The 288358-nt window shown below is 40.4% G+C and overlaps 2 protein-coding genes and 2 long non-coding RNA genes across 4 annotated transcripts; 3 read left to right on the top strand and 1 right to left on the bottom strand.

Annotated features, from left to right (window-relative positions):
- Window positions 1-4565: 4565 nt before the first annotated feature.
- Window positions 4566-5789, bottom strand: LOC134297182 (uncharacterized). Its single transcript, XR_010003942.1, has 2 exons — window positions 5192-5789; window positions 4566-5105 (listed from the first exon to the last, which is right to left on the bottom strand). It is a non-coding gene; the product is annotated as an uncharacterized LOC134297182 (long non-coding RNA).
- Window positions 5790-24749: 18960 nt separating this feature from the next.
- On the top strand, window positions 24750-27889 carry LOC134296015 (uncharacterized). Its single transcript, XM_062969774.1, has one exon. The coding sequence runs from the start codon at window positions 25138-25140 to the stop codon at window positions 27676-27678; it is 2541 nt and encodes an 846-aa protein (XP_062825844.1). The 5' UTR covers window positions 24750-25137; the 3' UTR covers window positions 27679-27889.
- A 21545-nt stretch (window positions 27890-49434) lies between these two features.
- Window positions 49435-272940, top strand: plxnd1 (plexin D1). Its single transcript, XM_062969773.1, has 36 exons — window positions 49435-50888; window positions 111016-111192; window positions 117591-117722; window positions 123358-123458; window positions 128196-128325; window positions 130990-131164; window positions 134629-134737; window positions 138618-138720; window positions 156261-156365; window positions 167225-167314; window positions 167921-168014; window positions 171505-171668; window positions 174463-174614; window positions 178693-178792; window positions 185136-185275; window positions 188666-188833; window positions 192921-193011; window positions 194431-194697; window positions 196138-196287; window positions 208090-208204; window positions 209975-210082; window positions 211764-211876; window positions 214819-214926; window positions 215859-215989; window positions 219134-219332; window positions 232838-232984; window positions 235220-235376; window positions 236102-236205; window positions 237734-237797; window positions 248408-248442; window positions 249443-249547; window positions 251284-251447; window positions 262804-262951; window positions 267405-267545; window positions 268268-268342; window positions 270090-272940. The coding sequence occupies exons 1-36, from the start codon at window positions 49494-49496 to the stop codon at window positions 270204-270206; spliced, it is 5874 nt and encodes a 1957-aa protein (XP_062825843.1). The 5' UTR covers window positions 49435-49493; the 3' UTR covers window positions 270207-272940.
- Window positions 50900-57669, top strand: LOC134296014 (uncharacterized). Its single transcript, XR_010002564.1, has 2 exons — window positions 50900-51120; window positions 51212-57669. It is a non-coding gene; the product is annotated as an uncharacterized LOC134296014 (long non-coding RNA).
- Window positions 272941-288358: the final 15418 nt, after the last annotated feature.

Genomic DNA, 288358 nt, shown 5'->3' with positions numbered 1-288358 from the left:
ATTCATGGTGGAGGGATTAGTGACAGAGAGCTTACAAGAATGGCCATCAGAGTGACCATGAACAATAACAAGATTCATGTTGATTGATGTGCTGAAAACAGAATCATCATAGGTCCTGGTGTAGATGTTGAGGCAATTAATTCTGAAGGTACTGTGGAAGAAGCCATGCAATGGAGCTGGGGAAAGCGGGAGAAATCATCTTCTTGCACGTAGAATCGTTTTATTCATGTGGAAGTCAATCTTTAAAGAAGATGGAAGATTTACTTACTCTGTCACACAGAATCGCCTCCTCCCATCTCAACCATCTGCTTAGAGGAGACACAAGTCACTGTTCTTAAAATGGAGGGCCCTTACAGACAGGCCCAAAATATGGGACCTGTCTTGGTTTTACCTGAGGCATCCAAAGGACACCTCAGGTAAATCTGAATTAATCTGGAGAAAACTGGGATTTCCTAGTTTGCTCTTGATTAAGTAAACAACTGGTGAGGGCCCTGTGAGTATTGACTCCCAGTATTGCTTTTGCAATCCCACAGGTCAATCCCCACAGAGATCCTGGTTTTTCAGGCTCTATTAACCTGAAGAAGCAAGATGATGCCCCCTCCCCTCCCAGCCCTTCATTCCGCACCAAAAAAATCCTACCTGAGGGGCCTGCTGGCAGTGCAGACTTCTCCTGGTGCTTAAAAATGACACACCAGGAGATAAGGGGGACGGAGATTTTTACACACCAGGAGTTCTCTCTGGAGGGGCCTGCATTCATCAGAAGGATCAGAATTCAGATCTCACTCAAAAATAGGACTAACAGATACCCTTGGGTCAACCATTCTTTCTCAGCCAAACTAATCTCAGTGGTGTTCTGCAGATCAAGGGGGTTGTGCCCCAAGGTGTGCCACCCTCTCTGCTCAGGTGCATGAAGGCTAGGACACAAATGTGAATAATGTTTGATGGCTGGAACTCTAGAAACTGCCACTGAAATAAACTGTTGTTTCTTTTGCACTGTGATCAAGAGAGAAGTTAATTTTAATTTGTCATATGTTGTAAGCATTAAAGGCACTTTAATGCAGATAAGAACTGACTGCAGAGTTGCTTTATATTCCAATAAACAGCAGCTTAAAATTTTGCATTTCCTAGAACAATAGGGACAAGGAATGAACAACTTCTAGCCAAACCTCAATGAGCCACTGACCACAAGACTCCTGGGGCTGTGGAATGGTTGCTTAGCACCATCCTGACCAAAGAGTTGACTTTGTTTCCAGGATAAAGTATCTCAGTCTCCTTATGACTAACTAGTTGGTGTGTGCTTCTGGCTCAGAATAAACAAATGGCCAAAGAATATTTACAGGACTTTATTGCAAGCAGACTGGCATTGAAGCTTGACCACGCACATCCTGTTACTGGTCTGCCTCCTCCCCATGATTAACCTTTCTCCTGCTACTAATAGGAAAGTCTAATCGATAGCTTACAATGATGCAACATCGCCTATCATAGGTGATGGGTCACCCATGCTTCTGTGCCAGCAGTAAAATAACATCACTCTCCCCATCTCCTCATTCACTATTCCTGAATGGTCTGTTTGGGGATTATTTAAAATATTACAGTTATATCTGCCTCTTTTGGTTTGCTTTGATTATTCATTGCTCAAACTCTGAAATTGCTCAAAAAATGGAACAGCGGAAATGAAGTACTATCACAGAGTCATGGATTGTCGAATTGGCCCAATTGTGCAAATGAAGAGAGATGCAATAATGAAAGTGCTCATCCTAGTATGTATCAACGATCTATCTTAGCACTGTTGCTGTTGAATAGTGGCTTCTGTACAATAAACTCCACAATCAACCTTGTTATTTTGTTACCACAAAATACTTGTTCTTTTCAAAAGGCAAGTTCAAGGTTTAAGCAACTAGCACATAACAGCAGATTTTCAGTTTGGAGAGGTGGTTTTTCAAAAGCTGTTTGCTGTTGGATGCTGAGAGTTACTGTCCCCACTCCCTGCAAAACCTCCCTTCACTCTCAGTAATATTTAACCCCTTGTGAATGTACTTTTGTATATATGCTCTTAGTTCTGGACTGCAACTGTGGTTTTAAAAAACAGATAGAGAGGAACGGTAATATTTGATCCTGGTAACACCCCCCACCCCCCACCCCCCACCCCAGTTGTCACACAGGCTTCACTTTACAGCAAAATGGATGGCACATAGCAATGCTATGTACACACTAAAGAGCCCCAGGAAAGGTCACCCATCAGCACCAGAAACAGTCAAATGCCACAGCTGGAGACAGCTGAATCTTACAAGGAATGGCATGAAGTTAAAATTCATAAATTTAAAAAGCCAATGGTGATCAAAAGTGACAGATTTGTTTTAAAAAAGAAAACTACGTGTTGTAGAAGTTGTTTACCTTTTCTCACTAGGTGACAAATGTACAAATGTTAGAACCATAAAGCCCTTCTAAAAACTGAAAAAAGATGCAATGGAAGTTCTCTCTTGCACATACTTTTAGTCTGCTAAGGGTATCTTGTGCTGATGATATTACGGACTAACACAGCTATGTCTTTGAACACTTTTAGCCGACACGTGTATAGGGCTGCATATTTAAGGGGGGAAAGGCTGGGGTATAACCTCTTAAATATGCTAAAGGCACCAGATCCTTTTTGTTCTTGGAAGGTAATCAGAGTCAGATCTGGTAGGTGCTTGAATGGGAGACAGCCAATAAATCTCAGGTGCCATAGGCTGTATTTCAGAGGAAGGAACTGGCAAAAACACCTCTGAGTATTGTTTGCCTAAGAAGACGTATGAATTTCATGGGACCACCAAAGGCCAACAGGTGACCTGAAAGTGCTTGCACACATGCACACACCTGCATGAAGTAGTCACACTGCCAACTTCCCCTACATGTTGTGCATTTAACACAAAATCTTCTTTGGTTCAATACTATATAAAGACAAGATGCAAGAGAAGACTACAGTGTTCCCTCATTTATCGCAGGGGTTACGTTCCAGGACCACCCTCAATAAGTGAAAATCCGCAAAGTAGGGACACTATATTTATTTTAATATTTATACATTATTTTAGTAGTTATACACTATTTTAAGTCTTTATCAACCAATTATGTGTTGATAAATCTCCTCCTCCTCCTTCTCCTCCCATTGCCTCTAGGGCTCCTTTTCTCTCCCTTCAGCTTCTCCTTTCTCCCTTCCTTAGGCTGTACATTGTAAATTTTTATGATTTATAATATTCTTTTAGTTTATTGAAAAACCGCTAAACAGCGAATCCACGAAAAGTGAACTGCGAAGTAGAGAGGGAACACTTATATACCATAGTTATCTGCTCCTTTGCACCAAAAGCAAGAAACAACTATTTGCATGTGGAAAATATCTAAAAGATGATGTTTCCAACCAAGTGTGTGAAACCCATGTTTCTCAACATATGTGCTTTGAAAAAATAGCACTGGCCAACACACATTTTGGTGCCTCAAATGTGAGACCTGATTCTAGGTATATTTGACCTGCTGATTCCAAAACTGGTGCCAATTTTTACATATCAACTCTAGTTTTTGAGATACAGAACATATGCCATCTACCAGTCACCATCTCTCGCCCATAGAAAACCATGATGACCAATTCTAAGAAACTAGAGTCTATTCAATGCAATTTTCCAAATCAGTGCCCAAATAACCCCAGAACAGACCTGAAAAGCAAGACCATGTCTTCTTTGATTACGTTACTCCACCTGCAGTGTGGTCTCCCATTTTCCCCTATTACATTCCACTTTTTCAAGGACTATCATATTTTCCAGTGCATTTCTTTGTCTCATGATATGCCCAAAGTACACAGCCCCAGTTTAGTCATCTTGGCTTCTAGGGAGAGTTCAGCATTGATTCACTCTAGGACCCATTGATTTACCATTTCAACTTCACATTTTGAATAAGTTGATTTTCTTCCTTTCAGCTTTCTTCGTTGCCTATCTTTCACAACCATACATAGAAAGTGGAAACATTGTTGCTAAGATTATTCTGATTTTGGCATTTTGGCTCCATGCGGGGACATGAGAGAAGCCTCCCACAAGGATGGTAAAAACATTTTTTTAAAAACAACATCCGGGCGTCCCCTGGGCAATGTCCTTGCAGACGGCCAATTCTCTCAGTCCAGAAGCAACTCAAGTTGCTCCTGACACAGAAAAAAAATTATCTTCACAACCAAAGGCTTTGCAGTTATCTACAAAGCACAGATAAAAACAATAATGTTGTTACCCTGTTTCCCCGAAAATAAGACAGTGTCTTACATTAATTTTTGCTCCCAAAGATGCGCTAAGTGTTATTTTCAGGGGATGTCTTATTTTTCCACAAAGAAGAATTCACATTTATGGTTGAACTTTTTTTAAAAATGAACATTTATTATCTACTGTACAGTAGTTGTCATCACAAACCAGCATAACCAAACTGTGAACCCTTTCAAGAATTTCTATATTATATTTTATTGCTAGACTGTTTTTAAATTACTGTTTAAATTTCTGTTTGTATGTAAATTTATGTTGTTGTTGGACTTGTGTCATAGACAGAACGCCAGCAAGTAAAACAAAACTCAGTTTATTGAGGTTACAGAACTAAAAACGCCCGTAGGAAACAAAGAACAGGGCAAACACTTGACTTCAGTGGGATAAATAACAAAAAACAGCTCAGTTTGAGCTTAAATGGTTCAAAGGGATAAACCAGGTTAAACAGCAGTGTAATCCGGATTAAATCAAAGTGCTTACTTCAGCTTGGCAAACAATGCAAACAAAAGAGGATCAACAGGAGTCAGAATGTAAACAAAAGACTGGTAGCAGATTCCTCTCTGCTACTCAGAAACAGCAGGGGAGTAAAACAGGTTTGTTTATTCCTCCCTGCAGCGAACGAAAGCGTGGTCGTAGTCAGGATTCAGGTTTAGGGTAACGGCAGTCAGCAGGGTCCCAATCCGGTCCAGTAGATCAATAGCCAAGCGTAGTCGTCAAGGAATCCAAAGGTCTCACCGATAGCCAGCAGCAGGGTTAATCCGGAATCGTAGTCAGTCAGTCCAGCGTCAATCCAGTGTAAGTAGGTATTGCCCGTCAAAAAGACGACGGAGGTTCAAGCTATCAAGATTAAACACAAGTTGCACAGAGAAAAACCCCACACAGTTCCTCCCGCCGTCGATGCCCAATGTCCTTGGTAAACTTACGTATCCAGTAGCGAATCACACCCGTCTTCAGGAAGTTCCCAAACAAAAGCCCAAGCGTCCGTCCAGAATACCTTGCCCAACGCAATTAGACATTGGTCCCAAACCCCATTTTATCCCAGTTCAAGCTCATCATCGCTGTCAGCTGCCATCCCAATTCCAGACGCCCCAACATCATCATCCTCATCAGAGCTTAAGCACCTTCGACTACGCCCCACAGCATCCCCAGCTGTGGACCCCGCTCCATCCCTCCAACCAGTCCATGGGTCTGATCCTGCAACCCGCCAAACACCTCCCACGCTTTCATTGCCTGTTTCCCCAACACCCAAATCCTCCCTCACACGAGTCCATTCCATGTCATCCTCCTCCGAGCTGACCATCTCTTCCTCCAAACTCTGAGAAAAACCCTCAAATGAGTCCTCATCTGTTGGCTCTGCAAACAAATCCCGGAGACGTTTCCTTTCACGCTCCTCGAGAGTGTCTGACTCTCGAGGAGTCTTACGACCCCTTCTTCCATTACCAGAGCCCAAAGGCTCAACCATAACAGCTTGTTCCTGTGTAACCTGTCATCCAGGATTTGATCCTGGATGAGGGGGCGGATCTGGCATGCATCACCGAGACGTGGCTGGATGAGCTGGGAGGTGTGAATCTTACCCAGCTGTGTCCTCCAGGTTTCGGGGTGCATCAACAGGCCAGAGTTGGGGGGCGGGGAGGAGGAGTTGCGGTGATCTTTCGGCAGTCCATCGCCCTGATCAGATGCACCGTTCCACAATCTTCGAGGTTCGAGTGTGTTTTCCTGAAGGTGGGAGCCCGAGACAGCATGGGGATTCTGTTGGTGTACCGTCCACCCCGCGACCCAGCAGTCTCTCTGTCCGAGCTAGCAGATGTGGTCTCCAATGCGGCCCTTGTCTCCCAACAACTGATAGTTTTGGGAGACTTTAACATTCATGCCGAGACCACATTGACAGGTGCAGCTCAGGATTTCATGGTTGCCATGACAACCATGGGGCTGTCTCAAGCTATATCAGGGCCCACACATCAGGCAGGACACACCTTGGACCTTGTTTTTATTGTGGACGGTGGGACAGTCAGAGTGGAAGAGCAAAACATTCTTCCATTGTCATGGTCTGACCATCATCTGATCTGTTTAAGTATCGCCGTGCCTTCTAACCTCCGCAGGGGTGGTGGACCCATTAAGATGGTCCGCCCCAGGAGACTGATGGATCCGGATGGACTTCTGAGGTCTCTTGGGGATCTTCCTGTCCTGGAGACTGGCGATCCTGTCGATGTCCTGGTTGATCGCTATAATAGTGAGCTATCAAGGGCATTGGACACGATCACTCCCGAACGTCCCCTCTCACTGCGTAGAGTCGTGTCGACTCCTTGGTTTACTGAGGAGTTGGCTGTGATGAAGCGTAGGAGGAGGGGACTAGAGTGCATCTGGAGGAAATCTCGGGACGTGTCCGACCAAGCACGGGCTAAAGCCGCTATTAAGGCGTACTCCGTGGCTCTGCGAGCAGCCAGGAAAGTTTTCACGACTGCCCGCATAGCGTCTGCAGCCAACAGGCCATCGGAGTTGTTCCGAGTTGTTGGGGAGTTCCTGCGGCCTCCTGAGGCCCAGGGGCTTCCCGATGACTTGGCAACTGGGTGCAGGGACTTCGTGGACCATTTTGCAGGCAAAGTTGCTCAGATACGCCTTGAGCTAGACTCCAGTTTAATTGTGGTCCCAGCGGAGGTAACCGAGGTACCTGTCTGTTCGATCTTATGGGATTCTTTCCGGCTTGTTCTTCCTGATGATGTGGAGGGGATTCTTGGGTCTGTGAGGGCGACCACCTGCGCTCTGGATCCTTGTCCCTCTTGGCTGGTTAAGCTGGCCAAAGATGGGTTGTTGGACTGGTTTGTGACCATAATAAATGCTTCTTTGGTTCAGGGGTCAGTTCCATCCTACTTTAAGCAGGCGGTAGTAAAACCACTACTAAAAAAGCCCTCGCTTGATCCATCTGTTTGTAACAACTACAGACCAATCTCCAACCTCCCATTTTTGGGCAAGGTTCTGGAGCGGGTGGTTGCCACGCAGCTCCAGGAGATCCTCGATGACACTGATTTTCTGGACCGCTCTCAGTCTGGCTTCAGGCCTGGGTACAGTACCGAGATGGCTTTGGTCGCCTTGGTGGATGACCTCCGCAGGGAGCTGGACAGGGGGAGTGTGACCCTGCTGGTCCTCTTGGACATCTCAACGGCTTTCGATACCATCGACCATGGTATCCTTCTGGGGAGGCTCTCCGGGATGGGGCTCGGTGGCACGGTTCTGCAGTGGCTCCGGTCCTTCCTGGAGGGTCGTTCCCAGATGGTGAAGCTGGGGGATACCTGCTCGGACCCCTGGCCATTGACCTGTGGGGTCTCGCAAGGGTCTATTTTATCCCCCATGCTATTTAACATCTACATGAAACCGTTGGGAGAGGTCATCCGGAGTTTTGGAAGGTGTTGCCATCTCTACGCAGATGACACGCAAATCCACTACTCATTCCCATCTAACTCCAAGGAAGCCCCTCGGATTCTGAACCAGTGCCTGGCCGCTGTGGCGGACTGGATGAGGAGGAACAAGCTGAGGATCAATCCTGACAAGACAGAGGCCCTCCTGGTCAGTCGCCCGTCTGATCGGGGTATTGGGTGGCAACCTGTGCTGGACGGGGTTGCACTCCCCCTGAAATCACAGGTCCGCAGTTTGGGGGTCCTCCTGGATTCAGTGTTGACGCTTGAGGCTCAGGTGTCGGCGGTGGCCGGGAGGGCTTTCGCACTACTCAAACTTGTGCGCCAACTGCGACCATACCTCGTGAAGTCTGACTTGACCACGGTGGTGCATGCCTTAGTTACCTCTAGACTGGACTACTGTAATGCGCTCTACGTGGGGCTTCCCTTGAAGACGGCCCGGAAACTACAATTGGTTCAGCGTTCGGCGGCCAGATTAATAACAGGGGCGAGCTACAGGGAACGATCTACTCCCCTGTTCAAAGAGCTCCACTGGCTGCCGTTCACCTTCCGGTCCCAATTCAAGGTGCAGACCATCATCTATAAAGCCCTAAACGGTTTGGGACCCACCTACCTTAGTGACCGTATCTCCTACCATAAACCTGCTCATTCCCTTCGTTCATCCGGGGAGGCCCTCCTTTCGCCACCGCCTTTGTCCCAGGCCCGTCTTGTGGGAACGAGGGAGAGGGCTTTTTCTGCTGTGGCCCCCCGACTGTGGAATTCATTGCCCACTGAGATCAGGCAAGCCCCCACCTTGTTAGCCTTTAAGAAAGATCTAAAAACATGGCTTTTCCGATGTGCCTTTGGGGAGTAAATGTAATATATCACTCTGGTTATTCCCCTTGGATTTTATCCTTTAGACTGCTTCACCATTTTATATCCCTGTTCCCTTATTCCTATGTCTCTCTCTCTCGAGTTTTTAATTAAGTGTTCATGTGGCCTGCCCTGGTTTTCATTGTTTTTTCTGACTTGTGTTGTAATATATATGATGACTTTGTACTGTTATATTGTGTTATGATTTGCTGTTTTATTTTGTTATATTGTATGGTGTCTGGGCATGGCCCCATGTAAGCCGCCCCGAGTCCCCATTGGGGAGATGGTGGCGGGGTATAAATAAAGTATTATTATTATTATTATTATTATTATTATTATTATTATTATTATAAGCTGCCCTGAGTCCCTTCTGGGAGATGGAGGTGGGATACAAGAATAAAGTTATTATATTATTGTTATTATTATTTCTTGTTACTACCTTTATTTCCATGTACAACAATCTATGGTATGTACATTTACCGATCCTGCATCCTTCCAAACAAAAACTTTGCTAGGTCTTACTTTCGGGGGAGGTCTTATATTTAACAATTCAGCAAAACCTCTACTAGGTCTTATTTTCTGGGGATGTCTTATTTTAGGGGAAACAGGGTAGCTATACAGTTAATAAGGACTGATATCCACATGGTTGAAGCCTATGATTTCAGCTGTATTTTGTTTAACTAAAATTGTTAGCCATTTTGAGGTCCATATTGAGGGGCAGACAGGATACAAAATATTAAATACAAATGAATAAACTTCAAGAATTGTGAAACAATGGGGACCTACAGGAAAAATCACTGTTCTATTTTTAGCTTTGTGCTTTCAGTACTAGTAAAATTTGTACAAGCTTATATTCAGGGAAATAGCTGCTTTCTTGTAGAGAAGGGAAGTCATCTAACATTTTAGAACCGCTCAATACAGTTGCTGCATGTTTGTCTATGACACTTGTACATTTGTTATTCATCTAATGGTCAGCTGTGAGTGCAAGACATTATATTATATTCCTTGCACACACAGATCTTTACTACATGTCCCCTAATTTTTTTTGGCATAATGCCACCTGGCAGTGTCTTTTAAACACTTCACCCATTAATATGCTGGCAGCAAATGTGCATAAATGTATACAGCTCATGCTCCAGATATGACTCTAGCCATTGACTTAATCACAGCAGAGATGTCAAGGAAAAGATCAAGCTATTCAGATCTGTCAAAAAGAAATGCAGCATTAGATGACACTCTACAAATGACATTACAATGTGGAACATCTATTAGTGTGAATGTAAAACACATGTTGCCCAAGCTCCAAAAGGTCAGGATTTATCTCAGAGCTAGAGATAGTGGTGTCTCCTAAGATTAGGAATAAAAACATGTCAGACTTCTTAGAAAAAATAACAGAGGGGTCTAGTATTTCTAACAATAGCACAGTAAACATAATGAGATTGTAAAACATTCATTCACTGCCCTTTACTAGGCTGCAGACTGATTTTTTTGGGGGGGGAGCAGGGGGTGAACTGCTGTAGCACATCATAAGACAAGAGCCCTGCTGGAATAGATGAAAGGGATATCCATTTCAGTGTCCTGTTTTCCATGGTGACCAAATGAATGCTTTTTGGTTAAAGCTGACAAAAGCAAGGCATAAATATAATACTCCTGTTGTTTGGCAGTCCTGCTCTACTCTTTAGTATCCCTGGTCCACTCTTTAGTAGCCAGTTGAATTGTTCTACGTTTTCCAAGTCCAAATCCAGCATGGAGTCCACTGGAGCCCAACAAATGATGCAAGGCTACTTCTGAAAGGACTCTGGTGGGCTCCATGCTGACAGTCTGCCGGCAGCCAGAGTGCTGAGGAGTTGGGTGACTCCCCGTAGAAGAAGGTGGGGACAGTACGGGAGGAAGCTAGGGACAGCAAGGAAATATCATGGGATGACAGCACATGACCAGCCACAGTAAGGGGACAAAGCAGAATGCTGTCCCATACTTTCCCCCTGCTGTCCTCCGTTTCTCAACCTCCATGTGATGAGGTCCATAGGTTCTTCTAATCTCGGTTCCTTAGCTGTAAAATGAGGCTATTAGTGGCCTATGTCATGGAATTGTATTGAAGACCAGGACTTTATCACACCAGCCCACTGTACTGCAACAGTAGCATTAGTGTAGATCTGTAGTCCTCCAGTTGTTTTGGATTGCAATTCCCAGAAATCCAAGCCAGCTTACCAGATGTTAGAGCTGAAGTCCAAAACACCTGGAGGACCAAAGATTGGGAACCACTGATCGTAGATAATGGATACATACTGAGTTGAACACCTTCAATATCACACTCCTCTTCATTAGTGCAAATGCACTGGTTCACTAATCCATAGTCCCATGATCAGTCTTCTCTACACTCTTGTAACCACACCTTCCTACAGCATGCATTGTGGTTCATTCATTTAAAATTATTTTTATGTTGAGTGCAATTATGCTATTTTAGCATTTTATACACACACACACACACACACATATATATATATATATATATATATGCAAATCAACCACCTTTGAAATAGCAATCAGTGAGGTGGAAGAGGAGGTGAATCCCACCCATTGACATCACCTGCCAACTGGCATGACAGCCTAGAAACAGCAGGTATCCATCACACTCTGGTAGGTATTAGGAATGCAATGGGATGAGGAACCATTGGTGGGAAAATTACATGGTAACAGGATGCACACAGCATTGTGTGATAGGTTTGCCTCCCTCGTGTGATAAGTCTTATCTTTTTTTTTTAATCTTTTATTTATAATTATAGTGATACAATAAAAAGAAGAGAGCCGCATGTGAATACACACACTCACACACTCAAAAACAAGCAAAAGAAAACAAAAACAAACAAACAAACAAACAAAATGCCAAAAACCTAAAATAAACAACCTCAACAACAGTTACCACTACCCCGCGACCCTCCCTCCCCTGCATGTGGTCTTCCAGTTCCCCTGCTCTGCGGTTACTTCTTACTTTTCCCCTTTCTTTCCCGAACGATAATCTTCGAACCCAAGAGTAACTGCTCTTACACAATATTTTCCTCTATATTTCCAAGTCTCTTTTTTCCTTGAAATATCTGTTTACTTTATCCCAGTCTGTTTTTGCATCCATTCTTTTTGAGATTATCTGCGTTAATGTGTCCATATTTCGTATATCCATTAATTTCAGCAACCATTGTTCTAGCAAGGGTACCTCCATTGTTTTCCAGAATTTTGCAATTATGATTCTGGCGGCGCTTATCATGAATATAAACAGTTTTTCATTATTTGCGTCCATGAAAAAGTCTGTTAACCCTAGTAGAAAATATTCCGGTTTTAGTGCAAGTTTTGTTTGTAATATAATCTCCATTTCTTTCTGTATTGTTCTCCAGAACCTTTTTATTTTCTTGCACCCCCACCACATATGGAATAAATCTCCCTTCTCTTTCTTACATTTCCAACACTCTTCCCCACTCTTGCCCTTGTTAATTTTTGTCAGTTTTACCGGTGTAATGTACCACCTAAAGTAAATTTTATACCAGCTTTCCTTTAACGATATTGAATATGTGTATTTTAGTCTCTTTTGCCAGCATCTTTCCCATTCCTCAAACCTTATAGTATGTCCGAACTCTTTTGCCCATGTAATCATGTTTTCTTTTACATGAACCTCTTCTGTTTCCCATATCAGCAACTGTTGATATAGAATTTTAATTACTTTCTTTTCAAGAATTAAAATCTTGTCCCATACTGTTTCGTTCCTTTCAAATCCTATTTGACTATCTATTTTAAAACCTTCCCTGATCTGCCAAAAGTTTAGCCAGGTTATAGATGGTTCTATTTGTTTGATCTCCTCGTATGATTTTAACACTGTTCCCTGATTGTCTATTTTCACCATTTGTTTGTAGGTTAGCCATCTTTCCCTAGGGATCTCTCTCATATGTTCTGACTCTAAGGGAGAGAGCCATAATGGTGTTTTCCTATAAAATCTGTGTTTATATTTCTCCCATGTTGCTAATAATGCTTTCCTCAGATAATGGTTGTTAAAATTTCTCTCTTTGTGGCCTTTTCTTTTCCATAAGTATGCATGCCATGCATGTTTGAAATTCTATCCGAAATGGATATAGGACACTACTTTCAAAATGCAATAAGAAACATCTACACCAAACAAAGGGCAAGAATTATTATAAATGGGCAGTTGTCGGACACTTTAGAAATAAAGAAAGGGACAAGGCAGGGGTGTCCCCTCTCACCTTTATTATTTATATTAACATTAGATATACTGATGGAAACAATAAGGAAAAACAGAGAGTTGAAAGGACTAAGCACTAAAAATAATAGTTATAAGACTCGCGCATACGCGGATGACATTGTCTGCATCATAGAGGAACCTACAGACAAGATTAAAAGGTGGCTCGAAGTAATTGAGAAGTTTGGGGAGATAGCAGGTATAAAGATAAACAGAAGTAAAACCAAAATTCTGACGAAAACATCTCACAATTACATAAAGAGGAGCTACAACAGAAAACAGGAATTGAGATAGTAAAAAAAGTCAAATATTTAGGGATTGAACTAACAGCAAGTAATGTTCAATTACAAAAAAATAATTATAGCAAAAAATGGAAGGAACTGAAAAAGAAAATGGCAAGATGGGATGCTCTACATCTTTCTCTATTAGGAAAAATAGCTGTTATAAAAATGAAGATTCTAGCGGAAATGCTATTCCTATTTAGGAACCTACCCATTCTAAATAACAAACTTTTTTTGAAGGAATGGCAGAGAGAGATTAATAAATTCATCTGGGGAAGAAAGCGAGCGAGGATAAAGTTTCAATATATGAGAGATGACATCCGGAGAGGAGGGTTGGGCGTTCCCGACATTCAGCTGTATTACGACGCTGCTGCATTGGAATGGGTAAAAGAGTGGGCTAACTTACAGAAGGCTAGGATATTGGCACTAGAAGGTCAGGACTTATACAAAGGTGTGATAAGTATTATCTTGACTTGCAAATTAAAATGATATAGAAAAAAGTAGTACAATAATAGAAAATGTTTAGCAAACAATGAACAAGCTGTTGGCTCTTTCATATCTGACATGCAGCTTAGTGTTTTGCAGATCTGGTGGCTCTTATTAGTAATTTGGGAGGGGGAACCTTGTCGTACCAAACTGAATGAACTCAGGCATCCACACATTGTAATTAGTTAATTATTCTTAGTTAGTAAAAATGTATTACTTCCTAGCAAATTGCTTTATTAGACACAGAAGCAGGACAATATAAAAATTCAAAAAATCTGAATTAATCTGAATTCATAATGTGCATAAAAAGCTTTTCAATCTACAAAATAAGGTGGCAACAAAAGTTATAAAAGCCCAACCACTTACAAAAAGAGTGCATGTCTGTCTAGTTACATGCTTTGTTTTAATTATGTACAATTAGAAAAGTAGTCAGGGAGGTGGCTTATCAAATTATAGTTAGGATTTTTGAGTTTAGTTTTAAAAATGAAATGGCCATCATTTAGCATGGCTTGACTTATCTAACCAAATTTTCAAGGTCAAATATTGGACCCAGGCATAAAACATATTTACTATGTCTGTCCATCCAAGGAACACTCATTAATGAGTAATCCCCCAGGAGTAATTACCAAGTATTTTCAGCAAAGGCACTATATCATGCAACTTCTGATTGGAAAGACAGCGTAGCTGACAGCTGGATCGGTAGATGTGCAGTGACAGCACTATATGCATAAGATGCAGTGTACTATAACCCCACCTCCCAAAATCTGATGTTACACCAGTAGAGATATTTGGGATCATATTGCAATAACTGAGAGGTACTAACTCTTGGGGAATATGATCAGGCACTGAGAAATGGAGAAGGCATTCTTTTCTAGCTGAAACACAGATGCAACAAGACAGCTTGCTATGCCACATTATTTAAAACAATATTTTTGTGACATGTCTTTTGATTTACTGGTGTGTCTTAAAGTGAAATATCTGTCTTAAGGAAAAATACGTCATCCTTCAAGTGCCAAGTTGAAATGCCTTTCTGAAAAAATGTTCAAGGTGGTCTATATGGTCTTTATTGCATGGAGGTTGCAAACTGACACCGTGTAATAATCTTTGCCAATCTGCTATATCCTCGCCATTGCGAGGAGCTGTTGTCAGAGGCTATTTGATGAGAAAATCTTGTCAGAAGTCACTTTGTGCAGTGAGTCTGGACACTTCTTGTGGCAGCATCTGCCGCATTCCTCTCTCTGTATTTTTTTTAAAATTTTCCCAGCACTTTGCAATTGTTAAGTAGCTGTACAACCCCCTCCCCTGCCACACACATACAGCAAAAATATGACAGGTAAGCAGCAGAGCAGGAGGGGAGAGCTAGGCTGCACACCTGGAAGTACACTTTGCACAGTCATGTTGTTGTAATCATGTAACACTAGTGACTATGCAAAGCCCCCTGTTACTATGACGGTAAATTGCATTACAGCAGTGGTTCCCAACTTTTTTTAAAGCCAGAGCCAGGGACCATTTTGATCAGGGATCACTCTCCAACATTAGTATCAAAAGGGTTACGAATCAGTTTTTGTTCAATTTTAGATTCGGTTTGGTTATTTGGGGTGCTGATTCAGAAAATTGCATTGGATAGACTACATCAGCTCTAGTTTCTGAAACAGAACATATGCCATCCAGTAGTTACCATCTGCTTGCCCACAGAAAATCATATTTAATAATCTGGAGCTGATGTGGTCTATCCAATGCAATGGTCAGCTCTGCGGAAAGGAGCAGAAATAGAATTAATAAAATAAAATAAAATAAAGAGGAAGGAGGTTCGCAGGCCAGATTTTCGTTCTTGTGGCTCGCTGTTGTGCCACGGCTCACAGGCTGGGAACCACTGCATTACAGGAACAGTGCAGTAATGTCTTTCCTAGCACGTTGATCCATTGATTTCCTGTGAGATAAGTCAGGCTGAGCAATGGTAACTGGTATATGATTGCCTTTAAACTTCATCTCTGAATGTGAAGCTAGGTCTCTTTAGTCCCCAGCACCTTAAGTATCCTAACAGAACTTGCTCTTATGACCTCATCTCATGGGCAAAATTGCCCGTCCTATAACAGTTTCATGTCAGTTCAAGGACAGAACCCACTGGATCCTATCAGATGACATAGATCTTACGGCGGGGCTCCATCCCTGAACTGAGATGAAACTATTGTAAGAGAGAGCAGCAAGAACACGGAAGGCTTCTCGTGTTCTTATTGAGAAGAATTGGGGGGGGGGGGGGGCTGGGCAATGACACTTCTTCCCGTGGGATGAGGTAAGAGGTGATTCCCCACAATCCAGGGCCAATCCCTCACTATGGCCCAGCTTACCAACCTCAATGTGATAAGATCCTTAGCTGCAGTATGCTAAAATATTTCGTGTTTTGTTGTTCTTGTGTATGTGTATGCTGTTGCGGTTTTATTGGGAGTTTGGCTCTTCCAATGTTTCATTCATATCCTCTGGTTCCATATCTTTTTTATATGCCACAAATTGTATTTGGTGAAGCCACGTAATAATTCCTTAAAAAAATAAGAAATAAAATAAATAAAATTGTACTACTAGTATTACTATTACATACTCCAGTCTAAAAATTTGGAAGAGGATTATGCAAATTTTTCTCACATTTGCAGTATGTGAAATTCCAGAGTAAATGTTATAACAGAATAAATTTTGCTGATCAGTCAGCAGCAGCTTGACGTCTGACTTGTTAATGTAATGGTATGCAAATTATCCTGCCAACCATATGCAGTGTTGCCTATTCTTTTATATACATTTTCACCACGGCGAGCACAAGAACGCCTCTTTAACTGGTATCATCCTTGACAACCATCTTCTTTAGCAGGCTATGTTCCTTCTACATACGCTTGTAGACCTTGGCCTGCTATGCCTGTTTCCCCCTTTCTTTTGCTTTGGATTGGATTGCCCCTTCATAGGACGCCCTTCTTCTGTCTCCTGCAGACCTTGTGAAATTTCAGTCTCTTGCCAGTGGACCTTTTATCTTCCTTCACATAACATTTGATTGGCAATGGCCCCATTCCCTCCATAAGCTTTATGTTGGTGAACTGTCTATGATAGCATAGCAGTTCAGCCAACTAAACTCTGTCATAAAAATCCTCCAGAATTTCAAAGTATAGATTTCACTAGCAGAGTGATGCTCGCACATTTAATGATTTAATGAGAATCGGTGCTCCTCCTGGGTCTTCTGGATATAATTTGAAAGTACCAAGGGGAGAAATAGATCAATTCCCACTCCGTTACCAGATGTCTGTTATCACTCTCTTTTCCTAATTCTGGGAAACACCTCAATAATCTCTGAATCACAATAACTGGTTTTTAAAATGCCAAACCAATTAAGTCCTCAACTGGCAAAATTTCTTTAGAAAGCAGCAAATTGCTTCTGGCACAAAATACTGACTGACTGGCAAGCATTAAGGCAGATGTTGCCAATTTGTCTTACTATTCCCCCCCCCCTTTTTTTTTTTAAAACCCTCCAAAGGTACTGGTACTGTGAAAGAAACAATATTCTGGCCAGAAGATATTAGATAGAGGATACTAGCATGCTTTTGAGGAAGAACCAGGGTTGATTCTCTGTCATTTCCTTCTATACAGTTTTCAGGAAACCACTCTGCCCTGTTGTTATTATTGTTGTTATGTGCCTCCAAGTCGACTTCAGTGTCTGTCTGGCAGCCTTATCCTAGGGTTTTCTTGCCAAGATAGGCTTTGCCATTGCTTTTGTCTTGAGCTGAGAGGGGGAGATTGCCCAAGGTCACCCACTGGGTTTCTGTGGCTCACCTGGTCTCCCATATTTTCACCCCAACATTCAAATAACTATGCTATGCTGGCTCCTGTCAAACTGTTTGTCATTGTAATGGTCTCTGTTAAAACCTGGATTTGATTTTTCTATTTTTCAGAACCTTTCCTACTGTGAAAGTCTTACACTTAAATGAATTTACTTAGAAGTAAGTTTTCTTGTTCTCAAAAGAGCAAGTATGTCCAAATGAATTGAATTACAATTGTAAACCATAAGACCTCATTGTGCCATTTGAAATTAATGACAGGGTGATAGGGTTTCTTTTATTTTGCTGCTACAGACCCTCACAGTGATAACAGTAAGATTAATGCCTAAATACCTAAAGGCACCGGATCTTCTCTGATTTTGGAAGTTAAGCTGGGTCAGTCCTGGTTAGTACTTGGACTTCCAATGAATCTGGGGTGTTGGAGGATAGATTTCAGAGGAAGGAACTGACCAAATTACCTCTGATTATTCCTTGTTTTAGAAAACCATATGAAATTCATGGGGTTGCCATAAGTTGGCAAACAGCTCGAACACAGGCAGAAACACACACACATAATGAATTGGGGGTTTTTTTGTGGCCTAAATACTCTAAAGGCAATACTCTAAACCCTGGTTAGTACTTGGATGGGGGACTGCCAAAGATACCAGATGCTGTAGGCTATATTTCAGAGGGCGAGACTAGCAAAACCACCTCTTGAGTATTTCTTGCCTAATTCATGGAGTCACCATTTGACTTGAAGACAACACATGCACACACAACCAAACCCAGATATCTGAAACCTGGTATCTTTTAATTCTTCTGCATTACTAGCTGATCAGAGATTATGGGATTTGAAGTCCAAAACACCCAGAGAGTGCAAAATTGAAAAAAAAAACCCTGCTTCATCTTATTTAATATACCATAAAGTAGTTTTGGGAAAAATATCCATGCTATCAGTTATTTACTAAGCTCCTACCAATATAAGTTTGTCCATGAAAAATATGTTCATGGTAACAATCAATACTGTGCCGCGTTCCCCATGGTCTGATGTTTCCCTTTAAATGCATTAGAGCGCTGTGTCCAAGAGACAGGGCTGTGTGACTGATTTCCAGCAGCAAACCGTTTGTAAGGCTCCGTGTTGCATCAGAACAGGCTCATCTTTTAAACACAAGGACTTTTGAGGGGGGAGACATGATTCCACTCAGAAATCTCCTCAGGGCCCCAATAAATCACCATCTTGTTCAAAGAAGCACTTGCAGGCTGCGGCTTAGCGCTACTGGAACCACACTGATCATACGTGACTCTTCTGCCCTTGGAACCAACATGTGCATGATTTGTTTGTAACGAAGCCCAAGACCATACTTTGGCGTCCCTTTCGGCTGGAAACACTCTGGAAAAAGAAACCTGTTTAAGGCTTACCACTAAGTGCCTCACACACTGCCACTGAGCTTTTCGAAATCATTAACATTGACAACTCATTTAGTTGTATGTTACCGTTCTAATGAAAATTAAGCTTAATAATCAAGTGAGAATGTTTGACTGTGTTCAGCTAAAGGGTTGTAAATCAATCAATCAGGCCACTGCCTCTCTTAGATTTCTTAGTAATACAGGCAGCATTTTATTTGTATGAAGAAAAACACAAGTGACTACAAGGATTTTATTTTTACTAATCCAGGATGATAAGATAATGCCCTGAGTGTAAGAAAGCATTTGCATGTGCTCTTTACATTTTGGCATTGCTTTTGGTCTAAAAAAATGAACATACAAGTATTGGAGAAGAAACAGGTTTACTGAAAGGGCCAGAAAAAATATTATATCCACTTCTGGCAAACACAAAAGAATTGATGGATTGTTTTTACACACATTTTTCATTCCTAAACCTATTGCTCTGCATGGGGAGTCCCTAACCAACAGACCAACAGCTGCCATGTACCTTTCCTGCACAGTCTGGTTTAATAAAACCCAATAGACTTACTTCTCTCTACAAAGCAGCATTGAAAGAAAGATTTTTAGTGGAGCAATGGCAGGTGTTTGTTTAACCATATCCTTCCCTTGCATGATTCTATTGTATGTTCTCTTCCTCCACTGTTCCCTTTCCCCAGAATTACAGGTACCGTTTCTCAAAAGTTTTGAGAGGAAAGTTCTGAATAAAACAAAAAACAAAACAAAAAACCCAAACCATACTAACGAGTGAACCAGAGTGAACCAAAGGAAGCAGTCTTACATCCTATCCCTTGTTCACTATGTTGCCAACATTATTTCCAGGGTTTCTTTTATTCAGTTTTATTGTTGGTCCTAATGTGCATATAGAGTACTAAGGGTGGATCTGCACTGTAGAATGAATGCAGTTTGACACCACTTTAACTGCCATGGCTCCATGCTATGAAATCATGAGGATTGTAGTTTTACAAGGTCTTTAGTTTTCTCTCCCAAAAAGTGCTATGCCTCACGAAATCCCCAGTGATGCAATGGGTTAAAGCCTTGTGCTGGCTGGACTGCTAACCGAAAGGTCAGTGTTTCAAATCTGGGAAGCGGGTGAGCTCCGTCTGTCAGCTCTAGCTCTCCATGTGGTGACATGAGAGAAGCCTCCCACAGGTTGGTAAAACATCAAACATCCGAGTGTCCCCTGGACAATCTCCTTGTAGATGGCCAATTCTCTCACAGCAAAGCGACTTTCAGTTTCTCAAGTCACTCCTGACATGAAAAAAAAACTAAACCATGACTCCCTTGATTCCACAGCATTGAGCCATGACAGTTAAAGTGGTGTCAAACTACATTAATTCTGTTGTCGAAGGCTTTCATGGCCAGGATCACAGGGTTGTTGTATGTCTTTTGGGCTGTGTGGCCATGTTCCAGAAGTATTCTCTCCTGACGTTTCGCCCACATCTATGGCAGGCATCCTCAGAGGTTGTGAGGTATGGAATCCATTAATTCTATAGATAAACCTGAAGTAGCTGACGTTGTCTGGCACATCTAGATTGATGGGAAAGTCTCAGATTATGTTCCTATTCTTTCCAATGTTATATTATGTTAAAATAAATCACCCTATGTAGTTAGTGTAAAAAAGGTATCTGATTGTACATAGAACTACAGACATATTCTTGGACAAACAAAATGTGTTTCTAAACAAAATGGAGCTTTGGAACGCAAGACTGGCTTAAAGAAAATAATAACACCACCCCTATCCTCCTTCTTAGTGGAAGTCAGTGCATTGCATGTTATTTGTCTATCTTGCCTCCAAAAATGAGTGGCTTCTTCCCAAATTTTGAAATGCCTGTTTCTGTGTAATCATGTACTGATCCTCAAATAATTTCAGAATTGCAATGGGGAAGCTGAAACTCATATATTCAAATGTTGCCATGAACATATTAAGAGAAGTGTTTTCGGAGGCAGCCTTTTAGGATTGGTTTTCCCTTCTTTTCCCTTTCAGGTCCACCTGAGTCCTTTCAGAGCAAGCATTTGGTGGCTGATGATAAGCAAGGGGGTTATTTTAGTAGAATTTTCTTTGGCGGACGAAAGGATATCTTATTTTTCTATGCCATTTATAGTTTTTATCTTTTAATAAACTCTAACCACCTTGAGCCTGCTGGGTAGGGCTGGGAATATATTTTAAACGAATAAACATTCAATTTTGCTATGAGGAAGATTCCAAGGGGCTTTTGAAAGCCAGGTTCTTTTTTGTGCTAATCACTCACGTGGATAAGAGAGACGGACAAAGTGAAAACCGTTGCTTTAGCCACTCCAGATTTACCTTTTACACTCGGCTTGCATGCGCCGGAGCTGTTCTGCTCTCCCTGATTTAATGTGGCTCATGCTGGTTTTCTTTTCTTGAGCAGCTAGCAGGACAAAGTCGAACCAAATTAGGCACCGTTGGGGGGTAGTTGGAGTTAGTGCTCAGGAGCATAAATGGCCTGCCCCCTCTGATGGTGCCCCCCCCCTCTTCTTCAGAGCGCTAATGCACTGATTCAGCGCACATGGTTTCTGAAAGACCTATTGCACTAGTAGGCAACTGGCACACTCTTCTAGACGTTGGAATGGCAGACCGGTAAAATGTCAGGTACATGGGTCATTACAACTTGGGCAAGGAATACATGAGATTAGCCATTTTCAAATATCAGAAAGGATGTCATATAGGCCAGGGCTTTTTTAACATTTCCGCTTGCAACCCCTTTTGCCCCAAGAAATGCTTACATCATCCTGGCTATATAGGTATATAAAATAGATATAAAAATCAAACATTTACTTATAACAAAGCAGCATTTGCAAGGCTTTGCTAATACAAGCTGATTTTCCTTTTTTATGAAGCACAGCCAAGGCATCTTCTCTAGTGTTCGCTGTAAACACTGCACATCAGATTCATGTAAATGTCTAAAACAGCCACTAAATTACACAATTTTGGGGATCCCAACATTGAGATATAATGACTCCATTTGGGGCTGAGCCCCACAGCTTAACAAGCAGCAATTTAGGCAATAGAGCAAGATTGTTTTCTTCAGAGACAAGGAGCCATGGAATGGATTAAACCATTGTGCTGGCTGGACTGCTGACCTAAAGGCTGGGTTGCTGAACTGAAGGTTACTGATTCGAATCTGCGAGACAGGGTGAGCTTCCGTCTGTTAGCCCTGGATTGCGGGGACACGAGAGAAGCCTCCCAGCAAGATGGTAACACATCCAAGCGTCTCCTGAGCAACGTCTCTGTAGACAGCCAATTCTCTCACACCAGAAGTGACTTGCAGTATGTTTTCAAGTTGCTTCTGATACGATAAAAAAGTGACTAGTTCATAAACTAATGGATTCAAATTAAAAGAAAATAGATACCACAGATACCATAGATAAAGTTAGGAAGAACTTCCTTAAAGTTTCAGCAGACAGTGGACTCTTCTTTTTTAGTAGTCGTTAAACAGAGATTGGACACCCATCTTTCAGGAGTGTGTTAAGTATATATTCTTGGATGGAAGGGATTGGTTTGGAATAATATTTTCCTGGCCTACATTGGCTCTGAAGTGATCCCATTAATGTGCCACATACAAGAGGCACATCATAGTGAGATTACCACCACCTGTCACACATTTGGTAAACTCACCTAACCATTAGGGGTGGTCTGAATTTTCAATCCTTCACATTATTTTCAGCCACATGGCCATGGAGACTCCACTTTTTTCTGCCACACATACAAATAAACGTATTTTCTATTAAGTGCAGGTGCACTAGTGCTAATATACTGATATGTGAGCATCTGAACAAATTTACCTTCTTTAAAGAAAATTAAAGTTTAGCCCAGGAAATAATTTAGGGAATAATAAGGGACAGACTGTGCAGGATACGTGAGTGCAAATTGGGGGAGGGTGAGTAGTTTTTAAATGTATTTTAATTTTTATGCTTCATAACACAAAATATTGATTTTTAAAAAATTAATTCATAAAAAACTATTATTTTTAACTTGCATGGTGTCACATTTGCTCTTAGCTGCCTTGAGTCCCTGTATCAGGAAAAGGGCAGCGTAAAATAAAGTACATTTTTCAAAAGGCAAAGCTTTTTTGAAATGGTTAAAGCCCAAAGTTGAAACCAGACATGATTCTCTAGTACCTTTGAACTTTTAGTGTGTCCTCATTAAAATTCCCTCTCCTACACTTTGCAAACAACACATCACAGACGAGGTAAGTACGTTTTTCTAGTCATGTAGATAAGCCCTAGATGGGGTTTGCAGTCCGTTCCAAAGCTATGATTATATAAGAAGCAACACTGCACTGAGCAATGTCATAGCAGAGGCAATGAAAGCCCTTATATGACACTCTGCCCTGCGCATTTGCTCACCATGAAATGAATTCATTTTTCTCCTTTTGTGACAAGGGAAACATGGATCAACCAGATGGGACAGAACCATATGGCCTTTGCTTTTCTCCCTCCTTCCAGGCAACAATTGAATCCAGCAGATATTTATTTAGTAAGCAGCCTACACATGTACACACTAGCAGCATTCAATTCAGGTTGGGGAAAGTGCCAGCCGTTTCCAGGTATAACTTGCACAACAAAAAACAATTTCTATTTCAATGTGTTGTCGAAGGCTTTCATGGCCGGGATCACAGGGTTGTTGTATGTCTTTCGGGCTGTGTGGCCATGTTCCAGAAGCATTCTCTCCTGACGTTTCGCCCACATCTATGGCAGGCATCCTCAGAGGTTGTGAGGTATGGAGAAAACTAAGCAAAGAGGTTAATATATATCTGTGGAAAGTCTAGGGTGAGAGAGGTCAGTGTGAATGTGTAGTTAATCACTTAAATTAGCATTGAAAAGCTTATCTGCTGTCTTCTTCCTGCCTCTGGGGCATCCTTTGTTTAGAGTCGTTAACTGCCCTTGGTTGATTCATGTCTGGAAACCCTCTGTTTTCAGAGTATTGCTTTTTATTTACTGTTCTGATTTTTGAGTTTTGTAATACTGGTAGCCAGATTTTGTTCATTTTCATGGTTTCTTCCTTTCTGTTGAAGTTGTCCACATGCTTGTGGATTTCAATGGCTTCTCTGTGTAGTCTGACATGATAGTTGTTAGAATGGTCCAGCATTTTTGTGTTCTCAAATAGTATTCTGTGTCCAGGCTGGTTCATCAAATGCTCTGCTATGGCTGATTTCTCTGGTTGAATTAGTCTGCAGTGCCTTTCATGTTCTTTGACTCTTGTTTGGGCGCTGCGTTTGGTGGTCCCTATGTAGACTTGTCCACAGCTGCATGGTATCCGGTAGACTCCTGCAGAAGAGAGAGGATCCCTCTTGTCCTTCGCTGACCGTAGCATTTGTTGGATTTTCTTCGTGGGTTTGTAGATAGTTTGTAGGTTGTGCTTCTTCATCAGCTTCCCTATGCGGTCAGTAGTTCCCTTGATGTATGGTAAGTACACCTTTCCTCTGGGTGGATCTTTGTCTTGACTCTCATGGCTTGTTCTTGGCCTTGCAGCTCTTCTGATGTCTGTGGTGGAGTATCCATTGGCCTGTAGAGCCCAGTTTAGGTGGTTGAGTTCACCTTGGAGGAGGTGAGGTTCGCAGATTCTTTGTGCACGGTCTGTCAGGGCTTTGATTGTGCTCCTTTTTTGACTTGGGTGATGGTTGGAGTTTTTATGAAGGTATCTATCTGTGTGTGTAGGTTTTCTGTAAACTGTGTGGCCCAATTGTTGATTGGGTTTGCGGATGACCAGAACATCTAGAAATGGCAGTTTTCCTTCCTTTTCTTTTTCCATGGTGAATTGGATGTTTGGGTGGATGCTGTTAAGATGGTCCAGGAACTTGCTGAGTTCTTCCTCTCCATGGCTCCAAATCGTGAAGGTGTCATCTACGTATCTGAACCAAACAGTTGGCTTTTTTGGTGCTGTTTCTAGGGCCTGTTTTTCAAAGTATTCCATATAGAAATTTGCTACTACTGGGCTGAGAGGGCTCAAAAATGCTGGACCATTCTAACAACTATCATGTCAGACTACACAGAGAAGCCATTGAAATCCACAAGCATGTGGACAACTTCAACAGAAAGGAAGAAACCATGAAAATGAACAAAATCTGGCTACCAGTATTACAAAACTCAAAAATCAGAACAGTAAATAAAAAGCAATACTCTGAAAACAGAGGGTTTCCAGACATGAATCAACCAAGGGCAGTTAACGACTCTAAACAAAGGATGCCCCAGAGGCAGGAAGAAGACAGCAGATAAGCTTTTCAATGCTAATTTAAGTGATTAACTACACATTCACACTGACCTCTCTCACCCTAGACTTTCCACAGATATATATTAACCTCTTTGCTTAGTTTTCTCCATACCTCACAACCTCTGAGGATGCCTGCCATAGATGTGGGCGAAACGTCAGGAGAGAATGCTTCTGGAACATGGCCACACAGCCCGAAAGACATACAACAACCCTGTGATCCCGGCCATGAAAGCCTTCGACAACACATTGAACATCTCTACGGGGAGAAATTGTTCCAAGACACACGGAGATTGGAAAAACTAAGGACCAGGAAAGCACATCTGCTGTGCTCCCTGACCTTCCTTCTACGCTGCAGAGACACAGATACCATCCCACAATTTCTTGCAGCCAAAAGGACCTTCAAAACACCACAGGCTCATCGCATTTACAACCGCCTGGAACGCAACCTCTTGAGAGAGAGAATCCACACCATCCGTAAAGAACTCGCAAACACAGACAAAGAACTGCTGCACCTCCACATCAACATCAGCCAAAAGATGAATACCCAGGACTGGGATAAAATAGACAGCCTTACCTACAAGAAAATGGAGAAAGACATGGTTCTCCACACCAAGAGACAAAAACAAAAATTTGACAAATGCCGTAAGCAACAGCCAAAGCCAGAACTGGATAAATCACGGACCATCATCAACCTGACAGACAGACAACTCACTGAAGACCAAGTATCCATTCTAGAAAAAGGAGGAAATTTTGCAGTCACCACCACCAGGATCCCAGTAGAAAACATCATTGCCAATGTTGAATCAGCAATTTACCAGCTCCCTGAGGAAGAAGCAGAGGAGGTAAGAATTGAAACAGCAAGGATCCTGAGAAATGCAAAACTCCCCCCCAGCAACATAACGAGAAAAGAAAGACAGGCCATCAAAGATCTCAACTCAGATCCTGAAATCATCATTCTTCCAGCTGACAAGGGGAATGCCACAGTAATCATGGAAACAAAACAATACAAAGAAAAAATCAGACAACTTCTAGATCCCACAATTTACAAGAAACTGAAACAAGACCCCACTAACAAAATCACCAGAAAAACGAACACTCTAATCAAGAACTCCTCCATTAACTTTGACATACGCCAACAGCTGTGCAAATCAGAAGCCCTCCCACCCAGGCTTTACGGACTCCCCAAAATCCACAAGGACTCCATCCCACTCAGACCCATTGTAAGTGCCATTGGATCGCCGACTTACAACCTGGCAAAATTTCTGGCTACACAGCTACAAACCCACATTGGGCTCACTGCACATTATATCAAGGACTCTACACACTTTATAGAAAAGATCAGCAACCTCAATCTAAGCACCAAGGACATCCTGATCAGCTTTGATGTGGTGTCCCTTTTTACCAAAGTCCCAGTAGCTGACACCCTCACACTAATCAAACAAAACTTCCCAGAAGACATCACAGCCCTGTTTCACCATTGCCTCACCACTAGCTACTTTCAGTGGGACACTGGATTCTATGAACAGAAGGATGGAGTGGCCATGGGGAGCCCTCTCAGCCCAGTAGTAGCAAATTTCTATATGGAATACTTTGAAAAACAGGCCCTAGAAACAGCACCAAAAAAGCCAACTGTTTGGTTCAGATACGTAGATGACACCTTCACGATTTGGAGCCATGGAGAGGAAGAACTCAGCAAGTTCCTGGACCATCTTAACAGCATCCACCCAAACATCCAATTCACCATGGAAAAAGAAAAGGAAGGAAAACTGCCATTTCTAGATGTTCTGGTCATCCGCAAACCCAATCAACAATTGGGCCACACAGTTTACAGAAAACCTACACACACAGATAGATACCTTCATAAAAACTCCAACCATCACCCAAGTCAAAAAAGGAGCACAATCAAAGCCCTGACAGACCGTGCACAAAGAATCTGCGAACCTCACCTCCTCCAAGGTGAACTCAACCACCTAAACTGGGCTCTACAGGCCAATGGATACTCCACCACAGACATCAGAAGAGCTGCAAGGCCAAGAACAAGCCATGAGAGTCAAGACAAAGATCCACCCAGAGGAAAGGTGTACTTACCATACATCAAGGGAACTACTGACCGCATAGGGAAGCTGATGAAGAAGCACAACCTACAAACTATCTACAAACCCACGAAGAAAATCCAACAAATGCTACGGTCAGCGAAGGACAAGAGGGATCCTCTCTCTTCTGCAGGAGTCTACCGGATACCATGCAGCTGTGGACAAGTCTACATAGGGACCACCAAACGCAGCGCCCAAACAAGAGTCAAAGAACATGAAAGGCACTGCAGACTAATTCAACCAGAGAAATCAGCCATAGCAGAGCATTTGATGAACCAGCCTGGACACAGAATACTATTTGAGAACACAAAAATGCTGGACCATTCTAACAACTATCATGTCAGACTACACAGAGAAGCCATTGAAATCCACAAGCATGTGGACAACTTCAACAGAAAGGAAGAAACCATGAAAATGAACAAAATCTGGCTACCAGTATTACAAAACTCAAAAATCAGAACAGTAAATAAAAAGCAATACTCTGAAAACAGAGGGTTTCCAGACATGAATCAACCAAGGGCAGTTAACGACTCTAAACAAAGGATGCCCCAGAGGCAGGAAGAAGACAGCAGATAAGCTTTTCAATGCTAATTTAAGTGATTAACTACACATTCACACTGACCTCTCTCACCCTAGACTTTCCACAGATATATATTAACCTCTTTGCTTAGTTTTCTCCATACCTCACAACCTCTGAGGATGCCTGCCATAGATGTGGGCGAAACGTCAGGAGAGAATGCTTCTGGAACATGGCCACACAGCCCGAAAGACATACAACAACCCAATTTCTATTTCCATTTTTAGAGGTAGCATATTGCACTGCAGAACTTCAAGAGGAATATTTTTCTGCAGTTCCCTGTCAAGAAAAGCTCTCTTTTCTTTCTGGAGGGTGAGGGGGGAACACAGAAATGCAAAAGATGTTTAGCACATACTGATGAATCCTCTGCAGAAAGAAGCCACGTTCCTTCTCCATTTTCCCCAAAGGCAACTCATTCAGGGTGCACAGAAACATAAATGCATGTCAGGATTTGCTCTATTTTTCCCCTCCTCTACCTGAAATTTGACTTTCTTTCCACTTCATATTGCATTTGACAGATAGAATGCCGATAACTGAATGTTTAATGGATTAAGGTTTATGTACAAGGTTCTGTGGATGAATGGTTCAAGTATTTTGTATTGTTTTAAATCTGTATATTGCATATTGCTAATTTATTTAACTGTTTTTAACTGCTTATGTTTTATTCTTTTGTATTGTGCATTGGCATTGGATTCTGCCAGCTTTGTAAGCTGCCCTGAGTCCCTTCGGGTGAGAAGGGCGGGATAGAAATGATGGAAATAAATAAATAAATAAATAAATGTTTGTTTGTTTGTTTATTTACAGCATTTATATCCCGCCCTTCTCACCCCGAAGGGGACTCAGGGCGGATCACATTACACATATAGGCAAACATTCAATGCCTTTTAACATAGAACAAAGACAAGACAAACATAGGCTCTGAGCGGGCCTCGAACTCATGACCTCCTGGTCAGAGTGATTCATTGCAGCTGGTTGCAGCTGGCTTGCTCTCCCGCCTGCGCCACAGCCTGGGCCTTGTTTCAGGACTTTGTCTTGTCTCTTTTTGCACTTCTTCAGATGGCTTGGCTAATAGCTGGGTTTTTTAATATTTATTCTGATATGCCTGTAATCTTGCTGGTATCATACAGATTGTACTTCCTTTAGATAGCTGTTGTACTTTTTTGGGGGGAGGGGGGGTATAGTACAATGGATGTATCAGGTCATAGTTGCAAAAGGAGAGTTCCACAAATGTGACCCTTTCAGATGGTCTTAAATACTATTGTTAGTCCCAACTAGAGTAGAGTGATGAATCAACTAGATTTATCTACATTGTGACTCACCATTCAATAATTGTTTCAATTGAACTACTCTATTAGACATTAAACAATGGCATTCCAACTAGGCAGTTGCACATTCCAGTGTGTTCAATGTACTACTTTATTTGCTGGGGTTGTAGAAAGAGCCACTGTACATTGCCCGTTGTACAAAGGGACAATATGCAGGCAGAAAGATAGCTATTAGCTACACAATGTGGCTATTCAGCAGAACACTGATGTAGCACAAGCATGAATGTAGATTTACACCTCGCAAGCATGACATAGGATCATGGCCTGAAGGCGCTTTTATCACACACTTTATAAAAAGGGAGATTCAATTAAAATATTGAATAGATGCTTCAGGCAGCAGTGGGTTAATGGTCCACTTCAATCAGGACTATGGGCAGCAAGATTCTGGTGTAAACAGATGACTCTATCCAGAAGAAAAAAATATATACTGTACCCGTAAGCAAAATGTGATGAGGGTGCTTTCACAGCAAAAATTCAGTTTATATACATGGGACATACTTTTGTTCTGACTTTGTAGAATCAAGGCTCCTTTTTTCTATTGTGCTATGAAACAGAGCTGGAAGGAAACAGCAAATGTTTTATCCCACTCCAAACATCTTCACTCTCTTTAAGTTAGCACTTATAATCAAGACCACAGTAGGCCACACAAGCGGAGGACAGAAGCAAACGTGGAGTTCCACACAAGGAGGTCTGCACAACAGACTGTTCCATGGGACTCAAATAAAGTAAATCAATAGGAACTTGCTTTCTGGGTCTGTTGACAAAAATAAACATAGAGGCCAACAGTTGGGAGTGCTTTGATTGTGTATTTCTGCATGGCAGGAGATTTGATGCCACCTTAGGTTTGCTGGTTTTGGTGCTGTTGTTTTTTAACTGTCATACCTCTGAGAGAGGAGGAGGAAGAGGAAAGGTCCCAACCTCTAACGGCTCTGCCAGACTCTTCAATTTATCATCAGCTTCAGCCAGATGATTGAGTCAAGGACCAATTCCTGCTTCTTCCGCCTCCCCAATGGCCCCATAAAGTTAATAAAATAGACTCATGCAGACAAGATGACTTTTGTATTTCTTCACACTCCTTCCTCACCCCACAAGAAAGTTTGAACTACAAAGCTGATTTGAAACAAAAACAAGGTATTGTGCATGCAGAGGAAATTCTACAAATAATATGATAGGAATGTTCCCTCCAAAATCGAAGCTTCAAAAATGGGGTGCACCTTAGATCAGGTGAAATATGGCAGTTATGCTGAGAATACATTCAATGAAATCAATTGGACTTCAATTAATAATAAATTGTCCCACTTATTTCACTGAATCTTCTCCTGTGGTGACTGTCTAGATCCAACCTATTTGTTGTTGTTTATTCATTCAATTGCTTCCGACTCTTTGTGACTTCATAGCCCAGTCCACGCCAGAGCTCCCTGTTGGCAATCACCACCCCCAGCTCCTTCAAGGTCAAGCCAGTCACTTTAAGGATCCCATCCTTGCCCTTGGTTGACCCCTCTTCCATTTTCCTTCCATTTTCCCAAGCATCCTCCTCTTCTCCAAGCTTTCCTGTCTTCTCATTATGTGGCCAAAGTACTTCATCTTTGCCTCTAATATCCTTCACTCCAGTGAGCAGTTGGGCATTATTTCCTGGAGGATGGACTGGTTGGATCTTCTTGCAGTCCAAGGCACTCCCAGGATTTTCCTCCAACGCCAAAGTTCAAAAGTGTCTATCTTCTTTCGCTCAGCCTTCCTTCGCTCAGCTCTCACATCCATAGGTTACTATGGGGAATACCATTGCTTTAACTATGCAGATCTTCATTGCCAGTGTGATGTCTCTACTTTTCACTATTTTGCTCTCTGGGGAGTCGTCCCTTGGTGAGCCCTCGCCCCTTGGGAAGCACCCCACAAGCGCTGCTGCCTAGCCACTGTACGAAAGTTTGAGCATTCTTTAGCGTTTCCCTTTTTTGGTATGGGGATATAAATTGATTTTTTCCAATCTGATGGCCATTCTTGTGTTTTCCATATTTGCTGGCATATGGCATGCATCACCTTGGTAGCATCATCTTTCGAGATTTTAAACAGTTCAGCTGGGATCCCATCATCTCCTGCTGCATATTCCTGGTGAATATGCAGAGGAGGTGAAAAATAGATTTCAGGGACTAGATTTAATAAATAGAGTTCCAGAAGAACTATGGACAGAAGTTAGCAACATTGTTCAGGAGGCGGCAACAAAGTATGTCCCAAAGATAAAGAAAACCAAGACGGCAAGATGGTTGTCTGCTGAAACACTGGAAGTATTTATTTATTTATTTATTTCAATTATTTATACCCCGCCCTTCTCACCCGACGGGACTCAGGGCGGCTTACAAGTGGCAATTGATGCCGTTACACTGATATACAATAAACTAAAATGATTAAAACAGTTAAAACAGTCATAAAATACAATATACAAGTTTAAAACAATGCAAAATGTTTATGCCAAGTAGCCGAAGAAAGAAGGAAAGCAAAAGGAAACAGTGATGCCCAATTAAAGGCACAATTCCAGAGGTTAGCCAGAAGAGATAAAGAGCTATTTTAAAACAAGCAATGCATGGAAGTGGAAGAAAACAACAGAAAAGGAAGGACGAGAGACCTCTGCCAGAAAATTAGAAACATTGAAGGTAAATTTCAGGCAAAAATGGGCACGATCAAAAACAAAGATTGCAAGGACCTAACAGAAGCAGAAGAGATCAAGGAAAGGTAACGAGACAATACAGAAGAACTGTATAGGAAAGATAATAATATTGAGGATCCAACCTATATTAAATATGTTTAGATTTTAAGGATAAGGTAAATGTTTTCCCCTGACATGAAGTCTAGTCATGTCCGACTCTGGTGGTTGGTGCTCATCTCAATTTCTAAACTGAAGAGCCAGCGTTATCCATAGACGCCTCCAAGGTGATGTGGTAGGCATGACTGCATGGAGTGCTGTTACCTTCCCGCCAGAGCGATACCTATTGATCTACTCACATTTGCATGTTTTTCAACTGCTAGGTTGGCAGAAGCTGGGGCTAACTGCAGGAGCTCAGCCCACTCCCCGGATTCGAACCACCGACCTTTCGGTCAGCAAGTTCAGCAGCTCAGCGGTTTAACCTGCTGTGCTAATAATATTAAATGAATTAATGCTAAAATCATTTTATTAAAATTCACAGGACTTAAGAAAACACACTCCAAACACATTTCATTTGCATCCTTTCCTTCCTTCCCTCCCTCCTTCCTTTTTGAAAAAAATAAATAAAATGCCTTTCACTTGTAATATCTTAATACATTTGTATAATCTTGACTGGTCGCTGAGCTCTGAAATCGTGTGAGACATCAACATTCTCTGTGCAGACTAATTATTACTGACAACTTTCAAGACGCCACAGTTTCTCCTAAAGCTATATTTTCCCGGAGAAAATTAGTGAATAGTTAGTTTCTTCTTTTTTGTCTCTACTTTCATGTGTTCTAGTCAGAGCCGGCCCTAGGTATTTTTCAAGTGTAGGCGAACAGAATTTTAGCGCCCCCCCCCCAAAAAAAAACAATCACTGAAAAATAAAAGTGTTGGATAAGCGAAAATGTTGGAAATAAGGAGGGATTAAGGAAAAGCCTATTAAACATCAAATTACATTAAGATTTTACAAATTAAGCACAAAACATCATGTTTTACAAATCAACAGAAAAAGCAGTCTCGACTGCGCCCCCGTATGTTTGGCGCCCGAAGCGACTGCTTAATTCGCCTCATTGTTGGACCGGCTCAGTTCCCTTCATTCTTCATTTTTTCCTCATATTTCTTTACCATTTACAGTTCTAAATAATTTTTACCAAGTTGTCTCTAATTTTATTCAGTCTTCTTATGTGAAGAAAAGGAAAACAGTACAATGGTCATTTTGATGGCGATCCATTCTTCTGCTTGCAACAGTTTCTTAAAACATACAACAACCCAGTTTCTTAATAGCTTGGACATGTTCACTATTTGTTGCAAAATGGGTAGAGGGGTCTTTCTTTCCTTTTTCAATGTTCTCAAATTACTTCTTTCTCTGCATCATTTTAAAGAGTATAGAGCAGGCCTTAAGCAGCTAAAGGGGGAAAGGAAAGGGCTTGAGGCTGTTAGGAATGGTAGGAGTTCAAGTCCAAAACATCTGGAGGGCCCAAGTTTGCCCAGGCCTGCTCTATACTAACATAACAAATGTACTTTTCATCTCATCAGTTTTCAACTAATGGGTCACAACTCACTAGCAGATCTAACTAGGACCATGGCAATGGTTACCACCACCATTTAAAAGAGAGATACAAAAATTAAAATGGCTTTCTGGTTGATTACTAATACATTAATTGGCATTTACTGGCCTTTAATCCCGTCTCCTAAATTTTGCTGTTTCCTCGTTTCTACAACATCTGGACCATCTCAGAATTGTGCTTGGATTTTATTGCCCTAAATACCCTGGTGTCATCTGCAAAGTTAACTATCTCATTAATTACTCCTGTCTACTAGGCTGCTCTCAGGTCTACAAATAATAATATGGTAGGGAAATTGTTTTTGAAAGCATTAACCTCGCAGCAGTTTCTGATGAGCAGTAAAAGTGAAATGTTAATTAAGAGTGTCCTGCAAAACCCAACCTCCCTTGACTTGTCGTAATTGCACTTGCTAATGCAGAGATTTGCTCTAGCCACAAAACTACTAGTTCTGTGTCTGACCGAATCAAGGACTGCTTTTGCCATAGTCCCTAATCATCCCAAGATGAGATGATTTAAAAAAAACAAAAACGTGACTAGTGATTCAACGACAAGGGATACTTGATCAGCTTGGTCTAGTTTCTTGGAACATGTCCAAGATAGGATATTTTAAAATTAAAGAATATGCTATAGATGGAAGCAGAAGGTCTTGCTGACTATCTCTGATGTGAAAACAAACAAATCTTTACTATTAACATTTCATGCCAACTTGTTCTAAATCAGTGGTTCTCAACCTGTGGGTCCCCAGGCGTTTTGGCCTACAACTCCCAGAAATCCCAGCCAGTTTATCGGCTGTTAGGGGTTCTGGGAGTTGAAGGCCAAAACATCTGGGGACTTACAGGTTGAGAACCACTGCTCTAAATAAAGACAAAGTACTTTTACATATAAAATATTTCTAAATATTTATTTATTTATTTTAAAAATTTATGTTCCAGCTTTCTCATCCCGAAAGGGACTCACAACATATATACGGCAAACATAAAATATGTTTTTGAAAGCATGTTCAATGCCAGAACATAAAATAAACTATAAATATACTAAACAGGAAAATCAGTTATTTTCACATTAAAACCATTATTTAAAACCAGTCTTTCTTGAGCTTAAATGATAGTTTCTTGCCATTCCACATTGGTTGAGGTTTTTCTCTTTTGAGCTCTTGTAATTATTTAAATGCTGTCCACATATTATTTGTGTCTTAATATAGATAGAAGAATGCTCACTAATACTGCTATATAAAAATAATAATCAAGATTCATATTCATTTTACTATTTATGATTGACCATAAACCCTGCAGTGTTGGTAAAGTGTATAAATCTTTACAGCAGTCCAGTAGTTCAGATACACTTGTCTCCCCCAGATGTGATAGAATTATAGAGATCTCGTGGGCCATCCAGTCCAACCCAGTCAAGATGCAGGAAAATCACATTCAAAGCACCCTCGACAGATGGCCATCCAGCCTCTGCTTAAAAGCCTTCATAGAAGGAACCTCTATCACACTCTGGGGCAAAGTTCTACTGCTGAACAACTCTCAAGATTAGAAAGTGCTACCTAATGTTCTGGTGGAATTTCCTTTCCTGTAGTTTAAAGCCGTTGTTCCACGTCCTAGTCTCCAGGGAAGCAGAAAATAAGCTTGCTCCCTCCTCCCTATGATTTCTTTTCACATATTTAAACATGGTTATCATGTCTCCTCTCAGCCTTCTCTTCTGCAGGCTAAACATGCTGAGTTCTTTAAGCCGCTCCTCATAGGGCTTGTTCTCCAGGCTCTTGATCATTTTAGTCACCCTCCTTTGGACACATTGTCAACATCTCCTTTCAATCACGGTGCCCAGAATTGGACACAGTATTCTAGGTGTGGTCTGACCAAGGCAGAATAGAGGGGTAGAATGGCCTCCCTGGATCTAGACACTATTTATGATATTTATTGATGTTGAAAAGATCGCCGGTAGCAAACCTGAAAAGCAGCCTGGCAGCAGAGACATATCAGAAATCTCAAGCATTCATCCTTGTGTCTGGTTTTAAAATGGGACCTTCAGATATTCAAACCACCTAAACATCAGGACGAACTTCCTAACGGTAAGAACCATTTGGTAGTGGAATATTCCCAAAGTGGAATAGAAGTCACTCCTGAAAGTCCAGATGATGTCCAGGGACTTCCAGACCTTAATGCAGGGTAATCTGGGGTGAACCAATTTAGCCTTGCATCAAGGAAAATAAGGGAATGCACAGTGGGTTAAATCACTGACCTGCTGAACTTGCTGACCCAAAGGTCGGTGATTTGAATCCGGAGAACAGGGTGTGCTCCCGCTGTTAGCCCCAGCTTCTGCCAACCTAGCAGTTTGAAAACTTGCAAATGTGAGTAGATCAATAGGTACTGCTCTGGCAGGAAGGTAATGGCACTCCATGCAGTCATGCAGGCCACCTGACCTTCGAGGTGTTTACAGACAATGCAGGCTTTTTAGCTTAGAAATGGAGATGAGCACCAACCCCCAGAGTCAGACCCAAATAAACTTCATGTCAGGGGAAAAGCTTTACCTTTCCTAGAGTTTCATTAAAACTCAGAAACAGCTTAGCATTTTGGGTAGAGTTTGGACAGAAGACCAGCTCCAAAATGAAGCAGTTTACTGTTCACATGGGTCAGCACCACTAGCCCCTTTTCCTTCCACTCAGTAAAGAAGCCTAATGATGGCCAGGGTCTCTCCTGGAAAGGTAAGGTGAAGATCCAGTGAGGCTGAACTGGTTTTCGCCTCCAGTACCATGAAGACTCCAACTCACTGCTGCCACAAGTTGGAGCATCCTGAGAGCCTCCGCAACCTCCAGACTCACCCTGCGATATTTGGCAGATTTAAATGAGCCCTAAGTTTAGGGAAAGGCCTCAGTTTCAAAAAGTTTGGAGACATATTGCATTAAACTGTCTTCTAGCGTTTGCAGTCATAATTTATTATGTAATTTAGTATCATCTCTAAATTTAATATTCTTACTGTCTACTAGCAAATGACTTATGAAATTACGAAAGGAGCTTGGTCCTGTTCTTCTTCCAGCGAAAACATTGTTCAATACATCATTGTAAAATTATATCAATAAATTGATGTTTACCTTATCTGCACGTATTTTCTTAGACTGCTGCCTCCATAATCAAACAGTGCACTCTTACTATGAATTTTCAAACCTTAGCTAAGATTGTTTTTAAACCCTCTTAGTTTGAAAAGAACATAAGAAGAGCTACACCAAATGTCCATCCCATCCAGTATTCTATTCAATGCAGCTCAACATGCTATTGTGGTCACCATCATTACATTTATTTGTAGTGTGGATTTCTCCCAAATTGGGACTCAAGGAGGCTTACAAAATATAATCGAGCTAAATACATACAATAAAGTGAACATTAAAATAGGATTAAATTGTTGATAATATCAAAATGATGTAAAATGACAATTGAAAAGACAAAATACCATTAAAAGATAAAAGGACATTCAGTCTAAAACCAAACATTAAACAAGTTGTTCTTGTGATGGTGGTGGGACTGAGAGAAGGGGCTCTCCTGAGAAAGTCAAGAACCAGGCTGGTTTATATAGGAAAGTAGTTTGCCAGAGAGCCTGAACCTGAGCTGTATAGAACTTTGTAGGTCATCACTAGCACTTTAAATTGTGCCTGGAAACAAACTATCAAATCAATTGAGATGTTTTAGTGGGAAACTAGCACTGTCCCTGTAATTTGCTCTGGTTAACACTCTTACTGCAGGACAACAGTGTCTTTGGCTGGAACTTATCACACAATGTCACTCTCCTTTTCAATTGCCCAATAGGGGACAGTCTGGAGAAACATTTGTTTTTCAAATATGAATAATCCATGAATTACTCCTTTTGTAAATGATCTCCCTCCCACACCCCTGGTGTGCCCCTCAAAAACAAGAACAACAGAAGCGCATGAATCCATGTGTTAAGTCCTAATGTTATCCTACTGTAATTGTCATTTGTCTGCCTCATGTGATAAAGTCCTGAATTGAGTCAATGTATGAATATGTGTGTGTGTGTGTGTGTGTGTGTGTGTGTGTGTGCGTGCGTGTGTGTAATTTTATTTCTACCCCACCACCAGCTCTCTGAAGGGACTCGGGGTGGCTAACAAATCACAACAAAGTGTCGCATATAAACAATACATAAATCTAAAATGATGAAACCATAAAATTACAATTACACACATACATAATTACAATGTAAAACATTAAAATTCATAAAATGCAGTAATAAATGTGGATAAAAACAAGTGATTGGCCGCACGACTGACCAGGAGGACCTCTGTCTTGTCTGGATTAAATCTCAGTTTGTTGGCCCTCATCCAATCCTTCACCGCTGCCAGGCACTGGTTTAGGATCCAGGAGCTTCCCTGGAATTATGTGGAAAAGAGTAGTAGAGTTGAGTGTCATCTGCATAGAGATGGTATCCAACTCGAAAACTCCAGATGACCTCACCCAGCGGTTTCATGTAGATGTTGAAAAGCATGGGGGAAAGAATGGAATTTTGCAGGACCACACAGGTCAATGGTCATGGATCTGAGCAGGTGTCCCCCAGCATCACCATCTGTGTATGAGCCTCCAGGAAGGAGTGGGGCCATTGCCATGCAGTGCCCCCAAGACCCATTCCAGAGAGCTGACCCAGAAGGATACCATGGTTGATGGTACTGAAAGTTGCTGTGATGTCCAAGAGAACCAGCAGGGACACACTGCCCATCTAGTCCTCTGTGGAAGTCATCCACCAAGGCAACCAAAGCTGTCTCCATTCTGTGATCAGACCTAAAACCAGACTGCGAGGGATCAAGATAATCGGTGTCATCCAAGAATCCCTGGAGCTCTGGAACCTTGCCCAGAAAAGCACCACCTGTTCCAGAACCTTGCCTGGAAAAGGAAGGTTTGATATAGGCCAGTAGTTGTTTAATATAGTTGAATGTAACTCAGTAGAGCAGTCATTACTGGCAATACCTTATGGTATACTATGATAGCTTCTTCTAGAATTCTTCTTATAGTGACCATGTTTGGAACCCTAGCTTAAAAGTGCCCGATTCCTATTTCCTCAGCTATTAACTGAACAGTAATGTTGAATATCCCAAAAGAAAGGACTACAAATCAGGAGCAAGACTTAAAACTATCTGAAACCATGTCTCATTTACCCTTTTGTGAAATGTGGTTAACAATTCTTCTGTAACTCAGCTGGATACCATAAAGTTTAATTAACTTTTGCTTATAGATTCCTTTGACACTTTTCAATAAAAGGTGTTAAATATAAGGTGCTATTATCTTCAAAACACCAATGTTTATTTCCTGCTCTGTTGGATTTGAAACCTAGAAACTGAAAATGTAGAATCATAGCAATTATAGGAGTTCCACTCAAACACACACACACACACACACACACACACAGAGCCAAGAACTCTTCCTATTAGGAATATGATTAGCATGAACAATGAGATCAAGAAACAGGGAGAGAGGAAAAAAGAAAATCTGTATTTAATTTAACACACATTTTCTCTGGACATCAGCTAGCCACTGCTGTTATGTATTAATTAGTGATCTAGAGAGGCAGAAAAGGCTAAGGAGAGGGTAAAGCAAGCTGGCAGGTGTAGAAATAAGATTAGACAACGACTGGGGCTTTTTAAAACTATCCTAACATGAATCATTCAAAATTCCCACCAGCCTAATTTTTGTTTTGTATATGTGAAATTAACATGGGTCACTGGAGATCGGAGACGTACGCAGAGAAGTCTCGGGGTGGTGAAAATAGGATATGGAGCTTTCTAACACAAAACATGATGACTGTCTGCAGGAAGGTGAGCTTGCTTACAAAAAAGTGACTTCAATCCACAAACAAGATGTTTCTTCATGCTGAAACCACTGCTTTCTATGCTTTTTTTTTAAAAACCTGTTCTGTTACTTAGCAAAGACAAGAAATCTACAAAGTGGTTGTAGGGGATACAACAAATGGGACAAAATTTCCTAATCTTAAAACACCCTATTTTTCTCACCCTATCTCTACCAGTGTGTTATGTGCTTTCAAGTCATTCCCAACATATGGCATGCCCAGGAAGAACCTCTCACGGGAATTTCTTGGCAAGCTTTTTTTTAGATGGGGCTTTCCTTTGCTCTTCTCTGAGGCTGAGAGTGTGTGACTTGCCCAAAGTCAACCTGTGGCTTTCTATGGCTGAGCAAGGATTTGAACCTCAGTTTCCCAGAGTCCAAGTCCACTGCTCACACCACTGTATCCCACTGGCTGTACTCTGTACATTTGATAATAGCTATATTGTCATTATATTGTCACTAGAACATTGATAATAAAGAAAACATGTTTGGGTGCTTTTCTTTCTTGATTTCAGTCCTTTAGGGGACACTATGGTCACATTTTTAATTTGTTTCTCCACATGGAAAATTACAACATTGAATTAAAGAAAATATAACAACAATGATTACTACTTGAACACAGGTTCTCATAATTTAACACGGAGTCGCAATTTTAAGGTTACGGGAGTCCTGTGATCACATGACTGCTGTCTAACACTGACAACTCGAAACACCCAGTGAGGCTCAGAGTGAACAAAATGATCCAGTTCTTTCTCCTCTGATTGAATCAATCTAGCAAGAAAGCTTAATATGCCAACTACAAGTCATCTCTCATTTCCTAAAGGGCAACATTCTGGCTCCATGCCAGCAGCTGTTTCTATACAGAACTTCGGAGCAAGATTAACTCTTGAAAATCACCCTGTTCATGAAGAGGGTGAGTTATGAAGGGGCATTCAGCCAGTTTATTGCAGTGGTTCTGGGCCAAACTAGATTTAATACGTGAGGCATAGGCAGGAGTCTCATGACATGACTGTTTTAAAATGAAAATCAGATACACAAAGCTATGAATTTGATAAGGAAAACAGTGCAGATTGTGGTGTTTAACTTTTTCCTTTCTGGGGAACTGCGGTTGCTTTTCTATCTTTTGAGAAGATATGGTTATCTGTTTTGTTTTCTTCTTCTTCAGTGTTTGAAAAGTAATGGGGGAGGTGGGGAGTTATAACAAAAATGGAAAAAAGTAGAAAGGGGCTAAGTAACCCTTTCCTTACATTTCCACAATCATATCTACAACCTCCCAAAGCTATTTTTCTTTATAAAAAGTAGTAATAATTATGAGATGTGTGTTCTTTGAATCATGGTTTTGTAAAAATGAAAACTACAAAGAGATGAAGATTGTGCAATCAGTTGTTTCTGCTTGGTTTCATATACTAAATAGAGGATAAGAAATTATTTGAGGCATGTAATTCCCGTTCTTACAAATATGTGTGCTCCTGTTGGTGTGAATAGTGTTGTCTTTTATTCTTGAAACTCTTGAGACATATCTTTGAGAAAAAATATGTCAAATGGTTTGATTTATTATCTTCCCTTAGGGCCAGAAAGTTATGATAAAAGCTTGCAGGTGGGACTAATCCAAGAGTCTGGCATGAAGCAGTGAGAAGAGAGCAATGGGCAAATGCACTGCAAGCTCAGAGTCCCAGATCTATTCCCCAGAGCCTTGGATGTGTATTTGCACTGATGAGAATGTTGAAGTGGGACTGACAGAGAAGTCCTATCCCTTTGACACAGGGGCCAATTTTCAATGGGAATTGCAGCTGAGAAGAAAAGTTTTAACTATCCCCATTCCCACATATTGCAATAACCCTTCATTCTCTGCTGCATCACCATTTAGTGAGAACAAAATAAATTTGTGCTAGCTGGAGATTGCAATTATTATTGGTAAGTAATGCTTCCCTGACCACCTGGACTCCCATGTTTGGGAAATCCAGGTGGGAAAGCAGACAACAGTATTCCTCCCAGCTTGCACAGTGGCTATGCAGCCCTCCCATTTTTTCCTAATCTGTTATGTAGGGACGTATTTTATATATTCCTGAACCTCTCTAATCCTTTTTTCTATCCAGAATATATTCTCCTTTTCTGCCCGTTGCCCCTTTCCTTTACCTTCCCTGCCCCACAAGAAGCCTGTCCATCAATGAACCAGAATTCTAAAGACATTCAACAGAATTGTATACCACCTTATTTTGAACTTGAGCTAGGAAGGTAATTATTCATTAATTGAAGGGGGATGTCTTAAATTCTGATGTAAGACCTGGATGGGAATTGGGAAACTGAGGGTGATTTGCTGATTTGTCTCTTAGTTAGCCTTTTCTGTCATATTATTTTCTGTCACAAAACCTGCCATTTTAGGTACAGTGTTTCCTCACTACTTCTCGGTTCACTTTTCGTGGTTTTTCAACAAACTCTAAAAGACTATTATAAATCATAAAAAATTACAATTTATAGCCTAAGGAAGGGAGGAAGGAAAAGCCGAAAGGAAGAGAAAAGGAGCCCAAGCGGCAACGGGAGGAGAAGGAGGCAATTTATCAACACATGATTGGTTGATAAAGACTTAAAATAGTATATAACTACTAAAATAATGTATAAATATTAAAATAAATATAGTGCCCCTACTTTGCGGATTTTCACTTATTGCAGGTGGTCCTAGAACCTAAGCCCCGTGATAAGTGAGGGAACACTGTATATGAATTTCAGATATGGTTCCAGGAGAAAAATACTTACCAGTCTCTTTTGCATATTTTTCACATAAAGACTAAGAGGAACTTGAAACTAAAGGGAGACTATTGATATGAGACAACTTGGAGCAGGGTATAAACTAATGGAAGAATTCATTTTATTAGCAGATCATTTCTATGAGAAATTAATTAATTTGCATCGATTTAAGTAAAATGGAAATAAATCCATTATAAATTACATCTAGATTTGTGTATATGAAGCCAAAATTCATCTAGCTGCCAAGGAGTGCAAGGAGGATCTGGTGCCCCACTACATTGTCAGCCAGATGAAGACAAACAAACCAGGTGAAGGCAACAGGAACAGAGGTTTGTTACCTTTCAGGCCTGATATGATGTCTGATACAGAGTCTTCATTCAAAATGAAGCAGACATAACCAAGCAATATATAAAAAAACATTTTATCCCCTTTGACAACCATTCAAAATCCCCACACCCTCCTTGGACCACCTGATCAACCAGAAATCATCTCAGCTTCAATCCGGGTCCTCGTTGGCTGGGGTTAAGTAATCCCTTCCATAATGTGCAGTTTCTGGCCAGGCTGCTGGAAACGAAGTCTGTTGCAAACTATCAAAATGGAGCAAAACTTATATTAATGTAAAAATATATATATAATAAAATTCATATTTTGGTTTAGAGACTTATATGGAGTTTATCTTTTGGGTGGGGGGTTGATTTGTCAACAGATGCACAGGCTTCCCTTGTCTTTTGATGTCTCACTTTCTCTCAGATCTAAATTATTGCCATGTACCATACTTTTGATCCCTAGTCTGATCTTCTGAGCATCTCTGCCTCTTTCTCTCTCATTCAGTTGACTTGACACCAGCTAGAGTTTAGCATCTGCAAGCTAAAAAAAGGACTGAGCTTCTATTTTTCACAGTGCTCCTGGTCCTGAACCAGTTTAAGAAGTGGGAAAGGCCAGTATGCAAATCCTTTAATAGCCCAGTAATGCCTCAGATGAAGTAGGATAAAGATCTTCATAAGAGTTTTAGCAAAGATAAGAAACAAGAAACTGGACAAGGGTTCCAAATACCTTAATGACATCACCAAATTCAATTTATGAAAGTGTTTACTTTTTACATTTCTATCCCTTCAAATCTTTTTTGAGAAGTTCAGGTTGATGAAAATAGAACATGGGGAAGGAGATTCCACCTGAACATTAGGAAGAACTTCCTAACTGTGCAAGCTGTTCAGCAGTGGCACTCTCTGCACCAGAGTGTGGTAGGAGCTCCTTCTTTGGAGGCTTTTAAGCAGAGGCTGGATGGCCACCTGTCAGGAGTGCTTCAAATGCAATTTTCCTGTTTCTTGGCAGGGAGTTGGACTTGATAGCCCACTAGGTCTCTTCCAACTCTATGATTCTATGAAGTTTAGAGAAAGATGTTGATAACCCAGAGTGGAGATACATACTCATGTTTTCCAGATCACAGTCTAACACAGGGGTCCCCAAACTAAGGTCCGGGGGCCGGATGCGGCCCTCCAAGGTAATTTACCTGGCCCCTGCCCTCATTTATAATATAATATTTTTATATCAGTTTTAATAATATAATATATTGTATATACATATAATAGTGATAAGATTATCATTTTATACAATATAATACTAACAATAATACCATATAATAATATTAATTATATGTTATATATTACATATAATATTACAATATAGTAGTATAGTTCAATATAGTATAATGCTAATATTGTGCTATGCTAATAATATATTGTATGTACATACAGCTGCTCTGAGTTCCCTTTGGGGTGAGAAGGGTGGGATACAAATGTAGTAAATAAATGTAGTAAATGAATAAATAAATAATTTTGGACTTAGGCTCGCCCAAAGTTTCAAATGACTTGAAGACACACAACAACAACAACAACAATCCTAATTAACCTGGGCCCGGGCTGTGGCGCAGGCGGGAGAGCAAGCCAGCTGCAATTAACTGCAATGAATCACTCTGACCAGGAGGTCATGAGTTCGAGGCCCGCTCGGAGCCTATGTTTGTTTGTCTTTGTTCTATGTTAAAATGCATTGAATGTTTGCCTATATATGTGTAATGTGATCCGCCCTGAGTCCCCTACAGGGTGAGAAGGGCGGAATATAAATGCTGTAAGTAAATAAATAAATAAATAAATAACCTGACTATCTCATTGGCCTGAAGCAGGCCCACACTTCCTACTGAAATCCTGATAGGTTTATGTTGGTTAAAATTATTTTCATTTTTAAATATTGTATTGTTCTTTCATTGTTATTGTTGTTGTTTTGCACTACAAATAAGATATGTGCAGTGTGCATAGGAATTTGTTCGTATTTTTTTTCAAATGATAATTCGGCCCCTCAACAGTCTGAAGGATTGTAGACCGGCCCTTTGCTTTAAAAGTTTGAGGACCTCTGGTCTAACACATTGCCCAATACATGGCAGTAGTTCAAAAGTGGTACACTGAAAGCTGCTATGAGGCTAATAAGCATTTTAAATAGGTTATTGCATACAGCACTCTAAGCTGGCTCAAGATATTTTGCTGCCTGAGACACCGAAGCAAGTAGGATCCCACCCCCACCCCTACCCCCGGTCTTGGTCAATCAATTTATTTTTGCACTTCAGGAAGAAAATATTCAAAGTATGTCTCGCTACATCTGGTAGTTTTAATGCAACAAGGAAATAAGTGTTTTCCTGTCCTTTCCTGGTACTACAAACCCACTGCTGGGGTTGCCACTACGTTCTGTTTAAGAGCTGAATTTGGTATTAAACAGATCTAGGACTTCTAGAGAAGATGCCATTGTTTGTGCCCTCAACACACAACAATGTTCAGATTTAAGGGTCAAACTAAGGTGGACTTATCATGGGATTGCCTTGGCAATATTTACCTCTGTGATATTGAAAGAGTGTGACTTGCCCAAATGGGTTTCCATGGCCAGGTGGGAAATTGAACCCTGGTCACCAGAATCTCAGTCAGAAGTTCAAACCATGCTGACTCTCTATAGAAGAGATACTGTCAAAACTGTCTCTTCCATGTGCAACCAAGCATCCCTTATCTGGAATGCTGAAATCCCAAACTGCTCATATCAGTTACTGAGAAAATGACACCTTTGTTTTTTTGATGCTTCAATGTACGCCAACTCTGTTTCATGCATACAATTGTTTAAAATAGTCTGTAAAATTAGCTTCAGGCTGTATGTATACGGTGTTTAAGAAGTATAAATGGCTTTCGTGTTTAGACCTGGGTCCTGTCTCTAAGATATCTCATTATGTATGTATATGCAAATACATATATTCCAAAATGCCAAACACTTCTGGGACCAAGCATTTCAGATAAGGGATAGTTAACCTGCTTTCAGAAATAAACTAGAAATATATCTGGTCTGTGCCACACCTAAGTTTAAATTCTCTTTAAGTTTTGACTAGAATACCCGCATTGAATCCATTAGATTTATCAATGTGTAGACTCATCATTCAACAACTGGTTGAATGGACAGTCCAGTTGGACTAAACAATAAGATGTCAATTGTAGTGTGTGAAGAAATAAAATATATGCTTGGCAAGATACAAGCAGTGCAGTGAAGTTCTGGAGTCAAGTATAAAGGCAGTTCCCAAGTTACAAAATAGGTTCTATGGTGGCACAAGGGTTTAACCCATTGTGCCACCGGGGGCTCCTGAATGGCCATGAGAATGAGATGCATTCTCTCCTGACGTTTCACCCACGTCTATGGCAGGCATCCTCAGAGGTTGTGAGGTCTGTTGGAAACTAGGCAAGTGGGGTTCATATATTTGTGGAATGTCCAGGGTGGGAGAAAGAACTCTTGTCTGCTTGAGGCAGCTATGAAAGTTGCAATTGGTCATCTTGATTAGCATTGAATGGCCTTGCAGCTTCAAAACCTGGCTGCATCCTGGTTGGGGGATCCTTTGTTGGGAGGCGTTAGCTGGCCATTGAAACCCACAAACATGTGGACAATTTCAACAGAAAGGAGAAAACCATGAAAATGAACAAAATCTAGCTACCAGTATTTAAAAACTCTAAAATCAGGACAGTAAATAAAGAACAACATTCAGAAAACAACATCCAGATAGGAAACAATCAGGGGCAGCTAGGATTGGTGAAAAAGCTCCAGTGGAGACACCTTTTTCTCATGATAACTCTTCCAGGAATGAATTTCCCTTCCAAGGGGTAGATTTCTCTCACTTCATGTTATTTCAGCCACGTTCTTATCTGTGAGCCATTTGTAAGTCAGATGTTTGTAACTCGGGGACTGCCTGTATTCTGAAGGACATTTGGCAGCCCCCTCATCCCTGACTGAGGCACAATGGGACTAAACTCATCAAATCCTCCCTGCTTGGCATATTTGTCCAGTTAATTTATTCCTCAGCCCCAAACCCCAGACAGCCTGACCTTCTCTATTTTGTTATCCTTCCTTGTAAAACCCTTTTAAGGGTGGGGAGAGATGGGACACTTTAAGAGGCCTGAGTGTTAACTTATTTTCATTATGGGGGTGGGAGGCAGCTCCAAGGAGAAGGGCGGCTGAGTGCCGCCTTGCCTCAAATTAATGGTGTTTAGTTAGAGGTCTATTTTTACAAATGATTGCGATGGTGTTTTAGGGCTAGGACAGAACAACAACAACCACCAAAAAAGGTTCAACCTCTCCTTGCCTCTCTCTGTCACAGCGGTCCTGCCTGCATTCTTGCTGCCCGCCCAACGCTGAAGAAGAAGAAGACCAAATATAAACAAATAAATAAATAAATACCCCGTTAACAGAAGATGTATTTGTTAGCGAAGACATGAAGACATCGATTGCTCTTCAGAGCCACTTCTTTGTGTTTTTGGGGTGGGGGCCACAATTGCCTTCCAGCTTTTTGGGTGTGTGTGTGGTGGGGGGGGGGGATGGCTTTAACTTAATCATATTCACATGACAAACCCTAAATAGAGAAAGAGAGGAGGGGGAATCGATGGGGGAAAGGGAGGGGGGGAGAGAAGGACCTCAGAGAAGTTGGAGAGCAACAGCTTGTCCCCAGGCAGAGAGAGAGAGAGAGAAAGAAGGAGGGAAAGGAGAGCAGGGAAAGAGAGACTGAGGAAGAGGAAGGGTTGGGGGAAAGTGAGGGAGGGGAGAGAAGAGAGAGGGGGGAAGGTTGGGGATTTATTTATCGTGTCAGAAGCAAATCGAGGATACGTTGTAACGTATTTAAAAGCACACAGTTAAAAACTTGGGATTATACTAAATATCCTTTGACCAGTAGCTGGTCACTTGGAGTGACTCTGGTGTTGCTATAAGAAGATCCTCCATTGTGCATGTGGCAGGGCTCAGACTGGATTGTATTAAGTGGTCTGGGGTTTGTTCTTCTCCACACTGGCATGTCGTGGACTCCACTTTGTGGCCCATTGGGGAAAGGAGAGAAGAGAGGGAAAAACGGAGAGGGAAAAAGAAAGAAGCTTGGGGAAAGGCATTGCAAGCTAACTCAACCAGAGAAGTCCGCCATAGCAGAGCACTTGATGAACCAACCTGGACACAGCATATTATTTGAGAACACAGAAATGCTGGACCACTCTAACAACCACCATGTCAAACTACACAGAGAAGCCATTGAAATCCACATGCATGTGGACAATTTCAACAGAAAGGAGGAAGCCATGAAAAGGAACAAAGTCTGGCTACCAGTATTTAAAAAACCTCTAAAATCAGGACAGTAAACAAAGAAAAACACTCTGAAAACAAAGGAATTCCAGACAAGAAACAATCAGAGCCAGCTAACACCTCCCAACAAAAAATTCCCCCAGGCAGGAAGCAGCCAGACCTTGAAGCTGAAAGGCTAGTCAATGCTAATCAAGCTGACCAATTGCAACATACACACTAGCATTGTCGAAGGCTTTCATGGTCGGAATCACTGGGTTTCTGTATGGCCATGTTCCAGAAGCATTCTCTCCTGACGTTTTGCCCACATCTATGGCAGGCATACTCAGAGATTGTGAGGTCTGTTGGAAAATAGGCAAGTGAGGCTCATATATCTGTGGAAGGTCCAGGTTGAGAGAAAAAACTCTTGTCTGTTGGAGGTAGGTGTGAATGTTGCAACTGGCCACCTTGATTAGCTTTGTAGCTCCAAGGTCTGACTGCTTCCTGCCTAGGGGAATCCTTTGTTGGGAGGTGTTAGCTGGCCCTGATTGTTTCTTGTCAGGAACTCCCCTGTTTTTGAGTGTTATTCTTTATTTGATGTTTTGATTTTACAGGTTTTTTTAAATATTGGGAGCCATATTTTGTTCATTTTGTTCAGTAAACAGAGAACAACACTCAGAAAAACAGGAGAAATCCAGACAGAAAACAATCAGGGCCAGCTAACACCTCCTAACAAAGCCCTCTTGACTAGTTTTCAACAGACCTCAGGCAGGAATCAGCCAGGCCTTGAAGCTGAAAGGCTTTTCAATGCTAATCAAGATGGTTACTTACAACATTCACACTTGCCTCCAACAGACAAGAGTTCTTTTCCCTACCCTGGACCTTGCACAGATATATAAACCCCACTTGCCTAGTTTCCAACAAAGCTCACAACCTCTGAGGATGCCTGCCATAGATGCGGGCGGAGCGTTGGAAAAGAATGCTTTGGGGACATACAGCCCGGAAAACTCGCTGCAACCCAGACCTCGGAGAGAAGTCGGAGAGCAACAGCTTGTGCCCAAGGAGAGAGAAAGGAGGAGGAAAAGGAGAGCGGAGGAAAGAGAGATTGAAGGAGAGAGAGAGACGGTTGGGGAAAAAATGAGGAAAGAAGAGAGAAAAATAGGAGAGGGAGAAAGAGAGGGGGTTAGGGAAAGAATTAAAGAGGGAGCGGGAGAGGGAGCGAAAGAGAGAATTGAGGAAAAGGAGAGAGAGAGAGAGAGAGAGAGAGAGAGAGAGAGAGAGAGAGAGAGAGAGAGAGGAGGACAGAGAGGGAGAGCTGGGCAAAAGAAGAGACCAAGAAGAGAGGGCGGGAAAGAGACGGGGGAAGGTTGGGGGAAAGAGAGAGGAAAGGAGAGAGAGAAATAGGAGAGGGAGAAAGAGAGGGGGTTAGGGAGAGAATTAAAGAGGGAGAGAGGACGAAAGGGAGAGAATTGGGGGAAAGGGGAGAGAGAGAGAGAGAGAGAGAGGATAGAGGGAGGGAGAGCTGGGGCAAAGAAGAGACCAAGGAGGGAGGGCGAGGGAACGAGACTGGGGAAGGTTGGAGGAAAGAGAGAGGAAAGGAGAGAAGAGAGAAAAATAGGAGAGGGAGAAAGAGAGAAACCTGGGAAAAGAATTAAAGAGAAGAGGGAGAGAGGGCGAAAGAGAGAGAATTGGGGGAAAGGAGAGAGAGAAAGGATAGAGGGAGGGTTGGGGCAAAGAAGAGACCCAGGAGGGAGGGCGAGGGAAAGAGCGAGAGGAGAGCGAGCGACGCTGTCAGACTTCGGGGCGGGCTTTCCCTTCTGGTTCCCTCCCTCCGAGGTGTGCCGCCTCCACTCGGGGTCCCTGGGAGGCAAGCGGGTCTTTCCAAAGCGGCCAGCCAAGGAAGGGCTTCCTGCCTGCTCGCCCGCCCGCCGATGGTTGGCCACCAGGGCTGGGGACTTCCCTTCCTGGCGGCGTCACTCCGGAGCCGCCGAGGCGTGCCGGGTCTTCCAGGGAGGCGCGCCTTTCCGCTCCTTCTCGCCGTGCTTTATGCTGGGCGCTCGGGAGAGAGAGGCTGGATGCAGCGGCGGGATGGGCGCTGAGCAGGTGCTCTCCTCGGCCTCCGTCTCCTCCTCGGTGTACCTCCTGCTGCTGGTGCTGAGCGCGCCGGGCTCGGGGCGGGCGCTGTCGGTGCGGAGCCGCTTCCCCTCGCCCACCCTGACCAACAACTTCGCCCTGGACGCCTCGGGCGGGCGCCTGTACTTGGCGGCGGTGAACCGTCTCTTCCAGCTCTCGGCGCCCAACCTGACGCTGGAGGCGGAGGCGGAGGAGGGCCCGCGCGAGGACAGCCCGCTCTGCCACGCGCCCCAGCTGCCCCAGGCCTCGTGCGAGCACCGCAAGCGCCCCACCGACAACTACAACAAGCTCCTGGCGCCCGACCCCGAGCAGGGCCTGCTGGTGGTCTGCGGCTCCGTCTACCAGGGCTTCTGCCAGCTCCGCCGCCTCGACAACGTCTCCGCCCTGGCCGTGGCCTTCCCGCCGAGTGGCGGAGGGGGCGGGGGCGGCGAGGGCCCCGTGGCGGTCTTCCCCAGCATGCTGAACGTGGCCGCCAACCACGCGGAGGCCTCGACGGTGGGGCTGGTGCTGCGCGGGCGGGTGACGCGCCTGCTGGTGGGCGCCACCTACACGGGCCTGGGCAGCCCCTTCTTCCCGCGCAACGCCTCCCTCGAGGACCACCGCTTCGAGAACACGCCCGAGATCGCCATCCGCGCCCTCGACGCCCGCGGGGACCTCTCCCGCCTCTTCACCTTCGACATCAACCCCTCCGACGACAACATCTTCAAGATCAAGCAGGGCGCCAAGGAGCGGCACAAGCTCAGCTTCGTCCGCGCCTTCCTCCACGCCGGCGCCTCCTCCCGGGGCTCCCCGGCCTACGCCTACCTGGCCCTCAACAGCGAGGCCAACGCGCGCGAGAAGGAGAGCCACTCGCACAGCCTCCTGGCGCGCATCTGCCTCGGGGACGCCGGGGAGGGCGGCGCGGCCAACGGGAGCGCCGCGGGGGGCGCGGGAGGGGAGACCAAGAAGCTGACCGAGTCCTACATCCAGATGGGCCTCCAGTGCGCCGCCCAGGGAGAGCTCTTCAACCGCCTGGTCTCCGTCTTCCCCGCCCGCGCCGCCCTCCGCCTCGGCCCCGCCGCCGCCGTCTTCCCGCCCGAGGAGCTGCTCTTCGGCGTCTTCGAGAAGGCCCCCGCCGCCCCTGCCTCCCCCGGCACCCCCCGCCCGCCCCCGCCCGCGGCCCTCTGCGCCTTCCGCTTCGCCGAGGTGGAGGAGGCCATCCGCCTGGCCAGGAACTCCTGCTTCGTCGCCCCCGACGCCCGCCTCGTCACCGTCCTCGACAGCGTGGTCCAGGGCACCGGGCCCGCCTGCGAGCGGAGGAAGATCCAGGTGAGCGAGCGCGCGGGTTCCCCTTGCAACAGGTGCCGGGCGCTCCTCGAGGTTTGCCCGCCAGGGGGGTCTGCCCTGCTCCACACCTGAGAGCCAGGCCAAGGCTTCAAGGCAAGCCTCTGCTCAAGCAGCACCTGGCTTATAGCTAAGCACAGAGTTATTCCCTTCTCACCATGGACAGGGACATTCCACACATCTCCGAACCAGACCAAGGCTTCAAGGCAAGCTTCTGGTCAAGCAGCACCTGCCTAATAGCAAAGCAAAGAGTTCTTCCCTGCTCACTCTCCACACACCTGAGACCAAGTCTTCAAGGCAAGCTTCAGGTCTAGCAACCCCTGCCCTGTGCCTCACACATCTGAGAGCCAGACCAAGGCTTCTAGCAACAGGTCTAGCCTTAATAGCCAAGCAAGAAAAGAGTTCTTCCCTGCTCACCCAGGATAGGGACACTTTGCACATCTCAGATCCAGAGCAAGGCTTCGAGGCAAGCTTCTGGTCAAGCAGTACATGCCTTAATAGTTGGATCTCAGACATAGAGCAGGTACAGGGAATTCTGCCCTACTCCATACCTGCACCTCACACACCTGAGAGCCAGACCAAGGCTTCAGAGCAAGCTTCTGGTCTAGCAGCAGCTGGCTTAATATTAAATGGTTGGGCTTCAGTGCAGGCCCAGGGAGTTCTGCCTTACGCCATACCTGTGCCTCACGCCTGAGAGCCAGACCAAGGCTTCAAGGTAAGCTTCAGGTTAAGCAGCACCTGCCTTAATAGTAAAGGGTTGGGACTCAGAGCAGGTCCAGGGAGTTATGCCCTACTAAATACCTGCGCAAGGCAAGCTCCTTGTCAAACAGCACCTGCCTAATAGCAAAACAAAGAGTTCTTCCCTGCTCACGCAGGACAGGGACACTCCACACACCTGAGAGCCAGACCTAGGCTTCAGGTCTCGCAACATCTGTCTGCTTTAATAGCCAAGCAAGCAAAGATTTATTCCCTGCTCGCCCAGGACACTCCACACATCTCAGATCCAGACCAAGGTCCAAGGCAAGCTTCTGGTCAAGCAGCACCTGCCTTAATAGTAAAGGGGTGGGCCTCAGACTCAGAGCAATAGTAAAGGGGTGGGCCTCAGACACAGAGCAGGTCCAGGGAGTTCTGCCCTACTCCATACCTGCGCCTCATACCTGGAGCCAGACCAAGACTTCAAGGCAAGCCTCTGGTCAAACAGCACCAGCCTAATAGCAAAGCAAAGAGTTCTTCCCTGTTTAACCAGGACAGAGACACTTCACACATTTCAGATCCAGACCAAATCTTCAAGGCAAGCTTCTGGTCAAGCAACACCTTCCTTAATAGTAAAGGGTTGGTCCAGAGCAGGTCCAGGGAGTTCTGCCTTACTCCATACCTGTGCCTCACATGCCTGAGAGCCAGACCAAGGCTTCAATGCAAGCTTCTGGTCTAGCAGCATCTGTCTTAATGGAACCTCTGGTGGCACAATGGGTTAAACCCTTATGCCAGCAGGATTGGTGACCAAAAGGTCAGTGGTTTGAATCCATGCAGCAAGGTGAGCTCCCGTCTGTCAGCTCCAGCTTCCCATGCAGGAACATGAGAGAAGCCTCCCACAGGACATTGTCACTTGGGCAGCGTCCCTACAGGTGGCCAATTCTCTCACACCAGAAGCAACTTGCAGTTTCTCAAGTTGCTCCTGACCCAAAAAAAACCAAAAACCCTGCCTTAATAGTAAAGCAAAGAGTTCTTTCCTGCTCGCCCGGGACAGGGACACTTCACACATCTCAGATCCAGACCAAGGCTTCAAAGCAAGCTTCTGGTCAAGCAGCACCTGCCTTAATAGTAAAGGTTGGGCCTCAGACTCAGAGCAGGTCCAAGGAATTCTGCCCTACTCCATACCTGTGCCTCGCGCACCTGGGTGCCAGACCAAGGCTTCAAGGCAAGCTTTGGTCTAGCAGCACCTGCCCTAATATTTATTTATTTATTTACGCCATTTATATCCTGCCCTTCTCACCCCGAAGGGGACTCAGGGTGGCTTACATGGGTGGGATTATTTCATGCCCGAACAACAACAATTAAAAGTAATTAAGCAACAATTTAAAACAATGTTAAATCAACATACGTAAACATTAGACGACTATTGTGCATAGATCCAAAGCCAGATAGTCATATTCACCCATCCAAAGCCCATTCCAACTATATTGCACAGGTATTTAGGCTGGACCAAATGCTTGCTCCCAAATCAAGTTTTCACTTGTTTGCAAAATGACAGGAGGAAAGGGGCTGATCTAATCCCACCAGGGGATGGAGTTCCACAATAATAGCAAAGCAAATTGCCCAGGACAGGGACACTCTGCACATCTCAGATCCAGACAAGGCTTCAAGGGAAGCTTCTGGTCAAGCAGCACCTGCCTTAATAGTAAAGGATTGGGCCTCAAAGCAGGTCCAAGGAGTTCTGCCCTACCCCATACCCATGTCCCATACATCTGAGAGCCAGACCAAGGCTTCAAGGCAAGTGTTTGGTCAAGCAGCACCTGCCTTAAAAGCTAAGCGTAATAATATAATAATAAAACTTTATTTGTATTCCATCCTATCCCCCGAAGGGGGCTCAGGGCGGATTCCAACATATGGTACAACAGAAAACATTCAATGCCTCTGTAAAAACAAACCAACACTGACATAAAATCCCAGAAAAACCCACATATGAAAAACCCCACATATAAAAACAACATTAAAACCTCATGCCAAATTAAACCTAACATTAACTAATTAAACCAAACATGGTCAAACAAAAATTATATGATGACTTAGAATCAAAACAAACATCCACATTAATCTACAGAGCCAACTAGAGTTGACAAAGTTACGGTATGTGGGTTAGTTGTGTGGCCAATGGTGGTAACTGGGCTGATATGAACTAGCAGAGCCCAAATATAAAATAATTCTCAACCAGGGACAAGCAAAGGGTTCTTCCCTGCTCACCCAGGACAGGGACACTCCACATCTCAGATCCAGACCAAGGCTTCAAGGCAAGCTTCTGGTCAAGCAGCACCTGCCTTCATAGTAAAGGGTTTGGCCTCAGAGCAGGTCCAAGGAGTTCTTCGCTACTCCATACCTGATACAAACCAGGGCTTCTGGTCTAGCAGCACCTAACTTTATAGTAAAGCACCGAGGTTTAAAAGGGTTGGTCCTCAGAGCAGGTCCAGGGAGTTCTGCCCTATTCCATACCTGTACTTCACACATCTCAGACCCAGACCAAGGTTTCAAGACCTTGTTTTAATAACAAAGTACAGAATTTCCTGCATCTTGAAGAGGTTGTGCCTCTGAGCATGTCCAGAGAGTTTTGCCCTGCTGGTTGACCACAGGACAACTGAACTCCACAGATATGACGTCCAGACCAAGGGTTCAAGGCAAGCTTCTGGCTTAGTAACCCATACATTGGTAGCAAAGCATGATATTTCCTGCACTTTTGAGAAGTCAGGCCTCTGACCATATCCAGAGAGTTTTTCCCTGCTTACCCACCATAGGATCTCCACAGATCTAGGGTGCATCGACACTGCAGAATTAATGCATTTTGACACCACTTTAGCTGCCATGACTCAGTGCTATCAAATCCTGGGAACTGTAGCTTTGTAAGGTCATTAGCCTCTTCTGTCAAAAAATGTTAGTGTCTCACTAAACTACAACTTCCACAATTGCATAGCATTGAGCCATGATAGTTAGTTAGTAGTGTCAAACAGCATTCATTGTACAGTACAGATGCAACCTTGTCTGTATTACCACAAGAGGGCCTCTGAGCATGGCCAGAGATTTCTACCTTGCTCACCTACCACAGCTGCAGTTCACACACCTGAGATCCAGACCAGACCAGCAATCCAAAAATTCGTAGCAAAGCATTGAGTTTCTTGCAGATTTAAGAGGTTTGTGAAATGTTACTTGGTACAGGTGAAGAATCCCTTCCCCAAAATACTGAAAGCCAGAAGTATTTGGAAATTCCCAATAGATTTGGGAATATTTGGAGGTTGAATATGCCTTACCTGGAATATGGAAATACTCAAATCATTCAAAAGGGTGGCTGAGATAATGACATCTTTGCTTTCTTGCGGCTCAGCATACCCAATTTTATTTCCTGTGCAAAAGTATTGAAAATATTGTGTAAAATAAGGCAATGTGTAGAAGGTGTATATGATACAGAAATAAATGATGTGTTTAGACTTGGGTCCCATCTCCAGGATATCTCACCATGTATGTATGTACAAACACAGGTATTCCAAAATACTATTTAAAAAACCCCAACACTTCTGGTCCCAAGCATTACACATAAGGGAGGTTTGACCTGGAAATATCATGGAGAAGGGACTCAAATCTAAACACAAAATTCATTGATGCTTCATGTATCGCATGTTCATTTTATATACAACATTTTATGAAACAAAGTTTGTGTGTCTTGAACCATCAGAAAGTAAAGGTGTCACTATCTCAGTCACCCATGTGGGCGATTTTGGAGCATTTGGGGTTTCTGAATAAAGAATATTCAACAGGTTGTACCTTTCTAGTTAGCGGCAGTAGGGATACATTATTTTGGGGAGTACTGCTTGAAACAGGAGAAGACTAGAAAACAGGTAGAAGCAGCTTTCCCTTGAGCAGTGGTTCTCAACCCGTGGCTCCTTCAACTCCCAGAAATCTTAACAGATGGTAAACTGGCTGGGATTTCTGGGAGTTGTAGCCCAAAACACATGGGGACCCACAGGTTGAGAGCCACTGCCCTTGAGGAAAGACCCAAGGCACCTACAGATAGGTCTCCATGCACAAGAGAGGCTGGGTGGGCCTAGCAGTAACTGCCACCGCTGATTTATGATGTAGCGAAAGTAAGTAGAGATCAGTTCCTTGCAGTCATAACACTACAACCTTAGTTCTCTAAGTGAAACTAATTGTAATAGAAGTTTTTTAAGCAGTCTTTTGTGTTCCTTCCTGCAGTGTGACATTATTGTACAGAGTCTGTTGACACATGATGCAGTGATGACAACTGGTTTAGGCAACTTGAAAAGAGAATTATTGGACAAATTCATCATGACTGATAAGTCTATCAGTGATAGTTCCCTGTTTAAGCTATAGCCTGGCAGTGCAATTGCTGGGAGCCAAATAGCAGGGCTTGATGATTGCCTTTAGTTTTTTCAGAAAGCTCCTATCTGACTCCTGTCAGGAACAGGATGCTAGACTTCATGGGCCATTTTAGCAGCATTCTCCTTTCCTTAAGAACTTTCTCATCTTTCATATTCTGCAAACATTGAGTATATAGGAAACCTGCCACAACCAGATACCTTTTGATAATAAGCCTGTTCTTTGAGCATTGTTGCTACTAGATGGAGAGCAAGAGACAGGATTTTCACAGAGCTAACTGTCCATTATAAAGCGAATATGTGACAGAGGGTGAAAATCACAGTCTTTCTCTTTTCCAAACAACAGTGTTTTATTCATCTTAAAGTCTGACAAGTTGTATTTGGCATCCTTTCTGACATAGTAGGCTGTTAGTTTTGGGAGCAAGGTTTGGTTAAGCTTTGATGGAATATCCTCTTTCATGACTCTTGGTTATATGTAGCTCTGCACTTTTCACAGTACTGATTTTGAAGATGACAATCAGGGTTGGATTATATGGTCCTTGTGGTTCCTTCCGAATCCTAAGATCCTATGATACTAAAAAGGCATTGAATGTTGCACTTCTGCTCTTCCTGGTTACTTTTTAGCAATTAAGAAATTGTGGAGGTTGGCTAACCAAAATATTAGTATTAATAAAAGGCTTATTGGGCTGTTATTTATTTATTATGTTTTTATTATTCCGAGTTCCCATCTCCTTCATTCGCTCACTGGCTTTATGATAAAACACTTAAGTTGTTTAACAAAAGCAAAATGTACATAAAAGCAGACATAAATGAAAACAAAAATCCCACACAGAAAAAAACAGGGAAAACAGGAAATTCAATGAAGATAACAGATACACTTAAACACAATGGAAACAGTCAATACAAGAAAGCTTTAAAGACCACAGTTAAAATCACATAAATAAAAAGAAACAATAGATCTTTCACCTAAATCCCAGATTAGATGTCAAACATATGTTGGAATAAAATGATCTTGGCCTTCTGGCAGAAGGACAACAGAAAAGAGGCCAACTCAGACTCTCTCAGCATTTCTACGCCTGAGAGTGGCCACCCAGAAGGCCTTCTGCTGCATCTCTCTCCCATATGTGTCTCTGAGGGTGGTAGGACTACGCAGAATATCATCTCCCAGAAACCTTAAAGTCTGTGTAGGCTGATAAGGAAGAATATGAGCTTTGAAACAGCCATATTACAAATTGCATAGAGCAGCCAGCACTTTGAGCTGGAACCGGAAACAGACCAGTAGCTTGTGAAACTGTTATACCAAAGTAGTCACATCTCCCTATAACTTGATCAAACAGTCTGGACACAGTATTCTAGACCAGCTGAAATGACTGAACACTCCTCAGGTGCAACCTCATGGTAAAGACCTGGCTTTGCGAACAAGCGTTTAATGAATAATTTATGATGGCTTTAACTCGGTCCGGACTAAGGTTTACGTGCAAGGTTTATGTGGACGAATGGATTAAGTATTTTATTATACTGTTTTAAATGTATTTATTGGATTGTTTTAAATTGATTGTTTTAATTGCTATGTTTTATTTTTCTACTGTATTGTGAGCCGCCCTGAGTCCCTTCGGGTGAGAAGGGCGGCATATAAATGATGGAAATAAATAAATAAATAAATAGAGCACATGGCAGTAGTAATGCTTTCAGTACCTTCCAAAATGGCGTAATTGGGAGAGTAGCTTTAATTGTGAAACTACTCTCCAGAATTTTCTCCAGAATTTTCTTAGCAAGGTTTGTTCAGAGCAACTTTGCCTTTGCCTTCCTCCTCTGTGACTTGCTCAGGATTACCCATTGGTTTTCCATGGCTGGACAAGGATTCAAACCCTGGTCTCTAGAATTGCAGCCCAACACTTGAGCTACTATAGCATCCTGGCTCATAATTTCTGATCTACTGATTACCTTTTGACTGAAAGGGGTGCGTTTGTTATGTCTGGATTAAGCTTCCTTCGTTTAGTCTATTATACAAGTCCCTTCTAAAGTTGCTACTATGGGAAGGATTCAGGCCAAGAATAGTTCGAAATGCCATTCCAAACAATTGGCCCAGAAGGATATCATATAATCATAGTGTTGGAAGAGACCTTGTGGGCCATCAAGTCCAACCCCCTGCCAAGAAGCAGGAAAATCGCATTCAATATCAGAGTTGATGATACTGAAAGTAACTTAAGACATTCAGCGGAATCAACAAGAATATGCTTTCCCTATCCATTTCACAGTGGAGATAATCCACTTAGGTGACAAAAGCAATATATGTACTGTAAGGAGGCCTGAATTCAAACTTGAATAGATCTAGATGACTATTGTCATTTGGAAATTTCTGTAGCCCTGAAAGAACTTTCAAGGGGGTTCTTCAGAGCCTCCATTGTTTTGCACTTTAAATGGTGGGCTTTTACATGTCTGTTGAAACTCTCCTTGATATGAATAAACATGAATAATACAATTGATCCAACTATAATTGAACTTTGAAGGTTAAAATGTTTCTAAAAATTTCCTTGGTATGAATAAATACAAATAATACAATTGGTCCATCCATAATTGAACTTTGAAGGTTAAAGCATTACTAATTTTTGTATTTGAATTGTTTGCCGAATCAGTGTGCATATGAATGTGTTTTTCTATTTTTTTAATAATAGCAAAGCATTTATGTTCTATTCTTTCTCAAGATAACATCTATAATTTTCCTTTTTCCCAGTTTTATCTTCACAACATTGTTAGACTGAGGTTTGGACCTAGGTCTCCTGTGTCCTAGCCTGTCAGTCTAACCACATTTGCTTTTTGTAATGATTAATCACTGTGTGTTTGCTGGAGCATGCCTTATGGGGATACAAAACCAATGGCCTGTATTTTTAGTTTGCAATTTAGCACACTCAAGCCATGTTCAAAGTCCCTAAGATAGTTCCTCCTAGGTATTGCAGCTGAGAATAGATTAGGCGTGGGTCTTAGAATTTCACTCTTCCCTCAGTGTTCCAAGGCACAGAAATGAGTAACATGTTAGAAGATCCAACATGTATTTATTTACTAATCCGGTTAGTAAATAGTAAACATATTCACATTATCACTAATTCAGAGGTGGTCATTTACACCTCTGTGGTTAAGTGTAGTGAGAGGTATGGAGTGAGAGAGAAAGTGAAAGGAAGTATGCAGATCCATATACTGTATACTGTATTGGATGGACAAGAAAGCACTACCATCTGAACAAAGCTTCCACTTTTGATTTGTTTTCCTCTGAAAGATTCCAAAAGCCACATAATTACGTAGGCCCTACCTCACACATGATCTTTGGGTGTATATTTTGTAAAGGAAAAGCATAGCTTTGTGTTATATCTAATATTGTAGGTTAATGTAGGCTACAAATATTGTAGGCTACCTCAGTATCTGCTGGAGTTTTGTGCCGTATATATAATGGCAAAATCGAGGTTTGCTTTTTGAAATTTAAAAAAATCCTTCCAAGCCATCGATGATTGAATTCATGGATGCAGAATCCATGGAGGAACAGCTATATATGCTTCTAGCAACACATGGAATTTCTTTTAGAAAAATGGGGAAAACAGAATGAGTTCAATGATGATCCTTCCCCACAAAGTTTATATTCACACAGTATCATTTACCAATCCTAGATACATTGTGAAAGTCCGTTGGGTTTCATTACAGTTTACCATGAAGCCAAATACTGAGTGGTTTTAAGCACACACATACATGGAAAAAAAATTATCCCCCACCCCGTTGTTTCTCAAGAAGTGTCTTTCTTCCCATGTTCTCTGTCCAAGTGGACAAGTGGTGACTCAGTTTTGTTTTCCCCTTTCCCCTCCCACTTTTGGTTATTTCTCATTGAGCAGAGACTGTGAGGAGGCAGCTCTGAAAATGTGTGTTTGGTTATCCTTGCTCCTTCTTCCCACATCCCCTGGCCATTGCATTCCTGGGTGTGTAAAGTTCAGGGTGAAGACACATCAACTGCCTCATTTTACTGCTTTTGAGGTGAAAGTTTGCTATTACAATGTATTACTAAGTGGACATAATGGCTAGTAACAGCTAGATACGTCTACTTTCTTTTTCTTTTGAAAAGTTAACATCTAATCACAGCAGGATTTCTTTTATTCCTCATCTGGGAAGGATACGCAACCCACTTCTATCAGGGATCATAAACCATCTGTTTGATTTCACAGGCAAGATAGATCACAAAAGTTTAGTCCGCTCTCTTTCTCCCTTCAACAGGCAACGTCAGTAAGGTTTGCTCTGTTATCCAAATGCATTTGGCATGGCAGCTTTCAATGCTGTGCTTATTGCAGTAATTCATAGATAAGCTTTAATAAGGATCAAGTATGGGTTTTAAGCACCCAAAGCCAAGATATTGGTAATTAGATGGTGATTCAGTTAATTCCTTAAGGGTGAATACACTAAGTATGCTCACATATGCAATCACATGTTCCACTGCAACTGATTTATGTAGGCTAAGATTCTGATTTTTGCGGTGGCTAAACCACTAGTTAGAGTCAGGTTTCAAGTTCTTTGTAGGATAAAGCATAGCTTTTTTAAATATTGAAAAGAACCTAAAAAGAAGTTTTATAGTGATTCTTGACATCTGATGTTTAATTTTACAGTATTAACTTCTGTATCAAATAATTATGAATATGTTTAAAGAGGCTGGTTTTCCTTAAATGGACTTAATGATGTGCAATGGGTCCTCTATCTGTGGAGTTTGGTTCCAGGACTGTCTCTGAATAACAAAATCCATGGATATTCAAGTCCCAATATATGCAGTGGCATAGTAAAATGGTAGTTAAAGGTAAAGGTTTTCCCCTGACATTAAGTCTAGTCGTGTCCGACTCTGGGGGTTGATGTTCATCTCCATTTCTAAGCCAAAGAGCTGGAGTTGTCCATAGACACCTCCAAGGTCATGTGGCTGGCATGACTGCATGGAGTGCCATTACCTTCCCACTGGAGCGGTACCCATTAATCTACTCACATTTGCATGTTTTAAAACTGCTTGGTTAGTAGAAGCTGGGGCTAACAGCGGGAGCTTACCCCGCTCCCTGGATTCAAACCGCTGACCTTTCAGTCAACAACTTCAGTAGCTCAGTGATTCAATCCGCTGCGCCACCGGAGGCTCCTAGTAAAATGGCATTCTTTTTATAAAACAGCAAAATCAGGTTGTGCTTTTTGGATTTTCTTTTTTATCAAATATTTCCAAGCCATTGATATTTGAAGCCATTGGTGCAAGATCCATGGATATGGCCAGCTATATTTCTATGGTCTCATTATACCCTGTGAAATAAAGATAAATGTTTGATGTTTGATATTACATATGATTGGGAATGAGGGCAAAAAGATACGAAAATGTCAAGACGAAGGATACTGTGTGCATATAAACTATACATGCAACTCATTTTAACGAAGAATTTTTCTCTAAAGCTAAAAGTTCAATTTGTACTTTAGGTTCCCAGCATTCCAAAAAAACAATCTGCCATTTCATCCCAAAGCTTTTAAAAAGAGGAAATAGGGGGGAAAATAACATGCACACAGTGGTAGCTTCTCTCCTTAAAAGTATTATTTCCAGACTATCTTATGAACTTTGTGCAGTTTAAGGAGTACTGTGGGGAAACTCTGAAAGAGAGATTCTGGGGGGAAATAGCATGTTTATGTTGTGTTTTTGTAGATATTACTCACCACTTTTTTACTCTCAATAGAGCACTCCATTTCCCCTTGACCATTCTGCTGCATTTTCATGCTGGCTGCGGAAGAATGGCTTTTGCTTCCTCTGTAATTGGTACAAAGAAGCCGAGTGGGCTGATGAGGAAACAGACCTTTCTTTTTTGTGCTTTGCAGGGCTGCTTGGCTTCCATACTAGTTATAAAGGAAGTAAAGTCTACCCCCTGCCTGTGACCAATGTGGAAACCAAGGGTGCATCTATGTTGTCAAATTAATGCAGTTTGACTTTGACCACCACAGCTGAATGCTATGGAATCATGGGAGTTGTCGTTTTGTAATCGTTTTGTCGTTTTGATGGTGCCCCACTAAACTACAGTTCCCAGAATCCCATAGTATTGAGATATGACAATTAAAGTTAAGTCAAACTGTAATTATACAGTGTAGATGCAATCCAAGTCAATTAGCTAAAGGGAGATATTGTGGTCTATCCCTTTGCTATCTGTTGCTGAATGCAGGAGAACAGATATCACTTCCTCCATGGTCAACACCGAAGTGGAATGAGCTCTCAAAGGAGATACTTCTTTCTCATGTTCTCACTTGTCTGGAAAGAGCTGGATGCATGGGTTTCCCAATCACCAGTGGATCACCATTAGATACATGGTTAAATAAAATATGTTTAAGATGATTTCACTAGCACTTTATTATATGGGCCCATTTTTTCAGTGTGTCCAACATTGAAACTACCTCACTTTATTTTCCGTTCTTCCAAAATGATTTCTAATAATGTGCTATAAGTACTCCCATAGTCACCTTGTTGTTCTTAATTGCTGTCAAGTCACTTTTGACTTAAAGCGACCCCATGGTTCAGAGATCTCCAAGTCACCCTATCCTCAGCAATCCTTCTTCGGTTTTGATTTAGTCTTAACTATCTGCAATGTGGTCTTTCTGTTTTCCAGCTTCCTTCTATTTTACTATCAGTAAATATTATCTTTTCTGGTGAGCCATATCTTTTCATAATATGGTTAAAGTACTCTCATCTCATGACTTTCAGAGGGAATTCAGGCTCGATTTGGACTAGAACCTATTTACGGTATTTGTCTTTTTTCATGTTATTCATAGAACTCTCATCCAGGACCACAATACAAATGAGTTGATTTTCTTCATATTGGGTTTCTTCGACCTTCATAACCATACATAGAAAATGGAAATATGTTGGCATGGTCACTCCTAACCTTATGTATTCGATGTGCTTGATGAAAAGGGGCTATTTTTGATGTATCTGTTTCCTGCCCTTTCTTCAAGGAATTCTCATATCTACTTAGATACATTTGCTTCTTTCTCTCATGCTATCCTCACAATCGTAATGCGAGGTAAATTAGAAAGACAGAGACCCAGAGACATTGAGGCCTCATCTACACTGCCATATAATCAATTTCTGAATCAAGATTATCTGCTTTGAACTGGATTATATGAATTTACAATGCCTGTAATCCAAAGAAGATAATCTGGATTCAATCTGGATTATATGGCAGTGTAGATGACGCCTCAGTAAGTGGCCAAGGAGCAGTTAGAATTCAGGACTTTCTGTTCTTATTGCATATCCTTGTTTATTACTTTAACTCCCAGTTTCTGAACCATCTTATTTTTAGTGCTTTTTGTAAACAGACACTACACATGGTAATTCAATGGTATTAACTGCTTTTAAGTAGTCTGACTCAAGCCCCTTCTACACTGCTATATAATCCAGATTATCAAAGCAGGCAATGTACATTATCAACTTTGAACTGGATTATATGAGTCTACACTGCCATATAATCCAATTCAAGGAAAATAATCAGGATTTTATATGGCAGTGTACTTTTACTTAGGCGATCCCTCGTTGTCCGAGTATGATTGCCTTCCAAGTGTGGTGTTCTGGTGGTGGATACAGAAGTCACTGTGGAGCCCTATTTTTGACCCGCATGTTCTTCCACAGTGGGGACATCAGTTTCCAGGTGGAAGGTGGTCCCGATCAGGGTTGGCTTGACATGCCTTCCTCTTGGCACATTTCTCCCTTTCGCCCTCCATTCATGCTTCTTCAAATTCCACAGCACTGCTGGTCACATATGGCTGTGTAGAAGGGGCCTCAGTACCATAGATTGCTTAGAAGCCACCCTTCAGATGTTTGAATTATGGATATATAACTATTTTCTCCCAAGATACCTTCTCAGGATGTTTGAAGGGATCAGCCATTTTTTCCCCAGAAGGAGCAAATCGATCTTTCTAAACTTTGAGCAACTCAACTCATCTGTGGCTGGGCCTATAATGACACAACCACAGACTTAACATACCACAGTTTTGCAACCACATCCTACAAGGAAGCCACTTGGACTTGGCCCATCAAGCATGGATTTCATATGCGGAAAGCAAGAGCAAATTCACAGCCCTGCTCTCTACTTATTGTAGTGTAGCATGACATATAGAAGTGGTGTTTGATTCTGAATTATAACACCTTGAAGGGTCAGACTAAACATGATATAAGTATATTATTTAGGAATCAGTACAATAAAGATGTTTTTCCCTAACAAATACACACACATTTGTTTTTCCATTGTAAACAGGTGTCTCACCAAACTGCAACTCCCAGGACACAGTTACATTGAGCCATGGCCATTAAATTAGCCTCAAACTGCAATAATCCTACAGTGTAGATGTGCCTTAAGACTATACTCTTTTGTAATTCCTTGAAATAAGAAGTGGCATCTCTGGCTATTTTAGTTTATGAAGTTTTTACAAACTGTGTTTAAGTTTTTTTTAAAAATAATGTTTTTGCCTGTTTTATCTGTATGTTTTTAATGTTTTAAATAGTGTTTTCATCTGCTCTGCATTTCCTGGAGAGTCCTTGGAGGCTGAAACATGATGAACATATCTTCAAACAATTCCATAAATTCTGCTGATTTTTGCTGGCTTTTGCAGCTGGTTTTTGCTTTTTAAAAAAAAAAAAAAGTAGCAGAAACCTTATTAGCAACTGCATGTAATGTGTAGTTTGGCCCTGAGTCTAAAGCCCAAATCAAAGAATGGAGTGTATGGAATGATTAAATTGGGTATATGTGTAAGCTTTTATGATTAGCTGATTATCTTCAGGAGAAATATTTTAAAGCTCAAGAATGACTAAAGGCAATCCTGAAGTAATATGGGCCATACGTTTTTAGTTGAACTTAGAGCCCCAAGGCTGCTTTTTAAAGCAACTTATTTGAAAGTAGGTTCCATGGATATTAATGGGACATATTTCCAAGTCAATGTGTTTAGGCATGGAATAGATGCTACTTTGAAAATAACACCCGTAAAATTTAATAGATATAAAAAATAACTCTGTATCTCATCTAGTTTTCATAGCAATTAGAAATTATTTAACAATTACACAGTTTCATATTGTATTCAGCACCTGGCAGGATCATATTATTAGGTACTATAAAGGTACAGGAAAAGTTAGCCAGAATCATTAAGGGGCTATAGGTGTGAGGAATGGTTAGATTATCTGTGTTTTTTAGTTTTAGACAGAGGTTTATAAAATTATACATGATAGAACATGAATGGATAAGAAGTAATCCAAGACTATCCAGTGAAGGTGAATGGGAGATTGTTGACAGAAAATGAAATGTTTCTCCATGCTTCACACAGTTCAGATATGGAATTAGTTGCCATAAATTGTAATGGTGGATACCAACGTGGGATTCATCCACACTGTAGATTTTACACCATTTTACCTGCCATGACTCAATGCTATGAAATCTTGGTACAGTAGAGTCTCACTAATCCAACACTCGCTTATCCAACATTCTGGATTATCCAACACATTTTTGTAGTCAATGTTTGTAATACATCATGATATTTTGGTGCTAAATTCGTAAATACAGTAATTACTACATAGCATTACTGCGTATTGAACTACTTTTTACGTCAAATTCGTTGTATAACATGATGTTTTGGTGCTTAATTTGTAAAATCATAACCTAATTTGATGTTTAATAGGCTTTTCCTTAATGCCTCCTTATTATCCAACATATTCACTTATCCAACATTCTGTTGGCCCGTTTATGTTGGATAAGTGAGACTCTACTGTATTTGTAGTTTGGTGAGGCACCAACACCTTAGCAAAGAAGGCTAAAGACTTTGTAAAACTACAACTCCCATGATTTCTTAACAGACATAGATGGGTGAAAAAGAGATCTATCTGGACAATTTTATTAAACATAAGGATTGCAGCAGTTACTCGGTGCACTTATTATATACCGCATCAAAGAACAGATCTATTATCCTTCTGAATACCAGTTACTATTTATTTATCGTGTCAGAAGTGAATTGAGAATACAGTTATAATGTATAGAAAAAACACAAAGATTAAAACTTGGCATTATACTAAATTTCCTTTGACCAGAAGCTGGCTACTTGAAGTGCCTCTGGTGTCGCTGTAAGAAGGTCCTCCATTGTGCATGTGATAGGGCTCAGGCTGCATTGTAGTAAGTGGTCTGTGGTTTGCTCTTCTCCACACTCGCATGCCGTGTAGCCCAATTTCGTAAGGTTAGCTCTGCATCTCGTGGCGCCAGTCTGTTCAGCGCCTTCCAACTCATGTCACCCAGTCTTTTGTGTGCCTAGGAACGAGTTTCTCATCTGGTATCAGCCACTGATTGAGGTTCCGGGTTTTCACCCATCACTTTCGGACTCTCATTTTCGGAGGTGTTCCTGCGAGTATCTCTGTAGATCTTAGGAAGCTATTTTTTTTATTTAAGGCCTTGGTTTGCTGGCTGATGTCCAAACAGATGATGGTCCGGAGATGTCAATAATACCAGTTACTGAGAAACATGTTCAGTTGGAGCAGTGTTTCTCAACCTGGGGGTTGAGACCCCTGGGGGGTGGGGTCACGAGGAGGTGTCAGAGAGGTTGCCAAAGACCATCAGAAAATACATAATTCTGATGATCTTAGGAACCCCTTTGGCAGAGAAGGCTGAGGATCACTCTACTTATCCTTCTCTTCCTTTTTGGAAACAAATGGCAAATCTTCCCAAATTTGTGCCAAATTTGGTCCAGATCCATCATTGTTTGAGTTCACAGTGCTCTCCAGATGTAAGTGAACTACATTTCTCCTAAATCACTGTCAGTTCCTCCCAATTTCTGTTGGTCATGGGGGTTCTGTGTGGGAAGTTTGGCTCAATTCTATTTTTGGTGGGGTTCAAGGGGCTTTTTGATTGTAGGTGAACTATAAATCCCAGCAACTACAACTCCCAAATGTCAAGGTCTATTTTCCCCAAACCTGACCAGTGTTCACATTTGGGCATATTGAGTATTCATGCCAAGTTTGGTCCAAACCCATCATTGTTTTGAGTCCACAGTGCTCTATGGACTACAACTCCAAAATTCGAGGTCAGTGCCTACCAAACCCTTCCAGTATTTTCTGTTGGTTATGGGAGTTCTGTGTGCCAAGTTTGGTTCAATTTCATCATTGGTGGAGTTCAAAATGCTCTTTGATTGTAGGTTAACTATTAATCTCAGCAACTACAACACCCAAATGACCAAATCATTCCCCGCCCCCCCAACCCCACCAGTATTCAAATTTGGGTGTATTGGGTATTTGTGCCAAATTTGGTCCAGTGATTGAAAACACATCCTGCATATCAGATATTTACATCATAATTCATAAAAGTAGCAATATTACAGTTATGAAGTAGTAATGAAAATAATTTTATGGTTGGGGGTTACCACAACATGAGGAACTGTATTAAGGGGTCGCAGCATTAGGAAGGTTGAGAACCACTGGTTTGGAGACTTTTGCCAGAGGCAACAAGGTGCTAAGTGAGGTAGACCTTGGATCTGATCTGGCAGGGTTCTTCATATATCTAGAGCTGTATGATTTTGTCCTTGTTCTCTTTATTGTTATGGTATTACATTGTTTAAATTCAATTCTTTTTTTAAAAAAAATGTTCAAATAGCTGTTCTGTGGAAAAGTATGTAACATTCAGTAAATAATCTAGAAACAACTACAAAAATGAACTGTTTAAGAGACTCAAGGTCATGAGTCAGAGTGAATGTTAATTAAAATCCTGAGAAAAGCATTTTGTGGCGGTAAGCAAATATTTACTGAGGCTGCCTTGTAGAAGTTCTCATCAGTCCATGAATTCACAGTGTGCATCCTCCTGAACATGTTGTCTGCTATCAGAATTCTGAACATTTGAGTAATATTGTTGTTGTGTACCTTCGAGTTGTTTCAGGCATATGTGATCCTGTCACAGAGGTTTCTTGGCATGGTTTGTTCAGAAGGGGTTTGCCTTCCTCTGAGGCTGAAAGAGTCTGCCCAAGCTCACACAGGGAATGTTTATGGTTGAATGGGGATTTGCACCCTGGTCTTCAGAGATGTGAAGTGCATCTATGCTGTATAATTAATGCAGTTTGACATTATTTAAACTGGCATGGCTCAGTACTGTGGATTTATGGGAGTTGTAGTTTGATGGGACACTAGCACTCTTTGGCAGAGGAGGCTAAAAACCTTGTAAAACTGCAGTTCCCTTGATTCCATAGCATTGAGCCGTGGCAGGTAAAATGATGTCAAACGGCATCAATTTTACAGTGTTGCTGCACTTGTAATCTAGTACTCAAACACCATGTTGGCTCCATTTGCTGGACCTGGTCCTGTGAAAAACTACTATCCAGACCTCTGTGTTTGCTGGCATAGTACAGGACACAAAGATAGACCTATTTATTTGACTGTAAATAGAGAAACAAACTGATACCAAGAGAAGCCACTTTTCTTATCCTGAGACATTCTGCTGTGGTTTCAGGACTTTGGAAGTGCTCTCCAGGGACCAAGTGGCCCATTACTAGCTCAGTGAGCCTCAAATTCTCCCTGTCTTTTTCTCTTTTTTCCCTTATACAAAAAAGATCATTGATAGTGCACTTTTATTTGGTGCCAGAGTCCCATAGTGCTGAGTGCTGGGCTCTGCTGCGTCTGAACAGCAGAGCACAGATCAGGCAGCGCATGGAAATTACCTACTACTGAGCAGTGTCATTGAAGGTGGTGGAAGCATTTTGGAGGAAGAGCTTTGAAGTTTAGACCCAATGCTAGCAAGGGCTTTTACAAAATATTCGTTCTTTGCGTGCTCTGATTTTCGAATCTGTTAAAATAGCCATATTATTATTTCCAAGCATGCCTCAGTGGGTGAAAAACGTATTTTGAAAGTCCTTCGATAATTTTGGGTTGAGGAATTTAAAATACCCAGTGTGGAACAGGCTATTGTTTGCTTTTGCTTAACATTTTTGTATGTCTCATTAATTTGAATTTCTAAGTCTTTGAATGTTGACCATGTTCTCTTGAAGCCTTTGTCTGCTATTCTTTTGGAAAGAAACCTTTTCTTTCCCTCTCCTCATTTTTCTTTAGGATCATGATTAACAGAGTTAGGCTGGATCTACACTGCCCTATATCTCAGGATGTGACCCCAGTTTATCTTCTTATCTCATATTATCTGGCAATGTAGATTTATATAGTCCAGTCCAAAGTGCATAATCTGGGATCAGATCTAGGGATATAGGGCAGTGTAGATCCAGCATTAGATCTCTGTCAGCATTTTTTCTCCAGTCTTCCATTTCTGCCCCCATGTTGACAATATTCCCACATTGGGCAGCTGGCTATAGTTTTGCATTTGGGATATTGTACTCCTCCTCCGCCCCGGTGGCGGAGTGTGTAAAAGCACTGAGCTGGAGACGGAAAGGTCCCAGGTTCAAGCCCCGGGAGCGGCGGGAGCGGCCGCTGTTAGCTCCAGCTCCTGCCAATCTAGCAGTTCGAAAACATGCCAATGTGAGTAGATCAATAGGTACCGCTCCGGTGGGAAGGTAACGGTGCTCCATGCAGTCATGCCGGCCACATGACCTTGGAGGCATCTATGGACAACCCCGGCTCTTCGGCTTAGAAATGGAGATGAGCACCAACCCCCAGAGTCAGACATGACTGGACTTAACGTCAGGGGAAAACCTTTACCTACCTACTCCTCCTGAACCTACAGTATACACTTTATTTTGTTTAAAATAGTTACATCAGGATATGCAAAATGAGGTAAGGGAAACTGAATCTACACTGTCATACACTATCTGGTTTGAATTGGATTATATGTGCCTACACTGTCATATAATCCAGTTCAAAGCAAATAGTGTGGATTTTGTATGGCAGTGTAGGGCTGGACCTACACTGTCCTATATTCCAGCATCTGATCCCAGATTATGTACTTTGAACTGGATTATATGAATATACACTGCCAGATAATCTGGGATCCACAGATAATCTAGGATCAGATCCTGGGATATAGGGCAGTGTAGATCCAGCCTTGATCTAGCTCAGTGGCTCTCAACCTGTGGGTGCCCAAGTGTTTTGGCCTACAACTCCCAGAAATTCAAGCCAGTTTACCAACTGTTAGGATTTCAGGAACTTGAAGGCCAAGACATCTGGAGACCCACAAGTTGAGAAGCACTGAAGGTCCTCCTACACTGCCATATAATCCAGGTTATTAAAGGAGATCATCCACATTATCTGCTTTGAACTGGATTATATCAGTCTACACTCCCAGATAATCCAGTTCAAATCAGATAATTTTGATTTTATATGGCAGTGTAGAAGGAGTCTGAGTTACATGTGAGTCATTATGGTATAGACATTGCACAATTGCACTGGGTGAGTTCTGTGTTTGACTTTTCTTTATCACATGTTGTGACTCTCTTCTTGTTGCACTGCATTTCCATCATTATGGGATCACATCTTTTTACTCATTATTGCCTCCAATATTTTATCTGTTCAGCTATTGTTTCTGGTGCAATTGCTTTGTTCTGGCGCAGTTCCAATAATCGGACCCTCATGTGGTGTGAGTGGCCATGGTTCTCTCCTCCCTCTCCTTATCCCCAGTGAGGGTGAAGGCACATTGTTTTACTTTGTTCCCTGGTTGCTGTGTTCTAATTTGCTTTGTCGTAATCGTAATTGTGAAATTGCACAGCCATGGGAGGGTCACCAGCAGACTGCAATTATACAATTAGAGCCCCATTTTCCAGTTGAAACGGTGCAATTGTGAAAAGAAAAATTGAACAATATGTGTGTACTCTTTAGAGCAGACACGGGGTCAAGTGAAGCAGTTCATAAGATTAATTGCAGGAAGGCACAAAGCTGAAGCACCACCCTAGCACTCTTGGAGAGAAGACACGAAAGTGATTATTTCCTTGCTGATACGTTTCCATTTGCTTAAGCAACACAATAGCTGCAAGACAACGAGATGATGTAACAAAGACCATGGCTTCCAGAGGCTCCACTGCTACCCCACCATTTTTTTTTTTGCCTTAATTGGCCAAATGCAATAGAGTTAGCAATTTCCTCTATAATTTCAGAATGTTTTTAGCAAAAGTGACACTGGGCTGGATCTCCACTGCCCTATATCCCAAGATCTAATCCCAGGTAATCTGGGACCAGTTCCTATGATGTAGGACAGTGTAGATCCAGCCTGGGTCTTGAAATAATCCATTAATGACACTCTTTTCCACTCAAATTTGTAACTAATTTGGGTGCAGATTTCTCATAGTCCTTTCTTCTGTTAACAATCAATTAGTGAGTGTAGTTTGTGTGTGGCCAGTTTATCCCTCCCTTAAGGATTTTGAAAGAAATCTCTGGCAGAAAAACTCCAGACTATTTCCAGTGCTCTGGCTGAGTAGGAAGGTTTTTAAAAGTATGTTTAAGCTCCTCTTAACCCCATCTTTTGATTCCTGGTTATTATTATTTTGCCATTTTTTGGGGTCAGAAGCAACTTAAGAAATTGCAAGTCATTTCTGGAGTGAGAGAATTGGCCATCTGCAAGGATGTTGCCCAGATGTTTGATGCTTTTACCATCATGTGGGAGGCTTCTTTCATGTCCCTGCATGGGGAGCTAGAGCTGACAGATGGGAACTCACCCAATTCCCCAGATTCAAACTGACAAACTTTCAGTCAGCAACCCTGCTGGCAAAAGGGTTTAACCCATTGTGCTACCGGGGGCTCCATTTTGCCATTATGCCATTATAACATTATAGTTTTTCCTACTGCCACACTGTCATAGTGCTATTTCTATTGCTAACCAATCATAAAGTAGGGGTGAGGTGAAATAGTTGGCAATTCTAAAGCCATTTAGTGTAATTGTATCTTAATTGCTTTTAGGGTATATGTTGTAATGTTTTACTCATGTTTTAGTTTACTATGTCTTAATGGATTGTTTTTTTATTATTTCCCTCTCGATACTTAATTTTTTGTTGTAAGTTTACTGTTGTTACTGTTCATTATCTTGTATTATTTTGATGTATTATTTTTATCTTGTATCATTTGAAACATTAAATGTTTGCTTTTTTGTTTTATGTCTGTAAACCGCTATGAGTCCCTTTGGGGAGAGGCGGAAATCTAGAAATAAAGTTTTATATTATTTTATTATGACACAGCAAACAAGATAGATATGCTGGATTTTGTATCACAAAATCACAAGTCGAACACTTCCCAAGTGTCTAGGACTGTGTGATGTATTTTCGGATGATGCGCGCAGATCCCAGTAGGGTGGCCTTTTGCAGTTGGCAGATCGTAATTTTGTCAGTGTCTATTGTTTCCAAATGTCTGCTGAGATCTTTTGGCACGGCACCCAGTGTGCCGATCACCACCGGGACCACCTGTACTGGTTTCTGCCAGAGTCTTTGAAGTTCAATTTTGAGGTCCTGATAGCGGCTGAGTTTTTTCTGTTGTTTTTCGTCAATGCGACTGTCACCTGGGATGGCAACATCAATGATCCAAATCTTTTTTTCCCCACAACTGTGATGTCTGGTGTGTTGTGGTCCAGAACTTTGTCAGTCTGGATTTGGAAGTCCCACAGTATCTTTGCGTGCTCATTTTCCAAGACTTTTGCAGGTTTGTGATCCCACCAGTTCTTTACTGCTGGGAGGTGGTACTTGAGGCACACGTTCCAATGAATCATTTGGGCCACATAATTGTGCCTCTGTTTGTAGTCTGTCTGTGCGATTTTCTTACAACAGCTGAGGATATGATCAATGGTTTCGTCAGTTTCCTTGCACAGTCTGCATTTTGGGTCATCAGCTGATTTTTCGATCTTGGCCTTAATTACATTTGTTCTGATGGCTTGCTCCTAGGCTGCAAGGATCAGGCCTTCTGTCTCCTTCTTCAGTGTCCCATTCGTGAGCCATAGCCAGGTCTTCTCCTTATCAGCCTTTCCTTCAATTTTGTCAAGGAACTTTCCATGCAATTATTACTAGCCAGCTGCGCCCGGGCTGTGGCGCCGCTGGCTAGTAACCAGCTGCAATAAATCACTACTGACTGAGAGGTCATGAGTTCGAAGCCCGGGTCGGGTTAAGCCCCCGACCATTAAATAGCCCAGCTTGCTGTTGACCTATGCAGCCCCGAAAGACAGTTGCATCTGTCAAGTAGGGAAATTTAGGTACGCTTTATGTGGGAGGCTAATTTATCTAATTTACAACATCATAAAAACTGCCAGCAAAATATGAGGGAAGGAATGAGGAAGTACAGCCACTAGTGGACAGTGAAGCAATAGCTCCCCCTGTGGCTGGAATCGTGAAGCTGGGGAAAAAAAGTTAAATGCCTCTGTGTCTGTCTATATATGTTGTTTGTCTTTTGGCATTGAATGTTTGCCATATATGTGTTCATTGTAATCCGCCCTGAGTCCCCTTCGGGGTGAGAAGGGCGGAATATAAATACTATAAATAAATAAATAAATAAATATTATTATTATTATTATTATTATTATTATTATTATTATTATATCATTAATGTAAATGGAGAAAACATGCAGATGATGCTTTCAAAGTACAAATGTGGGAATGGTCCAAGCAATGCACCCAGGCTAATAATGCATTTTAACCAAGGATGAGCCTTTTAATCCAGTTTTATCCCAGGTTAAAAAACACCTCCAAAGATCCAAATCTCTGAGGATGCTCTGGCAATGGAAATTACTATCTCAGATCACTATGCGCGATCCCAGATGGGAGTCTCCATAGCCACCTCATGCTCCCAGGGCTCAGGCAGGCCAAGAGATGGGATGGTGGTACCTCCCAAGCTTTCCTACACTCCCAATTTCTTGCAAAAATTATGGGGAATCAACCTTACCGTCACAGCAGACGATCCTCTTCCTGGTTCTCCATCATTTAGGATGCAATGGAGCATTGGAGAGGGGAGAGGGGCTTCCTGTTCCAAAGCTTCATTGAGTCCTCAGTGATGCAGAACCAGGAAGCAAACAGCCTGCAGCAACAGTAAGGGCGAAACAGGTGCAGGAAGGCTCGGAAGGCAGTGCCCGTGTCCGGCTTGTGTTGAACTAATGTCGGACAGTATGGGCTGCCCCCTGCTGCTGAGGCCACATAAGGCAGCCATTCTTGAACCTAATGTGGCTCAGAACTGGCATTTTTACTTAATACCACTCCGAGCCACATTATGTGGCTGTGTAGAAGTGCCCTTGGATTAATGTTGCCTTTTGTTTGGTTCAAAATAGCCATTTTCTGAGAAACTACAATAATACCCAGTTTCTGAATTACTGTTAGTAACAATGTCTGCACTGAAGTTATTGTGACTGGGTTGTGTGTCAGTACACATCTGGTGAACAGTCAGCTTGCCAGAAGTGTGCATTGCATGGGTTAGTTGTCTTTTGGAGATGTATTTAATGTGAAAACAGTGCATGGCCTGGCACTTGTACAGTCATGATCTAATAGCATATCATGGCTTCTCTCAATCACAGCCTTTTTGTGCCAAAAATTGTTATAGTCATTTAATAAACTATACCTGAAAGAAAAAGTATTGATAGTGCAGACTTGTCTACTCATGTAGCTCCAGGACTGGTTTTTTTTTTCTGTTTGCATTCCCAAATGCATTTACATGTGATTCCACAAACAAGCCTAATTGAGCAGATAGTCCTTTTTCTCAGTAACCATGCAGAGCTTTTTGCTTAGAATAATTTAGAAAATGTCATTTGTCAGCGGGAACATTTTAACATTGCCTCTGGATTTCCTGGCTCTTGTGGTTTGCTGTCAGACCCCAAATATCATTGGAAAATGGTGTTTTTGTGGTTCAGTGACTGGATGGCCAACAGCGACGTCTACAATAATGAGTTGTTAAGTAAAGTGTACTGCTTGGATAAATCAGATAAACATTTTGAGTATGTGTACGTTTGAATTTGGAACTGAACCTAGCCCAAGAAAATGTTCCCAGAGTAAAAGTTAAATCCACATGGGAATATGAAAGAGCATCTGCTTACTGTCCAAATATACTCAAGCCTCTCAACTAGATGGAGGTTTAAAAGAATTGTGTTACTTTGAAGTCCTAATTTATATTAATCCAGGAAATCAAAACATGAAAATGATTTTTTATCTCTTTCCTACTGAATTTCCATGAAAAAGAAAATGGAAATTTGCACTTAATTTAAACTTTGAGATTAAAGCATTAATTCCTGTGCAAATATGGGCGGCAATCTTAAAGATACTTACTGGGATTCAGTCTCAGTGGAGCTTATTTCTGTTCTCTAAATGTCATGACTTCAACCAAATTTCTGTTTTATCTTTAAAAAATGTGGCTAACATAGTTTCATATCACAATAAATATTGTAATACTTCCTTTGCAAACAAATAAATATCAGTACCTCTTGCAAGAAGGTACTTTTAGGTCTTAGTTTGGTTTGTTCAAATTACAGGAGACAAATGAAAGTTTAAGTCAAAGGCCTTAGAATAAAAAGGCAAAAATAAGTTTGAGTATTCTAATGGAGACTTTTATATGATAATAAGACACTGGTTTGTATTTCAAAGTAATTTTACAAAACCCAACATTGTCCACATAGGACAGGTGGATGTGATGCCTTTCATGTTGGATGGTTCTGGGTGCAAAAACCTTATTAAAAATATATTGTGTGTAAAATTACTCTCACACTATGTTTGTAAGGTATATATGAAACATAAATTAATGTTGTTTTTAGACCTGGACACTATCACCAAGATATCTCATTATTTTACTGTATTACACTTACTGTATTATTATATTGTAAGATTCCTCGAGTCTCCTAGGGAAAGGGGGTGGGATATACATAAACATTATTATTAATATTAATATTAATATTCTTATTTATATGCAAGTATTCTTAAATCTAGAACAAATTCTGAATTGCTGAATACTTCTGGTTCTCGGCATTTCAGGTAAGGGATAAATAATCTGTAGGCATTCTGGACCATGCCTGGACAAAAAGTTCGATCATACTGGGCCTATGTCAAACACAAGTACAGTATGAAGTTGTGTTTGCTGAGCAATGGATTCAAGTCTACTGCTTTACCATCTGTGAAGAAACAATCTGAGAGCAAATAAAGGAATGAAAAATCTCTTTAAAATGATCCCTTTCATAGGGAGACAAATAGAATTTATTGAAATACTTGGACAGAAAGAACATTTATATGAAACATATGTTTTGAAATGTTGGTGGACTTTGACAATGCGAAGCTTCTTGGAATTTCTGGAGCTCTGGCTTCAGAAAAGACTGACCTGAAGTCAGTAAGTACATTTTTTTGTGTGACCCACAGATCACAAAGCAGATAATATTGCTCTTGATAACTTTCTTTCAGTATGTGTGTTCTGCCCACAGAGAATTTCCTTTTGCAAAGTGATTGTAATTCATCGCACATCAGAATCTTAATCAGCAATGGAAACCCATTGGAAGCAAGCCCTGAGAGAACTATTTTCATAGGGCAAGGGAAGCAAGAATAAATGTCAGGGAGACATGATAAATGATAAAACACACTCAACCCTGGACCCCTTCCCTTACTTTAAATCATTGTAGTCTTAACTATTAGCTGTAAAGACAGATTTAGACCTTGGGAGATTTCCATCTTCTCTGCCTCTTCTCCAACCTCTATCAGGCTAAGAATAAACTGGACACATGCAGGGACAGTCAGGGTCTTGCTGTCAGTTCATGCCAAAAGGGGAAAAAACATCTCTTGGAGATCGTTCGGCCAGGAATAGCTCAGTTTCTGCTTTGAGAGAGGAAATGGTGGTGGGAAAACAAGAAGTATGTGTGAATGTGGGCAAACAAGCTTGGGATATTTTACAGTTTTAGAGTTTGCGGAAAGAGTTTTTTTCCTTTTAGAAACCTGCTCTTCTGGCATAATTTAAAGGGGGTGTTGGACAACCTCAAAGGGTCTGTGGGCCATTTCTCTTCTCATCCACTACTCCTTTGTGTACACCCCACTCTGTGTGAAAGGAAGCCCATGTCCTTTAAAAAAAGATTTTGTTGTTGAAATAAAACATGACTTGAAGAAGAAAGAGGCTTCTGGGAGTATGACTTTTTCCCAAATTTTGGAAGAAATGAGTTTTAGAAAACAGCAATACAGTAAGTTGTTCAGAAATGTAACCACATCTGCAGTTTTATTTATCCATACCTAGGATTAATTTATGCTCTATAGGAACTTAATAGTCCTCCAGGTGACTAATGATATGTTCCCCCAGAATTTACCATAGAGTAGAGTTGGCAGATGTAGCATATTCTTAGAGTGGATAGCTATCTAAGAATGTCTAGGTCCTACTGCACAATTCTAGGATGTGTTGGGACTGGAAGTGAAATAATTATCCATGGTTTCATGTAATTACATCCTGACTGGAAAGCTGGACTACTGCGCTACTGAACTCAGAGGCTCCCTCATGAAAATAATCAGAGGTAGAGATGCTGCAAGAATGGATAAGAGGTGTATATGCCCCACTGCATTAAAGCACATTATAACAGATGCCTATCACTTAAAAGGTTATTGCTCTTTAAATGAATGAAAGTTGCTTAAGACTTTTCATTCAATCTTTTTCATTTCACTGAGACCTGAATAAAAACTCCTGTGGACTATGTCCAAAATTTCTATAACTTTTACCAATTTAATACAGGACTGGTGTAGCTTAATTGTTTCCTCTAAATATTAATTGTAATATTTTTCAGATGATCCATTAACATATTTTTGTAACTTCCCACATTTCAACTCCCGGATAACCTTTTCTGATATTCATAGACTCATAGAGTTGGAAGAGACCACATGGGTCATTCAGTTAAAGCACAACCAAAGCACCCCAACAGATGGCCATCCAGCCTCTGTTTAAAAGCTTCCAAAGCAGGAGCCTCCATTACATTTCAAGACAGAGAGTTCCATTGCTGAACAGCTCTTACAGTCAGGAAGATCTTTCTAATGTTCAGGTGGAATTTTCTTTCCTGTAATTTGAACCCATTGCTTCATTGAGTCCTGGTCTCCAGGGCAGCAGAATATAAGCCTTCTCCCTCTTCCCTATGACATCATTCCAAATATTTATACATAGCTATCATGTCACCTCTCAACCTTCTCTTCTGTAGGCTAAACTTACCCAGCTCTTAAGACCCTCCTCATAGGGCATGGTCTCCAGACCTTTGACCTCCTCTGGACACCTTCCAGCTTGTCAATATTGCTCTTGAATTGTGGTGCCCAGAATTGAACAGAATTGTTTAGATTTGCCCAGGCAGATCTAAACAAGACCACCAGATTTCATTTTTGGCCAGTGTTCATTAGTGTGGGCACACTTCAACAATTCTGGTGGTATAATTTCCCTGATGGCCCTTACCATCACATTCCTACTTATGTCAAAATCCATTGTTGCCATTACCTCCTCTGCATGTGCAAACCTAAACAATTCTGATGATGTAAAGCACACTTCCATATCAATTTCTACTATAGTAATTATCCTTCCAAATACAGCTTACATGAAGTTCTTTGCCAAAGTTCAGTAAGCACTGCCGCAGTTACAGCAGAGTCTTGAAATATTAAAGTAAAAAGTCTCATTCCAATGTCTTCAGGTGAGTTCAATAGCAGTCCAATTATACACATGACATCACTTACCTCTAGTAGCTGTTTTGTGATAAATATAACCCTTTCTGCTAGCAGATGGGGTGGGCTAAGAGAGGTTGCAAAGAGAACCTGAATGCACTGTTGTGCTCACTGCAAATCAATAGAGCATTGCAACTTTCTCTTAATAAATATAATCACTGTCTTCCTCACATTTTAATTTCAAAATTATTACAGTGCTAAAGATCAGATCAAACAGAATATAGATTTATTGTGTCTTCCTTATGAATAGAATAAATAAAAGTAACAAGTTGAGTATTCCTTACCAGAAATGCTTAGGACTAGAAGTATTTTGGATTTTGTTTAAATCTGGAATACCTGTACTTTCATATTCATATTTGTAATGAGTTATCTTGGAGAACTTAACAAGAAATTAATGTATGTTTTAAATATACCTTATCTACATAGCAGAGCCCCTGGTGGTGCAGTGGATTAAACCGCTGAGCTGCTGAACTTGCTGGCTGAAAGGTCGGTGGTTCAAATCCACGGAGTGGGGTTAGCTCCCGCTGTTAGCCTCAGCTTCTGCCAACCTAGCAGTTCGAAAACATGCAAATGTGAGTAGATCAATAGGTACTGTACTGCTCTGGTGGGAAGGTAACAGAGCTCCATGCAGTCATGCTGGCCACATGACCTTGGAGATGTCGACTGACAATGCCGGCTTAGAAATGGAGATGAGCACCAACCCCCAGAATCGGACACGACCAGACTTAATGTCAGGGGAAACCTTTTACCTATCTATCTACATTGCCTAAAGGTAATACACACACTCAGTAATTTTATAAACAACATTTTAAAAACACTTTGTGTATAAACCAAAGTTAGTGTTGGATGAGACGGGTGGAGTCAATCTCACCCAACTCTGTCCTCCCAGATACTCCATGCAGCACCAGCCAAGATCTGGAGGCGATGTTGCAGTAGTCTATAAAGACTCCATCCCCCTGACCAGGTGCCCCATCCCGCAGTCAACCCTGTTTGAATGTATCCACCAGAGGGTGGGTGACCGGGACAGATTAGGGATTTTGTTAGTGTACCAACCACCCTGCTGCACCACAGTCTCCCTACCTGAGCTAGCGGGGGTGGTCTCGGGCCTGGCGTTGGAGTCCCAGCGGCTTATTGTGCTTGGGGACTTCAATGTCCATGCTGAGACCATCCTTCATGGCCACCAACCATGGGCTGTCCCAACTGGTTTCTGGAGTTGGCAGTGATGAAGCGAAAGAAGAGGGAACTAGAGTGCATGTGGCGTTCGGAGCAGAACAAATCAGACCAAACACGGCTATGCTCCTATCTAAGGACATATGCCGCGGCAATATTTCTTTGCAGCTAATATTGCATCTGTAAAAAAAACGTCCGGCAGAGCTGTTTCGGGTTGTCAGAAGTTTGTTAAATTCTGTCTCTCAGGACGGGATCCCTGACAACTCGGTAGGCTGCCGTGAAGCATTTGCTCGGTTCTTTGTGGACAAAGTCGCTCTGATCCGCTCCAGCTTCAACACCATAGTAACGGCAGCTTCTGAGGATGTAACACGAGCACCTGCTTGTCCCATTTTGATGGATTCGTTTCAATTGGTTCAGCCTAAGGATGTGGACAAGGTGCTTGGAGAGGTGAGGGCTACCACATGCATCCTAGACCCCTGCCCATCCTGGCTGGTGAAAGAAGCCAGAGGGGGTTTGGCCAAGTGGGTGAAGGTAGTGGTGAATGCCTCCCTTTGGGAAGGCATATTTCCAGTGAGCCTTAAAACGGCTGTGATCAAACCGCTGTTGAAAAAGCCATTGCTGGACCCCACTCAACTGGACAGCTATCAGCCTATTTCCAATCTTCCCTTTTTGGGCAAGGTCGTAGACCGTGTGGTGGCTGCACAACTCCAGGCATTCTTGGTAGACACTGATTTTCTAAATCCAGCACAGTCTGGCTTCAGGCCAGGGCATGGTACTGAGACAGCCTTGGTTGCCTTAGTAGGTGAACTACACCGGGAACTGGACAAGGGGAGTGTGTCCCTGCTGGTTCTGCTGGACCTCTCTGCAGCCTTCGATACTGTCCATCACGGTATCCTTCTGGGGTGCCTTGCCGGGATGGGTCTCGTACTGTTTTACAGTGGCTCCAGTCCTTCCTGGAGGGTCGTTCCCAGATGCTGTCACTTGTGGGGTCCCGCAGGGTTCAGTACTGTCCCCCATGTTGTTTAACATATACATGAAGCTGCTGGGAGAGATCATCCGGAGTTTCAGGGTGTGGTGTCATCTTTACGCAGATGATGTCCAGCTCTGTCACTCCTTCCCACCTGTCACTAAGGAGGCTGTTCAGCATTGAAATGTCTTATGGGGATTTGGGGGATATGTTTAAAGTGGAAAACAAGTTGTAGTTTGAAATTCAAGTTAAAATGTATTTTAATTTATATCCAGTCTTTCTCCTAAAACTGGAACTTAAAAGAGTTTCTAGTAGCAGAAATAGCTTTTCATATGATTATGGCCAACACTAATGTATTCTTTTTTAAAATGTATCAAGGCTGGCAGGTACAAACAAGCACATAGAGTGCTGAGAGATACATTTGTTGATTTCCAGGCCTCTTGTTTGCAAAATATCCTCTTTGCCTCTTGTGCACAATCACTGCCATGCTTCTAGTCACTAACCATAAATGCATCCGTGGTCCTTATTGATTGCACACAAGATGTAGGCTCCATATCCTATGAAATGAGCCTGCTGGGATTCAGTCAAAGCATGATTGAGATGTAATTTTTACAGAGCATTTCACATGGCGGAGGGCTTGTGCTTTCGAAGGAAAAGTCCTAAAATATTCACATCAGTAATAAAGCAAAACATCCAGTATTCTGTGTGGAGCAAATTTCCTGCAGCCACACTGTCGTTTTCCCTCTGTCCCAGCATACACTTGACAAACGGCTGATATCTGAAGTGCTACAATCTTTCTTTTTGAGCTGGCAAGTTCCTTGTTTTTTGAAGTGTTATTCTGGAAAACTGTGGTTTGTTTAACACATAGGCTCATTCAGGGATAGAGATGCACTGTTATGTGTATGCATACTGTAATTGTGTGGAGCCCGTGGTGGTGCAGCGGGTGAAACTGCTGAGCTGCTGAGCTTGCTGACCGAAAGGTCGGCAGTTCGAATCTGGGGAGCAGGGTTAGCTCCCACTGTTAGTTCGAACTGCTAGCTTCTGCCAACCTAGCAGTTCGAAAACATGCAAGTATTAGTAGATCAGTAGGTACTTCTCTGGCGGGAAGGTAATGGCACTCCATGTAGTTATGCTGGCCACATGACCTTGGAGGTGTCTACAGACAACGCCGGCTCTTCAGCTTAGAAATGGAGGTGAGCACCAACCCCCAGAGTTAGACACTATTAGATTTAATGTCAGGGGAAAACCTTTACCTTTACCTTTAATTGTGTGGAGATCATACATGGCATAGCTAGAATTCATCTTGGAAGAAAGAGTTACAAGTAACCTAACTATCTGTAATGAATGATGGAATGTTTTGTTTGCTAACAAGAACACAATGATGTTACATTTCAAATAAAATGTAACAAGTGGAAGAAAATTACACTTCATTACATGTAATTACAAAATTACATTTCATTAGTGTAACAAGTAACATTTGCTAGTTTGCTACATAGATTGTTTGCAAGTTTCATACTGCTTTTGTATCAATGTTAAGGCAGATTATTTTTAGAGGGTGTGAAGAGATTTTTACGTCCAACATTTGGGGGTATTTGAAACACGATAGGTACACATATTTACAGATGCAGCCATTTATTCTTCTGGGTTGTAATTTTTTCCCTTTGGCGTATGGATACTCAGTCCTGATCTTCTTTTCAGAGATCAGAAAGGCAGATGTCTCAGGAGAAGGAGATGTCACCCCTTTTCTCCATATGTCAGACTCTGCTGTAGGTATTACTTCCATCTTTCTACACTAGTTGAGAGATATCAGTCATATGTTTTTGCCTAATTCATATGCTTCCAAATAGCCAGTCCGTTGTATAGTAACTAACACTATAAAAAGATGAAAAAGATGGCAGCTGAAACTTGCCTATGAATGAATTTTGGAATAAATTCCAGATTATGAGAGACTTATCCAGGAGGAGTCCAGATTCAGATCTGTTAAGGTATTTAAGGAACATGTGCTGCCAAAAACTCTTACAGCAGACATTATAAATCTTGCAGCCACAAATCTTATTTTTGGAAAGTATTTTTTCAACAAAACAGAGTTCTGTATGAAATAAAACATTGTATTCAAATATATAAAGCAATATGTAAGTAAATAGCTTTTTAAAGAAGAAAAATGTGGTTTTTAGATTCAGATTTTTTAAAAGCACAATATTGGTTATTATTATATTTATTTATACCTCACTGTTGGAAAAAGCAACCTTCTTCATTCCTCCACTAGTAATTTGTTTATATATGATTCTGCTTGCTTGTTGTATTATATATGTATGTTTTGGTAGGCAGCTTTCCCTTTACTCTATGTTTCTTGAGGTTGTGGGAGGGGCTGCAGACCACATGATTAGAAAAGAGACACTGAGATTTCAGACTTCATTTTTAGAACACTGAAATGCTTTAGCCATGAAGCTGTTTAGATCTCAGGTTCTATTAGAGCACAGACTCCATGAGAAATGCCATGTAGACTTTGGACTGTTAAGATGATAAGAAAGATGCCCTGTGTTATCCACACAGAGAAACTACTTCAAACTTATTTGTAACTGGATTGACAAGTTATGCACCTATATGCTGAATACATGAAGGTTGTGAGTAAACCAGATATGTTACTTTTAATGAAGTCTGCTTTATTTTTGTCTCTAGAGAGCATGATATAAAAACAAGATATTTTATGGGAGAGTAGGTGTTTTGGAGTACTGAAAAGAATCACTTCTGAAGAACTGCTGGGTTTTTTTTGTGCATTGGCATAATTTCTGTTTCTAACATATCAGAGACAACTAGGTTATCAGTCCAACAACTGGAAAGCCAAATTGCCTTAGTATGTGGATATATACCACTGAAGAGAAGATTCAGTGATATACATGTTTTTGACTCTTCTCTGGAAGATCATACTTTTACAAAAAGTTATGATTTTCAAATGGTTGTGAATGCCATTTTCTCCAAAAGGTTATGGAGATTCTGGTTTTTTCAAAAGGTTACAATCTCTAATAAAGGTCATGCCTTTCCAAAACCGCTTTATCGCCCCCTGAAGGGCTTAACATAAAAGCATTAGCATTACAGTTTAAAATATAGACATATACAAATATTAAAACAAGATTAAATATAAACAGTATTATTAAATATCCCAGTTAAAATCATTAAAGCAAATACAAAGTTAAAAACTGTAGCATTGATCTTAAGAACCTTCATCTTTAAAAGCCTGTCTAAATAAAAAAAAAGTTTTAGCAGATAAGATGTTGGGAATCATTGAATTTGGGTAGGAAACACCAATTGGAGGCACCAGTTTAATGAAAAGTGAACATCTGGTTGTCTGATGCTGACATGAGCATATTTTCATAAACTGCACTTTTTACAAAATAGCCCCATTTCCAAGGATTTCAGCATAAATATTTCCTAATTGATTAAATGGAAAATACATTTGGATTTCATCAAACTACTTTTGTAATGAGTGTGTCTTGATAGATGGATGTTTTATTGACTCATTTGTTGGCCACCAGTTCTTCACATCTCTGGTCTAAATTATTAAGTAATCAAAAGATTCTAAATATGTACAAACTAGAATTGGGAATGAAAACAATTCCCTTCTAAATCCAGATGCAACTCAAAATATACAATGTTATACTCAATCAAAGGCATATTAGTTTTTTTATCTTGTCTTTATACTGAAATATTAAAGTAGTTCATTATTTCCTGCTGCTTGCTGTCCTTGGATTTAAAAAAAACCCCTCAAAAACGCTTCACCTGTTTTCCTCTTTAGTATTCACTGTTGTTGGTGATTATTTGTTAGCCGGGCCGGGATCATACACGGAAGTGACCTTTGGGGAAATGATTTGTACATTACTTGTTCATATGACAGATCTACAGGATGCTTATATTGTAGATTGTCTTCTAGGAGAATTCTGTAATGCATGAGCCTCAGGGACTGAAATGCCCCATCCTATTGCATGACAGTTAATTAACATGAGTGAGCGTAACAAATACAAATATGCTTCTTATTTACCGAAGTATGTGCAACTCTTTCTATGCCCAAAATTGAATTTCTAGTTCTGACTACTGGTAGTCACAGGGAATTAATTTCTGAGTTGCCAGTCAATACTTACATAAGTTTAATTGATTTAATATTTTGGGCTATCCATCAGATTAAGGTGTATATCTCTATCTACACAAATATCAAAGAGCACTCCTTAGGTAACCGGCTGAGGGGGGAAAGGAAGGGGCCTGAGGCTCTTAGGAGTTGTGGGAGTTGAAGTCCAAAACACCCGGAGGGCTGAAATTTGCCCGTGCCTGTTTTAGCTCGTTAAAGAATAGCACCTTTACTGTGCTATAAACTTTTATGGAGTTGAATCTATTAATTCATCAGATGCGCAAAGTGTTATCTTATGAATAGGTTTATATACGTACTGTATTCATGTGCAAAGTGTGTGTGTGCAAAATGTGAAGGGAAACATGAAGAAAATACAAACAGAGACAATTACTTCATGAACAATAGCCATTCATAGAACTCTGAATGGCAATACCAGTGTCTGTATTTGTGAGCTTATGAACACTTTAGTGTGGTTTTAAAAAGAGATTCTCCCTATTCAAGCCATAGGAGTTAAAATTATTGATTCAATGTGGTTTGGTTGCGTCAGGCTGAAATCTGTCTTTGAAGTTTCTTTATTGAGTAACAACCACAAGTCTCTTGGAAGGTTGACACATTCTCGTACTGTTGAAATGTTTCCCAACTGTTCTTTTAAAGTTGTCATCTGATGGCAGGTTTGTTTCTGTTTATACACTGCATTGAGACTGGCCTGTTTGTCCTATGTAGGATATACCCAGCCATTGCACTTTATTCTGGGCCAGCTCTAGAGGTTGCAAGATATTGCACACATATAAATGCTATTGCCTCACTCCCAGTCTTGAATATCCTAATGGCGCCTTGGTTATTGGTTGGTTGGTTATGTTTTTATTGTATTTTATATATCTTGTTTTTATATGTTTACATGTTTTAAATGCATTTTGATATTGTATTTTATGCTGTATTTGGGATTGATCCCCATGTGAGCCACCCCAAGTCCCTTCAGGGAGACAGAGCGGGATACAAAATTAAAGTTGTTGTTGTTGTTATATAGAGATCCATGATAGCAGATAATGGCGCATGTCATATTGAAAGATTAGGTAAGCCCCAATGTAGTAAGTGTTATTAGAGTCTGCAAAGGCATTACCAAAGAGCTATATCCAAGTCCTGTATAAAATAGGAAGAGAAACCTTAATTTGATGTAATAACTGAAATCTTCACTGTAGCAACCCATTGTTCAATGAGACATTCCATGTCTCTTAATTGAAGTGAGTGATTTTATATTATTATGCAGTTGAACTGACAGTTCTCAAGTTTAGGATGTGAACCTGAAATATGACTTTGCTTCTTATGTATCTGTAACTTTGTCCTGATTTTAGCAGGTCCTGATACATGACGCAAACTGGGTTTGATATGTTTATTTGATCCTTAAAATATTTCTTTAATTCTTGGAAGGATCTGTTTTCGTACTTCTTAGAATCAGTTACAAAAGCACTGGGAAGCATGGAAAAATATTCTTTAGCTCATGACTGTATGCTTCAAATGGTAATTTTAGTATTGAATTTTACTATTCCTGTTGTTAATCAGTACAGTTATACCAAAAGCAGCTTACTTAATCAACTAAAATGTTTAACTTAGACTGGATATACACTGTCTTGTACTCTAGATATCAAAGTAGATAATCCATATTATCTGCTTTGAACTAGATTATATGAGCCTACACTGCCATATAATCCAGTTCAAAACAGATAATCTGGATTTTTACGACAGTGTAGATAGGGCCTTAGTTCTAATTGATTTAATGGAACCTAAATCTTTACCTTTAAATGTAACTAGAGAACAAGTGTGTTGTGGTCTGAGTGCCTCTGGATGCCAGGGTCTGAATCCCTATTTGTCCATGGAAATCCACATGGGCAAGTCACACTCTGACAACTTTAAAAGAAAGAAAGACAACTCCTCTCTGAAGAAATCTTGCCAAGAATACCTTGGCCCCATCTACACTGACCACTTATGCTGTAAAGGGCTGGAGATAGATGCAAAAGATGCAAGGCTTCAAAGAGACCCGGGGATCTGTGAAATAGCAGGAGGTGTGGATTTGCACTAAGTTCTATGCTTTGTGCAAATCCTGCCATTTCACAGATCCTTGTGTTTTTCTGTAGCCTCTCCAGCCTTGCAAACACAGTATTGTGCATACTATACTACTAGGGTTCTGTACAGTAATGTTTGATTATGCGGTTGGTTGAATATGTAGATCCTGAGCCTGGAGATATGTTAGGCTCACTGTAATTTGCCCATCGCTATAACACACCTGTGTTTTTTCTTTGTCTCTGTGTGCATTTGCTGTGTTGCTTAGCATCAGATTCTATGACATTTAGAAGTCCAGACAGAGGCAGACAATCATGGGAATTTGACAGTATTAATGTTGACATCTGATATATTCAGGTTTCACACAAGGGGCATCAAGAACACCAATTTTATTTGTAGAGAGGGGTATAACAAAAAAAATTAAAGTACAAAAAATGTACAGATGTAGTACATTATGTTTCCTTAAGAATATCTTGGATGTTTTCTGGCAGTATTCTTACCTCATCGAGAGCCTTACGCAATTTATTAAAAATTGCGTAAAAATTAAAAAAAATTCATTTTGAAAAACTCAGAAGAATACTCTATTAGAGAAAAGCTGTGGAATATATAGAACTGGAGTTCTAGTGCAGCCTCTGTTACATGCTTTATTTTGCATATTGATGTCAATCACAGTTTTGAACAGCCTTATACAGCTTCTGGATTACTTGAATTTTGAACTGAACAAATGATTTTTTGCCATTGTATATTTTATATCTGATTGAACATTTTTAAAAGAACCCAGTTAGTGTGACAGGCTTACATTTTCCCATAGAACTAGTCTCTAATCAGTGAAAAGGCCTTGGCACTAGGGCTATCAAGAGAAGAAATTCACTAGGTTCACTGCTTTGTGTTTTCTCAACACCTGGTTTATAGGTAATATTTTTCCATGGCTGAAACCCTGGATCCCTTCCTTGGGGGCATCTGATGACTAGGACACATGGAGGTTTCTCATTCATAGGGTCACCATAAGTAAAGTCAATAACTGTCTTTTTTCCAGAGGGATTTGAAGACTTGGATGTTTAAACAAGCCTTTGAGAACATCTGGCCCCAATGGTGCACAATTAATGACACAGCACTCCACTTTCATCCCCTGCCCTTGTTCCTTAGCTACAATTTGCAGCATCCCATTCCCTTGTTCTTGTTTACAGTTTGGCCTTGTTTTATGGCTATTATCACCATATCTTATTGGGCATTGTTCTGATTTTAAATTGTTGTTTTATATAGTTTTGGTTTTACTTTTTTGTATTGTACTGTGTGTTAATTTTATGCGTTGTTTTAGGGACTTTGTGTCATATGTAAGTCGCCCCGAGTCCCTTCGGGGAGATGAAGGTGGGGTACAAATATAAAGTTAAAGTTATTAAATAACAATATATTAAATGAAACAATTGTGTGGTGAGTTTTCTGTTACTGCCATGTATGAGAAAATGTTATCTTCAGAGACATCACAAGGCACTCCCATAAAAAGATAGTGAAGGGGGACACTTGGATTTCAGAAGGAAAGAAATATTAAAACTTGTACTATTTTTCATCAAACAATATATGAGCAAAGTGTGTTCTCCCAGAATTGCAACTTCCATCAATCCTAGGCAGCATAGTCAGTAGTGAGCAATGATTGGCACTGCAGCCCATCGACATCTGGAAGACTGCAGTGTGACTCTCCCTTCTCTCTCCCTCTGTCTTTGGAGGAGGGACAAGGAGGGAGGGAGAAAATGAAGAGGAATTTAGCAGCACCCTTAAGACTAACTGGTTTCTATTCCTTCATGAGCTTTTGTGGGTATAAATAAAGCCACTTTTTTAAAAGTACTATGGAATGATAAATAGGCCATTTTAAAAACATTTAAAGTGAAGAACATCACTTTTACAATACATGCGATGTTTTTTGTTAATTACCTTTAAAAACCAACTCATTACTGTTACTTGCAGCTAATTTTCAAGAAAACTAGGAAAGAATACTGGGCAGGCTACAAGACTGTCATTCACTGCTGTAACAGCCCCGTTATCTCCAAAATGGGTGCAACAATCTGCCAGTTAAAGAACGTCCTCTTTCAATATTATAATAGTGGTTAACTTTGTCAGTATACATTTGCAGAAATACTTTTGTATGTTTTTTTAAATGTCCTGAAATAGAATGACGATGAATCCAAGCTTATGCTTATTATTGTTAGGTAGACACATCCTGGATTTCTAATTGTTTTAATGGGACAGCAATCACTTTCTACTAGGGAAAGCCAAGTGAGGAGGGCTTTGAAATCATCTTAAGACATTTGTTTTCCAGAACAGTGGAAGCATGAATCATTGCTATAACTTTAGACATTACCATATATGCTCATGTGTAAGTTGACCTCATCTTGAGGGCAGGATTTGGGGCCAGAATTACAGATTTTGCTTTGACCCGTGGATGACTTCAGGGTAAGACTCTGAGACATGTAACAAACACTTCTGGCCCTCTCTTTTTGAAAGTGCATAGGGAGGACATACTTAGGAAGAGGAAAAGGGAAGGAGGGGGTCTGTTTATTTACAGGGGCTACAATTGGGGAACTGTGAACTGCACTGCTGGTCGTGATATGTCTTTATCTGTACAAATACAGATAGGAAAAGGGACATAAATGAGGGAAAAGAATGGGAATGCAGCATGAAAAAGGGGATAGATGTCAAAAGAAAACATCCCACCCCTGTTAGGGACCCATCATAAAAATAGGGACAAGAGGCAGAGGTAAAAAGCCCTTCAACCCCATTGTCTCTCCCTTGCCTGAACTGGAGAAAGAGAGGTAGTCTTCCTTCTTTCCCCACTTTCTTTTTTTGGCCCAAGCAGCATTCATTAGCAATGTGGGGAAACCATTTTGAGTTGAGGTGGTGTGAAGCAGTGGTGGACATTTTTAATAAGATCTTCCTGCAGCGCACTGGCTATTTCTATAAGCCCACATTCTTCAGGTTCCCCCGTGTTGTTGAAAGCATAGAATAAGTCTATTTGTTTTCTTCATTTGTTGGCTCTTACAAAGGCTGTAATTATCTGCTAGGGATTTTTGAATTAAAGCTCATCTGTAGGTCAGTGAGCATTGAACCTCATCCACTTCTATGAAAGTGTATTATGTTTTCCCTTTCATAAATTACCATATGACCTCAGGCAAACCATTTCTGTTTTGGGTTTGTTTTGTGTATTGTAACCCATTTATAAACAGTTCACTTGTTAGACAACTTCCCCAATCCCTTTTGATGTATTTCCCATAGACTCTTCTCCCTCAGACATTCCATTCATTCAAACTGTCCAGCATACATTTATTGGCAATGCTAGTGATAATGTCAGAGTGATGCAAAACAATAAAGTAGTGCAAAAAGGACCAAGGAGATACTAGTATCAATTAGCGCATTTGGATTTTTCCTTCCCCATCCCTATTTTAGTGTTAAATACAGCCTCTTTTATCAGTGGGACTGGTACCTGCACTTTCTTATATCCATGTCCAACAAAATATGCCAATGTAAGCATTTCCTAGGCACTGCAACACAAGCCTATGATTTATTTATTTACAAAAATGTACAAAAAAACCCCACAAAGTTAAAAACTTGGCATTGTGCTAAATTTCCTTTGACCAGAATCTGGCCACTTGGAGTGCCTCTGGTGTCACTGTAAGAAGGTCCTCTATTGTGCAAGTGGCAGGGCTCAGACTGCATTGTAGTAAGTGGTCTGTGGTCTGCTCTTGACATGAGAGAAGCCTCCCTGCAGGATAGTAACACATCTGGGCGCCCCCTGGGCAATATCTTTGTAGACGGCTGATTATCTCACCCCAGAACCGGCTTGTAGTATGCAACCAACCAAACAAACAAACCCTATGGTATTTGTGGACCAGAAGTCCTTCAATAGATTTTGTTATTATCTAATGTTTCTCATTTCCACATGCTGTCTGGAAATATATCCCCTACAGATACAGGGGTTTACTGCATTTTGAAATACTATCTATGGTTTGTTTCATGTGATTGACTTTATCTTAACTGATGTTTTTCAAGAATAAAACCAGTAATTCAGATTCTTGGCCACTAAGAGACCTGTTTAAAAAGGTAAAGGTTTCCCCCTGACATTCAGTCTAGTCATGTCTAACTCTGATGGTTAGTGCTCATCTCCATTTCTAAGCCAAAGAGCCGGCGTTGTCCTTAGACACCTCGAAGGACATGTGACCAGCATGACTGCATAAAGCACCATTACCTTCCCGCCGGAGCGATACCTATTGATCTACTCACATTTGCATGTTTTCGAACTGCTAGGTTGGCAGAAGCTGGGGCTAACAGTGAGAGCTCACCAGCCTCCCGGATTTGAACCACCAACCTTTCGGTCAGCAAGTTCAGCAGCTAAGAGGTTTAACCAGTAATAAAACCAATAATTCAGATTCTTATCCACTGAGAGACCCACTTAAATTTATTTAAAACATTAAATAGACTGTAAAATTAGTTATGATTGTAATTCTTCCTATTAAATGTTATCCTTCATAGTTTCTTTCCATTTCATGATGTGTGTGTGTGTGTGTGTGTGTGTGTGTGTGTGTGTGTCACTTCTGCTTGCTAAACAATGAGAGAGCAACACGTGGTTTGAGCCAAGCATCCTGCTGCTCTCCCTGACAATTCCCACAGAAACAGGCTCATTGGAGTCTGGGAACTCTACTCTTGTTTGCTACGTGACTCAACTCTCTGGTTTTTATGGCAGCTTACTATTGGCTGCTTTGGGATTTCTGAGTGAGTGGGTGGGCGGGAAGGCAGGCAGGGGAACAGAGGCAGATGACGGCAGCAACACCTGAAGCAAAGATAAAGCATGCAGAAACACAGCACTAATTCTAGATCGGTAGATTTTGTGCGGCAAGAGATGGAAAAAGGAAAGAGTGGAGCAGAATATCGTGTCTGGATTCCTGAACAGTAGTATCTATACATCAACACCTTATATGTTATATGTTCCACAAGCTTCTGGAAGTCTGTTTTGGTTTTCTTATGAAAATGAGCATATGGCTTATGCCATTAGGATGCTGTAGTGCAGCGTGCTTTGAATGTACTCTTACCAGAAGTAAGACCCAAAGTTTGAAGCTGGATCATTGTTTCTTGCACCCAGTAAAACAAGTCACTTCTGGTGGAGTCTGCGACATGCGAGTATGGGGAAGAGCAAACCACATAGTTACTACAATGCTGCCTGAGCCCTGCCACATGCACAATGGAGGACCTTTTCGCAGCGACACCAGAGGCACTCCAAGTGGCCAAATTCTGGTCAAAGGACTTTTAGTATAATGCCAAGTTTTTACCTTTGTTTGTGTTTTTAAATACATTACAGCTATACCCTCGGTTTTGCTTCTGATACAATAAATAAATAAAACCCAGCAAGACTTGTTTTCTGCAATGGCTATCTTCTATTTATCTCCTTTCAGTTTTAATGTTATATCTCAACCCTGTCCTCCCTGTGAGAGAACTTTGTATGTCAGGAAATAATTTTAGAAAAAAAACTGTACAATATCAGTTGTCCTCAGTATGTAATGAATTATGCAGTCTGAGCAGGGATGAAATCCCGTGCCCTTTCCCATAATGCTGTTGGCAGTCCAAGATGAACAAGGAGAGATGTGCAAAAATTCAGCATTTTGCTAAATTAAACAGACAAACGATTAAGTCCAAGGGATGAATAGTCATAATGACTACAAAGATGTTATTTGTACATGGGTATTTTTCAGAACAGAGTCGTACTTTATTGCTTCTGAAGCACTTTGAAGATCAGAAAGGCAGTGTATTAGTCGCTGTATTAAAAATATATCCTCTAAGCATAAGAAGCCAAATTTACCGTCAGTCCGAAATTCTCTCCTCTGGGAAAGTCAGGATATTTTGAAGTCTGTTACCAAAGCCAAAGTTAAACATAAATGAGAAACACAGCTTGAATGGTAAAAGGGGGTTCTCCTGAGAATAGAGCAGCTAAGAAAATATCGCCTGAATAATATAATATAGTCTGAATAAGTCCAAAGACTTATTCCAAACAATTTCAAAAGCAACATTTTAGCTGAGCTTTCTAAATTGGTGGAATGCCCTTGCAAAGAGGTGCTTTGACTTATGTCTTATATCCCAGGAGAATGTGGGCAGAAAAATAGTATTTTTTGAGAAGGGTGATTTTAGAGGACACAAAGGATTCTGTTACTTAAACATATAATATTTTGACTATAACTTCTCTTTTAGAGGCTGTTATTCATTAATCCACGAGTCTCTTCATTATTCTGAGATTTCTTTGTGTAATCTTCTAGAATTGTAGGATGAAGAACAGCCAGCTTTAAAATAGCATTATAAAGGATGTGCATTCTCTAGAAAGGGATTGACACCTTCACAACAGCTTCAGTTCCTGGAGTCTCTCGTGTCTTTCTTACATGGAAACAACATTATCCTGCTCTATTATAATACAAAACACCTGCCCTTAAAAATCATAGATACAACTATAGGGACTTCTGTAATGATGCATAATAATTTCTCACTGGAGCCCCTGGTGGTGCAGTGGGTTAAACCCTTGTACTGGCAAGACTGCTGACTGGAAGGTTGAGTTGCTGACCTGAAGGTTGCTGGTTCAAATCCAACCTGGGGAGAGCGCGGATGAGCTCCCTCTATCAGCTCCAGCTCCATGCGGGGTCATGAGAGAAGCCTCCCACAAGGATGGTAAAAACATCAAAAACATCTGGGCGTCCCCTGGGCAACGTCCTTGCAGATGGCCAATTCTCTCATACCGGAAGCAATTTCCAGTTTCTCAAGTTGCTCCTGACACGAAAAAAATTCTCAGTTTAAAAATATATGCAGTTATAATAGAGCAAGAGAACTATGTTAAGCAAATGCCGTTAGAGTTTCAATTCACATTCCTTATAACTTGATCCATGACACTTGTTTTTCAAAGAAAACTTTATTTTATTCCAGAGAAAGTGAGAGCATTGGCACAACCAAAGAGAAAAGTTGAAATGTAATTGGTCATGCTAACTTTGAGCTTTAAATGTGTATATGTATATACTATGGACCTCTGTGATTTTTAGGTAGCCTTTTAAGAATATGCCAGTTTTTATTAAATAATTTTGCTAAACATTCCTCGGGAAAATGTTCCCAAAAGTTTAAACATATAAAAGATGACAAAAAGCTACACAAGTATCTAGTAAAACTTTAAGATTACCAAAATTTGTTGCAACAGCTTTTTAAACTGCTTCAAAATATTGAAAGATGGATGTTGTTTGTGATTAACAGAAAGAAATTGGTAACATAAACTTTCATAGATTTCATCTACACCAGTTGTTTAATCCAGGGCCAGCCCAGAGCATTGTGCTAGAGAATGGCTGGATGCACTGGAGCGAACCTTATGTTGCAGTGCATTGGTGTTCAGTTGGTTCAACCAGACTGAGATCGCATAGGTCCCCTTGTCTACCTGTCGTCCAACACCCCTTGCAAGCCACAGGACTCCTGCAAATGTTGGACTCTTGCCTGTTGTGTCTGCTGAGGTTATAATAGGGCACCTCCCTCCTCCTTGTATATCACATGGGGACTACCTGCACCCCATTCAGGGTAAATAAGGGTTTCTTTTTAACTAGTGTATACTAGTCCTAACTCTATTCCATCAGATGTATGGAGTGACGTGCCTTGGAATATTTATACTTACGAATGATCAAATTGTATGTGCAAATAGCAATAGAAAATACAAAACTTTTGGGTATGATGTTGATGTGACAAGTTCAGCTTTAAAGATAGTTGAGTGATAAAGGTAGGAGGAAATATGTCACATAAGGCCAAGATAATTATAAGAACTATATTGAAATGTAGGCAGTGTGATATAAAATTGAAATGCTTTGATCTAGATTATATGATAGTATAGACGCATATAATCCAGTTCAAAGCGAATCATGTGGATTAATTTATTTGATAATCTGGATTATATAGTCGTGTAGATTTGTGGGCAAATTAGGCATCTACCCTGTTTCGCCTAAAATAAGACATCCCCAAAAAATAAGACCTAGTAGAAGTTTTACTGAATTGCTAAATATAAGGCCTCCCCCGAAAGTAAGACCTAGCAAAGTTTTTGTTTGGAAGCATGCCCAACGAATAGAACACCAGAGCATGTACGATCGGTAAATGTACGTACCATGGAGTGTTGTACATGGAAATAATGGAAGTAACAAGAAATTCTTGATAGGATTCACAGTTTGTCTGGTCATGCTGGTTTGTGATGGCAACTACTGCACAGTATATAATAAATGTTCATTTTTTGTTCAAAGATACATGTGAATTTTTCTTCATTGACAAATAAGACATCCCCTGAAAATAAGACCTAGCGCATCTTTGGGAGCAAAAATTAATATAAGACCCTGTCTTATTTTCGGGGAAACACGGTAGGTAAGGTAAAGGTAAAGGTTTTCCCCTGACATTAAGTCCAGTCATGTCTGACTCTGGGGGTTGGTGCTCATCTCCATTTCTAAGCCAAAGAACCGGCATTGTCCGTAGACACCTCCAAGGTCATGTGGCCAGCATGACTGCATGGAGCACTGTTACCTTCCCGCCAGAGCGGTACCTATTGATCTACTCACATTGGCATGTTTTTGAACTGCTAGGTTGGCAGAAGCTGGAGCTAACAGCAGCCCCTCACACCACTCCTGGGGTTTGAACCTGGGTCCTTTCGGTCTCCAGCTCAGTGCTTTAACACACTTCGCCACCGGGGCTCCACTAGGCTTGTGGCAAAATCTTGTTCCCAACTCCCTATTGCGTATTGGTACGTAAGTAACTATTTGAGATTGCAAGGCTAAGAAGTGCCTGTTACCAAGAGCCCTTGAGATGGCATCATTCTCATCCAGAATGGGTTGTAGTTCATTGATGTTTCACCTGAGAGGTCTCAGTTGGGAGTTGTGTGTCATCAGCTTAAAGCATAAAACAATAAAACTAACTCAACTACTTTGAATTTTCTAATTTCATGGAAAGGTTTTCATTTTTTATCTGTGGATTAGTTAACCTGAAAGTGGATATATGGAGGGAAATGAAATGAATGTCAAAGATTACCAACCTGCCCCTTCCCAATAAATGGTTCAAAGAGCAAATCTATCGTAGAAGTCAAAATGACTAAACTGAGGTTATCATGTTTTGGTCATATCACGAGATGGCATGACTAATTAGGGAAAAAAACAATAATGCCTGGTAAAGTTGAAGGCAATTTATAATAATAATAATAATAATTATTATTATTATTATTATTATTATTATTATTATTATTATCATCATTATCATTATTTGTATTTCACCCTATTTCCCCAAGGGGACTCAGGGCGGATTTGAAAACAGAAATACCAAAATACAGATGTATTGACTCAATCAAGGAGGCTATGGCCCTGGGTTTGCAAGACTTAAGCAGGACTGTTAACAGTGTCCTTTAGGCCCCTTCCACATTGACGTATATCCTAGGATCTGATCACAGATAATCTGGGATCAGATCCTGGAATATAGGGCAGTGTGGAAAGGGCCTTAGAAGTCAAGAAGTCATGCTGAAGTCAGCTTGACAAGCAAAACATTCCTTGGATTGCACTCCCCACAAATGTTTGATTTTGTTGATAGACTACTTCAGTGCCAAAATAACTGAAACTGAGAAGACATTTTACATGGTCAGGACTTTTTCTCTGCAATGGTTAGTGTAGATTCTTTTGAATGCCTTTGAGGAAAAACAGTTGAGAAAGATATATAGTGATGAAAAGAAATAATGGATTTTTTATAGAGAGAGGGGCAATAGGTTTTCCTTTAGCAATTGTTCAAACCACTTGTTGAAAACCTGACTCTTTTGATAGCTAATATTTTTGTGAAAAGAAATCTGATCATCTCACACAGGAAGATTTTTGTGTATGTATTGATTTTAAGTCATGTGCTAAAATAGTAGTAATAGTAGTAGTACTAGTAGTAGTATAAGCCAAAAAAACCCCCTAGATTCATTTGTTTCTGTTAAAACATTTTAACTTATCTGTACAATCTGAGAAGTGAAGAGTGCATATCAGTTGATGTATTCAGCCAATTCCTTTTTATTGTATAGACATATGCACATATACTTCCAGTCATGGTATTTGCTTTTTAGAAAGGCTTGCTCTCTGTTGTTTTAAGTGTATGATTATTTGGCTTTTCCAGTTTCATCAGTTCTATGTGATATTTTTAAAAGAAGTGGGGGTTTGTTTGTTTGCTTGCTTTCATATTTTCTTCTGAATAGGTTTTATACTGGTTGTATTCAACATGACATTAAACCATGGTTATAAAAATGTGTTTAACTAACCCGACAAAATCTGTTGTTTTCTCTTGTGTGGTAGAGACCCAAGGGCACCAGCTTATTTATACCATGAAGTGCTGCACTAACAGGATTCCAGAATCAGGCCAAATTCAGTACACATGCCTAACAACAACAACAATAACAAAACTTTATTTATATCCCATGCCATATCCCTGTAGGGATTTAGGGTGGCTCACAGACATAAAAAGGCAAATATTCAGTGCCTTGTACAGTAATAAATAAGTAATATACAGTAATTCAAATAAAATATTGAGTCCTTTTTGGTTATTATATTTTTATATTGTGTGTTTTTCCATAATGGCTTTTGTTTTACATTTTGTGGCATTTGGTATTGCATTTTATAGACTTTTTACTGGATGTTGGGTCATCCCTCATTATTTATAATAGAAAATTCAAAATAGAAACAAGGAATTATGAAATTAAATTTGTTTACTATAGCTATTAATTCCATCCAGGACATACTTCAACCTTGTTCAAGAAATAAGCAACTCTCATCTTCACACTTTTCCAGCTGGTTTATAACTGATTGTGAATACAACAAGATGTAAATTTGATCAGACTCAGGCTTAATTTCTAGGGATTTACAATAGATGAGTGATTGCCTGCTTTTCTGCAGATGGGCTGCTTTAAGGTTAACACTGCGGATTTAGGCACATTTATCTTGTACCCTGAAATTGTCACATGTAGAATGAGACTACTTAAAAACAACCTTTTCCGTGATTGCCTTACGATGTTTTGTGCAAGTAATGACATTCAGCAGAGTTTGATCTCTGATCTTTCTCTTTTCATTTCCCAAATATTCAATACAGTGGATTAGGAATGCAAGTAGTAAATGCAAGTCTTCCAGCCACTGTAAACTGCAGTGTTTAAATAGACATAATTATGCCTGATTTTTACAGCTTCAACATCATTTTGTCTTCCTGCTGAGTTATCACGTGAGATTCCGTGCAGAAGCAAAACAGCAAGTCATCAGAGAAGGAGCAGAAAGACTTACATTGTGCCAGTCACTGAAATCAGGCGCTGCTGAAGGAGTGAAATCTGTTTTTCCCCCAGCATAGATTTTCTATTGGAGGACCTAGAAAATGCCTAAAGAGGTTACATTTTGTAGGAAGTGGATAAATGAAACCATAGTTCCTGCTCCTCGTGGTTACAGAGGTTATTGTGAATACTGGGTTTCTCCAGTCCTTTTCCTCCCAGCTTCCAGCTGGCTAACAAATGTATACATAATAAAAGTCAAAATGTGTATGTATGCATGTGTGTGGCTGGGGTGTCCACTTACACAGATAGGCTCCCACTTCCACAAATAGTAATAGCTCCCACTACTCAGGAGACATCAATGGCCCTCCCTCCAGTGACATTGCAGGTTATAGCGAGCTCCATGAACATGTCCAAGAGCCCTGCCAGTGTCCTGCACAAACACCATGCTGCCCACCACTCAAGTGAAGGCTTTCATATGGGGACAATTTCATCCTGGATTTTCTGTTTTTCCTCCACCACAGACATCCTAGTGTTTCTTACTCTCTCCATTGCTGTGGAATTTGCATGATCCCGCCCACTGCCTACTCATTTCCTACTCTTTTCTATGGTGCACAGCAAACAGAGGAATTGAACATACTAGAGAGGTTTGGGCAGAATTCACCATGATTTGTAGGAGTTGTAGGTACTGGGATATATATTTTACCTGCAATCTGAGAGCACTCTGAACTCCACCAATGATGGACCTGAAACTAACGTGGCACACAGAGCCCCCATGACCAGCAAAGGGAAATTTCACCTTGATTTGTGGGAGTTGTAGTTCATCTACATCCAAAGAGTCCTGTGAACCCAAACACTGATGGATCTAGACCAAACTTGGCACATATACCTGATATGCCAAAAATTGTTTACCAGAACAGTTTGGGGTCTTTACTGTCTTTTGTGGATGCAAATTTGATCAAACCCTATCGACCATGGGTTTGTTGTCATCCCATATGCATCTCTTTAGATCTAATGCCCACATTTTTGTTCAGTGGAAATTCCCATAGGGTCAATTAAGATCACAATTTGACCTTAAATTATTGTGATTTTGCAGGGGATTTATGCACCCTTGTCAATGAGAAAAAAGCTAACGAGAAAAGAAAAATAAACTGAAGAGAATGAAAGCAAACACTTTGAAGTCTGCTCCGTTAAGAGAATTCTTTCATCTCATTGTAGAAACTAGACGGAGTTGATGAAACAGCTATTTGCTTTCCTCAACTAATTCCACTGATTTTACTTGATGTCACTGCCTGTTGTACTGTGAATGCTCATGTCTAAGCACAAGAATGATTCATTCGAGGTTGACAGAGGAAATGGGTTAATGATTTTACATAAACAGTTACATTCATTCATTTAGCCGTTAAGTCTTCTGACTTTGATTTGAAAGTCTCCATTATAAATATATGTTGGGCATTCGTTTATTTTCACGTAAGTGGAATCTAAGGGTTTTACTCTAATAAATAGCCAAGCATCCTCTTTTTTTTCTTGCATTCCTCTGGGATTTTATTGTAGATCTTACTCACTAACCCCAGTCACATTCCTAAGGAGAGCAGCAATAAATGGTCTTCCATTCAACAAAATAGCGAGCCTTCTGTGTTTGAACTTATTGGGCAGACAAAGATATTTCACTTTACTATCTTACAGAGAGATCAAATTGTTTAGGATTGTGAAAGTGGATTCTTGTTCTGCTTGTAGTCAAGTAACTATGATTGCCTAACAAGTATAAAAAGAGATTAGTTTGGGTCAGAATTTGTGATGTGGCCAGATATTTTCCTATTGAGAGTGATACTGTGTGATAAAGGATGCTTTAAGGAAAACGGTTTACATGAAAAAGAAGGCTGGAGGTAAACGCAGACCCCATCTACACTGCCATTACAATGCAGATTGTCTGCTTTAAACTGGATTATATGGCAATGTAGACTCATATAATCCAGTTCAAATTGGATAATGTGGATTATATCACAGTATAGATTCAGCCTCAGGCCCCATCTCCACTGCCATAATAATGCACATTGAACTGGATTATATGGCAGTGTAGATTCATATAATCCAGTGCAACACAGTTCAATCTACATTATATGAGTCTACACTAACCATATTTTTCAGTTCAAACTGCCTTATATGACAGTGTGGTTGGGGCCTCCAATACACAGCTGCAGTTTACTATATGGGCTTTCTAGAATGCATGCATGCTTGAAGAATACAAGCCTAATTTGCTAGTCCTATTGCCTGTCCTAAAGCTTTAGCATAGGTTGTGATGTATTTTTATATTTTAGAAAATGATTTTCCATGTATAGTTCTGCAAATAATATTATTTCATGTTCATAAGGGTTTGTGTGATTCAGATTACAGGATAAAATTGTTTGAATCCAGTGCAGCCTTCGTTGTTGTTTAGCTGATCATATTTTCAAATTAGTAAAGGCTTCCCGTCCACCACTCTCTTCATTTAATAAACTCCCTGAGTAATACTAGCTTCTTGAACAAATGGTTTACATTAGAAAAGTTAGTCTCTTTTTATCACATGAATTATCATACAAATTAATAGTAAAGTCATTTGTGCAGAAGCAGATGCCAGATATTGGGCACGTGGTGGCTGCTGTGATGGCCCACAAATCAGCAAGTTTAGAAAGATAATCTGACGTTTACTGTGTCACTTTCCCAAGAGGAGGCATGCTGGGAGCCAGCAGTTTAATCCTCTGATAGAGATGCATGAAGAGGGCTCGAAGAAACCCCTCTGACTTCCTTGTGTATTGTGACAGTTCTGAATTTTGGCAGCAGACAAAGAGAAACAGCTTAAGAGAATAGAAATATATATCTTGATTTCCAGTGTGGAGAAGCTTGCCTCTGATTCATAACCCATGCCCGGACACACACCTATTTCTTGCTGGGCGAGAAGTGTTTAGATCTCACAAAATACAGGAAACAAAAATCTATTTATTCTGTTCTCTATTTCCTTGCCACCCCCCTTTCCTCTCCCCTTCAAAAATAGACATCCTGAAAATGTGCTTCTCTCGCTCAGTTTAATTAATCTTCCCTATGTCAGGAATGATTATTCATATTTTTTGTTTTATTTTTAATTCTTAATTTTTTGGAATTAGACAAAAATGCATTTGGATCAAACAGATTTTGTCGTATTATATGGGTCCTTCTACTCCATGATTATATTAATGGACTAGAAATACCTCTAAAAGTTTATCAGATTTCATTTTTATTAAGAACACAATCGTGCTGAATCAGTTGTCTTTTTGCCATGCTATATTTGTTTAGAAAGATATAAAATACAGTTCTTTGCACCTGGACAAGATTTTCTGTTTGTTTGCTGTATGTCCTAGACCTTATATCACTTTTTAGGAGAACATATATACCTCAAGTAATTACTTGTTTGGGAGCTTTGTAGCCCTGTGTCCAAGGATGTAATAGCAGCGTAGTAGGGAGCACACTTGCCATTCTTCTCCTTCCCTTTGTCTGATTCATCAGCAAAGAGATGCTGCAAAATTCCATATAGTTGAGGAGATTAGGATACATTTTACACTGTAGAATGAATGCAGTTTGACACCAGTTTAACCACCATGGCTCAGTGATATGGAATTGTGGAGCTGTTGTTTGATGCGGTCTTTAGCTTTCTCTGCCAAAGAGTGCTGGTGTCAGACCAAACTACAAATCCCAGGATTCCATAGCATTGAGCCATGGCAGTTAAAGTGGTGTCAAAATTCATTCATTCTACAGTGTACATGTGCCCTAGATTAATCTAGATAAGCCATTTCATTCAGAAACCTCTGAAATTGGGAGGTCACCACATAGTTAATACATTGCCCCAAAATGATATGTTGGGCCATTTTATGGCATTCAATTGTTTGTGTTTTAAATTAAGGCCCCACCCACAGCTGCCTCTTTTAGGCAAGTTGGAACATTGTCTTCTTAGTCTCCATTTGTCTTGTTTAACAAGCCAGGATAGGCAAGGATGTAGAACACATGTGGTTGCTCTCATGTCTCTAAAGAATCCCTTCCATGAGATCATTTCTCTTGCACCTACCATCTTGTTCCTTATCTTTAAGTCACTTGGAGAAGCAGGCCCGTAGCCAGGATTTTGTTTCGGGAGGGGCTGGGATTTTGGTTCACGGGGGGGGGGGGGCTGAATCTGAGCAGGAGAGGGTCTACCCTAGCAAACCTTTTGTATGGTTATCCCAATACCCCCTGCATATGGGATATATTGAGCATGGTGATCAGATCATGATATGAATAAACATAACAGTTTAAATAATAAATGTAAGGCCTTCTCGTGGACCACCCCGAGAATTTCGGAGGGGGGGGCTGAAGCCCCTCAACCCCCCCCCCCCCCCCGGCTACATGCCTATGGAGAAGCAAATCTGTCTTGATTGTAGGCCCTGTTTTCTCAACTCCAATCTCTTTGACCTCGACAATCACTCATCTCCATGTATAAATATGTGAGAGGAAGTCATAGAAAAGAAGGAGTAAGCTTGTTTTCTGCTGCCCTGGAGACTAGCACACAGAACAATGGCTTCAAACTATAGGAAAGAAGATTCCACCTGAATATTAGGAATAACTTCTTCACTGTTAGAGCTGTTCAGCAGTGGAACTCTCTGTTATGGGGTGTAGTGAAAGCTCCTTCTTTGGAGGCTTTTAAGCAGAGGCTGATGGCCATCTGTTGGGGTACTTTGAATGCAGTTTTCCTGCTTCTTTGCAGGGGGTTGGACTGGATGGCCCATGAGATCCCTTCTAGCTCTATGATTCTATGGTTCTATGATCCCACATTTCCCTCAGCCTGCACTTGTGGCAGGTTCTCATCGAAATGGAGATTGCCTTCACCGTTCTCTTGAGAACTGCCAGGAGATTCCAAAACCTCTCTCTCTGGGCTGCTTCCAGTCTCCTCTGAGCCCTCTGAATCTCTCCCAGCATCCCCTTCCTCCTAATCTGAGCACTCTGAATCTGACCAGACCACAACAGTATCGACTACAGCATCCAAGTCAGTCCAGATCTAAGTGTTTTGATCTGCAAATTGTTGTGCAAATTCTTTGCAGCAGATAGTTGAGTAATTTTAGCACATGAGGATCAGCGTGTAAAAGATCTCTAGCCACTAGAAACAACTGTCCTGGACAGCTCCTCGGAAATGCAGTGGTCACAGGAAAAACTGTCTGCTATCTGTACTGGCACTGAGTAGGCATTTGACTCCCCCGTCAACATCCCTCTAGCCTCCATCTCATTTGCTGCCTCATTGCCAGCTATCTGGAAAATGAAGGAGCTGGTTTGACTCCATTGGTGGTTGAGTACACCACTATGGTGATATGGCAAAAACAGACATAGTTGATGGTAAACTACATGCAGGGTACAGGATTTCTTTGCCTTAGGTTTGTTTGTTGTCCCCTCCCCCTCTTGCTTGATAGATGTGAAAGGCTAACATTCATGCATTTAGGGGAAAAAACAGCACTGTATTAATAGACACAATGGTTGTGGTAACGTAAAGATTGTCCTCTGTATCTGATGCCAGTTGGTACAAGCTTGGTGGATTTTTTAAAATAAAAAGTTGTGTATCCATTATTCTATATTCTGCAATTAGAAGTGGGCCCTCTTCCTCTGTTGTTTTTATGTTAAGGGATGAAAGTTGCCCTCTATTATGTTAAGAAGAAATCTGGATCTTCTAGCTAAGGAAACAATTATCTTCATCGGTGATTGCCAAATTCAAAACTGTTAAGTAAAGAAAGCAGCTGGTTGTGATTTTCCCAAGAGCTTTTCATATACTCATTTTTCTGAAAATACAATGTCCATTTGTTTCCAATTTATACTGTGCTGTCTGTATGTCTTTTGCCTAGGTAACCCTTTTGTTATAGAGATATCTTGTTTCTGAGTTATATAGTCTCTTGGGCTATACTTGTTGCAAAGGTAAAAGTTGTGCATTAATTTAACACTGTGCTTCCTAAACTGAATTGGGTAGGCACTAAGGTGGGCTGTGGGATGATTATTGTTTCCTGAGTTGCTTGATTTAGAGATTGAGAACTACTGGCCTGCAGCTAAGGATGATATTCTGCTTAAAAGATTCACTTATTCTTTTCTTCTTTGGTACATGCTTTTGTGGGCCTTTGTTTTAGCACTGCATCCACTGCTTGTTCTGGCAAATCATACATAGCATACCTATGACCTACCTTTATAGAAAATATAGTAAAGACAAGAATCAGTATATCCATTGCTTTATACACACACAGAGAGAGAGACACACACACACACATATGCTCTCAGCACATTTGCATATAGCACTTTGCCAGGAATCTTGGCTGAATAAAAAAAGGTAAAGGTTTCCCCTTGACGATGTTGTCTGTAGACACTTCCAAGCACATATGGCAGGCATGATTGCATGGAACGCTGTTCCCTTTTCTGCTGGAGAGGTACCTATTGATCTTACTCAACATGTGCATGTTTTCAAACTGCTAGGTTGGTAGAAGCTGGAGCTAGCAGCAGGAGCTCACCCCTGCTCCTCAGATTCAAACTGCCGACCTTTTGGCCAACAAGTTCAGCAGCTTAGTGGTTTAACCCACTGCACACCAGGTTTGATAAATAACTGAGATTTCTTAGCTTCTTCTTGATTAAACACACCAGAAATCTATATAATGTCCAAATTTGAGATTATTTTAGCCAAACAAGCCATGATTTGTAAACAAAGAACAAAATCTTGTCTAAATCTGATTTTTCATCTGGGTTTGTTTGGGCAGACTAAATCATAATCTTGGATTTGGATGCAAAAGATAATTTTCCCTTCCTCTTATCTGCTTTCAGGAAGGGATATGTGAAGAAATAATTGGTTTTTGTATATATTAATATACTTTATTAAGTGTTTAAACCAATTAAGTCCTATGGCAGCCAATGATCAGCTAAATCAGGTATCTGGTTTGACAACTGTGAATCCATTGCTAAAATGAGATAATGAAATCCCAGTACAGAAATCAGGAAGAAAGAAAAATAAGATATTGATTAGAATACTTATAGTATAAATACAGGACGAGTGCCCCTTATCCAAAATGTCTGGGGTCAGAAGTGTTTTGGATTTCATTTTTTCAATTTCAGTATTTGTATATTGATATTGATGTGATTTCTTGGAGCCAAGTTGAAACATGCAATTCATTTATGTTTCATATGTACCTCATACACATAGCCCCAAGATAATTTTATACACTATATTTTTAAATAATTTTGTGTGTGGAACAAAGTTGTTTGCAATGAAATCAGAAAGAAAATGTGTCACTGTCTCAGCCACCCATGGGCACTATTTTAGATTTTGGGGTATTTTGGATTTCCAGATAAGGAATACTTGACCTGTATTTAAAGAAAGGATTGTTAGCAAAAATTAAAGGGCCCCGTGCAAACTAAAAAGAAAATTTTGTTGCCCGGTTACGGAAGAAATATAAACATTGATTCAAACATCGGGCCAGTTTGGCTTAAAAAAATAGAATTAAATACTTCAGAACTGCAAAATATGTTTTACAGAAATCCTAGTGTTCCCAACACATTATCTTTTCTGCTTGGTTTCTTCCAAACTGTGCCTTATACTTGAGCCTTTGTTAGCCTCTTTTGGCATTGGTTCTAGTAGAAAAGGTTTTCAAATCAGTCTTCTCCATCCCACTGTAGCAATATAACTTACAGAGTCAGTTAGCTCCTGGCCTAATGCCTAGTGGGATAGGGAAGAATGGCTAAACATCATGTTTGTTTCTTTGGGTAAAGTATATATTTGAGTTCATTGTAAAAAAAAAAAAAAACCCTGAGTGCCAATAAAAAAAGGATTTAGATATCCTTAATTTTGCGCTGGCTATGATTTAGCATCAAAGCAGATTGTTAATGTTGCATTTGAACATGAAGCATATTATAGGTCAACTGTATTATATTTGCTGATGTCATCAAAGGCAACTGAAAACCTATGGGGAAGGCTAAAGCTGTTTATCCAGCAAAGCCTATTGTTTTATTGCCTCCTAAAAACTTTCTACCTATCTGTTCTAGCTATAATTCTGTATTTGTGTTTGGGGCCTTGCTTTACTTTACCCGCTTGCAAACATTACCCAAGCAGAAGTTAGCTATATATAGCAATGTTAACTACTGGATTTAAGACTTTAGTCTTACACAGCAAAGTCTAGGCTGTGGGTGAACCCTATTGAACAAGTGAGAGTCGTTTGGAGAAAATTGGGCTGCAAAAGCTCTTACCTTAGTTTTGTCAATGACTCCTGTAGGAACAGGCAAAAAATGATCTTGTACTAAGGGGCAGGGGATTAATTGAAAACTAGAATGCCATCATTAAATATATGTCCCAGGCCCCTGGTGTGAACACATCTATAACTCAGCTATCTGTTTCTTCATTATACTGTACATAATTCACCCTTGTCCAGAATTTCTAATTTATGAAATACTGATCACATTTCTCTCAATAGAATATAGATACATTTTTCAAGATTCTTCTTTTATGTCTACATTACATTTCAGGGTTTCAAATGCTGTTAGAACAATTCTGTAAAGTATTAGAACAGATAGATACTAGATAGATAGATAGATCACAATGATCAAGTCTGTTTTTGCTCATATTTTGTGTATTCTTTTTACTTTTTTACATCTATGCATCAACCTGCAATTTTAATTTAATTTAATTTTTATTTTGTTGACTATTGTTTTGTGCTTTGTATTCAGCCCTCTTTTTGCTTAGGACTGAAAGATTGTCCATTGGAACCTTTCAACCACAAACAAAAGTAGAAATTATTTTGGGGCAATACATTAGTGCCTTTGGATGGTCATGGGCTATATTATCCTCTTTGTTTAGAAGAAAGTCATTACCTCCAGTTCTGTAAGAACTATCTTGCTCTCTGTTGCCAGACAAATTAGAGGAATTATACATGTATAGGTTGGGATTGCCCCTTCCCCCCTTTAAGAACAGATTTGTCTGTGTTTCCAGTGCTACTAAGTTGCGCCATTATAGGCACTGAAACTTCCCTTTAAGCTAATAGTCACATGCTTTCTAAAGTTTGTTTCCTGGAAAGTCACATTTCTGCTGGCTGTTACATTCACCAAGGGCCCTTTCACATTACACAATTACAGCACTATAATTCCATTTTAATTGCTAAGGCTGCATCCTATGGAATTTGGGGGTTTATACGTATTTGGGAGAGGCACTATAGCACTATGGCTGATAAAACTAAATGTACTTCTTCAAACTGCAAATCCCATAATTTTATGGGATGTTGCTATGGTAGATAAAAGTGAAATGTAGTACTATAATTGTACAGCAGGAAAGCCCCCCAGTGAACTGTATATGGTTCAGTACAATCCATCCTTTTAATATGAACAAAGCAGTTTTTATATCATGTTTTTCCTTTCTTACTGAAGTGATGTCTGTATTCCACCTTAACTCTGAAAGTCTTCAATTATGCTCCAGTGTCCTTAGAGATCTGCATAATTTGGACATTTTCCACAACTGGAACCAAGGATTTTGGGCAGAGCAGAAGGGTTTTCCTATGCCAAGAGGTCCTAACAAGGAGCATGTTATGCATATTGGAACTCATGACTTTATTCTCCTTATCTGTCTGTCTGTGCTACCTGATGGCAAAGCTTCTAATATGAGAAAATGTATTCTATCAGGTCCTCATCTACATCCTTCCCCCAAGGTATTTGACTGGCCAGCATTTGCCGTGATGCTATGTCTGTCCTCAATTCTTTGGCTCTGTTAAGTGAGTTTGCTGCTTCGAGCACAGACTCTAAGCAGCAAACTCACTTACTAGAGAAGGTTTCATTAGCTGTAGAATTTGGTTATAGATATCTAAGGGACCATTACATGCCTGCATAGGCCTCAGGAATTAAAAGGAAGACCCTTCTCTTTGTCCCACTATTCTCAGAAGCACAGTTGAGCGGGGCATGAAAGAAGGCTTCCTTGAGCTTTGTCTTTTATTATTGAAGTAGCCTTTAGGTAATTGACTGCCTGGTGAAGCAGGGCTCCATACCAGCTGGGTGTTGTACTTTTCCTAATGATGTGTTTTAAAATGTAATTGTAAAGTGTATTTGTAATTTAATTATGCTGTAATAGTCACTCTTGTTTAGAGCTTTAGTAGTATTCTTTAATCTAATATTATTGTGATCTGCTCTATGTCCCAGTTTCAAGAGAAAGGCAAAATAGAAATACAGTAAGTGAGAAAGAAGAAAGACAGGTTGTTAGAGTCAAGAATGGAAGGGGACTTGGAAGGGGCCTCATTGGCCATCTAGACCAACCCCTTACTCAATGTGTCCTTCAGGTATTGTTCAGCCTCTTTTTGAAGGCACCCACAGAAGAAGACCCTGACCAAACACCTCTGTAGCTGACTGATTTAACTCATTGCTAAACAACTTAACAATCAAGAAGTTTCTTCTCATGTTCAATCCAGATCTACTTTCCTCTAACTTCAAACCATTAGTCCTGGTCCTGCCCTCCAGGACAGCAAAGAACAGACCTGCCCTCTCCACTCTGTGACAGCTTTTATGATACACAAAGAGTACAATAATGTCACCTAGTGGGTGCAGTTCTATAGAGTAAATGAGAAGAAATCAGTTAAGTACAAAGAAATACTGCTTTCCTTTAAGTACAGTTCTTCGAGTAGCAATTTCTGCAATCACACAACATACTTTCCTATTCTGTTTCAAGTGCTGTCGTGCTTCTATTGTCACCTTCCTAACATTTTTTCTTAACAACCGCTGCTTCAATCAGAAGTTGACCTAAGCAGAAAGGCTGAAGCTCTGCCTCTGATCTTGCAGTTGGAGTGTGGTGTTCCTGCCAATGATCAGGCCCATAGGACTTTCCCAAATGAAACTCGGCATAGTTATGAAATCCATATATGGGATTCCATAGAAGACCTGCAGTCGTGACTTTTTAAAGTCAGCAACCTTTTAAAAGAAGATGCTGTGATTGACCTTTTATTGTTTATTGAATAAATAGCCATGGAGGGAGCGGGTAGTCAATATACGTAGCTATGGAAAGGAGTAAACTGCACTTCTACTTGAAAGACAAGATTTGCTTGCCTAGTTTTATTATTTGAAAGGAGACCTTCCTTCAGTATGGCCAGATAGCTGAAAAACCAGACTTGTTTTTCCTTTAGTGAACATAGTTGTAATGGACAGCAGAGGTGAAGGGCCTGGCCAATATGTAGGTTAACCTATCACAAAATGTTAGGAAGGAGGACTGCAGAAAGGAAAAAGTAAGAAGTGAGAGTTTAATGCTTAGTTGGGTTTGTGGTTTGAAACGAAAACTGGAAGTGAAAAAGGGGTAACAAATTGACATAAAGTGTAACACAAAGAGAAAATATGTAACTTACTTGATGTTTACAGTTACAAAACCCCACTATGTAACAAAATTTGAAAAAAATATCTGTTCCTAGTTTGAAAATGTTATTTCCTGTTTAATTGTATGTTACTTATTTTGAAAGTACTTATCCAACATAAACATGCCGGCAGAATGTTGGATAAACAAAAATGTTGGATAATAAGGAGGGATTAAGGAAAAGCCTATTAAACATCAAATTACATTATGATTTTACAAATTAAGCACCAAAACATCATGTTTTACAACAAATGAACAGAAAAAGCAGTCCAATACACGATAACGTTACGTGATAATTACTGTATTTACGAATTTAGCACAAAAACTTTGCAGTGTATTGAAAAATTGAGTACAGAAACATTGACTACTAAAAGGCAAACTGTGTTGGGTAATACAGAATGTTGGATAAGCAAAGGTTGGATAAGCGAGACTCTACTGTAGTTGTTATACTCCAGTAACTTTGTTTTTGTTGCTGCCACAAATTATGTTGAATTAGTTGCGATTCAATAAGATATTCATTGAAAAACTAGCAAAATGTGTTGCAGAATATTCCACAAAAACTAAGTTTTTGCAGTTTAATCAACTTTCCCCCTGTTTTTATGATTGAACCAATTAGGAAATGGCATGTATTGCCCAGGGACAAAAATTGGGTTGCATAGTGAAAAACAGTGTCCTTTGCGGGTTTCAACTTCCTCCTAAATTATTCCAGCCTGCGTCTCTTCCACAAAAACCAAGAGCCCTGAAACATACACACTTGTCTATGTTTAAGGCCACCTTAGGCTTCTATATTGCAGGGATTTTTTGTCCCTGACTCCCCCAGCCCCAGGCCACACTGTTGCCCATGTACATCAGGAACAATGTTGTATCACTTCTAGGCACAATTTTGCACCATTCTATGGTGATTTGGCAAGGTTTTCTTTTTAGTGGGGAGGGGGAAAATCTGGAATGAGTAAGTGACATTTTGCAGTGGTTTGGTGATAGTTTCCCCTTTGGGTGTATAGGTGGTAGTAGTTGGGGTCTGTATCATAACTATAATGAGTTAACTACTTTTTCATTACTTTTCGTGAAGTAATTGTACCAATGGGGAAAATTAAGGGGCTCCTATCTCTCTCATTGTTAAAGCTATTGGCATGAAAATTGCTATGATTATAGAACACATTTACCACTGTTCGCCTATCAAGTTTCAGAATGTTTCACTCATCCACAGATTTTTGGGGAATTTTTGAAGTTTTTACAAAAAATATATATTTTTAAAAACTACAAGAGCTATTTTCTTCAATTTTCTGTACAATGAAACAAGATAGTGGGATCATTCCCCCCAACATTCAGAAATATTCAAACATCTACACATCTACTGATTTTTGGGAATCAGTGGATCAGTGGGATTCTTGACAGTCATGTATTCACTAAAGTGTTCTTCTCTTTTCAGTTGCAACCAGAACAGTTGGATTGTGGCGCAGCCCATCTCCAGCATCCCCTGTCGATCCTGCAACCTATCAAAGCCAGGCCAATGTTCACTTCACCGGGATTGACTTCAGTGGCAGTTTCCAGTGTCAACAATTACACAGTTGTGTTTCTGGGAACAGCCAATGGAAGACTGCTAAAGGTAAACATTACAGGATACCAAAGAGTTAATGAAACATCTTAAACATCACAAACAATAATAGAATATGGCATCTTTCCACTATGTACCCTTTGGCAACAGGCCCTTGACAATAGACAGCTACGCTGAGACAATTTGAAAGCTGTTGAACTGCCACCTCTTCTTAATGTAGCTTTCATACATAGTAAACAGGGTCAAGCTGGTTTGATACTTAACATGGGTGGCTGCCAGGTAGCTCTTGAATTCAGAAAAGAGGAAGAAAATGGTATCTGTGATTCATGTCCAGTCTAATGTTATGAGACAGAGAACCACTAAGCTTCTGGCACTGTCCATATATTCTGCATTTAATTTAGTTGTGATCCCACAATTTACCCTTATTTATTTTATTTTATTTATTTCCAACATTTATATCCCACCCTTCTCACCCGAAGGGACTCAGCCTTCCCCAGCCATGTGTATATACAGGTATATAACTCAGGTATACCTGTGTATATACATGTATAAGTCAGATAATTCAATAAAGGAGGCAGAAATAACTGAAAGAATAAGGATAAGTTGCTACACCACAAAAAGGAAGAACAATTTAATGTTTTAGCAGACCTTTTCTCCCAAAGTAGCAAATATACACCTGAAATGAAATAATCAGCTCAGGTAAATCTTGCATAAGTAAACCAAAATGATGTTGAACCATTTGGAGATTATTTGAGAGCTTTTGTCAAAATATATTCTATTCAGCAATGCAATCTTTCAACAACCTCTACTTTTCTTGTGATTTCTTACTCATTTGTTTACTTTTTATCTCACCTTTCTCTCAAAATGGGAACTCAAGGCAGATCTCCATTCTTAAGGCCAAATTTACCAAGCTCTACTTCTTTAACATACTGGATGTGGGGCAGCTGGTGACTCAGGCTTATATGTTCCTCATTTTCTCTCTATTTTGCTGGTCACACATGTTTAGTTTAGGGATTCAGGAGGTTGCCTGTTATAGATATGCACACACAGATTCTGCTAGACCAAAATCCTTTTTTTTCAAGCTCAAGATTTTATTCCATTGTTTTCAGAAAACACACTGCAACAACTGAACACAGAAAGTCTGTGTTTCTGCAGCCTTCCTGTACTCTCCTCCCAGTGCTGATGCTACTTTAATAACCCTTTCAACTAGATCCATGACAAGGAACAAAGAGGTCTGTGTGGGAATAAAAGATTTAGCAAAATAGAGAATGTTAACGCAGGATGCTTCTACTGAAATTTGGGGAAATCATACACCTAATGAAATAAGCTATAGTTCAAAGAAGTTCATGGTATAATAAAGTGATACAAGTTTCTTTGAATTATTTCCACAGTATATTTTCAAAGTAGCTATACAACATCCCAAGTGCTTGCAGTTGTTACAGATCCCATTCACTTCTCATAAACAGTAAAATGTTTATTTATGCACTCTGGGTAAATAACATTTTGCACAGTTGTGTTTTCTAAACTCCAAAGTCCCCAAGCAATTTCTTGGATGTACAGTGATATTTGATTATTTGGCCATTTCTTTTGAAAGTTTTAGATCAACCAAATTTCTCTCCCACCAACTTACTGAGTGTGCTATCCTTACAAAATATCAGATAAGCACAGCAACATTGTGTTGTAGGATAGGCATAAGATTTAATTCAGGCAGTTCAGTAAGAGTGTGTCTGTATAAGTCATGATCATTAAGTCTTGGATAAATGCCAGATTCTTTGGAATGTGAACAAAGATAATAAACACTGCCATGATCTAGCTAAGCAAAGAAGACGAAAATCACCAGCCTTATTTTGTGGGATGTGAGTATGAGGTGACCTATAATAACCTAGGCACATGATCTCTAGATAACCCTCCTTGGTAAGGTTAGGTGATAGACAGTCACAAGTCCAATGTATGGAAGGCAGAGTAAGAGGTGTGTTTGAAAGGGAGGAGCAAAGATTGTGAATGGTCTATGTTGAAAGGTCAAATGACAGTGGGAATAAAGAGAGAATCAAAAGAATTTGAGAAGAAGCTCTTATTAGAAATTAACTCTCGAATGCTTGTGTTTCACAGAAGCCGATTAGAGCTGTGTAATTCCTCAAACCTGAATGAAGTACAGTGTTCTCTCACTTATCGCGGAGGTTACGTTCCAGGACCACTCGCAATAAGTGAAAATCCGCAAAGCAGGGATACTATATTTATTTATTATACATTATTTTAGTAATTATACACTATTTTAAGTCTTTATCAACCAATCGTGTGTTGATAAATCGCCTCCTTCTCCTCCTGTTGCCACTTGGGCTCCTTTTCTCTCCCTTTGGCTTCTCCTTCCTCCCTTCCTTAGGCTGTAAATTGTAAATTTTTAAGATTTATAATATTCTTTGAGTTTATTAAAAAACCGCGAAACAGCGAATCCATGAAAAGTGAACCGCAAAGTAGTGAGGGAACACTGTATAGGCTAAATTTAAGGATGATTATAATGGCTACATTAAGTGGTATAATAGATAATTGTTACCTAGCCTGTTAAGAACTGAATAGAGCGATTAGGTTCTGTGAAATATCCTGCTGGAAGAGTAACATTTTGATGGCCATATGCTGATGTAAGGAAATGTATGATGCCTTACATTGACGTAATGGAGTGCAATAAATTTTAGGCACCCAGATATGCCTGTGTTTCTTCCGAAAGGAATTGTTATGCCTATATAACTATAAACACATATAATAAATAGCCTAATCAGTCAGAAAAGTCTGCTCAATTCCCATTTAAATATCCCCAGGTTCCAAGACTTAGGAGTTCTTAAGTGGGATATTGATGTTAACCCAGTCTGTCTGGTTTAACCACTATCTTGAGTTGGGCACTTAGGGGCCAGGAGCTGATAAATATGACTCCAGACAGAATCCAGAATTAGCTGACAGGGAACAAGGTCTAAGAGATAGAAGAGGGAAACCATGCCTGTTCCAGGTGGCATCCCTAATGGGACGTGGAGCAGCCAAAGACACCCTGAAGAGGGAGTGGGTAGATCTGCAGTTAAACTCTAGCTTCTTACATGTTTGCTTATGATCAGTTGAGAAATGCCAGAATGAATATGCAAAAATCTACGTATCTTAATGAGAGAGAGATGGGAAGCAGAGAGGAATCTCCTAACCCCAAGGCACAAAAAGGCAGGCAAAGATACCATTTTATATATGAAACAGCCCATGACAATACGCGGTATAATGGAGAAAATATAGGATATAGAGTCAACCTAGTGAGCCATATTGTTTCACTGTACTTATATGAAATAACAATTATTTGATATATTTAAGTCCAGCTTATCCATCAATCGAAGTTCTTCTAAGTCATTTCTGTACTACTATAGGTGTTCTCTTTTATCTCATAAGCAACTGCATGGATATCATGAAGTCAAATAAATAATAATTGGTTGAAATCTTTTTATGAAAAGAGCTGCGATATCATGAAGTGTTGATTTGATTGTGAAACTAAGCTTGAGTTGCAATGTATGAAATCTTTGCTTTTGCTCTAGCATCTCGAGAATAAATGGGAGGAAATACTGTAATATAAAAATGTGTATAAATTGTGTAAACCTTGAATACATTTCTGCTACCATAGCAAGATCTGTTGTTTCTCTAAGCAGGAGACATGCCCTTTTTGTGGCATTTTAGAATATGAACCTGTGCTGAAACTACTTTTATATACTGTACAACGAATGCTTATCTACTAGACCTTGTGTGTGTGTGGGAATGTGCTGTTGAACTATTCAACTTCTATATAGCTCATTAGTTACTCTGCTTGGGAGATTCACTACAATTTCTCATATTTCCGCATAGTTCAGAGTTAAATCATATTGATGGGACAGTGTGGTCAAAGTTGTGCTGATGTAGAGCATACTTGATCACACAACCGATGATATAATTAAGGAATCCCTACTTGATAAATGTAAAACTGGTATGTTAGTCCATGACTCTTCACTAAAACGGAGAAAAAAATCACTTGAGAAGCTCGATGCATATGCTTTTATTCTTCAATAAAAAAGCAATTGGGTGCGATTTTAAGCTCTATAGTGATATACAATATCTGCTAATTTTTAACTTTTAATCAGCATTTGTGGCTGTAGCGCAATCAAGATGCCATTTAATATATTACAGAAATAAATGCCTGCAGTTGAAATGCTATTGCAGAACTTTTAGTTATTAACAATGACCTCTTATAAATTGTGCCCTGCCTTGATTGGTACTTGTAAAACACACAAGCAGATGTGTGTTCGCGCGCGCACACACATCCATGCTGATGCATCCCATCCTTGGAAAAACACTGATTGGTCCTCCCCGTTGTTCAGCTATAGAAGTGGCGTTGGAAGAATGTATGCAATATGCCTATTTTACCTATCTTGAAACAATAGAAGCCATGATTTAAGACATGATAAATACATCAAGTCAAGAACAGCCACAAGCTGTAACAATCCCAATGTTACTTACTGAATAATAGGTTTGCCACTCAAAATGGCCATTCATTGTAGTTGTTTCAGTAGTAAACCTATTAAGTAGATGTCACCCCTTAAGGAAAGACATGACCAGAATCTGTTTTGTATCAGTCTGGAGATAATAACACATAATGTGGAATATTAGATCAAAATAGGGGAGTCGAACAGAAGGGAATCCAATTTCTTCCACTGCTCTCCAAATGTTCCCAACAGGAAGGTGGGAAAGATATCTGAGGTTCTCTGGTTTGATATTTGCTTGAAGGCAGGGTTACACAATAGAGTGCTAAGCATCTGACATCCAAATCGGCAGCATAGGACAGTGGCTGCAGATACATTCCTCATGTCATTAGCGTTCACACGGTAGTAACAGTCCGTCTTCCATTATCATATCAGTTTTATCTGCTAAACCTCCATTAGAGAGAGGCTCCTGGCTGCTCTTTGCTAGGATAATTTGTTCAGATAACTGTAATCTAATTCTACTACACAGCTGCACAACCAGAAGCTTTTTTACCTTGGGGGCTCCTTGTGACTTGGCATGGAATACAGAGTACTTGGTATGAGTTACAATTCAGATTTTCCATCCAAGACAAGAGAATAAAAGAGGCAGAAGCAATGTTTGGCCCGTTCCCCAAGGAGCAATTACGATTTCCTATCACATAGGGAATTAACCTGATCCGGTAAATTATAAAGTACATCACAGATTGACATTTCACAGAGACCATTATCAATGGCATAGTCAAGAGATCCATAAACAAACAAAAAGGAAGTGTGAAACAGCCATGTTTCCAGAATTGTGTAAAAGGATAGCATAATTGAGCGCTCCATGTGGAGATACAACATTTTGGCTAAGAGAGAATAGCAATATATTTTATATATGAACTACGTTATAATATATTTTTGCTAAGCCTTCCCATTGTTTTGGAAACACAGGGCCATGCTAGTTCCATTCTAAAAATATTACAAAGATGTCCTTCAAATTTCAGCCTTAATGGTAGGTCTATCCTAGACAAATCAAGGTTAGCCACTAATTCTTGCTTTTCTTCTGGTTTCTTATCCCATGTCCATTGCAACTGAAATGAAAAGAAGTAATAAAAATTAATTTAAGCATACGTTTGACAGACATTGGATTGCATAGTTTCTGCAAAATCTGGTTAATGCCTTTTTTTCAGTTCACTAGGAATGTCCTCTTTATGGTAATTCATCATTATAAAAACTGTATTTTAATTGAGAAGCATACTGCCTTGTAATATCCTGTTACATGTACATGCAGTATCTACACATTGGTGATACTTTTATAAGGCTAGTGAGGAGACCTTTCTGCCTCTATAAACCATTCACCGATAACACTTGAAGTCAGATATGCAATACTTTCACTTTGCATTAGCTACATGATTTTTTACCATCTTTATCGGGTGAAGATATCATTGGGTTTTGAAAATGAACATGATGTAATTTGTATGTTTCTGTTGGCCTAATAAGTCTAGAAATTTGAGTCTAAAAACCAACCCAAAAAACCTGGATCAATTTATCCACAGGTCAGTGTGAGTGCTGTATCTTAGCTATTATTCACTTCTCTGAGTAGTGAAATGCAAGAACATAGTCCATCCCAGGAAAACCTAGAAAATCCACTGTCCCCCATGCAACTGTCTCTGTCACTGTGCTACTTCTGGCCCTTTTGAATGTCTGAGCAGAAAAATGGCAGCAGTGGCCAGGAGCAACTGCCCATCCCTGTATTGGCATTGATGTTTTCCCTTCTCCGTGGAATGATCCTCGGCTTATTCTTCATATCAAAATCTGATAATATTAGCACCAAAACCTGCCTTCAACTTTTGCATGATGTTAACATATACATGAATATACATGATACTTATGGTTTCCTTTTTCCCCACACACAAAAGAGCTGCTGATCTTATGGTGATCTATTTCTTTCAGATAAACTTCAATAGCTTTATGGATGTGATGAGCAGAGAATCAATTACTATTGCTTATGGCGAACCCGTCCACCCCATCATGCAGTTTGATCCTTCTGATTCTAGCTATCTGTATTTAATGACATCTCATCAGGTAAGACTCTTTTGCAAAACATATTCTCTCAGTACCATGAAATCAGTAGAACTAGGGAATAATGTAAATATTGTGTACATTTGTGGAGATGAGCCTGATCAGAGATCAAGTTTATCCAAAAATTCCCTTCTATATCATTTATACCTTTTGAGTTGTTAACCTCTAGAGCAGTGGTTCTCAACCTGTGGGTCCCCAGATGTTTTAGCTTTCAACTTCCATAAATCCTAATAGCTGGTAAACTGACTGGGATTTCTGGGAATTGTAGGCTAAAGCACCTGGAGACCCATAGGTTGAGAACCACTGCTCTAGATAGCTGATATTATAAGCCCACTTTTCTTAACAAAATATCCTGGAAGGAAATGTTTTTGGCATAGTTGTCTACTTGATAATATCTTGGTACCATACTTCCATTTTTGAAAATTCAGGTAGCCCTTTCAGTGTTTTCAGTCTAGTTCCAAATAGTTTTCATTACCTATTTAGGATAATACTACTCAATCTTTCAAAGGATTAGTTTATTTATTTATTATTTTCCACATTTGTATCCCACACTTCTCACCCTGAAGGGGACTCAGGGCAGCCTTACAGCAGGCAGCAATTTGATGCCAACACATATAAAACCAGAGTAAACAAATACAATTAAAATCTACAGAATTAAACATTCATTATTTAAACATCAATTAAAATCACACAATTCAAATTGTAGTCCAAGGCCTGTCCATTTGTCAATCATAGCATACTGTAGAGTCTTGCTTATCCAACATAAACGGGCCGGCAGAATGTTGGATAAGTGAAAAATTGGATAATAAGGAGGGATTAAGGAAAAGCCTATTAAATGTCAAATTACATTATCATTTTACAAATTAAGCACCAAAACATGTTTTACAACAAGTCAACAGAAAAGGCAGTTCAATACACGTTAATGTTATGTAGTAATTACTGTATTTACGAATTTAGCACCAAAACATTGCAAGGTATTGCAAACATTGGCTACAAAAACATTGACTACTTAAAGGCAGACTGCGTTGGATAATACAGAACATTGGATAAGCGAAGGTTGGATAAGCAAGACTCTACTGTATTACTTATTTGGATTTTCTTGAAAGATAATAGATACTCCTGCCCTCGTTTTTTTTGCTATTGAGCCCACCCATTCCAAAAGTAAATAATAAATTTTTCTAGTTATCACTGAATTTTAGAACACTTTTGTTGTGCTAAAATGGTCATTATAAAAAAAAAAACTTTTCTCGGTACACAGTTGGTCTGTGTAATCAAATAGATACATCGTGCATTGTAGATAATTGTCTAGTACATAAAGAGTTTTTTGTGTGTAATTACTTCTTTCATAGTGCCTCAAAACTGCTAGCTGAAAAGAAACTAAATTTTGAAGCACTAGTGATCTAACCTGCATTCCTTTTAAAATTGCTGAAACAGATGTGCAACTAATAATTTTGTAGTTGGTATTTAAATCCTCCAGCTGTAATTTCTTACATAGTGCCCACTCCCACTGTACAGAACACATCCAAGATTCTGTGGAGGATGATATAATTTTTCGCTGAAGCCAATCAATATCTCAGAACACAACAGTTTACCCAGCACAGTCATATTATCCTGACAGCGAGCAAGTAAAATACTAACATCTATTGATACAAATTGTCTCTTCTCCAATTAACACAGGGTGCATGTACATCAAGTAAGAAACGCTGAGACTGGTGTGGAGTGGCTCACTTCACTGTTGGCCCCTGTCCCATTGCAACGTTGTACCCTGCATTAAGGAAAGTCGGGGAAAATTTGGAGCATTACCTGACTTTGCCCAATGTAAGAGCAGTCCCAGACTTCACGATAAAGTGAACAGCTGGGAGCAGTTCTGCTCAGATGCCACCTACCCGGTTTACCCACACTCCACAGTGCACTACCATTGAATGCAGTTTCAAACTAGTATTGAATAAAGTGGTTTCACTATGCAGTTGATTACATAGGAAATCCTGGAACCAGTTTGAGGCCCAGATGGTGGTTACACAAACCACAGAACATTGATGCGTATTAAGGGATTTCTTTCATGCACCTTCATGGGAGTTTGTTGTCTGGACGGCACACCCTTATCTTGTCCAAAGTTCATTGCCATAGTGGCCTCAGAGCTGCAGAGAGCTTGGGGTCATCGTTTGGCACCCTTGCTGATGTAAGCAAATGCATCTCCCAAACACGAATCAAGGAACATGAAAGGCACTGCAGACTAATTCAACTAGAGAAGTCAACCATAGCAGACCACTTGATGAACCAACCTGGACACAGTATATTATTTGAGAAAAGAGAAATGCTGGACCGCTGTAACAACCACCACATCAGACTACACAGAGAAGCCATTGAAATCCACAAGCATGTGGACAATTTCAACAGAAAGAAGGAAACCATGAAAATAAACAAAATCTGGCTACCAGTATTAAAAAAGAACTCTAAAATCAGGACAGTAAATAAAGAACCAACACTCAAAAAACAAGAGAATTCCAGGCATGAAACAATCAGGGCCAGCTAACACCTCCCAACAAAAGATTCCCCCAGGCATGAAACAGCCAGGGTTGAAACTGAAAGGCCATTCAGTGCTTATCAAGTTGTCCAACTGCAACATTCACCTTGTCTCAAGCAGACAAGAGTTCTTTCTCCCACCCTGGACATTCCACAGATATATGAACCCCACTTGCTTAGTTTCCAACAGACGCCACAACCTCTGAGGATGCCTGCCATAGATGTGGGCGACACGTCAGGAGAGAATGCTTCTGGAACATGGCCACACAGCCCGGAAAACTCACAGCAACTAAGAAGTACAAAGTTTAGCCATTATATAGTAGCATGCTTTTTGATCGAGGGCAATGCTAGTGGCAGTACAAGAAAATGCATTACTTCTGAGTGGTTTAAGATAAATATTCTGAGGGCTGGAGAAATTGATCCACTTGGCATATCATGATAGTGTTGCATATGCTCTTCTCAAGTCAGAGGTTTATAAAGTAGAGCAAACTTGGGACAGAAAGTCAGGTTGTTTCTGCATTTGGAAAATTACATTAAAATCGCTTCACACTTTGGAAATTCACTGAAGGCTCTTGGACAATTCACCATCTCCTCCCTTAATCTACTTCCAATGGATTGTTGCAAGGCTAGAAATTGCTACTCTAAGCCCTTGCAAGAAAGGCAGGATATTTATAAGAGATATCTGAAAATATCCAAAATGATTCATATGCATCCTGATGGACACATTACTGGAGCTGTTTTCATATTTCTTTTAACAAAACAGGAAAAAATAGAAGTTGCAAAGTGCATTCAATTAAGTGTTCTTGTCCACTGTGCAAATAAAAGACGGGTTTCATTTTCCCATTAGCACTTTTCATTTCTTATATTTCCTATATAACGGATTCAAGATGAGTAGCAACATTTAGACCAGGGGTCCCCAAACTTTTTAAACAGGGGGCCAGTTCACAATCCTTCAGACCGTTGGACTATAGTTGGCCACCGAGCAATAATAAATAAATAAATAAATAAATAAATAACAACAATAACAATAAAAAAGAGGGTTGGAAGAGACCCTTTGGGCCATTGAGTCCAATCCCCTTCTGCCTTTGTGCATCGAAAGCACAAGCAAAGCACCCCTGACAGATGACCACCCAGCATCAATGTGAAGAAGAAGAAGAAGAAGAAGAAGAAGCAGCAGCAGCAGCAGCAGCAGCAGCAGCAGAAGCAGAAGCAGAAGCAGAAGAAGAAGAAGAAGAAGAAGAAGAAGAGGAAAGAAGTGGGTTGAAAGAGACCCCTTGGGCCATTTAGTCCAACCGCCTTCTGCCTCTGTGCACCAAAAGCACAAGCAAAGCATCCCTGATAGATGGCCATCCAGCCTCAAGGTTAAGAAGGAGGAGAAGGAGGAGGAGGAGGAGGAGAAAGAGGGTTGGAAGAGATCCCTTGGGCCATTTAGTCCAACCCCCTTCTGCCTCTGTGCACCAAAAGCACAAGCAAAGCATCCCTGATAGATGGCCATCCAGCCACAACAACAACAACAACAACAATAACAATAACAACAACAATAATAATAATAAGGGTTGTAAGAGAAGAAGAGACCCCTTGGGTTATTTAGCCCAACCCCCTTCTGCCCTTGTGCTGTGGGGGCCGGATAAATGGCTTCGATGGGCCGCATCTGGCCCCCGGGCCTTAGTTTGGGGACCCCTGATTTAGACAATAAATAAAGTAAAATAACAAAACTATAAGGGTTGTGTATCCTAGACATGTTTGAAAAAAAAAACCCTAAGGAAATAAAATGCACTACTTCCCAACATTATTATAGTCACTTTTTTCCTGGGCTTCCAGGAAATGAGACTGTTAACAGCAACCAGTCTTACCTTTCTCAATGTGTCCTTTCTTATATGAGTGCAGGTGTGCATAGAATCAAAGTGAGAGCATTCCCAAATGGAAAAGGCCGGTTATTTTTAAAGGAAGATCATTCCCAGCTGCAAAAAAAATTACTTCTGTAAGAAAAGAGGTTTTCTCATGGGTAGAAAAATCTTGCAGCTGTGTATGTCAGTAGGACAGAAAGTGTGCTTTTCTTTTAAAAAGTAGCTAAGATTAACAGAATTTGCTTTCGAAAGAGATCATCATATAAAAATCCTACACCAAGCCTGGGCAAACTTGGGCCCTCCAGGGGTTTTGGACTTCGACTCCCACCATTCCTAACAGCCTCAGGCCCCTTCCTTTTCCCCCTCAGCCGCTTAAGCGGCTGAGGGGGAAAAGAAAAGGGGCCTGAGGCTGTTAGGAATAATGGGAGTCAAAGTCCAAAACACCTGGAGGGCCCAAGTTTGCCCAGGCCTATTCTACACTGTACGATTAATTCAACTTGACACTACTTGCCATGGTCTGATGTTGTGGAATCCTGGAATTTGTAATTTAGTGAGGCACTTACACTATTTGGCATGGAAGACTGAAAACCTTGTAAAACTACAACTTTCATAATAGCATAGCATTAAACTATGGATGGATCTACACTGCCCTATATCCCAGGATCTGATCCCAGATAATCTGCTTTGAGCTGGATTATATGAGTCTACACTGCCAGATAATCTGGGATAAGAAGGTAATCTGGGATCAGATCCTGAGATATAGGGCAGTGTAGATCCAGCCTGGAGCCCCTGGTGGCGCAGCAGTTTAAACCACTAAGCCGCTGAACTTGCTGACCGAAAAGTTGGTGGTTTGAATCCAAGGAGCGGATTGAGATCCCGCTATTAGCCTCAGTTTCTGCCAACCTAGCAGTTCGAAAACATACACATGTGAGTAGATCAATAGGTACCGCTTCTGTGGGAAGGTAATGGTGCTCCATGCAGTCATGCTGGCCACATGACCTAGGAGGTGTCTACGGACAATGCCGGCTCTTCGTCTTAGACATGTAGATGATCGCCAACCCTGAGAGTCAGACACGACTGGATTTAATGTCAGGAGAAACCTTTAACTTTACCTTTACTAGATCCAGCCTTAGATTAAAATCTAGGAATTTGTTTAAGCTGCTGAGTTTATTCATTTGTTGTTTGGCTATTTATTATGTGCTCGATAGAGCTCAGAATGCTTGATTATTATAAAATGTCCCTGTCTTGGGTCTTTTCTTCTCATGCAGATTGCCCGTGTGAAAGTAGCTGCCTGTGATCAATATACTATATGTACCGATTGTTTGGCTGCAGCTGATGCTTACTGTGGATGGTGCACCTTGGAGACCAGGTGGAATATTTTTGTAGTCTACAAGCCTCTTAATAAAGTCTACTTTGGGCTGAAAAGTCAGTGTCAGTAATAAGAGGAAATACTAATCTTATCATTTTAATCACTCTGTGCCTTCTTCTTGCAACAATATTAGCGTTGTTTACACAGACTTTGACAATCATTTCTAATTTTCACTGCTTATTTTGAAGCGGTAATTATCATGGTAAAAACCTAAGCATACAAAAGCATTCAAGAAACATTATGTAAGCAATTAACACTTTTTTTCCATAAGGGTATTCTCTTCATACACATAATAGTCTGTGAAAAAGAAATTTGTAAACAATTAAAAGTACATTATAATAAAATAAGCTGTAACTGACAGCATTGGAGTCCCTGGTGGCGTGGTGGGTTAAACCCTTGTGCCGACAGACTGCTGACTTGAAGGTTGGGTTAATGACCTGAAGGTTCCCAGTTCAAATCCAACCCAGGGAGAGCACAGATGAGCTCCCTTTATCAGCTCCAGCTCCATGTGGGGACATAAGAGAAGCCTCCCACAAGGATGATAAAACATCAAACATCCTGGTGTCCCCTGGGGAATGTCCTTGCAGGCGGCCAATTCTCTCACACCAGAAGCGACCTGCAGTTTCCCAAGTCACTCCTGACACACACAAAAGAAACAAAAAATCTGACATCATTGAATTTGACAAGAATAAAAATACTTAGCCTCTAATTAAAATCACTATTGGCATTATTCTGCCATAAACTAGATGTTTTAGAAAAGATTTGTCAAGGTCCTGTTGATAACAACGACAACAACAACAACAATTTTATTCCTATACCCTGCCACCATCTCCTAAAAGAAACTCGGGTTGGCTTACATATGGGACAAAATGCCCATAGACACAAATACAAAACAATCAAAACAAAAACATATTTAAAATAAAACATAGTAAAATATAGCAATCCAGTTAAAAGCACAAATAAAACATACAAATATAAAACAGCAGTGTAAACTCAATCAGTATTGAATGAAACCAAGTGCTATAATACAAAGCGCTTGATCAGGCTATAAAATAAAATATACATTACATGCATGCAATCTACATATATGTTTACATGTGGACATATATGGTGCATGTGGGCATGTATGCACATATTTTGTATGTATACTGTACTACACACATGTATGCCTGCATTGCTATCCCATTTAGACCATTTTCACTGACAACAGACATAATATAGGCCAGTGCCTGTTAACATTAAGTTTTTTTTTTTTACTCCTGTGTCATTTTTAACATCCTTGCCTGATCAGGAAGCCAGCGAAGCTTTGAAAACTTGCATGATCTATTTTGTGCATTTTAGTTGGCTAAATAAAAGTATCTCTGATCTGTGTCAAAACGAAACTGAACACTAATAATGCCTGATTGTATCATGGCATTCCTATATTTAACTTCTCAGTTCACATGATACAGGCAAATGTCAGAACTCAGCAGTAACTGTTCATATAATCTCATGCCATCACCAGTATCTTTTTCCTTTGAGTATTAAAAGGAACTAATTCTTTCTTTTTGGTTGTTTTGCTGTCTTGTGAGCTCGTGCTCCTTTTGTTTCCCTGCTACCCTGGTGACATGCTGCCCATCCTCATTCCCCCACCACATTTAAGACCACATTTTCTGCATGTGATGTGTGTGTACTTGCACAGTCCTTCTCACTGTTCAAACCATCAGACAGAAGTACAGCAGCAGTTCTTCCTGGATCTCCCCACCACAATCCCCAGTGGGAGGAAATGCCTTAAATGCAAGGGGGTTATTGAAGAGCAAAATGAAGGAGAAAAAAAAATCCATCTGCAAAACTTGGAGGTGGAGAAGTTACAAAGCCATCAGTCCGGACTAGTTCCAAACCCAGTTCTGAGCTGCCAGACCCATTGGGTTCATATGTGGGTATATTCCTTTGTGGATTTGAGGTGGCAGGTGGAGGCATATTTACATAGGCTGGATCTAGACAGTCCTATACCCCAAAATCGGATACCAAATTATCATCTTATCCCAGATTACCTGGAAGTGTAGACTCAAATAATCCAGTTCAAAGCAGATAACCTGGGATCTCTTCCTGGGATCCATCCATAGAAATCTCTCCCTCTCTCTTTCTTACACACCCTCCCTCTGTGAGTATTATTTTTGTTGTGTGCATGTGTGAGAGAGACAGGATAGAGTTGTTTACTTCTCACTGAGGAGAGCGGTTTTGTCCTCAAGTGACTCCAGTTTCTCTCCGGAAAGGTGAGGTTGGGATACAATCATTGCAGCAACAGCTCATCCTGTTGAGAAAGGCAGAGGTGCCTGCCATGTTTGACACATTGGAAAAATTGAGTTTTTGCATTGCTTACTTTTGTGTCTACTGGACTGGTGAGGTTCCTTCTGCAGAGAAGAATGCATATGCATCCTTATTCCACACATTTGCTCTTTCTTTTTTTAACTACTTGGTGGAAAGACATTTGGTTGGGAGTGCTTTTGTACTTGGCTTGGTTGCTGAAAATCCCTCACAGATATACATACCAGACAGGTGGGCATGAAAGCAAGGATCTAATATTAACCCATGCATAATACCAATGGGGAAACACTGTGGAGTGCCGGCTAACACCACAGTCCTTCAATTAAACTTCACTTTTAAAAACCACTATAACTTCTCTGATTTCTACCCAAACTAAAACATTGATCTTTCTTGTTTTTAGTGGAACTTCAGAAAGGTTATACACATACTATATATGTAGAACTGTTACTTCTGTGTCTATAAATAGGAATAACAGTGCTTTTATGTCAGGGGTCCCCAAACTAAGTCTCATGGGCCGGATGCGGCCCTTCAAGGTCATTTACCTGGCCCCTGTCCTAAACTTTAGACTTAGGGTTGACCTAAGTCTGAAAAGATTTGAAGGCACACAACAACAACAACAATCCTAATTTTGGACTATTTCATCATAGCCTGGCCCCCAAACAGTCTGAGGGACCATGAATCAGCCCTCCACTTAAAAAGTGGTGGAGGTTTTTAAGCAGAGGTTGAATGGCCATCTGTCAGGGGTGCTTTGAATGTGATTTTCCTGCTTCTTGGCAGGGGGTTGGACTGGATGGTCTCCCCCAACTCTATGATTCTATTATTCTATCCTGCCATGCTGGAACACATAATCAAAGCATTCCCAACAGATGGCCATCCAACCCCTGCTTTAAAACCTCCAGAGAGGAGGTTCTATCTCACTCCAAGACTGTGAGCTCTTTGTTGAACAGCTCTTACAGTTCTTCCTGTTATTCAGGTGGGATCTCTTTTCCTGCTTCATCATAAAAAATCTCTTATAGGACTGACCTGACTATTCTTCAACATGCAAGGTATGGAGCCGTAGTGGCGCAGTGAGTTAAATCCTTGTGCCGGCCGAACTTCTGACCTGGAGGTTGGCAGTTCAAAGCCGCAAGGCAGTGAGCTCCAGCCTGTCAGCCCCGGCTTCCCATGCAGGGACATGAGAGAAGCCTCCGACTGGATGGTAACACATCCAGGAGTTCCAGGGCAATGTCTTTGTAGATGGCTGATTCTCTCACACCAGAAGCAACTTGCAGTATTTTCAATTCGCTTCCGACATGATTAAAAAAACATGCAGGGTTCTCCTTTCCATCCCATTCCATACTAAGCACACCTGACATCCTTTATATTCTCTTGTGCAATATTGCTACCTGGACTTTGAGCTGCCCATTTAATGAAACCCATCTATTTTCATGAGCCCTGGACTTCCATTATCCAGGAGCATCATAACACATTGGAAGATCTAGTCTACATTCTCATTTTCGATAAGGCCACTAACATCAAAGCATGAGAGCGTGTGCAGGGACATGAAGCAGACAAGCTATTCACATGTAATGTACATTGCTGGAATTGTTGCAGGCACTATACCTTCCTCTTACTAATTTTTTAAAATGTCACTGTGGCTGTGCAGTCTATCTCTGATGTAATTATGGAAGTATTGGGTATATTGATGGAGTTCTAGAAGTAGTTACAGAAAAAGAAATAAGTGATCTCATAAGCAAATAAATAAGAACATTATTTACAAGTTAATAACCTACACACACTCTTTGTCAACTGGGATTTTAAACCAATCAATCCATAGTTTAGGCTAGGTTTTATACTTTTCACATAAAAGTTTTAAACTAGGAAATGGCCATCAATTGGCAGCTCCCTGGGAATGATTTGGGGATTATTGCAACTCCTTCGGCTGAAGGGTAAAAGAGTCCTCCTTTAAACCTTTGAGTACACTACAGCAGCATAGAGAGGAAAATAAAGTCTTTATAGGAAACAGGCCAGAACATAGTAAAGATAACCAGAGCAGAACAATCAATTTACTTTGCTGGAACAATATATTTATTTTAAGAGAAAAAATCAGATAAACAGAAATAGACCATTTGAAATGAAAGAGGAAAATTGCATAGCTAGCTGACAGTGCCTCCTCAGAGCAGAGTTCAAAAGCTTAATTTCTAGTTTACATGGTTTTGGCAATCATTTCTACCACATCAGATTTGGAAAATGAGTTTGTAGAAAAACACAAAGAAAGCATAATGGATGTAGCATTTCTCTTTTTTTTACTTGTGTGCAATTTGGTGTTACTATGGAGATTATTTATGTTATTTAAAATAAGCATTAGTGAAGTAACAAATATAAGGATGGTTGAAGTTAAAATATGATTTTTAAAACTTGATTCCGTAACTGTTTTTTAAATTATTTTAGATGTTCATTGCAACATGAGTGTGCTAATTCTGATGAGCCATATTACTGGATAAGCACAAGTGGAGGAGTGCAGCAATGTCCGTCAATGACCATTATACCTTCAGAAATAAACATGGAGAAGGAGAACACGGTATGTAACAAGAAGATTATTCTTATGCCTAGAATGAGACTGATTCTAATAACTGGAAGCTATTGGTATTTTGCTGTCTTGCCACAAAGTAAGACAAAGTAGCCTTTATGATATGATATTTTGTTATATTATATTTGGGGGATTTTTATTTAGTGAATTAATACATTCACTCAGAACAGATAATCAAAGAACCAAGGAGACATTGAGAGTATCAGTTGGTGGAAGTCATGCTGTCTAAAGCTGTATCCACATGATGGAATTAGAGCAGCTTGATACCACATTAACTGCAAAGGCTTAGTGCTAAGGAATTCTGGGATTAGTCGTTTTGTGAGATATTTGGCCTTCCCTATTAGAGAGCTGTGGTGCTACAACAAACTATAAATCCCAAAATTCCATGGAATTGAGCCGTGGCATTTAAACCGGTGTCAAACTGCTATAATTCTGCATGTGGATGGCCTATAGTCCCTATCCTTGGAACCCTATTTATTATATATCAATTAAGATATAACTGCCCTGATAATAGAAGATGTCACTATGATGCTTCTGGTCCAGAATCCTACCTTTGAAGCCTCACAGTTCCCCTGAATGGAGACACTGGAGAGTAGAGTGATGCGTTGTGGTGTATCTCGGAGGTAACTTTTAGTAACTGCAAGGTCCTATTGAGATTCTAGGTCCCACAACTGGGGGGCCCTCCACACTGCCATATAAAATCCAGATTATCTGCATTGAACTGGATTATATACAGTGTAGACTCATACAATCCAGTCCAATGTGGATTATCCACTTTGGTAATCTGGATTATATGGCAGTGTAGAAGGGGCCTGAGAAAGGGACACATCATTGCCCCGCTCTCCCATGCCTTGGTGATGTCTGTGTTTGTGGGGCTGCAAAGTTTCAGGCATATCTTGGAAGTGCTTTTGCTCATTGCAATAGGCAATGACCAGAAACATAAATCTGAATAATTATAATGTCACAAATCAAGCTTAGGACACTGTAATTAACGAACACGATGCAGTTCCTCAAAATTTCAGGGGAGTTATGTCAAATCCAAATAACTTTCCTGTTAATGAAATGTAGAAGATTTGTGTTCAACTTCCATCATTAAAATTCAGTCTGGTAGTAAAGGATTAGCCTAGCATAAGAGCCAGTAAAAAAAGAGAGTAGGGAGGGAGAGAACAGTTTTCTTAGAAATCTGCAGTCCTTGGGTTATTTATTGAGTCAAGAAATTTCATAATATTAAAATAAGTCAACTAAAATACACAGAGTTAAGTTTGCTTTCTAGAACCTGGGAACTACTGCTTCCTGTCTCTTCAATGAGAACTGTATGAAGGAAATCTTAGCCAGTGAACATATTAATTTTGTTGTTTTCACTTTTGAAATCCTGCAGTTGTTTTCCTAGGTTTGCACCTATAAAATAGAAGCTTATTAATGTTTGTTGGGCCAGTTGTTAGTGGTGAATGAATTCTATGATTAGATTGTATCCCAGTGGGAACTTCATCATTTTTAATGTTGCAATAGGCGAATCATGATCTCCTGCAAACAAAGTCTTCTATTCTTTCTTTATTGATGCTAGAGCAACACTGATAGAATTAAAGGTATCATTTCCGACTCAGAGTCATTTCCAACTCTGGGGGTTGGTGCTCATCTCCATTTCTAAGCCAAAGAGCCAGCGTTGTCGATAGACACCTCCAAGGTCATGTGGCTGGCATGACTGCATGGAGCGCTGTTACCTTCCCGCCGGAGCGGTACCTATTGGTCTACTCATATTTGCATGTTTTCGAACTGCTAGGTTGTCAGAAGCTAGGGCTAACAGCGGGAGCTCACCCTGCTTCCCGAATGTGAACCGCTGACATTTCAGTCAGCAAATTCAGCAGCTCAGCAGTTTAACCCTCTGCGCCACCAGGGACTCCAATAGATACTGATAGAATTATTTCCTACAATTGTGTTTAGTGGAAAACCAGACCCACCTTTCCTTTAAATGAGCCTTTAGAAGTAAGGTATAAACAATTACTTCTTTTCAGATGGTAACATTTAATTTTTCTACTGTTTAACATGAATAAAAAGTTAAATAATGAGATCCCAAGATGATAACTAAATTGATCCTGTATACTAGGTAAGCCAGACATGCCTGTTTCCATATCCCAAGGTCCTTCTACACTGCCATATAAAATCCAGATTATCTGCTTTGAATGGCAGTTTAGACTCATATAATCTGGATTATCTACTTTGATAATCTGGATTATGTGGCAGTGTAGAAGGGGCCTCAATCTCAATTATGATGGTTTGAAAAATGTAGCTCTGTTGGTCTTAATAGTTGAGTGCTCAGAATATAATTTTAGAAACATTTTTTACAGCAGTTGTCTCATAGGTTATTGAGTGTTGTTCTGAGTTTAAAGTGTTATTTTATATACTATTGGTTTTACTTTTTTATATTGTACTTTGTATTGATTTTATGAGTTGTTTTAGGCACTTTGTGCCATATGTAAGCCACCTTAAGTCCCTTCAGAGAGATGGAGACAGGGTACAAAAATAATTATTAGCCTATGCCTTTGTATATATAAGTAAAATGTTGAAAGAAAAATAAAAAATCAACCAATACAGTGGATCAGTTTAAACTACTATCAATCTTTTACTAGAACAATAATCTTTTTTGTCCAAATTTAGGCCATGATTATTCAAATGAATGGAAGTATTCCAAGTCTGAGCGGAATGAAGATGTCTTGTGATTATGGAAATAATATCGAAACTGTAGCTAAAGTCCTTTCACAGTCTTTGAACCAATATGTTTATTGCAATTTTCTTCCCAGAGAAAAATATCCAGCCTTCCCATCCAATCAAGGTATGTAATAAATAACTACATAGCACGTTGAAAACAAAACAAAAACCCTTTGGGGATGCATTGTTTCCTTGGAAATGAATGTAATTTTTTTTTAGTTGTTTCTGTTTATATGTTCAGTAAAATGCATTTCTACAGTCCTCAAATATTACCGTATGTTAAATCAGTGCTAGAATTTTGAGAACTTCATAGTTTTCTGAATTATCTAGTACTTTGTTTTTATTTGTGAATGGAAGGTTGGCATAATCTTCTGTACAATCTACCGTGCACTTTTGAGGAAGAACTCTGTGAATTATGCCCTAAAACTGCAACATTATAATGTAAAGAAAAAGAGAAATTTTGGTAGGACAAAACACAAAAGCTGTGGTGTGACTTTGACCAGGATTCAATAGTGTACTTTCACCAGATCCTGCTGCTTTTGCCAATGCCAGTGATTCCTTTCCCAAACTCTACATCTTAAAAATGTCTTCCAAAGGATACACAGCAGTATAAAATCCACATTGAACTGGATTATATGGCACTGTGGACTCAAATAATCCAGTTTAAAGCAGATACTGTGGATTATCTGCCCTGATATTCTGGGTTATATAGCTGTGTGGAAGGCCCTGAGAAACAGTTTTTGTTGCCATTGGTACAACTACAGAGTCTCGCTTATCCAACGTAAACGGACCGGCAGAACATTGGATAAGCGAATATGTTGGATAATAAGGAGAGATTAAGGAATAGCCTATTAAACATCAAATTAGGTTATGATTTTACAAATTAAGCACCAAAACATCATGTTATACAACAAATTTGACAGAAAAAGTAGTTTAATACACAGTATTGCTATGTAGTAATTACTGTATTTATGAATTTAGCACCAAAATATCACGATGTATTGAAAACATTGGCAACAAAAATGCGTTGGATAATCCAGAACGTTGGATAAGCGAATGTTGGATAAGTGAGACTCTACTGTATTTGGTTTTGGTTTTTAAAAATATATATGGAAGAGTAGTGTTACAGATCCTGGTATAGACAGAATATCATGTGATGCCATGTTTTTTTTGTTTTTTAAAAAAGGAAATATCACTCGAAAGTATAGAAAATCAATTGCATTCATAAAAGTAATTGACGGGAAAGGAAAATCGGGGTTAGACCTGAACTTTCTATCTTGGAAGTACATCAAGACTATTTTATTTTACCAGACTAGATACTAAAGCTTCTTAGACTTTAATTACCACAACCCAGAATTCATTACATGGCAAATACCATTTTAAAAAATAGTCAACTTTGGGTTTTTTCTTCTGTAATATCTTTATTTTAAGACCCAGTCAGAATAGCTGTAATGAATGAACATTGTTTTGACAAAAGGAAGCAAAATAATTATTTCCAAACATAATAAAATGGCTACAATTGGATAGTTTAATAATCCACTTACTCAGATGTAATTTGCAAACAGAATTTAAAACACATAAACATTCATTTGAGGCATATTGAAGATCTGAAATATGTAGTTGCAGAGCTACCCAGGCGCAAGCACAACTGCAGATTATCATGCTGTATTTAGGTAAAAATGAAAACCGATGATGTCCTGTCTGATCCTTCTTCTGCCTAGTTTTTACAATGTAAACAAAACAGTGTTGTATATCCCATGGGTATCATAGGTGAAGAGAAGACTAAGGAATGACATAGGATACATCTACACTGACCGCTTAAGTGTAAATGCAGCCAAATCCCACACAGACCTGATCCAGAGTAATATGTTGCAAGTCCAACTTAACATTACCTTGCCTTGCATTAACCAGTCATAATACTCTGTATTCTGGCCCAGAATTTCGTATATCCTCAAACCTCTGGCCCATCTAAACAACTGGGCTTGTTTTGCATGGCCCACGGACACAGGATTGCACTTACTACCATCTCCACTTTTTAACCATCTTTTCTTATCACAAAATACCTGTGTCTTTGGAAATTTAGCTGTTACACAAGGAATGGGAAGTTCTGTAAAGTTTGTGATCTTATTTCAACCATCTGAAGTTAACCAACTATGCATGTAGTCAGTAGTGGTAATTTATTTCTATTCTAATTTTCTGTGGTGAAACCATACGTAAAGCAGGTTACATTTACATTAGAAAAAAAAAGCCATAAAGAACCAATTTTGTGTGTTGTCGAAGGCTTTCATGACCGGGATCACAGGGTTGTTGTGTGTTTTTCGGGCAGTATGGCCATGTTCCAGAAGTATTTTCTCCTGACGTTTCGCCCACATCTATGCCATATGGCATTTATGCCATAGATGTGGGCGAAACGTCAGGGGAGAATACTTCTGGAACATGGCCACACTGCCCGGAAAACACACAACAACCCAACCAATTTTGTTCTAGCAGAGCAGAGGCCAAGTTGGAGAAGTCTAGTTCTAGCCCTGCTCTTTGGAGATTTCTATTCTTGACGGGCTGTCTAATTTCTAAAGAGTTTGGTGTCTGCCATGAATTTCATGTGGTAGTCATGGTTGCAGATGGTTTCTAATTAATAAAAAACTAATCCATTAAAAAACAAATTACTTGGAAATGCAGATGCCTCAAAATACCCATAGTATCCATCCCAAATTTTAGATTTGTAGGTTTCACAGTGTTAAACATACAGGGGAGACAGAGGCTGTTCTACACTGGCCATATAATGCAGTTTGACCTTCACTGGACTACATTATATGATCTGTGAAGAACCATATAATACAATTCAATTGAGTTCAAACTATGTTATATGGTCAGTATAGAACCAGCCACAGACATACACATGCACTAGATGATGATGATGATGATGATGATGATGATGATGATGATGATTATTATTATTATTATTATTATTATTATCATTTACTGATTACATACAGCCCTCCACAGTCACTGGGGTTAAAAGCACAAAATTCCTGTGAAAATGAAAACCTGGAAATAAAAAAACTGTAATTTAAAATATGAGAGAACACCTTTTAAAGAATCCCTAGGCCCTCCAATACAAAGCTATGTCCAACTTTCACCAGAAGTTTACCATAGAATTGCACTGGAGGATGTAGAGAATCTGGCCAGAGAATTACACTGAAGGACTTACAAATGTCAAGGGATCACACTTCCCCAGGCATCAACCAGTATCCTCCAATATCTACGGTCAACTTCCAGCAGAGTTGCACGGGGGACATAGAGATTCCTGAAGAGATCATTTAAATCAAATTTGTAAAAGTACAATCTGCAAATGTGAAGGACAGACAAAATTAATTTTTGTTCATGTAACTATCTTGTTTAAGGAAACCAAGTTTTAAGTGGTTGATTTAAAGAAGGTGAACTCTTTGAGTTTTGGAGAGAGAAAAATCTCATCCTTTGGGAAAACAGAGGGGCATTAGGTGAGAAATTCTGGGCATTTATCTTGTCAGGAAATCAAAGACAAATATGAAAATAAGTCTTATTACATGATATCTTTTGGCTTTTTTTCAGACCATGTGATTGTTCAAACATCTGTAAAGGTTAATGGCAAAAATATTGTGTGGGCCAATTTCACCATCTATGACTGCAAGAGAACTGGAAACATTTATCCAAAAACAGCGTGAGTGATCCCATAGTCTGTGAATTACAATGGAGAGGGAATGGCAGGTTGCTAACAAACAGTGGGTTGGCTGCCTTTAACATGCATCAGACTCCATGCTTGCAAGTCTTTTACTTCCTTTCTTTTTCTAAAGTAGAGGAGAGATTGTAAATAGAGTAATCTTTTTTAATAAGTGTGCATTCATCGCCCAGGAGTAATTATTCTACAGGGTTAATTAAGCAAGAACCACTTTGTTATCAACCAGATATTTTGGGTCCTGGGCAGGATTTGGCAGGGAAGGTGGTACAGTTTGCCAAGGTTTGCAGAGAAGGGGTCTTAGAGCATTTCAGACCATCTGGCCACTTTGATTGGTTTTGGCATTTTTTCCCTTTTAGACTTCTTAAACATGAATAATATTTTTTATCTGAAAGCTTTGAATTTAACCCTAAGAACTCAGTTATCAAGAGGGAAACATTATATATTTAATCATTGATCATTCTTCTATACTATAAAGCAGAAGACAGTTTCTGTTGGTTGGGTAAACCTGAATGTTATATGGCTTGTTCAGATTTCTGGAAAAGATTGGATAATAAAATGTTAATTATTTTCCCATTTGCCACTGCCAGCATCCCTAAAAATTTCTATGGGATAGTTTGCAATACTTAATGATAATTACTTTAGTCTAATAGTCACATTTACTATATAATTGTCCCTCCATAATCACAGAATATGTATCCACAGCTTCAACCATCAATGGCTTGAAAATATACATTTTTAAGATGCCAGAAATCAAAGCTTGATTTTACTCTTTTTAACCATTGGCTAGAAAATATTCAGAAAAAAATCCCAAAAGAAAACCTTGATTTTGCAGTGCACCAAGCACTATGCTGGCATGTAGAGACATACCCTGCTGTAGTGTCCTGCCTTTTCACAGATCCTCCTGCTCTCTTTGGCACTTGTTTAAATTATTTTCCATTTTATATAAGAAATGCCATTGAACTGTGTCATTGTATATAAAGTGTTCCCTCACTTATCGTGTGGGTTAGGTTCCAGGACCACCCGCAATAAGTGAAAATCCGTGAAGCAGGGACACTATATTTATTTTAATATTTATACATCATTTTAGTAGTTATACACTATTTTAAGTCTTTATCAGCCAATCGTGTGTTGATAAATCTCCTCCTCCTTCTCCTCCTGTTGCCGCTTGGGCTCCTTTTCTCTCCCTTTGGCTTCTCCTTCCTCCCTTCCTTAGGCTGTAAATTGTAAATTTTTAAGATTTATAATAGCCTTTTAGAGTTTGTTGAAAAACCACGAAACAGCAAATCCGCGAAAAGTGAACCGCAAAGTAGTGACTGAACACTGTACTTAGATTTCAGAATACATGATTTTGGTAGGGAGTTCTGGATCCAAACCTCATTGGATACTGAGAAACCACTCTATATGTGGAAATGAAATACTTATCTGGACTGTAGAAAAAAGAAGTGAGAAATAAAATAAAGGCTGTTGATGAGCCAATTGCAGACATGTTAGTGTGAGAACATGCAATTTTGGGAGGTGGGGGAGATCTGGAAGTTTACCAAGTAAGTGTGCTAGAAAAAAATCCAGTGTTGTTCCAGAACAACATGTTTGCATAGAGATTAGCAATGAAAGCATGACAGTTGCATGATGTCAAATTGCACATGCTGTAGAATGTTTACTGGGTGAACAGTGTTGTTTGTATCTATATCTCATCTAGTTATTTGCAATTGAAAAATGCCATTTTAAATGCCCACACTATGATTGTCAGCCAACAAACCTGTTTTTTTTAATCAAAGTTTCGTTGTTTGTGCCAGTTTTCCCACAATGATTGGCAGCATATCTTTAATGTCAAGTAGACATGGTGTTTCCAATTTATATCTCTGGTTGTGAAAGCTGGACAAGTGAAGAAAACTGATAGGAAAATTATCAATTTATTCAAAATCTGGTGCTGGATGAGAGTTTTTTAGATACTCTGGGTGGCCAGAAAGAAAAATAAATGGATCCTAGAGCAAATTAAGCACAAACGGTTCCTGGAAACCAAGATGATTCAATGGAAACTATCATGCTTTGATCTTATCATTAAGAAGACATGACTCACTAGAATAGACAATCATGTTTTGTTAGGTAGAGGGCAATAAGAAGAATGGAAGCTCATATTAGAGCTAGTTAGACTCAACCAAGAAAATCACAGTCCTGAGTTTGTGAAGCCTGAGGAGAACTGTTCATGACAGGGTGACTTAGAAGTCTTCCATCCATAAATAGTAGCAGAAGTTAGCAACAAAGAAATTGATTGTCTCTGGAACATAGAGGTTTGTCTCTAGAATATAGCCAATAGTTTGTTTATTATAGAAAGAGAAAAGAAAAAGTATAGACATTTGATATGCAAGATTTGGTGGCCATTCTTCACACTGAATAGTTTCAGCCTTTGGGTTCTAGGCCAAGGATAGACAACTGTGAGCACCCAGAGGACCTCCACCCCATTTCCTGTTCCAGCCCCTGGACCAGTTGTTCTCAATATGTGGGTCCCCAGGTGTTTTGGCTTGCAACTCCCAGAAATCCCAGCCAGTTTACCAGCTGTTAGGATTTCTAGGAGTTGAAGGCCAAAACATCTGGGGACCCACAGTTTGAGAACCACTGCTCTAGACCTTCATGGAACATCCAGCCAGACACTTCCACATTTATAATAAAAAATAAACTTTTTCAGCACCTTTCTGCAAGTCTCTTACCCAGAGGTATTTTGAGGGCGTGGTCATCCATTTGGAGGCTGAAATAATGGAGGGCTTTAGGAATCCCAGGACACAATAACAAGGGTCTTAATGGAACGAATGAGAGGCCATCCCTGCACTAAAGAAACCATAAGGCACATTCTACATCTTTTTCCCCAAATTACATTATATATGATTTTATAGTTCCTCTGTTTTGATAGGCTCAGAATGTTAGCTCTTTTCTGTAGGGCTCTGCCTAGATCTGCTACATGTGCACATACTACTCTGTCTCTTGAATGCTAACACCCTGTTAACAGTAAGTAACAATCACAGTTCATGAGCTTCTTAAAATCAATTGTAGCTATCAGGTAGCAAATATGTCACGAACTGTAAAAAAAAAAAAAGGCAGATAGCTTATTAGCAAATCAGATATTATTTATACATGTTTTGGACTTTTCCAAATATTTATCTTTTAATAAAATGGTTGTTGGAATGGGTAGTAATGTATTAGGCATCCTGTGGAAACTAGGCTTATTCTCTACCCTTTAATGTCAAAGTTACCCATATTAACCTCCAAAGCAATTTTACTGTTTTCTGCAACAGTAATTCAGAAAAAGAGAGCAGTATTTGCTCAGAAGAAAATGTGATGTAAAAGTTAATCTTTTTTATTATTATTTCATTCTTGCCCAGGAGAAAAAAAGAAATCAAAAATCTCACCCTCTGCTAGGTGGGACCGAGATGTTTAGCACATTTTAATGTCTGTTCAGATTTTGAGACCTGGGAAATTTTGTTTTGTGTAGTTTGCACAAAATGTAATGTTTTCCATAAAGAATGTACTTTGCACAAAATATAATACAGCGTTTTTGTGCAAATGACAATTTTCCTGCAAAATGGACAACATATTGAAAACTATGCTAGCAGCATCCTTTTTGTTTTTGATTAAATTTTGAATTTTCTTTACCCCTCTAGACATGACTCTTGTTTTGTGATTTCAATAGAATGAAAGAACAACTTTTAGATATTTAATAAGCATACTAATGGAAAATTAATTAAGTCAAAATAATGGAAAGTGAATTACTTAGCAAAGAATGATAAGAATTGTTACAGATTTATAGCTTTAGAGAATAGTCTGCAAGCTATGCTAATAAATAAATATACATGTTGTTTATTCATTTCAGGTGCATTAGCTGTTTCTCAGCTAAATGGAAGTGTCACTGGTGTACTAGGAAATATACCTGTGTCTCCAATGCAACTGAATGTGAGGATTCAATACAAATGACTGTGAGTATACTGTAGAACTTTCTAATTCATACTGTCCTTTCATTTGAATAATACATAGGGGTTTTTTTTTCATTTGGGGCAAATAATATATGCTAATAGAAATTCTGTAAATTCTGGAAATATCTATGGTTAAGAAAGTGTGACATAAAAAGTTATGCATGAAGATGAGATGTTTTGATTTCTATTTTTTTACTTAAATTGCTGTTGGGTACATACCTTTCTTGTGGACTAAGCACACTGTTACCAAGACCCCAGTACTTTTTTCCTGTTGTACATGCTGCCTAAGACAAAGGATTATTATTTATTGTATTGCTTATTGTATTGTGATGTGCTGTTCTTTTATATGCTGTTTACATTGTATTGTTTTGGGCATGGCCCCATGTAAGCCACCCCGAGTCCCCGTTGGGGAGATGGTGGCGGGGTATAAATAAAGTTTTATTATTATTATATTATTATAACTAAATGAACAGTGATTGAGTTACACAGAGATAAGATGATCTATTACTTTATGTGGAAGCTGGCTAATAATATACGTGGAAGAGCTAAATGACTTTCTAATAGATAAGCATTCCTAATTTTGGAGAGTTTAGGTTCATATTTTCCTAATTTTATTGACTTTTTGTTGGGCCACATCTGAAATTCCATATTCCTTTGGATTCCACATATATGGAAAATCATAATTATAATGCCTAGAGTGCTTAAAATTGTCATGTTGTGGTCTGTTTAAATAGGAGCAGCACTATTTCATATAGGTATGCAACTCTATTAAGGTTTTCTGCAGAATATTTGATCCCGTGGCATTTTATTGTTATTCAGAATTGGAGCAGTACCTTGTTTCCATATCCTTTGCAATGCCTGGACTTAAGTAATAAAACAACTCTAATAATATCTTAATTTTAAAAAAAGATTTCACTGTTCCATTGTGTGACATGTGTAAAATGGCAGCTAGCAAGCTAACAGTAATAAAATATTTAATTTGAAGCTGAAAATCACCTTTATCCAAAATTCATCTCCCAGTAATAGCCAAACTTGGCATATTTTTACTTTTTTACGCTTAAATTGAAGTTAATTTCGCTAAATTGGCCTTTTAGCAACCAATTTACTTGGCACTTACATTTTAAACTGAATATTACTTTGTCAGTGTAGTTGTGAAAATCAGACGCATTTCAAGCATATTCAGTCTCCTCTTGATTCTTACCCTAGTTAGTGAAACCCTTGGTCCTTGTATCAGATTTTCTATTTTTATTTTACAGTCTCACTTGTACTCTCCCTTTCATCGAATTTTTATTCTGCTTCAACTAGTACAAACCATTTAGAAGTAATTAGACAAAACAGATATTATTTTTACAGTATTGATTTATAAAAAACGTTTCTGTTTTGTACAGTTTTCTGTCAGGCTTACTTCAAAGGACCAGTCTGAACGCAGATCAAAGACAGCTGCTCTCAAACACAATCTTTATTGAAGAATACATGACTTTGGAAAAGTCGAGAATGACCTAATGTTTACATACATCTAATTTTATCACTTCTGATGCAACGTAATATCACACGCAAATATCATCATCAAACCCCACCTTCTGGATCACATTTCCACCAAGGTTTCTATCCCCCCCACACTACAGCAATTATAATTGTTTATACTTTCACCCCTGAGTTCCCAGGCTCATTTTATCTTCTCCCGCCAGGTGCTCGCATGTTTATGTTATGAAGTCAGATTCAGGGCTTGGAAATTCAGCCCTGGGATCTGGCTGCATGACATGGCGCCCCCGTTTTCTTCGTCCTCCTCTTCGGTTCTTCTTTCACCATAGTCCTGAAACAAATCAAACAATAACTCTATGGGTCCATTTTGTCTAAAGTCCCCATATATTTTTTCAGCAAGCTGCGATGGAAGACTGGGTGTATTTTCCCTAAACTTTTTGGCAATGCCAATTGGAAAGTCACTTCATTGATAACACCCTGTATTCTGAATGGTCCAATATATTTGGGGCCCAGTTTTCTTGAAGGTAACCCCAATTTGATGTTTTGGGTACTTAACCACACTAGATCTCCTTTATCTAATTTATCGCCTTCCACCCTCTTTCTGTCTGCGAACGTTTTATACTTTTTGTGTGCTTCTTTTAACGAAGCAGTCACTTGATTCCAACATTCCATCATTTGCGTTTTCCATTTCCCTGCCTCTGTTCCTTCATTTTCTGTCCACCTCGGCAATTGGGGTAAAGGTTGTATTTCATACCCGTAAACTACTTCAAAGGGGGTTTTGTTTGTTGCTGAATGTATAGTTGAATTAAAGGCTAGTTCCGCAAACGCCAACCACCTAGACCAGTCATTTTGTCTCATGTTAGAGTACATTCGAAGGAACTGCCCAAGCGTTTGCTGAGTACGTTCTACCGCCCCGTTTGTCATGGGGTGAAAAGCAGAACTTAAACTCCTTTCTGCTCCTAGCATTTCCAAGAATTTTTCCCAAAATTTTGCTGTGAATTGTACTCCTCTGTCACTGACTACTCTACTTGGACATCCATGTAATTTGTAAATATGGTTTATGTACAATTCAGCTAGTTTCTCAGCCGATGGTAGCTTCGTCAGTGCTATAAAGTGGGCCTGTTTAGAAAACAGGTCTAATACTGTCCAAATATAACGATGTCCTTTGCTGACTGGCAGTTCTCCCACAAAGTCCATAGCTACACATTCCCAAGGCCTGGTAGGTTCCGCTACTGTCTGTAACAATCCCATAGGCTTCCCTCCTCCCGATTTATTTCTGGCACAATCATCACATTGGACAACATGATTCTTTATGTCCTTCCTCATTCCTGGCCACCAACAATGTTTTGCTATTGCCTTTGTTGTTTTGGTAATTCCTGTATGACCAGCGCTCTGGTTGTTGTGAAAACGATGCAGAATCTTAATCCTTAATATTGCTGGGATATACAGTTTCTTGTTTACAAACCAAAATCCCCCCTTCTGGTCCCCCTTTTCTGCGTTGGACGCGATCCATTGATCTCCTTTATAAGACTGTTTTAGTTCATTTCCCCAGTTATCTTCCCCGCCGAGTTCGACAAAAGCCGTGTCCTCCTTTTGGGTTTGTGCTCTTGTCCTGACAGCTAAGCCCCATTGTTTGTCGGAGAATATTGTCCCCTCCTTTGCTGTGGTTAGGCCTTCGTGTTGAGGCATGCGTGAAAGAGCATCTGCCAAGACATTCTGTTTCCCTTGAAAAAACTTTAATTGGAAATCGAATCTGCTAAAGTATTGCGCCCATCTGATTTGTTTGGGGGACAATTTTCTAGGAGACTTTAAATACTGGAGATTCTTATGGTCAGACCAAATTTCGAATGGGATTCCGCTTCCTTCGAGGAAGTGTCGCCAGCATTCTAAGGCTTTTAATATGGCTAATGCCTCTTTTTCCCATATTGGCCAACTTTTTTCAGTTTCGCTGAACTTCCGTGACAAATATCCACAGGGTTTTAAGTTCCCATTTTGATCCTTTTGCAATAGCACTGCCCCGTACGCACAGTCTGAGGCATCGCAATGGATTATGAAAGGGCTCCTGATATCAGGGTGTTTTAGGATGGGTCCTTCAGTGAAGCATTCTTTTAAGGTCTCGAATGCCTTTTGGCATTCTGGCGTCCAACTCAGTTTGGCGCCGGGAGCTTTCACTTTTGCTGTCTCCCCTTTCCCTTTTGTTTTTAAAAGTTCTGTAAGGGGTGCGGTTATTTGTGCAAAGCCTTTTATGAAGGGTCTGTAAAAATTTGCAAACCCCAGAAATGATTGTAATTGCCTCCTTGTTTGAGGCACTCCCCATTCTTTCACATCTGCTACTTTAGCTGGATCCATAGCTAACCCTTCTGGAGACATCCGATATCCCAGAAAGTCAATTTGAGTTTTATTAAATTCACATTTGGACAGTTTTGCGTACAACTTTGCTTCTCTTAGTCTCTGCAAAACTTCCCGGACCAATTTTACGTGCTTTTCCTTATCTTCAGAAATGATCAAGATATCATCAAGGAATATGAACACCCCTCTGTACAATAACGGGTGTAGTATTTCATTTATAAGCTGCATAAAGCAGCCGCTTCCATTTTTTAACCCGAAAGGCAAAATTTCGTATTCAAAATGGCCGAATGCGCAGGAAAATGCGGTTTTCCAAGTATCCTCCGGTTTGATCCTTAATTTATGATACGCTTCAATTAAATCCAGTTTAGTAAATATGCTCCCTTTCTTCAATACGGTAATTAAATCCTTGACTAAGGGCATAGGGTATTTATTGTCCTTGGTAATTGCGTTTAAATTTCGATAATCAATGCACAATCTTAGGGAATTGTCTTTCTTTCTCCTAAATAACACTGGAGCCCCGAGAGGAGAATTAGATGGCTTAATGAAGCCTCGAGCCAGGTTTTTATCAATGTATTTTCTCAATTCCTCCTTCTCTTGCACAGACATGGGATACACTTTTGGTTTTGGTAAGTCTGCTCCTGGGGTTATTTCAATCCCTACTTCTATATTTCTTTTGGGAGGCAATTTACTGGCCTCTTTCTGATTGAAAACATCCGCAAAGTCTCTGTATTCAGGTGGCAATAGCTGTGGGTCTATTTCCCCTGCTTCGTCTTCCTCGTCCTCCTCTTCTGCAATGTTGCTTATCTCCCATTGCATCTGCTGTTCTTTAAATGCTAAGCTTTTTCCTCTCCAATCTACTTCAGGATTTGCTTGTTCGAGCCATGGTATCCCCAATATTACATGGTATGTGGCAATAGGGGCTATCACAAAGGATATTCTTCCTCCCCATTTGCCTATTTTGCATGGAACTCCCCGTAATTCCTTTGTAGATACTTCCCCAGCAGCGACTGATCCATCTAGCTGCGAAAATGCAATTGGGGAGTCAAGTGCCATCTGCTGGCATTTCAGCGCTCCTGCTAATTCTGGGGTTATAATGTTCCTAGAACACCCGCAGTCTACAAACGCCTTGCAGGTGGCCCGATTTTCTAGCCCCGAGAGGCAAATTGGTACTACTATCATGCGTTTGTCCCGACTCACCAATCTTTCCGAAGATTCTGGGGCCTGCACCTCCTCCTCCGCACGCCTCCCGGTTGCTGGCTTGGGCTTTGGGGCTTTTGGCGGCTCCCCCTTCCGGGCCCAGCATTCCGCTGCTCGGTGGCCCGTCTTCCCACATACAAAGCATCCCGGTTTAGGTTTGTTGTCGTCTCCTCTGGAGGGAATCCCCGGCCTCCCTCCGGGTCTTTCTTGCTTCCTCGTTTCTCCTCGACCTCTCGCCACCGGTCTTTGCTGGCCGCTGCTGCTCCTGAAGCGCTTTACTTGTGCCAGGGTAGATTCGACGCGCCCCGCTAGTTGAATCCATCCCTGGAGCGTCTCGGGGTCGTCTCTGTGCGCTGCCCAGCTGAAAACCTCGGGGCGTAGTCCCTCTTTAAATAGTTCCACTTTGGTTACTTCAGACCACTCCGGTACCCTTTCCGCGAGGTGGAGGAATTCCTCTGCGTACTCGGGCACCGTTTTGTCCCTCTGTTTTATTCCTTTCAGCTGGTCTCGAGCCCTCAATTGCTCTAGCCGGTCTCTGAACCGGTTCTCCAGTGCGGCGAGGAAGCGGGGCACTGACCTCAGGCATGGGTCGCGTCTGGCATGCAATTGCACATACCAGCTGGCTGCTCCTCGCTTTAGTGTGTTGCCGATGGCTCGAACCCTGCTTGCTTCGGAGGGAAATGTGTGTGCGTTGTCTTCCATGTATCCTCTAATGCTAATTAGAAAAAAGTTCAGTCCCTCTGATTCCCCTCCGTATTCCAGCTTGAGATCTTCCCTTCTAGGCATCCCTTCTGCAGCCCTTTGATATTGTCTGGGCGGCATGGGGAAGGGTTGCATCAGGTTTCCTCGGGTGGCTCCTTGGAACACGCCGCGCCCCACTCCGGTGGTCATTCTGCGCGGCTCCTGGAAGTCTGCCGCCGCTGTTGGCTCTTCCGCCCATCCGCATACTGGCCTAGCTGTAGCCCCCTCATCTCGCCTTTCCTCGTCGTACGGCACATTCTCCTCCTCTTCCTGGACCCCCCGCTCCTCTCCGCCTTCGTCTGCGAATCCACTGGACCCGATCCCTGGCCCCAGTGGCCTTTCCACCCCGACGCCCATTCGGGGGGTTGGGAGCTCTGTTGGAGACGGCGGCCTCAGGGTCCCCAGGGCTCGCTGACGCTCCACTTCTCGCGCCATGCTGTCCCGGAACTGCAGCTCCTGCCAGTATTCCTCATCTCCCTCGTCCCTTGCCGCCACGGGGCTCTGCGTTGACGCCCGCTGGCCCCTCTGGCTCCAATCTCCTTCTTTGCTTGGTTCTCTCTCGGCGCCATATCGGCTGGCCTCCTTCTGGAGATTCTCTTCCAATAATGGCACCAATCTCCCCACGGTTTCCGACAGCCTGGATAAATTAGTTTCCAGGATGGATAACCGCAGGGCCACGGTCTCCGGCATACTTCCTCCAGATCCCCAACTGGTTTCTGCAGCTGCAGAGACGCCTCTTCCGAGCCTGGGAATTCTCTGGGTCATGCCGTTCGGCTTGGGGTACCCCGTAGAGGAAGCTATGGCTTGCAGCGTCTCTTCTCTCTTCGGCCGGGCCCCTTGCAAAGGCCTCTCTGCCTCATTTGGGCTTTGATCTTCTTCCTCGCTCATTATCACTTCACTGCGAATTCCGCAGGAGGGTGAGAAATGGGATTCTCGACTTTAATGTCAGGCTTACTTCAAAGGACCAGTCTGAACGCAGATCAAAGACAGCTGCTCTCAAACACAATCTTTATTGAAGAATACATGACTTTGGAAAAGTCGAGAATGACCTAATGTTTACATACATCTAATTTTATCACTTCTGATGCAACGTAATATCACACGCAAATATCATCATCAAACCCCACCTTCTGGATCACATTTCCACCAAGGTTTCTATCCCCCCCACACTACAGCAATTATAATTGTTTATACTTTCACCCCTGAGTTCCCAGGCTCATTTTATCTTCTCCCGCCAGGTGCTCGCATGTTTATGTTATGAAGTCAGATTCAGGGCTTGGAAATTCAGCCCTGGGATCTGGCTGCATGACAGTTTTCTGTGGTCAATATTTATATTGATCACAAATTCCAGTTAATTTAAATCACGAAGGAAATTCTTCTAATCTCCTCCTTGCATATGTACTCGGGAATAAGCTGCTGCTTATTCACGTAATGCTAAACCATTGCTTATTATTATATCTGAACTGCTCCTTTCCCCTCCCTGAATCTCAGTATGCATGTTAACAAATACACATTGAAAATGTCTCCATCAGGGTGAATTCATAGGCCACAGTCTGCTGAGAAAATTGATAGGATGGAATTAATGACTGGCAAAGATGTGATGGTTCTTATTCTACCCCTATCCATTTCTAGTTGCCTTTATGTGTTGGTTGTTATTTATTTATTTAGTTAGTTAGTTATTTCCAGTATTTATATTCCGCCCTTCTCAACCCGAAGGGGACCCAGGGCGGATCACATTGTACACATATAAGGCAAACATTCAATGCCATATAACATAGAACAGAGACAGAGACAGACCCAGAGGCAATTTAAACCTTCTCCAGCTTCCAGCTTCTTGAGGGTATGCTTGATTCCGGCCACAAGGGGAGCAGCTGCTTCATCATCCACTGCGATGTCCACTTCCCCATTCCAACGGCGGCTGGATGATTTTTATGGTGTCGTAAATTAGCCTCCCCACAAATAAGTGGTACCTAAATTTCCTACTTGATAGATGCAACTATCTTTCGGGTTGCTTAGGTCAGCAACGAGCAGGGGCTATATTTTATTTTTAATTGTCGGGTGCTCACCCCGACACGGGCTGGCCTCGAACTCATGACCTCTTGGTCAGAGCGATTTATTGCAGCTGGCTGCTAACCAGCCTGCGCCACAGCCTTGTAGGGATTTCTTAGGCAAAGAAAACTTAGAGGTGGTTTTGCTCATTAATTCCCCTGAAATATAACCTACATCATGTGATATTTGTTGCTAGTCTCCCATCCAAGTGCTGACTAGAACCAAAACTCTTTAGCTTCCAAGAGCTGTGCCTATCGGGCATACAATATCTATCGGTATACAATGTTATTTGCTAATGGTTCCTATTCCCGTGGTGTTCTCGACCATAGTGTTGTCTGCAAGCTGATTCCACCACATGCATTTAATTTATTTTAAAAGGGTTTACTCCCCTCACTTAGGACCTTATCACATTGGGATACAATCAATTTATATCAGTATTCATCCCATATTTTTTTAAGACTGGATACATACTGTATTGAGATGGGTTGCATACTCTCCTCATCACAGCTGATTATTATGATTCTTATGATTTGAAAATACTACACTTTGACTCATCACACCACAGAAGGCTGGCTCCTCCCAGTCCATTCAAAACACCTCCTACATCACTCTATGACCTTTTAAAAAGTATCGTTGCTGAAGGGGATGCATACAGATTCAATATGAGTGAAATAACATGCAACAGGATGCTAAACCAACAGGAACAAACAGTACTGTTCCAAAAGCCAGCTGTAGATTAAGTATGTTTGTAGCTCCAGTAAAGAGAACCATCATGGATAAAGTAAAACTATTTCCATTTTTGCAAAGCTGTAGTACAGATAACACAAGATGGCTTGGTAATTTCATAAAATGTAACTTGTGTGCCTGCATGATTCCTTGGAAAACTAAATACAGAGAGAAATTAAAATGCTGGTTCTGAGTTCTGGAAAAAAATTCTCCTCCATGAAGTATAATTTGGAAGGCATGCATTACTTCTCCTGCCTTTGCACTTCACACTAAACCTTTAGGAAAGGTATAGCATTTTCAGTGGCCCTTGACCACCAATTCACCTTTTCAGGTCTCTAAAATCCTTGCACTGTCAGCAAAACAAACTTCCTAAACTGTTGAGGATTAAACTAAGCAGATGAGTCCAGAACATCCAGGAAGGATCATCATCAAAAGGGCTTGGCAAGGCTAATCTAGGAACCCCTGCGCTCACTTTTATATACCCTTTAAAACTCCTGGAGTCAGTAGATATGCTTGCTGTGGTAAGGTGGACTCAGGATGGGGGGGAGTAGTCAAAACCCTGAAGATTTGCATTAATCTAAAATTCATATAATGGCTTTAGTTAACTGATACTATTTCCTGTCAGCAATGTTTCAAATGACACTTGAGTGACATGAACAAAATTTTAATAGACCAGCACATCAGAATTTGTGTGCACAAAAATTAAAATATTCTGAAAGTAAAAGTTAGATCCTGTTCAGAAATGTGACATGAAAGTCATAGATTCATAAACCTAACATGGGAGTTAACACTAGTAGCATTGAAAGACACCTGACTCTGATACTATCAAGAAATGACTTCCAACAGTGGCTGAGGTTCTGAGCTTATTTCCTGAGGCAATGACATCTTCTGGACAGATTTCTGCTGATGGGCCTTGCTGCCAATAGAATAGAGAAGAGAGGTGCAATTCCTGATTCTCTCCCTCTCTGCAGACTCCAGAAATCCGCTCACATGGGTAAAACCGTTCTTTGGAACAGTAGAGTGAAGCAGCTGGCACAAGTTCCCTTTCTTTACTTTCTGGCAGTAGATTGGATCTTGTTTCCTATCATTCACCAGCACAGTGGGTTAAACCCTTGTGCCAACAGGACTGATAACTTGAAAGTTGGGTTGCTGACCTGAAGGTTACCAGTTTGAATCCAAACTGAGGAGAGCGTGGATGAGCTCCCTCTATCAGCTCTAGCTCCATGCGGGGACATGAGAGAAGTCTCTCACAAGGATGGTAAAAACATCAAAAACATCCAGGCGTCCCCTGGCCAATGTCCTTACAGATGGCCAATTCTCTCACACCAGAAGTGACTTGCAGTTTCACAAGTCACTCCTGACATTAAAAAAAAATCACTGGTGCTAGGATATAATCCCAAACTATAGTTATTTGCAGTTCTAAGATGAGAATGGTTACATATGATATCTAAAAATACTGGGATGGACAATACATTGAACTAATAAATGTCATTAATAACAGTTGCTGTTATATTATTATTTATACACTTCTTTTCTCTCTTGATTGAAACCAAAGTGGTAAGATGTTAAGTCCTATGTGACTTTTCATCAGATTGGGATAGAAAAAAAAAGTTTAAAAACCCATTCCTACTGGAGTTAAAGCTATGGGCTCGGTAGTCAGATTAAAGACCAAGTTGGAATCTTTATCTTAAAGTAAAGTATTATTTATCTCTGTGGATACAAAAACAATTGGCTCTCTCCATCTCTCGATAATGAGCTGTAGGGCTCTTTTCTCCCCAGGACCTTCCTGGGCTACAAGGAGTGCCATAATTACCAAAAATATTTTTAAGCCTAAAGTAGCCGGTTTTGTGTTTTGTTGTATTTTAATGCTGTGCTAGAGGTCCTGCAAGATATTTAAAAGATGAATTGCTGTTCTTGGAGGGAGGACAGAAAGGGAAAGTTGGAAAATTCTGGAAGGACCAAAGGTCACTAAAATTGCTTCCAAACGTCTTGGGCTTCCAGAGTCACAGTTCACCCACTCTTACAAGTCACTTAGAGTCCTTTATTCTCCCTCCCATGCTCCCTCCGCTAGCAGTGCTGAAATATGTATCCTGAAATCTAACAGGTTGCTTTCATCTGAAGCAAATATCATGCCTAACCATTTAAATGCACATTTTACATGAGTCAGCTGGCACACGTCTAATCCTATGTGTCACTAAGATGTAATGTGGGAACCTTGGATTTGTAGAAAAAACTGTGCTGAATGTCCAGATGAAGTCAGAGGTTGAGACCATCCTTTTTGCTGTGTCAGTGAACTGTGAAAACATGAGGCTTGGCAGCTGCAGTCCTTTCCCTGTCTTTGACACTAGCTTGTTTGTGACTTTGAATGCATCACTTATCTTTCATTCTTTCTTGGTGTCCCTAGTGCAAAATGATTTTTTAAGCCGATACAGCTGCAAAAATTAGTACTTTTTTATTAAAAAAAAAAAAAGCTGCTTCCCAGCCCAAGATCAAAGGATCTATTTAAATTCATAGTAATGGCAGTTTTCTAAAGGATTAAACACCAAATGTGAAAAGGTCTTTTCTATCTAAGGTACATTCAGGCAAACTATACCTGCTGTGCAAATGAATGTACAAGATTCATCCATCTAGAATGCGTTTGCTGGGGTGATTAAACATGAGGATGCGTAGGCTGGCATATTCAGTTGGTTTCCTTGGACTGGAAACAAAAGACAGTAGCGTTGAAAAGGAGGTAGTTGAGATTCTGGATTTAGTAGCTTAACCCTTAATAAGCATTTGTAGTGAACACTGTGTGCATGCTGGTAATAAGTTCAAACAAGGACTCCTGCTTTGTGGAATCCTTTGTCCTCTGCCAAAAGAAGGGGAGGAGCTGTTTTGGTGATCTTTCAGGGTCCGGATTGCCAGGATGAACATATTTACTCCTTTCAAAGTGACTGTGCTTGATTAATGTTTTACTGAATGGAGAAAGTATGTGGGTCATCTTTCTTTTTAAAATTGTCTTTGTTGTTTTAGAGATGGAGGAGCGATTGTCTAGTTGTTGAATGTTTGAACCTATTTTGGGGCAACTTGTTTTTGTCCACAGCTCTTCCATTCCACATTTGAGACCAGGGCTGTAACCAGGGGGGGGGGGATTTAGGGGTTCAACCCCCCCCCCCCCCGAAAATTTTCAGGTTTTAAAAAAAATACTCATGAATTTTAACTCGTTAACCAAATCCCCATGAGTGTCCGCTGAAGTTTATCGATGGAGCCTGATTTCTAAATTATTTTGCGTTATGGAAAATACTCTTCAGGATTCGTTTAAAAAGTTTCAATTTGTCCCCAAATGTTTTTTCTGGCTACGGTCCTGTTTGAGACCATAGCTTTTGCTCTGAAAATCAAATCCTATCCCAGTTCAGAGCAGTGCTAGTTAAATAACTATATTTGGTCATTATCTACACAAGCATGCTTTAGCACCCTTCCAGACAGGACCAATATCCCAGGATCTGATCCCAGGTTTTCTGCTTTAAACTGTATTATATGAGTCCACACTGCCAAACAATCTAGGATAAATAGAAAACCTGGGATGAGATCCTGAAATATAGAGCCTATTTGGAAGGGTCCTTAGTTAGCAAAACCTTTGACAAAGCAGCTCCTTTTTTATGAAGTCTCTTTACACCTGTTTAGACATACTATTCCTTCTTGTCTTGTTTTGGCTAGCTGAAATGAAAGCCCTTAAATATTAAACCAATGAGGAGAAGGCACGCCTTCCATATTCATCACATACTTTATAAAACAGACACTGCACAGCTGTCTATTGACAGCTTTAGAGTCCTCCTATTTCCTCTAATATTTGAGTTTGCTTGTTCTTGATACTAGCAGAGCAGTCGTTAATTTGAGTCATTAATTTCCTAAAGGCCAGTAATATTTTGTGAGAGCTGGAGAACTGCATATTGAACAATGAACATGGCATTCAGTCTCTTTTCCTGAGGCAACCATAAATGAAGGTAGCCATTGGAAAGTTCTGCCACACAAAGCAGGGAGAGCAACTGTGAGCAGTGAATTAATCTCTTCCCTGTTTGTTTTTCCAGCAGTCTGAGCTTGACATGCAAGGATGTACAGCACACTACACTGATACACTACACACTATGTTCAGTTCCCTGCTGGGTTTGCTTTCACCCTTTTCCCATATTAAGGAGGCTCGCAGATCAGAGTCACCGCACTCCCTCTTTGTTGACTTATTTCTATGCTTGCATATCTCTGTTATTTAATCTCCATGCTGAGGCAGCCTTGGAAGGTGTGTGATTAAGACCGGTGTCCCGATAAGCTCTGAAATATGTTTTTCTCCATCAAAAGATACTTAAAGATAATTGAGGAGATTTATAAATGGGCTTAGGGGAACTGGGGAGAGGCATTGTAAGTGCAGTTGTTCGCTTTAGCGGCAAAGAAGTGTTCTACCATTTCCGTTTTATATTATTATACAGTTGCTTTTTTAGTTATCTTGCTGCTGCAGTACAAATCAGAATTCAGTTGATGACAAAAAGGAAATTTTGTGAATACAGTATCACAATGTTGTTTTACCATAGGGCATCTTCAAATAGTAATAAAGTATTTAGAAGTCTCATCTCTATCTCTGTAAAAACCAATTTATTTTGGAGATCCATATGATATTTCATAATTCCAAAGTATTTTCTTTGGAGCTCTTGGAATTAGCAAAACCTTTCCATTGCCATCCACAGGTCAGTTTAAATTAACTCCAGTACTTTCTGGAGTGAAATCTATCTGTACCTGCCTATGTATTTCTACTATTTTGGACGCTGCCAAGTAAACAGACGTATTGTTTCCAGAACAGAAATTCAACAGAGATCAAACAAGGGAAAGAGGAATCTTAGTGTTAAAATAAAATGATCCTAATGTTTAACTTTAACCAGAACTCCTGAAGAATAATAAAAAGTCCCAATGGAAATTGCTGTAAATCAGTTTTTGAGATGTTGTATGAGACTCGATGTAACATACTTTCACGAGGAGAGAGATGGAGAAGGAGGGGAAGAAACCAATGATGTTTCAAGAAAGAGACTCATGAATATGCAGGTACAAAAAGATCTGGAATTTGTTGATATTTCCAGAGATATTTGTACCCATCTATAATCTATCTTTTGGATTTTTTTTTAATGAATTGGCTTTTGAAGTAAAAAAAATTGGATCTGTTTGAGCTTTTAATCATGCTGGCTTCAGAATGATTATATCATAAAGGTTGGACACATATTAATCAATCTTGTGTCTGTTCATTAATTTAAGCGATAATACTTTAGAGAGAAAGGAAATGGGCTCTTTTTATCTTTCAAATATAAGGGTGGTTTCACCTTCTCCCTAGATTTTTAAGCCTTCGTATAGTGCTAAAAGTAATCAATTGCAGCTCTTTTGATGCTGGTGTTTGGCCATTACACAGTCTTATGTTGGGACATTATTTAGAGCAGTGGTTCTCAACCTGTGGGTCCCCAGGTGTTTTGGCCTACAACTCCCAGAAATCCCAGCCAGCTTACCAGCTGTTAGGATTTCTGGGAGTTGAAGGCCAAAACATCTGGGAACCCACAGGCTGAGAACCATTCATTTAGAGCAATCAGGGTTAGCTAGAAGTTTGTACACTGAATAATTTCCAATGTTATAATATCTTTCCCTGGATCATTCTGTTTGTCCAAACAGCATTGCTTGGCCTCCCCAGAAATGGTGTAAAATGTACTGTCAAAATCCAGAAATGGAAAGATAACAGGTGGTGACCCTCAATCCTTCATGGAGCTGGTCTTCATCCTCAGAGTGTACAAACTGAAAGATAACTAACAGCAACTGAACTGATGGTGTCCTGACAGTATCCATCTCCAGTTGTCAAAACTATCGGGTCGACATCAAAACTCATAAGTTCATTTATGTCTACAAAATTCAGATTTGTCATGGTGGACATTTGAGTACTCTGTCAATTGATTTTCTGAAATTCTATACACCAGACCCTTAATCATTTGAAAAAGTTTCACTCACCAGCGTGCTGCAGATGGAAACAGAGGCAGCAAATAAAAGGATTTTGCTTCTATCACCACCACAGCTTGAACCCTATATGCATGCTAGTCATCTACTTAGTCCTTTCATTGTCCACATCTTTCTAGATATTAGGGAATCAACATGGCTCAGTAGTTGGGACAAAGATATTCAGGAGCGACTGTATAAAAATCCTGATAAGAGACCAAACTTGTTGGCAGAACAAAGGGCAGATATTCAACTCATTTGACATGATCAAGGAGATGTTGTTCTTATATAGTGTGGTCATTGTATCCTCCTGCTTCTCAAAGCATACTTTTGTGGTGAACCAGATGGTGAAGATATTGCATATTTATACCTCATCAACCTGCCCTTCCTTAGATAAGACTGATTGGGTGCACTCTTCATGGGTGAAGTGAGAGGCAGCCAATCCCTTTGTGTGTGTGTGTGTGTGTGTGTGTGTATCTCATGTCTCTTGTCAACCTATGGCAGCCTCATAAATGTCATAGAGTTTTTAGGCAAGAAATACTCATATTTGATTTTGCCTTCCTCTATAATATAACCTGCAGCACCTGGAATTTAATATCCCACCCAGGTGCTAAACAGGACTGACTTTGCTTTACTTCCAAGATCGGATAGGATCTGTTACTTTTACAGTACTTTACAGTATTTAGGCCTTTGTATTTACTAGCCTGTCAGGACCCAGGCTGCAGAGCACCAATAACCATGCGCAGAGGCCAGAATCTATCTAATATCTTTATTAAAGGAATATATAAAGTCAGTAAAAACAAGTGAAGAATATAGTTCAGAAGTAGACCTTTCAGGAAAGGTCAAATATAGTCCAGGAAAACAATGTCCAATATGAGATATTAAAGTCCAAAGTTATAATCCAATAACCGAAACACACACCTTGCCAAGCAAAGCGTGGGGAAATGACAGGGTCCTTTTAGTCCAATGGAGCTTGACAACAAAGGCTGGAAGCAAACTAGATGCTTGGCAAACAAGGCTTGATATGTGGCAACAAGAGGCAAGAAGCAAGAACGAGGTCCGTGGCAAGATCCGAGGACAAGGCAGGCTTGAAACTGGAACAAGGTCCGAGGGAACTGGAGTAGCGTAGTCCACACACAATCTACTCCCGAAGCTGACGAATTGACTCCGCAAGGATTTCTTTGTGGCAAACACCTATATAGGATCTTGTTTTCCCGCCAAGGAACACTTTCCCTGGGGAACAAGAAACGAAACCCATACTGTGTCCAGATGCATGACTCCTTAAAGTTTCCCAAGGGAAGCAGACTTAATCAGCTAATTGTCTGGCAGCTATCCTGGCGCTCCGGCGAGTCGCCTCCCGAGCGCCTCTATCTTGATTATAATAATCCCGGCGAGAAAATGGGGGAGATTTCTGCTCAAGGCTTGTTTGGCTGACTTCTTGTGGGCAAACATCTTGCAGGTGCAAGGGCTCCAATTCTGGCTGAAACGGTGGGAAACCCAAGTTTTCCTCTTCATCTGCCTCAATAGTACCAGGAACGGGACTACATGGCCCATGAGTCATCACACAGCCTGATATTTACCACCTGTGTTTTAAAGGACTGTACAAGAGAAGACTCATGTAGTATTATAAACATCCCCAAAATCAATGCAGTACAGTGATCCAGAAAATGGGTAGTGAAATACAGTAATTCTTTTATGTATTAATTTCCTAACCCATTTTAAGAAAAGTGACATTTTAAGAACATGTGACTGCCAATAGAAAATTGGGTGCTCATCATATATACTAGCAACAATGATAGGAATGCTCTTGATAAGCTTATTTGAGTTTTTAATTGCACTGAAGTGCAATGAAAGTGGCACAAACAAATTGTCCAAGAGCCTACTTGATGAGTAAGTAACCTGTGCAAAATTGAGAGTGACAGCTTTAGCATATTACATCAGTTATTGATTATATGCATTTATGTGCATGCATTGCTGGAATGCATTACAATGTTCTACCAAAACTGGTAGAACATTTTGTTTCTTCCTCAGATTTCCAGGAATTTCTGTTTATGTAGAAAATTCACTTTTGTCTTGTTAATATCATTTTGCCCCCTTCTTACAGAGTAATAATAGACAGAGTAGCTATCTCAGACTGGCAGCTGATGAGAACATATTGTTTTCCTTTTATTTTGTGAGCAAATTAATTTTACTGTGAAAAATCCCAGATTGATAAATGAGCTGCCGGATGTCTGAAAGCTTAGTGTTTATCCATAGGACAGATAATGAATTGAAAAAGAACAGTGTAAGCTTCACGAGCTCACACCCAAGGAAAGATGTCTGTGATATTCCTTGCTTTCACATTGATATGTCCTGGATCTAAGCAATTGGTTTATGTCTCACAGAAGTAGTGAGTCTGCTCTGATTTTCTTTCAGTTTTTGAAGGAAGTCTGGTTGTTTCCACCTGGAGTATCCCAAAGCATCCCCCAAATGGATTTAGTAGCTTGGATAGTTCCTTCAATAATAATAATAATAATAATAATAATAATAATAATAATAATAATAATAATACTTTTATATACCGCCCTATCTCCCGGACGGGACTCAGGGCGGTTTCCAGTCATAAGCAGTAGGTTCATTATCCTATTGGCGTAGAAGCCACTGGCACCAGTTCCAAAGCAGCCATGCACTTGGCAGCTGCCTGCTGACTTCAGAATTCACAATTGTACAATGCAAGCGTTTTTACTGGAAATGTGGAATACTTATAATTACATTTCTAAAGCTGCAGCTGTAAAGACTCTTACTGGGGAATAAATCCCATTGGTTATAATGGGATTTACTTTTATGCATGGGATAAGGCCATGAGTGAGCAAGCCAGAATATTTCCAGCAAAAGGATGTTGTAAAGTTGGACTAACCATTAGTAATGTTCAGCTGGACTTTAAAGTGGTTGTAAGAACTGTGTTAGGAAGGCTCCAGAGGCTTCATGTTAACCTTTATTTCATTTGCTTCTTTCCCGATATGCAGAACAGTACCGATTGTCCACAGATTGTGCCTGCCTCTGTTGCTCCTGTGTCAACCGGGACTTCCCAGGACATTGCCATCACCTTGATGAATGCAGCTTTTATAAAGGTAATGAACTAGATGGGCATTATTTTTAAAAACCCATCAGTCAGCCAAACAGATGGATTCTACATTTGCAGCGCAAGTCAGAAAACAGACTGTTAATGGAGAACCAATCCCAGCTCATAGCTAAAATCAAGATAATATACAACTTTTGTTTCACTCCTTTCATAATAACAGAAATAACCATCACAGCACATTTACCTTAATAGAAAACAGCCACTTTGACAAATGACTGGGTGGGCTAAAATAAATAGGGGGAGTATGATCTGTCCTTATGCAGACATTAACTAGGGAACTGTTATGTGTAATCCAAGAACCTTCATGGTATTATTTATACATTGCATGGATTTATAATATTGTAAAACTTTCACTAGAATAGGTTGTTTTGGGGGAAATCAACTTCATGCACTTAATCCCCCCTCAATTTCAGTCAGTGAACTTTGCAGGTGTGCAGCATTGCTCACAGGAGAAAATATACCAAGCCTTATTCATTGCAATGCTACAAGGCCCATGAATGATAAAGAAAGGGGAGGGAAACACTTTTTCAAAAGCAGCAAGTTGCAAAATCAATGCTTGTAACTGAATCAAGACCAAAAATAAGGTCATGATTTGTTTCTTCTCTGCAAATTATAGTGCTGCTCCTGCCTTACTGCTCTGAGCTGTACAATGCATTATACAATACAAGGATACATAATAATATAAACATGTTCACTAGCACAGAGTATTCTCTGAAGGACAGGGACCAGCACTTGCAGAGCTTCTATACTACTCAGACCAGTTGTGAGAAAAGTAATGGTAAAACCACAAAAGGATGTTCTTCAGCTGCAGATCCACCAGCCACCCTTGCTCATTTGTCTAGTCCAGTGGTTCCCAAACCTTGGTCCTGCAGGTATTTTGGACTTCAACACCAAGAAGCCCTAGCCTAGTGGTTCTGTCAAAGACAGAACGCCACAAGATAAAAGATAACAGAGTTTATTGGAGTTACAGAACCAAAAATGCCCGTAAAAGACAAGGGCTAGGCAAACACTGGCCTTAAAAGTAAAAAGAGACAAGAAAAACGTTCAAAAGATAAACCGAATTAAACCGGAGTTTAATTCGGGTTAAATCAAAACAGCTTGCTTCAGCCTGGGATTAAAGAAACAGAAGCTGGTGAACAAAAGGTTCAAAAGAATGCAACTACTTGGCAGCAGATGCTTCTCTGCTGCCAAAAACTATGTTTGAGTAACTTAGAGGTTACTCCTCCACACAGCAGGCAAATTTCCAATACAAACACAGCAGCCGAGGGTTGAAGCAGTCAGCGTAGTCCCAATCCGTTCCGAAGGTCGTAAGGCAGATGCAGACGTTTGTAGTTCACCAGTTCCAACGATAGACACAGGTAGGATAATCCGAGGCCGTAGTCAGTTCAGTCCGTAAGTCCAGAGTAGCAGATGGCGTCCGTCAAGAAGACGACGGAAGGTCAAAGGTAGTCAGCAAACGAATCACACCCGTCTTCAGGAAAACTTCCCACACAGATCCCAAGCGTTCGTCCAGATTACCTTGCCCAACGCAATTTGCTATTGCTCCCAAACCCCATTTTATGCCAGTTACAAGTCCTCATCGCTATCAGCTGTTCTCCTTAGCCCGGGCGTTTCCTCATCACTTTCCTCATCAGAGCTGGAACACCTCTGACTACGCCCCACAGCATCCCCAGCTGTGGATCCCGTCCCATCCCTCCAGCTTGTCCACGGGTCTAATCCTGAAGGTCCCCAATCGCCTTCCATACTATCATTGCCAGTGGCACCCAAATCCTCCCTTACCCGAGTCCAATCCATCTCATCCTCTTCCGAGCTAACCATCTCTTCCTCCATCCTCTCAGTAAACCCCTCAAAAGAATCCTCGTCAGATGGTTCTGCAAAGATATCTCGCAGCCGCTTCCTTTCTCGCTCCTCGAGAGTATCTGACTCTCGAGGAGTCTTACGCCCACGTCTCCCAGTAGTAGAGCCATGAGGCTCAACCATAACACTATCCCCTCTCACAAAGGCCTCCTCCTCCGAAGGCGGAGAGACGGCAGTGATGTCCTCCGCTACAGCACCACGACGACTGGAGGTATCTAACTTTAACAGAGAACGATGGAAAACTGGATGGATTTTAAAAGTAGAAGGTAAACGCAAACGAAATGCTACGGAAGAAATCTTTTTAACAATAGGAAAGGGACCCAGATACCGAGGCGCAAACTTTCCCCCAGCCTGTTTAATGTACTTAGAAGATAACCACACTAAATCCCCTTCTTCCAACTCTTCCCCTGCCTGCCTATGACGGTCGGCCTGAGTCTTTTGTGTTGCCTTGGCTTCCAATAGTAAACGACGGGCAACATCATGCAACGCAGCCATTTCAGAGGAACGGTACACCGGGTCAGAGGAAACTACATTGGTCGACGGCGCCACACCTCCCCGCGGATGAAAACCATAAGTCAGTTCAAATGGGGTATGCTGACTAGACGTGTGCACAGCATTGTTGTAGGCGAACTCAGCCACCGGTAGCCATTTTACCCAGGCAGTGGGTTGATCCAAACAAAAACAACGTAAATATTGTTCCAACAACCCATTAACCCTTTCCGATTGACCATCCGTTTGTGGATGAAACGCTGAGGAGACGTTCAATTTAGTACCTAAACACTCATGGAAGTGTCTCCAAAAGCGTGACACAAATTGTGGAGCCCTATCAGAAATAATCACCTCAGGAGCTCCGTGCAAACGATAAATGTGTTTGGTAAACAATAAAGCCAATGTAGGGGCCGCCGGAATGGTCGAACAAGGAATAAAATGAGCTAGTTTAGAAAATAAATCCACCACCACCCAAATACATGTGTAACCCCCAGACTTAGGCAAATCAGAAATGAAATCCATGGAAATAATTTGCCATGGTCTCTCAGGAACAGGCAGAGACGACAACAACCCTCTAGGGCGCCCAACAGGCGTCTTACTCTGCTGGCAAACAGCGCAGCTATCACAAAAGCGAAGAATGTCTTGCCGCATCTTTGGCCACCAGTAGTTCCTGGTGATGAGCTGCACGGTCTTATATCTGCCAAAGTGCCCAGCCATGGGTTCGTCATGGTGGGCTCTAATAACCTCCAACCTGAGTGCCCCCACCGGTACATAGACCTGTCCCCTGCGTACCAATACTCCATTCTGATCTTGCAAGTGAGGCAGTATTGTACGATTCCCTGCTGACAACAGCATGAGTTGTTCTTGAGTCCAAACATCTTCTTTCTGAGTCTCTATGATTTGATCATGTAACCCGACCTCACCTTCCACAACACATAAAGAGGCAGTAGGCAAAATGGTCTGGCACACTACCTGCTCATTAGTCTTAAACTCAGGCTTGCGGGACAATGCATCGGCCCGCAAGTTTGCCTTCCCTTCCACGAATTGAACTTTGAAATTAAACCTGGAGAAAAACAAAGCCCATCGGATTTGACGTTGGTTTAACTTCTTGGCCGTTTGCAAATGTTCTAGATTCTTGTGATCAGACCTGACCACGATTTGGTGTCGCGCCCCCTCTAGCCAGTGCTGCCACACCTCAAACGCCACCTTGATCGCCAATAATTCTTTCTCCCATATGGTATAGTTTTGCTCAAATGGTGTTAGTTGCCGAGAGTAAAATCCACAGGGACGCAAAGTCCCTGATGAATCTCTTTGAGACAATACAGCCCCCAACGCGTAGCTAGAAGCGTCTGCTTCTACTACGAACGGCTTGTCCACATCTGGATGTATTAGTATGTTGTCCGCCTGAAAGCTAGACTTTAATTGTAAAAACGCATCGTGAGCTTCCCGCCCCCACACAAATGGCTGTTTCTTACGCAGGAGCTGCGTCAAAGGTACCGTGAGTTTGGCAAAGTTTGGGATAAACTCCCGATAGTAATTTGCGAAGCCTAAAAACCTCTGAACATCCTTCTTAGTCTTGAGCTCTTGCCATGAGTTGACTGCGTCAACTTTATGTGGATCCATTTTGAGTTCCCTTCCTGAAACTACATGACCTAGGAACTCAACTTCAGGTACATGAAAGACGCATTTAGAAGCCTTAGCGAAGAGCCCATTAGCCCGCAGACGATGTAGTACCTGCTTAACATGCTGACGATGTTCTCTTTCATCCTTAGAAAAAATTAAGATATCATCCAAATAAATCACCACAAATTGGTCAATTAAGTCTCTAAATACATCGTTTATGAACCTCTGGAAGACCGCAGGCGCATTGCAAAGTCCGAAAGGCATTACACAGAACTCGTGGCATCCGAAACACGTGTTAAATGCCGTCTTCCATTCATCACCTTCCCGTATTCTAATCAAGTTATACGCCCCCCGCAGGTCAAGCTTGGTAAAGACCTTAGCCCCTTGCACCCTCGACAGTAACTCCGAGATTAAAGGTAGCGGGTACCTATCCCGAAGTGTGTGTTTGTTAAGGACCCGGTAATCACAAACCAACCTGAGGTCCCCTGTCTTTTTGGCAACAAAGAACACAGGAGCAGCAGTTGGAGAACTAGATGGGCGAATAAACCCCTTAGCTAAGTTCTCATCGAGGAACTCTCTTAAAGCTTGCCTTTCTGGTACTGTCAAGGCGTACAACCTTCCTGCTGGCAATTTTGCACCTTCCGCTAGTCTAATGGCGCAATCGTATGGTCTATGCGGCGGTAGCTTATCCGCTTCCTTCTTACAAAATACGTCTGAGAATTCCCCATACTCAGCAGGCACTCCCTCCATATCAGGCTGAGCAGGGCTTAGAGTACAACATTCCTGCCTCCTAAAAGTTAACTTACGCATCACCCAGTCCACTTGTGGATTTACTAAAGCCAGCCAATCCATTCCCAGGATCACATCGTATCTGGGTAAGCTCGTAATATCCCAAACAAACGTTCCCGTTACTCCCTGTACTTCCCACATTATTTCTGAGGTCTCATGATTAACCACCCCAGTCTCCAATAGTCTCCCATCCGCTCCTTCCACCCATACGTCGCATGCTTTACGCACTACAGGAATGCCATGCTTCCTAGCAAATTCAATATCTACATATGAGACCGTAGCCCCTGAGTCCAGCAGTGCCAAAGTAGAAACAAGTTCTTTTCCCCCAACAGATAACGAAATGGGTACAAACACATGTTTCTTTCCCTCAGTAGACTGCTTTAAAAGCCCTAATGCGTTGGACTCACGTCGCACTAGGGCTGGCCTTTTCCCGAAAGCTGGGAAGGTTTTACATTACAATTTTTGGCAAAATGCCCAGCATTCCCGCAATACAAACACAACCCCAGTTGTCTCCTACGATTTTTTTCTGCTAGAGACAGTTTTTTAAACACCCCGAGTTCCATAGGCTCGTCCCTAGACAGTTTTTTAAACACCCCGAGTTCCATAGGCTCATCCCCCTTTACCACAGGTGCCTTAGATTCAAACATAGGTGGCGCACACATTGCTCTTGATTGTTTACGGGACTCGAACCTGGCGTCCAAACGCAACACTTTAGATATTAAGGCATCCCAATTTTCTGCCGGCTCCGAGCGTGCCAATTCATCCTGGAGGTAATCATTTAAACCAGCAGTAAACAAAAGCATAAATGCATTTTCCCCCCAGTCTAACTGATGCCGGTACGAATTAAACTTATTTAAATAATCCAAAACAGTCCCCTTTCCCTGTTTCAACCGGTACAGAGCCCAACTAGCATTCTCCGTACAGAGGGGATCCCCAAAAGTATCAGTTAGTAGTTTTTTAAATGCACTCAAATTGTCCTTGACTGGATCATTTCCCAAAATCAAATTAGTGGCCCATTGTCCTGCAGGACCAGTCAACAAACTCAAAATAAATGCCACCTTGCTAGTGTCCGTAGGAAAAGCTTGTGCACTAAGCTGGGAAAAATAAAGCTCAATTTGTGCCAAAAAAGTTGGCAGTTTGCTCCTAGACCCATCAAAGCGTTCGGGAGTCATAACATGTCCTTTAGCTGGCTGTGCCGCTTGCACAGCATTAAAAGCAGCCTGTAATAAATCAAAACGAGCTTTTAACTCCTCCATCGTCTTCTTGACGTAATTAACTACTACAGAAAAACTGTTTTATGGGCGTTGGGCAATCTGTCAAAGACAGAACGCCACAAGATAAAAGATAACAGAGTTTATTGGAGTTACAGAACCAAAAATGCCCGTAAAAGACAAGGGCTAGGCAAACACTGGCCTTAAAAGTAAAAAGAGACAAGAAAAACGTTCAAAAGATAAACCGAATTAAACCGGAGTTTAATTCGGGTTAAATCAAAACAGCTTGCTTCAGCCTGGGATTAAACAAACAGAAGCTGGTGAACAAAAGGTTCAAAAGAATGCAACTACTTGGCAGCAGATGCTTCTCTGCTGCCAAAAACTATGTTTGAGTAACTTAGAGGTTACTCCTCCACACAGCAGGCAAATTTCCAATACAAACACAGCAGCCGAGGGTTGAAGCAGTCAGCGTAGTCCCAATCCGTTCCGAAGGTCGTAAGGCAGATGCAGACGTTTGTAGTTCACCAGTTCCAACGATAGACACAGGTAGGATAATCCGAGGCCGTAGTCAGTTCAGTCAGTTCAGTCCGCAGATGGCGTCCGTCAAGAAGACGACGGAAGGTCAAAGGTAGTCAGCAAACGAATCACACCCGTCTTCAGGAAAACTTCCCACACAGATCCCAAGCGTTCGTCCAGATTACCTTGCCCAACGCAATTTGCTATTGCTCCCAAACCCCATTTTATGCCAGTTACAAGTCCTCATCGCTATCAGCTGTTCTCCTTAGCCCGGGCGTTTCCTCATCACTTTCCTCATCAGAGCTGGAACACCTCTGACTACGCCCCACAGCATCCCCAGCTGTGGATCCCGTCCCATCCCTCCAGCTTGTCCACGGGTCTAATCCTGAAGGTCCCCAATCGCCTTCCATACTATCATTGCCAGTGGCACCCAAATCCTCCCTTACCCGAGTCCAATCCATCTCATCCTCTTCCGAGCTAACCATCTCTTCCTCCATCCTCTCAGTAAACCCCTCAAAAGAATCCTCGTCAGATGGTTCTGCAAAGATATCTCGCAGCCGCTTCCTTTCTCGCTCCTCGAGAGTATCTGACTCTCGAGGAGTCTTACGCCCACGTCTCCCATGAGGCTCAACCATAACAGGTTCTCAACCTTCCTAATGTCACGGCCCCTTAATACAGTTCCTCATGTTGTGGTGACTCCCCAACCATAAAAGTATTTTCATTGCTACTTCGTAACTGTCACTTTGCTAATGTTATGAATCGTAATGTAAATATCTGATATGCAGGATGCATTTTCATTCACTGGACCAAATTTGGCACAAATACCCAATACGCCCAAATTTGAATACTGGTGGGGTTGGGGATGTGTGTTTTTGTCATTTGGGAGTTGCAGTTGCTGGGATTTATAGTTCACATATGCTCAAAGAGCTTTTGGAACTCCACCAAGGATGGAAGTGAACCAAACTTGGCACACAGAACTCCAACAGGAAATACTGGAAGGGTTTAAGTTTTGGAGTTGTAGTTCACCTACATCCAGAGAGCGCTGTGGACTCAAGCAATGATGGATCTGGACCAAATTTGGCACAAATACTCAGTATGCCCAAATTTGAACACTAGTGGAGTTTGAGGAAAATAGACCTTGACATTTGGGAGTTGTAGTTGCTGGGATTTATAGTTCACCTACAATCAAAGAGCCCCTTGAACCCCACCAACGATTAAATTGGGCCAAACTTCCCACACAGAACCCCCATGATCAACAGAAAATACTGGTCTTTGGTGACCCCCTCTGAACCCCCCTTGCGACCCTCCCCCAAGGATCCTGACCCCCCAGGTTGAGAAACATTGCCCTAGCCATATTGTCCAATATCCAGGAATTCTGGAAACCAAAGTCCAAAACCCTAGACAAACACAGTTTAGGAGCAACTCATCTATGGTGTTACAAATAAAGGTTGATATACTCAATATCCTGCCTTAAGCATCTTTCTTTCCTCTCAAGTTACTGGAAGAGGTGAGCCAGAGCTGGTTTATGTTCTGGATCAGAAAATGCTAAGAAAGAAGGGTACTGTTAGAAAAAAGCAAATGGTTCAATAGAACTTCCATGTTCTGTAATGGTTTATGTTCTTAAACAAGGTAGAGTTGCAGTCCCAATTTATGTGTAGGCTTGCCCCAAAAAAACAATTCCCATGCGTACAATTGTGTGTGCACGTAGCCTCTCCTTTTTCTGTTCAGAGCAAAAGATTGCTTCAAAAGCTTCTTAAATTGCCTTTATTGACAGTTTTTTGAAGCTATAGCAGTACCCAACAGAGGAACTTAACAAGTCGTAGACAAAGGCTCAGTTTGCTTGCAACACCAGCAAAGGAAACTCTTTGTACTGTAGCTTTATTACAGTTGCTTCCCTGAGGTCTGGCAGTAGTAAATAAGGATGTGCCACTACATTGTCAGCAGAAAAGAAGAGGGAAAAACCCTGGCTTCCTTTGGGGTGCTGCAAGGTGACTACAGAGGAAGAAATTCTGTGTGTAACTTGATAAGAGGTGGAATAAACAGGAAAGCTCCTAAAGAACAACCTCAGTTCCCAAATGACAACTCCAGACAACCACTGGCTTTCTCTCAGCCTGTCTGTAATAACAAGAGGAGATTAGCAACACTTTATGTTTTTGGAACAAAAGAATTCAGCTCATGATTGCTTTGAATATGTGTACAAACACTTTGCAAACAAAAGTCACATACATTTGTAAACCATTTAACCATAACTCAGCAACGTTCCACTCAATTAATAACAAGCAGCATTATTATTATTTTCAAGTTAAGTCTTTTGTACTATGATTGTCAACATGCTTCTTCTCCCTTTGATGAAGATGCCCCCATGTTGTCAACCTTAAATGACAGCCAATTGTGCCTTATGGCTAGATTTGGATGAAGCATCGTGTGGTTGCAGGCAGCGTGATCATCTGTAACCCTGGCCTTTCATACATTTTCAATTCACATACCACAAATCACAATTTATTCTCTTTGGGGAAATTGATAGAATGACAATGCAGTGGCAGCTAGAGTATTCACTTTTCTCTTAAAAGCAGGGGAGGAAATGCTGCTGTCTCCAATCCCACACATGACAGCTTCTTAAAGAGGGTTTGTTGTTTTATTTTTGTTTTGAAGAGCACAGCTGCCGTTTCTGTGCAAAGTGCTCAGGTGAACAGATGGATCAGTTTAGGCCTCCACATCTGGAATCATGCCTCAGGGTCAGGAATGAAACATCCCTCCAGGAATTTAAAATAGACATCAAAACTAGATCAACCATGTTTATTGAGTTGTCAGAATGCAGGTGACTGAATGTAACCGTGAATCTTTGAGTCTTCTAGGGATGTAGGAGCATTTTGTATGTTTCCCTCCTCCTGGAGTATTTGAGGACCATAAGAGTCCTTCTTTAGCAACACGAAATGAGCTAAAGTCACCCCTGTTCACTTTCTGTTTTGGAAAAGACCTCACCTGGCCCTAAAATTATCCTGGGGGCAAATCATGGCAAAATTGTATTGTCACAGGCTTTCATGGCCAGAATCACTGGGTTGCTGTGAGTCTTTTGGGCTGTATGGCCATGTTCCAGAAGCTTTCTTGACTTTCAGAAATGTCAGGAGAGAAAACTTCTGGAACATGGCCATACATCCCGAAAGACTCACAGCAACCCATGGCAAAATTTCCCCCATACGCTTTAGAGTGTATTTGGAGGTCAATTTGTTCACCTCTGTTTTAGGACACCCTAGGAAATCTTTCTGTATATCTAAGAGCACACATCATATCTTACATGTTCCTATAGAATATTCTGAATAAAGAACTATAATGAATCACATGTTTAGTATTGTAACTTCTTGCACACACCAGTTTGCCAAGTCTGCTGTGGAGATTTATAGCCCATTTAATGAGCATTTATAACTGAAAACACCATCCTACGCTTTCAAATCATGTATCCCTGCAATAGTGCAGCCTCTTTAATGGTATTATTTACCTTCTAGTTCAGAAACAGCAGGACCAAAATGAACATCCTTTAAACTTCATCATTAGGCCTATTGAACTCCATTGAATAAGTTACTGTTCTTGTTATTACATTTAAAATGTTCAAGATTTTATTTTTTATTAGTGATAGGTGTTATATACAGGCAGTCCCCAAGTTATAAACATCTGATTTACAAATGACTCATAGATAAGAGCGGGGATAGGACAACAGAAAGTGGGAGAAATCTACCCCCAGGAAGGGAAATTAATTCCTGAAAGAGTTATCACGAGGAAAAGGTGTGTCCACTGAAGTTTTATCACTCATCCTTATTTAGTTATTTATTTATTTATCATATTTATATCCTGCCTTTCTCTATCCCGAGGGGGACTCAAGGCGGCTTACAATTGCACTAGTGCAGTGCCTTGGACAGAAAAACATAAACATGAAATAAAAGTATATTAAAATTGATACAGACATAAAAACATAATTAAAATACATTCCAATATTAAGACACATCATCCAAAATCAAAGTCTAGATCCGTTCCATTCTGGTTTCCACAACAAGCCAAATTTTTCAAAATCCAACTATCACAGGGACAGAAAGTGAGGTGAAATCTTCTGAACAGGGACACAGACAGCAAAACAAATGCCACAGAGGTGTTAACCCTTCCCTATGCTATCCAAAGCTAATATAATATAATATAATATAATACATATGGGGTTGGAGTTACAATTAAAAATATACCTGTTCCAACTTACAAACACATTCAACTTAAGAACTAACCTATAGAAGCTATCTTGTTCGTAAAGTGTGCAAAGCTCATACTTGTTTTACTGCAAAACAAATTAAATATATTGGTATGTCTTCCCATTATCCAGGATAGTCCTTTGGAATGCCACTTTGAAACCGACAGGATATTTGAGGCCCGGTGGGTGAATGCATCTGCTGTTCAGTGCAGCAATGTGCAGGTGAGTTCGTGGCTAGTGGTATTTCTCGTCTCTTTTAAAGTGTGCTTTGCAGATGATTGTGATACAGTCATAGTCCATATGCGCTGTGTTTTAGTCATTCAGATCCTTGGTCTCATTATCTGGGAATATGAGCTCCAGCATTAGCATAAGTGCATTCAGTCCCAAGACTTTTAATTCTCTTTTTAGCATAATTATCAAGTAATGGTGGATCATTTGTTCAAAAGTGAAACTCTAGCTGAACGATTACTGTAAAGGCCAATTATACTCATAGCTTTAAGCTACACTCACTACCTGTTTTAGTTAGATTTTTTTAAAATATTAAAGGTGATCATATTCCAGGTTTTACACAGAACATGGAAACTATACTACTATATTAATTTTTCTTCCAAAGCTGTTTGGTTCTCTGTTGCCGAGTCCTGATTAATAAAGACAGGCTACAACCTTTTGTTTGCCCCATCCTCCTGAAATCTGAATATCATTTTCCATGAAACATCTTGTTGTAATATAGAACTGCTCTTGTGATGACAGCTATAAAAATGTATATTTTAACACTTCGGTCTGATGTTTCATGAACTGAAATAACTCTTTCTGCACTTTCTTCTACAGCTTCACACTTCAGACAAAAGCCACCTCTTTCCGGTGAACCTTCGACTAAAGGAAAAACCTGGTCGATTTATTGATAGTCCCCAGATGATGACAGGTTCGCTCTAAACATATTTCTCACCTTTTTCTAATTTGAAAATGATTAGATTTCCTAAAAGGGGGTTACAGGCTCTTGGCTAGTTGGTACTTTTTACCTCTTCACTGTCTCTTCACATATATTAACAGAAATGATGAAATCATACACATGTTACGTTTCAGATCATATGAATAATGTAGGCAAGCAAATCTTCAAATGCTTAAAATGATGCTTACATGTAATTTATCATGCTGTTCCAGCACAATATTCTATTTTACATACCCATCCTAGATATGTGCATATCAGCTACAACCAGTTGCACCTACAGAGGAGTCACACACCAAAATATAATGCTTCTGCCTGTGGACTCATCTAGACATGGAAAGATATGCATATGTTAAAACTATAAATAAGGCAGTTTCAGAATCCAGATTAGCTGCATTGAAGTGTATATGTTAGTGTAGACCAGGCATGGGCAAACTTGGGCTGTCCAGGTGTTTTGGACTTCAACTCCCGCCATTCCTAACAGCCTCAGGCCCCTTCCTTTCCCTGCTCAACCGCTTAAGCAACTAGAGTGACAGTTCTAACAAGAATAAGTGATTGTCTAAAACCAATTATGGAATGTTAATCAAAAGAAATCAATTTCTAGATAAAGAGAGACATAATGTCAATGCTGATTATATTTGGAGAAGTGCTTTTTCAGTACCGTGAAAGACAAATACAGTACTTAAAACACAGTTTTGCTGCTAATTTTGTCATTTGTTATATAGTTATTCCTAGCTCAACATTTACTTCTTGACTTTGGAATCAAAATGAATCAAAATCACATTCCATTCACAAAACAGTGTTCGATACTTTCATTTGCAATTAAAGTGGAACGGAAGAGATGTTGTCTGGGTAGTTTTGCATGGCCTACTAGAATGCTCATCATCCATGAATGTATTTCACATTTATTTTAATTCAAGACTGCATGGTCAATGTTTATCAAAACGTATGCACTTTACCTCTGAGAAAGCACAAAAAAGTCCTTTCTGCTTCCGAACTTTTGCCCAAATTATTGCAAATAGCAGGGACTCAGTGGTCCACTAGAAACCGGGCAGTGGACCACAATCCACTTCCTGTTCAGGTTGTATTGACTGCAGTCTGCATAAGTCAAGGAAGGCAATTTGTGGTTGAGCTGTAACTTCCAAAAGTTCCTCACTATTATCTTTGCTGGATAGCCACAGTCTGACAACATGCGGAAATCCACAAGTTGTTGAACTGACTTAAGTGATTAAGGTATATTAGGGATGCACAGCTATTTTGTGCTCAAATATTTCACGCTATATTTCATTTTATTCCCTTTACTATGCTTTTTCTCAATGACCTCATCCAGAATCACTCTTGCTTATCTGAAATATCCAGTATTGCTCCTCATTGTACTTGGGTCAATGGAATATATTCGCTAAAGCTAAGCACTGTTAAATCCCATTCATTTCAGTATATTATTAATTGGACTCAGTCTCCTTATCAAAGAACTGGAAGGTAGCCAAGAAACGAGGGCTCTGTCTGCCAAATTTTGCCTCAAGTTAAGACATTGTTATGGCTAGAATAATATATATAGGAACATAGCTTACCTGTCTCATAGAGAGCTGGTATGGCTTTTTCAGCCTAAGGAAGTCTTAATTATTAATTATTGAGGGGCGGATTTAGAATTCCTTAAGCATATTAGAAAATGTAAAATATTTAGATTTTCAAAAAGGTTTTTAATAAAGTCAGCTATAGAAGTGGGCATTATATTCGTAATAACTGTGGTGTGTGTATATACAATATGTAATTAACCTGTGAAGCCCAAACCAGATAGAAACTTTCTCTAGTCACATTTAAATGAATGGCTTTAAATATTTTTTATCAAAATCACTGAGTTTGGTTTCAGTGGAGTTTACATAGGAATGAGTTTATTTGAGCAAAAATGGAATTTATTAGTACAGGCTGAATGAGGGCCACTAGCTTAAATATGGTTTACATTGGTACTTTAGTGTTGCTGTTGCTGCTACAGTTCTTTTTCAGCATGATTGAAATTTTCTCAAATCACTGTCCTTGTCTGTGAAACCTAGTTATGTTGTATTAAAAGTTGAGCATGCCTTTTCCAGAATTTCAAAATAGTCCAAAATTAAAACTTGCCCACATAGGTGTCTGAGACAGTGAAACTTTTGCTTTGTAATGGTTGAATGTATCGAAACTATATTTCATGCACAACATTATTAAAACTATTGTAGAAAATTACCTTCAGTTGTATATAAAAGATAAATGAATTTTGTGTTTTGATTTGGGTTCCATCTCCAAGATATCTTATTCTCTATATGCAAATACTCCAAAATTGGGGGGAGGGGGGGGAAGAGAGAGACTCTGAAATCCAAAATGTTCCTTGTCTCAAGCATTTTGGGTAAGGGATATGCAGCCTGTGTATCTCGCAAATAAGTCACCTTACAGGAAAACAGGAATAATTGCTATTGCTGTTATTTCAAAACCAGAGAAGTAGTTGTTTTTGCATATTGCCAAAGTGGCCCCATAACCTACCATGATAAAAACAATTGTGTGACAGTAATAATACCATTAGGTCATCTTAAAGCAGTGGTTCTCAACCTGTGGGTCCCCAGGTGTTTTGGCTTACAACTCCCAGAAATCCCAGCCAGTTTACTAGCTGTTGAGAACCACTGTCTTAAAGAATTAGAAATGAATAAAGGCATTTACTGAGCATTGCTCCATGCGTGGTTAATATACAAACACACACACACACAATATCTACATAAAGAGATTAATACACCTCTGACTATAAGAATCTGGGTAGCAAAACTAAGTATATACTATGCCACTGACAAATATGGAATGGTTTAATAGACAATATTTGTAACAGGTTGTAACAGGATGCCAGTCCGTATCATTTATCCGCAATTACTAAAGAAAATCTTCCTCCGTCCATGATCATTTAGTGGTCACTTTCTATGTGATTTAAATTTGTTCTACAAAATATTTCCTGATACAATGTACAGGGTTTCCCATCTTTCAAGGGCCAAAATCCCCAAACTGAAATAAGAAGGTAATGGGAAGGTTAAAAGAGAGTGAAACAAGGACAGGCAAATATAAGGGAACAGGCTCCCACTTGGGGAAATGATGGGGAAATGCCAAGCATGGTATCTATCATTGTAGAGTTGAAAACTTGCACTTTTTAACTAGCTAAATGGAGTCAACTGCCTCTCTTGTGGATAGTTAGAATTTTGAAAATGCAGTACAAATTGTCAGAGGGCTTTGTTTATGTCTTCCCAGTACTAAATTATGCTGCTGTGGGAATAAGTGCTGAAAACTTCTGGGAAATCTTTAGGAACACAGCCAAAATTCTCTCCAGCTAATTCTAGGTCCAGACTCTTCTGTCTGTATGATTTTAATGTTACAGTGCCCGGGGAAGGGGTTATACTTGAACACCAAAATCATTTAGACTACTATTATAAGCAGTGTTGTCCTTTTTTCCCAGTGGAGATTTATAATTGTGCGACTGGAAGTGCTGACTGTTCTCAGTGTCTTGGGAGAGAAGATCTGGGTCATCAGTGCATTTGGAGTGACAGTAGTTCCAGCTGCAGACTAAACACAGAAGTCCTCCAGATCCCAGGACCATGCCCTCCTCCTGAGATTAGGAAGGTAAGACTTGGGGTTCGGTACAGAAAGAGCCATTCTGCCAGCACAGTTCTGCCATGGCAAATCGAACGGATTGTGAAATTTGAGAGTAAAGAAAGAGTAACAGAGACACCATCTTTGGGCAAAACTGAGACATTTGTTGCCCTTTGTAACTGGTGAGATAGGGACCTGCATTCTGGTCTTTAGAGCAAATACATTAAGCTAGTTGTAAATGACAAAATGAAGTACTGGTAATGCAATTGTGGAATACCATTGAATTCTTTGGCAAAACAATAGAGGATCTTAGATACAAACTTCAAAGGGAATATATCCTGAAAGCAAAGAGTTTAAGATGGTGATGCAAACATTTTCATGACATTAATGAAATCCTCACTCCTCTAAAGCTGGTAGGAATTTTGTTATTGGGCAATCTGGACTCTTTCTGTTTGAAAGAAAATGCCAGTTTATCCATATAGAGTTGAACCTTTCAAATACTGGGCTTCATCCAACCAAAAACAAAGCATTTTTAACTTCCATTGATTTCAGTGGAAGAAGGAATTATAGAGCCAGGCAGGAGAGTCTAATTCTGGAATAGAACATAAAAAATACATTAAAAAGACTGAAGAACCGTTTCAGACAGAGCAAATTGCCCAAATGGAAATAGTTTAAGTATAAGAATGCATCCACATGTGAAAGGAAACAAACATAGGATAAGTGTCTGTATGTCTTCAAGTGTGCCAGCACTGCAGCTGGATTTCTCAAGACATGTAATTGTGGCGATGTATTTCCATGTCACAGTTTACAGGGGAAATGTTAACAGATACTTTTACGGAAGTGATTTCTGAATAGAAAATCAGTATTGTGTGAATCGGCTATAAGCAAACAGATTAAAAAACAATAGTATAACCAACTGAAGAGAGATAATAAACAAATTTAAAGCTGGATGTGAGCAGGATTCCACTCTATTCATAATCTGGTACAGTGATTATAGTCTGTTCCAGTTTTTCAGGCCTGACAGAGAAGCAGAAATGGTGTCAGCTCCATTGTACAGTAAATTTAACATTCGATTCTGTGCCAAGATCAGCTAGTGAAAACAAACAAGGGGAACTGAGGTTATAACTTGTCATGAGATTGCTGCTATTTCCTTAGATTGGATTCCTTCAATCAAAACTGTTTGTTTAAAAAAGCAAGCTTTTTAAAAATGTCTCTGGAGTTGTCTTGGGACCAGGAAGACAAGCACTGTTCTGTTGGAATGGGCACTGAGCTGAGCAAGGGGACATTATCAGCCCTGTGCAGCTTGGCGGAAGAAGGGCCTCCACTCCTGACCTTCTGCTCCTTGGCTTATGTCACTCGGAGTTGGCAGCAGCAACACTGAATGGCAAGCTGCAGCTTCTCTTAACTGTACTTTGAGGAAGGAAGGCTGCTGTTCCTGTGCAGCTTCCACTGGCTTGATTTTTGTACATGTTTGTTGCAGTTTAAAAGGCCCTTTCTAAATGTAGGGCATTAAACTGGACCAGATGTCCAATGAAATCAACATGGCTTTGTGGCTGGCTGCAGGAAGAATGGTAGAAAATGGAACATCCCCGGAATATACTGTAGAATGCCATTTCAACCCCTGGCCATAAGACTTAAAACTGTAGTCCCATTATAAAAAAAAGTGGATATCAGGGTTTCAATGGAAATCCTCTCAATAATAATTAGGCAGTCTTCTTTCTGAACTGATGGCTGGCAATTATATACAAAAGCAAGAATCCATTTAGAGCTATTATATTTGTATTATTCATCATGATGGTGTTTAAAGTGCCCAGTGTTGTAAATTACTGAGTGGAGCTGATAAGCGTTGGTCATTAGCAGCCCAAGGTCAAGGAGCTGAGAGTGTCAGTGAAGAATTGTTGAGATTCATTTCTAGGTTTCACAGGAGGAGTCAAGGCCAAGTCTCTGCGCTGGCAAGGGCATCTCCAAGATGGAAACACTTGTTCCAGCACCTGAACTGCGTCTGCCACTCACCTTTTCTATAGAGGCTGATTGCCCAGCAAGAACAGCCAGATGTCTTCACTTTTTCTGCGGGGCTTGGCCTCCCCTCAAAAACTCTCATGCTTAGTTTGGTCATGTTTGTTGCTGCTTTAGCAGGAGGCACAATCGCCCAGAAATAATAGTGATTGTGCCTAGTATAAAGAATTTCTAATATTAAAATTGTTACTATTTCCTACTGATCAAGATCTTGTTTGTTTCTACTTTCCTAAAGTGCTCTACAAAGTTTTAAGGGATTTGTATTTGAGGTATATTTTCAATGGTATATGAAAGTGTGTCAATGTGGAGTAAGAAGTGTCATAAAATTGAAAGCAGGATATGCCTTCCAATCATATGGCTTGTTTATATTCTGTAGAATAAGGAGCACCAAAATGCTTATACAGTAGAGTCTCACTTATCCAATATAAATGGGCCGGCATAATGTTGGATAAGCAAATATGTTGGATAATAAGGAGAGATTAAGAAAAAGCCTATTAAACATCAAAATAGGTTATGATTTTAAAAATTAAGCACCAAAACATCATGCTATACAACAAATTTGACAGAAAAAGTAGTTCATTACACATTAATGCTATGTAGTAATTACTGTATTTATGAATTTAGCACCAAAATATCACAATGCATTGAAAACATTGACTACAAAAATGTGTTGGATAATCCAGAACATTGGATAAGTGAGTGTTGGATAAGTGAGACTCTACTGTATATATACAAGTATCAAACTAAAAGGCGCTCCCCCATGTCTTTGTTTTAACCCACCTTCATCAACTTTCTTTTGAACTTGCAGATTGAACCCCTGAATGGACCCTTGGAAGGAGGCACCTTGGTTACAATACGAGGAAGAAACCTAGGCCGTAGATTCAGTGATATTGTTAATGCTGTCATAATAGGAAATGTGAAATGCATACCACTCCAGGAAAGATACATTGTCTCTGAAGAGTGAGTAATTCAAGTGAAAAGAAAGCATTTGTGATCTTCCCCTTTTCAGCTGATTGACGATTTCCAATAGTCTTTCTTCACTGATTATGATTGTGATGGCTTGATATGAGTGAATTGATGTTTACGTAGATATAATGGCTATGTAAATTGAGAATGCATTTATCTACCGGCCTCCCGGATGTTAATAGTAGTTGCTGTGGTTTGCTTTCTGACCAAATCGATTTTGAGTCAGCTCATTTCCAAAAAAGATAGAGTTGTTTGGTTTGGTCTTACATTGTTTGAAGGATGCATATTGGAACTCTTTAACTATTTTCCCCAAGAGAAGTTGAGCTGGAGCAGTCACATCTTAGATTTCTGAGGTTATGTAGTGTTGAAGGCTTTCATGGCCGGAATCACTGGGTTGCTGTGAGTTTTCCGGGCTCTATGGCCATGTTCCAGAAGCATTCTTTCCTGACATTTCACCTGCATCTATGGCCGGCATCCTCAGAGGTTGTGAGGTCTGTTGGAAACTAGGCAAATGGGGTTTATATATCTATCAAATGTTCAGAATGTTAGCATTGAATAGCCAGGCTTTGAAGCTGTCAGGCTACTTAATGCTAATCAAGCTGGCCAATTGCAACATTCACACTTGCCTCAAGCAGACAAGACCTAGTTCCCAACAAACCTCACTACCTTTGAGGATGCTTGCCATAGATGTGGGCGAAATGTCAGGAGAGAATGCTTCTGGAACATGGCCATTCAGCCCAGAAAACTCACAGCAATCCTAGCATGATTCTGTTTGGAATGATTAGACAAATATAATTGGAAAAGTTACCTTAGATCCTGTTTGTTTGTTTGTTTTAAGCTGAAGAAAGCTACATGTGTATCTCTAGGAGGAAATGTTAGCATAACATTCCTGTGAATGAGCACTGAAATAACAGGAAGTGGCTTCCTAATTGGTACCAAGGATCTCTAGTAAATTCTAAGCTTCCTTCTGTCTTCTTCAGATTCATCCAGCAGATTGAAGTGGCAAACATCCTCAAACCTTGCCATGGTGTTGCAAATGGGAAATTTCACCAGTGCTTTCAAATGTTTCCCTAGCTTCCCATGCACGATATGTTTTGTAAAGTTGTCTTTATTATCAATGCAAGGCAGGCATTGGGGAGCAACTGAGGTGATTGTCTTCAGCTTACTTTGAAATGAAATCATCTATGAATGCCGAGGGAAAACGCACACGATAATTTCTTACAAAAATGGTACTGGCAGGCCTTGAACGAAGGCTGCCAAGATCAGCCGATCACATGATCTAGAACAGCTTTGCCTTGAGGCATCCTGTTGATACAAACAACATAGCAATGTCTAATTTGGGAAGAAACTGAGATTTCTCAAGGAAATAGCTGGGCATAACAACTATTTAAAAGATTATATTTTCAGTTGAGGAATGGGAAGAAATATCTAGGCTGTTCAGATATGTTCTGCATTTAATCTGTGTCTGCAACCATTTTTTTCATATAATTGTGTGCTTAGACCTATTACGAGTATAGTGAACTTTTTATCTTGGGTTTTGCCCCTGAGATAAGTCCATTCGGGGTTTCTCTGAATGAAAGGCAGCCTTATTAAGTATTCATTTTCTCTCAGCAATTGTAAGGAAGTATTCCAAAAAATGTCCTTAATCTTGGGCACTGTTACAGCTTCTTTTACTTTTGTATAAAGGTTTATAAAGTTTTTAATATTGCAGTAATGTGCAGAATGATGTTAATACTTTCTTGTGTGGGGCAGAGAGGATATTTCCAACCTTGGACAATGGTGGCTCTTTGTATTATCCTACAGAAATGTTCATCCATTTTGTAGGAGTTTTGTTGCTGTTGTGTTTTTGCTTTGTTTTGAGGCAGAGTGGTTGACATCAAGCATACAGTAGAGCATGTACATGTGCCTACATACATGTAGAAGAAGTTATTCGTGCCCATATTCAGCTTGGTGTTATTACTGTTTACTGTCAAAATTGCCTGAATAAATGTGTAGTCCCAGGGCCGGCCCCACTATAGAGGCCACGTGAGGCCTCCGCCTCGGGCGCAGGTCCGGGGGGGCGCCGTCAGGCTGGGCGGGAGGCGGGGCACCGCCCTGACGGTGCCCCACCTCCCGCCCAGTGCGCCCTGGCCTGGCTGGCCTTGCCCGGCCGGCTGCCGGCTGGGTAAGGCCAGCCAGGCCACAAGGCTTGCCCGGCCAGCTGCCACAAGGCCAGGGTGCACTGGGCACGAGGCGGGGCACCGTCAGGGCGGTGCCCCGCCCTCCCGCCCAGCGTGCCCTGGCCCCGCCTCCCATGCAGTGTGGGAGGCGGGGCCAGGGCGAATAGCGTGGGAGGTGGGACCACAGTTGGCCCCGCCTCCCACGCTATTCGCCCTGGCCCGTCTGGCCTTTTCTAGCTGGCCAGACTGCAGCGGAGGCCCTCCAGGCCGCAATCGCGGCCTGGAGGGACCTCCGCTGCAGTCTGGCCAGCTAGAAAAGGCCAGACGGGCGAGCGGGAGTAGCGTGGGAGGCGGGGCCAACTCTGGCCCCACCTCCCACACTATTCGCCCTGGCCCCGCCTACCACGCAGCGTGGGAGGCGGGGCCAGGGCACGCTGGGCGGGACCAGGGCGCGGGAGGCGGGGCCGGTGGTGGGGGCGCTTTTCAGCACCCCCGCTTAACATTGAAAAATATCTCCGGCCAGCCCTGTTAGTCCCAAGAGGCAAATGCATGTCTGGAAAAGGTATGTGTTAACAATAGCACTGGGGTGTGAAAGAACAAATTAAAATGCTAAGCATTTATTAATTAAAGAACGACAAAGGTTGAGCACACCTTGTATACCTCATATCAAATTCCAAACACAAGCAGACCATAAACTGAAACCACAAGATAATGTATACTAATGGAAAAACATATTTATATTGCCTGTTTAGTTTTCTGAACAAACTACATTTTCCCTATAACCAAAATAATGTCATGTGAGCCGATGTAAATTTACATCTATTTTCAAGATGTATTTTTTTTCAATCATAAGAATTGTTCCTAAAAATCTATAAAATTCCAAATTCTAACTAGAGTAAACCCATGAAATCAATTGACCTTCCATAAGTGTTGACTTACCAGGTTCCTGTTGATTCAGTAGGTCTACTGTGGTTGGGTCAAGCAAATCAATTTAGATGAAAGGGTTCAACATAGGCTACACTGCCATATAATCCAGAATATCAAGGGAGATAATTGACATTATCTGGTTTGAATTGGATTATCTGAGTCTCCATTGCCATATAATCCAGCTCAAAGCAGAACTGGATTTTATACAGCTGTGCAGGGCCCCTTCCAAACAGCTGTATAAAATCCACATTGAACTAGATTATATGGACTCAGATAATCCAGTTCGAACAGATATTGTGGATTATCTGCCTTGATATTCTGGGTTATATGGCTGTGTGGAAGGGACTTAGAAGGGGCCATAGAGAGTCTGCTTTATCCCAGCTTCTGAATTCCCTTAATGTCTCATGTGTAAACTAGTTCAGGTTTAGTACATTTTAATAGGGAAAGATTAATGAAAGATTGCTACCATGATAAATAGTGCTGGGTACAACTTCTTACAAAGACTTATCTCCTCTCATTCATCCACGGTGAATCTTGTAAATGTGATTCTTTTGGAAAGCCCATACCTAAATATTAGGAAGGAAGCAATAACCCAGTGGCTGTAGCACGCACCTGCTTTGCGTGTAGAAGACAATCCTTTTCATTTCCAGGTAAAGCCAAAAGGAAAACCTGTTTTAAATCGCAAAAAGATACTGCAAGGCAGTGTTCACAGTACTAAGCCAAAGGAACCAGTGGTCTAATTAATGCATAAGATTAGGAGTCCTTTTGTGGAGTGATCAACCCCTTGAATAGCAAGTACACAACGTCGTATGAAAAGTGGCTCTGACTCTAGTTTGAAGCTTTTGTCAGATAATATAAATTAGGAAGAACTTTAAAAGAGTCCATGTCTCATTATGTGAGCTACTGCTCATGGTCTAGTCAAATTTTATTTCTAAGTTGCAGTCTCTCACTCACTCACTCACTCACTCACTTTCTGCCCCCTATAGAATTGTATGCTGGACTGGAGAAGCCATAGCAGAATTTTCTGATGTGGTGACAGTTAATCTAAGCAAAGAAGGAAAATCCAGAGAACGGTACTCTTATGTGGTAAGTAATTTCTCATTTTTGACAGAGTTAGAAATTTCCATTTTGTCACTGGAGAAAATCCTGTTGATTTTCCTGGATTTGCACAAAGAAATACAATTAATTCGATGAGGCATGATTTTCAGACATTTACTCGTCTTACGTATTAAATGCTAGAAGTAGAGTAAGGATTGGAGGTCTAGTCTAAACATATTTGGAATGTATCCAAAGAAGTGTGACCAAGATTATCACATTTCTGGAAACCAACTGACTTAGGGAATTGTATGGGTTTAGTTTGGAGAAGAAAAGAATGGGAAGTGACATGATAGCTAAATATCTGAAGAAATATCATTTCAAAGAAGGAGAAAACTTGTTTTTTTCTGCTCCAAAGATTAGGACATGAACCAACAGAAATGACAAATCAAAAGAAATAATATTCACCTAAATATTAGCAAAAACATTTTTACTTGTATGAGTGATTCGACAGTGGAATAGTCTGCTTGGGAGGGCAGAGGACCATTTTGGGAATTAAGAAGGAGATTGGATAGGCATCTTTCAGGTCTTCTATAATTGCATGGCAGGAGGTATAGCCCATTTGGTCCCTTCCAGACTTGAAATTCTAACACATATGTTTAAAGAAATGTGAAGCTATTATCAAAATGGTATGCTTGAGTGCTATGGTGCTTTGAGCAAAGTGTTATATAGTGGTTTGAATGTTGGACTAAGACTATGGGAAACCAGGGTTTGAATACCTGTTCAACCATGGAAAGCCATTTAGTGATTATGAGCAAGTCATACATTCTCAACCTAAAACAAGGTTTCAGCAACTCGCTTATGGATAAATCTTGCCAAGAAGACCCTATGATAGTGTTGCCATAAATCAGTGTCAACATGACAGCGCAGAACAACAAAAATGCTGCTTTGAAAATAAATATATCTAAGGAAATTTGAAATATTAAATTGATTTTGAGACGATCCTAGGTTTTTTTTGCTTAGAAAAAGCTCTTTCTGTAAATTTTACATAGAAGCACTAAGTCATCCAGACGTACGCAATTCGGTAATCTTATTAAAGCTCTCAAAAATGGAATCTGCCATAGAAAGTATTACAATGATGAGCACAGAGCAGAAAAATGAAATAAGGATGTTTGAGAACTATTGATAGTGCAACAGGAACTTACATAATCAGGAAACACCTGAAGTGCTTACATTAATAACACTGTGTAACAAGTTTTTTGTTCCTGGGTTATAAATATCATTTCCTAATTGATTTATGAACAGGTACAGAATTTATGTTACTAAAGGAAAAATCAAAATGAAAATATATATTTTTAAAAACAATTTTATAGTATCTCCATTAAAAAAGCAACAAATACAAACAATAAAGCATATTATAAAATACTCTGTCTCTAATAAGAAGGGAGCAGGAGGTGCTTTTCCGTGCTAAGAAAGACATCAGGATGTGGGGGATGGCAGAGGAGGCAAATTAGCTTCTCCAGAATCTGGGAGCAGCCACCAAGAAGACTTATTCCCATGTTTTCACCACATTTGAGGGTGATAGGGCAATAAAAAGGATGTACCCTGAAGGTGTCAAAACCTTGCAGGCTCTTGCAGACTTCATTGGTGTGTCAACCAGATCTCTTCCTAGACTTCTGGACACAGTGACTCATACAATATTTGTCTCCTGATTTGACCACAGTCAGCTTACGGGTGAAAACCCACAAATAAATAAATTGCTCTTTTTACCTAAGAGCATATCTTTCTAGGAATGTTTAGGTCTTCTTGCATGACTATAGTAAACTTCCATTAGGAGCTAACCATAGGATTACATTGGAGAACTTAGGGCCCTTCTACACATGGCTAAAAACATGGAAGTAACTGGGATAAATGGGGTGGGGTGGTAACATGACATTTCAACAAAGTGCGGGTGGAATCAGGTTAACCGGTGAAGAGTACATGTTAAAAAGGTGCGCTTAAAACCACCCCCAAAAAGCACACCTTTGCAGGACTGTGTTTTCCTATAATCATGCAAAACATGTGCTTTCTTTCCCTTCCCCCTGTGTGGACTTTAAAAGCCCAAAACAGCTGATCAGCTGATCCGGCTGTCAGAAAGTGGGGCCATGGACACACAAGTGGCTCAAGGGAAGTGGAATGGGAAAGCAATTAGAACTCTCTACAAGCATTCATTTCTTTAGATCTTTATGAACTTTATGATATTAAAAAGAGCTTGAATTAACAATTGGATGAAGAGAGAGAGAAGAAATCTGCTTATGTGTACATTAAGATATTTGCATGCGTGCATTTGAGGTCCAGCACATTATGGAAATAATTTTTTAAAACTTCTGGCAGATGTGACCTGTCCACCTTCTATCTTGATCTGCTACAAAGGAAGGCTGTGAGGATGGTGAGGGACCATTTCTTGGGATAGACAGGTCTGTGTGTGGACCTGCTGTCAAGGCCCGGGATTTTTTTGCCTCAGTTTTAAAACGCGCATTTTGGTGCTGTCTGGAGACTCCTAGAGAGGGATTCTCTCTAGAAATCCCCAGGTCATTCAATATAACTAGAGTAAGTTGACCAGAAACCTAGAGATTTCTAGAGATAATATTTTAAATCAAATCTATGAATAATCAAACTGCAAAATTCAAACAGCAAATGTAGAGTAACGACTGTACTACAATGCACCCTTGAAAAGTATCTGGAAGCTACAGCTAATGCAAGATGTGGTGGCTACTGCTGTTCAGTGTGCACATTAGAAACCACATTGTCACTGGTCTTCTACCAATTGCATTGACCTCCAGCCTGCTTTCAAGCTCAATTAAAGGCATTGATGTACGAGTAGAAATCCTTACATGGCTTGAGAACAAGAAAACTGAAAGACTGCCTAGATCAGTGGTTCTCAACCTGTGAGTCCCCAGGTGTTTTGGCCTACAACTCACATAAATCCCAGCCAGTTTACCAGCTGTTAGGATTTCCTCTGCCCTGAGGGGTTAATTTGGTGAGTTCACAAGACAAGACTTTCTTCGTCATAGCACCTCACTGCTCCCAAGAGAAGTCAACTACTGGAAAGCATCCCAGGCCCCATCTACACTGCCATGTAATCCAGTTTCTGAATGCAAAATAATTGCAATGAAGTGTAGACTCATATAATCCAGTTTTATGCACTTAATCTGTATTCTAAAATTGGATTATATGACAGTATAGATCTAGCCCCAGGCTGCCCTGTTTCATGCATCTTTTGGTCCTTAAGACTGGGATGACTTTTCTGGTTGTTTTAATTGCATGTGTTTTGATCTCTTTTACTTGTTCTTCTGTTTTGGTTCTCTATACATTGCCTCAGGTGCCTTGACAGGTGGAAAGGAGAAAAATAAATATCAAATAGATGTTCATCAAGAAAGCTGACAAAACTTTTAGGTGACAAATCAATATTAGTAGTAATGTGGTATATGTACCACAAACACTTCCTATCTCAAAGACCTCAAATGGTACAACAAAAAGCTCAGAGGAGTGGAGACCTCTTCCTTCCTAAAACATTTTCCAGATAACATTTACTGAAGGGGATAAAAATGTTTTAAAAAACATCAACAAAGGATGCAATTAATAATGCAAGAAAGGGGCAGCTTATAAATATCTAGACCTGCAGTGTTTCCTTTTCCTCCTTAGAGTAGATTAGCTGCTTTGTTAAGGAAATCTAAATCAGATACTGGGCAGAAATGGAAAGCATTTAAGCTTCTCTCCTAACACCAGAGCCTTCAAACAAACCTACTCCCACTTCCTGCAAAATGCCCACTTTTCAAGAAAAGAAGGAAACTGGATATCTTTCCATTGTTGTCTCGTGTGACCCTTTAAAATTCTCAGTATGAAAACGATTAAACAAATAATTCTTTTACAACTGTTTTTAAAGGCACTGTTCCTTTAAAGAGGATCTGAAACGTTCTGTTTAAGCCAATACTTTTCTGTTAAAAATAACCTTTCAAAGTTTCAGTGCTACTATTTATTATGCCCTTCAGTAATAAATGTTGCTGTACAAGATCAAACTGAACGAAAACACAATTGAATATATTTCTTGTGGCCTGGAAAAGAAAGAAAACTCCTGTGGCATTTACCCACCTTTCTTTAAACATGCTTCTACAAAATTACAAGGCTAACCAGCCATTTATTATCTGCCATAGATACTATTCTTACTACCAAAGCATCAAAGCAGTTAAAATCGACCCATCTAGAAATACAATACACAGTAGGACACAAGCAATATAACCTGTGCTTTCTCATTCAAAAATCAAGAACAATTTCTTTGAATATTAGAGAGTTTTAAGCTTTGGAAAAAAATAAAATCCTCAAGGAGCATTCTTTTAGAAAAACCAACAAATAAGTAGTCACGGGAATGTGCTGGGGCAACACTATAGACAGCCCTCCATATTCACTGTGGTTAAGGGCACAGGGCCTTTATGAGAATGAAAAAAAGGAACCTCTAGGTCCTCCAGCATTACTTTATAGTAGGCATGGGCAAACTTTGGCCCTCCAGGTGTTTTGGATCTCAACTCCCACAATTGCTAACAATAGGCTGTTAGGAATTGTGGGAGGTGAAGTCCAAAACACCTGGAAGGCCAAAGTTTGCCCATGCCTGCTCTATAGTGAACATCCACTGACCATAGAATTGTGCTGCGGGATCTAGAAAAGAGCTTTCCAAACTGTGTGTCATGACACCTTAGTGCAGTGATTCTCAACCTATGGGTTCCCAGGTGTTTTGGCCTACAACTCTCAGAAATCCCAGCCAGTTTACCAGCTGTTAGGATTTGGGGGCGTTGAAAGCCTATATATATATAGGGCCCCTGGTGGTGGCGCAGTCTGTTAAAGCGCTGAGCTGCTGAACTTGCAGACCGAAAGGTCCCAGGTTCAAATCCTGGGAGCAGAATGAGCACCCGCTGTTAGCCCAAGCTCCTGCCAACCTAGCAGTTAGAAAACATGAAAATGTGAGTAGATTAATAGGTACAGCTCCAGTGGGAAGGTAACAGCGCTCCATGCAGTTATGCCGGCCACATGACCTTGGAGGTGTCTATGGACAACGCCGGCTCTTCTGCTTAGAAATGGAGAGTCTGTCATGACTGGACTTAACGTCAGGGGAAAACCTTGACCAACCTTTATCTTTATATATATATATGTGTGTGTGTGTGTGTGTGTGTGAAAGGGTTTTATGAGATATGTCATGTTCCTATATATTTTGTTATTTCAATTTATGTATGTGTGTGTCTCTCTTATAAGGAGTTGGTTTAACCTCTGGTTTGCTAGTAAAACTGTATTACTGTATTACTCGCAATGATGCATGACTAAAAAGTGTGCCACCAACATAAATTTTTTTGAAAGCTTTGATCTAGAGATTCCTAGAGATAATAAATGAATCAAATTCTCAAATATTCAAGTTTGTAAAAAGTGAAACTATCAATGTGAAGACCACCTATATTTGTGTTTAAGGTTTTGGAACCCACTTGACATCCGAATAGGCAGCAGGTGACCTTTCTTGGGGAGAGTTTTCTAAGACAGAATGCTAATCCACTAAACACCTGCTACAAAGAATTGACCAAGATTTAGGCCCCATCTACACTACCATATAAAATCCAGATTATCTGCTTTGAACTGGATTATATGACAGTGTAGATTCATGTAATCCAGTTCAAAGAAGATAATGTGGATTGTCTGATATGATAGTCTGGATTATATGTCAGTGTAGATCGAGCCTTCGCTTCAGTTTGTTCATCTTCAGGTTCGTTTTCAACCTCAGATTTCTGTGATTCAGACATGAAACATATATATGACTGGCTGTCAATAGATATGTAGCATTCTGATTACAATTTTACATGTATTTTTGTCTTGACAAATTCCTGTGTTGTGATACAAATTCTTTACATGTTTTCAAGTTGTAAGCAACAGAAAGGTGACCTCATTCAGCAGGCTTGTTAGATGTATTAAATCAGCAGAGCAGACTGTTCTGAGTAGATCTGAATAGAAACATTGCTTTTCTTTGCAGAATGTAGCATCTTGATTTCTTCCTGAAATATTATTGTAGGAGCATTCACAAGTACATTTTTTGTAACTATGGTATGTCCGCTTGCTGTACTATGATGCTAACACAAATGGATGATGTGATGAATACTCACCAATATTCTTGCCCTCAACAAGTATGTTTTGATACTCCAAGATTTGATACTCTCATTGAAAAAAGCATTTTTAAATCATTGTGCCCAGAAGAGGGTAATATTTTTAAATTATTAATTATGGCATGTGAAAACAAAATATAGAAATATTTACATTGCTGCTTTGACCTTTAAAAGCAGTGAATGTCTCACGTTAACTTTTCTCTCTTTCATCATCTTAGCTTCCAGTAGTGAAGTTTATATCTCCATCCGCTGGTCCTAAAGCAGGAGGAACTAAAATAACCATCACAGGAAGTAACCTCAGTGTTGGGTCTGAGCTCCGGGTTTTGGTTAATGGCACAAAAGAATGTACAGACCTCAGGTAAGTGCTTTCAGGTTGAACCATAATTCATCTGTGAAGACTGGAAATTTTGCTTTTCTGGTAGTCCATGATCTAATGGGTTTTTCAAGAAGAGATGCAATCCATAGCATAAATAAATGCTGCCAGTTAGGTACTGGTTTGGAATAATGGGCCTGGAAATGGCACAAAACATTCTAGACACAATCCTATGCATTAGTTCCAATTGAATCTGGCCTTTGAATCAACCTATTGAATCAACATGTAGATAAATTCCACTGTTTCCATGGGATTGACAATGAGTCAATTCTCTGAATGCTGGATTCTCCACCTCCAAAACAATTTGGAGGTTAAAAATCCATATTGTATCAGACCACAGATTGATTTAGGCATTCTGTTCCCATAGTAGTGAACAGCTCACAGTGGAAAGTCAACAATCAAGTCAGGACTGCAAAAACTCGTTTCCATGCATGTTCTTTGCCAAATGGTGTTCACGGGTATCCCCCCTCCAGAGCTCCAACAGCAACATAACTGTGATAAACCATACGTTTTTATTATAGTATTATGTTATTGGTAGCTTTATTTTTATTGACTAGGAACCAAGTTGAGATTTCTAGCTCAGTTGGTAGCATACCATTTTTGGAGAAGGGTGGAGCCTCGGTGGCACAGCAGATTAAACTGCTGAGCTGCTGAACTTACTGACTGAAAGGTTGGAAGTTCGAATCAGGATGAGCTTCCATTGTTAGCCCCAGCTTCTGCCAACCTATTCGAAAACATTCAAATGTGAGTAAAAGGTAATGGCACTCCATGCAGTCATGCCAGCCATATTACCTCAGAGGTGTCTAAGGACAACGCCGGCTCTTCAACTTAGAAATGGAGATGAGCACCAACCTCCAGAGTCGGACACGACTAGACTTAATGTCAGGGGAACACCTTTACCTTTACCATATCTCACTGGTTGTTAAATCAAGAAACAGCTTCCTAAGATCTACAGAGATACTCGCAGGAACACCTCAACAAGCGAGAGTCCAAAAGTGGCAGGCTAAAACCCGGAATCTCAATCCATGGCTGATACCAAATGACTCGACAACTCGAAAGGTGCTGAACAGACTGTGCTTTGGCACCATGAGATGCAGAGCTAACCTTAAGAAATGGGGCCATAAATTGGAGTTCACGACATATGAATGCAGAGAAGAGCAAACCACAGACCACTTACTATATTGCAGTCTGAGCCCTGCCACATGCACAATAGAGGACCTTCTTATAGTAGCGCCAGAGGCACTCCAAGTGGCAAGCTGCTGGTCAAAGGAAATTTAGTACAATACCAAGTTTTTACCTTTGTGGTGATTTTAATAAAAAGGTAAAGGTTTCCCCTGATGTTAAGTCCAGTTGTGTCCGACTCTGGGGGTTGGTGCTCATCTCCGTTTCTAAGCCGAAGAGCTGGCGTTGTCCGTAGACACCTCCAAAGTCATGTGGCCGGCATGACTGCATGGAACTCAATTTGCTTCTGACACAATAAATAAATACTGGTTGTCTCCATTTCGCTTGTTTTCTATTGTACCCAATATTTCAAAGTTCTTATTTCAAGGAATGCACTCCAGATCTCCCATTTTAGCTCAAAGAGTTTTCTTGTATTGTAACAGAAACACCTATATGCAATGTCTCTCTTCATATAGCTTATGGTGTATACATTTTCCGATGTCCCTTTGACATTGCCCTGTAAGTTTTCCACCCTGTTCCTATTTGACCCATCAAAAGCATGTCAGTCCCTCGGGATAATTCAGCCTAAACTGGACACTTCCCAGATTTTGGTGGTTTTCCCTTAGTGTTTGCACGCACACACTTTTCTCCCCTCCTTCTCCTTTTCTTTGAGACATGCCGCTAAAAAAGGAACAGGAGGTTGTTGCCAACACTCTAAGCTGACAACTTGCAAAATGGAGGGCTTCAAGAAATTAGGTCAAATTTTTATCTGGGTTCTGCAGCATACAAGCTGTACTATGAGATAGTTTCCCTCTTTCTCTGAATGATATCCTCCTTTTGGGAGATTCTCATTGTCCATGACAGCCAGGAAGCAGTTGCATTGCAACAGGGCTATTTCTGCTGCGTCCCCAAAGGTCTCATCCACAGGCTTCCCTGCTGGACCAGGTCAGCAACCTTGGCTTCAGATGAATGAATCCCTTCCCTGAGGACCAAGGACTCATTGCACGGAAGTACGCATACAGAAGTTTTGTCCTTCAAAAATAAAGCCATTTGGTGCAAAACATTGGGTTGCACATATATACATGATATCTACATTTATAACTGCTTTTAAAAATGTTCTTCTTCCTCTGTTCTGTTGGGGTTTTTTTTATAAACATCTTCATGTTTTTCAAGATGAACTTCCTTGGCTTTCTCATCCTCTTGATAGGCTCACACAGGTGCTTGACTTGCATAGGTGTTTAAAGTCGCATTATTTTAATGTTTGGTAGCTCTCTGGGAACTTATCCTATTTTTAAATCAATGGCTACTCTCTCCAACTGCTCCTGCAGCCAATATTCAGTCTTCATTTAAAAATCTTAATTTAAAAAGAACTATGTGTGAAAGAGAGGGGGAATGAATCAATGCATGAGTGTCTGGGCGTATTGGTCTGCAACTGTGAATCAGAGTTTTATCTGGGCATCTCTAAAGCTCTTCTAAGTAGAAATCTTGGTGAGCTAGAAAAATGCTTTATTTTATTATGTTCTAAATCTTCTACTAATCAATTTTATTAGACAATACTCCATTTTGCTCTTATGTGGGAAGACATTCATTACTACAGGCTAAGAATCCTTTATCAGGAAATTTGAAATCCAAAATTGACCATATGGGTGGCTGAAATAGTGACATGTTTGCTTTATAATGGTTGAATGTATTTCGTGCATAATGTAATTAAATATATTGCATATAATGTTACTTTCAGAGTATGTGTATAAGGTGTATATGAAATATAAACAAATGTGTTTAGATGTGGGTTCTATTTCCAAGATATCTCAGGCCCCTTCTACACTGCCCTATATCCCAGGATCTGATCCCAGATTACCTGCTTTAAACTGGGTTATATGAGTCTCCACTGCCAGATTATATGTGATAAGAAGGTAATATGGGATCATATCCTGGGATATAGGGGTAGTGCAGAAGGTGCTTCAATATGTATTTTGAGATATTCCAAAATCTGAAATCCAAACAATTTCTGGCCCTAACCATTTTGGAAAAGGGATTCTCAGCCTGTACTTAATGTATTCTTTCTGAACTGGTTGCCTTTCTATAGTGGTATGCCATGTAAAAGTCTTTCAGCAGATAGAATGCAGCACAGTTACTTCCTATGTACTAATACAATCCAGAACCAAAGTTATCCTTGATGTATATTCCAGAGCATAATGTGTCTTTTCTTTTTAGCCGAACTGACACCACCATCACGTGCACCATGCCAAGTGTGGAATTTACTGCCACTGCAAGTGTCTGTGTCCAGTTTGAAAATAAGTCTTGCATTGGTGACAACAACAATTTCAGCTACGAGAAAAATCCAAGTATAATGGATATCAACCCCAAAAAGAGTCAGATCAGGTAAAAGATGTAATTTTCTGGAAACTGTTAGCAGCATCAAAAGGATTAGATTGATAGTAGCAATTATGGGAGAAGCAACAGTGTCGGGAGAGTACTGTACTGTACTTTTATCCTCATCATTACATTTTTAATCAAAGTTGCGAGCTACTTTGCATCCCATATTGAGAGAAAGGTAGAATGTATGTTTGTTGACATACGTGGCAAATGATGGGGTAATGTTTTAATTTTTAAAAACTGCATATTGCTCTGAAGCTGGTATTATAGACATGTTACTGAGAAGAATAAAGCTGCCGAGAAAGTCAGAACACTTGTTCATTGTAAACCTGATTCCAAGCTAGCAGCACCAAAATCCAAACTGATAATGAAGAAAAATGTTAATTTGATGGGCTTCAAAGGAGATAGAAATTCAGCCCAAAGTTAAGCAAGAATCATACTCTTCTTACCAGTTCTGACTGCTGATGCAGTTTGCAATTTCTTATTCACAAGAACCTGCAAGGCCAACACATTCATTCTTAAAACATGTTGCTTTTGATTTCATTTTCTTCTTGAAGCCCTTGGGGCTTCTGTTCCCTTTTTAAAAATTTCTCCGTGAAATCACTCCCTGCGTAGTGCAGACTTGGAAGTATAGCAATGTAATGTGAACAAAGAAGTTTGAGAAATCAGCTAGTGCCCTTCAAGCTGGAGCGGCTCAGAAAGTGTATACTACCACCAAGGTTAGATGCTCAGTTCTTTAGTGGCATTGTGAATGAAGATCCCAAAATCAGAAGTAAATTGAATATGTTGAGAAATGCTTTGAAAAAAATTATAGCAACGTACACAGTTTCCAGTGTTTGATGTGAAGTCCAGTGTAATGACTATGAGGAAGGACAGAATTGGGTCAAAATGCATTAAGTAGGGGGAAACGAGCTTATGCTTGAAATCAGGACTATCCTATACTGTGATGTGTAAATAGCATTATTAGTGTAGAACAATGAAGCTTAGTAATTTATACTGCAGATTTTCACATGAGTTTCCTCTTATTGTGTTGCTGTGGTTTTGTTTTTCAAATGGATAATTATTGGATCTCTCATGATTTTTCTACAATGATCAACTGCCATTGAGTATGAATTTTCTTTCAAGGAAGTTTCATACCCCAGGCTGTTTCACAGATGTGGGATGAGCTACAGAATGCCTATGAATATGCATGACTATGAATAACTGCAGCATGCTGAGGTGTTAGAGAGGCCTTAAAAGACTTGTGAAGGCCGTGCTTGTAAGAACCTGCACACGAACACGTTAGTTTTGAAGGTCTTTTGGAGACAAGGTGGATAAATCACTATCTTTCTGAATTCCCTGATGTGACACCTGATGTTGCAATATAATTAAAGCAAGTAGTACATGAAATGGTTGAAGTAATGAAAGGCCACATGCAGGGGAAAGTCTGGATGTAGTTCTCGTAACCAATGGAGACAAGCCGTTCTTCTTTCCTTCTCTCGGCACTGGTGACATGTGCTAGAGCCATCTCATTATTTTCTTTAATTGATTTCACATTGATGGCGACACATTTAGCATTCCTTGGGCAGCTTGTCCAAGAAAAAAATCCAAATATTTTACTTTTTAATAACGCGTATTGAAAGATATAGGATTTGTGTGGCTGCAAATACTTATCCTTGGTTTGCACTACAGGTTAGAAAATGCATGCACACTGTGTATATTCAACTTGAGTCGTCCAAATAGTTTTGTTTTTGCTTGTTCCCCAACTAAATTGCACTTTTAAAGTCTTTTTGTCCAAGCTAAGGAAATTTGAGCTGTCATTTTAGGTCAAAACTACACAGAGACAGATGGTCTCTGGACTAGCCCACATTTTCTCATCTTTTCAACACTCCCACCCAACAAGCTATCGTTCCAGTAACAAACAGTTTTTGAAAAGTACTTGTAATTAATTTCATTTAGTGTTTGCCATGGAGGGCAAAATATGGGAAGAGATGAGCAGTGACAACTCACTGACATCCCATCAATCTTTATTTTGCCCACCCGCTAATCCCAGTTACACAATATCAGGGGGATGCAGTCTGCTGACATCCCAATCTCTCACTAAAACAAGTAGTTTGAACTTTAGACCGTAGCTTTCATAATGTGACAGAAGGCTCCCAGGTCTTCTTCCTGCAGCTGTTAGGGAAGCACAAGGTCCTCTCTGCCTGTTCTTTCTTCAGAAAGTTCATTTTAGTGCAGGCTTGGATTGGACCAGGGTGCCAAGTGCTTCTTTTCCGTCATTGTGGTATGCTTACTGAGCATGTTCATTCAGAGTTCAAGGCTCCAAGCTGTCTTGCTTGGTTTCCTAGTGACCATATATCTTCAAAACAATTCTGAACCCTTGTGCCCCCCCGGAGTTTGTCGAGTTTTCATCTGGGAATACTACAACAAATGCCACAAATGTTTTGTGGGACAAAGTAAGGAAGCTTCCAAGCCTATAAGTCAGTTTGTGAGAATACAAAAGACTGTTTGTGTGTCTCTTTATCCAAGCTATAGCTTGAAGGCTATGGAACCTAGATACTTTAAACTTGACATGTATACCAAAGGGCATGTACCCTGAGGTTGCTTGGTTTTAAAACTAATTAATGTAAATGTTTTTCTTTGTTCGTAGCTTGTGATGCCATTTTTAGTCACCAGGTTCCCTAAACAATGCATTGCTTTGCAGTTAATACAATTTGAATCTTCAGAGGAGGACCCTAAGGAACAGAATTGCAAGCTGCCCCCTTCCTTGTATTGTGGGGCAGCTTTTTCAAGGGAAAGGAGTGTTGATCCCTCGCTCCCTCAGGAAGTCATAGATGTGAACCATCAGTAGAGAAATGTTGCCTGTGGCTTTGCTCAGACAAAGAAAGCATAGTATAACTATACAACTATGCCTCTGGATTTTACTGTACTTCACTAAGCATGGAGCTGCCTGTCTGTGGCTGTGCACATTCACTAGTATTCAGATAAAGCATTTTTCCTGCTCTCCATTTAAGGAGCTATCTTACACTTGCAGGAATATATTTGTTGTAAGGATGTCTTGCTTTACACTTCACTTTATGTTAAGTATGCATGTGCATATAGGCAGTGTATATTTTCTACTATATACATGATACTGGTCTTCACACTGAAGAAACGTTATTAGTCAAATCTTCCCCCCACATGCTCATATATACCCCTGCATTTGCTGCTATATTATATGAGAAGTAGCTCTTCTTCTAAGGCATTAATGGATCTGGGCCATTACATAAATACCATACATTATTCTGGGTAAATATGCATGCCCCATTTCTCATGTGAAAGAGTAAAATATTTTAGTCTACAAGTTTGGTACAAACACCCTGTGTGTGTGTGTGTGCGTGTGCGTGTGCGTGTGTAGACAGTGAAAGTCTGCATATCTTGGTTTTTGTAGATTTCATCTGTAGTCAAAGTAAAGTTTTAAAGCAGGCCTGCACAACCTGTGGCCCTCCAGATGTTTTGGACTTCATCTCCCAGAATTTCTGACCATTGAACAAGCTGAACAGAGTCGGAGACCAAACAGCTGGAGGGACACAGATTGTGCAGGCCTGTTTTAAAGGGTGAAAGCCTAAGACCTTAGAGTAAAGCCTTAGGCAAACATTTTAAGCAGGGGGCCTGTTCATGGTCCCTCAGACTATTGAAGTTGGTTGGGGGGATATGGACAATAGTTTGAAAAAAATACGAATTCCTATGCATACTGCACATATCTTATTCATAGTGCAAAAACACAAAAGAACAAAACATAAGAGCAATATATTTAAAATGAAGAACAGTTTTAACCAATATAAACTTATCCGTATTTCAGTGGGAAGTATGGGCCTGCTTTTGCCTAATGACAAAAGTCAAGTTAATTAGGATTGTTGTTGTTGTGTGCCTTCAAGTCATTTCAGACTTTGGAGGGCCACATCCGGCCTGCAGGTTTTAGTTTGGAGACCCCTGCCCTAGAGAGATGCCCTGAGTCTTTGTGGTGTTAATGGTACTGGACTAAATAGGACAACATTCTTCTTTCTAAATTTAAGAGTGATATATGTGTCCTGATTTTTATCTGACCACTTTCCTATTTATTGTCATTTAAAAGTGGAGGCAGAATCATCACTGTGGAAGGAAATGGATTTTTGATGGCTCAGAATGTGTCTATGGTTGTTCACACTGTTGGTAAAGAACAAACGGTAAGTTTTCATCAATATGGCATGAAAAAAGGAAGTCTGCAGTAGATTTATAAATAATATAGAAGACCAAATAAAGGATGTAGTTTTTACACCAGGGGTAGAAGTATGCATCTGTCACTGCAGGATCCTGGAGGCCCAATTCCTCATTTTAATTCCTAGGTATGTCAACAAAAGTTTCACTAAAATATGTCCTGTAAGACCTCCCTAAAGTCTCTAGATAGTTATTTTCTGTTATGAAATAGTGCCCACTGACCTAAAAAAAACTGTAGAACCTAGAAATTAGGTAAAACAGTGAATTTCATACTACAGAAACTTTGAGGTGTGTTTTGTATTTTAGTGCTCATTCTTATTTTTTAATGGTTTTATACTGTTGTGTTTGAATATTATAGTTTTTTTTAAAAAATTATACCATTAGTTTTTCATTTGCACTTTGTTTTAACCTTGATTCAAGCTACTCTGGATCCCATATACTGTGAGATACTTATTTTTGCTGTGTTTGAGGGAGAGTGGGTTGTTTTAGGAACACTGGTTTACTTTCTTGTTAAATGAAACAACCAAAATTGATCCAAAGTATGCCAATGTTGCCCCGACAATCTCTTGGGAGGTTTGCGAGTTACTTAAAACATGTTTAAAACTAGAGGTGAATTGGGAAGCCAGGGAGCCCAGAAAGCACCCCAAGGCCCATTGGCTATACTTTCTCCAGTCCCTACCTTAAACCATTTCAGCTTTTAAAAAAAATCTTTTTGAAACTGTAGCTCATGAATTTTGCTTTCTCAGTTTTGAAAATGTCTCCTTCTGGGTATTTTAATAATTAGAGGTTTTTTGTGAGTGGTGATGGTCCAAAGGAGGCAATGAAAGTTTGCAATGATCGAGGGTTCATTAATGGTTAGCTACTCTCTCTTATATCACATTAACACCTGAAGTCTATGTCACTGAAACTTTTTTATGGATTTCGTTTTCAACTGATGCAAGTACAATTTGAGTATTTCTTATCTGTAATGTTTGGGGACCAGAAGTATTTTGGATTTCAGATTTCTTCAGATTTTGGAATGCCTGTGTTTGCATATCCTCATATAATGAGATATCTTAAAGATAGGATCCAAGTGTAAACACAAACTTTGTTTGTGTTTCATATACAGTACATCTTATACACATAGCCTGGAAGTAATTCTTTCCAGTATTTCTAACAATCTTGTGCATGAAACTAAGTTGTGTCATTGAACCATCAGAAGGCAAAGGTGTCAATATTATAGCCACATATGTGGACAATGTTGGATTTTTTAGTATTTTGGATGTCAGAATTCTTCATAAGGGATGCTCAATCGGTGCTGTAATTGCTGCTACTTTCTTATAGATTTTGTTTATGTGTTAATATGAATTGTTTCAGCCCTTGATGTGCATGCTTTCTCCTGCTTTCAGAACTGTAAGGTTCACTCCGACACTGTGATTACCTGCCCCTCTCCAGCTGCCTCCAACCTCACTGGGAGCAAGCCAGCTTCAGTGGACTTCTACATCAATGGCCGCTTGTATACGGATGAGCACCATTTCCCATTTGACCATTATGAGGAGGCTGTGCACATTAGCAAGTTCCACTTGGAGTACTACCCAGACCCCCAGTTCTTCACAGCCAAGAAGGAGAAGTGGATCAAACATCATCCTGGAGAGCCCTTGACTCTAGTTATACATGTAAGATCATAAGACATGAAGTACACTGAGATTTTCCATAGGATCATTTTATTCAGAGCTTTCTTGTGGACAGTGAGACCAAGTTAGGGTGGACGTTAAGACCAAAATTCTGATATTTAATAATTCATGATGAGAATAATGTTTTTAAAACCTGGTCATACACACGTCATTCTTAAGCATAACTCAAATGATGATGAAGTGGGGGTAATGTTCCTCTGTAGCAGTCACTGTCTGTTAGGAATTGTGAGAGTTGCAGTCCAAAACACTTGGAGGGCTGAAGTTTGCCCATGCCTGCTCTATGGCTTCATGTTTGATACACAACTTTCATGTCTACCTGAAAGATGTGCAAGTTGTTGTTATGTGGCTGGGTTTGTTGCACATTTTCCAATCAGGGGAGAAAGAAAGGGAGTATGGGGCAACTTGTACTTTTTGCCCTTTGCGCCATTGGATCATGTCCGCAATCATTTAAACTGCTTAGTTCTTATTTTTGTCTTTGGTGAAGGGAGATCAGTTTTCAGAACTGAGGCAGAGTGAGGCAATATATATTATGGAAACTTTCTCCATCTCTGAGGGAAGATCCATGAGGAAGTGGTCTGCACAGGACTTCCCAACCTTCCAACCAGAAGTTCTGTCCCCTACATCCAGATATGGATATGAAGTGGAGCACATCACTCATGTTTCAGTAAAGACACAGAAAATCTAGATATAGGAGGTCTGGGAAGTATCTATACCTTCATCAACAACTCCCAGTAATTTTGAAAAACCCAGGAACAGTAATAAAAAATAGTAAAACAAGAGAAAATTTTGAAAGAGGAACGGAGAACTGAAGAACCATTTTTAGTCAGAAATCTGTGTGTTATTCTGTCAATTCTTGTTAAATAATTGAGGAAATGTAGTCAAATAGAACTGAATGGTTGGCAGAGGAACAATGCTCATTGAATGGCTTTATGTGCTGTAGAATGCCCTCATGAGTACTATGAACTTCAAAAGCATTGTCTGGGGCATTCATCAGCAGGCAATCCAAACACCATCTCCCCTCTTTCCCAGTCGTTTCTATAAAGGATTATGATTATTTTTAATTGAGGTATAAAATGAGAAGATCAAAGGCATTGTCCCCAGGCCTTTAAGGCTTTTTGACTCTGGTTCTTCCAGTCTGAGAATTGGGAAAGAATTGGAAAATGTTTTCTTTTTTCACTGTGTTTCAAGCCCCTTCAAAATATGAAAGCAAGGAATGAGAACAGTGTGGTGTTTTCCCTTTGTGCCTTGCAAAGGTACAGCGTGCTCCGTGAAAGCTTTGGAATGAATTAAAAAATATAGAAATGTTAGGAACTGCATTTTAATGAGACTTTCACAAAGTGGCCAATATAGGGAAAGAGGATTTATTCGCTGTCAGTCATTTTGATTTTGATTATTTATCTCTTGGTTTGTTTCCATAATTAGAAAGAACCGGACAATCTTGGCCTGGAAAGCAATGAATATGAGGTTAAAATTGGTCTGATTTCCTGTGAGATCCAGATCGTTTCAGACAAAGTCATTCATTGCTCAGTCAATGAATCTCTGAGCACCTCAGAAAGACAGCTTCCTGTGACGGTAAGTTGTAGTAGATGAAAGTATTTACCCGCTTATATTTAATCTGCCTTGTAGCTTAAGTGCACTCTTGTGGGACCAGAAAATTTGGCTTCCCAACTCACTGTCCAAGAAATTTAAGCAATCCTCATGTTTTATTTTAAATCCTGGCCCCAAGTCGTTCAGGGCTTTGTAGGTCAACAGCACTTTGAATTGAGCTCAGAAGGAAATTGGAAGCCAAGTGCCGCTCTTGCATTATATGGTCTCTTAAAAGCACACTGGACACCAATATGACAGATGCATAGTATGTCATCCTGCAGCTTTTAACATGGTTGACATTGTATGATTTCTATTTATTTCATTTTTAGTCTTTCTGTTTGGAATTTTGGTGTGGTCACTTTTTCTTAGAATTCAGATAAATTCTGTTTCAGTATCGTGAAGCAGCTTTATTGGCATGCCATCTGTTCCTAGAAATTTATTTCTTCCTTGTAAATGGAGAGCAGTTTCTATTTTATTTTCTGAAAAAGTAAATTGTTCACCTGAAGGAATCCATCTACCTTTCATCTCTTCTGTATAGGTTTTCGTCATATCATATCCTTCCTCTCCCCATTTTGTCCTCATAATATAATATGTTATCCTTTGATCATTTAATACCTTTACTCTTGGTTTAAAGTTCCCTTTCATTTCATGAAATGCGTGGAAGAGATCTGTTACTTTGTGTTGTTTTCATCTATTTCTTTGCACTGTTTATTATCATAGTTCTCTTTTTTCCTGTGTACAAGTTTCTGAAGAGTGTGTTTGGTATTTTGATCCTATTTTTTTAACAATTTTTCCAACAAATACAGAAAACATAATAGTGGTGAAGATATTGGAAATGCTTAATATGCACCAGAGTTTCAAAGAAACGGGGCATCAGGGATTGTAATACCTATCAGACCATTGTATTAATCTCCCATGCAAGCAAAGTGATGCTTCAGATTTTACAACAAAGATTTTAACATATATGGCTTAAGTAATGGGAAATGTTTTGAGCCGGATTCAGAAAAGGAAGAAGTGAAAGGATTCATATTGCAAACATGCATGGACTAAGAAAATATACTAAAAAAGCCATTAGAAAACCAGCCAGTATTGTATAGATTATAGCAAAGCTTTTGACTGTACAGATCATTAAAACCTATGAGAAGTTATGAAAGAAAAAAATCGATGAACTAATACTTCAGTTATCTTGATATGCAATCTGTACTCCAGACAAGTGCCTGGGAAAAATAGAGAGACACAGAGTGGTTTCCAGTTGCCAAGGATATCGATGAAGGGTGCATTTTGTTTCCCTGCCTAATTTATAAGAAGAACATATCATATGGAAAGACAGATTAGACATGGAAGAAATAGGCTTGAAAATTGGTGAAAGCAATAGTTGTGGAATGGATGTGAAAAATGGGCAATGAAGGAAGCTAGCAAGGAAAAATATCATTTCAAACTAAATATGAGGATTTATAAAAATCACATGAACTGCCAAAAAGACTAATACATGAAGAGCAAACTATATCTCAGCTCTCAATAGAAGCCAGAATGCCTAAATTGGTTTTCCTATATTTTGGACACAATATGAGGAGGGAAAGCACTCGATGAAAAAGACAATACTGCAAGGACAAGTTGAAGGCATAATTGAGCAGGATTGTCTCTCTAAGGGAACTATCGCCCTGAGTTTGCAACACCCATACAGAGCTGTGGAAATCAGGATATGATTTATAAATCAAGGCCACCTTGTTGCTGTATGCCTTCAAGTAGTTTTCAAGTTATGAAGACCTTATGACAGTCCTATTACAGAGGGTTTCTTGGCAAGATTAGTTCATACTGGAAGACTGAGTTGCCCAAGATAATCCATGTTGGTCTCCGTGGCTGGGTGAGGATTTGGACCCTGATCTCCATAGTCATAGTCCAATGCTCAAACTACTATAACACAATGGCCCTCATAATCAAAAACAACCACCACCACCTAATGTTTTGATTTTGTTTGTACTCACATTGGTTTCTAAACTGAAAGGCAATCCATAAATAGATTGGTAAAGATGAATACATGGAGTCCCCGGTGGCACAGGGGGTTAAACCACTGAGCTTCTGAACTTGCTGACCGAAAGGTTGGCAGTTTGAATCTGGGGACCGGGGTGAGCTCCCACTGCTAGCCCCAGCTTCTATTCAGACATGCCAGCCACATGACCTTGGGGGTGTCTACGGACAAAGTACGTGTCTACGGACAAAGTACTGAAAAAGTAAATTGTTCACCTCGCCGGCTCTTCAGCTTAGAAATGGAGATGAGCACCAACCCCCAAAGTCGGACACGACTAGACTTAATGTCAAGGGAAAACCTTTACCTAAGGGAGAATGCAAGTAGGATACAGGCAACTTTGCTGCACATTATTTCTTTTGCATCCTCTCCCCACAAAAAATACAATAGCAGTTCCTTTTTATGGGGGAAATCAATGGTTGGAGCATATTCCTAATGTAGTTAACTTTGTAATGTTCTCATCTGGAACACTGATCAGTGCCTTAAGCTGAAACCCATTTATTTCACCTTGGGTTCTCTTTCTTTCTCACTCTAAAACGTTATGCTAAAGTGTGACAGAACTTTGGCAAGAAACAGAAAGACTGTAGTGAGAGGAAGAGGGAAATTTAAGAAAGTCAGAAATTGCCCTGCAGCTAAGAAGTAACTAAAATTCATTAATGATTGCCTGATGGGATTGTGTCCAATTAAAAAGTAACTAATTCTGCTGAGGATCAATAAATGAAATAAATATGAAGTTGGATATAGGATAAGGCCTGTTCCCAGGTGGCAGAGTAACAGTGCAGAATTGCAGGTGCTGCCTGTCATGTAATCCTTTTCTTAAATATGCTTTGTCTTTTTCTACACTTGTATAATCAGTATGGTAATTTTCACAAGTTTAATGTGAGCTGGCATCCTTGCTGCCGCTCTCAGTGGGGGAGCTGGGAGCTATGTGAATGTGAGAGCCTATATTACAATCAAGCAAGATAGACTGGAGATGCACATACATTTTAGCCAGTGCTACATTGAGGAAATCAGTTCCCGGGGCTGGCTTCCCATGGTCAGTATCTATGTGACACTAAATGGGTCACTGAGAACTTTGGCAGATTATAACATTTCTTTAATGCATTCGGAATAAATTTTATTTAAATGCCTCCTTCCATTTTCATCAAGACCACAGTGTGTAGAGAGGGCAAGTTTAATTAACAGTGACCCTGGTTAAAATCTCCACTTTTTTTTCTTTTTTTTTTTTTTAGAAAGCCCTCATTTGTGCCAGATTTTTTAACCTGATAGTCAGAGGGGGGCGAATTTTCATTGGGATTATTACTGAGGAATGAATATTTAAATTTTAAATTTTGTCTTCTCACATGAAAATTGAGGAGGGGGGTAATTCCCGTGAGCTATGGTCCTGATGAAAATAGTTGACACAAACATTTAAAATATGATAAAAGTCCTAATATCACAGGTAGTATCACATATCATTTGACAGTCCCGGTGCTACTTTCTTTTTCCTACATCACTTCATTGAGCCACGGTGGCACAATGGGTTAAACCAGGCATGAACAACTTTTTTTTTCTTTTTTCTTTTTCTTTTTTTCTTTCTTTTTTTTTTTTTTTTTTTGCCTTGAGGCCGCATCGTGGGCCTGGCTGGGAGGACCGGGCCAGGAGGGAGTCGGGTCAGACACATACTGGGTGGGGAGGGTCCGGGAGAGGGTGGGGACAGGAGGGTCAGGGCAGGGCCCGGGTCATCCTCAGGTTGTCCTCCCAGCATAAGGATGGGACTGCTCGCTGCCATCCTTATGCCGGGAGGAAGGCGGAACATGCGGCAACTGCCCCAAACCTCCTCCATCAATCCTCAGGCTGTCTTGTTGACATTCTACTGGGAGGAGGGCGAGACAGGAGGCGGCTGAGAGTGCTCCAGAGGGCTCTCAGCCGCCATGTGTCTTCCATGAGCTGTCCTTATGCCAAGAGGAGGGTGAGACACACAGTGGCTGAGAGCACTCCAGAGGGCTATGTGCCTTCCTACCCCATCTTTTTGGCCCACCATGTCCTTCTACCAAGAGGACAGGGAAAATGATAAGGGCCTTGTTGGTGTATTTTGGTGTAAGCGTGAAATGTTGAATCAAGTGTTTTGCTGTTGGAGTTTTGCAACTGTGTATTCTGGCATGCTTTCCAGCAGCACACGGGTTAATGGCAGGCCAGCTTGAGTGATAGCCTGCCTAGCCAATAGGTCAAGCCTTCCGGTCTCAGAAGTGCGGACAGGACATTCGTCATTCTGCTATGGAATGTGGGAGTTGCTGACAGAAGAGCTTTACAGATGATCAGCAATGAGAGAGGACATGCTTTGCCCTTGCTAGGGAAGCATGGGTCCTATGAGCGATGGACTTTGTAATTGTAAATAGTTTGTATATATAATAAAGTCTAGGAACCACTGTGATCAGCTGAATTACGACTGTGATGTCGTTTGTTGATGCTGCTTAACCGGATGCTTAAGCAGTCGGACGGAGGATGGATTGGTGAGAGGCCTGACTCACCAATAAATCAGGGTCGTTCAGAGATAATTAACCCCCTGACAGGCCTGAGGTAAGCACCCAGGGGGCCGCATCCAACCCCCAGGCCTTAGTTTGCCCATGCCGGGGTTAAACACTTGTGTTAGCTGAACTGCTGATCTAAAGGTTGGTGGTTCAAATCTGCGAGACAGGGTGAGCTCCCATCTGTCAGCTCCAGTTTCCCATGCAGGGACCTGAGAGAAGTCCCCCACAGGATGGTAACACATCCAGGCATCCGCTGGGAAATGTCTTTGAAAGTCGGCTGATTCTCTCACACCAGAAGCGACTTGCAGTATGTTCTCAATTCGCTTCTGACACGATAAAAAAATCAATTTGCTGGAAGTAGTTGAAGCTCCCCAGAAGGCAGGATCAAAATTTTGCTCTCCCACATAGGGAGGTTTTGCTCCTCTGTATAAGTTTTCTTCAGTTTAATGGTTTGCATCTGTGATTTTATGAGTCTTTATTACTGGGTAGGTTTCTCCCCCAGACTGTTCTACTAATTCTACTCCCTTCTCTTTTGTTTCTTTTTATTGTTGTTTTAGTACAATCTTTAGATCGTTTAGGATTGAGTTTAAACATGTTCACACTTGGAGACAGGTGGAAATATTAGGCCTGATGACCTGTAGTGTTCTTTCCTTCCTTTCCCCCTAAATTACAGTGGTTCCTTTTTCCAGTAAATGTGTTAATATTAAATTGGCAGCCAGACATGACTTTCACTGCAAAGGAAGGGAGCCTATTGGGACTTGAAAAGCCTGTGGCCAGATCTTCCCCAGGAGCAGAGCAATCCACAAATGTGGGATGGAAACTTTGGAGAAACCAGGATTTCATCAACGATAACTGTGTTATTTTGGGTCTTTATATGTGGAATTCCATTGCGAATCAAAACAAACGCAGGCAGAAATAGAAAGAGTCTGAATTTCCTGATCCATTGTTGCAGTGACCTATAAAATGAGAAAATTCCATTTTAATAGAAACTTAAAATGAAAGGAGTGGCACTCTTAAAACAGGAAAATGAATTTGTGATTTCTTTTGAGAGGCACTGGAAGTAACATGTTCTAGCTAAATATGTAAATTGCTTAGACTTGAAAAAGGCAGTCTATTACTTACATTTAGTAACTTAACTATCTGTCTATTACCAGGGTAGATGCATCATGCCAGGTATATATTGGCCTTCTTGATAAATATAGGGGATTAATAGCATATTTGGCAGGTCATGAGAGAGAAATGGGGAGAGGATGGCATATGACCCAGCAGCTGTATATGCTTTAGAGAGCGCATTTCATTTCCAGGAACACATATGTTTGCAGGTACTAATTCTTAAAAGAAGATATAAAGGCCAGCTTAAGAGGAAAGATGCCTCTGAATTAAGGACTTTCCTGGCTGTGAGGCCACGGCTGAATTGTATTACTTTATTCAAGAACTCTTCTGCCAAAACTAGTCACGTTTCTCGTTCACACTGTGTGACGACCTTTCCCAATCCCATTTTTCTGCTTCTTTCTGATACAAATACCTTAAAAGGTGTTTATGAGTTTGCTTCACCCCATTTTTTGTCCTTGTTTTCCCAAATTATCCCTGTTTATTATTTTCTTGTACTTCTATCACCCACAGTCACCCAAAGGTCTCCCTATTCTGTTAAATAACTACACAAAGAAGTGATTGAAATCCACAAACATGGGGACAATTTCGACAGAAAGGGGGAAACCATGAAAATGAACAAAATCTGGCTACCAGTATTTAAAAACTCTAAAATCAGGTCAGTAAATAAAGAACAACACTCTGAAAACAGTGGAATTCTTGACAGTAAACAATCAGGGCCAGCTAACACCTCCCAACAGAGGATTCTCCCAGGCAGGAAGCAGCCAGGCTTTGAAGCTGCAAGGCCATTCAGTGCTAATTAAGGCGGTCAATTGCAACATTCACACTTGCCTCAAACAGAAAAGAGTTCTTTCTCCCACCCTGGACATCCCACTGATATATAAACCCCCTTACCTAGTTTCCAACAGACCTCACAACTTCTGGGGATGCCTGTTAGAGATGTGGGCAAAACATCAGGAGAGAATGCTTCTGGAACATGGCTATACAGCCCCGAAAACTCACAGCAGCCCAATTTGTTGTTTCTTCCTAGTTTACCTCTGTGTTTGGAACTCCTTCACAGAACAAAGTCATCATCAGATTCTTCGTAATGTTCCCGTTAATTGCCCAGCTTGATCCCTGAAAGTCAAACTACTTGCTACTTAATATGTGTATAATTCACATTACTTTCTTTGGGTGGCATGGGGGAAGCTTCCATGCATGGTTTATGTATAAAACAGAACTGAAACACCTGAAAAAGGGGACATAATCCATTCCTTTCTCATTTATTTTTACACTGAAAGTCCGATGTTCCCATTTTCCCATTGCTGCTTCTCCTGAAGGTACTCTTTTGTTCACCTTCATGGAGAAAATTCATTTGAGGGGTATTTTTGGCAGCAAAAACAAGATTATAAGGCAGGGAGAATAGGCTTAAATCTCCCTGTTCACCACAGTCCTGATCCAGATTGGGAGCTTAAGCAGCTGCCTTTTCTCCAAGAAGTGTCCAGTATGTCGTCTTCTCATTGAATTCTTTTTGTTATCCAAATCACTATCAAGATTTAGATTGTAAGCTTCTTGGGAGAGGGCTTTTATTAATGTTATCCAGCCACATACATTAATAGTGTCAATGATGAAACCAGCCTTAAAAGGTTTGCATTTGAGTATGTAGAACGAATAGCACAGAATCTTTAAATATAAAATCTGGGGCTTTTGCAGCTCACAGTAATGTCAGTTCAGGGCAACTTGGCAAGAACTTTAAAAAATCAAGCATGAAAATGGGGACTCTGCATTGCAATTTTCTTAGACAAAGCATATGAAAACCCCAAGGTATTGCTTCTGCTGGCTGCTGCATTCCCACCATTATTATATGTTGAAACACTCTGCCAAAGCCTGTAAAGAGCTTATTGAATATATTAGTATGTTTTTTCTTATCTAATGAAGGACAAAAGCCTCATTTTATTTATTTAGGGTACTGTACAGTTCTTCTTTTCCCAGGCAAAAGTTTGGAAAACTGGGACATATGGATTCTGTGTTCATTTGAAAAGGAAAGTTTAGAAACTAGTCACTTGATAGATTTTTCTCTTGATAGATTTGTAAGGATTACCATGTCACCAACCAACATTTTAAAGGAACTAAATCAACCAGTTCATAATACTATTTTGAAAGAGAAAAAATTCTATTTAGGGAACTTTTCAGTGAAAGGTATTATTAAATTAAGCTACTCACAGCTAATTTATAACTATAAACACTACACCTAGTATCTCAGGGTGCCATCTACACTGTAAAGGTAATGCAGTTTGACAATGCTGCTATGGCTCAACATTATGAAATCATGGGAGCTGTGGTCTTACAAGGTCTTTAGCCTTCTCTTCCAGAGGCTGGTGGTGCCTAACCAAACTACAAGTCCTATGATTCCATAGCATTAAGCCATAACAGTTAAAGTGGTATGAAACTGCATTAATTGTACAGTGTGGATGCACCCTAAGATAGGGATTTTAAAGGGTATTGAATGACACTACATAACGTAAGACTGTTTAAAGCTCCATTCCTTTCTTTCTTGTTTGTTGTATGTCATTTGGAGAATTCCTGGCAGATCCTGGTAGTTTTTACCAGGGGCCTGCAATTACCTATGCACAGAGTTTGACAAAAGTGAATTTGCACGGATCCCTTGTTCATAAAAAAGTGGTACAGATTTTTTCCGTCCTAGTCGTTCTCTTTGGGGAAGTGAAACACAAGTTTGCAGAAGTGAGATTGCTACATACCCTTAGTTGTTCCAAGGATATTTTCCTCGGTTGCTTCACAGCTATTAACAAACTAAGCTGCCAATGCCCAGACTTTCCCTGGACAAATGTTAAGCTCCTTAGTATTCTGATAAAGAAGCAGTTTCCTTACAATCACACTTGAAGAAGTGAAAGTCAACTGTTTCTCATCCCTCTGCTGTCCCTTAACCCCTAAATCATTACTAATCCATCAACACTTCCCTTCATGTCTTGTTCTAATTTTTGATTTAGTTTTCCAGCCCGTTTTAAATTATCCAAGCATCTTACAATCGTTACTGGTAAATTATACTCATTTTGGATTCTAAAATTGCATAATGACAGAGCTGTACAGTTGTGATCCCCACCATATTATTAAAAAATACAAAAACAAAGTCAGACCTTGGATATTACTGTAGTATAAATCATATTGCTGGAACTTCTTGGCATTGCCTCAAGTAGGAATGTTGCAAACAATGCAGGTAATATTCTCTGTTCCTTGGTGCTTCTTGGGAAATTATTTTAATTAGAAAAACATGTAAAATAAACAAATTGGTTAGTATTAAAGTTGCTATATGACTCCTCCTATGTCTCCCCCCTTCTTTCTAATGAAATGGAGCTGTATCTTTGAAACCTGCAGATAATTTAGAAACTGCAAGTCACTTCTGGTGTAAGACAATTGGCCGTCTGCAAGGACGTTGCCCAGGGGATGCCGGAATGTTTGATATTTTACCATCCTTGTGGGAAGCTGCTCTCATGTCCCTACATGGGGAGCTAGAGCTGACAGAGGGAGCTCATCCGCACTCTCCCCGAATTCGAACCGGCAACATTCAGGTCAGCAACCCAGCCTCCAAGTCAGCAATCCTGCCTGCACAAGGGTTTAACCCATTGCACCACCGGGGCCTCCTAGATAATTTAGAATGAAAATGCTCAAAATCTAGCTCTTTGTGAGTGTGTGTTTCCAAACATACAGACTAATCCTGTTTGAACTTTTGCAGAGTCTTGTCTTAGTAAAGTATGACTGCGTTCACACTGAGTTCCTTCTGTTCACTACCTAAACACAGTTACATGAAATTTGTAGAGCTCTTTCCATCCTCTGTCCAACAGCATCTGGTGTCTCCAATGTTAGCAGTACAGTGAATCCACTCTGAGTTTTGTCTGAACTAACCATCCAAGATGCTGAACCTGTTTGGGTTGTTGTGTGTGTTTCCCTTTCTTTTCCAAATCAAACGTCTGAGGGGAAATGGAAGATGAAAAAAATACAGAGTCAAATATAATTATGCATTCCAGGTATTGTCCTGTTGCTAAGGGAGAAACCTGAGAATGTAATCATAAAAATGAATTAACAGGGGCTGAATAATTCTTCTCCATAGGCAGTCAGAAGCATGAGAGTATAGGATGATGCTTCAGTTTAAAAAATATTGCTGCATCATGGGAATTCGACACAATTTTCTATTTGCTTGATATCAGAACCAGAGGCTAGAACACGTTTATGGATTTATTCACAATTATTTCTAATCTGTTTTTCAATTTCAAAAGTATCAAAGGGTATCACAGAAAGACAGGATATGAATAAAAAACTCAAGTGTGGAGATATATTTTATTAATTAATTTATTAATTAATAAAATAATATTAATTAATTTATTTATTTATTTGCAAACATTTATTTATTTATTTATTTATTTATTTGCAAATATTCAATGCCGTTTTTAGACATACGACACATACAGACAGATAGAAGTACGGTGTTCCCTCGCTACTTTGTGGTTCGCTTATTGTGGATGTGCTGTTTCGCAGGTTTTTTCATATGGCCCTCCCTCCCTCGCAGGCGCAAAGGGGCCCAGGCACTGTCCTCCTCATCCGCCCGCAGGCAGCCCCAGTAGGCCCCGCCTGTACCTCATCCCCTCAGCGAACAAGAAAGAATATAGTACAGTACATTAAAAGGACTTCGTCTTTATTGAGTTCTGTGTTGAAGACAGTAAAGATGTTGGTGTAAATTTTGAAATTTACATTTCAAAATGTAAGGGAGGGAGGGATGCTATATTTATTAAAATAAATATAGTGTCCCTACCTCACGGATTTTCACTTATCATGGGAGGTCCTGGAACATAACTACCACGATAAGTGAGGGAAAACTGTAATTCAACATTTTTCAACATTACTCGATTCCGGCCACAGGGCTTCATCCACTATGACACCGGGTCCTTTTTGATCCTCCTTGCTCTTTGATCGTTGGCATTTTTATGGTGTCGTAAATTAAATTAATCTCCCCGCTTAAGCTGTCCCTAATTTCTCTACTCACAGCTGCAGCTGTTTTTGAACTACTTGGGTGGAAAGTAAGCTAGGCTATTGGCAATCGGGTGCTCAATCCGACTCGGGCTTCGAACTTGCCACCTTCCGGTCAGCAGTGATTTATTACTGCTAGTGATTAATGAGCTGCACTACAGCCCAACCCATCATTGAACACCAAAGTCAGGACTGCCCATGCTGTTGTATTTTTAATTTCTGTGAATAGTTGTGAACGCTGGATAGTGAAGAAGACTGATAGAAAGAGAATGAACTCATTTAAAATGTGACATTGAAGAGAGTTCTGTGGATACCCTGAACTGCCAAAAAGACAAATAAATGAGTTAAGGGCAAATCGAACCTGAACACTCCATAGAAGCCGAGATGACTAAACTGAGATTGTTGTATTTTGGAAATATCATGAGAGAACATGACTCACTGAAAAAGACACTGATGCTTGGGAAAGTAAAAGGAGTGAGAAAATATGAAGGCCACATGATGATTGATGATTGTAATGATAGTTTGCAAGCTAAATAGCATTAAGCTTCTTGTATTCTGATTTAAAGAGAACCTCAGAATATGATTTTTTTCCTGAAGTTTTACTGAGTCATACTGTCTCTGTGGGACAGATCTATTTTTGCAGTTCTGCCATTTACCTTCAGGCATGGACATGACACATGAAAGTGCACCGGTGTTGTTGTTTTTAAGATTAAGCACAGTGAGCAGAGAAAACCTGAACAAATTGTCCAAGGTCTTCCTGAACAAGAATATAAACTCTTAGCCTTTGATGTTTCAGTCCTAATTATCCAGTTTAGCGATTAAAGTGGAGATGCTCCTGTTTTCTACTGATATAGCTGAATATTATGCTCAGACCCATTTTCGAATGTGCACATTCACAAACACTTTGACAACTACCATCAGACCAGGCAACACTAATCAAAAAGAGCCCTGTTACGATGCCACAGGATTGTGATTCATTCATTATTTGCAGAGCAAGAAACTATATAATTTGTTAAGCTTATTTCTTTGAGCAGAACATCTCCCTCCTGTAACCTGATTTCTGTCCTGTGTCTAAATTTTCATTAAATAACTTGGTGACAGCTCCTTCCTGTTCTTTCGTAGATCCAAGTTGGGAAATTCAATCAAACAATTGCTATGCTGCACCTTGGAGGAAGTGAGACAGCTATCACGGTTTCCATAGTCGTCTGCAGTATCTTACTTCTGCTGTCTGTTGTAGGTAAGAAGCCTGGTGCTCATTTGTGGCTGCACCTTAAAAAATGCATACTCCATAGATATATTAATGTCATTTTCTTTTGTGTTAGAAATATGGCTGGACTCTAATAATGAATATTTCAAAGTTTGAAACTTTTTAAAAGGCGTACTCAAAGCCAGGTTTAATTTCCTTACTAGTGAAATGGAACAAAACGCACAGATATATAAGAAATGAACTGAGGCCAATTGTAAGCATTTTGGTATTCTGGCAAAGTCCCGAAAAGGCTCCTCCCCCTTTCCTCCTACACATAGCTCTGAGAGTCCTTTTAATCCCATCCATCACATTTGATCTTTTTCTCTTTATGTTCTTGTAAACCTATTCTGCTTCCTGATTAGTCCTCACTACATACACACCCAAATGCCCACATACTTCAGTGAGCTTTGACTCATTAATTCTGATAGGCCTCTACTGTTTACTGATCCAGACTATATCTTGACTGTTCCTGCTGGTACTTAAAACACTGTTGTTTTTCTCTAACATTTGAAAGTTTCTGCTCAGAAGGGGAGGCTTGGATGTTCACAGATCAAATCTGTAGAAGTTACCCTTTGACTTGCTCACGTTTTCTCCTACAACAAAAAATACTTAATATTATTTTTTAAGTATTAGGTTCACTGTTTTGTTTTAGTTCACTTCATTTATGATAATTGAACAGTCATTTCTGAAGGCGATGTCCAAGGTGATATCCAGTGGTGACTTTGCACAAGTGGACAACACTTACACTTGAACAAGCATACATTGTCTTGTTGATCTCACCTGCCCACACATGCAAAAATAGAGAGAACGAGAGACAAATTGGGAGATTAGCGTTTTATCTAAAATTTCCTATCCAGTCCAGAGGATCTTAGAAACATAAGTAGAAGTTGAGGGTGTCTGGATAATTGGACATTGTGCCTTTTTTAAAAAAATTAAAGGGACAGTTTGGAAGCTCTCCAAGAACTAGATGCAGCAGTTGCATGGCTAGAGTGCTAAGTGGATGTAATCACACTGCATTCATAAAAAGAGGGAGGGGCTATGTATATTTGCACATCCGTTTCATAGGCAACTATGCTAGACTCTTCTCTTTCAGCTAACCATGCAGATCAGCTGAAGAGGGAGTGTGCAAGTGGAACTCTGGATATTGAGTCTGTGGATAAGAGGACCATACTGTATAACAGTGGTTTTCAACCTCCCCGGGTGTATTGGCCTACAACTCACAGAAATCCCAGCCAGTTTACCAGCTGTTAGGATTTCTGAGAGTTGAAGGCCAAAACATCTGGGGACCCACAGGTTGAGAACCACTGCTGTATAACTGAATATGTAATAAATAAATAAATACAACTCAAGGCAAAAGCTATTTCTTTTGTTTTCATTGGTAACTGCATGGCTTATTTTCACAACTCTTAATTCTGTTGTCTGTAATATAACTTGGACAGATAGATCATACTAATATGCACATTGCCAACCAAATACAAATAAGATTGTCTCGTAAGGTCCGTCATATGTCACAAAGCCATCTGTCTTTTCGGTGGGATTAATTGAACATTCTGAACTTTCAGATTCATTCTGTGATACATGTTTCAAAGATTAACCTTTGATCTCAGCTCTGTCAATTATTTTTCTATCCAATTGGCCATGTTTACTGGATAATATTGGAGGAGAAGTCGCACTTTTCTCAACAATTAATAGTCAAGTCAGTGCTGTTTTTGCTAGCTAACATTGCCATTGTTTCTTATCATTTTAACTTTCATTCCCCAGCTCTCTTTGTGTTTTGCACCAAGAGCCGCAGGGCTGAGCGTTATTGGCAAAAAACTCTGCTCCAGATGGAAGAGATGGAATCCCAAATCAGGGAAGAAATCCGCAAAGGTAAGCGTCTGTATTTTGGAAGAGTAGAGCCAGTGCCTTTAGGCATCAAAGAATCTTTTCACATGCTCTCAAAGAGAAAGTTTGCAGATACTCTGTATACATATTGTTCTATAGAGTTAACATGCACAAAAATTGCAGAGCCCACATTTTGAGTCCTGTGATTCTGGTAATTCCAGAACAACAAAAATGGATGCTACAGCTCATGTTGTGAAATTCCTAATTGGTTTGCTGAATTTGGGGAACTTGTAAGCAGATATTCTATTTACATGTGAAAACTACAGCCTAATAAGAAAAAGGTAAGTGCCCCAATGTGTTTTGTTTTGTCAAAATTAATAAAAACTATTTTAAAAAAAAGAAAAAGGTAAGTGGTCTGACTAGAACGTGCTTCGTGGAGATGGGGAAACCTCAGATTTCTATTTCACTAGCATTGCAAGTTATACATTAATGAGAAAGGAATGTTAGGTCTATTCCTCTCTGGTGTCTTTTTACCACATAACCTCATAAGCTGATGATATTAATTGATGCTGGTAGCGTATCTATAGTTGGTGATTTATCTGTGAGAAAAAATAGTGAAGTGGGACTGAGTTGCATTTAATTCAATTAACCAGAACCAGGCTGGCAACTGTTAACCAAATTATTTTTTTATCAGCTGCCTTAAAATTATGGAAGAGATCTGACAGCTAGATAAATCTAATCTCTTCCAGCAGGCCTATCCAGATGGTTTGTAATTTGGTGATTTGGAGATAAAATATATACACACGCACACACATACACACATGTTGTGCTGGACTGTGGCGTAGCTGGTTAGTAGCCAGCTGTAATAAATCACCACTGACCGAGAGATCATGAGATCAAAGCCCGGGTTGGATTGAGCTCCTAACCATTTAATAGCCTAGCTCACTGTTGACCTAAGCAGCTTGAAAGACAGTTGCATCTGTCAAGTAGAACATTTAGGTACTGCTTTATGCAGGGAGGCTAATTTAACTAATTTATGACACCATAAAAACTTCCAGCAGCATGTAGAAAGGAATGAGGAAGTACTCCATCAAGGACTCGGTGTCACAAGTGGATGATGGGGCAGCAGCTCCCCCTGTGACCAGAGTCGAGCATACCCTCATGAAGCCGAAAGCTGGAAAATGTTAAATTGCCTTTGTATCTGCCTATATGTCATATGTCTAATGGCACTGAATGTTTGCCATGTATATGTGCACTGTGATCCGCTCTGAGTCCCCTTCAAGGTGAGAAGGGCAGAATATAAATACTTTAAATAATAAATAAATAAATATTTTAACTGGTTATGTATTTTATTGGTGTGTTTGTTTTTAACTGTTATGTGTCTATTACTGTATTTTAATCTGTTCTTCCCTGTCTCAATCCATAGCAAGAGGCAGGCTGTTGTTGTTGAAAAAACTGTTAAGCTTTGATGTTGCTCTTGAATCCATTGATAAAATGAGTTGAAAGAGCACACTGTTTTGCTGCATGAAGAAGCTTCAGGAATAGGTTACTTATTGCACAAAGCATCAGAGATTTTTCCTCCATATATAGATGTTGTTCTGGAAGCAATTCAGGGTGTTATATTTGTCAGAAATTAGCAATAACTATTGCCATGTTGCTGTAACATGCAGAAGAATCTATACACTACATGAGAGTGACTCACTGCTTTGATTGTGGTTTGGATCAGGTTTTGCTGAACTTCAAACAGATATGACAGACTTGACCAAGGAGCTGAATCGCAGCCAAGGGATTCCATTCCTGGACTACAAATACTTTGTAACCCGGACTTTCTTTCCCAAAGTAAGATATGTGGCATACAGTGGGTTCCTAATAATGCACTTTTTTTGTCTTTTGACTTTTTGTTCAAAGTTTATAGCATAGATTAATACAATTCAGTCATAGTTGTGGTACTAGATAACAATCATATTAACTCTCCCAAAGACACACTACTTCGTTTTTACTTCTTGTCTAGTGCAATTTATTGATTACAGGCAGTCCTCAAATTATGAACAAGATAGGTTCTGTTCTGTAGGTTTTTTCTAAAGCTGAATTTGCCTGTAAGTCAGAAAAGGTACATTTTAAAGTTTAACTCCAGCCAAAAAACATTCTTTTAGCTTTAGATAGCATAGAGAAGGGTTAACACTCCTGTGGTGTCAGTTTTGCTGCCTGTGCCCCTGTTCAGATTTCACTTCACTTTCTGTCCCTGTGACAATTAGATTTTGAAAAATGTGGCTTGTTGTAGAAACAAGGATTGGTGAAAAATTTCCGTGGAGACACCTTTTCCCCATGATAACTCTTTCACGATTGAATTTCCTTCCCTAGGAGTAGGTTTCTCTCACTTCCTGTTGTCTTACCCCATTTGTAACTGTGAGTCAATTGTAAGTTGGGGATTACCTTTACTAGAATTTTCAATTTGACAATTAGGGTTACACAGCCAAAAAAAAAATGGCACTGAGGAGACATTTCCAGTTGAACCAGTGCTTCAACTCGCCATGATTTAAGATCAAATGTTAATTTTTTTTCCAAATGATTTTTATTGAAGCTTGTTACAAGTTAAATCTAAGGGAAAAGGGGAGGGGCTTATTAGGTAAAGTTTGGTGGGGAAGACACGAGGGTATGGAGGGGTAGGGACCTATAAGGGGTATGTGAGGGGGTGGGGGTGGTTCTATTTTAAGGTATAAGGGGGAAGGTTTGGGATAGGAAAAACCGTAGGGAAAAAAGGGGTTAGGGAAGGGAAGGCTATCTAACCCGGGGTAGGGGTGGTAGACTTCCACTCTTCTATCTTCCGTTTATTTCATTTGTTGATTTATCTTCTTAATTCTTCTTGTATGTACTCTTCAAAATTCAACCAGCCCGTTTCCTTCATGGCTCTTCCTGTGTTTTTTTTAATCAAATATGTAAATTTATCCATATTTTTAATATCCATTATTTTTTCTAACCACATTTCTTTAGTGGGAGTAACTGTTCCTTTCCAGTGTTTAGCAATTACTAATCTCGCTGCTGTAATTAAATATGTAAAAAAAATTCTATATTCTCTTTATTCTTCAATTTTGCTCCTCTCTCACTATCTTGTATGTTGTATAATCCCAGTAGGTAGTAGTCTGGTTTACATTCCAGATTTATTTTTAAAATTTTCATACATTCAATATTAATTTGGAACAAAAAAATCAAATTTTGCCTTGCTACAGATCTCAAAGAGAACTGGATACAAACAATCCATAGATGGTACTTAACACCAAAAAAATTGGCTTAGTGTATAAAAATAGAGATAATAAATGTTGGAGGTGTAAGGAGCAAGTAGGGTCGTACTATCATATGTGGTGGAATTGTAAGGAAATAAAAAATACTGAAAAATAATTAATATTGAATGCATCAAATGTTAATTTTTACATGTTTAGAGAAAAGAAGGTAGTTGTCGTACCAGGCTTGGACTTGGGGACTATTACAGAGTGCAACTTTGCATTCAGTCTTCAATCTGAATTGCATCTGGACATTCTTAGTTTTAGATCCATATATTGCAAAGGCATTAATGTAATTTGATGGAACTGCTGTGCTTCCATTCTGAACACAGTTTTTAAAATTATACTCAACACAACAGCTGGCATCTGGTTATGGAGACATAACTGCATATTGATTTAGCTGTAATAGATGGAGGAATTTAGCATCTCTGTATGCTATAACCCCCTTGCCAAACTACCAATCTGTTTCCCAACTGGGAACCCCTCTTTATCCCATTCAATGACCAGGGAAGGATGAGGGGCAATGATGGGGTTAGCCAAGCAACCAGGTGGCATTGTTCCTGAAAGGAGGAAGAGGCACCTGGGCCCTAGAGTCCTTTCACAGTCCAGGGAGTGAAATCATTTTCCTGCAGCTTGCCTGGCTGTTCCTGGCCTTTCTTCCCTGAATTCCAGTCAGAAAACAGGATGATCAAACATGCAGGAATAGGAGGTGAGATGTTACTGCCTGGTGGAACTTTATGATCTACCAGTACAGCGCAAGGCTGTATATATTAAATAGCATGGAAGACCAAAGTGAACCATGAAGGACCTTAGTGTCTTTTTCTTCTTTTGATTCCCCTACCCTCCCAAGCTTGGAGGGGCTCGGCTAAGGATTAGTAAACTTTCACTTGCCATAGGCCTAAGACTAAGGTTTTCCCTGGAAGAAATATTAATCATATGAGTAGTGGCTGGCAATTATTTTCCAAAAATACTAGGGGTTAGTTTGATTATAGCAGCCATAATATGTGCCAGATCCTGTCATTTTCTCCCAGTCTTTGACTCACCTTTCTTATTCCCAACATTAATGGCATCCTATCTCTTCATTTCACTTTCTCATACTCTTCTAGCCAGTTCGTACTTCAAAACTTTTAAGCAGTCTTAGTCCCGAATAATCCCCCCTTAACTGGGGAACCATGAATGTCAGATTAGCCCGTTCATAACCTCAGTACTGTGAATGCCTTGTTTCTCCCAAAATGTATGCCTGTCCTTTGAGTTCTGTTATTTGTTCATTCAGAAGTCCTTTGCTAAGAATTAGAGCTTCCATAAAACATACCAAATTATTTCTTTCTTATGAGTGGCCCGAAGTCATGATGACATCTCTTCTTACCACTCTTTAACAATGATGCTCTGTTGGCACAAGACTTCGAGAAGATGCAAAGAATGGCAACATGCCCTTTAGCAAGTTTCAAACATACTTTAGATTTGTTTTCAGTTTTTGGTGTTCTCTGCTTTGGTTTTTTTTAGTGTTCATCGCTCTATGAAGAGCGTTACATTCTGCCTTCTCAGCACCTCAGTTCCCAGATGGGGTCACAGGTTCAAGAAACTCACCCATTGCTCTTGGGGGAATGGAAAGTAAGTAACTCTCAAGTAAATCCAGTTTCGCTAACACTAATGCATGCATAAAGAGATTACTTTATTATAGCATCTAAAGTATTCATGAGAAGTAAGATAAGTTTATGGTAATAGAACGGGAAAGATGGACCCACCAATCAAGTTTGGCTCCAGGTAGAGATGGAAAGAAATTTTGTTTCTTCATTTATTTATGACATTTAGCACTACTGGCTTATTTTATAACCTGTATCTGCATGTTCATTATCCATAATATCTGGGTTAAACTTAGCTATAGATGGTAGCTAATACAATCATACTAAATTCAAAGCTGGGCAACCATAATTTGTTCTGGTAAAAGGTTCTGCTGCAATTTCCTTTCTTTTACGAAGAAGATCAAGAATACCCTAGTAAAGTCTTGCTAGCAAGTTACAAGAAAGCATCATTGTTTTAAAAAGTTGTTAGAATAACTTGAAAGCAGTGTAATATAGCCATGTTTGAAAAGTTCTTACCTAGAATGACCTTAAACATCAACTTATTCATGAAGCAGATCAGTCATTCTCAAAATATGGGAATGCAATATTATATCCCCCTTTTAATTATTATTTGCAATATAAATATTATTTTGGGAGGCTGTAACCTGTGAAATACACTAGATAATTCCTGTAAAAATGTGAGCATACCCCAACATCAGTGTTTTCAATGGGACAAGATAAGAGAAAAGAATTTCAGAAATAACAGCGTTAATGGTGACCTTTCTAGTTAGTGTTTCAGGTTTTTTTGTGTGTATGTTTATCAGGAGCGACTTGAGAAACTGTGAGAGAATTGGCCGTCTATAAGGCCGTTGCCCAGTAAAATACATAATATTAAATCAGAATGGTAGGTCAGTTTTAAAGAGTAATTGGGGTAGGGGGAAGAAATATGCTTTTCTCATCTGTATTGCTGTTTTGCCTTAGATACCTGAAAACTGTAGACCCAATATGGAAGAAGGAATTGCATTGTTCTCCACTTTACTCAACAACAAGCACTTTCTCATTGTTTTTGTCCATGCCCTTGAGCAACAGAAAGATTTTGCTGTTAGAGACAGGTAAGACTCTGCTGAGATTTTATTGTAAACTTTGGATTTAAAGATTGGAACAGATTGGACAACACTTTGATTTCATCCTAATAACCTGGATAAATCCTTCTCTTTTGGCATTTGAAAGGATTTATTGCCTTTTCTCCATTTTGAGCAATTGCTCTCTGTTTTTGTAAACAGAGAGCAAGGATTGAATGCTTCCAGATGTTGTTTTTTTAATTAAAAAAAACTCAGAGCAGCCCCATGTTTTAAAGAGAATTGCCAACCTGTACAGATTTTGTGAAGTCCAAGAGAGATTAATGGTAATACTAAATGAGTTGCTTTCTGCTGGTTCTGGATTTGTTGCATGAAAGAAGTATTTATATTAGCTATATAAGAAACAATAACCTTCCAAAACCTTCTCACAGATAGGATTTTCAAAACGACTAAACCATTGAAAGCTAAAACTTGATGCATATGCTGCTCGGGACATTACTGAAAGAGAAAAACAATAACAAAGCATTTAAATTTTGCCTTCAATATATTGTGCAACAAATGGATTTTCCCTCATACTTGAAGACACATGAGATATAGAGGATGTGTTTGATATTCCTGAAGGATAAGGTCCATTGTCCTCCACTGAAATACAAACAAACTGGCTAAAATGTTTTTTAAATACTTTATTCTGTTTGTGCTGTACTGTTTCTGCAGCAAGTGCTGTTAAGGCCCTTTTAGTAGTTATTTACCTTTTTTTCTGGTGACTGCAGTGGTGCTAGTGTTAATTCAACAGCATTAAAGCACCCTGAAGCACTTTGGATATCTCTAACTGTACGCAAGAAACACAATATACAGTTAGCCCTCCACATATGCTGGGTTTGGGGGCACAAGATATCAGTGAAAGTGAAAAATCACAAATAAAGAAATGACTGTTTATTTTTACCTGAGAGAACACCTCTCTAAGAATCTGTAGGCCTTCCAACACAATTCTACAGTCAGCTTCCATTGGAAGCTGGCCACAGAAAGGCTTTGGAGGACATTGAGATTCTTTAGAAAATTATTTGTTCTCCAGCATAACTGGGTGAAGTTGACCATACAATCACATTGGAGGACCTACAGATTTCTATAGAGAACATTTAAATCAAATCTGCAAAAAGCCAAAACTGTAATTTGTATGTTCCTTAATTGTCCTCTAAGAAATACCCATTTGAAAAGCCAAATGATAACTAGGATTATCTAAGGATGAGAAAATAATTGAAATAGTTACCTGGATCTTTTTTCAATAGTTTTATACCACAGTGGATTTTGGTCTCCACTGGAGTTTGATTCCGGGGCACTCCACAGATACCAAAATCTGTAGATCAGTAGTTTTCAACCTGTGGGCCCCCAGATATTTTAGCTTTCAACTCCCAGAAATCCTGACAGCTGGTAAATTAGCTGGGATTTCTGGGAGTTGTAGGCCAAAACACCTGGGGACCCACACGTTGAGAACCACTGCTGTAGATGCTCAAGTCTTATTATATACAGTGGTATAGTAAAATGGTAAAATCAAGATTTGCTTTTTGTTACCATATTTACTCAAATCTAATGCTTACCTTTTAGGGCTAAATTGCCTTCCCAAAATTAGGGTGCACATTAGATTTGTGTAATATGGTAATCTTAGTACTAAGCCAAAGCAAAAGGGCAAGCTATTTAAGAAACACATGAAGCTCCTCATTGAGGGATATTATCTCTAATTTAATTGCCTTGGCTCAATGTTTGCAATGCTGGGATTTGTAGTTTGGTGAGGCATCAGCATTCTTTGGCATCCTCCATGATCCCAAACTACAGCCATATGCACAGACGTCTATTATATACAGCAAAATGGGGAAAAAGGAAAAGTATAGTATATAATATACTATAAAGTAAGTTATAGTTCTATACTTCCCCAAGTGATATAATCACTTATATATTATGATTGTAGTATCAGTTTATATATTCCAACTGTACAGATAAGTACATATTTCAATGTCCAATTTTAACAAATATAATCTTGATAATATTCTCAAGGTTTGTAATACTCTTCTTCAAAATCGATCATTCAAAGTAAATCAAAGTTCCATGTCAATAGTAACTCATTCAAAGTAAATCAAAGTTCCATGTCAATAGCAACGACTGGTCTCCCGAGTATGCATCCAGTTTCGGCGACCTTCTTCAGGTAGACCTTCTTTAGGTAATCCTGGAGTTCCCTCTGTTTGCTTTAGGTAGTATATCTTGAGGCTCTGCTGTCTTATTTCTTCTTATAGAAATAAATAGAAAAGAACTATCTAGTGCTCTATTTGTAAATTGAGTGAAAATAATACAAACCATACTAAAAATAGACATAATACAAACCATACTAAAAACTACAGCCCCCATGACCTCACAGTATTGAGCCAGGGCAGTTAAAGTGAATTCATTCCAAAGCATAGGTGCCCCTCAAGGTTTTATTTTCGGTTACTGAAGGCTTTGATATTCTAGCACTTTTGTTTTTAAATGAAGAATTATTTGCATGCAGCCACTGCAATGCACACCTTTTTTGGCCAAATTACAAAGAGTTCGCTTTTTTGCCACTGTGCATGCCATTTGGCAACAAATATTTTTGTTGGTTTGTTGGTTTTGAAAATTGTGGTGCGCATTCAATTTGATGGTGCATTAGACTCGAATAAATACAGGTATTTTAAATATATATTTTCTGGCTATGGATGGTTCAATCCATGGGTGTATACAGAGGAGTGATTGTTCAAGCCTGAACTGATTGCTTAGCATTTGTGGGCTCTGTCTGTAACAAAATACCATATCAACTAAAGTATCAAGTCTCCATGTTCCTGTTACTGGTTTTCTTTTAAATTCTTTTCAAAAAGTTATGCTGTTTTTCAGCTTGCAGGTGTTAATCTTCTCTGTTATAACTGAGAGTGCCAAAAGAGTTTTTTCCCTTCTTTGAACGATTGGCATCCATTTCTTTCGAAGGGTGGCATAATACAATGTGATTATGCACAGCTGTGATACAAATGGCTTGAAACTTCAACACTTTTGAGAGGCTTTGTGAAAACAATCTGGAATGTTACCATGGTTTTAGTTTTCATTTCAGCTCATGCTGATTGGTGAAGCCCATCATGCTCCATCGATCTCAGTATCTTCCATTAACTCTTCCTTCAGATGCAACCTTGCCTCTTTGCTTACCATTGCACTACATGGGAAACTGGAGTACTATACCAGCATCATGAAGGACCTCTTAGTGGATCTCATTGATGCCTCTGCCTCTAAAAACCCCAAACTCATGCTGAGGAGGACAGAGTCTGTGGTTGAGAAGATGCTGACCAACTGGATGTCCATCTGCATGTACAGCTTTCTCAGAGTAAGAATATAAATTTTTTGAAATATCTCTGGCTGTGGCAGCCATCCTAAAATGAAGAAATAGGATCCAATATTTGGTTTTTCAAACACATTGATGGGTAGTTGCCCAATATCTGGTGAAGACAAAGTATGAAATAGCTCAGATGGCTTCCTTGAAACCAGACTTGGCAAGTGAAAATTTATCCCAAAACCCTTTAGTCCTTTGGTGGCATTAGAAGGTATTTCTTCCCCAGGAACTGTAATTTGTGTTCATAATATTCCATCATCCTTTAATAATATGACTGTTCAGAAGCACAAATGAAGCTTTTCAAATATTTTAACCTGTGTTGGGAATATGGGTGGGAGGTATTGTTTGAAGATTTATTCTTTCATAGCTCACTAATCCACAGTCAGAGGATTTGTTCCTGGTCTATTTTTAGGAAACAGCAGTGCAGGTGAAGGATTAAAATATATTATCTCACTTAATCTTCACAGCAACACCTTGGCACAGATTAGGCTAATGGACAGCAAATTGCACAGGGCCACCCCAAAATCTTGTGCCTGAGCAGAAATTTCAGATATAGAAAATACGTGAACTATTACACTAGCCTCAAAACAACAATACATTTGAACTCTGAAAAGTAAGATTTGGTTTCCATTGCATATTTCCATTTAGCAGAACATCAGCTTTATCAATAAAACATAGTAAATTGATAACTCCGAATAGTGTTCCAAAATGAACTTTGTGTGTGGCACCCTATTCTGAAAAGAATCAAAAGAAAGTACAGAATTTTAATGTGCTTCAGAATTGGTGTATACAAAATACTGGAAAAATAAATATTGTAGAATGGATGTGAAAATAATGGATTTGGCTGAATTAGATAAACAACAAAGCTATTAAACGAAAACTATAAAACTTATACAAGAAGCTTCCAACTTTTTACAGACTATGTAAAGAAAGATAAAGGAGACATTATAACTATAGGATTTAATGTATAAAGAAGAAAAATGTTTCTTTTATTATCAGGAAAGCCAGTAAACATAATAGATGTAGTTTAGAGGAGAAGAATATTGTGTGTAAGTTAGCATATTGTAGTTAGAGAAGCACAGGAAGTGAATTCTAACAGCTGGTGCGAATAGAAATGATACAGTATTTATTTTTTTATTTTGCTATGTGTTTGCCTTTTTATGGAAAAAAGAAAAGGAATAGTTTAACTTTTCTAGCAAAAATATTCTCACTGTTGCTGTTGTGGAAATTCTCAAATGTCAAGTGTCCGACACATATTTTGTGTCAGAACCACTCAGTTTTCATAATTCGTCTTGGTGTGTTTTGTTTGCTCTTAGGCAGTTGGGAGACAAATTTTCTTATTGCCTAGCTAACATAAGAAGCTCGAACTTGAACACAAAGACCGCACCTGTTTATGCAAATTTAGTAATTGGCAGCACTTACAAATACTGTCTGTATGCTGTCGGCAAACGTTGGCTTTCAGTGTACTTGAGATTTTGGAGTTTGCGTTCAAAAATTAGACTTAACTGTACATTTTCAAAAGAAGTGTACGTTTTGACACAATCAATGATGATTGTTGTCCCAAATATGCCTCACTGCACTCAGCAATGTCCCTTATGTTACTTCATCTTATTGGCTTTGGAATCCCGACAAACGTTTATTTGATAAAGAACAATACAAGCCTATTCACATCTCCTCACAAGTAGGTTCCTTTAGGGTCAGTTGGGCTTAGTTGCAAGGACCAATGCTGGAAAAGTGTTTTTTAAAAAACACTGAATATTGTAGAAAGCAAAACTGAATCATCCATTCCCAAACCCAGGTAAATATATATAGAATTGCCGACTATTGTCAGCTGTGCATTGTGTAGGATTTAAAAATTATTCAGAACAATACGTTATCTAATTGACCAGCTTTTACATGAGAAAGTAATAAAAATACTATTTATTAGTTATTATAATATTGAAGAAACATTAAATTTATTATTAAATGTACCTGCTTTTACATGAGAAAGTCATAAAAAATACCACTAAGTATAATTTACCAATAATTATAATATTGAAGAAACATCTGCCTAGAATTCTCTTGCTAAAGGAGAAGATAATTGTATTGGTTGACTATAGCCTTCATACTCTCAAATACACCAGGAATTTACAACCAGTTTGTTCATGTTTGGTTAATAGTAGACATTGAGCAAGCCTAGAAAGGAAACAATGTCAGATATGAACAGAGTGTGTGTGTTTTCTTTTAAATTGTGCACTGCATTGCTAAAATCTGCTGCTCTTGCATAGCCCATGTCTCCCCATTATGTAAGTGGAGACCACTTGTGGGACTACACAATGCAGCTGGAATCTGATATAACCCAAATCAGCTGCCTAATTTTTTCTGTAGGGGATGTTATGCGAGAAAGCCTTCCTGGGGTGAGGGAAAGGACTGAGATTTATCTTATGGGGTTTATGAGTGGAATGGTTTACAAAAGAAATCCATGGTGTTTGCAATTTTCATGTGATTTTTTTTTGTTCCTCTGTGTTCTTTTTCTTGTAATTCCTTAATCCCTATACAAGTGAAGATCTCAATATGTATTCACAAACATTCTTAGAAAACACAGATCTTTACTTTGTGCCAGTCTGAGAGCAGGAGAATTATCTCAGAGCAAGAGTTTCATTTACTCTGCCAGAAAGGAAGAGATTTTGTAGCAGGAGAATGAAGCAAAGATTGAGATTCTTAAAATCTTAATCTAAAGCATGAAACTAGCTTGTAAATAATTTGTTCCCCCTGCCCCCATTTTTAAACTTGGCATAGTCCCAGCTATTAAAAGATGAAAGACAGATGTTATACACATAAGTTGATAATACATGTGGGCTGTGATATTGCTTTGATTCTTGTGCTATTTTGTGGAACAGCCAATGACTGGCTGAATCCAGGGGAAGCCTGCCAGTAAACCAGACAACTTGGAAGGAGGCTGGCTGATTTTGACAAGGGCGAGACAGTGCCACCTCTCCATCTGTTGTTGTTTGTTCTGCTGAAAATCAGCTCTTGTCCATGTAGCTATAGAACAAGAGGACTAATGTGATGTCATCCAGTATTATTGTATATTGTGTGCATCTACATATGCAATTACAGAACAGTTTTCATTAACATTTTGAAACAAAGATGGCAACAGTCACATACATTAGCAGTTTTGGAAGAGATATCGTGTTCTAATTTTTCCATAATGATGTGCACATATCTAATTGAAAACAAAGCAGATTAACTACCGTAGGCATCCCTTGCTTGATTATGTGAATGATAATCTGAAGATTACTCAGATGAATAGGCAACCTAACTGGGTAGCTCTTCAGTCTGTCTTCAAGAGTTTGGAAATATGTATGTCCTTTCTGCCCCTTCTAGTTGAGAATCTAGTGTCTGGATCACACAAAAAATGAATAGGCTCATCACCAACTCCTATCCACTGTGTGCCAAACTAAATATTTCAAATCTGATATGATTGCAGTCTTGGACATGAGAATAACTGTAGGCTATATATCACCTTCCAAAGCATCTTATTTCTTTAGTTTTCATTCCATCAGGGATTCTCAATCTCTCAAGTAGAGAATGTATAACATTCCCTACTTGAGAGACTATTTGAGAATCCCTGATGGAATTAAATAATGACCTTAAATAACAGGGAAGAAGGAAAAGAATCAGAGTTGACATTCAGAGACAAATGAAACCTGTCAGTTCCTAACCATCACCTTATTTTGGAGCACCTCTGATGTCCAACAGAACTAAAGCTACACGTCCAGCACTGGAGAAACTATTATGGAGTTTCACTAAACTCTGGGACTGTTCTGAACAGGAAAATATCCCTGTATTCCCAAATACCTATGTAGCATGATGCCACGTCAAATGCAAGACCTCTCCTATCTATTACAAAGCTGGCGGAAGAATGGGGATGGTAATCATTCTATAGGTTTCAACTTACTAACAAGAGCACCAAATTGTCATTGGAATTTGTCAGGGTTTGCAGAATATATGTGTGTTAACTGGAAAATCAAATGCATGAAGCCGATTGGCTGAGTTTGCCAGGACCTGGGGAATTGGTTTGTAACTGTTGTTGTCCTCCTGCTGGAGAACCAGTTTGAACAGGTTTCTCTGTGAGTGTGTGTGAGAGTCTTCTGACTACTGGCTGAAAAGAAGATGGCTCTGTACTCAGAGAGACCTGACTATTTCTGAGGCCTTGTTTGCTGCTGATCTCCACTGAAGCAGATTCATGGACAAAGAAAGGATTGCCTATAACTGCTGATTTCTGTAAGCTGTCAGAGGGACTATTGTAAATACCATTGTTCTGTTGATCTTTTGGATTTAGTAAAAGTTCTTGTGTTAATTTGTTCTGCAAAGCTGAATGGTGCATCATTCTGCAGGGTGTCTCTGGGTCACAGGCGCATGTAAGAGCTTCCATCTATCACCCACAATCTCCAACAAAATTGTCAACATTAAGGGTGAGGTTTGAAAAGGGGAAAAACCTGTTTGCTGTCCTATCCTTCATTGTGTGGATGATTTCTGAACCTGTCTGGTGCTTTGAGCAGTGGTATCCACTTTAACTGCATGCTTTTCAGCCTCGGGTTCTAACAATCTAGAACTGAGCCAGTGATTCAGTACAGCAGACGTTTTCCTATTTTTTCAGGAAATGTGAGATCTCCTGAGATGGTCAGATATATTTTTATTTGATATCTGGCATAGTCAATCAGAGGTGTTATACTCCTTGCCAAGAACAAACATTGGGATAATAGTTTCTTATTCCTTCCTGTGTGAAGAAAATTATTAGACTGCTAGCTGTCAGCCTGAGTCCACGAGTTCCCACTTCAATCCCACAGTCTATGATGGATGATGCACCAAAACAAAAGAAAAGGTGGTCCTATGGTAGAACTGTGGTACTAACAAAAGTAACATCACATAGTTTTGTCTACATTCTATCCATAGCTGTTGAGCCTATGGAACAGTCCCCACACTGTCTCAATGTAAGAAGGATATGGGCATTTTCTATCCTGTTCATAGCTACCTTTCACTTCTCTAATAGCCTATTTGTCTGTTTTGGGGGTCCTCAAAGAGAGCAACAAGTGTCACTGCAACAAATTTCTAAATTGGTTGTTCAGATCATTCAACTGGCTTATGAACTAGCCAAGTGGCCACTTTCTCATGGCATATGTACAAGAGTAGTGACTTCATCAGCAACAGTGCAATCTGGCATTTCATTACCTGACCTCCTCAAAAACCACTATGTGATCACAACTATCCAGGTTCATTCACCAATATAGACTGGACTGCAGATCCAGAGCAGATACTAGCTCTGGTCATACTGTGCTCTCTTCTGTTCTTCAGTGACCTGACCCACCAGCTACCAGTAAATTTGACAGTCACCATTAAAAGAATTTATTTATTTATTTATTTACAGTATTTGTATTCTGCCTTCTCACCCCGAAGGGGACTCAGGGTGGATCACATTGCACATATAAGGCAAACATTCAATGCCATAACATAGAACAGAGACAGGCTGGCCTCGAACTCATGACCTCTTGGTCAGAGTGATTTGTTGCAGCTGGCTGCTAACCAGCCTGCGCCACAGCCCGGCCTATGAGGCTTGTTCATCTCGAAATCACAAGGGAATTAGGAGAAGAACAAGCATATCAAATGAACAAGAAGAAAATGAGAGGCTACAGCTTATGTCAGCAACAAAATTCTGGAAACTTAATCTACTGAATTCAGTGGCAATACATCCAGACCCATCAACAGAATATTTATGGGGCAGTCTGCATTTGTGGTAGTAGTCAAATACCACATTGTGCACCTCTTTACTTTAAAACAACTCTTCTACTTATGCAAACATTGTTTGGTTAAAAAAAGTGCTAGCCATCCTGTAATACTGGTCCAGGAGACACATGTGACAATGGGTCTGTTTTTAGTTCTTGAATTATCCCATTAATCACAACATCTATTTGAAACAGCTGCTGCAAAAGGTCCTTAACAATTGTGCAGTGGAAAAATTCCAGCTGCTTGTGTTTTTCCTCATAAGTTAGCATTACAAGATTTAAACATTTGTTTTATATTAACGCTGTGCCAAACATTTTATCCGTTTGCGCTACAGAAGTGGAAGGTTGAAGAGCAAGCCATCTAAAAATGGAAACTTTCAAAATAGTCAACAATCATTCCCTATGGTCTAAACAAAGTAACTGTGATGGTGGGCTTGATTAGTTGGTTTATTATAAAGAGATAATTAGTTGCTTCATAAAAAAGGATATGTTTCAGTAAGCCAGCATGATGTAGTGATTTGAGCATTGGACCATTGGTTTTAATCCTTCCTTGGCCATGGAAGCCTAGTAGGTAACCCTGGGAAAGCCACATTGCCTTATCCTCAAAGGGAGGCAAAGGTGAACAAGTCTTACCTGGAAAACCCCATGATGGGTTCACCTCAGGGCCACCATAACTCAGAAACAACCTTGGAAGGCACACAACAAGTGGTATTGGGTTTTTCACAGTCTGTACTGCTCAGAAATAAATCTGTCTCACACAAAATTATCTTGATATCAGTAGACTATATTTTGTTCAATGCATTTGTAGTAACATGGCCAAGTGCTAAATTTATTTATTTATCTATTTACAGTATTTATATTCCGCCCTTCTCACCCCGAAGGGGACTCAGGGCGGATCACATTACACATATGGCAAACATTCAATGCCTTGACATAGAACAAAGACAAATGCAGGCTCCGAGCTGGCCTCGAACTCATGACCCCTTGGTCAGGGTGATTGGTCTCAGCTGGCTGCAGCTGGCTGCTCACCAGCTTGCGCCACAGCCCGGGCCTTTGTGTTCATTGATTTGGTAACTCTGAACACAGGAACTTAGCTTTGGGCATGCCATCAGCATAAGAAGTGCCACAGTTCCATATAGTGCATGTATGCAAATTGTATGATAGATGGAACAGGGATCTCATTGGTTTCTACCACAAAATCGGTATTGAAATATGGTTTTGATGAGTAGAATCATGTGTTTAATCGTTATCACTAGTATGTTGTCACCATCCCCTCCCTGTTTCTAAATTGATATCAGCCAAGCAGGCTTTGATAGCCAAGACTTTATCTTCTGTATAGGTCACTGCTTAGTCTTTAATATTGACATAGATACTTGCATTTGCTTCTTCAGTATTAATTGAACATGAATCCATCAGAATTGAAGGGCCATGCAATTCCTCCCTCTGATTTAGGCTCTAAAACTAAGATTTGGTGTGTCAAGACTAGTGAAAATGATGTAACTGCCAGGATCTTACTGTGAAACTGTTGCATGACTCATGCTGAAAAATACAACTCACTCTGCATTATTTTTTACTAGAAGTTGGAAGCTGCTCAACACAAACCTAGGCTTCTTTAAACAAACATAAGGTTTTATTTATCTGTAATGGAGAAGCCTCTGAAATATATTGCCTTTATCACAGGAACATAAGAACAACCATTTTGGATTAGACCAAAAGTGACCAAAGAGTTGGCGGCTGGAGATGCACCAGCAATATATGTATGTAGCTTCTTCATTCATCCTACATTCCCTTGATACTGGAGATGATACATACTCATTTAATGCAGGTCAAATGAATCATAACCTTAATTGCATGGTTTCTGTTAGACCAAGATTCTACATATTCATACAGTTCTGCACTGTTCCATATCTTCCTACTGTCTGACAGCTGTCAAGCCCCAGGAGAGACTCTTGCTGCTTTGCTTAATGATAGGAAGGCGGAGGAAGATGATTCAGACCATAGAGTAGCAGCTGCTCAGCTCATTTGGGAGAGGAGAGAAATGAGGTGCATACGGCAATGTAGTAGACCTGCTCCAGGAGCTCAGAGCAGCAGGACATCCATGGTATGAAGCACCCCTCTCTTCTTCCTCCTGGTAAGAAAGGAGAGCAATAGCCCCTCTGCACCCATTAGCCCTGTGTACAAAAAAGAAACACACACAAGTCTAAGCTGCCCCTATATTCACGTGAGTCACTAACAGGATCCTAGCCATTGTATTCACATTTTCAACAGCCCTCATGGAGCATCAGGAGTGGGGACAGGAGAGTTGATATACCCCCTTTCTCACATGGCAGTCCCACTAGAGTCCTCATATTTTCACCCCAGTATGCCAGCTACCTTAGTGATATATTTTGATTGACTGCAGCAGAGGATTCTGCAAGGTTAATGGTATCTTCCAGAGAAGATTCACTTTCAGTGGAAACACAGCATTGGGAAGACATGGTTGACTTTCCCCCACTGTTCCCTATGGACCCAGTCCTAATTCTCACTTTTAAATTAATAGTACCAAATGAGCCCTCCCTAAAACACATATTAACATTTTCCTTTCCTTGATAGAAGCAAGAAATGTCATGATTATAGACAGAACCTGAGGTTGTTTAATGCAAATTAATGTCCTCTAAGAATTCCTTTGTCCTCTAAGTGCTTATAGTTAAGATAGTATTAGCATGGTTCTTATAATCCTTTCCGCCTATGCTGAGACATGAATAGAGATTCTAAACCAGTCTTAGTGATGCTTACTGTGGAGCCCGGGAGGGATCTTATCCAAAGTTATTCTGGATAAATAAGCACAAAAATATACATGCATGGTGTATGGTATTAAGATGTGAACATAAAAGCAAAGCTTCGTTTTCACATATCAATAGAAAACAGGAAGGGAAAGAGCCAAGCATTCAGATATGATTCTTCCAGTAACAGAATTGGATCTATGCAGAGAGCTAGAATATGAAGCCAACATAGTAGATTTAAAACATTGAAGATTACTGCCTATGCACATCGTTGTCCTCCATTCAGTAAATAATTGGATCTGTTAGGAAATGGCTTCAAATTGGGGAACTTGGGATAGTTTGGTGTGTGCCTTAAGGCTTTTTTGGAGCTGTCTATAATGTGTTTTCTAGAAGACTTTTTTAACATATCGAACTCATTTCAAGAGTATCATGTAAATGTACCACAAGCTTTCAAACTTACTTTTTTTTCAAGACGTTTTTAAAATCCAGACATTTAGAAGCATAACTTCACACATCTTATATGGAAAAGTTCAAAGAATGCCAACACTAATTTTAGTTTTCATTAATACAAACTTGTTGGTGCCTAGGGTTACTTTTACAACCTCATAATAGTGTGACCAGAAATCACTAAGCATCTTGTTTTTTAGTTTTGTTTTTAAAAAAGAAAGAAATACAATAGAGAAGAAAATGTGCTCTGTTAATGTATTCAGAAGATCTATTTTTCCCTTGAATAAGCACATTAATCTCCCTCCCCCGCAACAGAAAGCTTGGTCTCAGGACTATTTTGTTTTGTGTCCAAACCAGTTTCCCCACAGTAATTCTGAGATAAATTCCAACTGAGACATTTCATTTGTAGTCCTTGACTGTCCACTTCCTTTCCCATCTTTTAAATACATTGTCTTTTGTGTTTTTTGTATATTTTCACAACAATTCATAGTTTTTGAAAATCAGGGCCAAAAAATTGAATAACGAAATAACATGCCAGAGGCTAGACCTTGTAGTTTATTTCTTGTGTAATAATTCTTCCTCTAAAGTCTGCAGCATTAACTCTGTACAGCTGAAGTGCCCATTTAGCCCTTTCTTGCTGTGGCAGGCTGGACACGGAGGGGGGGAAAAACTTGTCACCTACTCTGCTTAATCATATACAATGTTAGTTATTCAAGGGCAGTAAATACCAGATCTGTCTGTGTGGTGTTCTCGCAGAAGACTTTTACTGGCTTTCAAAGCAGCTTTATGATTCAAGTGTAATTTATCTCTCTCTCGCTGCCACATTTTGCAGAGGAGACTCAGTCATGTTTTGATGCATTGGAGAATGGATCGGATGGATCAAAATTTCAATCTAAATCCAGACCATTCTAATGACCTTGATGTTTGCAAAGATCTTAATCTGAATTTAAAATACTGTACAGTCATTCTCTAGGTGCGAGTAGCATTTTAGAGTAAGATCTAACTTTTCAACAAATGCTCACAACCTACAGCAGGAGTCCTCAAACTTTTTAAGCAGAGGGCCGGTCCACAATCCTTCAGACTGTTGAGGGGCCAAATTACAATTTGGAAAAAAAAATGAACAAATTCCTATGCACACTGCACAAGTCTTATTTGTAGTGCAAAAAAAAAAAAAACCAACAACAACAATGAAAGAAAAATACAATATTTAAAAATAAAAACAATTTTAACCAACATAAAGCTATCAGGATTTCAATGGGAAGTGTGGGCCTGCTTCTGGCCAATGAGATAGTCAAGTTAATTAGGATTGTTGTTGTTGTGTGCCTTCAAGTCATTTCAGACTCTGAGTGAGCCTAAGTCTAAAACTGAGGGCGGGGGCCAGGTAAATGACCTTGGAGGGCCACATCCGGCCCGTAGGCCTTAGTTTGGGGACCCCTGACCTACAGAGCCAAGGCTAAAGTTGCATTCATACTTACTAAGGGAGGTAATTCTATTTCGTATAGTGAAATTTAGCATGCCTCCGCAAGGAGAGCTCCTGGTGCTATCAATCAAGAATATTCTATAACTGAACTCTTTTTTCTCAACATATGTTCTTGTGGAGAGAGAAAATATGGAAGGAACAATGGGTTTTACAATGTTGTCTAGACCCAGTTCCCACCCCTATAAAACTCCCTGAATGGGGCAGGATGATTGCACGATGAAAGATTCAGCAATGGAAGCATTCTTATTTCTATGCAAGCATATATAGATTTGCTCTGCAAAAATCAGAAGCAGCAACATTTTTATCTCATAAAATTTCATAAAAGCTGGGTTGCAAGAACACTCATATTATACAGTGGGCTCTTGGTATCCTCTGGGTTTAGTTCCAGGATCCCCACCCTGTCCAGATATCAAAATCCATTGATGCTCAAGCCCCATTCTATACAATGGGATACAGTTTCTCTTATATAAAATAGCAAACTTCAATAAGTGCTAGAGAGATCCTGAAGGTCAGTGAAGTGGTGGGGCACTACAGCAGAGTATGCCTACATATCAACATAGTAAAATAAATGTTTGATATTTGGTTATTTTCAAGCCATGGTTGGTTGAATCCATGATGGCAGAATCCATGCATGTGGGTTGTCAACTGTACTTCTTTTCCCTCTAGATAAGTAACATCCAGAGGCAACACATCTTTATGTTATGCTTTAAGCTGAAATTCCTCAAAGAAATGGTCCACAGACTGGTGAACCTCCTTCCAGTCCCTAGAGCATTTCTAACAAAAAGTCAATGGGCATCAATATGGAGCTAGTCCCTGCTGGTCCTCCACATCAGATAACTTAAGCCTACTGCTAACATTCAAAATATACTGTTTTGCTTGATCAAGAATGGGTCTCCCCTACCTTTTAAAACTCTTAAAAACATTTTCTCTTTTGTTCATGGCATTTTAGCTTCTTAAGTGACTGCTGTGGGATTGTGCAGAAAAATGAAAGCAATCAAATGCTGTCATTGTAAATGGGTGAGCTTCACAGACCTTATAAATTGGATGTAGCTCACAAGGTTTTGACTAAACATTCAAAGAAGGAAACAAATTTTTATTAATTGTTGTTAATATAAGAAATGTTATTGATGGCAAATTAGATCCTGACACTACAGAACAGATGGCACATATCCGTCTATAGCCAGACAGTAGCATTTTAAGTTCTAGAAAGTCAAAGCTGGCATTAAACTAGGTGTTGCAGTAGTGAAAAGCTTTAATAATTCTAGCATTAATCAAGCGAAGAAATCAGAATGAACAGATGCTGACCACTTGAATTTCTGAAACATTTTCACAGTAATTATATTTCTCTTGCTCTGAGCAGTTAAGAGATTCAGAAGTGGGCTTATACGTGCATGCATAAGTAGAAATAAAAATTAAATTACAAAAAGCTAAAGTGAGATACGTGTGTTTTACTTTGAAAAAGGTGTTGAGGAACATTAAAGAAGTTGGTATAGAAATTATTTCTGGACTTACATTACATCGTGGTTAGCTTGCTGTTATTTGAAAGTAGATCTTTTTAAAAGTGTTTGAGAAGATGTGTAAAGTTATAGTTGTCCATTATTGAAGTACAATCATATAAAATTAATAAGGAATTAAAATCTATGGAGGTTTCAGCTCAACAAATTGAAATTGCTTCCTTTCCCCCCAGTATCAAAGCTTTCCAGACTCAGTGTTGTGACACATTACTGCAGTGATTCTCAACCCGTGGGTCCCCAGTTGCTTTGGCCTACAACTCCCAGAAATCCCAGTCAGTTTACCAGCTGTAAGGAGTTCTGGCAATAGAAGGCCAAAACATCTAGGGACACACAGGTTGAAAACCACTGCATTAGTGTGTCGGCTGTAATGTGTAGTTATGTCATGCAAGTGTAAGGAGAAACCTCTGAGTCTATGTGAAATTAGCAATAAATTGTGTATTTTTAAATATATATAAATGAAAAGTTTCCATGAGATATGTTGTATCCCCATGCATTTGTTATTACAACTTACCACACGTATGTGTCTGTATCTCTTATATGGGGTTGATTTAACATCTAGTTTGCTAGTAAAACTGAATGACTGTGTCGTGAAATGATGCATGTCTAAAAAGTGTGTCACCAACATGAAATATCTGGAAAGCTTTGGGATTTAAATATGTTACATTTTCTCAGGATATCAACCAGCATCTAAGGCTGCCAAAATCCTGACCATTTATAGGTATTTTTGATACTGTAACTTCAGCTTCTATTGTGAAACAGTTTGTTTGACCTGGATAATTTCATGTTTGCCCAGTGCACGTACATTGTATTACTTCTTCCATCTCTGCATCTGCTCTGAATGGATATATGTAGTTTCTATCAGTGGCAACTGGTGGCCATTGGTTCTGGATTTTAAATGTGCTTTCCAAGGTTCTGAGATTTATCCCCAAATTGATTGAACACCTGAATAGTTTGTTTAAAGTTCAGATGAAAACCTAGAATAGATTCTTTAGCCTGCCAACCTAAAAACCACCAGCCATCACTGGGTTGCATGATCATATTTCATGATTGTATATTATCTATACCAGTGATTCTCAACATTTAGCCCTCTAGGTGTTTTGGACTTCAACTCCCAGAAATCCCAGCAAGCTTACTGGCTGTTAGGGATTGTAGGAGCCAAATTCCACTTGAAGGACCAATCACTGACCTATACTATAGAGTGGTGTTTCTCAAACTCTGGTCCTCCAGGTGTTTTGGACTTCAGCTCCCACAATCCCTAACAGCTGGTAACCTGACTGGGCTTTCTGGGAGCTGAAGTCCAAAGCACCTGGAGAAGCAGAGTTTGAGAAACACTGGTATAGAATATTCTATACTATAGAAGAATGAACAACTGTTTTTGTTTGCTTGAAAACTTCTTTACCTCATCAGGATTTCAAAAGAACTTTGCTTTTTATATTCATGAGAATGAAATGGATCGTGTTGACTTATGGACAGTTTTGTGCCTTCACTGGTTCCTGATCAGTTAAATGTATCCTGTTCTTTCACCTTGCAGGAAACCGTTGGGGAACCCTTCTTCCTCCTGCTCTGTGCCATCAAGCAACAGATCAATAAAGGATCGATAGATGCCATCACAGGAAAAGCCAGGTACACACTGAATGAAGAATGGCTTTTGAGAGAGAACATTGAAGCAAAGCCAAGGGTAAGGTGTTTCTGCAATTCAATAAAAAGAGCTTATTATTTCCGTGGCTATATTTAAAACCTGGGTAATTAGTAGCCGCTTTAATAATAGATGAACCTTTGATGGATGATCTCTTTCTAGATTTTCATCTGGCACTTTGTTAGCTCTGGAAGTAGGGTGGAGACTTCATCTGGGTTCTGAGCCACCACAATTAAGGATATTCATTTCCTTCATGGGCAGAATGCATGACATAGTGACCATAAGCAAGAATACCAGAGATGGAACCTTGGATAAATGTCCATATGTACTTCTTGTCAGAAAGATCAACATTTTTCCTGAATAATTGAATTTTACTGGAATTAATGCATTAAGCAAGACTTTTCAAAGTCATTAAGGTTGCTCCCGAAAATAGAACAAAGCCATTGGAACATTACTAATAAGTGGCAATAATATTGACACAATGACAATTACAAATCAAGATACACAAGAATTTGTACACACCATCTGACTGTACATATCTATATTCTCAAAACAGCAATAAAAGTGCTTACGTTATATATAAAATTTTAAACCAAATTGTGTGTGTGTATAGATAGCTCATTTTAAAACATCTGGCCACTAAGAAGAGCACAGCTCAGAATATATCAAGTCTAGAGAATTCTGTCTGATTGGCTAAGGTTCACGATATCCTGAAAAAATAAATATACCAGCATTGGATGCTGTATAACAATGTGCTAGTATGATTCTTTTGTTTTCTTTTTTAAGGAATGTCTCATCTTTACAGTTTCTGGCAAAATAGTGACTTTTTGCCACTGAGATAGGTTGCTGCTTGTAAAGCTGAATCTATGGTGTGAAAGCTTTTATACAGGGTGTTACAGGAATTGTGCTGAAAAATGATGCTATAAAATAGTTCTTGTGGGACTATCTCACGCTAAAATTATAGAGTCTGGAGGAATATGTTAACTTCAACCTGACAGAAAATGCAATAGACAGACCTTTGCGAGATTCAAACTAAATTCTGCATTTGATTACATAGCATAAATCTGGAGCAGTTCTCCCAGAATCAGTGGGGTCACTGAGGAGCTGTGATGGTGTAAATGCGAACAGATTTTTGGCACTGCGTTCTTCCCTGCTTTACTGCAGTTTCCCATTCCTAACTGATCTATAATTCACGATGCATAGCTAAAGAGGTTAGCAGCAGGGCCCTGAGTATTAACTTACTCTTTGCAGAAAGATAACTCCATAACAACAAACTGGGAAAGTGCTGCTGACTTGTTTACATGTAACTGAAACAGAAGTGAATGCACCATTCCCAGGTGATGGTAAAACTTTATTTACCATGCAGAGAGGATAACATGCTTTCATTGCAAAATTTGTCATCACTTTACACATTCAGTTCTGCCACAAGTAATTCATGAAGCGTATTCTGATCACCGAAGTGTTACAATTCGACCGTTATGGTGCAATGAATACTGTATATGCTCTTGTATATGTATAGAAATTTTAGTTACAAGATCTGCTCCCAAAGACTAGGTGGAATTATCTATGGGTCAATGTAAGTACTGTACCTTAATTTTTTTTTTAAAAAAAATGAATTCCTTTCTCTGAAATTGATGAAACACCTTTTTGAATGTCTGGGTGGAGAAATGGTGACTCTGACTAGCTGACTCCCCAAGTTCGTTTTTTGAGTTAAGGTACAATACTCACATTTGCAGATTTAATTGTTAATGGATTTGAGTACATTGTTGTCTCTAGGAACTTGACCGTGAAGTCGTATTGGAGAACCTCGAGAATCCTAGAGATAACATTTCTTTAGAAATCCCTAGTTAATCACAGAGTCATGCTGCTAGAGATTCATAAATAAGTGTTTTCAAGGGTAATAAAATAGCATTTTTATATGTATCTTTTCACTTTTGCAGGAGTACTGTACCCCAAAATACAGCCAATGTGGAGGACTAACTGTAATTATTTTCCCTGTCCCCTGCTTCAATTGCTCCCGTGTTTCAGGCCTTAGGGTCATAGACAGGACATTTCAAGAGGGGCTTAAAGTGCTATCTGTTTTCGTAGCTCTTTGAATAAAATAGCTGCTTCCCATGTACAGGGCTGTAAATCAGCACTTCTCACTGGCTATAGAAATTTCCTCCTTAGTGCAGTGTATATGATGTGCCAAGATTTTCTTTCCAACCCATAGCTCACAGGCTTTTATGTCTTGCAATCCATGCATCCTACACTCTAAGCAATCATCTTTCTCCACAGAATCTTAATGTGTCTTTCCAAGGCTGTGGAATGGACTCCTTGAGTGTTCGTGTCATGGATACAGACACTCTCAGCCAAGTTAAAGAGAAGATACTTGAAGCCTTTTGCAAGAATATTCCATATTCCCAATGGCCAAGGGTAGAAGACGTTGATCTAGGTAAATATTCTGTTTCCCTATTCAGTCCTTAGTTTTAGGAAACAAATACTCATCGTACAGAAGCATAATATTCAAACATGAAACATTTGCACTCAGTATTTTACACTTGCTAGAAGGCTAGAGGAAATTTTAATTTCTCACTTGGGGAAAGTGCCCAAGTTAAAATCAGAAAGAGATGCATATAAGCAGATGGCATGACATGCTTGTAAAAAAATACTTGTTAGCTGTTTACAGCTCTCAAGTTGTGATCCAGAACATACATTTGAAATTAGTTGACCATACTTCCACCTAAATGTGTTCAACATAAGATGTTAGTTAAGCAGAATCGCTTTTTATTTAAAAATAAAACCACATACTGGAGAACCAGATATACTGTTGCTTTTACTCTGCACCCGGATGTCTTGTGTTTATAACACTGCAGATGTTTGCGACCAGTGTTTGAATTAGGATGCATGGTGTTAAAGATTTGTTATACCAGAATATGATGCAGTCATTTCATTTTTACCTACTTGCCACCACCTTGAAAGACTTTCCGCAATGAGGTGCCCAAAGGATCCCGCATCTGAGTCCTGTGGCACAAGAAAGCCCCTTCAGGAGCACTTGACACTGAAAACACCTGTGTCCCTTGTCAAACGTGGCATCAAAATAAGAGAAACCATTTGCGTTCTTGCTGGCACATGCTGTGTTCGGGCAAGGTTTCTATTTGCTCCATTTTCTTTATTTAGAATGGTTTGCCACAAGCACTGACAGCTACATCCTTCGGGACCTCGATGACACTTCAGTGATGGAAGATGGAAGGAAGAAACTGAACACGTTAGCACATTATAAGGTAAAAAGAGTGAATGCTCCTAGAACTTCCCTTCCTTTGGGCCTGCCATTCCTTGGGGACGCACCACGATTTGCCTTCTAAGCAGGATTAGCAAAAGCAAGCAGGAAGGTTGCCATAACTCCACAAGACCTTCCGGGGAATAGACATCTGCCCTGGCGAGAAACTCGTTAATATTGCAACACATCGAGACTAATTAAAAGCTCTTCATGCAAAACAAGTCATTGCTAGGGAAAAAAACTCTTTTCCCAGTGGCCGCTATCCATCCTAATTAAAATCATACCATTCCTCTTTCTTGTTGACAGTGATGTCAGAGTTCCCATTGGTCTCTTATGGGAACCTAGTTTGCCCACAAATGGTCCTTTTTTTACATTTCTTTTTTTAAGGAATCAAATTTATTTGAAGTGACAGTAGGTTAATTTAAGTCTGTATTTGAAGTAATTTCATGTGCTCTCAGTAATTCCATGACAGGTTTATTATTGTTGTATTTGATGCTGGAGCTTCAGGAAAGAACTTCATGCCGGTTGTATCAAGCAAGGTTCGTGTTTTGACCATTATGGCCAGCCAGTCATAAGGCTGGCTGCAGCCACAGCTATCTTTTAGAATAACCCACATCAAGAAATCTATGCAAAATATTTTTGTCATAATGAAAAATTTATACGTATCTTTCAGGAAAAATCTGCAAACAGAATATTAGATTTCTCCCCTCTCCTGTTCATGGGTCTTTCTTGGGAAATTCATGCAAATTTTATCATTCCTGATGTGATGTGTTCGACCAGCATTTCCCTACAGAACAGTATACATGTGAAATCACTCTAACAGTCCTATGTATACTTACCCATAAGTAAATCTCGTGGTCTTCAAAGAGCTTACTCCCTAGCACATTGGTGTGGGATTGCAGACTTAAGGATGCATGTTGTCTATGTTTCTTGTCACATTTTATTTGTTTTGTATTTTGCCTTCACTAATTGTTTGTCTCCCCTAATCTTCATGTGTTTCCCATCATAATAGAAAATTGCTACTTCTGTGTATGCATACAGATCCTGACAAAATTGATACAGCATGTTTTTAAAAAGGGAAATCTTAAGGTGGGATCATAACACAGTGAAGTGTAGAATTTGATAAATTATTTATGTGTATAGTGAGTGTAACAAAGTAGCACACATTCACAGCATTTTAAAATATGGAACTCAAGACTGTAGCTATAAAGAGAATCAGTACAAAACTTTTAACTAGAACATTTGTAAAAATTGTTGCCCTTTCCTAGGGCAAAATAATCTTTTGTGCAACACCTCTCCTCCAGTTATGGAGCTCTGAAATTGGTCTATATGGATTTAATAACTTCTTTTATATAATCCACAACAGTAAGTTCCACAAGAAAGTTCCACAAGACCAAATCTAGTTGCTTAATCCCTTCGGTACTTACTGGTGTTTACCTTCTATAAATAAACTTGTCATTGTTTTACATAGGAATCACAGCCTAATAAACTGTCTCTGATGGACTATTTATTTTGCATTCCTCCGCCCACAGATTCCTGATGGTGCCTCCCTAGCTATGAGTTTAACTGATAATAAAGATACCACATTAAGTAGAGGTAAGTTACTATTATTTCTCCAACCTTAATAGTATGTGGGCTTTGGGGATACCCCCCCCCCCCCAAAGAATGAAATCAGGACAATCAAGTACTACTACCAGAAGACTAAACATCATGCAACTCTTAGATGTGTATAGCAAAGGTAAAGGTTTTCCCCTGACATTAAGTCTAGTTGTGTCCAACTCTGGGGGTTGGTGCTCATCTCCATTTCTAAGCCGAAGAGTCGACGTTGTCTGTAGACACCTCCAAGATCATGTGGCTGGCATACCTGCATGAAGTGCCATTACATTCCCGCCGGAGCAGGATCTACTCACATTTGCATGTTTTTGAACTGCTAGGTTGGCAGTAGCTGAGGTTAACAGCGGGGGCTCACTCTGCTCCCCGGATTTGAACTGCTGACCTTTTGGTCAGCAAGTTCGGCAGCTCAGCAAATATTTTTGATTTATTTGGCTTTACAAAACATAGCTATGGAGGCTGTATTTGCCTCTGGACAAAAGGCATCTGGCCCAGTGATTTTACCAAACAGACAGCATGAGAGGAAAAAGTTAACTTTCTTCCTTGATGTCAGTCTTCTCATTTGTTTTTCAGTATCCAAATTTGTACTTGGGGAGGGGGGCAGGGGAGGAATTTGAGACAAACTAAGAACCTAAAGGCATACTGGCTTCACACAATAGCCAACCATTGACTAAAGCCCTAAAGTAAAACACAAGCACAACGAATCCTCCCCAAATTTATCCCTTCCCATTTTAAAGGATACCATTACATCCTGTGGAAGCAAATTTCGCAGTTTAAATTTTCATTTTGTGATGAAATATTTCCTTTTATTTGTCCTGAATCTCCCACCATTCCATTTGAGGGAATAGTACCAGATTCTAATATGAGGTATTATAAGAAATTAACATATTCACTTGCTCTCTCTTTTTTTACATAATCTTTAATGTTGTACATCTCTACACTTTCTCCCTTATTTAATTCTCCATCTAATTCACGTATTTTTCAACCACTGGAACATTTTCATTTTGCTTTCTGAGAAAAAGCTTGCTGAGCTGTTTTTGTTGTTTTGTCTTGTCTTTCTTTGCATTTTCCCTTTGGAATAATTCTCTCTGTTTGAGATACTGCGTTTCATTTTCTTGCTGCCTTGTCACCTTCAACAAAACCATGGAGGGGGCGGAGCTTTGAAGGTTTCTAGCTTGTTTGATAACATTAAACATAGTATCACACGTAGTTTTGCCTTTGAGCATAGCATAGTTATTGTCGCACTACGACCACCACCTTTTGAAATCGTGTTAGGCATGGAAGTGTGCGCTGAGGTTTGCCAAGCATAACATTCTGAGGGTCAAATTAGAGGTGATATTAAAGTGTCATTGCAGTTTATGGCTGAGATACTATATTACCCAGGCAGAATGCAGCTATGGCTGCTCCTTACCCATGAACTCACAGTTCTTCTGTAATAGCAACCCTGAGTGGTCATTCTGTGGCAAGTGGAAAGGCGGAGGGACCAGAATCAGAGAAGTGTCTGGTTATCCCCCATGTCTAGATGTGGGGTGATGACATCTCCTGCAGATATCTACCTAAGATTTCCAATCTTCCCCCACTCTCACTCATATGTAGAATAGCCATTCAGCTAAACTATAGGCCCTGTGGGGGGGATTTGACTGTTGCAGAGGGTGGAAGAAAATACAATTCTCTGTAGTAACAGCAAAAACACGTACACAAAATTTTGTTGTTTTTGTATTGTCAAAAGCTTTCATAGCTGGAATCACTGGGTTGCTGTGAGTTTTTTGGACTGTATGACCATCTTCCAGTCATATTCTGCCCTGGTGTTTTACCTGCATCTGTGGCTGCGATCTTCAGAGGTTTTGTTGGCAGTGAAACAAAACACTAAAATCAAGACAGTAAATAAAGAACACCACTCAGAAACAGGGGAACTCCAGACAGCAAACAATCAAGTGCCAGTTAACATCTCCCAAACAGAGGATGCCACCAGGCAACAGAGGCCTGATTGACTTTGCAGCTTCATGGCTACTCATGCTATTCAAGCTTGCTAATTGCAATATTTACAGTTGCTTTAAACAGACAAGGGTTCTTTCTCCCACCCTGGACATTCCACAGGTGAAACATCAGAAGAAAATGCTACTAGAACATGGCCATATAGCCCAAAAAACTCACAGTAACCATTTGTTGTTGTTGTTGTTGTTGAATATATCATTTCAGAAAACCTACATACACAAAAATACATATCTATCTATCTATCTATCTATCTATCTATCTATATAAAGTGCATGAGGTGAGGCTGTTAATATTGTTGCCTCAAGCTATTTCTGATTTATGCCAATCCTAAAATGAGCCTATCATAGGATTGTTAACATTTATTTGGGGGTGGGGTGCCTTTGCCTTTCTCTGAGGGTTAGGCCATATCTACACTGCCATATAATGCCGTTTCATAATATAGTTTAACTACATTATATGGCAGTGTAGATGGGGCCTAAGACTTGCCCAAGGTAACCGGAAAGGCATCTCAATTCATGTTCCAACATTCAAATCATTATGCTGCTCTGGGTCTATGGGAAAGAGGCAGGATACGATCTTACTTGAAACTCCAACTTATGGGGAGGGAATTTTCCTCTCCAGTAACAATCCTAAAAAAAAACCTGCAGACTCACAGGCAGACTTGTTATTAGCCATAACTTTCTCTTAAGATTAATAAGAGCAGAGAATATTATGGCTGTGAATGAGAAAGTTAAATCTCCCCTCCCTCCATGCTAATCTTACTGAAAATCAGAGTATCTCTTTAAGAAAGCCCCTGACATAGTTGTTAATGATGCATGTCCAGTGCATAACCATTAAAAAGAGAGAGTGTGCTGGCCACCAACTTATCCTCACATCAGATGGCAATTTTCTTCAATGTGTTTATATTCCACCTTTTCTTAAAGGAGCTCAAGACAGCATGCATGGCTCCTCATTTTTATTCTCACAACAAACCTCTGAAGTAGATTAGACTGATCAATAGGATATGACCAATATTTACCCATTGAGCTTCAAGGCTGGCTGGAAATGTGAGGCTAAACCTTAATCCAACAGTACTTACCACACAATAATAATCCTCTTAAATCCTGGTCTGTTTATTCTCCTACTGCCATTGGTACTGCAAAACAACTAAAGCCAGGGTTATGAGCAACTCTGGCTCAAAATATAGGCAGTGTGTGAAAAATACCATGGTGACACCACCCTACACAGATCTCAGAACAGTGCCCTATTTGTCATTACTATAGTCGTGATAGATATCGTGCCAAATAATCAGTCTCTTCTGTTATCTTTAATTCCTTTTTAACCTCAACAAGTTTTAATGCCCTCTGGATGAAGCAGGTAGTTCTGCTTTGGACAGTCCTATTTCAAAGGGTAGTTTGCTCCAAAGCAGTAGGCAATGTGTGTGCCTGCCTGTTGGTACCCTGGAGCCTAAGCTGGGAAATCCTGTTGGTGACCTGATTTCTTTTCTTCTCTTTTCCCCATCCCAAAATTATTTTCACACCATATAAATGCATTCTCACATCAAGGAGAATGCTAGGGAGCCAAGTATGATTAAGTGCTTGGGTAGAATGATTGAAGAGGAAATGTCAGGACAAAGTCTCTGAACCTGTATCAGAATCCGTTTTAAGCTCTGTTCTGTGATAATGATACCACAACATCAATGCAGTGCCAACCTACAGACCTATTTAGAACGATGAAAGGGGGCTAGTACATTTTAGACCCCAGAATAATGTAAATTGACTCTTGTCAGCTGACGTATGTTTCTAAAACATTTAACTGGCAAAATTGCACACATTTACTCTGCCTTGGACTTCGTATTCAGGTTAGGATTGGCGAAGAGATGACTGAACCATCTGTTTATCTGAATTTGATGAATGAATTCCATCTAATTCGGTGTAATGATATGGACAGGTCTTTTGGATGGGTAAATCTGTATCCATCCTGGCTGGAAAAGGTGCCAGATGAGGACTGTCCAAATATATTTTTTATCTCTGCTCCTTCTGGTTCAAATACTCTTGTTTTATATTCTAAATTTTGTTTTTGTGGACTTAAATTTTTTTTTCAGTTTTCTAGTAAAGCCAAAAGATAATTTCAAATTATTTTTGTCAATTAATATTGCCAGGTGTTTTCCCTCTGGGAAAATTTGAAACTAAGGACTAGGATGGGCCTTTGCTAGTTGGGTTCCCAAGATGGGCAAAAAGTTCATTCACTATGAAGTGTGAAATTGGAGTTGTGTACTCTGTGCCATGAAGGATTTGTCAAGCTCTGGTCTGAAAGTCTACCTTGGCCCTCACAGAATGCATTTTTTGGATTTTTAAGTATTTTTGGATTTTTCTTGACCAAAAGGTCAGTGGTTCAAATCTGGGGAGCAGAGTGAGCTCCTGCTGTTAGCCCCAGCTTCTGTCAACCTAGCAGTTTGAGAACATGCAAATGTGAGTAGATCAATAGGTACCACTCCGGCAGGAAGGTAATGGCGCTCCATGCAGTCATGCCAGCCACATGACCTTGGAGGCGTCTATGGACAACACCGGATCTTTAGCTTAGAAATTGAGATGAGCACCAACCCCCAGAATCAGACACAACTAGACTTAATGTCAGGGAAAACCTTTACCTTTACCTAGCTTCTTCTTAGAAATGCTTGTGCCACAATAAACGTTTTAGTCTTTAAACTAGGATGGGGAAGAAGTGCCTCCACGTGCCAATGATTATTGGATTTATCCAATGGGAACGGAAAGTTTTGGTCATATACAACAGTGGAATGTCACAGGAGGGCTCCACATTTCCTCATCCATGCCCTAAATAATGTATTTATTATTTTGGTTGGTTTTAAATCCTGCCTTTGTCTCAAAATGGAACTCAAAACTATTTTCAATGTTAGTTGAAACAAATAAGCTAAATAGCACTCATCAGGTATCTTTGCCTGTAAGGCTTACAGTAGTTGTTCCTCTGTTACATTTGTAAATGTTATACTGCCAGAAGGCTCCCTCCCACTTCTCATTCTGGATTAATAATGATTAAACATTCATATGCCTATCATAAGATAAACTCGAAAGCAATTTAAGCCTCATTTGTAAAGATTTTTTTGTCTTTCCATCCAAGGTGAAAGCACTCACGATGCCGTGAGAAATTTCTACAGCTTTGATGTAATCAGCTCCTCGTGACATTACTTTGTTGTAACTAGGATTTAGCAAGACTCACATCTCTGTGACAGTTACGATGATTAAGCTACAGTAATTTATGTTGCTGAATCCTACCATTCATCTAAAAGCCTTCAACGTCTTCCAGAGAACGAGGAGGATTGATGGCCAGACAAAGAGACAGAAAGGCAGAGCAGAGACACTTAGTGCCCTGTTCACTATGCTGCATGACATTCTCTGAATGGCAGCCAGCAATCTGTGAAGGGGGGAAAGGGGTGCCAAAGAACAGCAATAGTATTTTGGCAGAGCTCTAAGGGGCCCCCAGCCTGGAGACATCCATAAATATAAGATAACTTTGGTCACCAGACTACATGTTATGAGGTCATCCCCCACACTGTGGCAAAATAGACTTGTTTGTTGACCTTTGTACTTTAATGGCTGTCTTTTCTTATTGTGACATGCCAGCTGCCAATCGCCACCCACTTCACACATCAGGCAGAATGGCTTTTAGCCAGATAAGTGGTCGACAAGAAGACTATCAAATTTTTAGCAGTCACTGTGGCACTTTGAGGCAGGAGCTGGCAAAATGGTTCAGACCTGATAAGGAAATACTCAAAGGTCACTCGCAAACAGGAAGCTACTGTTTGTCTGTGCTTTTCTCTGAAAACAAAAGTCTCAAAACTAACTATGTGACAGGCAGGGAAAAGCAGCATATTTGTTTCCTACTTTCGTTTGTTTTAGAAATACCTTTCTGCATGTAGAAATTGGCCCTGTTCAATTCAGCGACACCTATTCTCAAGTAAACATTTATTGAAATACAGATGTGATCATGGGCCTTGCCATTATCATGAACAACACAACTGAGTGTTGATAACAATAAAGGGTTGATAACATTAGTGTTTGGTCACATTGATTGACATCAGCATTACATAGAATCAGCAGAAACCATGAAGGACAACAACCCAATGGGATTACTTGCCTGTGAGAGGTGTGAACGCTTCCAAACTCTTAGGTGATGAAGCTCATCAAACATGTCAACAGAAAGGCACTAGAGAGATTTTGATATCGATGTAGAAGTAGGAGAGGTGCTTCCTACTTGTCCATCACTTAGGATTCTTAGGATTCTTGGCTGTAGACTGAGCAAGAGGTCAACTGTATTTCATATCACATGAGCTTGGTTCTAAGTCCAAAATGGTAATGCCTATGTCCTGCTATCTCCCACTCATGCATTCATAGACAAATTCTCCCATTCATTACACCAACAGGAATATGTGCGAATTACTGTATATGCTCACATACAAGTTGACCTCACAAGTTCAACCCCCCCCTCCCGAAATTTTTCAGGTTAAAAAAAAAAACCTGGTTTACTCATGAATTTTAACTGGTTAACCAAATCCCCATGCTAAGTCTATGAGACGTAAAACATTAAGAGTCCCTCCAGGCACCATCTCAAGCAGATATTGACAGGTCTGAACCCAGGGGGGCGGGTGGGTCAGGGGTTCACACACCCCACCCCACCCCCCACCCCCCAAAATTTTCAAAACCCCTCCCGAAATTTTTTTCTGGATACGGCCCTGCCCATTGATAAGTCAAGGGGCATTTAATGGAGAGGAGAAAGCACCAATGCTACCTCAGGGAGCCTGCCGCCCCTAGCTGCTGCCGCCCTTTTTCCACAATTATCCATGCATTCTGTTTCCACACATTCCTTCATCCAAAGCTAGAAAATATCCCTGCACACACTTACACAAAATCCAAAAAGCAAGCCTTAGATTTATCACTTTAATCACCATTTTACTATGCCATTGTATATAACGGGACTTGCACATCCATAGATCTTGGAATCAAACTCCTGCAGATACCAAGAACCCATTATACTCATAAGTAACACCTGAAGGAAGGAACCTTCATGTACATCATATATGTTGCTAATGTAAGCTTGCATGCTTAGAGTCAAAGCTTTCTTTAAAATATTGCCTCCGTTCCACTCTTTTTTCCATGTGCCTTCATTGTGTGTGTGTGTATATATATAATTATGTATTGGATTCCTATTTTCTGTTGAAACGGGAAGACTCTGTGGAGTCAGAGGTGGAAAAGGGGCAAGTTAAAACTTTCAGTGACTTCCCACAAAATTACTGAAACTTCAAAACAGTATTAGGTGATGGTACCTGGTAAAACTGGAGGAAGATGGGACCCTCTCCTACTCAATTAGGAAACTTTTAGCATCAGCTTTAAGTGTTTTAGTTTAGCAGATGTTACTGTGTAATTTCACTATATCTGGTGCAAGGTAATGAGTAATTTTTTAAATCTTTTCCACCTGATTATTCCACTTTTTCCTTTAAAATAAACATACATTGTGTGTATGTTTTGTAAATCAGGGACCTGTTCACCATGTTTTAGCAGTCCGTAAACAATGTTCCCCAAAACGAGATGATATTCTTCACTTTGCTTCCTGTTACTTTAAAAACTGTCTTTATGCACATTTTCCTGTGAAGGACATCCATATTTTTCATCATATCCTCAATTGAGTCCACAACCACAAAAATCACTGGTTTAAATGCAATATAATTTTCTCGTCTCTTATCTGGAAATCCTAAACCTGAATTTGCCCCATATGCAGCTGAGTGACTATTACTTTTTGAGGGTTCAATATACACAGACTTTGTTTTATGAACAAAAATATTACAAACAATGTGTATTAAGTTGCCTACAGTCTATATGTACAAGGTGTATATGAAACATAATCTAGACTTGGGTCCTAGCTCCAACATACCTCATATACATCTATATATATAAAATGATAAAGTTGTTTGCGCAGTGACTATAACAACAAAACTAAACATCCCAGAAATACGAAATTTGGCAACACAATGCAAAAGGCTTGCCTCCAGGTTACAACAAAACAACCACACCACAAAACCACAATCTGGACCCACAAAACTCACAACAACGCATCATGCGATAACAACACAACTAAACGCCCCAGAAATACAAAACTTGGCAACACAACACAAAAGCCTTGCCTCCCGGTTGTAACAACACAACCACACCACAAAATCACAATCCGGACCCACAAAACTCACAACAACGCATCGTGACTATAACACAACTAAACGCCCCAGAAATACAAAATTTGACAACACAACGCAAAAGCCTTCCCTCCAGGTTGTAACAACACAACCACACCACAAAACCACAATCCGGACCCACAAAACTCACAACAACGCATTGTGACTATAACAACACAACTAAATGCCCCAGAAATACGAAACTTGGCACACAACTAAACACCCCAGAAATATAAAACTTGACAACACAACGCAAAAGCCTTGCCTCCCAGTTGTAACAACACAACCACACCACAAAACCACAATCCGGACCCACAAAACTCACAACAATGCATTGTGACTATAACAACACAACTAAACGCCCCAGAAATACGAAACTTGGCACACAACTAAACGCCCCAGAAATACAAAACTTGACAACACAACACAAAAGCCTTGCCTCCCGGTTGTAACAACACAACTACACCACAAAACCACAACAACGCATCGTGACTATAACACAACTAAACGCCCCAGAAATACAAAATTTGACAAAACAACGCAAAAGCCTTGCCTCCCAGTTGTAAGAACACAACCACAACACAAAACCACAATCCGGACCCACAAAACTCACAATAACGCATCATGACTATAACAACACAACTAAATGCCCTAGAAACACAAAACTTGGTGAACAATGCAAAAGCCTTGCCTCCCGGTTGTAACAACACAACCACACCACAAAACCACACTGGACCCACAAAACTCACAACAACGCATCATGACTATAACAACACAACTAAATGCCCCAGAAATATGAAACTTGGCAACACAACATAAAAGCATTCCCTCCCGATTGTAACAACACAACCACACCACAAAACCACAATCCGGACCCACAAAACTCACAACAGTGCATCGTGACTATAACAACACAACTAAACGCCCCAGAAATACAAAACTTGGCACACAACTAAACGCCCCAGAAATACAAAACTTGACAACACAACACAAAAGCCTTTTCTCCCGGTTGTAACAACACAACTACACCACAAAACCACAATCCGGACCCACAAAACTCACAACAATGCATTGTGACTATAACAAATACAAAATTTGAGAACACAACTCATCCACCTCCCCAATCCCTACATTCACACTTGGCCTCCAAAAAAACAATTACAATAATAACAATGACAACAACAACAACAATAAGAATCAACACCATCACAGGCAAGAAACAGCCAGGCACTGAGGCTGAGAGGCCAGTCAGTGCTACACTGGGCCTCCAAAAAACAATACAGTAGCATCTAACTTATCCAACCTTCATGACCACAACAACAACAATAATATTAAACACCAACACAGGCAAAACAAAAAAAGGACTATTGTACCACAATAAAAATATAAACCGCACTCAGCAGAATCAGACATTACAACTAACAACAAACCAAAGACAACAGGGATCTCAAGCAATTATCCATCAACACAAAAATTGAAGAAGGTAACAGACTTCAAATACTACTACTAATGTGCGTATAAAGAAGGTGGAGGTCACAGCATAAATACAACCTAATGTAGACTGACCAACACCACCAGACTCAGCCACAGCAACGCGTGGTCGGGCACAGCTAGTGTATATACAAAATCCAAAAAACAAAAACAACATCTAAAACACACTTCATTCTTAGCATTTTGGATACAAGATACTCAACCTGTACTTCATATACTTTTGGTCTTAAATTTTATATGGAAACTAGCTATCTCTCATACAGCCTAAGCTAGGTAATGTTAGGTTCTTCTTATTTGAATTCATTTTCTTGATATATGACTGTGACTGAAAGCTAAAACAATCAAATACCTATTGCAGTATTTTACTCTTCAGTAAAAAGTTTCTATTTACATATAATAGTTTACTCTATTTCACTCTATTTATGTAACTAAGTCATAGGTGAGGGGTTTGTGGGGATCAATTTAAATTAAATCTTTTTTCCATTAGTTGACTCAAATTCTCTCTAAAAGTTGGTTCAAAGAATTTTGAAAGAGGTTGATAAATGTTCAGTGATGAAGTGCAGCCAAGACCAAATATTGCTAAATCCATTTGAAGCCTAACAATTGGAAAGTGGGATTAGAAGCCAAATTCTGCATTTCCAGTTCAGTCCAAACCCTACATCAAGTTCTCAAATTATAAACATGGATTTCAATACCAGACTCCATGTAAATATAATCTAGGTTAGTTAATGTTTCATTGGCTCTTGTTATTTAAGTTACGAGTGCTGTAAGTATATCATGTCTTATTTTTGCTGATTATACTCACCAGAAGCAATACCCATTCTCTCTCTTAGCAAAGACTGTTGTGCAAACCGTTTTCTTTACATCATTTTCTCTATTTTATTTTCAGTGAAAGATTTGGACACTGAAAAATACTTTCATTTGGTAAGTATCCTGTTCCAAGGGCTGGATAATTGACTCTCCTACTGTGGGTGGGCCGGGGATATTTTCCATGGGGGGTCATTTCAACTTTTCTCTCCCATTTCCTCTGAAGAAAATGTCTTTTTGGGAACTAGACCCACACACCAAGATCGCAAGCGAATGACATGGTCCAGATAAGCTAAGAAAAGCCCCATCAACCTATACACACAAATCACAATAGCTTTGTGCAAAGCTGTGGAAAGAATTATTAAACAGAATGGTGTGATGTGTGGGAGGCAGGTCTGGTCCAATGAAGTTTTTCAAGTGTGTTTGTTAGGAAACAAGCCTCCTCCCACCTTTACCTCCCGTAGTTTAGCAACATATAGCAAAAGGGAGGTTATGTTGCATACACATGGTTTATTGTCAAAGGCAAATCCAGGAATGCTTTCCATATGTACAGCATATGCAGACTGATGCCTTTGTCAGCTGGCCAGCTTGCTGGCCTAGGATCAGACCTACCAAGGGGTTGATTGAGACCCTTGTGGTTCCTCCTTTGTTTGTGTAATAAGATAATAATTGAACGCATATTATGTTTGGCAAGGAAAAGGAGAGAACTCCGTTTTTTATCTTACTTAGTCATAATCCTGCATATATTTTTAACATATTTTACCTTTATGATGACTGTCAGTTACCAGAAAGGAAAGGAATTGTGTCTGGTGATGTTTCAGACAGCTGAGTTCATTGTGATCTTTAGCAAAACTTGTTGAGAGAGAAAATGAGAGAGATGCAGAGTGAGAGGAAACAAGGGCCGCAGCTGGCAAATAGTACAATTTATTTTTAATATTGTTTCAGTGTTCATAATCTGAATGCTCTGGTTTATTGCGTGGGACAACATTCTTCCCTCCTCTTCTCCATTGTTGTTTTAAACATGGATGCTTTTTTTGGCAGCCTTTATTCCAAATCATTTTAACATAACATAATCTTGTTCTCTTTTTTAAAAAAAAAAAAATTTGTAATTGTTTAGGTCCTTCCCACAGATGAGCTGAATGAAAATAAAAGATCTCATAGGCAGAGTCATAGGAAAAAAGTCCTTCCTGAAATCTACCTGACCAGATTGCTGTCCACAAAGGTAGGATATGTGAGAGATGCGCTTAACATAAAACACAGTTCAGTGAAAAGAGGCCAGCCTCCTTTGCATCTATCTTAGTATTAAATGCTTCATCCCAGCAGCCACCTCCTTCACATTTCTGATTTTGCCTTCCCAACAGATGGGGAAAAAGAAACTGGCAGCAATCACGTCCTTCAGGACGCATCCTTGAGCTGATTTTGTTTCACATCCAGAAAATGGTTGAATTCACCGATTAAAATGGAAATCCCACTTTGCTTTTCTAAGAGCTCTGCATAGAATTGCATTCATGGGCCAGGATCCAATCCTGTTTTTTTGTTTGGTTTTTTGTGTGTGTCAGGAGTGATTTGAGGAACTACAAGTTGCTTCTGGTGTGAGAGAATTGGCCGTCTGCAAGGATATTGCCCAGGGGACACTGGATGTTTAATGTTTTACCATCCTTGTGGGAGGCTTCTCTCATGTCCCTGCATGGAACTGGAGCTGACAGAGGGAGCTCATCTATGCTCTCCCCGGGTTGGATTCAAATTGGCGACCTTCAAGTCATCAGTCTTCGGCACAAGGGTTTAACCTATTGCACTACTGGGGACTCCATCCAATCCTGTAACTCCTTTGCATCCCACCATTTTGATGCAGGGAATAGAGAGAGAAAAAGAAAGATATACTTTTTCTTTTTCCAGTTTGCTGTTGTTCACCTATAACTTCCAACTTATAACAAAAAACCCTCTACGCATGGGTTCCAAATAAAGATTTGCAAGATTTGAGCTTTTTAAATAGAAAAAAGTCTCTTTTTTTAAATAAATTAGGAACAGTTTGATATGGGTTAAGGTAAAAGCACTGGGGGTGAAGGGTTAAGCACAGCGTCCTTCTGCTTCACCCATTCAAATCACCCTTCAGAAGTATTTTTGCTGATAAGATGCAAAGAATGCTGGTGTTCAACACATGGTTAGTTCCTCAGCAGCCTGCTACAAATAACTAAATTTATAGACCACTTAAAATAAATTGTGGGGACAAATTTCAAGGCCAGATTTCAACTATGACAGAATAAAACTAACTTGTTGTGATTTAGTACACTTCCCAATCTGCAGTGCTTCTTTGAAAAAGCTGATAAGATTTACAGCAGTGGAACTGTTGAGCACATGTGTGTCACAAAATCTGCTTCTTATATTATTGCTTATATGGGACTCAACGCAGTGTGGGAAATACAATAGCATTTCTTCAAGCCCTGCCTTTAACCCTCATGGGAAGTGTATTGGCCACACTAGGATCTCAAATGCAGCACTACACTTCTGCAGCGTCTGGAAAAGTTTGACGCAGTGGTGGTGAATAGTCCAGTCTACACGGAGAAACACCACTTTACAGCATCAGTGCGATTATTCTTAATGGACTTGGACACAGTGCTTGGCTTTAAGCCAGTCTGTAATTCCACTGTTTTGTGATTCATAATTGGAGGAGAGATCACAGGAGTTGCCAGGGGTCTGTAGCTTTTCCACTGTTTACCACACAGAACAATCACAGATGTGCTCTCAGATTCCAGCAACAGAGAAGGAGAATTTCGGTGCCAAAAGAGATTAAATGCAAAGCTAAAGCTAATTATATCACGATGTTAAAAATTAACCCATCTCTCACTCTACTTTCCCTTTACTCGGTCATTTATGGCAGGATTTCTTCAACTTTGCTAGAAAAAATAAATAATCATATAATAATAGCAGAATCAGCATATTCTCATGCTTATTCTTCAGGGCACGCTGCAAAAATTCCTGGATGACCTATTCAAAGCCATTCTGAGCTTCCGAGATGAGAAGCCACCTGTGGCTATCAAGTATTTCTTTGATTTCCTGGAAGAACAAGCAGAGAAACGAGGAATCTCTGACCCAGACACATTGCACATTTGGAAAACGAACAGGTTAGGACAACAGTTTCTATTCCTTTTGCTTTCCGCAAACATTGGTTTATTTAAAAATCAGATATGTGGAGTAAACATGGTTTATATTATTAATCACTAGAATTCTTAATAAGAGTATGTAGAGAGGTTGGAAAGCTTGAGGCTCTAGATTTAGAACGATGAGGAACTGGGAGGAAGCAAGCGGTAATCATACTGAGCAAAGAACCGACAAGATCATTTTTAATATATAACGTCTGAGTTGCAAGGCTAGCAAATTGAGGTAAACAAACAAAAAAGGAAAATATTGCTGTAATCTTGATGTATCCTTATGCTTGAGCGAGCTCATTGATTCCAGTTGTAGTTTCTCAAGAGAGAGCACATGCAGAAAAGGAATTGGGGGGAATGGCAAGGGAGCAGGAAATAGCTTCAGTACTGCTCGGCAGTGAAAAGTATATGCTCCTCAGAGAATATGAAAGAGACGCCTTTCAAGTTGTCACAAGGGAAACAAACATTCCAATTCCAATTTCAAGTTCAAAAATAAATCAAAAGTGAGTGTCAGCAAGTTCATATAAATATAGGTTAACACAGATATTTGTGTAAATGCATACCATTCAGAAGATTTCTTGTATTTTGTGACAAGTTTGACAAACTTACTAAAGGTGAAAACAAAATCTATCCCCTGATATGATCTGATTCCATTTAGCAGTAATCAGTAAGGCTTTCTTTCCTTATTTGCCAGATGTTCTCTTAAAAAGCCAATGTAGAAGTATGCAGGTTCTTTGGCAACAAGGCTACTAGATCTGAGTTTTCTGAGAACTATAGTAGCACAAAATTGCAGGGTGTTGGACCCAATTTCAAAGCAGTATATTTATTAGCAAGACGAACTCCAACTCCTAGCACAGCACCACACATACGATGTCATAGGCATCACTGAAACCTGGTGGGATGACTCCCATCACTGGAATTTAACCATTGAGGGCTATAACTTCTTTCACAGAAATAGAACAAAGGGGAGAGGAGGGGGAGTAGCTTTATATGTCAAAAACAGTTACGTTGCAGAAGAAATGCAAGACTGTAATCCGGGAAACCAGCTTGAAAGCATCTGGATAAGAATCAAGGGAACCGGGACTCAAAAAGATCTTGTCGTGGGTGTCTACTACAGACCTCCGAGTCAGGATGAAGGACTTGATGAAGCCTTCTGTCAACAGCTGTGATGACCCATGGGCCTTGTAGTCCTGCTCAGGACATTGTAATTCCTGATGAGGAGGAAAACTTGGGTTTTTTACCTTCCCAGTCAGAACTGGATTCCCCTCAGCCAGATCTTTCCCAGGCAGATCTGGGAACCTTGCACCTGCAAGAAAGTTGTCTCCCAGAAGTATGTCAAACAACCCCAGAGCCTACTTCTCCCGTGTTCTTGCGCCGGGAGTTTTGTAAACAACAGAGAAGTTTGGAATCAGCTTCGCGCAGGAGTGCGAGGATTGCAGCTAAGAATGTGGCCAATTAAGACTGCTTCTCGTGAGAATCTTTGGGGAGTCTCACATCTGGTCTCAGAGTTTAGCTTTCGGTTCTGATTCCCAGAGAACTGCTTCGGCGGGAAAGTTAGACTCTATTTAGGTGTTTTACCCGCGTAGTAACTTCGCGGAGTCAATTCGTCAGCCTACGGAGCGAGTTGTGTCTGGACAGCGCGCTCCGATTCAAGCCTCGCTCCTGCTCAAGCCTTGCCCTGCTTTCCAGCCTTCGCCTTGCTTCCCAGCCTTGTTTACCAACGGACTTCGCCTTGTTGCCCAGGACCAATCCTTGCCTTGTATCACGGATTTTACCAAGTTATTCCACGGACTTTGTTCTTGTTCCTAGTTACCTTGTTCCACGTTTTAAGCCTTGTTTCAAGTATCAAGTTATTTCCTAGCCTTGCTCAAGTTTATGGACTAAAGGACTTGTCATCTCCCCTCACTTTGCCTGGCAAAGTGAGTGTTTCGGTTATTGGATTACAACTTTGGACCTTAATATTTCATATTGGACATCGCTTTTTTGGACTAATTTAGACCTTTCCTGAAAGGTCTGCTTTTGGACTATTTCATATACTTGCTTTTATTAACTTTATAGATTCCTTCAATAAAGATATTAGTTAGATTCTGGCCTCTGTGTTTGGTTATTGGTGCCTTTGCAACCTGGGTCGTGACAGTTTGACTCCGCCACCCATAAGCACCAATTAACCAAGGCCAGAATGTCTACCGGAACCGTGCCGGGTGGGCAGCCGCTTACCTACACCATCGACAAGGATGAGGTGGATCGCATCCGCGACAGACTCAACGCTCAGGATGGAGAAATAAAGGGCTTGCGGGAGCGCGGAATCCGCCTCCCGGCCATGGCGTTGCCTACCAAGTTTACTGGAGAAGCTTCTAAGGTTCATGTTTTCCGTCGCCAATGTCAAGCTTATCTAGAGGCCCGTGATGCCGAGTTTCCCCAAGAAGACATCAAAGTGGCGTGGGTTTACAGTCTTCTAGACGGGCCAGCGGCCAATTGGGCGACGGCACTGTTCGACCAAGCCTCTCCACACCTAAGATCAGCGCAACACTTCTTGGACCACCTCAAGGAGACTTGGGGAATCGAGGACAATTTGGAGGCAGCCGGTCACAAACTCCGTCGCCTTTTCCAAGGAGACAGACCAATGTCTCAGTATATAGCCGAGTTCCGAGTGCTGGCCCACAACACCGGCTGGAACGATGTAGCCCTCAGAGGACAATTCCGGGAGGGTCTCAACATTGAAATGCTGGAAGAAATCTCCAAGGTGGATCCTCCCCAGACCCTCGAGGCACTCATTGATCAATGTTTACGGGCTGAAGTCATGATTGCCAACAGGAAACAGTGGGTTCGAGGCCAGGGCAGTAGAGCCGGGGCAAAACCCCCCGCTCCCACCAGCGTTCAGCCACGTCCAGTGTGGAGACCCCCACCGCCAACCCCATACCCCAGAGGAGGCGAGGAGGTGCCGATGCAGTTGGGCAATGTGCGTCCCAGACTGGATGCCGCCGAGAAGGCCCGTCGTCAACGCTTTAACCTCTGTTGGTACTGCGGGAATGGGGGCCACTTCGCCAGAGAGTGCCCAGCCAAAGGGAAGCCTGCCGCCCGTCTTGCGGCGGCGTCCTCCACGGAGACGAAGGCGTCTGAGCCGACTGGCACACAGCCGGCGGGGGAAGCCAACGACCGGGTGTAGAGAGGCTCGCCAACCCGGTCAAAAAATCTATTCAAGAGCCGCCAACCGGGGTCCTGTTCCTTCTCGTGGTCACATTATGGTCAGCAAAAAGGGGACCCGTCATGATCCACGCCATGATAGACTCTGGAGCTACCAACAATTTCATTGATAGAGAGTATGCCGACTCTCTGGGATTACAATATCATGATTTCAAGAATGCCCGTGTGGTGCAAGCCATAGACGGCCGCCCCCTCAAGACGGGCCCCGTAAGTCAGTGGTCGGAACCCACCAGGATGTGGATAAGGGAACATATGGAAGAGATTTCCTTCTTTGTTACCGAGGTTCCCCATTTCCCTGTGATTTTGGGAATCCCATGGCTGACTCTCCACGACCCTAACATCTCCTGGTCCAACAGAGAACTGCAGTTTGCTTCACCGTATTGCCAAAACCATTGCCTCGTAGCCAAGGTCTGCCATGCCACAGACACCGAGCCCATCATCACCTTGCCAAAGAAGTACTCCGAGTATTGGGATGTATTCAATGAGAAAGAAGCCGAAAAATTACCCCCACATAGACCTTATGACTGTGCCATTGACTTGGTGGAGGGGGCCCCGATCCCGCGAGGGCATCTCTACTCCCTGACCGAACCAGAGCAAGAAGCTCTCAGGGAATTCATAGAGACAAACCTTCGCAAGGGATTCATCAGACCCTCTCAATCCCCAGCCGCCTCCCCAGTGATGTTTGTGAAGAAGAAGTCAGGGGAACTACGCTTGGTGGTGGACTACAGAGCATTGAACAATATCACCAAGCGGAACAGCTATCCCCTGCCCTTAATCTCGGATCTACTGGATCGGCTTCGAGGAGCCAAGGTTTACACTAAGCTGGATCTTCGGGGGGCTTACAACTTAGTTCGCATCAGGGAAGGGGACGAGTGGAAGACCGCCTTCCAGACCAAATTCGGATTATTCGAGTCCCGAGTTATGAATTTCGGTTTATGCGGAGCTCCCGCAACGTTCCAGCATTTTGTCAATGACATTTTTCAGGACTATCTAGACAGGTTCTTGATAATCTACCTGGACGATTTTTTGGTGTTTTCTAGATCACAATCAGAACATGAGAACCACGTCAAAATGGTGTTACAACGACTGCGGGATCATGGACTTTATGCCAAGCTGGAAAAATGCGCCTTTGATCTACAAGAGGTAGATTTCCTTGGTTACCGCATCTCGCCTCTAGGGCTTTCCATGGATCCAGCCAAGGTTTCAGCAGTACTGGAATGGCGGGCGCCAACTAACAAGAAAGAGGTGCAGCGTTTCTTGGGGTTCGCGAACTATTACCGCAAGTTCATTCCAGATTTTGCCCGCTGGTCCGACCCCATCACTAGCTGCATCCGTGGAAAGCAGCCTTTCCGCTGGACTGATCAAGCAGAGAAAGGATTCCAGCAACTAAAGAAACTATTCACCTCCCAGCCAATTCTACAGCACCCAAATCCTGGAACCCCTTTTGTTGTGCAAGCGGACGCCTCTGATGTGGCAATTGGGGCTGTACTCTTACAACCGGTGGGAGATCACCTCCATCCCTGTGCCTTTTACTCTCGTCAACTAACCACACCAGAGAGGAATTACACCATTTGGGAAAAAGAACTACTGGCCATAAAGGCAGCCTTTGAAACTTGGAGACATTGGCTAGAAGGGGCCAAATTTCCCATTGAAGTCCATACTGATCATCGTAATCTAGAACATCTAAGAACTGCCCGCAAACTGAATCAGAGGCAGCAACGTTGGGCTTTATTCTTCGAACGTTTCAACTTCCAGATTCATTACGTGACCCCAGCCCAGACCAAGCAAGCAGACGCCCTGTCACGTAAACCGGAATACGCTGCAGGACGTAAGGAGACCTTTGAATCCCAACTATTACAACCCGAGAACTTTGCCACGCTCACAGTGGGGAACACCAAATCCATTTCCATTGGTTCAACTTCCTCTACTCCAGGACCCATCTGTGCTCAAGAAATCAGGGCTAGTCAGCAAGCAGATGCCTGGGCGCAGGACCAACTTCGCCAAGGTCTGCATTTTCCCTTTTCGCTTAAAGATGGGCTGCTTTGCTATAGAAATCATGTTTATATCCCACCCGGACCGGGCAGGGAAAAAGCGCTTCGTCTGTGTCATGACTGCAAACCAGCAGGACACTTCGGACTATTTAAAACCATGCATCTGATCCTAAGGGATTTTTGGTGGCCCAAGATCCGCAAGGATGTGGAAAAATATGTCAACACCTGCCCAGTATGTCAGCGCTCCAAGATAAGAAGGGAGAAGCCCTCAGGGCTTTTACACCCCCTTCCTACCCCATCTCGCCCATGGGAAATAATTTCTGCGGATTTCATCACTGACCTACCACCTTCCTGTGGATTCACCACGATCTTAGTGGTGGTGGACCTTTTCACCAAGTTAGCCCATTTCATTCCCTGCGAAGGCCTCCCCACGGCCAAAGAGACTGCGGATCTATTCCTTCAACATGTTTTCAGACTACATGGATTGCCCAAGAGTTTAGTCACAGACCGTGGATCTCAATTCACCTCTCGTTTTTGGAAGGCACTACAAAAACTATTGGGCATAGACTCTCGCTTATCTTCAGCTCATCATCCCCAAACAGATGGGCAAACGGAGCGCACCAATGCCACTTTGGAACAGTACCTTCGCTGTTATGTAAACTACCAACAGGACAATTGGGCTTCTCTGTTACCACTGTCAGAGTTTGCCTACAACAATGGAGTTCAAGCTTCTACAAAAGAAACGCCGTTCTTTGCAAACTACGGCTTCCATCCACGTTTCTTTCCCCCTGTCATTGAAACTTCAGAAGTTCCCGCAGCAGAGGATTGGCTGCAGGAACTCACAGCGGTGCAACAACTTTTGCTCCAGCAACTGGACCAAGCCAAGGAGGACTATAAACGCCACGCTGACAAACACCGCCAGCCGGGCCCTGAAATCAAGGTAGGAGAACGGGTTTTTCTGTCCACTCGCTTTCTGCCCTCCCACCGCCCTTGCCGGAAGTTAGATGCCCGTTTCATTGGCCCCTATCCAGTGGTGGCGCAATTAAACCCCGTGACTTTCAAACTCCAACTTCCGCGTTCAATGCGCATTCACCCAGTGTTTCACCGTTCCCTGCTCCTTCCGGCGGATGGTGTGCGTCCTGATACAGACCAACCGGCCCCCCCTCCTGTTTTGATGAATGGGGAGGAGGAGTTCGAGGTTGAGGACATTTTGGATTCTCGCTTTCATCGCCGCCGCCTACAATATCTCATTGACTGGGTGGGTTTTGGCCCTGAGGAACGCTCTTGGGAAGACGCCTCCACAGTCCATGCTCCTGATCTAACCCGCCGCTTTCATCAGACCTATCCCGCCAAGCCGCGACCTCGCGCCTCGGGGAGAGGGCCCCAGTTTGGGAGGGGCCTTGAGGAGGGGGATAGTGTGATGACCCATGGGCCTTGTAGTCCTGCTCAGGACATTGTAATTCCTGATGAGGAGGAAAACTTGGGTTTTTTACCTTCCCAGTCAGAACTGGATTCCCCTCAGCCAGATCTTTCCCAGGCAGATCTGGGAACCTTGCACCTGCAAGAAAGTTGTCTCCCAGAAGTATGTCAAACAACCCCAGAGCCTACTTCTCCCGTGTTCTTGCGCCGGGAGTTTTGTAAACAACAGAGAAGTTTGGAATCAGCTTCGCGCAGGAGTGCGAGGATTGCAGCTAAGAATGTGGCCAATTAAGACTGCTTCTCGTGAGAATCTTTGGGGAGTCTCACATCTGGTCTCAGAGTTTAGCTTTCGGTTCTGATTCCCAGAGAACTGCTTCGGCGGGAAAGTTAGACTCTATTTAGGTGTTTTACCCGCGTAGTAACTTCGCGGAGTCAATTCGTCAGCCTACGGAGCGAGTTGTGTCTGGACAGCGCGCTCCGATTCAAGCCTCGCTCCTGCTCAAGCCTTGCCCTGCTTTCCAGCCTTCGCCTTGCTTCCCAGCCTTGTTTACCAACGGACTTCGCCTTGTTGCCCAGGACCAATCCTTGCCTTGTATCACGGATTTTACCAAGTTATTCCACGGACCTTGTTCTTGTTCCTAGTTACCTTGTTCCACGTTTTAAGCCTTGTTTCAAGTATCAAGTTATTTCCTAGCCTTGCTCAAGTTTATGGACTAAAGGACTTGTCATCTCCCCTCACTTTGCCTGGCAAAGTGAGTGTTTCGGTTATTGGACCTTAATATTTCATATTGGACATCGCTTTTTTGGACTAATTTAGACCTTTCCTGAAAGGTCTGCTTTTGGACTATTTCATATACTTGCTTTTATTAACTTTATAGATTCCTTCAATAAAGATATTAGTTAGATTCTGGCCTCTGTGTTTGGTTATTGGTGCCTTTGCAACCTGGGTCGTGACAACAGCTGACCAAACAGGCACAAAGAAGAGATATAGTAGTCATGGGCGATTTCAATTACCCCGATATCTGCTGGAAAACAAACTCAGCCAAGAGTACAAAGTCCAACAAATTCCTCACTTGCCTTGCAGATAATTTTATGGTCCAGAAGGTAGAAGAGGCAACAAGGGGATCAGCAACTCTTGATCTAATCTTAACAAATGTGGAAGACCTGATCAATACAGTTGAAGTGGTTGGATCCTTAGGGGCAAGTGACCATGTGCTCCTGCAGTTTGCAATACAAAGGAATGCTGAAACTAAGACAAGTCAAACACGCATTCTGGACTTTAAGAGAGCTGACTTCCAAAAAATGAAGGAATTACTGAGCGGCATTCCATGGACGCCGATATTAAAAAACAAGGGAGTTAAGGATGGATGGGAGTTTTTCAAAAGTGAAATACTCAAGGCGCAAATGCAAACAGTGCCAACAAAGAAGAAAAATAAGACAAGTGCAAAGAAGCCAGAATGGATGTCCAAAGAACTTCTAACTGAGCTAAAGCTCAAAAGTGACATGCACAAGAAGTGGAAAAGGGGAGAAATCACCAAAGAAGAATTCAAACGTATAGCCAACACCTGTAGGGAAAAGGTTCGCAAGGCTAAAGCGCAAAATGAGCTCAGGCTTGCCAGGGACATAAAAAACATCAAAAAAGGCTTTTTTGCTTACGTTGGTAGAAAAAGGAAGAAAAAGGAGGCGATAGGGCCATTGCAAGGAGAAGATGGGGTGATGGCGACAGGGGACAGGGAAAAGGCAGAACTACTTAATGCCTTCTTTGCCTCGGTCTTCTCACAAAAAGAAAGCCATCTTCAACCTCAGCAACATGGAATGGACGAAGGATTGGGGGAAATCCAACCCCAAATAGGGAAACAAGTTGTCCAGGAACACCTGGCCACTCTAAACGAATTCAAGTCCCCAGGGCCAGATCAGCTACATCCAAGAGTACTGAAGGAACTAGCGGAAGTTATTTCAGAACCACTGGCAATTATCTTCGAGAGTTCTTGGAGAACGGGAGAAGTCCCAGCAGATTGGAGGAGGGCGAATGTGGTCCCTATCTTCAAGAAGGGAAAAAAGAACGACCCAAACAATTACCGTCCGGTCAGCCTCACATCAATACCAGGCAAAATTCTGGAAAAGATCATTAAGGAAGTGGTCTCCGAACACTTAGAAACAAATGCGGTCATTGCTAATAGTCAACACGGATTTACCAAAAACAAGTCATGCCAGACTAATCTGATCTCTTTTTTCGATAGAGTTACGAGTTGGGTCGATACAGGGAATGCTGTGGATGTAGCGTACCTGGATTTCAGTAAGGCCTTCGACAAAGTCCCCCACGACCTTCTGGCAAACAAACTAGTAAAATGTGGGCTAGACAAAACTACGGTTAGGTGGATCTGTAATTGGCTAAGCGAACGAACCCAAAGGGTGCTCACCAATGCGTCGTCTTCATCATGGAAAGAAGTGACAAGTGGAGTGCCGCAGGGCTCCGTCCTGGGCCCGGTTCTGTTCAACATCTTTATTAACGACTTAGACGAAGGGTTAGAAGGATCATCAAGTTTGCAGACGACACAAAACTGGGAGGGATAGCTAACACTCCAGAAGACAGGAGCAGAATTCAAAACGATCTTGACAGACTAGAGAGATGGGCCAAAACTAACAAAATGAAGTTCAACAGGGACAAATGCAAGATACTTCACTTCGGCAGAAAAAATGGATATCAAAGATACAGAATGGGGGACGCCTGGCTTGACAGCAGTGTGTGCGAAAAAGACCTTGGAGTCCTCGTGGACAACAAGTTAAACATGAGCCAACAATGTGATGTGGCTGCTAAAAAAGCCAATGGGATGCTGGCCTGCATCAATAGGGGAATAGCGTCTAGATCCAGGGAAGTTATGCTCCCCCTCTATTCTGCCTTGGTCAGACCACACCTGGAATACTGTGTCCAATTTTGGGCACCACAGTTGAAGGGAGATGTTGACAAGCTGGAAAGCGTCCAGAGGAGGGCGACTAAAATGATTAAGGGTCTGGAGAAAAAGCCCTATGAGGAGCGGCTTAAAGAGCTGGGCATGTTTAGCCTGCAGAAGAGAAGGCTGAGAGGAGACATGATAGCCATGTACAAATACGTGAAGGGAAGTCATAGGGAGGAGGGAGCAAGCTTGTTTTCTGCTGCCCTGCAGACTAGGACACGGAACAATGGCTTCAAATTACAGGAAAGGAGATTCCACCTGAACATCAGGAAGAACTTCCTCACTGTGAGAGCTGTTCGACAGTGGAACTCTCTCCCCGGGGCCGTGGTGGAGGCTCCTTCCTTGGAGGCTTTTAAGCAGAGGCTGGATGGCCATCTGTCGGGGGTGCTTTGAATGCGATTTCCTGCTTCTTAGCAGGGGGTTGGACTGGATGGCCCATGTGGTCTCTTCCAACTCTACTATTCTATGATTCTATGATTCTAGTTTGCCACATTTATATCCCGCCTTTCTCATCCCAAAGGGGACTCACGTCGGCTCACAACAAGGCACAATTCAATGCCAAACATACATATATAGAATAAAACAACATATACTTTAAAATCACAAAATTAAAACATACCCACCTTAAAACAGTTAATTAAAATCACATAATCCAAAGGCATATTCCTGGAGCCATTCTGGGTTTCAATTGTATTGTTCCTTATTGCACTGGGAATCATTGTCCAAAGGCTTGGTCCCACATCCATGCATATTTCATGATGGCATGATATTACAATTACACAAAAAGTTACAAATGACTTTATGTGTTATCAAGTTTTACCAACCAGAAACAAATCTAAAAAATAACTCTGCAAATGGGAGAATATCTCATTAGGACTTAAATTGTGGGGTTGCCATCTTGCAAATGACTGATGCTAGTGGCCATTCATGTGCTGAGAGAGGCATTAAATGGCAATAATTTGAAACTCATGGTTCAAATTCTAAGAGTTTTATTCATAGGTGGTTCATCATTACAGAGACTGGGTCTATCATTTTGAAACAACCTGTAATTCTCAGTGGAACAATCAGAAAAGTTAGAATCCAGAATGTCATGACAGCCATAACATTCGCCCTATTCAATCACTTGTGTATGTGTTTAGAAGGAGTGTCATGTATTCCATGTTGATAGAGAAGATCTGCAAAACAACTACAACATGTAACTGCTTTCAGTTATAAATAGATTACAGAGCTCCATAATAACTTTGCCATGGGCCAAATAATGTGGACTCATCTCTCAGCTTCTGCATTCCACACATAACTGGATTTACAGCCAAAGCACCATATCCAGCCATTAATGCAATTCAAGGGTAGTTTCAAAAGTGTGGATAGCATCCACCACAGAATAATCAGGGAAGTATAGACACAGCTGTTAAAACCTCGTAAGACACACAGTCCAAAAGTAAGTTTAGTTGTGATTCCTTGACCTTCACTGTCAACGAGAGAGGAGAGATTTGGGGAGTGTGGTGGAGCTGTCAGAGTGCAGGCATATTCTCCTGCTTCACCAACATACCTACAAAAATAATACTTGGAAAAAATAATTAATATCAAACCCAGAGAACTTTCTCATGATAACAATCCCATCAGTTTAGAAACCATTTGTATGAGAGACTGCATTCTATATTTCATTAAAGCCATAACCCAGTGTTATTTCTGTCAGCCTACAATTGAGAGAGAAATTGCTGAACAGGATAACGTGTCTTTCAATTTTATGTTTTATCGGTGCAGCCTACCTCTGAGGTTTTGGGTCAACATTCTGAAGAACCCCCAGTTCGTCTTTGATATTGACAAAACTGACCACATAGATGCCTGTCTTTCAGTAATAGCCCAGGCCTTTATTGATGCCTGTTCCATCTCAGATCTGCAGTTGGGAAAGGTATGTAGCTTCCAAAAAGTTGATTGTTATGTTAGTTCTTCTCCAGAAGCATTATTGCCTAGAACATGACTTTGACTGTATACTTTTGATGTTCTGTCCCTTGGTGGAAATGGTGTTATGAATAACCCTGTCATCATTGTTGTTGTTTCATGTAGGTTTGCACAGAAATGTGCAAAATGAGAGTTATAATATGATACTTTTAAAATGAACTGATATTTATCTTTATATCATCAATATGGCAGTCAGTTTTCAGTGCAGTAGTGCTGGTGACTGAAATGGTCAATAACAAACAAGCCCCATTCATGTTGCTCAGATAAATCCAAGTATTTCTGAATGAATAGCTCTTGCATTAGTTGGACCAACTAAAGCTAACACTATGTTACCCAGAGTTGCTATTCTCTGTGTGAGGATACCCTTGAAAAAATGTCCCAGAACTCCATCTGGTGCAAAATGCAACATGGATCTTGACTTTTACAATGTCAACAGCTAGGCTCTTCTCATTGGCTGCCCTTAGGCTCTGAAAATCCCTTCTTGGGAGACCAGAAGGACTTCTCTTTGTACTTCTTTTTTCAGGAGACAAAGACTTTTACATTCTAAGAGACTTGAGAACTAAGTGAATAGGATACTGTACTTAATTTTAGTATTTGATTATATTGTTTTTAAACGGTTTGTTTCTTGTTCATTGTGTGTTTTAGATTGTTTTTAATGTTATTCATAGCTTAACTCCATCTTCCTGTTGGTATTCCATATACATTTAACTGTATTGTCTTTGTTTTACTTTGTAAGGCTGGATCTACACTGCCCTATATCCCAGGATCTGATCCCAGATTATCTGCTTTGAATTGGAATGTATGAGTCTACACTGCCAGATAATCAGGGATAAACAGATAATCTGGGATCAGATCCTGGGATAAAGGGCAGTGTAGATCCAGCCTAAGGCCCCCTTCTTCACCGTCATATGAAATCCAGATTATCTGCTTTGAACTGGATTTTATGGCAATGTAGAGTCATATAATCCAGTTCAAAGTGGATAATGTGGATAATCTGGATTATATGGCAGTATAGAAGGACCCTTACGCTGGATCTAAACTGCCTTTTATACCAGGATCTGATCCCAGATTATCTGTTTATCCCGGATTATCTGGCAGTGTAGACTCATATAATCCAGTTCAAAGCAGATAATCTGGGATCAGATCCTAGGATATATAGGGCAGTGTAGATCCAGCCTTACAAAGTTAAAAAAAAAAAAGAATCCTTGAGTCCCAGTTCTGGGAAAAATGGGATATAAATAAAGGGTAGTGGTGATGAGTGATGATGATGATGATGATGATGATGATGATGATGATGATGATTACACTTTAAATAATGGCCACAGTCAAATGACATGCTAAACCAGGGAAGTGTGAGGACCCTGGCTAGTGTTATATCTTAACAAGTAGCGTAATAGTGAATACTTATAATGGAAGCAGTAAGAACACTCTTGCCATTTTTCCATATTTAGTTCATGATCTCTAAAATGTAAATGTTTTCCCCTCTTCAGTTTGCCATTTTTCCAGATAAACTACAGAGCAAAATATGAAATAGACACTATATTACATCTTTAATTTGTTGGGAAACAAACAAACCTAAGAAGGGGAAAGAGTTGCATTCAGAAGACACAATAAGCAAATGATGGAATGAAGCACTGTAGTTCATTCATTGGTGTCTCCTTTTGGCATGAGCAATTGAGAGGCAGGCTGAAACACATTTTTCACAGGGGCCCTTATAGATCTTTAGTTAGCCAAATCCCCTTCCCTAGAAAAGCCAGTTTGTGAAAAGCAGTAGGCATGATATTTAAGGTTTGTTGCCATTTTTTTAGCGTGAGCTTGAAATATTTCATCATTTTCTAGTTTGAAAAAACAACAGTCAAAGGGTGATTTCAGGTTGAAAGGTTGATTTAAAATTATTTCCACTCTTCTGAAATAAAAGTTATTGCAGTTTGCAATGTAACTGTTTCCAAATTGGCTTTTTCATGGCAGGTTCTTTTGAGAGGGCAGGAATGTGTTTCTCTTATGATTAATATTTTATGCGTGCTTCACAGTTCTAAAGGCACTTTAAGAGCAATAGCCCCATTTTTAAAGGAGGATCAGCTGTTTTCCACCCACAAATATAACCTTTCCTGAAAGATAAGGCAGAGGCAATCTTCTGGGGAATAATAGCTATCATATCCATTCTAATTCTCTTTGTTCAGGCAAGTGGAAGGACAGATGGAGGGTTACATTCTCCGCTTTTGTTCTAGATATTAGAAATTGTGTTCTAATGGAGTCCATAAAGGTTCCTGATGCCAAGAAGCCTAATGCTGAATTGTGGGATGAATGAATGCTACAATAATTAATTATAGCAAAGTCTATTTGACATTGTTCTATGTTTTAACCACAACTGGACCATTTTGTGTACTACTATATTACCATGAATTGCATTTGAAAGGTTCATTCTAAATGTATCTATTATTACTCAGCTGGAATGTTTTGTCTTTGGGTATTCAAGAGCTTGTACCCATCTTCCTGAAGACACTACATTATGAATTTTCACTGAATTTTAAGAACTTAAGATTCATCTTGGGCATATTAGTAGTTCATAGAATCTCTTCTAGAAAGGAATCAAGAGTTTATATTCTTAATCGTGCTCCCTTTATCCTATTTTCAGGACTCAAAATTCTCTCGGTGGCTAAACAGATTATGTAGAGATAATTAATCATGATAGTAATTACTGTATTATTGTTGTTGTTTTCTGAATTATAAGGCAGACTGCTTCTGCCTTGTATTTCAGGAAAGGTTATATTTGTTAGTGGAAAACAGCTGATCCTCCTTTAAAAATTGGGCGTAAAGGTCTTCATTGTTTGAGGTATTCCAGTATAGACCAGGTTTGGCTGAGAATTCCTTCTAAAAATTACTACCTTCAACCCAGATAAGAATAGGAAAGCTTCAGGCTAAACCGCTTTGATTGCTGATAAATTCTGATGTTGCTCAGTTAACCAGTTCCAGAAAGATGAGGAAAACAGAATAGTGTGCTGAAGTTAGGATGGAAGGCAAATGCAAATGTGTTACAGAACTCCATGTAAATGATATTTCTGGATGAAGATCATGGACTATTTAGTACACACCTTCTTCTGTTCCTCCATAAAAGCTCCTGGAACAAGAGTAGGTTCAGGACAATCTCAGTCTCCAAACAAGAAAGGCATGTGTGTGTTTTATTGTCCGTATGGCTTTGCTGCGTTTGGTGTTGACATCTGAAACTTCCCAGCATCAATAAGTTTCATTAGGGAATGTTGTAAATTATACCTCGCTCAGGGCTGGCACATAGTTTGCATGACTCAGAGCCACCAAGTGGAGAGGTTTCTGTGCAGCGCTGCCACTGAGCATCTGACTCCTTGTTTGAAAGTGCTGGGAACCCCTCCTCAGAAGAGATTCATATCGGGTGAAGTTCTAATGAGAGGTGTCACTCTTGCCAGTGCTTAGGTTTCTGCAGATTTTTTTTTCATTCTGTTACGAAATGCCTTTTTTAAAAACTTGTCAGGCTATAAGTTAGGACAGGGTAGGTCAGTTGGGGTCAGACAGCAGATGGAAATGTTTTCAGGAATACAATTGCACAAAAGAAAGCATTGTTGAATAAGTGGGGGAAGTAAATCCATCGCATCAAAATAAAATTGCATGTGTACACAGTATGTCATTACTTGTGCGGGCCCATTCTTCTTCTTTTCCCTTGATTTAAAGACCACTGACTTGAGTGGAATCCCTCGGAGGGCTTATTCAGAGGTTCCTAGACAGACAAGTGAAAGTTGGCCGCCTTTAAAAAAAATCTCAACAATTGAAAGTAGCACTGGATTGAACTCAGTTATTCTAACCACAGGTTTTACATGGGCAATTTCACTTGAAAACTGCCAGTTCTTACTGGAGTAATGTGAATGTTCCATTTCTCTATCTTCTCCTCCTCCATCGGCAGTCAACTCCTCCTTAAAGTGCAGTGGTTCTCAACCTGTGGGTCCTCAGGTGTTTTGGCCTACAACTCCCAGAAATCCCAGCCAGTTTACTAGCTATTGGGATTTCTGGGAGTTGAAGGTCAAAATATCTGGGGACCCACTGGTTGATAACCACTGTTATATTGTGACCATTATTATCTGTATAAATCAGAGATAGAATCTCCTTATTTTTGCCCAAGGACTGCATTCCGTGGTAACCAACTTTGCAGGAGCTAGACACAGAAGATGAGTGGGAGTCCTAGCAAAAAGGAGGAAGGCGCAAAGGCTCCACTGGGAAAAGCCATCCCACACACAAAATGTTAATTCACTTCCAGAAGTGAGATTCACATATATCCATTCTCGCACATTCCCCCACGGGTGCATTCACATGTGTCATTGTTCACGCTTGTTCTTCCTGTGAATTTTAATGTTTTCTCTCTGGATTTTTCTTTCTAGGACTCTCCTACGAATAAACTATTATATGCCAAGGAAATTCCTGAATATAGAAAAATAGTTCAGAAGTATTACAAACAGATCCGTGACATGCCACCTCTCAGTGAACAGGAAATGAATGCACACCTAGCAGAGGAGTCTAGGGTAAGAAAAGAGCTCTTCTAGTGTGTTATTATCCAGATTTCTCTGGACCACAAATAGTAGTAATTTATGATAGCAACAATAGAATCATAGAGTTGGAAGAGACCTCGTGAGCCATCCAGTCCAACCCCCTGCCAAGAAGCAGGAAAATCGCATTCAAAGCACCCCTGACAGATTCCAGAATATGAGAACAACGGTTTTTAGTTTCATTAAAATTGTAAATTATTAAATTGAAATGTGTTATACAACATATTTTTAAGTTCCCTATCTTCAGCAATGAGGGCAACTGTGGAGCCCTTCATATGTTTTTCAACTGCAACTCACAATTAGTCAAACTGGCTAGAACTAATGAAAAAATGAAGTCCAATAGTATATAGAGGACATGCAGTTCCCATCCTGTTCTATATCCATAAAATGCTAAGGGATACTGTTAAAATAAAATGAGGAATCAAAGTATTGTGTGCATTAGCCAAACCATGTATAAATCAATCAAGTGATTGACCTTGGTTACAATAGACTTTCATTTTCTCCCACAACTCGGAAGTTATATATGTCACATATTAATTAACTATCTTCAAAGGGAACCAGTTGAAATATGCTGATGTTGGCTTGCAGTGCAATCAAATCCAAGTACCATTTTAGTGCAATTGATTTCTGTCAAATAGAATGGATATCGCTCAGTGTCTGTTGATTAATATTCTTCCCACTTTTTCCCCTTTATAAAGAAATATCGGAATGAGTTTAACACCAATGTTGCCATGACTGAAATTTACAAATATGCCAAGAGATACCGCAATCAGGTAAGCACCTTCTTTTGTCTGTTAGGCTGAGTCAGTTTTCACCATTGACCATAGATTCACATGACCTTGGGCTGATGTGGGTTGAATGTAACTAGGCTGTATTTTTTGTGGAGGAGGAAAGAGTCATGGGAGGTTTCATCCTGTGCTCATTGCACTGGTGCTTTGTCAGAAATCCAGATCCTGGGTTTTGGCTTATTTCACTGCATGATATTTTAAGTCACTGATGCCCAGTAACCAAAAGCTTTTGTTAAGTCTGCCATGTGTGTACACCAGGCATGGGCAAACTTGGGCCCTCCAGGTGTTTTGGACTTCAACTCCCACAATTCCTGACAGCCTCAGGCCCCTTCCTTTCCCCCTCAGCTGCTTAAGCTTAAGCGGCTGAGGGGGAAAAGGAAAGGACCCGAGGCTGTTAGGAATGGTGAGAGTTGAAGTCCAAAACACCTGGACGGCCCAAGTTTGCCCATGCCTGGTTTAGACCCTGAAAAATACAGATTCCTATGCTAAAATGTAATATTCAAATGACCACTTCACAAATTAAGCCCATGTACCTTCAGCTATGTTTCAGCAAACGGAGCTCTGAAATCTATTAATGGCATCTAATAATTATTCCAGTATATCTTTTGCCCTAGAACAAAGAAGGGCACACCATCCAAACCTAAGTCAGATTCCTATGAGTTTGTGATGTGCCTTTGGGATTTTAAACATCTGATCCAGATGCTGAAAATGCTTTTCCATTTTTAAGAGCTTTTTTTCTAACATACCTGTTTTAGCTCTCCCACCCCATATGTGCACAAAAGAGGGGGGTTTTCCCCCCCAGATGTGAGGGGCTTTTTTTTCCCTGTCTCGTTCCAAAATCCATATTGGTGCATGACTTTTTTATTACACCAGCAGCTATGTTTGAGCTTTCAGAGATCTCCAGATCTCTCCGTCAGGCCAGATTACAAAAGACAGTCTGGCACAGAAAGTTTTTAAAGGACAATGAAAAAAATAACTTCTATGTAGTTAAAGTAGTTCTTAAAGTTTCATCACCCCTACTCCTACTCCATTTCCACTCAGTTTTCATTTATATATTCCAGGCATTCAGAGCAAACCTTTAAAAATATAATCAGAACAGTATCCAAAATCAGAATAATGCCAATTAAATTTGATGGTATTTTTATTCACTGAAAACACACACAACTGTGCATCTGAGCAGATTTGCTCATAATTTTAGAGCACTGATATCTGAACACAGCTGTTGTTGCTTTCCTATTTGAAAAAATGCCATCTACTAGGGTGCAGGACAATGTTGGGCAGCATATTATTTTCAGTTGCTATAAAATATGTCTTCACATCTTTATCTATCTCTCACTTGAGCCCTAAGGGTGACAATGTTGCCAAATGACATTATCATATTAAGAATATATTATCACATTAAGAATATATGTTTATTCATGTCTACTAAGTGCCACTGATTCACTTTTGTAGCAATTTTAATGATATTTTAGTAATAGGATTTCAAGATCTCCTTCCCAAATAATAGCCATTTTGAAACCAGTTTAAAACACATATCAGTAACTAAAAACAATAGTACAACAATCAAGTAAAATAAATGGTTAAAACGTAACATACACTAAAACATAGAATGACCAAGCAAATGGAGGTAATAATACAGTTATTATTACAGTTATAGTACTGCACTATCAGAATGCAAGGATCTCAAACCAGTTTCTGTCTAAAATGCATCTTCAATTCCTTACTTCCTCAGATCGTGAGTGCGTTGGACTCTAATCCCACAACGCGGCGTACACAGCTGCAGCACAAATTTGAGCAAGTGATTGCACTTATGGAAGACAACATATATGAGTGCTGCAGCGAAGCATAGGTGGCAAGCTGGACTTATTTCTTCTCCCATGTCTAGAAGTGACCTTCTCTAAAGTGCACTGTCTTTTGAGAAACACCCTTTCAAAGTAGCTGTGTGTCAATATGTATTCTATTGTATGTATATGGTGACTAAGAAACCAACTTGATAGTGAGTTTGGCCAGTCTCCGTGAGCCACCAGGTAAAGTGAAGGTTGCCCACCCAACAGCCTTGCGTCCTTTATGTGATCCGCACTGCATGGCACCCATGACGTATTTGGTCTTTAAGACAGGGGCACAATAACTGGACCGCCAAATGTAGTCATTTCTTCTGAAGAGCTCTGACTCCTATTCAGAATGGCGGTCTTTTCCTTCATTCATTCTCCCAGAGAGACTGCTGGAAAGCAGATATCAGGATATGGAAATAATGCTGAGGTGGTTAAGAGAAAAGCAGAAGCACCTCGGGGAACAATGAATGGGGTTTCAAAAGGCCCTCGGAGCAACAGCGGAGCTCCCTCAAACAGTGCCCCTCTTTCTTCTGTGTACTTTAAATATCAGGGAACCCATTTACTGTACACAGTCTGCTGCATTAGATGTATTTTGTGCCTTTTATTTTTGTACTGTACATGTTAAACATAACCACACCTTCATCCGAGGTTGGAAAAAGAAGTGGGAACCCACAGACAATGTACTTGCTTCCTAAGTAGTCATGACATGTGAAAGCACTTTACCCCCACGACGGAAATGGCTGTTACCTTGCTGGAGGGATCGTTATTGTATAGCAGACAATGTCGGCAAAAGAACAAATCGGCGCAGCTGTTCCCACTTCCCAAAGCTTCCCAGATGTGTGTGCAGACTGAATTGCACTCAACGAATTCCCCTCTCAATGCTCATCTGGCTCGGGAATAGTTTTCCCTCGAAAGAAAATATATATATACATGACAAGGGTCAAGGGATGCACTTCCTTCCCTTTGTTCTGCCCCCCACTACTTTAGAGGGAATCTACAGAGCTGAACTCTTGGCTCAGCGTAAATCCACAGCTGGCTTAATGCAAGACCATGGGGTTTCACTGAAGCTAAAAGAGAAAAGTGTTTATCCCTGCTTTAGTTTCTATCACAAGGTAACATTCCTTAGTGCCATATTCTGTAATCCCAAAAATACGTATTATTTATCCCCATATAATGTCCCTTAACTGTTCTCTGTCTGCCTTTACACTGACTACACTATAGGAAGCATTATCTCTCTGCTGTGAGGAGGAAACTCAGTGTTCTTATCTCCCTCTCTTGGAATTCCTCTTCAGCATTTTAGGCAGCAGACTGAAGCCAATGGCTGTCCAGGACAGGAAAACCCAAACTTATTGAGGGCAATGGGGGCAGCTAATGCTGCCGACGATGCCAAGTTCATAAACTGCCAAATAATGCTTAAGAATCCTACACTACCTCACCAAAGGCAAGGTCTGAAGGGGAATTTGCCATGGTTTAGGAGGCTAAGATTTGATCACTTGGGTGGGAATTGGAACAGTTCAATTTCTTTTCAGTCGAAATTTGGTTGTTATAAGTGGTTATATTTGTCAGGTATATCTTTCAGAAATGTGTAGTGTAGTAAATTATAGGGGGAACTGATCTGTCATAATTAATTTTATATATCGGTATATGAAAAGTACAAATTTTATCAAAGGAAAAAAAATAAAGAGGAATATAAAACATGAAAAAGGAACTGCAAAAGGTAGAGGAACTCGCTGAGAAAGTGTTGTTTGCTGAGAAAGTGGCTGCAGAAAAAAAACTTTTAAGAATGTAGCTGGGCTACATTTAACTTTGAAGAGTGTTTTTTTTTTCTTTAAAACTCTTTATTTTTTTTTAACTGTGAAGAGCTGCCAGTTACACATGTGCTTGCAGAGGGTCGAATCAAGAATGTATAAAGAAAGCCTCCTGGACTTCCAGTTCAGAAGAAGATGGAGATGAAGGTATACAGTGATTAGTTGTCTGAACAGACCCTAGATCAAAGAGATTTGCTCTTTTCTATCCTGAGAGTATATGTGTATATGTTCCAAGTGATGAGCTTGGCACATGGGTGTTACAGCATATGCTTTATTATTTAATTCTTTGTCCAAATATTTGCTACAACCATTGAAAAGAAACGTCTACAAACCTGAAACCCTATTCCACTGTAATATATTTTTATCCTTGTCAAGTTATTTGTGGGTGCATTTTTCCTTACCTGCTGTTTAATGGAAGTGGTTGAATCTTTGCCGGGGGGGGGGGGGGATATCTTTGTAATAAAACAAGATTATCACATTTTTGTGGGGATGTGTTTCTTCAAAACATTTGAAAATTGAAAGTAAATTAGTGCACAGTTTGTTCAGCTGTATATGCTCTTCAAGTGCCCTAGCCCAGGGCTTGACAGACTTCATTCTCAGCAAGATCGACACTGTTTTTTGCTGAAATGCTGAGATCACCAATAAGAGCCAGGTGCAAAAGCCATATACGCAAGCACAATAAAACTCGAAGGATTTATTTTAATACCAGAATTAAACCTACCTTTGACCAAAAAAAATCCACATCTGGACGTAAGACATATCCTGTTCCTTAAATTCTGAGGTGCTTTTTTCCCATATAAACATCACTAAAAGAGGGTGCATCTTAGACTCAAGGATGATTATATAATATATATTCTTTTTCTGTTGGTACAGAAATTATTGTGCATTTTACAATCAAAGGTGTCTTAGCATTAAAAATACAGTAATGTGGTTTGGAGACGGAGGGAAGAAGAGTTATTTTTGTGCTGTCATTATTAACTGGCAAGTCAGAAATCCTTTCTGATCTTCACAAGTCTCCCATGTCCCAATGAACCTTCTACACAACACAAGCCTTGCCTATCCGTGTCGAAACTCTTTTACCTCCAGGTTGGGGGAAAGCCCACAAGGGATAAGCTAGTTTCTAAACTGGATGGGATATATTCACACACTCCTCTCCTGAGTAGAACAGCAGAAGGTGAGGACTTCTGGAGGGCCACAAGTTTGACACCACTGACTTTGACCATCCTGGAAAAACCTAAAAGAAGCACCACCACCTCTACTTTCTCCACTTCTGGCCTTCTTGAACAGGAAAATGATGCTTGTGGTCAGGGATAGATGGCTCCCAGAGTCGACTTTCCCTTCTCTGCAGAATGACCCTCAACTTACCTACAGGTCATGTCAAAATCCATAATTTGGCCCCCAAACCTGCCCTTGACTTCTACATGAGCCCGAATACAATACTCATTATAGTATGAGTATTATAGATGAGTATGTACAGTACCTCTCCTTGCCTGCCTCCCTATTTCAGTAATGGCAGCAGAAGTGTCATTCAGAGGGCAGAGCTGCTACTGCCATATTGGAGAGCAGGCAAACACTTGTGCTGCCACTGCCGACCTTGCTGGGTTTTCATTTCTTCTGTGAGCACCCACTTGGAAGAACATACTCCATTGTTCAGTACATCTACATTACTTAATGACATGCTTGCCATCACTTTTTGCTTTTGGAGCTTCATTGGTCCTGCAAGGACTTCACTTTCAGAGCATAAGAAAATACTTTGATCTTCAGTGTAACCAGAATAGAAAGTTAAACTCATTTATACATCTCTTTGTTCCCGGTTTCCAGCTTTGTAACTCACTGCTTTTGGAGTTCTATTTTCTTTCTGCAATCTAAATCTCGGCAAGTTTCAATAGCACATTGATATCAATCTCTTCCCTTTGTGACCAATCAACAGTCTTTTCCCTAGGAATGAATTTGCCACAGCTTTCTTTTCCCCAGCCTGATCCTATTTAACTACCAACTAAGGCCTCCCACAGCACTCCATCCATGTTATCAAAACAAGAAACTGAAGAATGATTGTTGGTAAATCCTCCTTTGTTGTGTAGACATTGTATAGAGTACTCACTGGCCACAAACCCACACACCTAATGAATGACAATCTCTACAATTGATTGAAGTCAGTACTACCATGGGCAATTTAAATGCCACTGAGGCTGAATCAGCAAGGAAGAATGACGTTCTAGACCTCCCACAACTGCCAAAATCCATCACGAAAGCAGACTGGGGTTCAAAGGAAAGAGTAAAGAATTGTGTTTTTTTTCCTATGGCAATTAAAGCTCCCAGTTGAATTGCAGCTTTCACTGGCTTTATGGAAAGGCATCCATCTCCACATGCGTTACTATGGCTCATTAACTGACTCTCATAGACTCTGAAATGGGAACATTTTCTCAGAGATGCAAAAGTTCTGTGATGACTCAATACACTGTGATAGTGACCAGATGTAAAGGTAGGCTGGGTGCCTATCTATAATAATGATATAGAACATGATACTGAAATGGCATACATTGGAAACGACGAGCCAAACGTGTTGGAGTTCACACTTTTACACAATAATTGATACAGACTGGGTCTTATCTTCCTTTGTCACTGATCATGCAGGTCTAAAACTATTTGGCAGCTTGTGATCCCTGTATTTTATCAGTTTTAAACTTACCTATTTATGCAGTGCTTTTGACACGAAATAAACTGACCATGCTAAGATGGATGTTAGCTGCTCAAATATTCAAACTCCTCCTTAGTTGTACCGCACAGGAAATAATATTCTTTTTCAATGATTGATCCTTGTAAAAAACAAATGAGTGGAGGAACAACTGAAGTGGAGCTTGCTGGCCCACTTCCTGACTGCTTGTCCAAAAATACATCTACACTCAAATATGTAAGCTCAGATGTGCTCCTCGAAAGGTAGGGATCATTTATATGGTAACCTCTTTCCTACAGCTCCAAGCAGATTGAATCCTGGACCATGTAGAAATTAGAGAAGAGCAAGATCTCTCCTTCCCTCTGTCTCATACATACACACGCACACCTAACACCCTAAAGCACCTATTTCTGCCAACATAAACATGCTGAAATTGCTGCAATAGAAAGGAAGAAGATATAGATTCTCAATACAACTGGCCTGTGTTGATTCACCTACATAACATGTCAATATTTTCACACTTGAAAATGCTAACAGCTGGCTAAGATTCTGAAGAGGTTACAGAGATCATCTCCGGTTGCTGTTATTACATTATAACTGCCGAAGGAGAATACAATCCTCAGTCCAATTAAACCTGCATCAACCAGGAAGCTGAGCCAGCTTGCAGTCAGAGAAAACAATTTCACTCAGCACTTGCTTGAACTCTGGCTGGAGCAAAGCACAGTCCGTCTGCAAGGACGGCATTTATATTTAACAATGACAGCTATTGGCTCAGAACCCATAGCTGAAAAAGGGTGTCTGTCTTCCCATTCCATCCCATTTTTAGCCCCTTCCCAAAGGAGTGTTTTTTTTTTTTGTCTCAGCAAAACATGGATTCAAATCCCATCTTTTTGTGCAATGCTAACTAGATGCCCTTAAATCACCCACATAACTTGATTTCATGTAATTTCATGTCTCCTCCAAACAACTCTGAGCAATATTCACAGCAAAGCAGATGCTTGGTGATCCACTTTTTCCTCTTGCAAAAGCTTTATGAGAACTATAGCATCACCATCCTGTTTCCATCATGTTTGTCTACTGCTTTTCTAAACAATGTGCTGAAAGTAACTTACAACCAGAAATGGCTATACAGAATATGAATGCATATCAATACATCAATAATACAGTAACCACAGAACCAAAATATCTTAAAGGCTTCAGATGCTGTCTGATCTTGAAAGTTAAGCAGGAACATCCTAGGTTAGTATTTGAATGGGAGACCACCAACAAATAGCTGGTGCTATATTTCAGAGGAATGCAAAACCTGTGCATTCCTTGCTGAAGGAATTCATTCCCTGTGAAATTCATGAGATCACCATAACTGCTGGCGATCTCATAACAACTGGAGATTCATGTTTCAGGATTTGAACAAACTAATATCACACACACACCACAACCAAAGAGTTTCCAAAATATTGCAGGTTAAGGAACTTGTGAGTAGTTGTGGCAGAAAAGGTCTCTCTAGCTGCCTGTTCTCCATTCCATTCAATCAGGGTTCTAAGAAGCTGCAAAGATGATTTTTAAGGGCTGACATCGTTCAACGTAACTGCAACAGTGGAGGTCTATTATAATTACATTGATGATGCTGGATTTCAGTCTGGATTGATTACAAAACGCACTCAGACTTCCAAATTTGCTGGCATTAGGGACAAAGCATCTTCACAAAAGTGAAAAATCACAAATAATAAAGTTGCTATTTTTAAACTTGAGACCATACCTTTCTAGGAATCTCTAGGACCTCCAGCATGACGATGGTCAATTTCCAGCAGAAGCTGATCATATAGCTGTACTGGAGGACTTAGAGATCTCTAGAGAGAACATTTAATCAAATCCACACCCTGGACTCTCCACAGATATATATTTTTCCTTTCCTTGCCTAGTTTATCCATGCCACACAGCCTCTGAGGATGCCTGCCATAGATGTGGGCAAAACGTCAGGAGAGAATACTTCTGGAACATGGCCACACAGCCCAAAAGACATACAACAACCCTGTGATCCCGGCCATGAAAGCGTTCGACAACACATAGATACCTCGATAGTTTCCACATTCTGTTCTTTCCCCCTTTTTGAAAAGGGTAATGATGTCTGCTGGGATTTTCTCGGTCTCCCACACTTTATCTATGAGCTGGTGGAGTTGTTCTGTCAGCTCAGGTCCACCCTCTTTAAAGATTTCAGCAGGGATCCCATCAGGTCCACTGGCTTTGTTGTTTTTTAGTTGGTTGATGGCTTTGCTGACTTCCTCCAAACTAGATGGTGTTGCAAGCTCATCCCTGGTTTATTGTTGCAGGATTTGCAAGAGAACTTTTTCGGCCACATTGGCGCTGCAGTTAAGGAGGTTGTGGTAGTGCTCTTTCCAATGTAGTGCACTTGGTATTTAATCCTTCAGAAGTTTGGTTCCATGTGATGAGTGTAGAGAGTGTATGTCATGATTTCTTGGTCCTTAAATTACCTTTGTGGCATTAAAGAATCCCCACGATCCTTGAGTGTTTTTTGGAGAAGAGCTCGTTTGGAGGACTCTTGAAGGGCTTAGGTGTTCATTTTTCACCTTTTCCTTCTGTGTTTGGGGGCAATCTTGATGACCATTGTGGATTGGATTAACCCACAGTCTGTCCAGCAGTCATCAGTACCTGTCATGGCTCTCGTGAGGAGCACATCTCAGCGGTCTCTGGCACATACAATTACATAGTCGAAGAGTTACCAATGTTTTGACCGGAGGTGCTTCCATGATACCTTAAGTTGGTTTTTCTGATGGAAGAGAGTGTTTGTGATAACAAGGTTGTGTTTTGCACATTTGATGAGAAGCAGGATGCTATTCAGGTTGGTGTTTCCAACCCCATTTTTTCCTATGGTCTCTGGCCACAGGATGAAGTCTTGTCCGACTCTTGCATTAAAATCCCCCAGGAGGATATCTCTAATATGATGGTATCCAGCTGACAGTAAAAACTTTCCCTTGATATCTTCATCAGCATCTAGTATTGGTGCATAGGCACTTACGATGATTGCCTGCTGGTTTTTGGCAGGGTTTATTCGGAAGGTTGAGAGTTAGTCGTTAATGCCGATGGGTGCTTCGGACAAATGCTTCACCAGGTTATTTCTGATAGCAAAGCCAACTCAGTGTATTCTTCATTCTCCCTCAGGCAGTCCCTTCCAGAAGAAGGTATAGCCTCCTTTTTCTTCCTTCAGCTGTCCCTCTCCTGCTCTCCGGATCTCCTGAAGTGCTGCTATGCTGATATTAAAGTGCCTCAGCTCCCTTGCAATAATAGCACTCCAGTGTTCAGGGCATTTGCTGTCTGAGTTGTCCAATAATGGCCGTACGTTCCAAGTTCCAAAGTTCATTTTGTCACTACAGTGCTTGTATCTCAGACTGGACATTAAATAATGTGTGCAACAGACTATCTGAAAGATACGAACCTGTTTGAGTTGTAAGATCAACAAGGAAATATTTCTCTTGGCCCCATCACCATCACATACTTGATTGTTGAGGACATGAGAAAAAGGGCCTTCTCAGTTGAAAAATATATCTGTTGAAGGATTTGGATATAGCCTACAAGAATAGAGTTGGAGCTACAGTTCCACCCCCATATCCACAGGAGATGCATTCCTGAATTTACCATGTAAACAGGAATGTAGTCAATTGCAAAATAATGACTTCTGCTGGATGTTCCCTCTATAATTTGGTGATGTGACTCTACAGTAACTTCTGGTTGAAGCATACCATAAAATTGCCTAGAAGACCTAACAAATCCCCAGAGAGGACATATTTCATTAGGTATGTGGGTTTAACTGTAGGTATCAGTACTGTGGGCATGAGAGGTAGTACTATATAGCCTTCCCACATTAAGTTTAGTTGTGTCCAACTCTGGGGGTTGCAGCTCATCTCCATTTCTAAGCCGAAGAGCTGGCATTGACCATAGACGCCTCCTAGGTCATGTGGCCAGCATGACTGCATGGAGCACCATTACCTTCCCGCTGGATTGATCTACTATTGATCTACTCAAATTTGCATGTTTTCAAACTGCTGGGTTGGCAGAAGCTGGGGCTAATAGCAGGAGCTCACGCTGCTCCCTGGATTCAAACTGCCAATCTTTCCATCAGCAACTTCCACAGCTCAACAGTTTAACCCACTGTGCCACCGGGGGCTCCTCCTGCGGTGCTAGTGTTAATAAAAGATTAAGCATGGGAAAAATGTGGACAGTTTTCTCAGGTGCCAGCATCAATGCTTTGCGTGTCAAGAGGGAGGGCCCCTCTCCCTACATTTGTGGAAGGAGTGCTCCACAGAGTCTCTTCCTCTAGTAACATCCCAATTTTAATCTCCATATATTTTCTGTTCAACTCTGCATTTTCCTAAATGTGATCAAGGCTTCTGTTGGAAAGTTTAAACTGGCATTATTTTTAAAAAGAAAATATTGCATTTCCATGCTTATCATTTTTAATGTATGGCCTTACATCTATAACGGACTACTCATGCAAACATGTCTCTGTCGCAACCAAGGGGTGATCATGATGATACTAATCAGCCCCAACATTTTCCCCCAGAAACAAAAACTGACCCTCGGCCCCCCAGACTGTGTGTATGCATAAACACGCACTACATTGAATGACTCAATTGCATGTCTGGATTGTTTTAATTAACTGTTTAGAAACTAACACATAGCTTCGGAAGTTGTGGCAGTCAGACACCATCCTCAGCTGCTAAAGGAAATGAATGCGGCTGCCCTTGTAGAACAACCCTTGATTGAATTTTGTTAATTAGTCCCATGTTATCCTTTCCTTAGGACTGGAAGATTGCCACACACTTTCAGCTTAGCTCTATTTCACCCAATTGGCATTTATCATTGTTCTAATTAACAAGGGCAAGGAAAGATTGAATGCATCACAGCTGGGGCCTCGTTCAGGTCTCAAGAAAGCTTTTAGCAGGAATGAAGAATCTAGGACAAAAGGAAAAGGCTTCAATTTGTATGGCAAAGGTGCAAGGTCCTGCAAAATGACACCGACTTGGGTATAAAGTGCCGCATGAGCCTTTCACCTTAGTTTACCAAACTGGGGTCACGCCTTTGGGCAATCAGCCATCCTGGAAAAATTTACATGTAGGGCTTTGTCACACCAGCCTGTTTTCTCACAGTAATCACATTGCTTAAGCAAAATGAACCGTAAGAGTATGGAAACATTCACGCCTTCTCTTTAGTAGTGCTATAGTGTCACTTCAGAGATGCAATACCCGCAAATAGGTCTTTTGCACTGCCTCGCTTGATCTCACCATGCTTCCTGTGTCTGTTTTATATGTAGCACATGTGCAAAGTTTTAAAAAATGAAAAGCACTATTTTGATGCTTCTCATAAACAAATGGCACTCCACAATCATTGTTGCATGCTGTCAACCCACCACAGCAGCTCAATCGCACAACTACAGCAAAATAAAAATTAAAAATTAAAATTAAATTAAACCTGAGAAATGGATTCTCCCATCAATGAAAAGATTTTATTCAATACTAAAAGAAATGCAATACAGCAACAGGAGAGTCACTTCATTCTGTGATAAGAAAAAATCAGTCACTAAACTTAGGTCCCTTCCACAAAGCTGTATAAAATCCCAGTTGGACTGGATTATATCACAGTGTGGACTAAGATAATCCAGTTCAAAGAAAATATTGTGGTTTATCTGCCTTGATATTCCGGGTGATATAGCTGTGTGGAAGGGCCCTTAGCTAGTGCAATCATACAACAAAGCTATCTTGTGATAAAGTTCTCAGACCAGTGGTTCCCAATCTTCCTAATGCTGTGACCCTTTAATACAGGTCCTCAAGTTGTGGTGATTCCCAAGCATAAAATTATTTTTGTTGTGACTTCATAACTGTTATTTTACTGCTGTTATGAATCATAATGTAAATATCTGATATGCAGAATGTATTTTCATTCACTGGACCAAATTTGGCACAAATACGCAATACACCCAAATTAGAATACTGGTGGGGTTGGGAGGAGATTGATTTTGTCATTTTGGAGTTGTAGTAGCTGGGATTTATAGTTAACCTACAATCAAAGAGCATTCTGAACTGCACCAACAATGGAATTGAAACTTGGCATACAGAACTCCCATGACCAACAGAAAATACTGGAAGGGCTTGGTGTGCATTGACCTTGGTTTTTGGAGTTGTAGTTCACCTACATCCAGAGAGCACTGTGGACTCAAACAATGATGGATCTGGACCAAACTTGGCACGAATACTCAATATGTACAAATGTGAACACTGGTGAAGTTTGGGGAAAATAGACCTTGACATTTGGGAGTTGTAATTGCTGGGATTTATAGTTTATCTACAATCAAGGAGCCCCTTGAACACCACTAATAATATAATTGGGCCAAACTTTCCACACAGAACTCCTGTGACCAACAGAAAATACTGGAGGGATTTGGGTTCCTAAGATCATCAGAAATATGTGTTTTCTGATGGTCTTCAGCGACCCCTCTGAAACCCCCCTCGCAACCCCCCCCCCCCAGGGAGTCCTGACCCCTAAGTTGAGAAACACTGTCTTAGACTAACAATTCTTTAAGCCTCCTTTAGAACAAACCTTTGTAGCTCAAGGTACCTTCTCATCCTGACTGTCTCCATTCACCTCATCAGATAATGGTTTTGTATAGGAACAAACACACAATAAATGTACATCATTAAATTATTCCATCAGTTTCAATTAGCAAATCAGACTGTTTATTACCAGCATAACACTGGAAATAAGAGTTCAGTCTTTTGCAACCTATAATAATCAATTTAACTCTAATGGGCCCTTCCACACAGTCATATAACCCAAAATATGAAGGCAGAAAATCCCACAATATCTGCTTTGAACTGGGTTATCTGAGTCCACACTGCCATATATTCCAGGTCAAAGCAGATAATGTGGGATTTTATTTAGGTGTGTGAAAGGGACCTCAATCAGTCAGATTTTAATATAGGGACACATTAGAGTGAATGTTCTCAACATGGAGGAATTATTGAACTAATTTTCAGGTCTCGGAGAACCTCTGAGTAAAAATTATGTCTGCAGCTCCAAAAAAATGTTTTTCTTCCTATGATTCCAGAGATGCCAGATGGAGAAACCCAGAGAGTGTTATCGTTATTAGCTTTTATAAAGCTAGAGGCTCATATTGCCAACCTGAGTGGACATTTGGCCACTTTGCTTGTGGATTTTGCATTCTGTGCAATTTATTTATAGTCTTCTGCTTTTTTCTTTTTCTTTTTTTTAGATGGAGGGAAACCAGTCTGCTAGACTTCATCAAGAGTTGTTCCCTTTATGACAAGGTTCTCAACAGCCTATGCTTGTAAGCTTGTGTGCCTACAAAGTGGTTCCTACATTTTAATACACTGCAAATTCACATCCGTTGAAATGGAGTTCTCATGCTGTCATAATACAGTAATTATGCAAACAAATGGTCTAGCATTTCCTGTTTTAATTTGCAGCGTTGGGAGTAGGTTTTATACTTCATACTTCTCATGCAGGAAACCGGGTTCTGCCTAACGTTCCCCATCCTGTCAAGTGTAGACGCTGTTGAGAAGCAGCTCCCAATCACAATAAAAAATCCCTTAAAGCACTAAGCAAGACAAACAGATGGGCGTCCTTCATTTGGCATCCAAGATTTTACCGTTGCTGGATTTTGCTTTGGGTTTTTTGCTCACAGCTTTTGGTTTCTCTTCTTTAGCATCTGTTGAAAAGATTGAGAGTAGGAAGCACGGAGAGAGGAGAGAAGCGCAGATGAAGCACTGACTTTTGTTTACAGCAGAAGCAGCACCATCTGAGGCTATTTAATCTCACCCACCCACCTGCCACTTTTTAGCCAGTAGGCCTAATTTGTCTATCAAAACCATAAAACACTGACACAGAGCTAGACTGGCCTCCAGCAGTTTAGCTGCATCGTCTTTCTTCCAGAATTGAGAAGGAAAATGGGCCATCAGATCCGGCATAGCCAAGTCCCAATCTCTGAATAATTCAATACAGGAGCCTGATGAAAGGCCAGTGCAATCACCCTGCGATAACACTGTGGGTTATACACACCCTGTATCTTCCTGGCAGGGTCGGAGAGATAGATGCATGGGATGAGAAGGCTTCGGTCAGAAGCTAATCTTCTGCCTAGACTATCAGGCTGAGACACTGGCCAATAACATGCTTTATTGACTGTGACCAATTTAACATACGATATATATTTGAGTATAAGCCGACCCGAATATAAACTGAGGCACTTGATTTTACTACAAAGAAACTGGGAAAACTTATTGACTCGAGCATAAGACGAGGATGGGAAATGCAGCAGCTACTGGTAAATTTCAAAAATAAAAATAGATACCAATAAAACTACATTAATGGAGGCACGAATAGGTTAAATGTTTTGGAATATTTACATAAAAACTGTAATTTAAGATAATAATAAGACTTTAGTAAGAGAAGACTGTCCAACTCTGATTACAGTAGAGTCTCACTTATCCAAGCTAAACAGGCCGGCAGAAGCTTGGATAAGCGAATATCTTGGATAATAAGGAGAGGTTAAGGAAAAACCTATTAAACATCAAATTAGGTTATGATTTTACAAATTAAGTACCAAAACATCATGTTATACAACAAATTTGACAGAAAAAGTAGTTCAATACGCAGTAATGTTATGTTGTAATTACTGTATTTACGAATTTAGCACCAAAATATCATAATATATTGAAAACATTGACTACAAAAATGGCTTGGATAATCCAGAAACTTGGATAAGCGAGGCTTGGATAAGTGAGACTCTACTGTACCTATATACTCAAGTATAAGCTGACCCAAATATAAGTCGGCCAAGACCCTCTCTCGAGTATAAGCTGAGGGGGGCTTTTTCAGCCCTAAGTAGTAGATGTTTGAACTTTAAATGAGCTACCCAAACCTGTTTCCCAAGATAGGTTCTACACACTGAATAACATCTTGGAAGTCCAGACTGAAACACACAATGGATTCACTATTCATTGACATGTAAACTACTAGGTACCACTGTACTCAGGACTATATTAAAATGGTAGTACATACTGTAATGTCATTGTCCACATCTATCAGTGTGCAAACAGATTTTTCCAGAGATGCAACATCCACAATTCTCTGGGGATGAATCCATTTCCAGAAAGGTTGATCAGAATTTCCAAGGGAAAGCAAGGATTGCATATTTATCAGCTGTGTATTCTCTTTGGTATGATGCGGGTTGTGCTATTATCCTTTGAAGTCAAAGTAAACCGAAGGCATTTACCCTCATTTTGCCATACGGGTGGCAACTTGGCAGCACTGAAGGGATACCTTCTGTTGTCTGCAGTCAATTTCACAGATAAGCTGGAAGGTTAATGCCAGAATTATTCATCTGAGGATAAATTACAAGCAAGAACAATAGACAAGGATGAGTACTTCTGTGACTGCACTGACGACATACAACATTTGGAGCTTGTTAAATGAGTTAACACACTGAGAATTCCCACTTCTTTAAAACATAGCAAGTTCCTACTCCTTAAGATTGTGAAAATCAAAGGTCAGAAACCGGCAGTTTTAAAAGCTTTGGGCAGCATTGAAGTGCTCTGTGCAGGTGGTGCCCTTACCCAGGCATAGCACAAATACTTCTAAAAGGAGCAGTAAATTAGGGAAGACTGGTTCAGACCATTATCTTGATCTAATTTAGCAGATGTACATTGTATTAAAATTGATTTGCATGGAAAGGAAAAGCCACACCAGTTGCATGCCATGTATCACCTATTCCTATTCGACAGCACTCTGAGATGTAAATATTTATGTATTTATGCAGAATCATTTATAGTCCCTGTCACAATTCCCCTCATGATGACGGGAAGAGTAGCCAAGATGCTTCCCGACTGACCGGGGAATGGATCTCAGTCAATCGCAGCATTTGCTGCCTGGTAAATGGGGATTCAGGGACTTTAATGGTCCCTCCATAGGATCTAAATTATGGGCTATACAGGTACCATGTATATATAACATTCTTAAGTGTGTATAAGAGTCTCCAGGTTATACATATGTAATGTGATACAGGATTCTGGCCTTATTCTTGTATGAACTTATGCACATATGCTGGCATGTATGCATGTATGTGTGTGTATGTATTTAGTATCCTGCCTTTCTCCTATCAAAGGACTAAAAGTGGTTTACTAATATATTTTGAAGGGGAATAAGAATCATAGAGTTGGAAAGGGCCATCGATATCACTCAAGGTCCATGCTGCTGCTCAACACAGGAATTCCAGATAGAGCATCCTCAGCAGGTAGCTGTCCAGCCTCTTTTTGAAGATATCAGGAGAATGAGACTCCCACCACCTAGATTGTTTCCATTGTTTTAATAGGTCTCTTCTAATGTTCAATTGAAATCCAGTGGACTCTGGAGTCCATGATATGCGAGAAGAGCAAACCACAGACAAGCTACTACAATGCAGCCTGAGCCCTGCCGCATGCACCATGGAGGAACTTCTGATAGCAACAGCAGAGGCACTCCCACGTGGCCAGCTACTAGTCAAAGGACATTTAGTATAATGCCAAGTTTTTAACTTGGTTTGTCTTTTCAAATACAACTGTATCCTCGCTTTGCTTATGACACGATAAATAAATATTGAAATCCAGTCTTACATTCTGGGATAGAAGAGAACAAACCTTGCTCCCTCCTCTCTGTGAAAGCCATTGAAGTATTTAAAGAGTGAAATTGTGTTATCCCTCAGTCTTCTCTTCACCAAGCTAAACATGATTGACTGCCTTGTGTATTTCATTCTCCTTACCTCTTATCACCCTTGTTGCCCTTCTCTGAAACCATTATAGTCTGTATCCTTCTTAAAATGAGTTCCCTGCCTGCAATTGAACGCAGTACTCCAGATGAGGCCTGGCCAGTGCAGAATATAGTGGGGCTATTACTTCCCTAGCCTTGGAAAAGGCAGTTCTATTCATGCGGGTTAAAGGGTTATTTGCTTTCTTTGTTTTCCCCCAATGCAGAGATAAAATAGGCATTATCCAAGACATTCTGTTGCGTGAGGGAAATGCTAAGATGTCACCCACACATTCTGTGTAAGAATCTAACTTGTTTCGCAGTTGGATCTTCTTTTAGTGCATGAGGGCAGCCAGCGAGTCTCTTGGGGGAGGGCGAGAAGAGGGCAGCATCTGTCCCCCTGCATGTTTACCGCCTGAGGCAGCTACCACACTCTGCCTTGGGCTGGCCCTGGGAGATAAGCGGTGAGAAAAGCCTAACTTGCCAAATATCCACATGTCAGGCTCCTCTCCTGGGATGTGGGGAGGTGACAACCCTACCAAGTAACCGCTGTTACAATTTATTCTGGTTTAAAGGTGGCAGCTAGAACAAGTCCCTGAAGAGTTGTCTTTTATTCCTGAAACCTCTCATTATCCCTGCTCTACCTCGCCCAGCCTCCTGCCTGGAAAAGCACTGGCAAAGTCGAGGCAGCCCCGCTGCCACCTGTTCCCAATCAGGCTGGCAGATGACTTGAAGGAGAATAATTAGCAGCTGCCTCCGCAGCCCCTTCAATTAAGATGCTAATCGGAAGCATTAAGAGGAGCACGGAGGTAAACCCATGAAGGCCCCATGCTCTGAAAGGAAAAGTTGCATTATTCATTTTTAATAATAACAATAATAAAGACTAATTGTGTTAAAGTAGGCAAGGATATGCTGACTTGAGTCACTCAGATGCAAGATGAGCCTGCTCACCAAAAAGGAAGGAAGATGGATCCAAAGCCATTGGTTTCCTTCATCTTGTTGTTATTACCCCAGCAGAACTGCTCTGCCTACACTTGTCAGAAGGTATGCCGTGCCCTCCAACATTTCACAGATGAAAAATGGAACATTACAAGTAGCATCAGAGGCTTTATCCAGTATCCACCAGGCGCCCCCGGTGGCACAGTGGGTTAAACCCTTATGCCGGCAGGACTGATGACTTGAAGGTTCGGTTGCTGACCTGAAGGTTTCAGGTTCAAATCTAACCTGGGGAGAGCGCAGATGAGCTTCCTCTATCAGATCCAGCTCAATGCAGGGACATGATAGAAGCCTCCCACAAGGATGGTAAAAACATTTTTTTAAAAAAACATCCAGGCATCCCCTGGGCAACGTCCTTGCAGACGGCCAATTCTCTCACATCAGAAGCAACTTGCAGTTTCTCAAGTCGCTCCTGGCATGAAAAAAATTGCAGAATAAATGCTGTTTGACATCACATGAACTGCCATGGCACAATGCTATGGAATTCTAGGATTTGTAGTTTAGGAAGACATTTACTCTTCTCTGACAGCTCTGGTGTTGCAACAATCTACAAATCCGAGCAATAAATCAGATGGAGCTACTACAATTAAAATTGTGTTAAGCTGTTGTAATTCTGTGGTGTGGATGGTATCAGAGTCTGGCCTTGAAGGCAATAATTATTAATGAGGAAGAATGCCCAATTTAAGAGAAGCCTCAGCTCTTTGCTTTTGCCTAAACCTACTGGGAAGGGCAAGAGTCCTTTCTTTTCACTCTTTTGTACTTTGAACACAGTTTGCAGCAATTAGAGTTAGCTGAGGAGGAAGGTGAAAGGTGAGAGGAGGAAAAAGAAACTTACTTTGAAAGCAGCTGGAAAATTGGGATGACAAAGGGTTAATTGGAGCTCTTCCTGATAAATGGGGACAGTTGGAGAGTATGGTATAGCTCTCTCCAGCACAGGATGGCAAAATTGCAGGGAGGAAACTTCTGCTTGTTAAATGCCCATCTGTCATTCAGCTGTTAAAAACAGCGTAAGGTATTTGTTGGGAGAAAATGTTAACTCTGCACTCTTCCCATTTATGCTGTTTTTTGAACTACTACTCCCAGAGTACAAGAACCAACATCTCTAGTAAAAATGCTCAGTAGAACACTCAGAATGCTCTACTTAACAAGTTATAGCTCCACAACTGCAACCAGCCCAAGTTCCATATACATATTAATACTGGCAGTGACTACTGGAAAACTAAGATTGGTGCTTCACTCAATTGCTAGAGCACAGTGACATTTCAAAACTGTTCTTCAGAATTTCAAAGTCCAATTCCGCAAAACTCTCTTGAACATACAGGCAGCCAACATACAGTCATCTCATGACAAAGAACCGATACAGTGTCGCTGTTGTATGCCTTCAAGTTGGTTCCAACTCATCCCAGTCCTAAGACAAACCTATCACAGGGTGTTCTCGGCCAGATTTATTCAGAGGAGGATCCTTTGCCTTCCTCTGGGGCTCAGAGTATGTGACTTGCTCATGTTATTGTGTTAATTCTGAGGCCTGGAATCAAACTTTCCAAAAGACAAAATCAGATGCAGACAGATAGAAGGCAAAATAAGAGGCATTGTTCTCAAAGGCCAGAGAGGATGTCAGTGGAATAAGCACTCTAATGAACTGACATAGTAGAATTGCAAATACAGAGCATTTTATTTGGTTTGACAGCTATTCAAGAAGCCTGCACCAACTCCTGATTAGCTCAGAAACTGTCCAGCTAGTATTCACATTGTGAGTGAATGAGGAATCCATCCAACATCATCGCTGGTTGGCCTGTCATGGAGTAAATAAATTAAATTAAAGAGGAGCACTATTAGAAAGGAATGTGGTGTGGCATTGGGAAATAGGCTCATGTTGAGCTTAATG

This window comes from Anolis carolinensis, chromosome 2, assembly GCF_035594765.1.
Source record: "Anolis carolinensis isolate JA03-04 chromosome 2, rAnoCar3.1.pri, whole genome shotgun sequence".
Taxonomy (NCBI): domain Eukaryota; kingdom Metazoa; phylum Chordata; class Lepidosauria; order Squamata; family Dactyloidae; genus Anolis; species Anolis carolinensis.
This window is presented reverse-complemented; position numbering and strand designations above follow the sequence as displayed.

What these genes read in the sequence shown, in the direction of transcription:
- LOC134296015 (XM_062969774.1), top strand. Translation starts at nt 25,138, where the DNA reads ATGCCTGCCATAGATGTGGGCGAAACGTCAGGAGAGAATGCTTCTGGA.
- plxnd1 (XM_062969773.1), top strand. Translation starts at nt 49,494, where the DNA reads ATGCTGGGCGCTCGGGAGAGAGAGGCTGGATGCAGCGGCGGGATGGGC. An exon ending in GCATGTACAGCTTTCTCAGA is followed by an intron (nt 219,333 to 232,837) that starts GTAAGAATATAA and finishes TTCACCTTGCAG; the next exon opens with GAAACCGTTGGGGAACCCTT. An exon ending in AGATACCACATTAAGTAGAG is followed by an intron (nt 237,798 to 248,407) that starts GTAAGTTACTAT and finishes TTTTATTTTCAG; the next exon opens with TGAAAGATTTGGACACTGAA.